The sequence below is a fragment of the Pseudorca crassidens genome, chromosome 8 (assembly GCF_039906515.1).
Source record: "Pseudorca crassidens isolate mPseCra1 chromosome 8, mPseCra1.hap1, whole genome shotgun sequence".
NCBI classification, from domain to species: Eukaryota; Metazoa; Chordata; class Mammalia; order Artiodactyla; family Delphinidae; genus Pseudorca; species Pseudorca crassidens.
In genome coordinates this window covers 90,205,007-90,493,364 of record NC_090303.1, presented here as the reverse complement: position 1 = coordinate 90,493,364, position 288,358 = coordinate 90,205,007, and positions in this window count along the sequence as shown.

Sequence of the window (288,358 nt, the reverse complement as noted above, 5' to 3'; positions counted from 1 at the left end):
AAAAATAAAATAAATAAAACATAAATTAAAAAATATATATATTAAGGTAGTTAAAATTGTCCTTAAAGGAAAAATTTAGTGTTCAAACCTATATTTGAAATTTAAAAAAAAACAAAAAACTGAAAAATAGTGAGCTATGAATCCAATTCAAAAAGTTAAAATAACAAAATAAACACCAAATATAGTGGGAGGAAAGGGATTGCTCTAGTCTGAATGTTTGTGTCTGACTCCCCCCTCACCAAATTCATATGTTGAAATCCTAACTCCCAAAGGTGATGGTATTAATAAGTAAGATCTTTGAGTGGAGATTTGGCCATGAGGGTTTCACCCTCATGAATGGGATTAGCGTCTTCATAAAAGAGGCTCCAGAGAGATCCCCTGCTTCCTCTACCATGTGAGGACACAGCAACAAGGCCCCAGCTATGAACCAAGAAGAGGGCCTTCATCAGAAGGCTACCATGCTGGTGGCTTGATCCTGAACTTCCAGCCTCTAGCACGGTAAGAAATAAATTTCTGTTGTTTATTAGCCACCCAGTCCATGGTATTATAGCAGCCTGCATGGACTGAAACAGGGATTTAGGAAAAAAAAGAATTAATAAAATAGACAAAAATACAAAGATACAAACTGCCAAACCAAACTAATACAGATACTGAGACAGTTTAATGTTGTATATATGGAATGTAACAAATGGAATCAAAAGGAGCATAAGTTGCTTCTATTTAAAATAAGAAACAAAGAGAAACTGAGAAAAGTTGAGCTTATGTATTTTAATAAATTTGAAGTCTAGTGAAAGAGGGGCTGGTATTCGTCTCCTTACCCCTAAATCTACAAATGTGATTATTCAGACCAGAATCACTGAAAGAGCAGCCCTGGATGGAATGACATTTTTGTGAGATCCAAGTATCTAGGGGGAAATATGAAGGCAAAAGATCACCAGGGAGGCAATAGGGCTCCAGATGTGGGGAGGAAGAAGGGAACATGCTCAATACAGACTTTCTGCAACTCTTACATAATGTGCAATCATCACATCATATTACTCAGTGGGCAGATTCCTATCCTGTGGTCTGGCAAGCTTATGATGTGGAATGCTGTGCTCTGACTTTGAACTGGTTAACCATTTTCCTCACTACCCAACCTCCCTATCTTTCTTCTATGCTTTAATATTGCAAATCCCAAGAAAAATATTTTCCAAATTGTTCCAAGTAGTTGAGATAGTTGGCAAAACAAGTCTCTAAGAAATTTAAACTTCTGATCAAAGAAAATGTTGAATATGGTTTACTGTCAAGATGAGTTTCAGCTTTTAGGAACTAAAGGAAGAGTTCATAAAAAGAGGCTGAAAATCTTCTACATCGAACACTGCATTTTATTAATAAGTTCAATGAAAATCAGCTCAGGAAATCACAGGAGAGATTTTTTTCCCTTAATTCAGCTTTATTGACTCCCTTTGATTCAAAGCACCAATACTCATGTGGCAGAAATTTCCAATTGCCTCTTAAAAATTGGTTTATTTGATTTTATATGAGAGACTATGCTATGAAGATAGTTCAGTGAGTAAGATTTTTGCACACATTTTCATAGAGCGTTTCTTCTCTCCCAACAGTAAATATATTCACCTGGTAGCATCTCTGACTTGGAGTTATTGCTGAGGAAACAGCTAGGACTATTCTCACATCCAGCAATTTTTGAGTAGGTAGGTGCCATTCTAAAGAAACAAAAACAAAAATAGGATTTGGGACTAAGATGAAATAGCAACTTGAAAGAGAGAAAAGAAGGGAGGGAGAGAGAAAGAAGAGAAGTTATTGATTCTCCTGGGGAGAATTTCAACAGATACTTCACAAAAGAAGATATATGGATAGCAAAACACACATACACACACACAAACACACACACACACCAGAAGATGCTCACCATCTTTAGTCATCAGGCGAGTGCTAATATAGACCACAATGAGTTACTACTACACATCCAAAGAGTGGCTTAAAGGAAAATGAAGCACTGGTGAGGATGGGATATGGAACTAGATGTCTCATACACTGCTGATGGGAATGTAGAATGGTGCAGTCACTCAAAAATACTTTGCCAGTTTCGTATGAAATTAAACATAAGACTCAGTAATTCCACTGCTAGGTATGTACCTAAGAGAAATGAAAATATACCTCCATGGAAAGACTTGTACACTAATGTCCATAGCATTGTATTCATAATAGCTTAGAATAGGAACTACTCAAATGGCCATGAACAGATGAATGAATACACAAAATACACATTAATAAAAAGCAATGAACTAGTGGTACAGGCAACATCATGGATGTACCTCAAAAAGATTCTGGAAGCCAGATACAAAGAGTACATACTGCATGATTCCATTCACATGACACTCTAGAAAATGCAAACTAGTCTATAGAGTTACGAAGTAGATTGGTGGTTGCCTGGAGTCAGTGGTAAAGAAGAGTTGAATGCAAAGGAGCATTAGGGAACTTCTGGAGTGATGAAAATATTCTGCATAGTGGCTGATGTAATAGTTACATAAATGTTTACATTTACCAAAACTCATCACTTAAAATGGGTGAATTTTGTTGAATATGAATTATACCTCAAAAAATGTGTAAGGTTTTAAACACGTATACACACACAGAAGGGACTTAGGAAGAATGAAGAAGATGGTGAGGGAATTAGAACAAGCTTTATTTGCCTCTGAAAAACAGAATAAGTGTTGTTTTTGAAAACATGTCAGTTAGTGGTAGTGCAGTAACTGCCATAGCACTTTAGGTAGGAAGGAAAGGTGGAAGTCAGCCCTTCGGCTCTGAATCAAGTGGGCACAACATCTCCAGTGCGTCACCACAAGCTCTTGTCCTTGGTCGTTCTGATCAACTATTTTATCCATGACTTTACATTCTTTCAGCTCTACTGTCTTATGATTCTGTGTTCTGCAATAATGTACTGAAATTTATTTGTCAAGCCTACAGAAACCTTAAAGCTAGAAAGGATAGCTAGCTAATACTTTGGATGACAGCTTCAGGATTCAAAATCCTTTTGACATAGAGGAACACTGCACTGTAATCAACAAGATGAAATTTAAAAGGACAAATATCTTGAAGTTAGGTTTAAAAATTCAACTCTGCATACACAGATTTGGGATAATCTGGCTTCCTTTGAAGGAAAACAACAACAACAACAACATACTCTCCAAAGGAGAAAAAATCCTTTGTAATGGATTATATAGGTGTGTATGATTTCATTAATATAAAATTTTAGAAAATGCAAACTAATCTATAGTGGCATAAAGATCAGTGGTTTCCTGGGGTCAAAGGTAGAGAGGCTATTGACAGGAAATGAGCATTGGGGAACTTCGGAGGTAGGATATAATATATATATATAATTTATTGCAAAATGATCAAGCCAGATTGTCAAATAACTATTAAAAATTTCATGCAATATTAAACTACATGAAGAGAAGTAAACATCCAGAACACTGTAAATCACAGCCTCATTGAGTTTTGTACTGGTCAAACCATATCTGAAATATATTCAATTATGAGTATCAGATTATAAAGAGGATACCTAACAAAGACAGACAATCTGACGAGAAATTCTCCAAAACATGTCATGGATTAGAAGACTAAAGTGAAGAGAGTTATAGTAGTTTCCAAATATTTGAAGCATTGCAACATGCAAGAGGAAGAGGAATAGAAAATGTACTGTCTTAAAAATTTAAGATCAATGTAAGTTTCAGAGAGGTAGAAATGCCTTTAAAATAAGAAAGAAGTCAAATATGGCAGCTAGTTCATAAGGTCTCAACTGTCTCTTGATGTACCATGTAACTTGTTATTGGAAGTAATTGTGCAAGGGATGCATGCAAATTATAGAGATATTAGAATAGGAATCCTACCATTAGGTGAGAAGTAAGACTGCATGTCACTGATTGGAAAATGGAGTAGGTGGAATTCAACCCAACTTTAATGATGGAAAATATCTGGAGAGGCAAAGAAAAAGGGCAGGTGGAAGTAGGAGGAAGTAAGGGGAAAAGATAGCACATGTATTGATGCAATGATGCCTAAGTCAAAAAATAAAAATAAAAGAATCAAATAGTGTAGCATGCCACAAGACACCAACCTGCCTAAAAGCAGTGTTCTTTGTTAAGGAATATTACCCTAATTAGTCTGGTAAGAAAAGCCTTAATATTAGGACAGGTGGTTTGATACTTGACTATTCTGAGCCAAAAGCTAGAAGGTGTTACTTTCAAATACATTTTAGAGTCGAATGCCTTGCTTCCTTGTTCACATCATTAATAAAGGGAGGTAATTCATGGGCAGACATCCACAGATTTTGCTCATGAGATTAAGAAGGAAAACAGAAGAAGGAAGAAAGGGAAAGTGGGGAGAGTATTGAGAGAAAAAGACCAAAAAGATAAAGTAGAGTTATCATCAAACCCAAATTCTAGCTTGAGTTTGCTAAATTCAATGTTGAACTCTAATTTGTATGTTCAGGGGGAAATTAAGAGGAGGAGGTAATGGACGGGATAATAAAGAATTTGTGGACAACAGAATAACATCAACAATTGTAGCAACAACCGGAAGCGAAAAAGAAATGATCTTATGAGGAAAGGCTGATCTTTTGAGGTGATCCTCTGCGTCCAACTAGCCCATAGAATAGACTCTAGGCACTTGAGAAACTCCAAGCTGATGTTTGTTCTGAGAGAAAGACAGCACACAAGCACGTCTGAGGCTCTTTTATTCGCTCTCTTTGTGTTTCTCTGTATTTGATAAGATGGATGGATTCTCTGCTTCATTGAGCATAATAGCTAAAGTGAATGAAAATTAAATGTTGACTCGGTCTGATTAAAATATAAATCTAAATACAGCAATGAGAGAGAGAATCAGGAAGTGAGGGGTAAGAGATTCATTAAATATTTATATATACAGAAATGTGGCTTTTAAATATCTTTATAATGGGTTAGATGTCATAAAGCCATAGACATAACAGTTTTACTTTAGCCTGCATATTACACCTATGCATTTAAAATTCCAGAAGCTGGACTTACCTACAGAGGCCAAAGAATTTTTATACCCCTAAAGCCTGAGGCAAGAGGTCAAAGAGCCAAAGCTCTTGTTATTTATATAAAGGAAGATGTGGAGGTTTTAGTCAAACACCTGTATATTCAAATGGCCGACAGATGTATGAAAATCGGTAAAACTTCAGATCTAGTCAAATGAGTGTAAATTAAATTAATGATATTATCTATCTAATGGATTGGTAAAAATTAAGATGAATCATATTTAATGATGAAGGGGGTGGTGGAATGGGCACAATAAAGGAGAATAAAGTTCTCAATACAGTCGAATATAGTGTATGTATTTTTTGGCCCAGTAATTTCACTTCCAGAAAAATATTCTAAGGAGATGAGGAAAGAGTATAAAGAAATAAGTATGAAAATGTCTGAGGAAGCATTGACTGTTAGTATACTACGGACAATTTAAATGCCTACTAAGGGGGAATTGGAGTAAATAAATTATAGTTTATTCATAAAGTGAAATACTAGGTAACTGCTTAAAAGGATGCATTTATCATTAGGCATTAATATGCCATTATATATTATTAAGTGAAAATAAGATTGAAATATATATACAAAATTCTATGCAGGGAATTCCCTGGCAGTCCAGTGGTTAGGACTCGGTGCTTTCACTGCCGTGGGCCAGGATTTGATCCCAGGTCAGGGAACTAAGTTCCTGCAAGCCGCACCGTGCAGCCAAAACGAACAAAACACGCTATACTACATATTTGATATGTTTTAATTTAGGTAAATAAATAATCTGTGAAAAAGTCTAGAAGGATGTGTTTTTAACTGTTAATTACGTCTAGCTAGAATTATACAGAAGTTTTCACTTTCTAATCTATAAAGATAGGCTTTCAACTTTAAAATTTTGAGCGTGTATTATTTGGTAATCTGCAAAATCAATTAAGCGATTCAATATAGTAGACTCTGACATCTCTTAAGTGACGCTGTAGCCATACAGGTGGATGTATGAACGTAGGTGAACGTAGGTGAAATCACTGGAGTTGAGGAGTTTAATCATCTTTGAGGATAGATAATTGGATGTGTCATCCACATGCATTATGATGGCAAGAGACCGAGTGTAAAGAAAGAGAGTGAATCATATTATGACTTTAATAAACAATGCAGAAAGTGATAGACAATAAGAAAGGCCATAGGGCAGTATTGGGGTGGCATGAATCTTAAATGACTAAGGCCTTTGGCATGAGGATGGAAAAGGAAAGTCAGGAAGGAGCAGCAGGGAACTGGAAGAATGTCCACACCACTCTAGACCCTGCTGCTCTGTGCTGAGTGGCCTCTGAGGACAGGGCAACTATGGAGGCCCTGTTCCCTGAGGAGACCTAGTCAGAAGGGCCATCCAGGGAAGATGTTTCATTCATATAAAGATTTATTGAGCCTCTACTACACGCCAGTTACTGGATCAGTTCTTCAATAATAATGCTTATAGAAAACACAAGGTGAAAGGTCTTGACTAAATGAAAAAATAAGGGAAGAAAAAGCAGATAATAAAATGGAGACAAAAGTTCATGATCAGATAGCTTGTGTGGGTCTAGTCTTCTGGATGGTGACTAAGGATAGTGATGATAATAAGGTTTCTATTATAAGGGCTGCCTGGCAGGATACAGGGGTGAGTGAAAAAATGAATGACAATTTTGAAGATTCCGAAACACTGAATACATAGAGATGGAAATGTCAAGGCATGAATATATCCTAAAAGCTAGAGAGACCAGATTAGGTGTATGACTTTATCACCCTCTAGACTCTTGCTACTCAGAGTGTGGTCCAGGGACCATCAGCCTTGGCATCACCTGGGAGCTTGCTTGAAAGATGAAATCTTAAACTTACTGAATCACAACCTGCAATTTAACAAGCTCCCCCAGGTGATTCACAGTCATACTAATTGCTCTAGAACACAGATTACCAACTACTCAACCGTAAGTGGTGGAATTAGAGGTGGCGTTACAACTAGGATGCTAGGAATTACGCATAAACCTATATCCTGTTGTGTCTATGCAGCCATCTATTGAACTACTTACTGGTGGGAGTGTAAGGCTGGTGAAAACTTTTTTTTCCTGAGTTTCTTTAGAAAAAAAATGGGGGAGCGTTGTTGTAAAAGAAGACTCCAGAAAAACAGACATGCAAAGCCATGACTATATGCTCCAAGAGACATGTGTGCCTAAGAGTGATTAGAAGTTGTTGAGAGTGCCATGAGGACTTACATCCTATTGAAGAGAGAATTCTGTTTCATAGAGAATTATAATGGGTACTGAGACTATATGCATGAGTTTAACTGGGCACGCTGGCCTCTGCCACTGCCAGAACCCTTAGGGACTGGGAGACCTAGAGCCATAGGATAAGTGAATGTGCTGTTCCAGGGAGTAGGACAGCACTAGGAAAGGGAGGGTTGCTAAACTGCCCTGTGGTGACATTATGACTCTAACGATAAAAGTGTACTTTACACTCCCCCAGACTCAGGCCAAGATACAATTTATAAGTGTATTACGAAGGAAGACATCAGCCTGGGCAATGAGGGTGGCCAGCAGGGAGAGGGTGGGGGCTTGAATTCACCTCAGTTTCCAGGGGGTCCACAAGAATCTGTCAGAGGTTCAACCTCAACCCACAGGAAGCCATCCCAACTGCAGGGCAGGCGGGAGGGAGCAGAGAATCCCACCCTTGGAGAAGCCAGCATTTGAGTAAGCTCCCTCTCAGGTGGGAGGAGTGGCTGATAGTCCTGCAGCTGCAAGACAGAAGTGGGGCTCCAACCGTTCAAAAGCAAGCTCCCCTTCTTCCCACCTTCTGCTAAGGCATTGCCCTTCCTAGAGAAATATTTGGGAGAATCTGCCTCCTAGGGACAGTGAGCACGCTGAGTTGAGAGGAGGAACATAACTTCTTTACCTCCTTTGAGAAAATCCCCTGGAGTTAGCTGTATGAACAGTCATTCCATGCCTGCTCAGAAAATTCTATCAGTGAACTTGCCTACACCTCTTCTTTTACTCCTCCTTCCCGTGCCCACCGCTACCCACCATTAGTTTAAAAATAAAATCAGTTTGGGCATTCCTTCCCCTGGATATGGATGTGGAAATTAACTTATGAGAAGTCAGAGCACAGCCTAGAATGGTAGTTTAACCAGGGAACTGGGTAGGAGTCTCAGTTAAACTGGTAGGCGTATTATTTTTTACTATACTATTTACTTTTTTTGTGCTCCTCCCTTTGGAGAGACACAGTGTCTATATAAGTGCTTCTATATTACTTTAAATTGAATTATTGAAGATACTGCCAAGCACCCTCATTTGAGATACCTTCATCTTTTTCAAATCAATATCTGTCTCAGGAGAGCACTGTTAGAAATTAAAAGGGAGGAAAGGAAAAATATCCTTAGGTTATCAGTTTTTCATTGCATATTCAATAGGGGAATGGTAACTCAATTATTCTAGATCAGTTGGTAGCCCACTTGGACAAAAATGCCCTTCTTCAGCAACAAAAAGGGCTCCTTACGGATGAGTTTGGCTGGAGAGCTCTGAAATGCCAGAAGCCCTGACTCAGGGGCATGAACAAGACAACCTTGCAGAGACTTCTTCACTCTACTGCACTTCCTTAGCATTCACTTGGATTTCATCATTCAAAATGGATAGACATCTTAGCATTCTCTAAAATTCCTCAAATTCTTGGAGGAGCAAATCAAAATCACTACCCTGTGTGTCCAGTAGGGGGCCAAGTGCTATCAGCATGATCCAAAGTAACTGAACCTGTCTAGGATCATTTTCCAAATCTTCTACACTTAATTTTATTTGTCTTCTCTTTGATTTCATGACAGTCCATGGAGGGACAGCTGAATTATGCTAAAATGATAGGCAAAGAGTGACATCCCTGAGTCATAGTCAATTCATTTTCATAACTGAAGTAATCACTGATTCTTGCAACATCACTGAAATATGGAGGACTTGTTTTGTTCTTGGAGGTTACTGAAAAAGCTACATCATGACATATCTGAGAGAATTATTCCTGTCATTGTAAAAGCAGATTCAGATAAACTGGCCAGTTATCTGCTTCATTATTTGCCCACTGTCTATCATGATAGCTGAAACAAAAATTCATGACAGAACAGTTGATTTAGGCGTGCTATATAAATAAAGCCTGAATGTATCTGCCATGGACATATGTTATTTTTCCAACTTTTATAAACAATGGATCAATTTGCTGGCAAAAGTCTCTACAAACCAACCATTTCACCGGCTTACAAAACATTCCACCATGGGAGAGAAAGAGAAAGACAGAGAGAGATTTTTTTTCTCAAGCAATGTTGTCTTGCATATATGCAAATAAATAAATAAATAAATAAATGCTTTCATTTTTGCAAGGCCCCACTGAAAAATATAAAGTGTGCATTATGCTTCCATGATACAAAGTATGGGCAAGTATCCAGCCACTTAAGCTTTTTTCATTAATTTTTCAATGCATTTCACATCTACCTACAATTTTGTACAGTGCACATAAACTAGAATAACAACAGTCAAAGTATAACATGATGTCCACCCCCAAAATGAACCAGTTGGCAACTGTAAGCTGCTTCCATCCTGAAAAATGTGTAGTCACAGTCATTTACAGGGCAATAACCAATTGTTGGCCCCTGAGAAGAGACAAAATCAGGATGCACTATGTAATATAAACCTTTTTTTTTTTTTTTTTTTTTTTCCGTTATGCGGGCCTCTCACTGTTGTGGCCTCTCCCGTTGCGGAGCACAGGCTCCGGATGCGCAGGCTTAACAGCCATGGCTCACGGGCCCAGCCGCTCCGCGGCATGTGGGATCTTCCCGGACCGGGGCACGAACCCATGTCCCCTGTATCGGCAGGCGGACTCCCAACCACTGCGCCACCAGGGAAGCCCTAAACCTTTTATAATGACTTAAAACTCTTACTAAATTTATTTTGTGAATTCTATTATTTTAATTATTTAAATGTTACGTCTTCTAATGTCAAACACCTAATTTCATAGTTTTACTACAAAAATTATCAGTAGTGACAGGAATATGAGGGTGCAAATAGTGAAATAAGGGTAAGTCATTTAGAGGTATTTAAAGATTTAATTAAACAGTCATATTTATACTTGTTTTTTTTTTCTTGCTGGAAAAGCATTAATAAATCCACTTTGCAATGGTATAAGACTATAGTTTTTAACGTGCTTTGACTACATTAAATGTCTAATATTTTAAATCTGTCTAGAAGCAAACATCTATACGATGTGTTTTTTGTTTGTTTGTTTTTTGTTTTTTTGCGGTACGCGGGTCTCTCACTGCTGTGGCCTCTCCCGTTGCGGAGCACAGGCTCCGGACGCGCAGGCTCAGCCGGCCATGGCTCACGGGCCCAGCCGCTCCGCGGCATGTGGGATCCTCCCGGGCCGGGGCATGAACCCGTGTCCCCTGCATCGGCAGGCGGACTCTCAACCACTGCCCCACCAGGGAAGCCCCCAATGTCATATTTTAAACAAAGAAATAAGAAACCAGCTAAAACTTTTTAAAGACTCATAGGTCTAGCCTTAAGTGTCAAGGCAAGGAATACAATGAGTAGGAGGTGGAAGGAAGGGTGAGTGGCTCCCAAAAGCATATAGAAAGACAATGGAAATCTTGCAAGTCAATTCACATACCAGATAACAAACTGTATGATTTACTGATAGATAGACAGATAGATAGATAGAGCTGAACAAGAATCAGCATAAGGCATTTCACAACTCTTTATGAAAAGATTAATCTGATACTGACATCTGAAAGAGACCTCATAAAAGTATACATATAGCTGAGTCACTTTGTTATACAGCAGAAACTAACACAACAATGTAAAGCAATTATACTCCAATAAAGATGTTTTTAAAAAAATCGTGTTAAACATCCTTACACACATTTTTCTAAAAAACAAAAATACCTCATTATAAAATTATCCTATGGCATGCATTTTGGGGCAGCTCTAAGACAAAGATGCTGCATAGATACTTGGAATCTGTAAGATTCCCAGATTGGACTGGTGTAAAATGCAAGCATGTAAGCAGGCCCAATGCTTCCCAAAGAGCACAATGCATGCTCTCGGAGGTTCCTCAAATGGCATATAGACATTAAATAGCATCAACCCCCATAGAAAAAGTTACTTCCTCTTCGATCAATACGATTATGTCAAGAAACAGCTCTCGTGTTAGTGCTGTTGTGTCATCAAAAACTCTCCAGCATGCGGTAAACTACCCTTAGTAAACAGAAAACAAACGAAACAAAACAGAAAACCGGTAAGCAGACGTCTATTTAACAGGCATCCAAATACACTTCTACTTCCTGGGTTGAAAGTCACAAACTGAGATTAAGGTCATGGTATTTCACCAAAGGTTTTCCAAAAGTGTGTGTCTTCCTCTTCTTGGACAGGAAATAACCTTTAGGGAGCTTCAACACAGACATGCCTTTAGAATTGACTGATACAAAGAGTGTTCTGTGTTTTCTTGACCTCATACTTCTGTGGTCAAGATCTTTATCACATGAGGAGCATTTTAGTTTTAGTGTTCCATCACAACTGATGATGCCAAGCACATTCAAGGGACATTTAAGTTTTGCGGGGCTTTCTTTTCTTTCACATTTCTACCTTCAACCAGTCCTGATGTTACATAAGGCAGACATCCAGCATAATATTAAGGTTGATTTTCTGTCAACTGGAAATTGCTCTGGATGTCATAGCATGGATATAACAGTGATAGATTATCTGACCAGATCAACTGATCCCCTGCCGCTATATACTTATTTATAATTAAAATAAAGTAAAATAATATAATAATAGCAACATCTTAATTAAAAGAGGCTAATAGATAACTTACAAAGGGAATGTGACCAAGGAAACGATAAAGTGAATTTTTGTTTGCCTGCCTGGTCAGCTTCCTGAAGTGCATCAGTGGTTCCAAAAATTCCCCATTAAGGAACCATGGCCCATCAGAACCCTGCACCTCAGCGACTCCACGTGGCTGCAAATGCCACACTTAAAGAAGCCCAGTACCCTTGCCTATGCTGCCTCTCTTCCTGAATGACATCGCCTGCCTCCTTCACACTGGAGTCTCTGCCAGTGCTAGGCTTATCCCCTCCAGGAAGTCTGCTTCACTTGCCATATGCAGTGTTAGGTTTTCTCTCACTCTAGTCCCCTAGTACTTTACATGTACTCCTAACTTACAGCATACAACACACCATGGGCATATTTGTTTGCATGTCAGTTTCCCAGAAAACCACCCTCCCCTCAATGCAAGATGATGGAGGACAAGACTGTATTATTAACCATCTGTGTATCTCCAGCCACAAAACCTAGCAAGGTGTTGTCCTTTGGGAGCTATGTAATACATCCATGTTGAATGAGTGTATTAACAAATTACCTCAAATTTGCTGCAAATTTCTGCACTGTGGGAAAATCAGAGAAATCCTCTTGCCATCTCTTATATATGGTGCGGGGTGCCGGGAAGGTCTGGTACATGAGTTCAGAAATGTAACTGAATGAATCTCCAAGCTGTGCTCATGAGGAATCCAAGAGGAGATGAAGTCCAAGTTTCTTATGCTTTAAAAATGCTTATTATTGAATATCTCCTACTTTAAATTTTTAGCTGAGAATGCTATATTACTTACAGGGAACTTGCTTGTACTAACAGCCTCGCATTTGTCATTTAAATAGGACCCTCTATCATTTTTCCTTAGTTTGTTAGTAGCTGTCACGTATAAAATTACCACAAATAAAAGATGGAGGTGGAATATAAATGTTCAGAGACAACACAGCATGGCAAGCAGAGGGGAGAAAGGAGGTTGCACAACACTTGCCTGGTTCCCCAAGGGACGAGGAATTTAAGGCAAGTCACATAAGGAGCCCAGCGGCTGTTCAGCCGATACATACGCATATATGTATGTATATATGTATAGTGTTCTTTTCTTGGAAGTGTAATCTTTTTGGATCTTTTTGATTCACTATGTTGTGCAGGCCTCTGCTGCTATAACAAAATACCATACCTCTTTTTGTTTCAGGAAGCTAAGGCTAAGTTACTTCCTGAAATCCTTCCTCGGCTTCCAGGCTCTTTTTTTTTTTTTTTTTTTTTTAAGCATTAAAAGCACACACACAAAAGTCAAAACAGCATACAGGAATATAAAGTGAAAAGGAAGTTTCTACCCTTCTTCTTGTCCAGGCTCTTTTACCACAAAGAAATTTCATTTCAGCAAGGAAAAGCCAGAGAGGGAGTTTCCCGGGTGGGAAAGCAAATGAGAAGGGGAAGAGGAGGAGGACATATTCTGACAGAGTCAGGGCACCAAAGATTTTGTGACCAGTGTCACCAAAACACTTATGCACAGGTTCATGAATAGGGTGGGACCCTGCAAACATAAGACCTGGCTTGCAGGTCAGCCTCTGGTTCAGGTTAGCTGGGTAATTAAGGGCATGTCATTTCCCACTCTGAGATTCAGTTTTATTATCTATAAAGTGAGGAATTTGTCCTTTCCAGGTTTGATTTTCTGTGCCATTGTTGTTTCCTGCTTTAATTCGCATCAAATCTAGTAAATGGGAACCACTGACTTATTCAAGGGATATTAATTTGCCTCTAGTCTGTAATGTCAAGAGAAATAATGTGGTTAAAAAACAGAATTGGTATTTTCCTTCTTCTTGCCAATTCAACAAACGTCAGAGACAAGGAAAGGCTTTGCTTAAGACTGAAACAGCATGTTCTAACTGGTGCCACAATGTACAACATACATCACGGGGAAAGCATTGCCAAGCAGAGAAAAGCAAAACTTTAATTTTTTCCACTTGGAATTAAAAGTGTTTTTCATTGCATTTTCTGCCTACGGCTTTAGAGTTTCAACCAGGTGCTGTATAGCTGATGAAAGAGAGCTTAGCGTTGGATGACAGTTTACGTTTTATCTCCTTCGGCTCTACCGCAGAACGGTGAATTCAGAATTGTGCCCTCTAGTGGAGAAACACTCTGATTGCAAGTTTCTTTTACTGGGAAGGAGAATCAGGTCTTCAACCACTTGGGATTTTTGTGTGACAGGGCACCGTTTCAAATGATTTATGTCTTTCATGGTCTGATACTTATCTGTGATACAGCATAAAGAGCACTCAAGACTTGGAGTTAAAGAGTCCCAAGTCTGAGTCCCAGGCTGGCCATCATGTAACTATGTAAATTTGGGAGTTAATCTCTGAAAGTCCCAGTGCTTCCATCAATTACGTGAGTTTTACCTTCCATGTTGCGCTGTTGTGTTAATTAAACGAAGTGATACATCCACATGTGCTTTTTAAAATATAAACTATTTTTATTATAAGTAAAGTTAAAAAAATATTTAGTCCCTTGAAAGCCTAAACCAATATTAAGAAAGTACATCTCTGAATACTAGGTGAGTCAGCATACATTTGAATTTTTTGAAAGCTTTTTTCGTATTTCTCCTCTTTGTCAATCTCCTCTCACACTTATTCAGCATCTTCTCTGAACTCACAACTGCATTATCAAGTAAAAAATCTTAAATGAAACTTGAATAATTTACTTAAGAATTATCTGAATTCAACTGAAGAGTTAGTAAGAGATCTGCCAAGTTCCTGGACTTAAATAAAAACAAAACTTACAATAATTAACAAAATCAAATAATTTAATTAAAAATTGCCACCTATAGGAAGCCCACTTTAAATAAGAATATATAAAGTAAAAGTATGGTAAAAAATATGACATTTTAACGTTAGTCCAATTGAAGATGAAATTCCTTCCCAAAGAGATTCTCTACAAGTTACTTCTCTACAGAAAAAGCACCTAAAATGTATGAATGACTATCTATGGATGGTGAGATTATCCATCATTTTTTTATTCTTTTTATTGTTCTATGTTAACAATATATCACCAACATTATTAAGTTAAAAGCATTATCTCAAACCAATTCAAAGTAATGAGTAATTCTGTGTGAAGTGGAAAAATGGTGGAAATTGACATAGATGTTTGTCATTTTAACTACCTAACTAGGTATAAACCTCCCCTCCTCTGTCCCCAGTACTCTCCGGGAAGCACACACACCTTGTTACATACAAGACAGTAGCAGACTGTACTTGCAAAGCATTCCTCCTGTTTCCCCAGATGTGTTTATGTATCATCCCAGTCCACACACAGCACCTACCCTTCCTCCTGCTCTCCATCACACGTTTTTGAGATTAAGAACTTTTAAAATTAAAAGAATAGTCAGTAATTATGTAATATAACATTTTTCTGTTTGAAAATAACCGATTAACATTCCACTATAACCAAGCAAAGTAACTGATCTTTCCAGGTCTGCCTCTATAGTAATACTACAGAATCGGAGAGAAAAGCCATGTTCAAGATTAGCAAGGAAAATGGATGAGGAGGGAATGTCAGGAGCAGCGCAGTGACAATGAGGATGGGAAGGTGGGGTTTAACTGGGGCAGACTTGAGGGTCTGAAACAGATGGCTGAAGCAAAGTACACGTGGGAAGGATAGGGAGGAATTAGTGTTCAGCCCAGCCCCTCCAAGTGCCCTCTGTCTTCACGTGTAGGTTTTGATGCCAACTTAAACCTCCGAGAAACCCTAGGACTACAGAACTCCTGCACTCTGAGCCGCGGGAAAGCTCTAGTCTCCCAGAGACACCGGATTGTCTTCCTGAATCCCCTACCAGACAAATCAAGGCCCCTTCTTCTACTTTCTCACAACACCCTGAACTTTCCTTCACGGGACTTACTACAATTTAAGTATAAATTTATTTATGTGAATAGTGAACCTTGTAATCAATGGGATTCTGAGAGAAGGGTTAAAATGGTCCCAATTTATACATGATCAAAAAACTCAGGACTCTATGGACAGACCCCCAAAACTGCTAGCCTGGTTAGCATTTCCAAACCTCTCCATAAAGTCAGTCCCAGACTTCTTACAAGTATGTGTAAAACCTCACAAGTCTGAGTTATTATCATTCAGGTTCAGAATTATTGTAAATCATCTCATCAAACTCTTTAACTTTTATAATAGATTTTCTAATTAGTGCCCTGAATGACAAGAAGCAAAACAGAGCAAAAGAGAGAACGCATTTATATTTCCCTTTATTGAATACCTTTAATTATGGATCTAGAGCAACTCCGTAATGAATAAAAAATGAAATTACTTGTAGCAGTGGACTTGCACTGCTCAATCCACATTATTCTTTCTGCTCTGCATAATCTGTGGACTGGAAACTAATTATGTAACTACCAATGCATCTACTTTAACCCTGAACCCTCACAGCATTAACCAACTAATCTACTCGGCACACAACCTCACCCACACCGAGAACCATAAAGCAACAGGAGCCCTAAAACCGTGTGCTCCTTCTCCATTTGCTCTCCCTCCCCAAACATCTGAGCTTCCCTCCTGATGGCCCATCTGAGTTCAGCTCCCAGCAATCAAAACAGCAGCTGCACAGCACCCTCCCAACCAATCTAACTACAAGTTAAAGAAAAAAGATAGAACGAAGAGATGATTGTAAAAAATTCAGTTAACCTCTTAGAAGCGTAGAAAATATGATTTCTCTCTAAAGATATCAAAATGAACTTTTGAATTTTGCTTATCCATCCCCCAAAAGGAACTTTGATGGTGCTCCTACCAGAATTGTGTATATGAGGCTCTGAGGAATTGCTCCTTTGGTCTAGTTTGCCTTCGTAGCCCTCTTCTGTTTTCCAAAGACTTTCCTCCTTGTCAAGTATTCTGGGTCCTAGAAACCAAAGGAAGTTATGCTCCTTCTCTTAGATGAAAATTTAAGTCATGTATGGGTTTTATTTATTTTTTTAATTGGGGTATAGTTGTTTTACTATATTGTGTTAGTCTCTACTGTACAGCTAAATGAATCAGCTCTATGTATACATATATCCCCTCTTTTTTGGATTTCCTTCCCATTTAAGTCACCTCAGAGCACTGAATAGAGTTCCCTGTGCTATACAGCATGTATGCCTTTTAAAAAGAACACTGTTTGAGTGAAAATATACAGTATTGGGAATCCAAAAAAACAAAACAAATGAACAAATCTAGCAACACAGAAACAGATTAACAGAAATAGAGAACAAACTGATGGTTGTCAGAGGGGAGGGGCTTGGGCAAAGTAGATGAAGGAAGTTAAGAGGTTCAAACTACTACATATAAAATAAATAAGTCACAGGGATATAATGTACAGCACAGGGAATATAATCAATAATAATGTGTATGGTACACAACACATAAAAATATCTAATCACTATGCTGTACACCTGAAACTAATATAATACTGTAAGTCAACTATACTTCAATAAAAAAGTAAATAAATAAGATAAAAAGGACTCTGTATGATATTATAATGATGGTTACATGTCCTTATACATTTGTCCAAACCCAGAGAATGTACACCACCAAGAGTGAACCTTAATGTAAAGCATGGACCTTGGGTGATTATGATGTGTCAAGGTAGGTTCGCCAGTTGCAACAAATGCACCACTCTGATGGGGGATGTTGATAATAGGGGAAGCTGTGCATGTGAGGGGGCTGGGGGTATATAGGAAACCTCTGTACCTCCCTCTCAATTTTGCTATAAACCTAAAAGTGCTCTTAAAAAAGTAAATCTTTAAAATAATAATAATAAAAAGAAATCTTTACCCCAAAGGAGTTTCCTTACACAAAATGTTTATCATGGAGCATTGATTTTTTTTTTTCTATTGTCATCATTGTCAATAGAGTAATGTACAGTAAGGAGGTCTCCCTGAAGGAGTTAGCGGGCTTTGTGTACAACCCCTTGTTTACTCTACCTCATTTCACAGGGAAGCTTAACCACCTGTTCGTTGAAAGGTTCTCCCCACAGGTGTTTTATTCCCTCTCCAACTGTTCATCCTCATCCCCACTGTTAAGTAATAAAGGGACCAATACCATTAAGTAGGTCATGATGTTGAAACCTTATGATGAAAAAGTTTCTTGATGAAGATAATCCCCATTTCACTAAAATCTTTACATCCTGGGGAAACAAAAACAACTACCCTTGTTATTACTGACCAAAAAACACCAAACTAAAAGGTGTCTGTAGTATATGCACTTTAGGGTCTGTTTGCTCAGAAAGATCCTCCTTTATTTGGGACATTCCCCTGAGAGTATCTTTTTTGTTTTTTTTACCCCTGTGATGATGTCAGCATCATAGTGCTGTGATGTGGCTGTAACTGATTGGCCAGCAGTTGGCATCTCAATGAAGCTGGACCAATTAAGTGCTCACCTTCAGAAATCTGGGCTGGGCTCTGAGAGATGTCCCAGTCTCTGGGCTGTGATGGATTATGGTGGGAGTGGAATCACTGTAATGTTCACACCCCAGAAGAGAGGTCCCCAAACTTCTACTGCAGAAACCCGTCAAGTATTCCAAGTTTCCATTCATCTCAAAGCAGAGCTCTTCATCTTTTTCCCAGCATCTGTGAGATACCACAAAATTCTTTCTTTCTTCTATAAGCTACCTCACTTCCTTTCTGTAATAAATAATAATGATTTGTTTAATGCATCTTTTTCTGAAAACTCATTAGGGTGGCATGAAGTGAAGCAAATTATTTATACTTAGTCTTATTTCTGATACAGGTTACCACCAATTGCTGGTATTTTTAAGAGGGTAGGAATGTTCATCCCTCCCCTCACTTCCCTATAAAGGAACACTTTCTGTCCAGTCTCGTTGAGCTTTTCTCCTAGATAGGAAGAGTTCTTCATCTGATGGGCAGAATCTGAGACCATAATTCAGTCTTTATATATACAGAGAGAGAGAGAGAGAGAGAGAGAGAGAGAGAGAGAGAGAGAGAGAGCGCCGGGATACTATATCTTAAAAGGCTTAGAGACTTGTACGTTCTCTCTCTTTGACTTACTAGGCCCATTAACATTGGGCTCTCTTGCCCTCTCTTGGTCTGTCTTCATGCTCCCCTTGCCCAGGCCCAGACAGCATCCTCTCTCCAATCCTACATTTATGCTCTTATTTGGATTAGCAAAGCAAGCTATATAGATCTTGACCCTAACGCTGGCTGGGTAAGTAGACTGGTGATCTTCAGACCAGCTATTTTTAGATATGTCAGAGTCATGACAACTACTCAAAGGAGACTTTATTTAGATTTCCATACCTAACTTACTGAAAGGATTTTCCAACATCTTCTAAAGGCAAAGCAAAACATTTAGTTCAGATAGTGGGCATTTGGCCATTTATTTTTTTTGATTGGTATTTTACTCCCTGTTTTCCCTTATATCAGAGCTTCTTAATTCAAAACTAGAGAGAATATTGGTAAAGAGTAGAATTTAGGTATTATATTCCACCTCACATCCCTTTGGGTCATGATTCATTCTTGGTATACTGTACACAGGTTATCCTGTATCCAGCTCAGTGGTTCTCAATGTGGGCTACTAATTAGACTCTCCTGGGAAGCTGTGAAAACTTGCAGTGCTCAGACAGCACTCGTGTCAAACTAAACCAGAATTTCTCTGGGTGGGAACCAGACAGCAGTGAATGTGCAATAAAGGTTGAGAGCCATTGCTATGTCTACTACTCTTTCAATGACCCTCATGACTCTCCTGTTGTCTTTTGACAACAGGAATCTCCTGATCAACCAAAGAGCACAGAGCCCAAACAGAAGCAAGGAAGGGCTAAGGGAGTCAAGAGCTAAAAAAAAAAAAAGTTGGGCTCGTGCGCAGCAAACTCAATGGGTTGTAGCAGTAGGAACAAAAGTCTTGTGCCAGATGATTTATTATAGAAGGACAAACTGCTTTGATTGGAATTGTATTGATCTTAATGGACAACCTTAATGGGAAAAAAGATCAAGTTCTGAAATTAGGTAAAAAACCCCAACATATATATATGGGATGAGAGAGAGAGGACTAAACATGAATAATTAAAGTTGAGAAAATTTAGGTGCATATCGGTCGGCTCGGGCTGCCATACCAAAATACCATAGCCGGTGTGGCTTAAACAACAGAAATATATTGTCTTATAGTTCTAGAGGCTAGAGGTCCCAGATCAGGATGCTAGCATGGCCAGTTTTTGGTGAGAGCTCTCTTCCTGGCTTGTAGGTGGCTGCCTTCTCTCTGTGTGCTCACATAGTGTTTTCTTGGTGTGTGCAAGGAGAGAGAGGGAAAGAGACAGAGACAGAGACAGAGAGAGGGAGGGGGAGGGGGAAGAGGAGGTGAAGGGGGAGAGGGAGGGAAAGAGGGAGGGGGAGGGGGAGAGAAGGGGAGAGGGTTCTGGTGTCTCTTCCTCTTCTTATAAGAGCCACCAGACCTATCAGATTAGGGCCCCACCCTTATGATCTCACTTAACCTATATCACCTCCTCACAAATATAATCACTTTGGGGATTAGGACTTAAACATATGAATTTGGGGAATAGGAGGGAAGGATGTTTTTGTCTACGACAAGGTGTTTTGGTTCAGTCTAGACAAAGTATAAGTCAATAATGACTGCTAAAATGTGATTGTATGTCAAGATACATAAAAATAATAGTGATTATTTATTGAAGTTTACCATGTGGCAGGCACTATACTACAGATAGCACACTTTTACAGTATAACACACATGGACCTGTTTACACATTATATCATTTAGAGTATGAAGAGAAACAAACAGGATTAGCTGGAGAAGTCCTCTGGACACTCATAATAATGGAAAGGGGATTTCCCATTCCCAGTATGAGCTGGTTGTGTCTAGCTATTGTGTACCTAGCACAATACCAGGGCACCATATCCTCCAACAGCCTGAAGTCAATTTCTCAGAAAGTCACCAGGCACTAGCAGCTGATTCTCAGACAACTCCCTGAAGCTGTCGCCCAAGACCTGATCCTTTACTCCCTGAATGAAAACTGTTTCTCATATTTGCATTATATGCTGGTAGCTAAAGAGGCAGGGTACCCCCCCAACCCTGCCAACACAAGCCAATCCAAAATTGTGTAGCTTCTCCCAGACTCCCAAAGGCATCTCTGTGATACGGGGCAGCATGCCTCTTCTTACTGAACTTTGGCTGGTCAACTTCCCCAAAAAAGCCTCTTTCCCAGATAGAGCTCTGTTTTTAACCTGGTGCTTCTGTAACTTTTATAGGCATATGAAACATCTGAAAGATTTTGTTAAAATGCAGATTCTGACTTACCCTGTTTGCAAGGGAACCCAAGTTTCTGCATTTTTAACAAGCTCCTGCTGCTGAAATGGGGACTGCACTCTGAGTAACAAGCATGTTTTGAGGAACATACTTCGTGATATGGTGGTATTTTCCATCTCTCACCTCCCACCTCCCCATCAGTCCATCAATCCTCATAGCAATCTCCTGAAATATTCTTGTGTATACTCATCATTTTGTGTATTAGAAAATTAAGGCTCAAATAGGCTATGGAATCATAGAGAAGAGACTGTCCCTGGGGTTTGAATTAAGTTGCTTTTTTTCTTTTTTTGCAAAAGGGACACTGTCTTTCTTCTCTCGTCTTTCTCTTTACAAATTCACTGATTTTATTCTGAAGGATCAGAACTCACCGTACAATTATAGAAGCGAACTCTGGGAAAGTACGTAGAAGGATCCTGGACTTTGACGTGAATCACAACTCACCAATCAATTCACTGTCTTTCCCAGACCTACATCGCTATAATTTAGTAGATGGCAGCTACGGTTGACTTGAGAAACAGCTATGGGGCCACCAGCCTGGTGCTTTTGTAACTTTTTGTTTTTCTTTCTTCTTATTTTTCATAAACCCCTTGGTACCTCATACACAGAAGAAAGGGTAAAAGAATGAATAAAGGTATAGATAAGTAAACGAGATTCCCATGTTAGATCCAAAGATTGAGTAATGTTACTCTCCTCTATGAAAACCAGCAGAGGGAGAGACAAACATAAATACACATATATATGCATATATATACACACAAACATATTTCTTACTGTTCAGTATCATATATATTTAGACTTAAATTGGTATAAAATGTACAGAAAAGATAGATATATACATATCATAAGAAATATGCGTAAGGAAGCAAATATTTTTATCCCTTATGCATGTCCTTCGAATGGACTAATCAGGAGCATTTCAAAATGAAGGCAAAACCACATGATTCAAAAAAGAGATAAATTAAACTCATGAGCTGGTCTGTATTCTGCCCACTTAAAATAATTTAGCTTGAGTTTCAAAGTGATATTGTAACCAGGTTCACTTCACTGAACCTATTTGCATATTCATCTGAATGCAAAGCACAAGATTAAAGTGAATTGCTGTTTAGCTTTCTTCTCTGGGGTTCTCGGCGCAATCCACCTCTTGCTGACAAGCACACCAAAGCCCCTAGGGAAGCATTTACAAAATGGGTTTACAAATTTGTTTATGTGCAATACCCTCCTCACCAAAACAACAAAGATCACTATGATCCTGCAACTAAAGCAACTCTTCCCATTTAATCAGATTCTCCTACTCATTTTTCACTCTATTCTTATTTTGTACACTTTGAATTTGAGCTTATCTTTATCTTATTTAACATTTTAAAAGTTACTTCACATGTGTAGCAAGATATCGAAAATTCATTAGGTACCTCTTACATGCTTAGCTTTATGTTAGGCACTGGTTTTAATACATTGTTTTCTTATTAGAAGAATGAAACATACACATATTAACATTTTGAATAATATAAATGGCTATTAATTTGACTCAGTTCACCCCATTTTCAGTACCTCGTCTGAGTTTTAACCACTTTTAATTATTTCTCCTGCATCCTCCCAGAAAGTATATGTTTGTATATGTGTGGCTGAGCATATATAGGGCACCCTAACATGTATATATATCCTTCTCTATTTTCCAGTAAATTGATTCCTCCCAAAACAAGAAATACAACCTTTAGTTTTTTGGTACTAGCCTCAAAATAGCGCATAACACTGATTTTTGAATATAATAAGTGTCTGGCAATGTATTTGTTAACTCACCAGCCTTTGATATTCTTTGCCCATTAATCCATTCTAGCTTGGATATTTAACTCTGTGTATGGCTCTTCCCCTCAATTTCTACTACACTAAACAACATTTGGTCAAGTTCCAATTTAAACATATTGAATGAACTTATTTCTGAAACATTAGGCCCCTCTTAAAAAGGATTATTCTGTAGTTTGTCTATTTTAAAATTGTACTATATTTTTCTGGGTTTTTTAAAGGAAAGGCAATTGATAGCACTAGAACAGGCTTAACCAATGATTTTAACATTGGATCTGAAATGCTGTAATATTTTAAAAATCCCATTTATACATCATTATGTTCCTTGATTCATTTATTTTAAAATAGTTGCATAACATGCACCATACCCAGAGACCCATGGTAATAAGAAGAGCGCTGGCTTTAGAAAGACCAGGAGAGGAAGGGAGGGCCTACAGCTCAGAGAACTGTGCTTGAGGTGGGACTGGGCAGGGAGCAGCCACATTTACAGGGCAGAGAAAGCTACAGCTTGTGCACAGAAAACAGAGAAGGAGAAAACCGAGAGGCGGCAATTTGGGAAACAAGGTCAACTTTGCAGATCAAATATGTTTACACAGGAAAAAGGGAAGCTGCTTGAGTGAGATTCAGATGTTATAAAGAAAGGAGGCTGCTGTGGAAGTGAGTTCATCTGTCATAGAGATTTCTATGACATTGAAAATTGCAGTTACTGACCATGTTAAAATAACTACATATTTAAATTGTTCTACAATAGATGTAAAAGAGTTTTAAAATAATACCAATTTTATTACTAACAACCAGAGGACTGAATAACCTTGAAAATGTGTTTGCAATTCTATTTGTTCTTAGAATATATTATATTAAATACATGCCGTCAAAGGTTGTTTCTAAAGTCACTTGAAATAATTTATTCTCGCCGCGGTTCATATCATCAACTTGATATATAGTTAAGTTCATTCATTTTGTTTTTCAGTTTGTAGGTACTCTACTGTATCTTTTCAATTCAATTTAATTTTGAAAATGTAAGCAATTCGTAAGTTTCAAAAGCCAACATTATTTAAAAAGGTATTTTCAGAGAAAGCTTGCTTTTATATCTGTTCCCTTTTGGGAGTGTTTTATTTATTAAATACATTTGCATAGACATACACAAACGGTTGCATATCAAATATACTCTTCTGAACCTTGCTTTTTTCACTGAACAATACATCCTGGAGATCACTCCATATCAGCTGATGGAGAGTGTCCTCATTCCTTTTTATGACTACAAACTATTCCACTGTGTGAATGGACTATTTTAAATTCAACCAGATCCCTATTAATTGATATCTGAAACATTTCTAAGCTAATGGGTTAAAACATAATTTTTAATGGGTAGATTATATGAATATAACATAACTGATTTAGCTAATATATTCCCAAACATTTATTTCCAACATTTTGCCATTACAAAAAAAATGCTCTAGCAATAATTCTTTAGCAAACTCTATACAGATCCTAAATTATTTTATAGAATAAGCTTCTAGAAGTAGAATTTCCTGTTTAAATTTTTTGCACTTATTTAATGTTTTATCTCCATTGATTTGGGTCCTATTTGACAGCCTATGACATATAATAATCCTGACAGTAATTCCCAATTTGACTATTCAGTAACATCATTCTGTCATCCTGAATATAGAGTTTTTTCAAATCTAAAACTTACAGATATCAGAAAGTTGAATTAAAAATAGAAATAAAAACTATTCTAATATATGAATATAGTCTCCACTATGGAAAAATGGCATTGAGTTCTTATACCTATAACATGGAGATCAGTTTGCTCTGTCAAACAGAATAAATGAAAGTTTTGATTGAAGGTGTTATACAAATAAATTTTATCCATAGAGATTGCTTCAATTTAAGTAGTTACTACAGTGTAATGTAAATATTTACTTTGGGTTTTAAGGACAAGTCTTTCCCTGTTTTATATATGCCCTTTTGCACATGGTACAAATGTAGAAAACTTTGAAACTATTGCCAAGTTTCTTAGAAACCTGAAGTTTCAGTTTGCTGAGATAAAAGTAATGTGTTCTACACTGTTCTCATTGAGAAGCCACCAGCAGGGATAAAGTTATCTGAGTCAAGAGTAGAAATTCAAGAAGGAAAGGGACCTGGGATTGTCTTCCTTCCTCTAGACAATCATAAAGACTTCAAATAATTTCCCCTGAAGGTATATGCCTCAGAAAACATACAGCATAGAGGAATTTACTCTGGAGGATTCCACATAAAGCCATTTGTACAGGAAGCCCTGGAGGAAATAGAAATGACTAGTCAATGTTTTGATTCTGACCAGGGAAACAAATAATGAACCTAGTTTGTACATAGGGAACTACAATACATACCCAGTGACAGATTATAAACATGTCAGCCAGTGTCTGAGAGAACAGCTGGTATAAAGATAAAGGAGCTACTATTTATCAAAGACAGATTTAATAGAACAGAGATCCTTAGCCCATAGAGACAATTAGTACCCAAGATCCCAGAAAACTATCTGAGGAGCCATCTTATAGAATATTAAGATACGAAAGCAACTGTGTAACATACCCCATCTGAGCTTCACAACATGTAAAATCAAAGGGACAAGAGATGTGGTGGGGTGGAAGATAGACACTATGAGAAAACAGGCTGTAAGCAGAGCTCAATTGGATGGAGAGAATAATTCTGGCAGGTGGAGATTCTAGAGATAAAGACTCTATGCCTTAATCAGTAAACTCAAATATCTTAATGAAATAAAAATTCATATTTTAAGGCAAGACAAGAAAAACATAAACTTTTTTCTGCCAGTTTGGGCCTCCTGCCTCCCCTCTACTATGTATTGTGCATCTGTGTTATGTATCAACCAGACGTCCCCAAAGGCAGAAAAACCTGCTCAACCATAAAGATCAATTTTCTTCTTTTGGAGCTAGCCATGCAACTCCTTAGAAGATAATATTCCTTTCTCAATTGTGTAAGGGGTCACGATAACCCACCACTCGCCTTGTATGTGCAGATATCTTTGGTAAACTTTATGAACAATGCCAGTACATATTTTTCCTTAAAGATAGCAATTGGTGAAGAATAGACTGGGTCAGAGGAACTGAGGAGATACTGGGCCGCACCTAATGGAAGTTCTGAGCTTAAATACTCAGGACCTTATTAATGTTACTAGCTATATTACTTGTACCCTGCCTGTTTTACAAGATCATTTTTTCTTGCATTACCAAATGTGTGACTGAGCCTCCAGTAAAAGTACTGATGACTAGGCAGCTTGAAACAATTGATCAAATATACAGTTATATAAGGTCAATGATTGTAATAGTGTAACTCTAGATATGGGAAGAAGCAATAAGAGGGAACCATTTCCAGGACCATAACGGACTAGTAACACAGGTGGCCCAGAGGCTTCTGGCTACTGTTAACAGGGCTAGTCCAGTAATAGCCCAATAAGTGGCCTATCAACGAAATCCTCACCTGACCTTGGAACGAGCATTCCTAGTGCCGTGGGACAGACTGGTGATGAAATGCCTCCCAAACCTTGGTCAAAATTAAGACCGAAAGGGAAGGGATTGTAAAATAAAGAACGTGGCCCATTATCCAGTTCTACAAGAATCAAGACATTAGCCACTGCAGTCACTGACCTACAGGACACCCTGAAAGGAATTCAGGGCAAGGATCAGAATGAGGCACTTTGTGCTCTGGGAAAACTGGGAGAACTGGCCTTCAGCTAGTTAGATCTCTTCAGGAGAAAATTTTATGAACCCAGTTTCTTGCATCTTCCTACACTCAGAAAAGCACTAAAACCATTAACTTAGAAATACTATTTCCTGCAAACAGCAGTAACCTTATAACAAGATGTGTGCTTGAATTGCATGTACCCCTTGGCCAATATCACATATATACTGACCTCCCCCCTTATCTCTTTGGAACAGTTTTCAGAGCTCTCTGGGTTATAATCCTCAGGTTGGCACAAATAAGTTTTTCCATTTCTTTCTTAGACTGACTATTGATTAATTTTTTTGTTGACAATCTTATAGAACCAAACACATAATGTCAACAACTGCAGCCAACCAGATGATATAGAGTGATGGGTAAGATGAGGCACTAAAGGGTGTTCTCCCACCTAAAGACAGGAGGAGCCATGCTGGCTTAGCTAATAGTTGCCTCCAAGGAATTTGGGCCCAGTATTGCCATACTGTCTGATTTTTCAAGAAAAGCTAAAAAATTTTTGTGTGAAGAAATCAAACCGTTATGTTACCAACACAATTTTTTAAGTTTTAAAAAATTCTATATAGGCCAACCAAAACATGTCTACAGGCCCCCAATTTGCTATCTCTATAATTGTCCTCAGGCTACTGAGTCTGAGGAAGCTGTTTACTGCTACTGGGCCTTACTATCCCCTTCTTCCAAAAAGAATGAGAGGGGCTCAGGAACAATGAACATTACAAGGAAAAACAATCTGGTTTTTTTTATGGGCAATAAATAGTTCTTATTTACCTTGAATTGCAAAAGCTCTGTGACACCCAAAGTGAACAATGTTAGCTCAAAATAACTTCAAATATCTTTTATTTAGAAAAAAAACTGTAGGGGCTTCCCTGGTGGCGCAGTGGTTGAGAGTCCGCCTGCCGATGCAGGGGACATGGGTTCGCGCCCCGGTCCGGGAGGATCCCACGTGCCGCGGAGTGGCTTGGGCCCGTGAACCATGGCCGCTAGGCCTGCACGTCCGGAGCCTGTGCTCTGCAACGGGAGAGACCACGACAGTGAGAGGCCCGCGTACCGCAAAAAAACAAAACAAACAAACAAAAAAACAAAAAAACCCTGTAAAGCTGAAGTAGGACTATAACTTTCCAAATTTCAAACTGGTTCATAATGGTGCAATTCAAGCCTTTTTCATCTTGCTAATGAAAATGCCACACTGACTAGGCATTTCATGCATTCAAAGATGCTGATGCAGCCCTCTGGAAAGGAAAGGAAAGACCCATCCCTTCTAATAATCAGTTGATTGATCTTCCCACCGAGATGACCAGATATTTTGACTGCATAGGTAGAACACATTTACCTGTAAGGTCAGTCTAGAGAGTTTTGAGAGCACAAATTGAAGTTGATATTTTACAGCTCCCAGTAGAGTATTAAATGTGTTTCTATCTCTTTTCAAAGGCAATAGCTATTTTTAATCTGAAAACTTTTTTTATATATAAAAAATCACCCTGCCTCTCACCACATTTCTGCAAATACAATTTTCTTAGAATGGGGGAATTTACAGTTGGAAAACACATTGGAGGTCATTCTGGTCAAATCTCTGATTCACTGGGGAATTCATGCTATAGAACCCCAACAAATGACCAGTAGTCTCTGCTTAAGTAACTGGTGAAATTTAACCAGTCTCTAAGGATTTTGGCTCATAGGGAGAATGGTAAAAACGTGACTTGGAATTTTTCTCTCTCCCCGTCTCAAGTCCACACGTAACAACGTGAAAGATCCCTGCTATTAACTCTCACTGTCATGTTCTGCTCTCTCCTTAGTAATCCTCAGCACCAACAAACACCCAACAGGCTGGTGTCCCAAGCACCACTCGTGACTCGCAAGTATCTGATTATTTCAAGCAGTGAAATATCACATTTGGCACCTCTCCTGAGAGGCAGCTGCTGTGTTTAGCTGGTGTGTGAGCAGTTGGTGGGTCCTGCCCACTGGCAGACCAAGTCAAAAATAGTGAGTGTCCACGTCAGCAGTCAAAAACCACACGGTTTCACCGACAACCCAAAATTTGTGGGGCTAATGTGGCCAAAACAAGGAGCAGAAACCTATATTAAAAAAGGCAAACCACCTTTCTAGTCTTTTGGACTTTCTGTCCTCTTAAAGGAAGAACAAACCACTTGTCTTTATAGAATTGCTCTGAAATGCTTGAATCTGTGAAGAAGATATATTATCATCATAAATCAAATGAATTTATTATGGACCAATTATTTCAAGCTCAAAATAAATTATTTCAATTTTTATAGAAAACATATATTTGCTGTGGAAATTGGGCATTTTAAAATATTGATTTAATGTGGTATAGGATCTCCAATAGTAAGTGTATCTGTGGTTTCTAGGGCTCTTAAAATAATGTTCTGGAAGCTACCTGTCCTCATTTTCCCTATTTGTGCCCATGACACAGCTATTAATCTTTATACAGTTATATATTATTAAAGTATCTTCCAATTAATGTCTTGTCTCTTCACTTCCTTTCTTGGTAAATTTACCTGAAAAAAAAGTACTTAATTTGATGCAGTCAGTTTTATTAATTTTTTCTTGTACATTTTGTTTCTTACATATTTTGTCAAAGAAATATTTCCCATCATAAGGTTTAAAATAGTGATATTTTCTCCTAAAAGGTTTACAGCTTTGCCTTTCAGAAATAAGCCGAAATTATTTTATGTGTATCATGTGAGGTAAGAATCAAATTCCATTTTTCTCAACATGATAACAAGCTGTTAGCACCTATTTTCCCACTGATCGATAATGCCATTTATGTTGCATATCAAGGTGTCACAAAAGTAGATTCTACTCCTGGGCTCTTGAGTCAATTTCTCTGTGAAGCATAAATAACACTGCACTAAATGCTGTAAATGTAAAGCAAGTCAGTATCTTACAGAGTAGGTTCCCACACCAGATTCTTCTTCAGGAAAGTTTTGGCCATTTTTCTTCCCCTCAAAATTTTTAGAATCAGCTTGTCAAGTTTCTCAAAACTTTCTATTGGTATTTTTATTAAAATTGTGTTGAATCTCTAGCCTAATTTGCAGAAAACAGGCACCTTATGAAACTAAATTTTCTAATTGACTAATTAGATATCTTCATTTATTCAATTCTTCCTTAATGTCTTTGAAGAGGTTTTATAATTTTCTCTATAAAAGTCTTAAACAGTTTGTTAGACATATGTCTGTGTACCCTTATACTTTTGTGCTATTGTAAAGATTATTATTTTTGAGTTACATTTCTGTTTGTTGATAGTGTATAAAAATTCAGTTAATTTTTGTCTTATAGCCAGAAATGTTGCTAATTAATTCTAAGTCTGAAAACACTTTGGATTTTTTTTTTTTTTTTTGGGGGGGGGTTTTGGGGGGGGTTTTTTTTGGGGGGGTACGCGGGCCTCTCACTGCTGCGGCCTCCCCCGCCGCGGAGCAACAGGCTCCGGACGCACAGGCTCAGCGGCCATGGCTCACAGCACAGCCGCTCCGCGGCATGTGGGATCCCCCCGGACCGGGGCACGAACCCGCGTCCCCTGCATCGGCAGGCGGACCCCCAACCACTGCGCCACCAGGGAAGCCCTGGATTTTTTTATTTGGGCAATAATTTTCTGCAAATAATAATTTTCTTCCTTCCTTCTTTATATATTTTATTTTTTTTCTTTTGTACTATCTTGGCTACCCTTAATATACTAAAACATAGAAAATAATGTTGAATAGAGGCAGTTTTGTTGGTTATTCTTGTCTTATTCCTAATGTTACAGAAAATGCTTCGTCACTAATAATGTTCTTAAAAACATTTTAGTTGCGTACCGCAACAACAACAACAACAACAACAAAAGACTTTGCTAACTCTATTTTTATGAAATTGGTTTTATTATAATTTTCTATATTTTATTTTATGCATTAGGGATCACAATTATAGGAAGGAGCCTATAAGCTCACCAGATTTCTATAGAGGAAAAAACAGTGTAAAATCTCTTTGGTAGAGCTTAATGCAGGATTCACAGGTTTAGCCTCAATGCTTTGCCAGGAGCCGAAATCTCTAGATACCCAGTGTCTTTGTAGGTGTTTTCCTTCATGTAACCACACTTTACCATTCCCTGGTTTGCTTTCCTTTTCACAACTTACCTTTCTCTAGTGTGTTTTCAGCTCACTGGGTTTTATTTTTGTTAGTTCCCACCCCCTTGGATATTTCTTACTTTGCAGCAAATCCAATAACACATTAAATATATTTCTGATAATTTATCAAGTATCATATTATATTTTAGCAAAAGGATCCCTCAGATTATGTAATCCATTATTCTGCTAGAAAAAGATATCTCGTCCAGGATTTTCCAACTCTTACTTAAGATGGGTTGGGAGAAAGATCTACCATAATTTATTAAAAATTCTGACCTTCAGATTTATATTCAAGATGGATTCTTCCCCTTGAAGAGCAATTTCCCCTAGTGAGACTTTATACCTCTTATACATCATCTAGCCTGAAACCCTCTTTCCTAATGGCAAAATTCAAAATTTTAAATATGGGAAACTAGTGCTCGGCTTTTAAACATCTATTGCTGCTTCCTGTTTTGAAAGGGATATACACAACCTTGTCTTTAGTGAAACAGAATTCATATGAACAGCACAGACAACTCTTGAAGCTCCATGCCTTCAAAGGTCTCAGAATCCTGTGTTTCCTCTTACATACTATAGTATTCATACTGACTGATCATTTATTTTTTCTGTATCTTTCAAGATTCTAAATCTCTGTGCCATTTTGTTTAGCTTCCTACCTAAAAGTGTAAAGGCATGTCACTTGTAGAGGAATAAGTCTTTGTTGTTCCTTGGAACATAGTAAAAGATCTCTCTCTCTCTCTTTCTCCATATATACATATAACATAAGACATTAAGTAAATATACCTGTACGTATATATATATAGCATAAGATATTAAATATGCTTGGGTCATAATTATTTTTCTTTGTTTTCAAGTAATTCTGCATCTGGTTGCTCTAATTTGTATCTCCCCTCCTCATTACACTTCACTGGCATTAGTTATTATTGTTCTATTTAGGCTTTTCAAACCTGGTAGGCAAAAAATGATTCTTGTTTTAACTTACATTTTTATGACTAGGGCTGTTGAATATTTTATCTGTGTTCTCAGAAGAGTTGACTAAGTTATTCTAGCACAAAATCACTCTCCTTTCCAACGTACCTTATTTTTCAGACTTAGGCCAGTTTATGGTTACTTTAATAATTAACTACCCATTTTCATATAATCTTTTTGAATGAATTCTAGGAAGTGATTCTTTTCAAAAGTGATTAGGTCCAATTCCTATTGCCTTGCTGTTCAAATTCTTTTATTGTTTCTAACTAATTTGTTTTAATTACCTAGGGATTAAACTAAATAAACTGAATAATTTGAAGTACCTGAATAATGGCATCAGCTCTTTTGGGGGTATAACTGCAGCCTTAGGATATTTTTGTAAGACTTCGAAATAGTCATATGACTCAGTTGTGGCTAAAAACACTTAGAGATATAATTGGAGGAGAGAGAGAGAGAGTCAAATCCAGCACTCCTATTTTGTAAATCTGGCAAATAATATCCAGAAAGGAAGGCTGATTTACCAATATTACAGAGAAAGTTATTGGTAAATCTAGGGTTAGAACCCAAATATCCTGGCTCTTTTTCTACTGATTTATAACCTTTTTGCCACCATACAAATTTTTCCAAATTGGGAAAAGGAATTATGACAAATAATACATTTTTTAAATTCAGATAGACATTTGTATTTGGACTTCAGAAAAATATTAAGTTTTCCCTGACCAAGGATGTCAACCCACTGGGGTGGGAAGTATATGTTTAACCCACATTGGTTTTTGCTTGATATTTTCAAACTCTTAAAAGACAATCAGGCAATATACCATTTAGGAAGTGTGTTAGATAAACTGCAAGATTGGGCCTGCTATAAGGATGTCTCTGGCATATTTCTGAAACAAAGCTATTTCAGTGCCACTATTTAAAAAAATAATAAGTTTAACTGGAGTTAGTGACTTAATGAATGACTTTTTTCTGCACAACATCAAACTGAACATGGAACTTAGTCCTACATCACTTACTCCCAAACCCAACCCACACAAATAATTTGGGTGTATAGTAGATCTTGTTGAAAACCTGGAGTCTGTTGCAGCTTCAGATTTCTAACTAGAAACAGATTATGCACATTCAGCAATCAGGTTGGAAGAAGAGGTACGTAGGGGACATGTTTTGAAGAAGATTTTGCATATGAGCTCACTATTTTGGCTTAGATTGTGTTTTTCTTTGAGGGATCAGGAAGGCATTTGGATCCAAGAAATTTCTTTACACAAAAGAACTTTCTGGTCAGCCTGCTATCAAATGTGTGTCCCGGACCTTTCCCGTCAACATGGCGTCCAGTACACATCACGTTACGCCTTCTTCCTCTTTCACCTTTCTCCCTTCTCTGCCTGCTCAGCTCTCTTTGCACTTCATGAAGAGCAAAAAAATCTTTTCCACTAGCATATTTGCTCTTTTCTCAGATGCCTTGGCACCAGTATGCCTTCTGCACACACTTAGATAAAATTCCAGCCAAAGACAGTTCACTGTATAAGAGCAATTCTAATGCCAGCTGTTTAGGTAATGATATTTTTTTCACCATATTATACAATAAGCAGAGAATCAGCTATGAGGGTTTAATGCAGACATAGGGTTTACCACAGCACTTAACAATCTCTAAACTCTAAACAATCTCTAAACCGTAGCATTTAATCATCTTTAAACTCTGCTTATCTTTCTCTACTTCCCTAAATTTGTTCCATTCCCAATCAAGTGCTTCTCTAAGAAAATAAACATTCTCTTGCTAATTCTACCCACTTCTTATCTTGTTCTCAGGCCAACTCTTTCTCAGCCCTCCTCTCCACTGAAGAGGCCTTTTCTCCCAATTTCCTATCTGGCCCCAAATGGCTGCCATCCCTTGCCTAGCTTGCCTAAATCAAGGAATAATTAATCTAATAATCCCCAACCTTTTACAGAATTCTGAAAACATATTCTTCTCCTTCTTTATTCATGGTTCTCAATTTTCAACTCAAGTACCCAAACATCTATTACTGTTCTATTCTAGAGTTTGGAGCGAAAATGGTGGTCTCCCATTTACATGCTCCTGTTAGCACATACTGGCAGTAATTTAAAATTCCTACATTGACAACACCGCAGTGAAACTCTTTTATTTTTTTCTACCAAAAAAAAAAAAAAGAAAAAAATGCTAAATAAACAATGAGGGTAGAGAATTTTCTTCAAAAATGTCCATATCTTTGTAATAGTGTTATACTGTTTCTCCCAAAACCAAGATGACAGATTTCATTATCCTCTCAGATCCTCACTTTTAAAAATATTTAATCGTCATTCTGCCTATGGTATCATATTCTGATCTCATTTCCCCCTGCTTTTCAGTCTCTAATAAAAGTTTCCACTCAATCCATATGTAAAACCATCTTGTAATAAGGGAATTTTATGTCACTGGGAGAAAGATTTCTGTTGTGCTCCGTTAAGTAGCATGGTAGGTGAAGCAGCATTTGTCAAGCTTTTACAAGGGTCTCTGCTTCAGTGCTTCCAAATAAATTGCTTCAGGAGTCTTCAGATCCATCACATCCTTTGATTATGTCCCTTCATTGTGAAAATAACTTTCATTTATGGATGTCTTAAATCAGGCACCGTTTTCATGAAATATTCTTTCTCTATAGTTCATATTTCTTCTTTCTGCCTTTTAATATACCTATTTGGTTAGCCAAAGAAGGAATGTAATTCAGGGGGAGTGGGAAGGAAGGCAGACAGGAGAGGGCACGAAATTAGTTCTGAAGTGTTGCACAACCTAGCAAGTGTCAGTACAGGCAGCAGCATTATACTCGACAAATGGACATTTTATAAGAAATACCACTTAGGTTTTAGTAGTGCTGCAGTGACCAGCCAGTTGAGGCAGGCATGATACTGATGAACAGTGATTCATAGGTGAGACTGAGTGCAAAAGCCTCATGTATCTATACTTCATGGAACTCTCCAGGTTAGAGTTTTCTTTTTTCTCTAGTTCTCAAATTATTGAAAATAACATTGGCCCTCTCCTAAAGAAGAGATGTGCTTTTTACTGAAAAAAAAAAAAATACTGGGAAACATTTTTCTGGCCATTTCACTTTTTTTTTCATGGATGACCTCAATTCATTCAGAATAACCTGCAACTTCAAACTACCACATAAACACCCAATACTTAGTCTTTGGAAGTTGGAACATTTCAGCTCAATATATACCTAATATCACTAAGCTTGCTGCTATACATAATTTTTGTTGTTTTTCAATTTTAGGATCACTTATTAGCTGGGGGCTAAGAAGGAAAAAAACATGCATTATCTTGAAAAGACAAGAACATGATTGACAAACAAGAACTGGCCCCCAAGCTAGTTCCAGTCAATTTCTCAAACAAAAGATCCATTCTCAATCTTTCTTCCCACATGAAACAGAGCGAACTAAGGGATTCTTATATAATCCAAAGTCTGAAGGACCATTGGAAGCCAGAATTGAGATGTTAACTCCATCAGGTAAGGGATAAATCTAACAGTTCTCCACTTGGATTAAAAGGAAACTACAGATGTAAAAGAAAATCTTCAAGGTACCAATTCTGACATTCTATTCCTGGCTAATCAGTATGACACATTTTCTATGGTTCTTTGGGTCTTCAGAAATCCTTACCTTTTTTGCCTTTATTATCAATATTCCTTCCCCACACTTTAGTTATGTATATACCATGTGACCCTAACTTAACATCTTAATGTGTATGATATTTCAAACCTTATCAAGTAACTAGAAACAACCAAATACGTCTTCAGACACTGAGAAAAATCTGCTTCCATTTTTTGTAGGTTAAATAATCCCCAACCCAATAACATTTTTCACAGAGAATATTATTTTCTAAATACATTGGTTGGTCTCTTAGAGAATCTTAAAAATGTCTACATATATATAAGCTAGTGGAGCCCATAAGAGTCTAACTAGTTTCTGACTAGTGAATATTAATACAACTTATTCTTCTTAATATTCTAATGTAGAAATACACAGTTGAAAGAGTCTTATCTCCTACTGATCTTCAGTATCCCACAGGTACAAAAGTAGGCTTGTAGCAACCCTTCCGTGAATTTCAACCACGTGGAGAAGAAACCATAAACTCCCACGACTACCACCCCCTTATGAGGAAACTCATAAGCCCTTCCTGCTCCTTATTCCATGAATTACCAAGGAAACTGCGTGTCACATAAATATACTTGGTATTTGAGAGGTATTCCTTGAAGACCTACTCGTCCATTTGTTTTGAACAAGGTCTTTTCACTGACACACAGCTAAGTAACATAGCAAACTCTAACCAACAGTTCCCTGAATTCATAGAAGATCCTTGCAATCGGGGAATGTACAATGCCAACAACATGGGAAAATTTGGTGCGAGCAATGATCCCTCCTAGCAAGTAACCTGTTACTCAAAAGTGCCTGAGATTGTTCAGGGATCAGATAATGCTTATATGCTGAATGTCTTACAAGCCTCTTAAGAAATCTATCATCCTGAGAAAGATCAAGCCAATTACAAAGCCTCAGTGCTCTCTTCATGCTCAGGGGCTTTCATTCCCCTCTTCTTCCTCCCATGCCAAAGTCCCAGCTCCTTTGAAGTCCAGGCTCCAGTGCAGGGTTATCAGCCATTCATGCCTCCATTTGGTATCACATGGCACACAGGGAGGGGGAGCTTTAGATACTAAAGCTAGAGTACGAAGGGGATGGAAAAAATCCTCACAGTTGTCTGGGCTTCAGATTTCTTACTGAAAACCAGTAAGAATTTATGTACTACAAAGGTGACTCTATTACCAACATATTTCCTATTTTTTATACTGAATACTGTCTGTATCTGTCCTAGCTTAAAGCTCACTTAAAAAACACTAGCATAGCCAGGCTTCTGGAAGAGAATAGAAATAGAAGTGGGAATGAGGAGAGTCATTCCAACATAAGTTAAAAAGTAAATTGTGGGCTTCCCAGGTGGCGCAGTGGATGAGAGTCCGCCTGACGATGCAGGGGACACGGGTTCGTGCCCTCGTCCGGGAAGATCCCACGTGCCGCGGAGCGGCTGGGCCCGTGAGCCATGGCCACTGGGCCTGCGTGTCCGGAGCCTGTGCTCCGTAACGGGAGAGGCCACGACAGTGAGAGGCCCGTGTACCGCAAAAAAAAAAAAAAAAAAGTAAATTGTAATATTCATTTATCCACATCCAAAAACATTTTTATTTTTACCTTAGACAATTCTGAATACATACAAAAGTTGAGAGAATAGTATAATAATCCTTATACACCCATCGCCCAGTTTCAACAATTATCAAGCTCAAATTGTTTTGAAACAAATTCCAATTGTTATATCATTTCATGCATAAATATGTCAGTATGTACCTCTAAAAACAACATAACATCATGACTGTTTAAAACGTATCTACAATAACATTATATAAAACATTAGCAATAATTTGTTAGTACCATCAAATATCCAATTAGTCTTCAAATTTCTCCGACTGTCTCATAATTTTTTTTACAATGTGTTTGCTCAAATTAGGATCAAAATGTACTGCACTTGGCTGATACATCTCTTAAGACTTCTTGAATCACAAGTTCTCCACTCCATATTTTTTCATTATAATGTGTTTGTGGAAAGAATGAGAATATTTGTCCTGTGTTTTTGGTCCAGTCTAGATTTTGCTAATTTTATCCCTGTAGTCATTTAGCATGATTCTCCATCCCATGTATATTGATTAGATTCAGGTTCTTTTTTTTTTTGGCAAGAATACCTTAGAAGTAGTTTATGTACCTTTATTAGAAGGCACTTAATGGCTGACTGTCTCTATTTTGTGATGGTACAATGCACTGTAATCGTTACCTACATTTTTTTAATTCATTGGGGGGAACTCTAAAAGATTTAGGCAAGTTCTAACCTGTATATCCTCGAAATAAGAACTGAGGACTCAAAGATGAATAAGATGTGGTCTTGCTCTGTAAAATCTTATAATTTAAGGTGTGGGAAATAAGAAACAGGCATAGAAACCAGCTGTTATAACGCCAGGCAGGCTCTGCCAATACCAGGTAAGTCTATAGCATGAGGCTGTCTTATAGAACAAGAGACACCGGCCAGGCATCAGAGGAAAGCATCCCAGGTCAAATCAACACCAGAAAAGAGTTGTGCAGAAAAGATCATTGGGAGTATATGGGGAAACCCAGCCTCTCTGACCATCAATACTTTTTTTTCAGTTATACAATGAGAAAGCTGATTTAAAACCTCTCTAAATTCCTTCTACCTCTTAAGTTCTAGCAAACCATATATTTAACCTGTAATATAGCCAAAATACTCACATATTTGTAGCAAAAGGATAATTAGAAAATCATATAACAAAATTCAGTATGAAATAGTTTGCTATCCACTTCTCCAATAAAAATTTCAGAGAAAGATAAGCCAGTGGTTAAGATATTTGAGGCACTTCCGCAAAGGATTTTTTGCTAACTTCAGAATATGATCACTCCAGTTCTTCACTGAGTTAAATTTAACACTGAAATATGATTTCCAAGCACCCAGTGGATTGTGGTCAGGGGTATAAATTAGAATAATAACGTTTTGAGGAGGAAATTTGGAAACATCTGGTAATAATATAAATTTACATACATTTCTGGCAATGTAATTTAAGCAATAAATTCTATATAACTACTCACACAAACATGCAAAGAGGACAACTGTAGCCTTATTTGTGATACTGGTAAACTGAAAACAATTACACCCATCAATAGAGGACTGATTTTTTTTTAAGATAATGATTTGTTGTCAAAAAGAATAAGCTAGATCTCTAACTACCTATATGAACATCACTGCACAATTTCAAGTGAAATTAAGCAGTATGCTGAATGTCCTGTTTAATTCTTATTTTTTATTCTTATTTTAGAAAGTATCTTTCTACTTGTATATCTGTATGTATGTATGTATATTCATGTTTTTAGCAGAAAATGTCTGCAAGTATAAAACCAAAGTTTTATCAGTATTTACTTTTAGAAAGTAAATGCTATTATTTCTATATTATTTGTATGCTTTACCTGTACATATTGTTTTTCAAATTAGAAAAAGGGCAATAATTTTTTTTAACCAATGCTTTTCTTTCCCCAAATATAGTTCCTTTGTCTCCTCTCTCCCTCTCTTCTGCTTTGAGCTCCCCATCATATTAAGCATGTTCTATCTTACCACAAACTCTAAACAAGTAAATAATAAAACCCTTCCTTGACTTACATGCTCCTCTGGCTTTTGCCCTGCCTCCCTCCTTCCCCTCGTAAACACATCCAATTTTGAGGCCATTCCCACGGCTGTCCTTCCACACCTCCCCTTCACTTTTCCACCCAACATCACTGGGTTTCTATCCCCATCACTCCACTGAAATTTCCTTGATAACAGTCATCAATGGCTTTCTGATGGTCAAATAGTATGGGCCATGTGGGATCTCCATCTTGGACCTCCCAGCTACACTGAACACTTCAGCACTGTATTCCCAAGATTTCCATGAATTTCCTCCCCGAGGTTCTGTGACACCATCCTCTTGGCATAATTTCTATGTCTGTGCCAGCACACCCAGAAGTATCCTCTCATGAATCCTCTTATTTGAGTTACTCCCCAAATTTTCTTTCCTTTGTCCTATTCCTCTTGATTCCATCCTCTCTCATACCCTCAGGTACTTTGATCTGCTTTTCATGCTCTCTCTTATGTATCTTCCACATCTCCCTCCATCACCTCAAGTCGTATCACCAACATGCTCATGTCACTCCATAAACACACATACACACTCACACACACACGCACACACTCCTCCTATGCCCTCTGTTCTCTACCTCCACACTGTGATTTTTCAATTTTTCTTCTTTCTTTCAAAGCCAAGGTTCTTGAAGGAGGGTACAGCACTTGCTATTTCATCATCGCTCATTCCTTCTTCAGCCCAAAGGTGGATTTGTTAAACAGCAAATGAAGCTGTATGTCAGGCACCCTCATTGCATGAACCCATTCCAAGGCCTTATACATGGTTTTGAATTCATAATTGTGTGTTCTTTTTCTTATAAAGAACCCCCAAATTGTACAGCAGAAGGCCACCCATAATTTGGATCCGTTCCTGACTCAGGACATTAAAAACTAGCTTCTAATCTAACCATTCCTCTGAAATTACTATGACAAAGATCACAATTTAATCCCTAATTGATAAATCTACAGGTAACTCCTAGTCTGTCTGACCTCTTTGTGATTTTGTTGCAGTTAACCAACCTCTCCTTCTTAAAACTGCCCTTTTATTTTAATTTTCATCCTTCCCTGGGTCTTTATACATCACTTGCCTCTTCTCATTCTCCTTCTCTTTGCTTGCCCACCCCTACAATGAATTAATCATCAATCCTATTAAGCATGCCTCTGAAATTTTTCTCTTCTATTCACTGTCACCTTCATTCAGGCTTGCTCTGAGCTTCTACTCTCATAAGATCAGTCCCTATAGTTATGCCATCTCTCTGCCTTCACCCACCCCCACCATTAAAATCCTTAAAGGTGGCCCATAGCTTGAGGATGAAATCCAAATTTTATAGTGTACGAAGTCTCCATGGCACGTTCTTGCCTTTTCCAGGCTCATCTCAAAACACGGCTCAATGGTTCTAGCCAAAATACTCGCTTTTCCCAGAAGGCACATCTGTGCTTTGTACCTACTGCGTCCTGTACCTAAAGAACAATTTCTCATTCCCTCCTATTCCCCTACCCATCATTCTATCTAACTCCTAATCAACATTTAAAATTCAGCTTAAGAATCACTCCCTGACCACCCTCTGTTAAATTAAGCTGGTACTACTTATCTGTGCTACAAAACTTCCTGTTTTCTATTGCAGTACTTATCATACACCTTGTAATTGTTGGCTTAGTCATTCCCCAACTAGGCAGGATCCCTTAAGAACAAGGAATATACTTAAATCATCTTGTATACTTAGCCCCCAAAATAATTGACACAATAGGCTCTCAACATGTATTTGTGGAATAAACTACTAAATAAATTAATGAATGTTTAATATGCTTCAATAGAATTAGATTGGGAGTCTTTTTCCCTCTATATTTTTCTGCTTAAAGCATCTTTTAAAATTTAATTATAAGTTGAATGCCCTGTTCTCTGTCTCAAATGAAGCTACTGGTTTGATTCTTTTTGAATATTTTATGTTCTTAAAATCTTTCTTTTCATCAGTCTAATCAATATGTATTCAGTGCCACATGGTACATGTACTAGGGTCTTTGGGGTTCCATAAAGAAGCAGACAATGAAAGATATTCTCACCAATCAGGTTAATATCACCTGTGATGATCAGTCACACTCTCAAGCTTGAAGAGAATTTATTCATGTCAAAAGAATCAGAGGTAGCACAAGGAAGTGAAATATCTATGGAGATCTAATTTCAACAAATAGCATTACGAAGATTGACAGTGAACAACAAAGTTAGGTTACTGGAGTAAGAGATCTGAAAGCCTGAATTCATGACCCCTGAACCTCAGTTGTTTTTTATCTAGAAATTGAAAAGATAATTCCTTAGTCTGCTGTTGACTTCACCCCTCTCCCCCTACCTCACTGTGAACACGTATCTAGGACACCCTGAAAAGCATCACACACCGGAGATGTTACAGGAGAAGGGACACAGAGATAGGCAAGAGAAGAGAAGGTACATTTGATGATACCAGGATATTAACAAAGTATATGTTATACATAGGAAACATAGCTGGGATAAGGTAAATTTGAATCATGCTCCAAAATGCAGCAGACAGTTGATGAATACTCTCTTCCTTCTCTACCGCTAGGAAGTAAAGTTATCATATGACTATGAAGATTCATGGGAGAGGGAGCTTTGGAGTGTTTTGCTCTCTAATGCTCACTTTCTCTTTCTTTTTCAAAGGGGATTTGGTTCATGCGGAAACTAGATCTCTACAGAACATAGATTGGTCCAGATTGGAGTCCAGAAAAAGGGAAAAGAAGCAAGTAACAGTGTACTAGGACTTACTCTGCATTCTTCCAGGTCTTAGGCTCAAAGGATAAAATTAAGAGAACTTGTAGGTTTTCTTCTAGGTTGGCCTGCCTAGTTAACTTGAATAGGAAAACAGGCAAAATTTCAGAGGTGGTATTCTGAGCTATAGTAAATATTATTCATTTTAAGAAAATTCTACTAAAGAAATAGTCTACATATATTCATTTATGCCTTCAACAAATACTAAATGCCTGCTCTGAACCAGGCACTGTCCTAGTCACTGAGAATACAGAATGGGCAAAATATACAAAAGCCCTGTCTCCACTGAGCTCACACTGCAATGCAAGCAGCCTGGCAATCAACTAAATAAGTAAAAGTTTAAAAGTGCCAGGTGAGATAAGTTCTATGGAGAAAAATAATGCAGAGAGGGTAGATGGGGAAGGCGGGCAGAGATGGTCATTTAAATAAAACTGGTTCTAGAAGGCTTCACAGAGAAGATGACATTTGACAAAGACCTGGAGGAGATGAGGGAATGAGTCATGGGCAATCTGGGAAAAGAGGGATGATCCCTGGGCCTACCTGGGAGATTAACTTTCCAGGAAAAGAGAACAACCGGTGTCAAGCTCCTGGGAAAGAAGAGTTTTAGAGGAACAAGGATATGACTCAGTAGGAGGAAATACATGAAATGTTCTGAGTCACGCGTTAATTGTAGAAACTGAGTGACAGGTACACAGAGGTTCAGTTTGCTATTATCTTTGCTTTTATACATATTTGAAATTTTCCATTTTAAAATTTTAAAAATAGAATAAGCTGGATCATTTTCTGAAATGAAAAACATCCTAGTTCAAAATAAATGTTGGGCACTTCAAATCTGATGTAAAAACAATGACTTTTAAAGAAAATCTCCATCCATTCATATTTGTGATGATCAAGGATTTCCATGCCTATTTTTAAGCATTTTAGTCATGGAAAAGGCACTGGGCTGGGAGAGCAGAAGCAGGCATTCTAGGTTTCTCTTTGCCACTAACTGACATTGTGACCCTGAACTAGTGAACATAAGGACCATGCACTTCTGTCTCCTTCTCTAAAATAATAAAGGAGTCAGACCAGATGGTCACGAAGATTTCTTCCAAATCTAAGACGTAATCTTTGTGATGGTTGATTTGCATTAATTTTGATTTTAGTGACTGCCGTGAAGCAAACACATGCTACTAAAGGATAAAAAAAAAAATTGTACCAATCCAGAATCCCGAGAGATCCAAAAAGCTGCCTGAGAATTAGGCAATTCCATTATTTCAATTCCAGACTCTTTTTACTACAAGATAAATTACAAAATGTAGAGAATAATCTCTTTAGCAGAGGTCTAAAAACTTTCTTAGTAAAGGGCCAGATAGAAAATATTTTAGGCTTTGTTGCCCATAAAGTCTTTGTTGCAACTTCTCAAGTCTGCCGTTGTGATGCAAAAGTGACCACATGGAATATAGAAATGAGTTGGGGGATTGGGGGGGGCAGTCTCAAAAACTTTATTTACAAACCAGGCAATAGGCAGCATTTGTCTCACAGGCTAGAGTTTGCCAATCCTAGATATTAATATAAGGATCTTAATATAAGCATCTTAATAGATTCAGATAATAATATAGAGTTAGTAAGTCATATTCATCTGCTTCACATTTAACGCTCGCTTTCCTTTAGCCTAACAGTGACTAACAATGAGATCTAATGCTGTCTATTCTTATATCCTAAGTAAGTCCAGTCTTTTCTCGATCCACTGCTTCCACTCCAGTGCAAGCCCTAACATCTCTTGCTTGGATTACTACAGCATGCTTTAGTTTTTGCCCTGTTGCAATCTATTCTCTACCCAGCAGCCAGAAAGATTTCCTGCATGAAGGAATCAGATGATTTCAATGCCTGCTTAAAAATTAAAACCCTTCATGGCTTCTGGGACCCCTTACCACGGCCTCTCAGGCCCTCCATGATCTGCCCTCTCTCCAACTTGAGCCCAAGTCACTCTTCCTCTCACTTTCAATGCTCCAAGTTGTCTTTCTGTGTCTTGAACACACTAAGCTCATTCCTGTCTCAAGGTGTCTGCATTTATCAGACCCTCTGACTGGAATGCCTCCTTTACAGAGCATCATGTGGCTGCTTCTTGTTCAACATTTATGTCTCACTTCAAATATCACCTCCTTGAAGAGGCCTTCTCTGACCACATATCCTTCCCCTCATCATTTCACAAACTATTGCACTTTTATATTTCTTCCGAAAACTTATCAGCATTTGGGATGATACTACCTATGTATCCATTCACGTGTTTATTGTCTGTCAATTCCAATATATTGTGAGTTCTGTAATAGCAATGATTTTATCTCATTCATCTCTGTATCTCCAGCACCTAGAACAGTGCTTGACATTTAATAGGCACTCAATATGAATGGAATACATGAATAAACTATTCTTCGATATTTTGTGTTTTTAAGAGCCCATTTTTTTTCTTAAAATGGAATTATGCTGTATACTTGGTGTTTCTTAACTGTTGTAACAAATGGCCCCCAAATGGTTCTGACACAGTAAAAGTATATTTTTGCTCATATACAAAACTGAGCAGAGAGACAGCTTTACAGTCCCCTTCATCTGGTCATTCAGAAGCCCAGGATAGCAGAATCTCTGCCATCTTAAATAGGTGGCTTTCCAGGTTGTCCTGAGGTCTCTCTACTTGAGCCAGCCTGACGATAAAGAGTATTAAAAAATAATAATAAATTCCAGTGGATATTTGGGGGAATAAACTTGTAGGCACATGTCACCTCTGTTCATATTTTATTGACTTGAATTCAGGCATACTGCTACACCTACATGCAAGGATTTCTGGGAATGTACTTGCTGCCTGGGCCGACCCTTCCAAGTGAGAACTACCCTACTGGAATGGGAGCATAGATTACTGCTGGACGGCTAACCACCTCTGCCAGAGTTCCCATTTATAAACTACAGCATCTCCACTTTCACCTGCCAGCCAGCTTATTTTTAACATCTTTATTGGAGTATAATTGCTTTACATTGTTGTGTCAGTTGCTGCTGTATAACAAAGTGAATCAGCTATACATATATATATATATATCCCCATATGCTCTCCCTCTTGTCTCTCCCTCTCACCCTCCCTATCCTACCCCTCGAGGTGGTAATAAAGCACTAAGCTGATCTCCCTGTGCTATGTGGCTGCTTCCCACTAGCTATCTATTTTACATTTGTTAGTGCATATATGTCCATGCTGCTCTCTCCCTTCATCCCAGGTTACACCTCCCCCTCCCCACGTCCTCAAGTCCATTCTCTACATCTGTGGCTTTATTCCAGTCCTGCCCCTAGGTTCTTCAGAAAGGTTTTTTTTTTTTTTGGATTCGATATATATGTGTCAGCATATTGTATTTGTTTTCCTCTTTCTTACGTCACTCTGCATGACAGACTCTAGGTCCAGTCACCTCACTACAAATAACTCAATTTCCTCTCTTTTTATGGATGAAGAATATTCTCTTGTATATATGTGCCATATCTTCATCCATTCATCTGTCAATGGACACTTAGGTTGCTTCCATGTCCTGGCTATTGTAAATAATGCTGCAGTGAACATTGTGGTACATGACTCTTTTTGAATTATGGTTTTCTCAGGGTATATGACCAGTAGTGGGTTTGATGGGTGGTCATAGACTAGTTCTATTTTTAGTTTTTTAAGGAACCTCCATACTGTTCTCCATAGTGGCTGTATCAATTTACATTCCCATCAACAGTGCAAGAGGGTTCCCTTTTCTCCACACCCTCTCCAGCATATATTGTTGTAGATTTTTTGATGATGGCCATTCTGACTGGAGTGAGGTGATACCTCATTGTAGTTTTGATTTGCATTTCCCTAATGATTAGTGATGTTGAGCATTCTTACATGTATTTGTTGGCAATCTGCATATCTTCTTTGGAGAAAAGTCTGTTTAGGTCTGCCCATTTTTGGATTGGGTTGTTTTTTTGATATTAAGCTGCTTGTATACTTTGGAGATTAATCCTTTGTCATTTGTTTCATTTGCAAATATTTTCTCCCATTCTGAGGGTTGTCTTTCGCTCTTGTTTATGGTTTCCTTTGCTGTGCAAAGGCTTTTAAGTTTCATTAGATCCCATTTGTTTATTTTTATTTCCATTTCTCTAGGAGATGGGTCAAAAAGGATCTTGCTGTGATTTATGTCATAGAATGTTCTGCGTATGTTTTCCTCTAAGAGTTTTATAATGTCTGGCCTTACATTTCTGTCTTTAATCCATTTTGAGTTTATCTTTGTGTATGGTGTTAGAGAGTGTTCTAATTTCACTCTTTTACATATAGCAGTCCAGTTTTCCCAGCACCACTTATTGAAGAGGCTGGCTTTTCTCCATTGTATATTCTTCCCTCCTTTATTAAAGATAAGGTGACCATATGTGTGTGGGTATATCTCTGGGCTTTCTATCATGTTCCATTGATCTATATTTCTGTTTTTGTGCCAGTACCATACTGGCTTGATTACTGTAGCTTTGTAGTATAGTCTGAAGTCAGGGAGCCTGATTCCTCCAGCTCCGTTTTTCTTTCTCAAGATTCCTTTGGCTATTCACGGTCTTTGGTGTTTCCATGCAAATTGTGAAATTTTTTGTTCTAGTTCTCTGAAAAATGCCAGTGGTAGTTTCATAGGGATTGCATTGAATCTGTAGATTGCTTTGGGTAGTAGAGTCATTTTCACAATGTTGATTCTTCCAATCCAAGGGCATGGTATATCTCTCCATCTCTTTGTATCATCTTTAATTTCTTTCATCAGTGTCTTAAAGTTTTCTGCATACAGGTCTTTTATTTCCTTAGGTAGTTTATTCCTAGGTATTTTATTTTTTGTTGCAATGGTAAATGGGAGTGTTTCCTTAATTTCTCTTTCAGATTTTTCATCACTAGTGCATAGGAATGCAAGAGATTTCTGTGCATTCATTTTGTATCCTGCTACTTTACCAGATTCATTGATTAGCTCTAGTATATTTCTGGTAGCATCTTTAGGATTCTCTATGTATAGTATCATGTCATCTGCAAACAGTGACAGCTTTACTTCTTCTTTTCCGATTTGAATTCCTTTCATTTCTTTTTCGGCTCTGATGGCTGTGGCTAAACCTTCCAAAACTATGTTGAATAAGAGTGGTGAGAGTGGACGACCTTGTCTTGTTCCTGATCTTAGAGGAAATGTTTTCAGTTTTTCACCACTGAGAATGATGTTGGCTGTGGGTTTGTCATATATGGCCTTTATTATGTTGAGGTTAAGTTCCCTCCATGCCTACTTTCTGGAGAGTTTTTATCATAAATGGATGTTGAATTTTGTTAAAAGCTTTTTCTCCATCTGTGATGATCATATGGTTATTATTCTTCAATTTGTTAATATTGTGTATCTCATCGATTGATTTGTGTATATTGAAGAATCCGTGCACTCCTGGAAAAAACCCCACTTGATCATGGTGTATGATCCTTTTAATGTGCTGTTGGATTCTGTTTGCTAGTATTTTGTTGAGGATTTTTGCATCTATGCTTATCAGTGATATTGGCCTGTAGTTTTCTTTCTTTGTGACATCTTTGTCTGGTTTTGGTATCAGGATGATGGTGGCCCCATAGAATGAGTTTGGGAGTGTTCCTCCCTCTGCTATATTTTGGAAGAGCTTGAGAAGGATAGGTGTTAGCTCTTCTCTAAATGATAGAATTCGCCTGTGAATCCATCTGGTCCTGAGCTTTGGTTTGCTGGAAGATTTCTAATCACATTTTCAATTTCAATGCCTGTGATTGGTCTGTTTATATTTTCTATTTTTTCCTGGTTCAGTCTCAGAAGCTTGTGCTTTTCTAATAATTTAGCCATTTTTTCCAGGTTGTCCATTTTATTGGCATATAGTTGCTTGTAGTAATCTCTCATGATCCTTTGTATTTCTGCAGCATCAGTTGTTACTTCTCCTTTTTCATTTCTAATTCTATTGAGTTTTCTCCCTTTTTTTCTTGATGAGTCTGGCTAATGGTTTATCAATTTTGTTTATCTTTTCAAAGAACCAGCTTTTAGTTTTATTGATCTTTGCAATCATTTCCTTCATTTGTTTTTCATTTATTTCTGATCTGATCTTTATGATTTCTTTCCTTCTGCTAACTCTGGGGGTTTTTGTTTTTCTTTCTCTAATTGCTTTAGGTTTAAGTTTAGGTTGTTTATTTGAGATGTTTCTTGTTTCTTGAGATAGTATTGTATTGCTATAAACTTCCCTTTTACAACTGCTTTTGCTGCATCCCATAGGTTTTGGGATGTCGTGTTTTCATTGTCATTCGTGTCTAGGTATTTTTTGATTTCCTCTTTGATTTCTTCAGTGACGTCTTGATTTTTTAGTAGCGTATTGTTTAACCTCCATGTGTTTGTATTTTTTACAGTTTTATTCCTATAATTGATATCTAGTCTCATAGCATTGTGGTGGTCAGAAAAGATACGTGATATGATTTCAATTTACTTAAATTTACCAAGGCTTGATTTGTGACCCAAGGTATGATCTATCCTGGAGAATGTTCCATGAGCACTTGAGAAAAAAGTGTATTCTGTTGTTTTTGGATGCATTCTCCTAAAAATATCAATTAAGTCCATCTTGTTTAAGATATCATTTAAAGCTTGTGTTTCCTTATTTACTTTCATTTTGGATGCTCTGTCCATTGGTGAAAGTGGGGTGTTAAAGTCCCCTACACTACTGTGTTACTGTCGACTTCCCCTTTTATGGCTGTTAGTATTTGCCTTATGTATTAAGGTGCTCCTATGTTGGGTGCATAAATATTACAAATGTTATATCTTCTTCTTGGATCGATCGCTTGATCATTATGTAGTGTCCTTCTTTGTCTCTTGTAATAGTGTTTGTTTTAAAGTCTATTTTGTCTGATATGAGAATTGCTACTCCAGCTTTCTTTTGATTTCCATTTGCATGGAATATCTTTTTCCATCCCCTCATTTTCAGTCTGTATGTGTCCCTAGGTCTGAAGTGGGTCTCTTGTAGACAGCATATATACGGGTCTTGTTTTTGTTTACATTCAGCCAGTCTATGTCTTTTGGTGGGAGCATTTAATCCATTTACATTTAAAGTAATTATCAATATGTATGTTACTATTACCATTTTCTTAATTGTTTTGGGTTTGTTATTGTAGGTCTTTTCCTTCGCTGTTTCCTGCCTAGAGAAGTTCCTTTAGCATTTGTTGTAAAGCTGGTTTGGTGGTGCTGAATTCTCTTAGCTTTTGCTTATTTGTAAAGGTTTTAATTTCTCCGTCGAATCTGAATGAGATCCTTGCTGGGTAAAGTAATCTTGGTTGCTGTTTTTTCCCTTTCATCACTTTAAATATGTCCTGCCAGTCCCTTATGGCTTGCAGAGTTTCTGCTGAAAGATCAGCTTTTAATATTATAGGGATTCCCTTGTATGTTATTTGTTGCTTTTCCCTTGCTGCTTTTAGTATTTTTTCTTTGTTTAATTTTTGATAGTTTGATTAACATGTGTCTTGGCATGTTTCTCCTTGGATTTATCCTGTATGGGACTCTGCGCTTCCTGGACTTGATTGACTATTTCCTTTCCCATATTAGGGAAGTTTTCAACTATAATCTTTTCAAATATTTTCTCAGTCCCTTTCTTTTTCTCTTCTTCTGGGACCCCTATAATTGGAATATTGGTGCATTTAATGTTGTCTCAGGAGGTCTCTGAGACTGTCCTTAATTCTTTTTATTCTTTTTTCTTTATTCTGCTGTGTGGTAGTTATTTCCATTATTTTATCTTCCAGGTCACTTATCTGTTCTTCTACCTCAATTATTTTGCTATTGATTCCTTCTAGAGAATTTTTAATTTCGTTTATTGTGTTGTTCATCATTGTTTGTTTGCTCTTTAGTTTTTCCTGTTCTTTGTTAAACGTTTCTTGTATTTTCTCCATTCTATTTCCAAGATTTTGGATCATCTTTATTATCATTACTCTGGATTCTTTTTCAGGTAGACTGCCTATTTCCTCTGCATTTGTTTGGTCTGGTGGGTTTTTACCTTACTCCTTCATCTGCTGCGTATTTCTCTGTCTTCTCATTTTCCTTAACTTACTGTGTTTGGGGTCTCTTTTTGCAGGCTGCAGGTTCCTAGTTCCTGTTGTTTTTGGTGTCTGCCCCCAGTGGGTAATGTTGGTTCAGTGGGTTGTGTAGGCTTCCGGGTGGAGGGGACTGGTGTCTGTGTTCTGGTGGATGAGGCTGGATCTTGTCTGGTGGGAAGGACCATGTCCAGTGGTGTGTTTTGGGGTGTCTATGAAGTTAGTGTGACTTTAGGGAGCCTCTCTGGTAATGGTTGGGGCTGTGTTCCTGTTTTGCTAGTTGTTTGGCATGGGGTGTCCAGCACTAGAGCTTGCTAGTTGTTGAGTGGAGCTGGGTCTTAGCCTTGAGACAGAGATCTCTTGGAGAGTTCCTGCCGATTGACATTACGTGGGCCCGGGAGGTCTCTGGTGGTCTAATGTCCTGCACTTGGCTCTCCCACCTTGGAGGCTCAGGACTGACACCCGGCTGGAGCACCAAGACCCTGTCAGTCACACAGCTAATTCATGACATGGAAATTGGTGGGAAATTACTGCTACTCTAGAATATAACTGGTGCAGTTCTTAGAATGTAGAGTCAGGATTTTTCTGCATAAAATTCTTCAGTGTAATGCAAATTCCATTGCTGTCTGAAGAAGGAGGCAGTAGGTCTTTGTTCAGGACTTGTCTTGTGTGGCAGCAAGATGAGTAGATCTCCACAACTGCCAGGATCTTAGCTTATGTAGAGGTCTGAACTGGGTTCACTAGCATATACTGTACAGATGGTCTTAGCACACGTTGTTCTCTCAAGGCTGCATCCAAGAAAATAGCTCCCACTGTAGAAATGTTACCGACCCCCCCAAGTCGTGCCCCACCAAGGGTCCACCTGCCTGGTGTCACTGGAGCCAATAGAATGAGACTGAGTTCAGTTCAGAAGCAAAGGAAAGCTTTGTTTTTTGATCAAAGAATGGAGAGGCATGTGCTCATGCTCTAGAGTATATGCTCTCTGCCGGGCTCCGTGGGTGGGGCTGCTTTATTTGCCCCAGCCAGCTTTAAATGTGGTAGCTATAGAGGTAATGCCATAGAATGAGAGTACACATACAAGCAATTTTCAAAAAGTCCACAGCAATTTAAACTTAAAAAAAAATGTTTGACATAAATCTCTATCCTTACAACTAATTTTTACATTTTTACCTTTTCTATACCTGGACTCAAGTGCTTCCTAGGTCTTACCTGACTTTGCCTAAAATTCCTTCAGTGCTATGTCCCAGACCCCCAAATTTTATCTTCCATGTTTCATTTTCCCTGACCAGCTAAGAAGTCATCCACGTGATTCTCTAGGTTCATTGTCTCTCCCACCTCCCCAATGTGGTTTTCTACAACTTTCTCAAGATTTAATCTGGAAAAGTCACAATTTGTACTTAAAATGGTCACAAAATAGCTATGATATATGTATATAAATTATCCAAATGTTTTTTAAAATGTCTCTCAGGAAAATGTATAGTTTTATATTACTCTTTTTTATTATCTGCATTTTTTAAATATTCTACATATATTTTATAAGCAAAAACATACGGTAACTTTCAATCAACTTTAAAGCCCTAGTGTCACCTCTCTCTACTTCCCCTTATGCAATTCACAATGCCTTATTTGAGGTTTTCCTGCTTTTGCTATATTTCTAAAGAAACTTCACTTCTTGAAAGAGAAGAAATTAGCTTCTGAAATTCTGCATCTTGTATCTTCCTTTAATCATGTAACATGCTTGCCTGGCTTTAGTATAAAGAAAGATTTGTTTTAACATCTTTATTGGAGTATGATTGCTTTACAATGGTGTGTTAGTTTCTGCTTCATAACAAAGTGAGTCAGCTATACATATACGTATATCCCCATATCTCCTCCCTCTTGCGTCTCCCTCCCACCCTCCCTATCCCACCCCTAAGAAAGGTAGATTTTTATAGCTACAAAATCCAACATAGAATGGGACATTGAATAAGATTTTAGCTTGTCTCTTTATATCACTAATAGGATTTTATCTATACATGAACAATTCAGAAACCTCATTTTAAGTAGCAGTGTCAACCTCCTGTCTCTAATTTTCTCAGAACTGCCAAAAAGAAGCAAGACTGAAAAAACTTACTTAGCTTTTCCCTTTCCCTCCATTTTAGGGATCATGGCTATTACCAAACATTAGGCAATAGAGAGAAAGAAAAAGCCAAAGGATAAATAATCTAACAAATGGACAATTGGTTTCTGAATGATGAAGGAGGATTTACACTATGTGGCATTTGATATCACATGGTCTTCAAGTTGAACAACTAATTATTGAACAGCTAGAAACTATTTCTCTCTGTCTCTCCCCAGACCTTATAAACAGTAGGCAAATGAGTCCCCAGATTCAAAACTGCATTTGGTCTTAGTTCATCCTCCAAAAATAGGCCTTTGTTACCCTTCCTAAATTGAAGAATCTCAATGTGTAAACAAAAGTAAAATGTCATTCTGATGTCTTTTCAGGTGACCCATAGAGACTGGTTGAACAGTTCAAACCCATGTAGTACAGGGCCCCTTCCACATTTTAGTACCATGGAGGCAAAAGTACGGCTCCCTCTCCTTGACCTCTTCCCATTCACAGCTCTCCAAACCAAATCAACATCCTTCCACCCAGAAGTTTTATATATATACACACCCATGCACACTTGCATGGACTTTTTCATATAGCATGACATGACTGGAGTTATTTATGGCCACAGAAGACTAGATCTGGGTGCACTGCCAAGGTTTCCATTCATCAAAATGGCAGCATGATGGTGCTAGGTTAAACCTCTTGCTCATAGTTTAACCCGTTAGAGATCATGGATCCTTAGAGAATCTGATGAAAGCTGTAAATCCTGTCCTCATAAGATATCTGTAGTTATGCACACACGCGCGTGCGCGCGCGCACACACACTCAATATGATACTCGATTCAGAGTGTTCGCAAACTTCCTTGAGGCCCATAAATCCCCAACTTTAGAATTCTGAATCCCAAATTTAAGAAGCAATAGTTCCAGCTGTGTGACGAAATCAGTATCAGGCCATAATCTAGTCTCTTCCTTAAGGAACCAACCCCACCACTTTTTTCTTCAATTTCATTTTAGACATTAGATATTTAGACACTTGATTTATCTCATTCTTCCCCTTTCCTGTTTCTCTCAATACCCATGTATGTATTCTTCTCACTGACTCTCTGTTCTCAACATCTTAATCTCTTTTGCAGTGTTTGTCTCTATCTGTAGCTCTCTTCACCCCCCACCCCACATATACACACAAAGATGGATGTCATTTGTGAGTTCTATCATAAGTCTGATTTAAGAACATGATACTTGTTTTAACACCATAGGCTGCACCTCCAGAATTGCTCTACTCTGTACTCATTCAATTAATTCTAATTTTTCCAGATCATTTACATTCTTTCCATTGTTTTACTCTTGCTGAATAACAAATCACTCCATCTGGACTGTCATAGTTTAGTGAATGTGAAGTTCCGAAAGTAAAAGTTCTTCACTAACACAAATTAGGTATTTTTTCGGTCTTCACATCGTGGCATGGCATAGCATGCTCCAGTGCACTGACTGCTATTTGAATCCTCAAGCATATTTAAACATGTCTACCTAAAAGTGACATGTACAATAATACATGAATCAGATTTCCTGTACTGATTTCTTTATTTTCTCTCCCCAGCAATGAAACATCACTGTGTGGTTATGCATGTGGAACCACAGCCTGCACATTTCTATGTAAAATATAAAAAGGAACTTGCTCATGTGCACACATACACAGAAACACACACACACACACTCACACACACACAGACCTGTGATAAGTCTGTAGAAGTGGGAGATTAGAGTGAGTTGAATGACTACACAAAGGAATTATTGATTCCAGTTGACTAAATCAACATAAAGCATGGGAACTCACCTTAAGAACCAAACGAAACTTCATCACTGTAAAGAATATCATCATCCTGTAGTGCCTTCATGGACATTCCTATTCTCTTTCTCTCTTTCCTCACTCTGTACATCTACATGTGTACAGTGCCCCTCATCCATAATCTGCATGTCCAATCACCCAGTGGTAACTGTGATTTGACTGTTACTAAGCTAATGTAGTTATAAATCTCATTTTCATGTATTAACTGCAACCACACTATTAGATAGCTATTTTTTCCCTGTCTTAGTGATGACTTGGCTATGCCATATTCCTCTGCCTATGGCCACGGCAGCCCCTCTCCATGGCTATAGCTCTCCACGTGTTGTGGTAACCATTTCTTCCAGTTGCCCCCTCAAGCCTAAGGGAAGTAAAGGAGCTTCTAATTTTGCTAGTCCTAGATGCTTCCTCATTCCCTGTTCAATCTCTCAACCCTGCCTATTCATCTTCATTAATAAAGAGCCCCTTCATTAAACTCTTCTCATTAACCAAGTTAAAGAAGCACAGGCTTTATTCAACAGCACAAAGGTAAACACTAAGAAAAATGATACATTTAACTAAAAGATGGGTAGAGAAGATAGAGAGGAAGGATAGGAAATGAAGAAATACCCTAATCTTATCATTGCTTCCAGTAAGCAGTCAATGGAGACCATCTAAAACCAAGCATTACAGCTCTTTTATAAAGTTATACTTGTAACGATCATTTCTTTAACAACAAAAAACGATACAAAAAACAAGACTGGTCAAACAGGCAATTCAGTGAAGTTTTTAAAACAGAAAGAATAGGGACCTCCCTGGTAGTGCAGTGGTTAAGAATCCGCCTGCCAATGCAGGGGACACGGATTCGATCCCTGGTCCGGAAAGATCCCACGTGCCGCAGAGCAACTAAGCCCGTGCGCCACAATTACTGAGCCTGTGCTCTAGAGCCCACGAGCCACAACTACTGAAGTCCACACACCTAGAGCCCGTGCTCCGCAACAAGAGAAGCCACCGCAATGAGAAGCCTGTGCACTGCAATGAAGAGTAGCCCCCACTGGCTTCAACTAGACAAAGCCCAGGCACAGCAACGAAGACCCAACACAGCCAAAAATAAAAATTTTTTTAAAAAAACAGAATAACTTAATAAGACAAAACTAAGATCAAAAGTATTTGTGATATGAGAATGTATTAACATACATTGACATTTATGACAGCATAAAGAGATGTTTATACTGAATTACAAAGCCTTCTGTTAGCCTGTGACAATTACAAGGCCAGCCCAGATTCAGGGATGGGGGAGTCACTTTACTGACAAGAACTGCAGGTCCCATGGTAAATCGTGTGGCCAGAGTCAAAAGGGAACCGCTCTGACCACTGGAGTGGGCCAGGACCACTGCCCCTTCAATCAGCCATGTTACTCATTCACCAAACTGCTTTCCAAAAGACTGGAAACAATTTACCTTTACCTCAACAATGTATCAGAATTGGGACTTCCCTGATGGCACAGTGGTTAAGAATCCGCCTGCCAATGCAAAAGACATGAGTTCGAGCCCTGGTCCAGGAAGTTCCTACATGCTGCGGAGCAACTAAGCCCACGAGACAAAACTACTGAGCCTGCGCTCTAAAGCCCACGAGCCACAACTACAGAGCCTGCATGCCACAACTACTGAAGCCCACATGCCCTAGAGACCATGCTCCGCAACAACAGAAACCACTGCAATGAGAATCCTGCACACCACAATGAAGAGTAGCCCCTGCTCTCCACAACTAGAGAAAAGAAAGCCCGCATGCAGCAAGAAAGACCCAACACAGCCAAAAATTAATTAATTAATTTAATTGATTTAATTAATAAAACAAAAAAACAATGTTTCAGATTTCACCACACAGGCTGTTTTGTTTTCTTTGGAGATTGTTTGGTGTTTTTTTTTTTAATAGGCTTGTATTCCTAATCTTCGCTTACTTCTCTTCTGCACTTTTATTGTAAGGTATATTTCTAAGAATTTTATCCTTTCACTGATTTCTGAATATTAATTCGTGCCTATCTATACTACTAAATTCTCTTATTGTTTGAGTGATTTTTCAGTATGGATTTTTCCAAGCATATGCTCATATGATCAGAGAACAATTTTACATCTCCTTGCCAACTTTTTACCTCAAATCCAATATCATATCCTGTAGTTTAATTGTGTAAACTACTAACCCCAAAACATAGTTAAATAATAGTGGTGTTAGTGGACACATTTGCTTTATTGCTTACTTTAATGAAAATGCTTCTAATATTTAATTAAAAACTTGCTGCGCTTCCCTGGTGGCACAGTGGTTGAGAGTCCGCCTGCCGATGCAGGGGACACGGGTTTGTGCCCCGGTCCGGGAAGATCCCACATGCCGCGGAGCGGCTGGGCCCGTGAGCCATGGCCGCTGAGCCTGCGCGTCCGGAGCCTGTGCTCCGCAATGGGAGAGGCCACAACAGTGAGAGGCCTGCGTACCGCAAAAAAAAAAAAAAAAAAACTTGCTGGCTTTAAGATAAGGATATTTTATCTTAAAGGGTTTAAAAACCTTTCATACCCAGTAATCTAGTAGTTCCTAAGGTATAGGCCTGTAATGTGGTTTAGAATAATTCATAGATAGCAACTATTAGCAAAAACAATTGGAAAATAATCTGCTTCTTGAAATGAACTCTAAGAAAATAAAGTCAGCTGTATAAAAGAGTTGTATATAAAGATTTTTAGCCCTGTGCATATCATAGTAGGACAATCTAGTGCCATGAACTAGAGGTATGATTCAGTGAACCAGTGTTAATTGTGCCACCAACTAGAGGGAATATGACAGTCATTAAGACATACATTTAAGAAATATATAGTGAGATTATTAAATAAAAAATATAAATTATATTGTTAAGCATAAATATGTAAAAGTACATATAGAAAAACAACATGAAAAATCATGTAGCTTTAGCTTTAACTAATAGAACTATAATGTTTAATCTTTTTTTGTACTTCTCTGTATTTTAAAACTTTTCTTTAATGAGAATATATTGCTTTTATACTAGAAAGTAAACAGTAAAATTTGTTGAATGCAGTAAAATTTGTTGAATGCAAATTTCAAAATTTGTTGAAAGTAAACAGTAAAATTTGTTGAATGAATATATTGCTTTTATACTAGAAAGTAAACAGTAAAATTTGTTGAATGCAGGGAATTTGGTATCAATAAGGAGGCCAAGCATAAACTACTCCAACACTCTGAAGTTACTTTAATTTTAGATTTAAGCAAAAGAAGTGCAACCAATTGTTGACAAATGATATATGCAGTTAATTATCAGTTAATTAGTTGGGCTTATTTTTTTCAAAATTACTTGGCAAGAGCTGCAACAGAATTAGTCATACTAACCAGATATTTTGGGCATTCATATGCTCAGCTGCAGAGCAAGGCTGTAGAAGGTGATTCTTTTACTCTAGAAACCAGAGCAACAGTTACAATGGGTGCCTGGTTGTGTCCATTTGATTGTAGGCGGAAGAGTGATGTCAAGTCTTCACATTTACATTTTCTTCCCCAAATACGTAAACATACTCTTACTCTTCTTCTTCCTTTCCCACCCTTACACTTTATAATTATCTAATGTAAGCTTCATATTTCTGTTCTGTTTTGCAGTCATATTTATCTTTGAAGGGCAATTAATCATGGCAAGGGAAATGGTGATGCAGGAAAGACTTACCAGACAGAGGGAGTTTCTCACAATTCATTTGAGTCCACTCCTTTTTCTTTTGTCCTCTCTGGGTTTTATTGCCTTTAGAGCAGGTTGCACCTATGCAATGAAAATCATTCCATTTAAAGATGGCGTCCAATGGCAGAAGAATGGATAAAGAAGATGTGGTACATATATACAGTGGAATATTAGCCATCAAAAGGAACGAAATTGGGTCATTTGTAGAGATGTGGATGGATCTAGAGTCTGTCATACAGAGTGAAGTAAGCCAGAAAGAAAAAAACAAATATTGTATATTAATTCATATATGTGGAATCTAGAAAAATGGTACAGATGAACCTATTTGCAGGGCAGGAATAGAGACGTAGACATACAGAACAGACATGTGGACAAAGTAGGGGAAGGGGAGGGTGGGACTAATTGGGAGATTAGGTTTAACATACATACACCACAGTGTGAAAAATAGATAGCTAGTGGGAACCTGCTGTGTAGCACAGGGAGCTCAGCTCTGCTCTGTGATGACCTAGATGGGTGGGATGGGGTGGGGACTGGGAGGGAGGTCCAAGAGGGAGGGGATATAGGTGTACATATAGCTGATTCACTTCATTGTACAGCAGAAACTAACACAACATTGTAAAACAATTATACTCCAATAAAAAAGTTTAAAAAATAAAATAAAGATGACTAAAAATAATTATTCAATCAAAATATCCTGCTCAAGTGTCTATCACCTTTCAGTTTTGTGTCTGTCATTTTTGTCTTTTATACTAACATCTTTCAAGTTTTTCTCTGATAAAATTTCTAGGTCTTATGCTCCAATTCTCATTTGCACATTGTTTTTCACATTGGCAGCTTGCCTTTCCATTGTTTTTCAACTGAATACTTTTATAAATTAGTCAGAGCTTTACATATTAACAACCTGACAGCTCTTTCTTTGTGTACTATCTCGCTGACATGAATATAATTTTGATTTGATGTTGAAGGACAAATCTGTACCATTGGTGAATTTCCCAATGTACTTCATAACAGGAATATCACTCAAAGGTAGCCATGAAGTTTCCCATGCGATTGATTCTGTGTCGGTAGAATTCAGCCACAGACCCAGGCAGGACTAGGATACTTGATAATTATTTAATGAAAACATGTAACATTTAAATGCCATTTACAGCACACTTTCACATTCATACCTTATTCTATCTTTCAAATGACCTTGAGACTGAGGTATCATTGTTGCTAATAGCATATGAGAGCCAAAGAGCCTGAGAAGGAAAGAGGTTGAGTAGCTGCTTTCCAAAGCCAGTCAATTAACAAATGGCAGAAAAGACATTATTTTTCAATCAAATTCTTATCATCATGGATGGGCAGTAACACCTGCTCCTGCAAAGTAAACCTATTAAATTTTAATAGCAACAATATGATCCTACTACTGTGTTTATGTTGAAGCAAGGCTACTGACTGGTCTACCGTTAATATATTTTATTCATTCTTGTATCTTGTATATGTGCTGTCTTTGTATAAATGAAACCAAGCTATATGCATACATTATTATATATTTCTTTTCCATTTAAATTATAGCATGCTCTTTGCAAACATCATTTTAAAAGTCTCCATAATTGCTCATCTCAATTATTTAACCATCTCCTTAATCATTTAAGCCTTACTGTTAATCATATAAATGCATGTGTGTGTTTCCAGGATCATTTCTATGCATGAGGCATTTCACCTTATTTCCTTAGATAAATTTCTATCAGTGAGTGGAAAAGTACTACTACTTTTTAGGTTTTTAATACACTTCAGAAAATTGCTTTCCAAAGGGCTGTGTGATTTACATTCCCACAGCAGTTTATGAAAACATACTCTTGCAAGTATCGTTATTCACATTTTTTAAAATTCAGGTAAGTTCATAGTCCAAACATGTTATTTTGCTGTTTCAATTGACATTTTATGACTTGTTACTTAATATTTTCTCATATGTATATAGCATTTTGCCATTTGTATTTTCACTATTTAAGTTGTTTGGTGACTACTTATTTTTTGGAAGCTTAGTGTGTCTTAATTTAAGTGCACAATTTATTACGTGTGCCTTGTATGTTTGCTTATCAAACATTTTAATCCTGACTCTGTAATATGTATTATAAATGTTCTCCAAATGTGTAGTCTGCTTAACAAATTTGTCTTTTAATTTTGAGCAACAGATTTTTTTAAAAACATTTAATTGTAGTGAAATCTACTACCATTGCCAAGGTAATTTCTTTCATTGCTTTTCAAAACAGAAGATGTCCACGCAGGGGGTTGATAAATATTTATTTATATTTTTCTGGTCTTTCATGGTTTGGAGTTTTATTAACCCTATTACTTTAAAACTTTCATTGAATATATTCTAGTGCTATTGAAAAAAACTTGCCTTGGTTAATTATTTAATAATTGATATTGATTAATCAACAGTCTTAGTATGATTTATTGAGTGATACACATGTCTCTCATTGATTTGTGATGTTTAATCATCATATAATTGTCATTTATATAAAAGAGTCTCTTTTGGTCCATTTATTTTGTCATTTTTGTTTAGCATAATGCCATTTTTATAGTTTAAATTATTACAGCATACAAAGAATTTAATATCTGAAGAATCTATTCCCTGTTTAATACTTTTATTTCCACATGTTCTTATCTGTTCAACCTTATGGAAAAATCTTCATTCCACACTTATTTACGTTTTCAAGATCTAAGAAAATCCATAAAAATAAATCACTTTGTGAATTACATATTCTTCTCTGTTTGGGAAACCTCTTATATTTCTTAGGAAGTTTTGTAGGATTCTTCATTAGATATTGCTAATATCTGTGACTTTTTTCTCAAAAATATGGGGAAAAATACACATACTTGCTCTGGGACTCTTCAGTATATTTTATTTTTAAATTTAAAGTCTTTTACCATGAAAGTAATACACAAATTTATTTGAAAAATACAAACTACAAAAAACATTTTTTTCTCAATCTCACCTACAAATGTGACCATTATTAAGCATTTTTAGGTATCTTACCACAAATTTTCTACATAATGCCTGATGTCTATATACACACAAACCCACATGCACACAGATATACATACATATATATGTATATACACATTTTGGAAATATTGCATACACAGTGTTTTCATTTTGATTTTTTCATGTTGTATTATGCCTTGGCAATATTTTTATAATTCATTAAACATTTCTATTAGTTGATATTAAGTCGTTTCTTTTTCATTTTTGTGCACATATGTGAGAAATTCATAAATTTTAAATACGGACTAGTTGGGTGAAAGGACAGGTGTTATATTTTTTACATTTTGAAATACTTTACCAATCTACCTTTCAAGGAGGATAGATATGCCAGTTCTGTACCCCAGAAAATAGTGTAGGAAAAATACTCTAGTCCCATATTCTCTACAATAATGTGTATTACAAATATTATATCTAATTATTTAAGTTTGCATTTCTTAACAGGAGTATTTGTATTTCCCCAAGAGTACATTAAAAATTATACATATATCACTTTGAAAATACGCATTTGCTATGCAATGCTTTCTCAGTTCTAGCACAAGAGTATTTTTAGACTGTATGGTTCTCTTATCAATCTAAATTTACTTTAAATTATTACTTTAAGAAACTGGCCATGGTCCCTATAAGCTATTTCATATTTTAATGTTTTTGTGACACCAATATATAATATTAAAAATTAGTAAAAGGTATTTATGAACAATTTATCTTTGTACTTTTATCTTTTATCACCCTTTTGAAAAAGCTTTAATAAAATATTTTTAGAGTAAATCATTAACTTCATACATCATGGACAAGAGTTCTCAAGTTGTCCTGATCTTTTTCTTTTTTAAAAAGAGTGGATGGGGGCTTCCCTGGTGGCGCAGTGGTTGAGAGTCTGCCTGCCAATGCAGGGGACACGAGTTCGTGCCCTGGTCTGGGAAGATCCCACATGCTGCAGAGCGGCTGGGCCTGTGAGCCATGGCCACTGAGCCTGCGCATCCGGAGCCTGTGCTCCGCAATGGGAGAGGCCACAACAGTGAGAGGCCCGCATAAAAAAAAAAAAAAAAAAAGAGTGGATGGTAAGAAGCCAGAAGATATGAATACAAACTCTTTGAAAGATGTACAAATCTGCTGGGGTTTTCTCTCAGTGTTAAAATACTTGGTCCTTGCTTTCAGTCATTGTAAGGAAGCTGATGAACAAATGAAGGGCTCCTTACTAAAAGGTTAAAATTTATGGCCAGCCTCAGAATACGAATGCATCCATAAAAGGCTAAAAGTTATGGCCAGCCTCAGACAACGAATGCATCCAAACACCCAGTGGCCAGAGGAGAGGTGGGCCGTAACAGGGAGGGTGACTGCCTTCAGCAAAACACAGCAAACTCGTGACTTGTTTTCCCATGCAGTATTTTTATTACTTCAATTTCTACGGAGAAAAAGGAAGAACATGGCTCGTTTGAGTTCAATTATATCATCTCAAAAGGGTGTCTTAGGGCTTCCCTGGTGGCGCAGTGGTTGAGAGTCCGCCTGCCGATGCAGGGGACACGGGTTCGTGCCCCGGTCCGGGAAGATCCCACATGCCGCGGAGCGGCTGGGTCCGTGAGCCATGGCCGCTGAGCCTGCGCGTCCAGAGCCTGTGCTCCGCAACGGGAGAGGCCACAACAGTGAGAGGCCCGCGTACAGCAAAAAAAAAAAAAAAAAAAGGGTGTCTTAGGTGGTTTTGATGTTTATGAAATAATGATTAAATTTTGTCTTTGTTTAAGCTAACATAACAAAATACCACAGACCAGTTGGCTTAAACAACAAAAATTTATTTTCTCACAGTTCTAGGAGGCTAGAAGTCCAAGATCAGTGCCAAGGTGCCAGTTTCTGGTGAGGATTCTCTTCCTGACTTGTGAACAGCCAACTTCTCTTTTTTGTCCTCACATGGTGAGGAGAGAGAGAGAAAATTCTCTGGTATCTCCTCTTATAAGGGCACCAATTCCATCATGAGGACCCTACCCCATGACCTCATCCAAACCTAATTATCTCCCAAAGCCTCGCTCTCCAAAATCTATCAAGCAAATTGGGGAAGAGGGGAGGACACAATTCAGTCTATAGCATTCTGGACCCTGATCTCCCAAAATTCATGTCCTTCTCACATGCATAACACATTTACTCCAACCCAACAGCCCAAAAGTCTTAATTTGTTCCAACATCAACTCTCAAGTCTAATGTCTAAAATCTTATCTAAATATCATCTAAGTCAAACATGTGGAGATTAAAGGTACAATTGATCCTGAGGCAAAATATATCTCTAGCTGTGAACTACTAAAAGCAGACAAGCTATGTGCTTCCAAAATACAATGACGGCAGGTTGTGCATTTCTAAGAATTTGTCCATTTCTTCAATGTTGTCCATTTTATTGGCATACAGTTGCTTGTAGTAATCTCTCATGGTCTTTTGTATTTCTGCAGTGTCAGTTGTTACTTCTCCTTTTTCATTTCTAATTCTATTGATTTGAGTCTTCTCCCTTTTTTTCTTGATGAGTCTGGCTAATGGTTTATCAATTTTGTTTATCCTCTCAAAGAACCAGCTTTCAGTTTTATTGATCTTTGCTATTGTTTCCTTCTTTTTCATTTATTTCTGACCTGATTTTTATTATTTCTTTCCTTCTGCTAACTTTGGGGTTTTTTTGTTCTTCTTTCTCTAATTGCTTTAGGTGCAAGGTTAGGTTGTTTATTCGAGATGTTTCCTGTTTTTTAAGGTAGGATTGTATTGCTATAAACTTCCTCTTAGAACTGCTTTTGCTACATCCCATAGGTTTTGGGTCGTCGTGTCTCCATTGTCATTTTCTAGGTATTTTTTGATTTTCTCTTTGATTTCTTCAGTGATCACTTCGTTATTAAGTAGTGTATTGTTTAGCCTCCGTGTGTATTTTTTACAGATCTTTTCCTGTAATTGATATCTAGTCTCATAGCGTTGTGGTCGGAAAAGATACTTGATACTGCTGGAGAGCGTGTGGAGAAAAGGGAACACTCTTGCACTGCTGGTGGGAATGTGAACTGGTACAGCCACTATGGAGAACAGTATGGAGGTTCCTTCAAAAACTACAAATAGAACTACCATATGACCCAGCAATCCCACTACTGGGCATATACCCTGAGAAAACCATAATTCAAAAAGACTCATGTACCAAAATGTTCATTGCAGCTCTATTTACAATAGCCAGGAGATGGAAACAACCTAAGCGTCCATCTTCAGATGAATGGATAAAGAAGATGTGGCCCATATATACAATGGAATATTACTCAGCCATAAAAAGAAACGAATTTGAGCTATTTGTAATGAGGTGGATAGACCTAGAGTCTGTCATACAGAGTGAAGTTAAGTCAGAAAGAGAAAGACAAATACCGTATGCTAACATATATATGGAATTTAAGAAAAAAAAAAGTCATGAAGAACCTAGGGGTAAGACAGGAATAAAGACACAGACCTACTAGAGAATGGACTTGAGGATATGGGGAGGGGGAAGGGGAAGCTGTGACAAAGTGAGAGAGTGGCATGGACATATACACTACCAAACGTAAAATAGACAGCTAGTGGGAAGCAGCCGCATAGCACAGGGAGATCAGCTCGGTGCTTTGTGACCACCTAGAGGGGTGGGATAGGGAGGGAGGGAGACGCAAGAGGGAAGAGATATGGGAACATATGTATATGTATAACTGATTCACTTTGTTATAAAGCAGAAACTAACACACCATTGTAAAGCAATTATACTCCAATAAAGATGTAAAAAAAAATACAATGATGGAACGAACATATGATAGATATTTCCACTCAAAAAGGGAGCTATCAGGGACTTCCCTGGTGGTACAGTGGTTAAGAATCTGCCTGCCAGTGCAGGGGACACGGGTTTGATCCCTGGTCCGGGAAGATCCCACATGCCGCAGAGCAACTAAGCCCGTGCGCCACAACTACTGAGTCCACGTGCCACAACTACTGAAGCCCGCACACCTAGAGCCTGTGTTCTGCAACAAGAGAAGCCACCGCAATGAGAAGCCCACGCACCGCAATGAAGAGCAGCCCCCGCTCGCCCCAACTACAGAAAGCCTGCGTGCAGCAACAAAGACCAAATACAGCCAAAAATAAATAATTTTTTTTTTTAAAGGGGGAGCAATCAGAAGGAAGAAAGAGGTGATGGGCCCCAAGCAAGTTCAAACATAGCAAGGCAAATTCCGTTAGATCTTAAGGTTTGAATATAATCCTCTTTGGCTCCATGTCTTGCCTTCTGGCCCCACTGGGGTGGCAGTGTCACCCCCACGGATCCAGTACCAAAAATCTGTATTAGTGAAGGTTCCCAGAGAAAGAGAACCTGTAGGATATCTATATCTATATCTATATATGTATAAGTCAGCCAGATGGAGACCCAGGCGAGTTCATGGTATAGTTATAGTTCAAGTCCTAGTCCTAGTCCAAGTCAAAATGCCTGAGAACTGGGAAAGTCAACAGTGCTCAGTCTCAAAGTTGTCAGGCTCAAAATCCAAGAAGAAGCAATTTTTCAGTTCAACTCCAAAAGCAGGAAAAGACCAATGTCCCAGCTTACACTGTCAGGCAGACCTTTATTCTGGCTTTTTGTTCTACTCAGGTAATCAACTGATTAGATGAGGCCCACACACATTAGAGAGAGCAATAGGCTTTACTCAGTCTACCAATTCAGATATTAGTATCATCCAGATACACCCTACAAAGACATACTCAGGATAATGGGTGGCCAAATGTCTGGGCACCCCATGGCCCAGTCAAGTTAACACATAAAATTAATCATCACAATGCTCTCCTTGATTTGTGGATTTCCTTTGACTACAAAGAGTGAATTCAGACAAGTATTATGTCTATTTGATGAAATTCACCTTACAAATGCCTGGCTCTGGTTCATACCTTCTGTCCTCGTGAACAGCATAATCTGCTTGCCAGGGGTAAAATGCTCAACATATGGATGTTTTAAAATCTCTAGCAAAATGTTTCAATTTTATGCCCTGGAGAAACAGCTGTAATTTGTTAGTTTATACACTATAGTTTATATAGTGTTATGGGAAAATGTTACATAAGTTGATATTTCAGGTAAACATTCCCATCTTTTTATTGACCTTCAAAGGAAAAATTTCTCCTCTACCCTCTTTAGGTCTCTGATTGGGCCTAAGAATTAAACTGACATAAGACAGATTAACAGGAGAAAAGCATAGAAATTTTATTTAGTGATTTTTACATGTCCATGGGAGACTTCACAAGAAAGATGAAGACCCAAAGAAACAGAGCCGAACACTTACATGCTAGGTGAGACAAAGAGTGGTAAACAATGAAAAGGTGACAAGAAGAAGGGTTCGGGCTGGGCAGTTAGTTGTGGAAAAGTAACTAGGAAGATTAGGGTTAGTTTAATAAGGTCTGTTTCTATAGATTTCTCTAACTGACTCCCTGTCTCTGCTGATGAGAATGTTTTCCTTCCTCCTGGTACAGGCTGAGTACCTGCTTTTAAGAAGAAAAAGGAAGGTCAAAGTGCCCCTCTTGCATCTGCTATTTTTCAAAATAATCAATATATTAGAATAGCATATCTTGGCATGGCTTGATGTAAACCCCTACAATTTCCATCAATACCTAGCCACAAAAGAAAGCTCAACTACAGGGCTTCCCTGGTGGCACAGTGGTTGAGAGTCCGCCTGCCAATGCAGGGGACATGGGTTCGTGCCCCAGTCTGGGAAAATCCCACATGCCGTGGAGCGGCTGGGCCCGTGAGCCATGACCGCTGAGCCTGCGCTCTGCAATGGGAGAGGCCACAACAATGAGAAGCCCGCGTACCGCAAAAAAAAAAAAAAAAAGAAAGAAAGAAAACTCAACTACAAAACATCATTAAAATCAAAATTCACCGGTTTACAACATTAAGTCAAATATTAAACTGAGAATATTAATCACTTTATACTAGAAATGGTAGCAGTTTGGTGTTGTGGCTTTCCACAGATCTGTCCTAGGAATCAGACAGTCTGGGTTCAAAATACTGTCCCTGAAAAAGTTCCTTGCCTTATCTGATCTCACCTTCCTTGACTCTGAAATGGAGATAAGTGAGAAGTAAATGAGACAATGTATAGGAAAGTCTTCTGTACATTCTGTTTTTAAAAATGCATTATTATAAAGTTTTAAGGATATTTTATTTTATAGAAGTTTTGAAATTATCTTGCAAAGTTTTTGTTTCTAATGTCCTTATTTACCATTTGTTGTTCTCCTTGTATATACAGATTAGATAATTTCCCAACACAGTTGCAAGTCTCTGTAAAGGTTTCATCTATTCATCCATTAATCCATCAATTCATTAAATACATATACACATACACATACACACACATTCACACACACACAATAAGAGGGAAAGAAAGTATTAGCAAGTATTATGAACAAAAATAAACATGATCCCTACCCTTGAGCAGCTTACAATCTAGTGGAGAAGGAAGATGTTAACCAAATAACCAAATAAATGTAAAATTGCAATGCAGTGATGACATACAAGGATTTCACCTAGCCAGAGAGATTCAGGAAGAACTTCTCTTGGAAAGGGACAATGGAACCAAGATTTATTTGACAGATGAATAGAAATTAACAAAGGAAAACCTGGAGAGAAGAATTGTTTAGTCTCAGTCAAAAACCTGAGGATGGAGCATGGACAGTACACAAGAGAGAAATTCAGCCAGTAGATTTGGAATGAAGAAAGCTTGAATGAGGGGATGAAATCAGGTTGAGAGGTCATTAAGCGCCTTTTAAAATTTCATTTTGGTAACTGAAGGAAGAATTCTGATAATGAATTCAGTTGAGTAGGTTTGAAAAGTACTGAAGTTAAAAAAAATTTCAGGCTTATATCCAGAGAAACCAGGAGACAAAAAAAAGGAACTGGAACTTGCAGGTGCAGAAAGGTGAGCTAGAGTTCTGGAGATCAGGAAGCCCTCAGAAACACTGCAGAAGAGAGTTAGCTGGGGGGCTGCCTGGGGGTTTCTGTCCTACTTTACGTTGTCAAACCACTATAGGATACCCTTGGCCTGGAGGAGTTTTTAGAGCCATAGAGAGGTCAGAGGACTGCAAAAAAGCCCTGTTACTGCAACAACTGCTTTGTCGTAGACCTTGAACCAGCACACACTATATCCAGAGAAGGTCCCTAATCCCTAAATCCACAAGTTGGAGAAAGTCCTGTGGTTTCTCAGGTGTCTCACTTCCTCTTGAATTATGTTTATTTCAATTGTCACACTTTTCCTGCTTAGGCGTTCAGACCACAAGTTAATTCTTTTTTTTTTTAACTTTACTAGAATATTGTCTCTCAGTGAATGACAATTTTTTTTTAAAAAAGAAACTAATATTATATACCTTCTAAAAATGATTGCTTTTCACAAACAACAAAAATCAACAAATGGGACTACATCAAGCTCAAAAGCTCTGGCATAGCAAAAGAAAAAACAAAATGAAAAGACAGCCTACAGAATGAGAGAACATTTTTACAAATCATATATCTAATAAGGGGTTAATATGTAAAGACCTAACATAACTTAATAACCAAAACCAATCTGATTTCAAAATAGGCAGAACTAAATGGACATTTTTCCAAAGATGATATCAAAATGGCCCTTGGGCACGTGAAAAGATGTTCAACATCACTAATCATCAGGGAAATGCAAATAAAAACCACAGTGAGCTTATCACCTCACATCTGTTAGAATGGCTGTCATCAAGAAGACAAGAGACAGTAGGAGCTGGTGAAGAGGTAGTGAAAATGAACCCTTATCCACTGTTGGTGGGTAATGTAAATTGGTCCAACCACAATATGGAGGTTCCTCAAAAAATCAAGAATAGACCTACCTTACGATCCACAATTCCACTTCTGTGAACATATTCAAAGGAAATGATAACTGGAATTCAACCATATATGCACCCCTATGTTTATGGCAGCACTATTCACAATAGCCAAGATATGGAAACAACTCAAATGCTCATCAAAGGTTGAATGGATAAAAAAGATGTCGTAGATATATACCATGGAATATTATTCAACCATGAGAAAGGAGGATATCCTGCCATTTGCAACAACATGGATGGACCTTGAGGGCATTATGCTGAATGAGATAAGCCAGACATAGAAAGACAAATACTGTATGATAACACTTATATGTGGAATCTTAAAAAGGCAAAAATGTAAAAAAAGAAAAAAAAAATTTAGAGCAAAATGGTAGTTACGAGGTGATGGGGTGGGTAAGATTAGGGGATACGAAGTTGTAAAAAATACTAAAATAGCCATAGAAATTTAATGTACAGTTTATTGAACATAGACAATATTGTACTGTATGTTATATCATAAATATTGTTACAATGGCAACCATATTACAGTTTTTAAATGTTTCAAAGTAACACAAAGCCTTAGATTTATACAATGTTATATGTCCAATTTATCCAATAAAAATAATAACAAATAAATAAAAACCATTGCTTTTGCAAGAGGAAAACAGAGCAGCCCTGAGAGGTAGCTGCTGAGGGTCATCCAGTGCCACCACTAGCTGGGTCTTGGAGCATGGGCAGGCCAGACTCACATTTCAGCCAAATTACTGGTGACTTCTTGTTGTGCATCTTCAGCGGTTCTGAGCAAGGCCAAAGATGGATACCTTATTGCCCCTCTATAAGGATGTGACTAGGCTAAGGATGCCTGCAAAACTGAGGAATTTATGTCCTCTCTATTCTTCCTAGAAATTATCACAAATTCTTAAAATATTGAATGTACAGAAACTGTCTTTTTTGCCTGTCAGAGAGGTAGTTTTAAATTGACTATTATTGCTTTGACCTAATTGACCTCAGTATTTAATCTAGAAAATACCACAATATTTAATCTAGAGAATACTACCTCAGCAAAATGAAATAAACAGAATCAAGAAAGAGAAAGCAAAGTAAAAGAGAAGGAAGCAAAGACCAAAGCAGCACACTAAAAAAAAAGTTCTCAGATCAAAGGCTCAGAGAGTAAGATTTATTGGGGGCACAATATAGCTAGTCAGAAGAGACTATTTCAAGTGGACAAATTAAATCATCTAACATGTAAGTGAAGTCACAAGCCCTAATTAATGTCTAAATTAAAATTGCACATATCAACCATTCCCATCCAGGTAGACAATCTGTGGTTTTACTTTTAAATTGAAATAGCTGGACAGAAACATCATCGGAAAGAATAACATGATAATTATACAGTAACACACTATAATTTGAAATAGGATATTGATCACTGGGGGGTGATGCACATTTGTTAATGCACTAATGCATCAACATACAAAAGTGGGATGATAGATCTGGAGTAATTATACAGAAACTGACAGCACATTTATCACTGTTTGTGGTTATTTCATAGCATTGGCATTTCCATGAATTATGGCATGTCATCTCACATGTATACAAATGTTAAATCATTTATGGCAACAATTGATCATTAACTATAGCATATGCTAAAGGGTGACACCTATAAGACATTCAATTAAAGGAATGAATTTGGTGGTTAGATTGTGCAATTAATTTGACAGGCATGCTGCAAGTTTTAAAGGTGACTCATATTTCATTCATTTTTTTGTTCCCATCTATAAAATGTTACTAAGATAAATAAGCATGCTGAGAGTATGAACTATTTTTCAATCCAGAAATAGACTATGTTGTAATACCTGTGTTGGGGAATACTGACTACCTAATCTCTGGGAGGAAAAGATCTATCACCTCACTGGCCAAGAGATTTGCTATCCTAGTTTCTGAGCAGCTAGTAAGATTGGTTACTAATTACTCTAGGACTGAAGTAAAGAAAAATAAAATGATGGGGAAAAAAGAGTAACATAAAAAATAAAAATAGGTTTATGCAAACAACAATCAAACAAAATAGACAATGATCTAAGAAAGAACAGGGAAAAAGAAAAAGAGAATTAAATTTGTAAACAAAAGTCTCATTCAAATTTGATTTAATTCAACAAATATTTAAGGAGCATATACTAAGGACCAATCACCTCGACTATCTTTGCCAAAATCAAGTCTTCACTAAAAGGTTCTTTGACTCATTTCTTCCTTTTCATTTATACCACCACCACTTAAGTTCAAGAACTTAATTTCTTTTTCCAGAATTTTCTTAAGTGGGTCATATAAATATGCTGTCTCTCAACTCTTGCATTTTCTATGTATCAATGCCAGATTAATATCTCTAAAACTGTCTTTGAAAACATTATTCCTCATTTCAAAAGCTCTCAGTTGCCTACGGGAAAAATTCAACTGGATTCAACTTTTTGTATTGATGGGAAGAATGGTGTAAATGGGGTCAGTAGTTGTAAAGTGGCTCTCAAAAACAAAAAGCCCAAATTTTTACATTAGCTGATTTCCATGGTGTGAATATTTCCACCATAGCTGACTTCAAACTATCATCTGATGTCACTGAACCAGCTGGAATTCTGAGACCAAGTAGTGTACAGTGCAGGGCTGCCAACAGGAATAAATTATTCATTTTATCCTACAGATTGGATGTCAAATGCTTCCCCAAAAGTTGTTAGGCTCAAAACAATTGCACATAGTAAATGCACGTCATAAATAAAACAAAAATTATAAATAACTAAATAAAATGATATAAAATCCCTTATTTTGAAATAAAGAGGGTTTACAACTTTTATTTTCCCCCACTAAGTGCTAAACAAATATTTAAGAAACAAAAGTAAAGAAGAACCACCTGGATGGTCATATGTCTCTGTGGAGTCCTAGGTCACATTCAAAGGCCAAAAAATATTTTTGCATACTCAACCCCTCTGGAGAAATTCCACTCCTCTTCAGTTCTCTCCCAGGTGATTCTGGAAATTGTGAACAGCTTCCAGTGTGTTCTGTGAATTGGCCCTCTTGCCTGCCATACAGTATAAGCCATTTCATGGCCCTGCTTGGCCCTGCTCTCTATGGATCCAGTCCCCCGTCTCTGCCAAGACCAAAAGCAGGAAGTCTGTTGCTGGCACTCTCCAAAAGCACAGCCTCCACACCTGCCCTACTAAGACACTGCAGAGTGCCCATGCCTGCCAACATCTCCACAAGGCTGCCAGTGCCCTACGTCAAGGACTGACATTTGAGCAGAGGGCAACTGTGTCTGATGTCTCAGTCTTGTTATCTGTGCTCAATTCCTTGTCTCTTTTCCTAACCAAAGCTGCTGGCATTGTCTTGTTGCTGTGAAATTTTTGGCATGAACGTTGTAGATGCTTTGCCTTCTCAGTGGTCCAACCCTGTTAATATTTTCTTTGTTTTCCATTGCTGCCCTCTCCTGCAAGCTTTTGACACCAGTCTGTGAGGCTAGTCAGAAGATGTCTAAGTGGAGGAAACCATGTTTCCACAGAATCACCCATACAACCGATAAACCTGCCTGTGCCCTTCCATTTCCCCTTAGTTGGAGGTTTGCCCAACCAGTGTAAACAGGGGCTCAGGTTTCTGATTTGGCCTGAGGATGGGGACTGGCAAGGCTTTCTGGGCTGCTAGAGAGCTGGAGGGAGGTATCATTCAGGGTTCCCTGGCATTGAGTCTTCTTCCCCCCCCCCCCCCGTAGGAGGTGGCCATGCAGATGCTGAACCAGCAAAGCCAAATCAGCATAAGCTCTCCCTTACAATTGTTAGCACTCATGTTTTGGAATAGAAGCACAGGCAGAATGTAGAATAATTTGGCTTCTTTATGAATTCTGGTGTACATTTCCTGTACTAAAATTGTCACAGGCAACTATGTACCCCAGATGAGACTCTAGACAAAGGAAACACTGCACACAAATATACTGCCTTGACTCCTGCTTCCATCAGTATTACAGGCAAAATAAAACAAGAACTTACAGCGCGTTGCTGCGTGGTCTCTTCCCATCATCCGATCCACAGCAGCTGTGTTATGAGAAGGCTGCAGCACCCCCGCAAAGGCAGAATCGGGAATCAAGGGGACATTCCAAGGCATCAATTCCAAGGGTATAAGCACAAGCTAAACCAAGTCCAGAGTCACAGCCTTGTAAGCAGCCAGTGGGATAACCAGCTCAAGGCCCTAGGCAGTTCCTCTGAACTCCTGGCTCAGCCATGCAACCCCTCTAACGGGGAACTGTCCTTCAAACTGGTCGCCACAGACATGTGCTGCTCACGAAACGTCCATGCACCTTCCCCCACGCCTTGCAAACGGGGACCACTTAGCCGACTCTGGCCAATGGACAGTGATGGAAAGGACTTGTGTCCCATCTCAGCCAAAGCATGTAAGAGCTAACGAACAGCCCTCCAGCTTCCTCAACCTCTGCCGCGGTGACTGCAGAGGACACACACTGAGATGTTCTTGCTTCCTGGTGTCTGGGTAGAAGAGGGACATTGTGGCGCCCAGCCCCACCACTGTGGGACTTTGAGTGAACAAACCTGTGTAAAGTCATTAAGATTTGAGGACTCATTTTTCACATTATATCCAATCAAAGTGTCACCGGCAAAGCCCACTGGGGTCCCCGGGGAAAATCAGATGGAATCTAGGTGATGAGGTCTGACCTCTTCCTTTGTGCTTAGCCTCGTTTCACTTGCCTGTAGGGGGTCTGTGTGCAGAGGGCTCGCACCCGCACCTCGGACCGGTGTTCCCAGCGTGAAGGGCTGCGCGACACCTCAGCTCCGTCAGCTCCACGCAGAAGCGCGGCGCACGCACCTCAGCGCAAGATGGCGGGTGGCGGGCCGTGAGCAGAGACGCTGCGCCCGGCACTGCTATCTGGAGCGTGAATAGCGCAGCTGCGCCAGCCCCGCGAGAGCTCCGCCCTCTCCCTGCGGACCAGATCCCTATAAAGCAGCTGCGCCAACCATCTGCGTGTGTAGGCTGCGGGGGACAGAGAGCGTGTGCGCTAGAGCTGCGCAGCTCGTACGTCTGCATTGTTTGATCAAAGAATACTGCTTTTCTTTGCTTATGAACTAACTTGGTCTTATTCTATTGGCTTGAACGACACTGGGCAGAAGGATCCTGCCAAGGCCTGACTCGAAAGGGTCACTAACAAAACCTCCTTTTACATCAGAAGATCTTGCCAGTGTCTGCTAATGAACCCATTTCCTTGGCTTGTCTATTCTTTACTTAAGATTCCATCCCTACTTTCTAGTTGATCCTTTGATCTTCCCTTATTTCCTGGGCCATCTGTACTCAGAGTATGAACTTGACTCCCCTTGATGAAACCAAGGGACTCAGGAGGACCAGGAGAGAGCCCCCAAGGCACTGTGTGCAGAGGTAGAGAACATTTTTTTAGGAAGTGTGGTTCCTCTTCTACACCTAAGCATTCCCAGAGAGAACTCTGATTTCAAACCAGAACCTTCATTATATATTTGGAAAAAAAAAACACATTATTTCTGTGTAAAAACTACATTCACAATGACCAACTCTTTGCCAAGCTACATTTGACCACTTTTCCAGAGATAGAACCTCAGATAGAGTATCACAAAATTCTTACCTCTGTGTAACCACCACTAGAATCAGCATTATTATAATAGGAACTAATTGACACTGTTAATACCCCAGCATTTAGAAACAGGAAATGGAATGTTCCCACTTCTACCTAAATGTCATGTGTAAGTTATACTGGACAGATACCTGCGATGAGAAGAAAATAATTATGGATAAAAAAATACCCTGTACTACTCTCTCACCATTTGAAAGGCATATAAAAATATTTATGAGATACATTAAAGAGCTTATTTTTCTAGTGTCCAACTCTAAATGACCATATCCAGTGTTCTCTAGAGTATATTTTTATAACAGTATCAATTTATTATAAAGGTCAATATTTTTTTCTCTTTCAAATTCTTTCAAGTGGATTTTTAAAGTCCATTTTCTAAAGTATTTAAAATTCTAATAAACCACTGCAAAATTACCAGGAAAGTCCTATGGGATTTTTTTCTAAAAACATACCATTTGATGCAACATGAACCTGAGTTACAGTAAAACATCATTAAGAAAAGGTCAGCTCTGAAAAACAAAGAACGAAGAAAAAAACATCAGGCATCTTAGAAACACTAGGGTCAACAGAGTTTATTCATGCAGTCTTTCAGAGTATAAAGCTTGAAGTTCTTAAGTGTTCGTTTTCCAAGGAGATGAAAACACCCATTTTGTGCTAAAGCCGATCTGGTATTCTCTCTTTCTCCCATCATTTTAATGAACAGTCACTTGGTTTGATTTCTTCCTTGGATGCTGTGTCTCTCGAACGTGTAAGGAGATTTTCATTGTCAAGACCACTTCTTAGTGATCTTTGCAACCACAAATTCTATTCTGGTATTGAGTGCTCCAATACAGAGATTTGTTGGATGAATAAATGAGTCTTTTCTGGGCCCTTAAAACAGGTATAAAAGTGAAAAATACTGTCAATTAGGTCACTTGTCTGCAAAGGACCACTAACTGGTTTGATGTTTTTTCCAATGAGTTTTCCAAACAGACTAGCTATTCCATTAATGAGCTGGCTTGGGTGGAGTTTTCACCTGACACTTCATCCTCAACTTTCTACCAAGAATGGGTCAGGGTCAAGGGATAGAACATTCTATTTGTAGGCTGTGCCTGGGTGTAGAGCGCTCTCTGCAATGAGCCTGGCTAAGTGTGTCCTTTATTCTTGGCCAGCTTTCGTTGATGCCACACTTGGTAGATGGTTCCTCTTGCAGCAGCCTTCCCAACCCAGAAGAACTCTAGATTTTGAGGTCAATGCTTTCTTGTTCTTGCTCCTCCCTGGCTTGTTTGCTTTCTCACAGAGGCATGATACTCCTGCGTGCACTTAGGAGGAAAGGGGCAATGCTCACATATTTTGAGAACACAGATCTATTTCTAGCTTGGATTAAAGCTGCCCTGCCTACAACCCAGACAAGATCACTATTCACATTGCAGTTTGGGCCCAAAGCCCCAGCTAATTACCTAGGTTTCCTTGTCCTGGTTTTATCCTTCATGCACATTTTTTTTTCTCAGAAGCCTCACAGAAGTAGCAGCTATTGTATAATAGTGTGTACAAACCTCTGGGATTCTGTCATTTCTCTTTTTATCTAGAAAATTCTATTTCCACAACACTCCCCTTAACATAGCTTAGATCTGCTTCACTTCTGACAACTTAGCAGCATTGCTTCATATCTACACAAACCAACAAAAACAGTTATAAAGAAGCATAACAGTTGAAGATCTTAGTCACCATTTTGACTGTCCCAGCCCCTTGTTAAAAAGAAAAGGGAATATTACAAGTCAAAATATGGTAATTTTAGTATTTATTCATTATAAGTTTTACAATAGATGATAAGATACCTGGAAATTTTTATCTAGTTTAAAAATATGCGAAATAGTGTTTGTCATATTTTTTTTTTACTATATGCAGGTCAATATTGTCCATGATGGAAGATCAGCCTGAAAGACACTGTCACACCTATCTCAGCAAGGACACATGGGGGAATTATTTTTTTTAACCTCTGCTTAGCATACCCTCTGAATGGCCATGGTAATGTTTCAGTATTGTTTCTGAATTGACAGCACCTGGTCAATGACCAATTAGGAGTACCTAAATGGCAATTGCTAAATCCCCATGGCCAGATAAACACACACGGAAAGGTCCTTTTCGGGCATTTTACACTGCAAAGACCCTCTTAGCACTGGAAAGTAGATTTGTGTAGAAAGGCCCCTGAGCCTACTTTGGCCGACCGTGGGGTCAATAGGAAACACACCTAAGCAATGGAGAAAAGAGCAGCAGATTCTCAAGGGGAGATCGTTGCAGCAAAATCCTGTCTCTTCTCTCCATCTGCAGAAGCCAGCAGCAATTGTACCTTCCATCTGTAGCCTAAAATCTACTTCCCTGTTGCCACTTTGTAAAGGTACTAGGTATGGAACCAATCCCAATCCTTTAAATAGAGAGTTGGGAGAATGAGTGGGTTGGTACATGGGAATTAGATCAGAACACGGATTCTAACCCAGAGTCTGCCACTTACCATCTGTGTTACCACAGGTGAACTGCCTAACCTCCTAAGCTTCAGTCGTTTCATACATAAAATGGGTACACTCTGGATCTCTTAACTAGCTTTCAGAGATGTTATAAGGATTAAAGCTCTGATTCTCAAGCTTTAGCATGCATCAGAATCACTTGAAGGACTTGTTATAACATAGAGGGCTGGGCCCCAGAGTTTCTGATTTAGTAGGTTTGGGCTGGTGGTTGGGCAAGAATTTGCATTTCTGACAAGTTTCCAGATGCCACTGATGCTGCTGGTCCGAAGGTCACAGGCTGAGAACCACTGAATTAAAGGAAAAGAGATAGACCTTCTGTATAAGACAAACCCCAGCATCTGTGCTTCAAGTCCTATCTTTCCCTGCCTTCTCAAATTTCTATCATTCTAAAAATCCCTGTCCCCTTCCCAGTGAATCATCACTGTTTCCTCAGAGCTAGCCCTTAGGCTGACCCCATGTTAGGCATTCGATTTAAAAAAAAAAAAAATCAATGAAATGAAGTAATATATTTTAAAGTGTTTAGAAATAGTAAATCAGTATATATACATGGGGACACGTGTTAATCATTGAGTAGACTATTCTGAAACAAAGATAGCCAAAAGTAGAGTGAGCCACGTGGGGCAATCATGACCCATGAGGTCCTTCAAGTATCCAACTGTCTTCCAATTTGTTGCTCCACCATCTTTTGGGAGTGTTGTCTTCATCTACATGGTTAAAAACAGTTCACCACTATGCCCGTAAAAACAGTTCACAACTATGACCATATTCCAGGCCCACTGCAAAGGGAAGAAGAAATTTGGGCAAGGGAGAGGACCCATCCCTTCAGACATCCACTGGTCTACATTTTGACACATTACCAACTATAGCTGCAAGGGAGGCTGAGAAATGTAATCTTCATATGGTCATTCATGTGTCCACTTATTACTAAAAGATAAAAAGAAAAATGTATACTAACAGTAGAAATATCCATAGGAGATCTTTTTGGCCACCCAAGTATCTAGGTAAACCCATCATCCTGCACATAAAACACTCTCAACTCTCCTCCCACAAATTTACACCCTAAAGATGCATCTTGTTCTGGCCTCCAGCTCAAAGGCCAGGATCTCTGACTTGTGCACAAGAATATGAAAAAGAAATTCCAAGAAGCGCAGCTCATATTTAAGAATATTATCTTGAACTTGCACATTTCACTTTTCACATTCCATTGGCCCAAATGTAGTCAAGCTCTCCTACAAAGAAGGCCAGAAAATACAGTTTCCAGCTGGGGGGTGGGGGTCATGTATTCTGCTATTCTGCTAACTCCTAGGTTTTTTGTTTTGTTTTGTTTGCAGTACGCAGGCCTCTCACTGCTGTGGCCTCTCCCGTTGCGGAGCACAGGCTCCGGACGCGCAGGCTCAGCGGCCATGGCTCACGGGCCCAGCCGCTCCGCGGCATGTGGGATCTTCCCGGACCAGGGCACGAACCCGTGTCCCTGGCATCGGCAGGCAGACTCTCAACCACTGCACCACCAGGGAAGCCCTAACTCCTAGGTTTTTGACTGAATTGTTCTTATAAAGCAATTTGAAGAAGACCTAATTTCCAAAAGGAAACTTAATTGCAGTTAATTTCTGTACAGATATGTAACATTCATTTTTTATCTCTCACGTTGCCTTGCTCATTATGGATGTTTAATAACTCTTTGCTGAATTGTCATTTTCTAAATATAAAAATTAATAGCAGGAAACTGGGTGTGTAGACCAGAACAGTGTCATACTTTTGAAATAATTCACCAATTAGTTTAATATGTCCAATGTGTCACATTATTTCTTGATCATTATGTAGATAAAACAACCAGTTAAGTTAGTTAAATTTTTAACACGATCAGATTTTTAGTGAGTACTATTGTGAATAGAGTCTTTCAAGATATATAAGAAGGGGAAAAAAGGTGTTGTAATACCATTAACTCTACTAATGCCACTTTTGCAATTCAAATTAAAAAAACAGAAGGGCCAGAATTTATTTGTTTTCTCATGATCTGCCACATAAATACACACAGACAATATCTACCAGTAGGCAGAAATAGTTATCAATTATTAAACATCCATGCTGATTTGTGTGTTATTTTCTATGCCTCCCAATAATTCTACAAAGGTGGTCCTTTGTCCTTATTCTTAAAATAACAAATTAAAATTCAGAGAGCTTAAAAAATAATAATAATACAATAAAATTCAGAGGCACTGATATCCCATGTGTTTTGTAACATCAAGAACTGATTTGCTGAGTGTTTAATGATTGAGTGGATAGTATAATAGGTGCAGCCTCACCTAAGCACACATTTGGGGCAATAAAGACTTGTATAAAATAAGCCATTTTTCTCTTATTTAATTGTATGATGCATAGGTCTGACAACTTTGATTATTATTGAGAAAGAGTTCTGTCATGGTATTATGCTTCCCAGATTTTAATTCTACTTTTCTTTATAACTGGGGACATTTACATGAAAACAAGACTTTGTTTCCAAAGAGGTTAGCTGTTTACGTATTGCCTGAAGTCACGATTCTCCCTTTGGGTATGACAATTACTTCCATTATAACCAGTTGAGAAATGAAATATAAAAGCAAAATTGTTTCTAAATTAATGGCTTTTAAAAGTTTTCCAGGGAGCTGTCAGACAACTCTAAACATTTTTATGTTCCATATCAATTTCCAAAATAGAAAAATGGTAAAACTATACTGAAAGGAAAGTAAATGGGAACCACTGTAAATAAATTAAATTTTGCCATCTAGACAGAAACAGATTTCTAAATTACAGAATAGAATTTAAAGTAGGATTTATGGTAATAATTGTAGCAGATATTGTTTTACACAAGCAAGGGTCTGTTTCCAACTTGGACAGCACCTCCAACTGAGATGTCCTTTCACATGAGGTCGTTATCATCGAGGCCATAGGTCCCATGACTAAGCTGATGTGAGATGAAGATTTACATACTCAACACACAAAGGAATCACAATTGATCAAAGTATACTCACACGAGCGTACACACACACTTGCACCTTCGTGATCGAGGCTCCTCTGCCTTACAACTGTAGAGGACTAAGTGTCCTCTGCCTTTCGTAAAGTACCTAATGTTCAGAGTGGGTGGCATTTAATAGTTCTCAAGGGATATTATTTGGAGAATGGGAATGCTCTTGAACCATTTACAATCATTAGGGCTGAGTGCATACGTATGCTTTGTACCCGAGCCCACACTTCAGAGATCACTTTGTCACGACTGACCTCACCCCAGTCTAAGCATGTGTGTACACCTTCAAATTCTGTTGTTGTCGTTGCTATAAGTAATAATCCTGTGCGTGTTTAATGAATGGGGAATTGTGAATGCTAATGCTATAAGAGCCAGATCAACAAGAAAACAGATCAATGAATAGAGAACAGATAGGATGCAGGTGTTGAAGAAAAAGAAACTAGCAGGGATCTGGGTTAACCAAGAACTGATATATGATCCTGGCACTGTGGTCTATGCACCCTGTCCTAGACTCACAGATCAGAAGGCTCCCAAAGAGCCTGAATGTGAAGGTACAGAACCTAAAGCTCAATAGGAAAAGGCATAAGGTTAAGGATAATTATTAACTCAATGGAGGTGTAGGTGATTCATATTTTATGTTTAATAATTATACTAACAATCATAATCTTTATGAATTGACGATGAGTTGTGACAAGCTAAACAATGATTTATGGTGATAAATAAATTATGCAAAAATTGGAACAGAATTCTGAAAGAATGACTGGCATGTATAAAAACCAGAAGAGGGAGTAAATTTCAAGCTCTGAGCCTCCGCCATAAACCATGACAGAGGAAGGATTTTGTGTCCTCAGTGCTTGGCATAGCCTCTGACACATGCTGTCTCCAGTAATCTTGGTGACATACATAAGCAGGCTGAGTATGTGATCACTCGCATGACTCATGAGAAATAGTGTCACTTACAGAGTTGAGAAATCAGAATAAGTTCTCCTTTTCTTGAAAGTGGAACCTGACAGACCAGCAGTGAAAATGGGAAAATACTAAAAGCACCCCTCGTGTTTTTGAATCTCCTATTGGCCCAACTTGGAATTCTCAGCTAGGGATGTGGCTCCAGGAGACATTTGACATTGTTGTGACTGGAATAGGGGGTAGGGTGCATTTAGTGGGTAGAGGACAAGGATGCTGCTAAGTGTTCTGCAATGCACAGGACAACCCTCCCCCCACCCCCCGAAGAAGTATCAAGCCCAAAATGTCAATAGTGCCAGGTTTGGGAAATACTGACTCAATTTGACTCAAATGCACTCCTCTGCTCTTTCTGGCAAACTCCTATCCATCCTTCAAAGTCCAGCTCACCTGTTTCCTCTTACCTGGAGCTTAATTGAACTACTCTTCTCCATACCTCTTAAGAGAATTAACTGCCTCTTCACCTGGGATTCCTTTTCCCAAAGTACATTTTACCTATCTCTAGCACTGAACTTATCACACAGCATTGTTATTTGTAATTGTAGTTATGTATCACTTCAGCTAAACTGAAATATAAAAATAGCTACTATGAATTAAGCATAGGTCATATAACTAGAAAGTAGCAGAACTAACATCCAAACTAGAGGTCAATCCCACTGTGATATGTGCCCTTCAAGTACAAAGATAAAAAGTATCAGGGGGAGAGTAACCACCTTTGCACTTTTGAATCAGAGAAGGTGGAAAGATTCACGGCCAGTCTGCAGACCCACCCACTAAGATGAGCAGGGATAAGGGAAACAAGCCTATATGTGAAGACTGACAGTGGATGCCCTGGGGATAGTCAAGCAGAGTGTCCAAGTGGTATAGAAATATTTGGTCAAAATCCAAGCAAACAAGAATAAGTAAGTATAAATGATGTAGTCATTAAATAAATGAATGGAATGAAAAGATGGATAAACATGATTGTAGTCAAGTGTCCTAGCATGTACCACAAACCCCACAATAGGCCATCTAGGGGGTGATGCTCACTCTGAAGTGCAGGGAGACAGAATATCTAGGGATGGGAAGCCTGTCCTCACTCTGTGATTCAAGAACAGGTTCTGAAGAGTGTCTGGGAGAAGTGATGCAAGGCCCTGGACCAGGCGGAGGCAGCAGTGCAGGCTGCTCACCAAAGCAGACCTAATGATGTGAGCCGAGGGATGGGTGACAGGACAAGGGGGCAGGCACTGAGTCTGGGAAACAATGGGAGACCTGGTAGCAATTTTGAATGAAATGCCAGGGAGGGAGAGTAATCGGGAATCGCCTGATAATTAAGCTGAAGGCTGGGATGCTGGAACCACCTGGATCCATGTGAGGCCATGCAGTGGGAACCGGGAGCAGGGCTGAGCCCACAGGGGACTCTGGCTCTGTGAGACAGAGATGATAAAACCTGCAGCCAGGTCAGGCCGATGAGAATCTTGCCTCTGGACTGGAAGTTGTATGATCAGTCTTGGTTTCCAAGTCAGAGCCCTCAAATCATTTAGAGAAAAATATTATATTACAGATAGATACAGATTATATTATAGACAAAAAATTGAAGAGCATGAGAGGAAAAATTAATTAAATGTGGGAAGATGTTAACACTTCCCCAAATGCAATAAATTTTTTGTACTCTTTGGGAAAATTTTCTCAAAATTTGAAATTACTTCAAAGTCCTCTGAGACCTCCTCCCACGCGGGATGGGAAGGGTGCTGTCCTCTGTAAGCTTTCAGCCAGGATGGGCACTTCATGAGCATCTCACCCAGTGGGTTGACCAGATTGATGGCGTGGTGGCTCAGTGGTGGTCCCGCCATCTGAGAGGATCTGAAATTCTCTCCCTGTCTGGCTATTTCCTCAGAACCATGCAGGCAACAGACTCCCATTTCTATTATAACGACACAAGTTGATCCCATTAAATTACGTGATGGACACTGCATTAACCAGAAGGCTATTTACCCAGAGAAAAACAAAACCATCCAGTGGTCCTCACCAAATAATCCCTTCCCTAATCTCCCAGCAAGAATCTTCCTCAAAATCTTTTCTTTAAATTCCTACTGTGAATTAGCTCTGTGAGCTTGAAAATACAGAGTGTGAACAATTCCATTCCATGTGACATTAGGGCCACTTCCAAGGTAAGAACCTCTCTGTGCCCATGCGTTTCTAAGCACAGTAAACAAGCTGGCCTCCTATACAGAGGACCAAGTCTGTCTATTTCTCATATGGCCTAGAAACTCCACTTGTATTAGGATATTAGCTGTGGATGCTCTTTTGCTAATTCTCTCATCTGATATGTTTCCAGCCAACTCTAAGTAGAAAGGAGGAAAAAGCTGATTACACATAGCCAGTAGCTAGAATCATTTAAGCTCAATTAATAGGGTATATAAATAACTTTGTCCTTCCTAAAAACAAAGAAAAGGGATTGTGAGGTTAGCAAACAACCAGAGGAATGGCCTATTTCCCTCTTCAGGTTAGGTTGTCAGAACTTGAAGAAATCTCAAATTAGTTTCAGGGAAAATGTAACAACCCAGTGTCATATGCTACATGCAGAATGGATGCAATAAAGGCCTATTAACTAAAATTCCAATACCAACCCTTTACCAACACACTTGTCAGTCCTTCTTTCTGTAGCTACTAATATTGTATTATTTAGTTTTAATGTGATTTTTTAATCCAGTGGATTAGATCTTAGGCTTTGTTGAAGCCATTGATTTTCCTACTTTGAATAATTTGTAAACCCTAAAATAAAAGAGGATTTCAGGATTTCTCATGGAAATACCAGATGTCCTTGAACCTGACACCATTCAATTGATTGATTTTAAGAAGCCCTATTATTTTATGTACCAACCAGAAAGAAAATCCCTGCCGATTAAACGATGACACATGTAAAATCACTTTGAATTTTACCACATGGAAATTAAGGAAGTTCTTTTAGGTGTATTTAACACAGATGTTTATTACTGTTGTACATACATATAAATAAAGCACACATGAAATATACTGGTTCACGTATATTCCTAAAACTTCTTTGCGTTCAGAGTCTGGTTCTTTTGTGATGACCTTTGAACTCAGAATTATTAATGTCCACATTTTTCCATAGAGTACCGCTGATGCAGTATTTCTTTTTTTTATTTTTTCATTTTTTTATTTAACATCTTTATTGGAGTATAATTGCTTTACAGTGGTGTGTTAGTTTCTACTTTATAACAAAGTGAATCAGTTATGCATATACATATGTTCCCATATCTCTTCCCTCTTGCATCTCCCTCCCTCCCACCCTCCCTATCCCACCCCTCTAGGTGGTCACAAAACGCCGAGCTGATCTCCCTGTGCTATGCGGCTGCTTCCCACTAACTATCTATTTTAGGTTTGGTAGTGTATATATGTCCATGCCATTCTCTCACTTTGTCACAGCTTACCCTTCCCCCTCCCCATATCCTCAAGTCCATTCTCTAGTAGGTCTGTGTCTTTATTCCCATCTTACCCCTAGGTTCTTCATGACCTTTTTTTTTTTCTTCCATGTATATGTGTTAGCATATGGTATTTGTTTTTCTCTTTCTGACTTACTTCACTCTGTATGACAGACTCTAGGTCCATCCACCTCACTACAAATAACTCAATTTCGTTTTCTTTTTATGGCTGAGTAATATTCCATTGTATATATGTGCCACATCTTCTTTATCCATTCATCTGATGATGGACACTTAGGTTGCTTCCATCTCCTGGCTATTGTAAATAGAGCTGCAGTGAACTACCATATGACCCAGCAATCCCACTACTGGGCATATACCCTGAGAAAACCATAATTCAAAAAGAGTCATGTACCAAAATGTTTACTGCAGCTCGGTGCTTTGTGACCACCTAGAGGGGTGGGTTAGGGAGGGTGGGAGTGAGACACAAGAGGGAGGGGATATGGGGATATACGTATGCGTATAGCTGACTCACTTTATTATATAGCAGCAACTAACACACGAAGTGAGAGAGTAGCATTGACATATATACACTACCAAATGTAAAATAGGTTACTAGTGGGAAGCAGCCGCATAGCACAGGTAGATCAGCTTGGTGCTTTTTGTCCCCCTAGAGGGGTGGGGTAGGGAGGGTGGGAGGGAGACACGAGGGAGGGCATATGGGGATATATGTATACATATAGCTGACTCACTTTGTTATACAGCAGAAACTAACACACCACTGTAAAGCAATTATACTCCAATAAAGATGTTAAGATTAAAAAAAATCCTCCTAGAGTAAACACACGGAGAACTCATATCTAAATCCTGCAAGGCTGGCTAAGTTCTAATTTTATCCTCTTCTACTACCTACACTACTTTTTAAAGTGGGGTCAGGGGTATTATTTTAGTTTATGTGCAAACTGTAATTCCAATATGAAATCAAGTGAAGCCATTTAAAAATCAAAGTTGATGTTAACAAGATGATCTATTTCATCGCCCCCAAAAGAAGCTAATGAATCACTGTGAATTTATTGTGGTAGAAAGACAGTGACTGCTGGCAATTATACTGATGAGCAGAAATCCTCACAAGTGGGTACTTTAAAGCAATTATTTTCCATTTGGTTCTAAAAAAGCCTCTGAGTACAACTAAGCTTTGATTACCTGGCATCTGAAAATATACGTTCTCAGAGGGGTATTTGCGATGATTATTTTAGTGGAAAGAAAGTAAACAGCTAAATTTGTGAAAGCTCAGTTGTGAGCCTCTTTAAAGTTTCAAATATGAATCGTGCAAAAGATGGAGTTCTGACTTAATAGACTAGTCCAGTACTATTACATGATGTTCCCAACTAGAAAGAGTCAAGAATTGATTGGGCTCCTGAGGGTCAAAAAGCTGTTTGAAATGCATTCTCTCAAGAGCAAACGTCTTCAAACTCAAAAGCCAATGGCATTTTTGCTCACAGACTCTCCAACCCCAAGCCCAAAACTTATTCCTCCATTTTTTTCTTCTTGGCCCCAGGTTCATGAAGAATGTTGTATCAAAAATTGACAGACAGCAGAGGTCGCTGGAACAATCATTGATTCCTCCAAGAGAGGGAGGCCAAAGGCCATCCAAAGAGGGAATCAGGTAGAGAGAGCATTTATTTTTCACGTATAGAAAGGCTGGGTGTTCTTATAAAGGGGTATTATGCCCCTTTCTGTCTAATTCAAAGTCATTGGTGTACAGTAGAAGCCAAAAGGCCACTTTTAAAAAGGAGCGAAGAATGTGGACCAACCCAAGGTTAAAGACCATAAGAAACAAGTATTCAAATTTGTAAACTCAGCTTATTACTCCAGGTCCGGAGATGGTGAACACAAATACAGATGAACATGATCAACGTTTTCACTTGACTTCTCCCAAAATGGGGGAAATATTAAGGAAAATGCTGATGATGGAGTTCAATAGCTGAGATGAAGACAAGAAAAGGGGAGGTGTACTGGATTGTGTAACCAGTAGTTACCAAAACCAGAATCAACATTTTCATAACCATTCATATTTGCCAGGCACATCATGGTTTAATGCAGTGCCAACAAGACCATTTGGCCTGTGATGCTGGACCTACAAAAGGGGTCACTTGCCCAAGTTCCCACAATGAACAAATTGTGGAGCTTGGACTAGCTACCAAGTGTTTATTTCCCTGTACTTCATTGTCAATATGAAAACAATATGTGTTCATTTTGGAGAAAGTAGAAAAAATACTGAAACTATTTAAAAAAATCAAACTGCAATTCATAGAGAAATTGTTAACATGCTTTAATTTCTCGATATTTCTACATATTGCTTTGCCTATTTAATACCACTCTGTGTTTCTCTTTAAAATGTTTTTATAAGCATTTTCCATATTCTTAAAAACTACACATGAACATCCTGTGTAATATCTGCACAGTATTTAAAAAATACTATTTCTTACTTTCCAGTTCCTTATGGCTGAGCATTTAGAAAGTTTTAATTTTTCACTGCTATAAATTATCTTACAAAAACATCAGCAATAGAATTTCTGGCCTTAAAGACATGAACAACTTTCAAACTCTACACATATTCCCAAATTACCTTCTTGAACAGCTAAAATAATTTGTACTCTCAGCAGTGTCTGAAGTGCCCACCGCATGATACTTGCCAACATTGGGAATTCCCTTTTAGAACAATTTTGTATATTTAATTAATGCAATTTATATCTCATTTTTATTTGTAAGCTTTGACTATGACATAACCCAAATACTTTTCTAACACCTACTAATTATTGCATTTTTTCTTTGGTGAAGTAAGCATACATGGTCTTTGTCCATTTATTTATAGGAACCTCAGGTTTTTTTCTCATTGATTTTTAAGACCATGTCCATCATGCTTAGTGCTGGAACCCTAGCATTGTATGGGATGAAATAAAAATTAATTGAATTACTTCTTTATAAATCAGTATTATTAAGTATTTTTATATTAGTCACAATGATTTTTCTTTGCCATCTTTTAGTTTAATGTGCACAGTTTAAACTTTTGAAAGTAGTTGAACCTGTATTTTCTTTTGCAAATTCTTCCATTTGTTTTAAGTATAAAAGGTCTTACCAAAAGTAGAGCTCAGATAAACTCTCAGAGTTTCCTTCTAGGAATTTTATGGCTTGATATTTATAAGTTAATAATGAACTGGAATTTATTTTAGTATGGGATAAGAGTTGAAGACAACATTTTTATTTAAAAGTAAATGACCTAAACCCACTTATTAAATAACCCTTCTCTTTCCTAAAGATTTCTTAATATATCATTTTCATATGTCTAATTCATATATGCACCAAAACATCTTTTGTAGTATTGTTCTGTTTCTTTGATTTTTCTGAAGATGTTTATGATTGTATCACATTGAATAATGTGATACAGCTCTACACTGATTTAATATCTTACAGCAATAATTTAACTCAATCATCTTTTCACATTAAATAATATATTCTTATCTGTATATATTCCCACATAACTTAAAAAATATATTTAAATAGGGCTTCCCTGGTGGCGCAGTGGTTGAGAGTCCACCTGCCGATGCAGGGGACACGGGTTTGTGCCCCGGTCTGGGAAGATCCCACATGCCGCTGAGCAGCTGGGCCCGTGAGCCATGGCCGCTGAGCCTGTGCGTCTGCAGCCTGTGCTCCGCAATGGGAGAGGCCACAACAGTGAGAGGCACGTGTGCCGCAAAAAAAAAATATATATATATATATATATAAATAAATAATAAAAGTTAAAATTTTTATTAGAGAAATATATGCACATATTTTTTAAAAGATGGAAACAAGGAATATGCACAGTCATCTCCCAATTCACCCTTTCCACCCCTATTCTTTGTTCCTACAAGAAACTAGATTTCAGTCTTTTAAGAGTTTATGTTTTAAATTCATCCGGTAATTACCTCCAAGACTCTAAATAATACGCTAATATATTTTAAAATTTACCTATTTCAAACATTACCTTCTTCCAACTAAACAAGACAAGATTTGAGTACATAGTTCTGTAAATCCCTCCCTGATTCTTTCTGCTATACTTAATCCACTATTACACTTCATCTCTGTTACCTTTGGAACTTTAAATCAAGTATTTTAATATTTATTTCTTATTCAAACAATTAGAGATTTTCTCTGGATTTCTTACTTCACACAGTAAAGCGTTTATTGTCCCTGTCTATTTCATCACCGATCTTTTCTGCCACTACTTCCCAACTTCTTTCATCCACACATTTATTTTAGATTGCCTCGTTTGATAAAATTTGTGTTCTTGTCCTACAACCATAGTTGCATAGATTTTTCACTAACTTTATACTGTGATTCCATAATACTCACTATGACTGTTCCAACAATTCTTCTCCTACCCAGATAAAAAGTCAAGAATGTTTCCCCCTAAAGCTTTCACTCGCTAAAATAAGGCAGTGAGTTCTTTCTCACTAGGGCAAGTGGACTCAAAAGGACCACTCAGAGAGCTAATGAGTGAGCCCTGTATGTAGGTAGACTAGTGAGCTGGTGTCTGACTTCTACCTAGAAATCCTACAGAGGAAGAGATGGGGTCGCTGGCTGCTTTGATGGAGAAATAAATGAAACTTGGCTGTGCTGGAACTGGTCAGCATTCTCAGAGTTTGTTGGGGAATAAGTACATCCTGTAGACAAGAAACAGAGAAAGTGAGAGACTGCAGAAAAAGAGAAGAAGAACCAGGTATTGTTTGACGCAAAGGGCCTAAGGAAGAGCCAAGTAACCAGTGGAAACAGAGATGCATTTGCCAATCTCTAGAGAACTTCAGCTGGGTAATCCCAGCAATGGAGAGAGTCTCTGAAGAATCCATTAAAAAGCATCCCTCAGGAGGAAAAGTGAGCTTCCATCCCTGGCCAGGTCTAGAGAACACAGGAGCTTGATCACAAAGGTACCAAAAGTTTCATGCCCTTTTCCTCTCCTCCCTCCACTTTTCTGATCTTTGAGAGGTAGAAACTAGTCAAGAAAAGGGAGAAAAACTACATTACAGGAAGAAATAGAAGAGGCCTTAACTTTAAAGCAAAACAAAATTTTGAATATTATATGAGATTGAACTTTTAAATACTGAGACTTGAATGGATAAAGAAGATGTGGCACATATATACAATGGAATATTACTCAGTCATAAAAAGAAACGAAATCGAGTTATTTGTAGTGAGGTGGATGGACCTACAGTTTGTCATACAGAGTGAAGTAAGTCAGAAAGAGAAAATCAAATACCGTATGCTAACACATATATATGGAATCTAAAAAAAAAAAAAATGGTTCTGAAGAACCTAGGGGCAGAACAGGCATAAAGATGCAGACGTGGAGAATGGACTTGAGGATACGGGGAGGGGGAAGGGTAAGCTGGGACAAAGTGAGACAGTGGCATGGACATATATACACTACCAAACGTAAAATAGATAGCTAGTGGGAAGCAGCTGCATAGCACAGGGAGATCAGCTCGGTGCTTTGTGACTACCTAGAGGGGTGGAATAGGGAGGGTGGGAGGGAGGCTCAAGAGGGACAGCATATGGGGAGATATGTATATGTATAGCTGATTCACTCTGTTATACAGCAGCAACAAACACAACAATGTAAAGCAATTATACTCCAATAAAGATGTTAAAAAAAGAGGTAAAATAAAAAGAAAATACTGAGACTACAATTTATAGTGAGCAAAACTTTCAGCACTCCATAAAAGTTACCACAACCTTCCAGACTTTCCATCCAGGAAGGGGAAAAACTAACTCTAAAGACCAATTGCAATGGAAAGAGAAAAAAAAAAGTTATTTTACCATTACTTTTCTGCTCATTTAAAGCAACAATTGTTTAAAGGTTAAAACTCAGATGAGGAGGAGGAATGAAGATGGCGGAGTAGAAGGACGTGCTCTCACTCCCTCTTCTGAGAACACCAGAATCACAACTAGCTGCTGAACAATCATAAACAGGAAGACACTGGAACTCACCACAAAAGATAACCCACATCCAAAGACAAAGGAGAAGCCACAATGAGATGGTAGGAGGGGCGCAATCACAGTAAAGTCAAATCCCGTAACTGCTGGGTGGGTGACTCACACACTGGAGAACACTTATACCACAGAAGTCCACACACTGGAGTGAAGGTTCCGAGCCCCACGTCAGGCTTCCCAACCTGGGGGTCCAGCAACAGGAGGAGGAATTCCTAGAGAATCAGACTTTGAAGCCTAGTGGGATTTGATTGCAGGACTTTGACAGGACTGGGGGAAATAGAGACTCCACTCTTGGAAGGCACACACAAACTAGTGTGAGCATTGGGACACAGGGGAAGGAGCAGTGACCCCAGAGAAAACTGAACCAGACCTACCTGCTAGTGTTGGAGGGTCTCCTGCAGAGGCAGGGGGTGGCTATGGCTCACCTTGGGGACAAGGACACTGGCAGCAGAAGTTCTGGGAAGTACTCCTTGGTGTGAGCCCTCCCAGAGTCTGTCATTAGACCCACCAAAGAGCCCAGGTAGGCTCCAGAGTTGGGTTGCTTCAGGCTAAACAACCAAGAGGGAGAGAGCCCAGCCCCACCCATCAGCAGTCAAGGAGATTAAAGTTTTACTGAGTTCTGTCCACCAGAGCAACAGCCAGCTCTACCCACCACCAGTCCCTCCCATCAGGAAACTTACACAATCCTCTTAGATAGCCTCATCCTCCAGAGGGCAGACAGCAGAAGCAAGAAGAGCTACAATCCTGCAGCCTGTGGAACAAAAACCACATTCACAGAAAGACAGACAAGATGAAAAGGCAGAGGGCTACGTACCAGATGAAGGAACAAGATAAAACCCCAGAAAAACAACTGAATGAAGTGGAGATAGGCAACCTTCCAGAAAAGAATTCAGAATAATGATAGTGAAGATGATCCAGGACCTTGGAAACAGAATGGAGGCAGAGATAGAGAAGATGCAAGAAATGTTTAACAAAGACCTAGAAGAATTAAAAAACAAACAAACAGAGATGAACAATACAATAACTGAAATGAAAACTACACTAGAAGGAATCAATAGCAGAATAACTTCTTCTGAGGCAGAAGAACGGATAATTGACCTTGAAGACAGAATGGTGGAATTCACTGCTGCGGAACAGAAGAAAAAGGAATGAAAAGAAATGAAGACAGCCTAAGAGACCTCTGGGACAACATTAAACACAACAACATTCACATTATAGGGGTCTCAGAAGGAGAAGAGAGAGAGAAAGGACCCAAGAAAATATCTGAAGAGTTTAGAGTTGAAAACTTCCCTAACATGGGAAATGAAATAGCCACCCAAGTCCAGGAGGCACAGCAAGTCCCATACAGGATAAACCCAAGGAGAAACACGCTGAGACACATACTAATCAAATTACCAAAATTAAAGACAAAGAAAAATTATTGAAAGCAGCAAGGGAAAAATGACAAATAACATAAAAGGGAACTCCCATAAGGTTAACAGCTGATTTCTCAGAAGAAATTATACAAGCCAGAAGGGAGTGGACTGATATACTTAAAGTGATGAAAGGAAACAACCTACAACCAAGATTAATCTACCCAGCAAAATCTAATTAAGATTCGATGGAGAAATTAAAAGCTTTACAGACAAGCAAAAGCTAAGAGAATTCAGCACCAGCAAACCAGCTCAACAAATGCTAAAGGAACTTCTCTAAGTGGGACACACAGAGAAGAAAAGGACCTACAAAAAGAAACCCAAAACAATTAAGAAAATGGTGAAAGGAGCATACATATCGATAATTACCTTAAACGTGAATGATTAAATGCTCCAATCAAAAGACACAGGCTTGCTGAATGGATACAAAAGCAAGAGCCATATATACACTGTCTACAAGAGACCCACTTCAGACCTAGAGACACATACAGACTGAAACTGAGGTGATGGAAAAAGATACTCCATGCAAATGGAATCAAAAGAAAGCTGGAGTAGCAACACTCATATCAGATAAAATAGATATTAAAATAAAGAATGTTACAAGAGACAAGGAAGGACACTACATAATGATCAAGGGATCAATCCAAGAAGAAGATATAACAATTATAAATATATATGCACCCAACATAGGAGCATCTCAATACATAAGGCAACGGCTAACAGCTATACAAGAGGAAATCGACAGTGACACAATAATAGTGGGGGACTTTAACACCTCACTTACACCAATGGACAGATCATCCAAAATGAAAATAAATACGGCAACAGAAGCTTTAAATGACACAATAGACCAGATAGATTTAATTGATATTTATAGGACATTCCAACCCAAAACAGAAGATTACACTATCTTCTCAAGTGCGCACAGAACATTCTCCAGGATTGATCACATCTTGGGTCACAAATCAAGTCTCAGTAAATTTAAGAAAATTGAAATCATATCAAGCATCTTTTCTGACCACAACACTATGAGATTAGAGATCAATTACAGGGAAAAAAATGTAAAAAACACAAACACATGGAGGCTAAACAATACGTTACTAAATAACCAAGAGATCACTGAAGAAATCAAAGAGGAAATCAAAAAATACCTAGAGACTAATGACAATGAAAACACGATGATCCAACACCTATGGGATGCAGCAAAAGCAGGGAAGTTTATAGCTATACAAGCCTACATCAAGAAACAAGAAAAATCTCAAATAAACAATTTAACCTTACACCTGAAAGAACTAGAGAAAGAAGAACAAACAAAACCCAAAGTCAGCAGAAGGAAAGAAATCATAAAGACCAGAGCAGAAATAAATGAAACAGAAACAAAGAAAACAATAGCAAAAATCAATAACACTAAAAGCTGGTTCTTTGAGAAGATAAACAAAATTGATAAACCATTAGTGAGGCTCATCAAGAAAAAGAGGAAGAGGACTCAAATCAATACAATTAGAAATGAAAAAGGAGAAGTTACAATAGACACCTCAGAAATACAAAGCATCCTAAGAGACTACAAGCAACTCTATGCCAATAAAAAGGACAACCTGGAAGAAATGGACAAATTCTTAGAAAGGTATAACCTTCCAAGACTAAACCAGAAAATATGAACAGACCAATCACAAGTAATGAAACTGAAACTGTGATTAAAAATCTTCCAACAGGGCTTCCCTGGTGGCACAGTGGTTGAGAGTCCGCCTGCCAATGCAGGGGATACGGGTTTGTGTCCCGGTCCGGGAAGATTCCACATGCCGCGGAGCGGCTGGGCCCGTGAGCCATGGCTGCTGAGCCTGCGCTTCCGGAGCCTGTGCTCCGCAACGGGAGAGGCCACAACAGTGAGAGGTCCACGTACCACAAAAAAAAAAATCCTCCAACAAACAAAAGTCCAGGACCAGATGGCTTCACAGGTGAATTCTATTAAACATTTAGAGATGAGCTAACACCCATCCTTTTCACACTCTTCCAAAAAATTGCAGAGGAAGCAACACTCTCAAACTCGTTCTATGAGGCCACCATCACCCTGATACCAAAACCAGACAAAGATACTACAAAAAAAAGAAAATTACAGATCAATACCACTGATGAATATAGATGCAAAATTTCTCAACAAAATACTAGCAAACAGAATCCAACAACACATTAAAAGGATCATACACCATGATCAGGTGGGATTTATCCCAGGGATGCAAGGATTCTTCAATATGCCCAAATGAATCAATGTGATACACCATATTAGCAAACTGAAGAATAAAAACCATATGATCATCTCAATAGATGCAGAAAAGGCTTTTGACAAAATTCAACACCGATTTATGATAAAAATTCTCCAGAAAGTGGGCATAGAGGGAACCTACCTCAACACAATAAAGGTCATATACGACAAACCCACAGCAAACTCATTCTCAATGGTGAAAAACTGAAAGCATTTCCTCTAAGATCAGGAACAAGACAAGGATGTCCACTCTCACCACTATTATTCAACATAGTTTTGGAAGTCCTAGCCATGGCAATCAGAGAAAAAAAAGAAATAAAAGGAATCCAAATTGGAAAAGAAGAAGTAAAACTGTCACTGTTTGCAGATGACATGATACTATACATAGAGAATCCTAAAAATGCCACCAGAAAACTACTAGAGATAATCAATGAATTTGGTAAAGTTGCAGGATACAAAATTAATGCACAGAAATCTCTTGCATTCTTATACACTAATGATAATCTGAAAGAGAAATTAAGAAACACTCTCATTTACATTGCAACAAAAAGAATAAAATACCTAGGGATAAACCTACCTAGGGAGACAAAAGACCTGTATGCAGAAAACTATAAGACACTGATGAAAGAAATTAAAGATGATACAAACAGATGGAGAGATATACCATGTTCTTAGATTAGAAGAATCAATATTGTGAAAATGACTATACTACCCAAAGCAATCTACAGATTCAATGCAATCCCTATCAAATTACCAATGGCATTTTTTATGGAACTAGAACAAAAAATCTTAAAATTTGTATGGAGACACAATAGACCCCGAATAGCCAAAGCAGTCTTGAGGGAAAAAAAAGGGAGCTGGAGGAATCAGACTCCCTGACTTCAGACTATACTACAAAGCTACAGTAATCAAGACAATATGGTACTAGCACAGAAACAGAAACATAGATCAATGGAACAAGATAGAAAGCCCAGAGATAAACCCACACACCTATGGTCAACTAATCTATGACAAAGGAGGCAAGCATATACAATGGAGAAAAGACAGCCTCTTCAATAAGTGGTGCTCGGAAAATTGGACAGCTACATGTAAAAGAATGAAATTAGAATGCTCCCTAACACCATACACATAAATAAACTCAAAATGGATTAAAGACCTAAATGTAAGATTGGTCACTATAAAACTCTTAGAGGAAAACATAGAAAGAACATTCTTTGACATAAATCACAGGAAGATCTTTTTTGGTCCACCTTCTAGAGTAATGGAAATAAAAACAAACAAATGGGACCTAATGAAACTTAAAGGCTTTTGCAGAGCAAAGGAAACTACAAATGAGACGAAAAGACAACCCTCAAAATGGGAGAAAATATTTGCAAACGAATCAATGGAAAAAGGATTAATCTCCAAACTGTATAAACAACTCATGCAGCTCAATATTAAAGAAACAAACAACCCAATCTAAAAATGGTCAAAGACCTAAATAGACATTTCTCCAAAGAAGACATACAGATGGCCAAGAAGCACATGAAAAGCTGCTCAACATCCCTAATTATTAAAGAAATGCAAATCAAAACTACAATGAGGTATCACCTCACACCAGTTAGAATGGGCATCATCAGAAGATCTACAAACAACAAATGCTGGAGACAGTATGGAGAAAAGGGAACCCTATTGCATTGTTGGTGGGAATGTAAATTGATACAGCCACTAAGGAGAACAGTATGGAGTTTCCTTAAAAAACTAAAAATAGAATTACCATATGATCCAGCTATCCCACTACTGGGCATATACCCTGAGAAAACCATAATTCAAAAAGACACATGCACCCCAATGTTCATTGCAGCACTATTTACAATAGCCAGGTCATGGAAGCAACCTAAATGCCCATCGACAGACGAATGGATAAAGAAGATGAGGTACATATATACAATGGAATATTACTCACCCATAAAAAGGAATGAAATTGGGTCATTTGTTGAGACGTGGATGGATCTAGAGACTGTCATAAAGAGTGAAGTCAGAAAGAGAAAAACAAATATTGTATATTAACTCATATATGTGGAACCTAGAAAAATGGTACAGATGAATCGATTTGCAGGGCAGAAGTTGAGACACAGATGTAGAGAACAAACGTATGGACACCAAGGTGGAAAGTGGTGGGGTGGTGTGGGTGCGGGTGGGGGTGGTGGTGGGATGAATTGCAAGATTGGGATTGACATGTATAAAACTGATGACTAATAAGAACCTGCTGTATAAAAAAATAAATAAAATTAAATTAAAAAATTAAAAAAAAAAAACTCAGATGAGAGGTTGGGATAAATGACTTTTCAAACCAATTTTAACCCTACAGTTCTGATTCTCATTTTTTAATTTATCTTTTATTGGTATCTACATTAACTCAAGAGTATAGATAGGACTATATACAAAAAATAAAGGTAATTTTTAAAGGTTGCATGCAAATATATTTTAATTGAATCATAATTATTTCCTCAGTTTCCATTGAAATTACTTTAGCTTCACGTCTAAAATTTTTTGGATAACCAAGGATTCCCAATTTCTATATCCTTTGAAAAAAATTTGAGTCAGGTAAAAACCAATACTAAAAATTTACTAGAGAAGCTAATTTTTTAAGTCCTCATGGTGTTTCCATTTTAATACAAATATTTGGCCCACTTATTTCTTTCATAATCTTTTATAAAAGGACCCTATACAGAGATTTTTTGATCCACATAGAATTGTTCATGTCCATTATTTCTCTCAATCAATAGAGTCTACAGGAAAGTATACTATATGATGTGGCCACACTTGCTGAGTATCACTAGTGAATAAATGACCATTTGTTGGTTGGAGTCACCCTGGCAGTAAAATGACAATCAAAAATACCATTTTCTTTTTATGTTTCTAAAGTTTATAGATGTTTATAGAATCATTATCCTCCGGCCTTCTGAATAGCCCTTTTTTATCCTACACTTAACAGTTTGTTTATACTTTCTGCTTTTCAAAAGGGATTTAAAGCATCTTAAAATAAAATGTATGTATACAACAAAGGTCTGGGGAAAAAATAATGTATCAAAGATATAAGGAGGAGTAGGAGAAAGCAAAAATGCTAAACATAAGGTTTGATATAATTATTCTGATTTCCTATTCAGTTTTGCTCTGAGTTTCCTCAAGGCAAGAAGAAGAACAACAAAAAAAAACCCAAGTTAAATACTTGTAGTTATTTGCTTGAAGAAAGCAAACCAATTTTAAGAGAGAAAAAGAGACAGAGACAGAAAGAGAGAGAGAGATATAGAGAAAATGAGCACATGCATTTCTTCCCTGGCTATAAATTTTGAATGGACTTCCCAGATGAGACTGTATACAGAAAATAATAGGCAATGTGTCTTTGACCAAAATTATCTACCAAATACACACAAAACCAAAGATATAACATTTGAATTTGATTTAGTGAAGGTGGTTGTTCAGGGGATAAGATAATGTGAAAGTTATGTAATATTCTAGTGCTCTGCCTTGATTCAAGGATAGAGCTGTCGATTTAGCCAGAGAAGGGAGTGGATATCATGTTTCTCAGACAATCTTATTTATAAGGCACTGATCTCCATAGGGTTTTAAGCAGGTGTTGGTGAGCAGATGGTCTGAGATCAAGCACTTCAGCAAGAGTCTATGAGGGCAGCATCGTTTGTCACAGGAGAACCACCTGTTCAATATCACATTGGTGGGTGGTGATGCCACTGCAACTGGTCCAGGGACCATGCCTTGAAATAGACGGCCTGGGTGGCAAGTGTCCACCTTTTTCATAAATGGAAGCTCTACCATCTTCCATGCATCTCTGAAAATATATTGATTTCTTTCTAAGCTCTAAGTCAATAGAGCTGCATTAGTCTGACAAAAACAACACGTTTCCAACAGTATCCTGTGAAAAGGCTTGTAACTTCAAGCCCCTCAGAATGAAAAGCCTTCTTTCCGGAAGGAAGTTTATGTGTATTCAAACTTTAAAAGCATAAGCATAAACTATAAATTTTTTTCATGTGTGCTGGTCTTTCCCTAAGTTAAAAAAAAAAAAGCTCTTTAGCTCCTTGGTATTTCAGTATTTCAAAGCTTTTAAAGTCAAGCCCCTAAGGTAACCTGCTTTCTTTTTTTAAGAAAAGAATTCATTTGTTTTAAAGTGTTTTGATCATGCTGGTATATTTTAAAAGTCAATTAAATGTAATCCAAACATCTCAAGAGAGAGGAAGAGTTATTTCTTTTTTATCTAAAACCACAGAAACAAAGCCCTCAGTAAATGCATTTTCATGCTGTGCTGGTAATAGTTAGCATCCAGGCTAACTACTTAAATGTCATCCAGCAAAGTGCAAATCCAGTGTGTAGTTTGGAGGAACAAATGTTTGAAAATCTAATACACCCAGATTAATGGCGAGTCATAGTTATGTACAATGATGTTCTTATGCCAAGAAAGGGTGCTAGCCAGATGAACTTGCAAAATAACTTATAAAACTTGATTGGAGAGTTTCTTGTCTAAAAATGGAATGTATAACCTATTAGGACTCTCTTAAAAAATTAATCAAAGTCCAGAAAAGTGTTTTATACTAAACTCTGAAAGAAGGTCACAATCATGTCTTGACAGCTGAATAAAAATAAGATAAAACCAAATTGTTTACCAGCTCTAATATGCCCTCAGCTGTCTAAATAGTCCCAGCAGGGAGAGGAAAGTAAAAATGCAAGCTCACCAAGCAGGGATATCCTAACAAATGAAGACCATTGGACCAATTAAATCTGTTAAGCATTTTATTCTATGAAAGTAAAAATCTCCCTGTAAACAAAAAATCATTTCCCCCCAGTCAGTCTCTTCTCTGACCATCTCTGCTTCTGTAACCTGACTTAATATCGGCGGCATCTTTTACAAATCTATCTCCCACTTAAGGAATGCCCAATCAGGTGCGGAATCCCTATTCAATGCACTACAATATATACTAACACAGAATCAAAATTCATTACAAAACGTATCTGTACATCAAATAGCAACCTGGGGGAATAACTACAAACATCAGGAATGCCACTATGCAGAAGAAAATCCATAAATATGTGGGGAAAATGAACAGACTGAAATTAGATATATAAGATATTGATAGTTTTTATAATCTAGGACTATAGATTATCTTTTACTTTCCAAAAAAATTCTATAATGAGAATGTATTGACTTTTGTATAAAAGAGAATATCTTAAAGATTAAGATACAATATAGTTGGGGAAAGAAAAACAAAAATGCACAGAATGTATCAAGGGAAAAATTCAAAAGCGGTATATCAACATGTGAAAAGAATATGCTGTCAAATAAATTTAAAACTGTTAAGAAACAACCAGAGAGCTGAAGTTGGTTCAGGGTGGCTTCCTGAAGGAAGTGACTTTCTGGGCTCTAGGAAACAAAGTTATCTTGCAGCAGAGCATGATAAATTTATGAGGATATCAGAAACACTGGAACAGATGTCATAGGAGCTGGTAAGAATGCCGAGTCTGCAATACAGACAATTGCCTACATATTGCAAGAGTATTTAGGGGGAAAAAAATGACATTTTTTTCCAAAAGGAATTGGGTGGCAGGAAAAGCTTTGTGCTAGAAGTTAAATGACCTGGATTTTTGTGCTGGTCTTGCCACTTTCATGACTTTAGGTAATTCACATGAATTCTCAGAGTCTCAATTTCCTCATCTGAAAAATAAGGACAATAATTATACAGTCTCCCACCTTCCTTTGTTACTGTAAAGGTCAAATGATATGATGTTTCTGAATATGAAAATGTAAAGTGCTACTTTTGTGAAAAGGATTTTTATGAAGGACAGGTTAATATGCATCTGTCAAAATTTCCCTGTGGCCCAGTCTTCACCGCTAGACTCTCCATACACTCTCCAAAGTGCACCTCATTCATACCCATGGCTTTGATCGCCATCTACATCCTGATGGCTCTCAAAGCAATATTTCTAACTCAGCTCTGACTACTTATTAGATATTTCCACATAATGATCCAAGTGCACTCAAAATCAATGTGTCCAAAGCGAACTTACTCTCCTTCCTCTAAATTCCGCTCCATACATGGTATGTTCTATCTGAGCAAAATCCAAAGTCGACATGAGTCCTGTCTTAGGTCAGGCTCCAGGGAAGCAGACTCTGAGATAAATATTCATGTGTAGTGACAGAGAGAGGGGCGTGCTCCCAGGAGAAAGCTCTAAGGGAGTAAGATGAAAGCAGAATGGGAAAACGTGGCAATCAAGCAACAGTGTGATTTCACCAAAACTTCTAGCCTCAGCCTGATTGCACGGGGAAGCCCTGGAATGTATGTTACATCTCCAGTTCATGCCACCTCAAGGCTGGGCAGCGGAGCTTTCATATTCCTGTGCAGTCAGTCCCTCAGGGTCGGGCTGGGGAAACATAAATTCTCAGGTACTTTCAGCCTCCGCACAAGTGAGTAAAGGGCTCCGGGAGCCATGGAGTCATCTCCCAAAGAGGCAAAAGAGCACAGAAGTCTGGGGAGGGAGCAAAGATCTGAGAGGATGTGAGTACAGTCAGTGTCGTTGGCATCCTCTGAGTTACCTGACCCAGAAATCTGAGGCACTCACTCTTGAGTCCTCATGCTCATTTATTCCGTGCATTGCTTCAGTCACTAAGTCCTACAGAGATCCAGGATTCCTCTCAAAGTGATTCTGACCACTCCTTTGCTCTCCTTTATCACATCTAGCTTGAACAACTAAGGACAGCCTCCTACCTGGTCACCATGCCTCCTCTCAAAGAACAGGCCAACTGATATTTCACAACACAGGCTACATAGATTTGATTTGTCCCTCCCTATTTAAAATCTTTCAATATCTCCCCATAATTTTTAAGATGAAATTAGAACTTCTTAGCTTCCCACACCCACCAGCGATTCATGCTTTGGACTCTGTCTTGCCAGCTCATCAGTTATGACTTTTTGGTCTCAGGACAACTTACACCCTAAAAATTTAGGTAAGACTCCAAAGGCTTTGGACTATGTGGATTAAAACTACTAATATTTACTGTATTCAAAATTAAAACTGAGAAAAAATTAGAATATGTATTTATTTAATTTGATATGACGTGGTGAATTGGAGGCCTCCCTCGGTGCAAAGCCCACATACACTCTGCTCACAAGATGCAGGGATGGACGCCTCTGCATCCACTTCTACGAGGACTGGACTCCTCCGTCCTCATCCCTGCGTCGGGGAGAGGATTATGTGTCCTTCCTCTTTTCATCTCCCTCTTTCTGGACCAAGAACATGTGCAGATCCAGGAGCCCGACATACTTCCAAAAGCACACATGCTTGTATTGTATCAAGGCCTCTCACACCAATCATGACTCGACAGCCCTCTTCCAATTCCTAACCCTGAATCAACACATTATATCCTTTGGTGTAATTTACCTCTGCTCCTACTCAAATCACTCCATCGTCTCTTTAGATGTCATCCCTAATGCCCTAGATTTCCAGTCTGACTTATGTCAGTGGTCTCCCCTGCCACTTCCACCCTAGAGGCTCAATTAGCACCCTGTGCATGCTTTTCTTGCAAAGCATGGGAAACTTTTTACTCTAATCATTAATTTTCTTGTTTATTTTTCCCACTCCACTGGCCTTTGAGACCAGAAACTGTGGTTTAGCTGAGTTTTCAATCCTTCTATGAGCCAACCCATCCCTGTATGTGGCAAGTAGGGGGCAGTTGACAGATATTTGCTGATATATGCTTGCTAAATGTTAGCTGATAAATGTCATATGGTAGTAGGTCAGATTGGAATCAGCATTAGGTAAAGGGTTAAATTGTAAAAAAAATTGAGAAGGGAAGCAGAAAGCACTTCAACAAGGAGGATTCACTTGTCTGTTGGAAAAGGGATGAACCAGAAGAAAGAAAACCAATTAAAAGACTAATGAGATAGTAGGTACAAGAAATATTAGAGGCCTAAAGGAGGTTAGTGAAAACGGAGAAGAGAAAAAACAATTGAGATGGACCTAGAAGGTAGATTAGATAGGACCTCATTCTTAAATGTGGCAGTTAAAAGAAATAGAAGAATGAAGACTTAACACAAGTTTTCAAGGTAAAAAAAATGCGGTATTATTTGCTCATGAGTTTTGGGTTATTAGAAAGAACATAAGCATTTGAGAGCTTGATTTAAAATCTGGTTTCCCCATTTAAAAGATACATGGTATTGGAGAAATTTCTTGAACTAAGTTATAATCTTTTTCGTGAAAAATGTCAAAAAAGTAAAAGTTATAGTTATAACTTTAGTTAGTTATAACTAAACTAGTTATAACTAGTTATAAACTAGTTATAACTAGTTAGTTTATAACTAACTAAACTAGTTATAACTAGTTATAAACTAGTTAGTTTAGTTATAACTAAACCTCATAACTTGTGAAGCTAGATATTACATAACTAACAGTTATCACAGTGCCAGATACCTAATAAATTATGCTAATATGTTTCCTTGCTATTTGTTCTTTTACCCTATTTCATTTTTTCGCAATTTCTTTGATGTCTGCATGCTTCTGAACTGGAGCTAGAGAATATTCTCGGTAGAGAATACTGTTAAAAACCTGAGTGTCTTTCAGAAATACTTGATGGTGCATTTACATGAACACAAAATAAAATGAGGGGCTTTGTTAAATTATAGGTGACCATGTGCCTCCAATCCTTTAATACATATTCTTACTTTCTCTTCTTTTCCCCCTGATAAGAACTGCTTACATTTCAAACTGGACCATGAAGTATTCATTGAGGTGAAGACCCTAGCTACATCAAGGAAACAGCAGAGTTGCCCTTCCAGATGTTAATGAGGACAAGAGGAGTAACATCTACTTTTTTTTATTGGTTTATTGCTTTTTCCCCCCAAGGATAAGAGTAAGGCTCAAGGTGCTAAAGGGAGTGTTCCATCCCCCCAGAGCAATATCTTTCCATTGCCCTGTCATAGGCTCTGTCTGGCCCCTCATGAATCATTTACAGTTGGTCGTCCTTCTCACATCCCAACAACAGAAAATAACCCACAGGGTTGTATAAGCATGTTGTCTGTCCTTTTCCAACTCTCATTTATCTTTCCTTGTTCCATCTTCTCTCACACACTCAGTCTCCCACACCTACCAAAATAGCTACCTCTCCATTCTCAAGAGATTAAACTTCTGCTATGCACAAATGTACACGTCCTCATGTGTTTCTGTATCTGAGGATGTGGATACCTATCCTAAAAAATGATTTCATTTTTTAAATCTTTACATCAATAATAAACATGGAGATAGAGTCCTTCCCTTTATCACATTTTGAACTGCTCTTTCTCATTATCAGTTCTTTATGTAGTTCTGACTTTCTCAAACACCATTTTAATTTCAAGATCTAAAGAGAGGAAGCAAGTCATTTTTTCCAGTGTAGAACACGGATCCCCTTTCGTGTCCACAGAAGGTGTGCCTAGAGAATGATCCTTGCCTGTAATTACTTTTACCGAGTATGTTTAACGGTGTCAATAATTTAGCTTTTGAAGGCAGCCAAGCTCCTTCCCAGACTGCTGGGTGTTTAACCAAATGAGTGGTACAACCCATGTTGGCGTGTCCCTGAAAAAGACATGACTTTGGACATCAAAGCACTATATACATACCATGGCTGTAAGAAATGAATAGCTATTACCCAATTCCAGAACAGTCTTGTGTGTCAAACGTAGTGATATGTATATGAAAGTAAGTAACTCTCCAAGCCTTACTTCAAAAATATTCATTCTCTGAAATATATCACATTTGAAAGGCTCTCATGAAATTCAAGTACTTATATCTATTACTAACTGAAAGAAATAAAGGTTGTAACAACTAAGAGGACTTCAATTTAGTAAATTATTTTAGTTTCTAGCAGAAGTTTAACTGTGGTTTTAATAATTTGACCCGGGCTTCCCTGGTGGCGCAGTGGTTGAGAATCTGCCTGCTAATGCAGGGGACACGGGTTCGAGCCCTGGTCTGGGAGGATCCCACATGCCACGGAGCAACTAGGCCCATGAGCCACAACTACCGAGCCTGCACGTCTGGAGCCTGTGCTCCGCAACAAGAGAGGCCGCGATAGTGAGAGGGCCGCGCACCGTGATGAAGAGTGGCCCCCGCTTGCCACAACTAGAGAAAGCCCTCACACAGAAACGAAGACCCAACACAGCAAAAATAAAGAAATAAACTCCTACCCCCAACATCTAAAAAAAATATAAATAAATAAATATAATTTGACCAGTATTTATTTCCTACTTATTTAGTGTAAGTTAGATTACATATAAGCTTCAAGCATTCTCCATTATTTAAATGGTATTAATTTAAAAGAAAGGACTGAAAAAACATTTTGCATTTAGTATACCAAAAAATGGAGCAGAAGAAGCAAGGACATCTTACAAGAATATGTTATGGTCATAGTTCTTTATAGTATATAGATCTTTCCTTATGACACTCAGTTGGTCTAGAACTTAAGAACGAAAAATAGGAAGCTTCCTATATTCCTGTATTTATCTTACTTTTCAAATCAACTGCACCTTCAAATCTCTTCCAGAGTGATTATACAAAATCCAATTTGAAGATATTCCTGGGAATAAAGAGAGTTTAGCATTAAACAAACAAACCCTATGGCTTAAATTATAAATGCCCTAAAACTAATCTAATCACAAAGTTGAAAGAGACCTATAGGAAAATTATCTTTCCAAGAAGTAAATGATGTATAAGCTTTTGTAGTTTGGGTGCTACTTACCACTTTCCAAAGAGACTAAATAAACAAAGAATGAAGAGAAAATTTTAAATTCCACATTTTAAAAATGAGTTAGAGGGTTTTATTGACATCAATGTGATGATCTAAAAAGCTCCCCTGAGAACTGGATAGCTAAACAAACAAGACACTGTTAGAATGAAAAAGGAGGGGAATTTGGGATAGCAAACATTAGTGTCTTTGAGTATATAATGACAGTTTCAAATATCTAAAGAACCAACATATGGATGAAATGTTACAATTGTTTAGATCATTAGAAGGGGTTAAACTAAGCCCTATGAAAAGTTAAAAACGACTGTCATTTACTATGAAGGAGACAAATTATTTAAAGTATTTTTCTGTACTTAAAAAAGAAATATTGAATTAATCAAAATTTTTTAGAAGTCACCTATAATCCCACTACTAAGAGATAAACCACTGTTAACCCTGATTCATCTCCTTTCGGGAATCCCACAGCACATATTGCTTTGGAACCAGAGTTTTTACTTAAAACCATAGTGAACATCTTTACTTGTAAATAAGTATATTGGTATATCCATTACATCTTACATAATGGATACACAGTATTTCTTTGTATGCAACCACCACTGTTTACTTACCAATATTTTTGGAATCTTAATTTTTTCGAATTTTATACTGTTAAAAACAAGTATGCAATTGAAAAACGTTTATACATATATTTTTGTTCTTCTGTCTACATCTATCAGTAAGATGAACTTCTAACAATTCCATTTCTGCTAGATCACAGTTTATGCATGTTATTTAACTTTGTCACATTGCTAAATTGCCAACCAGAAATATTATATCACTTATATTTCTACCATGAGAGTGATCATTTTCCTACCTCATTATTAAAACTAAGTATTAATGTTCTTTATTCTTTGTCAATTTGACAGATAAAAAGTTAGTACCTCGTTGTTTTTAAGTGTGGCTCTTTGAGTATCAATCAACAAGAATATAGGTATGGGGGCTTCCCTGGTGGCACAGTGGTTAAAAATCTGCCTGCCAATGCAGGGGACACGGGTTAGAGCCCTGGTCCAGGAAGATCCCACATGCTGCAGAGCAACTAAGCCCATGCACCACAACTACTGAGCCTGCGCTCTAGAGTCCACGAGCTGCAACTACTGAGCCTGCGTATCACAACTACTGAAGCCCGCATGCCTAGAGCCCACGCTCTGCAACAAGAGAAGCCACTGCAATGAGACGCCCGTGCACTGTGACAAAGAGTAGCCCCCGCCTGCCACAATTAGAGAAAGCCTGCATGCAGCAACGAAGACCCAACACAACCAAAAATAAATTAATTTTTTTAAAAAAAGAATACATGTATGTATAATTTCTACCATTTATCTTTTTTGTTGTTAATTTTACATGCAGTGCTTTCACTCAAAGATTTTGTTTGCTCATTTTTTTAACCACAAAACTTTCTCCTCTCCCTCTTCCCCTCTCTCTTTCTTTCCTTTTAATTTTATGAATTTTTGCATTTGGAGTCACACCTAGAAAGACTAGACAATATCATTTACAAAAAAGCCTAAAGAAGTTACCAAACTTAAAAAATGCTAAATCACTCATCCAGGAAGTTGTTTAAGATTAGGCTGGATGATTTCTAGCTGAAATTTTGTTGCTGTTGAAGAAGCCTTTATTAGACCACTAAGATTTAATAATTATGTATATAAAAATAATAAAAGTAATTTATAAATGCAATTAAGAGAAAAAGCAAACAGAAGAATCAAAACCAGAAATGGGACAGGGAGTAATGTTGTCGAATAGGAGTTGGTGGAAAACTTTTGGTTTTTATTTTAAAGCCTGTGTATGCTTCAATTTTTTAGACATGTAATTCTTTAATAAAAATAATTATAACAAAATTTAATGAATAAATAAATGAAAATTTAATGAGTAAATAAATAAAATAGAGAAAATACACTTCAAATAGAGAAGAATACATTATTTGGCGGAGGAACTGGCAGGCTAAAAGTTTCCTAGTCTAGCTTAGACTTCTACCTGGTGATCAAAACATCTTTACTTCTCCTGACTGCATCATACTTATAAAATGGCCAAAAGCCTTCCCTGTCCACTAACTATAACCACGTCAGCAATTTTTAGGTTCAGTTTTGCTGGCTATATTAAAAATTCCCACTCTGAAAAAAAAAAAGAAGTCTGAACTAGACCTAAGTACAGTAGTGTCCGATTGCCTCTCTTGGCTGAATTCTGTCGTCACTAAGCATCCCATTGAAGCCTATTTCTCCTGCTCAGGTACCTTCTAATTTATTTCATCTCTACCTTGCTTGAGACAGAGTATTCCTTGAGATGACAACTGTTCTTCATTTTACTCATCACTTCCTTTTTCTGAAATACTACCTTAGTGACCAGGATGACTGGGGCTACTTATCATCCACTTCTGGAGTACCACCTGCACTTGAGTGATTAGGTGGTAGCCTGGACAAGTTCAAAGACCCTGTGTTGAAATGATTCTAACAAGGAGGGAAAGAGGAATAAGTCTGAGACCCTAACCCAGAGTTTCTGTAGGTATAGAGAACTGGAATGCTCTGAGTCAGAGAGGGCATCTGAGAACCCATTCAATAACAGATTGAAATCCTGAGCCATGGCATTGGAACAGAGCCCAAACCTTTCAGCAGTGGGAGAGCTTGCTTTGATCCAGATACCCTCTTTTAGCTTCAAATTATAGCTGGGAAGCCTGGAGAAACTGGAGCAGATGGTTGACTTCATGCATCACTGAAAGGCCTGTAGTCCTCTCACCTATTTGGCAATGCTGTAAAGCAAATAGGACAAACCCCACTTCACCTGCAGTCTCCTTTACAATATATTATATCACTGGGTCAGACAGTGCATCACCGTATGGATAAAATGTAATGTGGTAGAAACAAGAGGGAACCAGGTCACCAAACATTTTCTGTAAATGGTCAGATAATAAGTAGTTTAGACTTTTCAGGACACATATGTTCTCCTTTGCTTATTTTTTTAAGTTTGTTTTGTCTGTGTATAACTCTTTTAAAATATAACAATCATTCTTAGCTAATGGGAAGTATGAAAACAGACCACAGGCCATAGTTTACCAATCCCCGGTCTAATCACATCAGTTAAAAGGCAAAGGTTGTCAGATTGTATGGAACAAAACAAGACCCTATATATCATGTCTACGAGAAATACACTTTAAATGTAATAATATGGATAGTTTAAAAATAAGATGACTTAAAAAGATATTCCATGTAAATACAAAGCAAAAGAAAGCTGGAGTATCTAGAGTGATATTAGAAAAACTAGACTTAAAAACCATGAAAATTACCAGGATCAAAAATGGATACTACAAAATTATCAAAGGATCAATTCACCAAGAGTGCAAAACAACTTAAAATGTGAATGACCCTAATGACAGAGCATTCAAATACATGAAGCAAAACTGACAGAACTGAAAGAAAAAAATGATAACCCAAGATTATAGATGAAGACTTCAATACTCCTCTCTCAGTAATCAACAACTAGTAAGAGATAAAATCATCAAGAATGAAGAAACCACAAACTTGACCTCATTAACATGTATAGAAAATTCTTTCCTCCCAAAAGAGAGAATACACATTTTTCTCAGGTGCACGTAAAGTACTCACCAAAACAGACCATGTCCCAGGTCATAAAACAAACTTCAACAAATTTAAAATAACTGAAACTGTACAAAGTACATTCTCTGATCACAATGGAATTAAACTAGAAATTAATCACAAAAAGATATTAGGAAAGTCTTCAAATACTCGTAAATGAAACATTACACTTTAAATAATCTATGGGTCAAATAGGATTTCTCAAGAGAAGTGTATTAATCTATTCAGACTGCTAAAACAAAATACCATAGACTGGGTAGACAACAGACACTTATTCTCATAGTTCAGGAGGCTGAGAAGCCCAAGATTAAGGTGCCCAAAGATTTGGCTCCTGGTGAGAGCCCTCTTCCTGGCCTGCCTTTTCACTCTGTCCTCACATGGTAGAGAGAGAGAGAGCCCTGATCTCTTCCTCTCCTTAGAAGGACACTAATTCCATCTTAGAGGCCCCATTCTCATGACCTTATTTAAAGGTAATTACTGGGACTTTCCCAGTGGTCCAATGGTAAAGAATCCACCTTCCAATGCAGGGGATGTGGGTTCAATCCCTGGTTGGGGAACTAAGATCCCACATGCCTGGGACAACTAAGCCCGTGAGCCACAACTACTGAGCCCATGCTCCTCAACTGGAGAGCCCGTGTGCCACAAACTACAGAGCCCACTTGCTCTGGAGCCCAAGCGCCACAACTACAGAGCCCACACACCCTGGAGCCTGCATGCCACAGCTAGAGAGAAGTCCGCGTGCCGCAACTAAAAAGAAGCCCACACACTGCAATGAAAGATCCCGCATGCTGCAACTAAGATCCGATGCAGCCAAAGATAAATATAAATAAATAAATATTTAAAATTCTAAAAATAAACAATAAACCTAATTACCTCCCTAAGGTCCCACCTCCAAATAACATCACCCTGGGAGGGTTAGAGCTTCAATATATGAATTTGCGAGAGCTACAAACATTCAGTCCATAAGAGGAAGGTAGAAAATATTTAAAACTGAATGAAAATAGAAATATAACATATCAAAATTTGTCCAAGTAACTAAAACAATGTTTGGAAGAGTATTCATAATATTAAATGTATATATTAGTAAAGAAGAAATTTCTGAAATCAATAAAAGAATCTTCTACACTAAGAAACTAGAAAAATAAGAAAAATCAAAACCAAAGCAACCAGAATAAAAGAAGTTTAAAGATAAGAACAGAAATAAATGAAACTGAAAACAGAAAACAATGAACCAATGAAACCAAAAACAGTTTATTTGAACAGATCAATCAATAAGCCCAATAAATCTCTAATCCAGCTAATCACACAAATGTAAATTCATCCAATTTTCTGACTGTGGGAAGGATCATTACATCTTTAGACTTTGTGACTTTAGATCTTTGGACTTCATAACTCTACTTCCATCTAATGTCAGAGTACAGACAATGAAGAAACCTTCTTTTAAAAGGGGAAATTTCACCCCCAAAATGTTCAAATTTCAGTATAGCTTTATGGCTGCTTATGATACATGAGCAACAAAGGTCTTCAGTAACACTTCTTTTTAAGACAAAGAGCTGAATCACAAGTTAATCACATGCATATGAAGAGGAATCTGTGGATAAGCGACATCTTAATTCTAGTTGGCGTCTACACTGGAGCTTTCTCTCTGGCCTCCTTCCAAAATCTATAGCTTTGCTTCCCAAAACATGATCTCAACAACTGCACTGCAATAAACTCACCTGAAAAACAATTTAGAAGGAGCTTTCCAATTTCCCTTGATGTGTTTCTAAACTTGTCCTTTTTACAGCTCTTCCAAACCCAGGGCATTTCTGTTTGATGAAAAATCTCTACTCATTCAGCAGCTATGTAGACTTATGCCCTCAAGGAATTTGCAATTAAGTAGGGAGATCACAAAATAAATACACATAAAAAAGCAAGCAATCTAGGACTGTACATGATGCTAAGATTCCTGTGATACCAGCTGTGACTACAGAAGTTTAGAGAAAGGGGAGATGAGTAGATCAGTGAGAAATGGAGTCGCCTTCGCATATCAGATTGTAGCTAGAGGAAGATAAAGGGTGGTCAGAAAACAGGAACCATGTGGTTAAAGGCATAGAAATAAGAATATCCAAGTAGCAGGAAAGAGACTAGTGTGACCAGAGTACAGAACGCATATTTGAGATGAAATGTGGTTTGAGAGACTTGAAACCAAGCAGAGGAGTTCAGGCAGAAAACCATGGGAAATAGGTTCGGTGAAGTGATAGACACGGGGAAGGTAAATGGGGCAGAAGTGTGCATAATGCCTCAGAAGGAAACAGTCTGACACCAGGCAGCCCACCAAGAGCTATACCTGGATGGCACCACTGAAAAGAGGAAGTAAGAGACAGACATACAGTATTTTCAAAGATGGAACCTACTGTACTTAGTGAGTGGGAGCAGGAGATCAAGAAGCATTTGAGTTTCTGGGAGAGTGTGAGAGATCATTAAGAAAGCAGCAAAAAAGGGAGAGAAAATAGAGGAACAATCCTGGAAGAGATGATAACAGGATAAAATCCTTGAAAACATTAAGTATGAGGTGATGGCAACACTCTTGAGTGGCAATGGATACACCAGAGGTTAGAGTGCCAGAATAGGACCAGAGACACAAATTTCTGAATTGTCTAAATAGACATGATAGTCAAAGTCACACACACAAAAAATCGATGTTTTAGGGAAAAGTGACAGTGAGAGAGGTAAGCTAAGGCTCATGACTGAAGTTTTCCACGTATCCAATTAGGAAGAAAGGGAAAAGACAAGCTTCCTCTCCTCAGGCGGCAAAGGGGCAGTTGGAGAGAACAGAGAGGTTAAAAAACAAGAACAGAAACAAAAAAACCACAAAACTTTTCAAAAAGCCTCAGTTGGTCCATGGTGTCCAATGCTACAGAGAGGTAAAGGACAATGAGAACACAATGAAGCCAGCTGAACTTGAGAATTAAAAGTTTTGGTCAGTGGTTAAGAGTGTAAGGTGCAGGGAATGGTGGAGCTGTTCAATGAGCATAGAGTTTCAGGTTTGCAAGATGAAGAGTTCTGGAGATGGATGGTGACAATGATTGCATAACCTTATCAATGTACTTAATGTCACTCAGTTGTACACTTAAAAATGTTTCAGATGGTATTTATGTTATTTTACCACAATAAAAAAAAAGAAAGAAAAAAAAGCTTTGGTCATTTTGTATACAAAAAAACTACATCTCACTGTGTATGGTTTGGGGTTTTTTGGGGGTTTTTTGGTCATTTTCAGAGGCACATTCTTTTTTACTGCCTGTGGATAAGAAAATAATCAATTCATTATACTGGAATCTCCAGTAGTTCCCAATGATCAACACACAGCTCAATATTTATTCAGATATATTTTTATCAGAGAAAAACTTCCTTTGGAAACAATTGTTTGTGAAGACTTTTGCTACATAAAAGGAAAGACATAGCATATGTTTATCATAAAATCCAGATAATTATACCTTTGGTCTGCAAGCTTCTGGACATGTAGATCATATTCATCCTAGTCTCTAAATGTTAGAGCTACAGGGAACTTACATCTCTATTCTAATTTCCTCACATTGAAGATGAAGAAACCAAGGACCAAAGAGGCTGAATGATGCACACAGAATCACCCATGAGCTGGGGCAAGAGGTGGAACAGGAACCCGGGTCTTCCCAGGCCTGCTCAGTACGCCCTCTACCAGGTAATGCTCTTCCAAAGCAGAGTTTTCCTCAGGAATAATTCAGAAAATCTGTGTAGGAGTCTCATGTACGACTTACATTAATAAAAGTCCCTTTGGTGAAAGAAATTTCTTGTTCCAGAAAGAGGACACAGGTTACAACATTTCAAATTAATTGTATTAGGGTATTACTCATTCCAATTTGTCTATCAGTCTATAAATGACTGTAAGGCACAGTTGTAATGCTGTGATCAGAAGACACTCATAAATAGAATTAATCACTTAAATAGATATTTTAATAGAATTATTGCACCATATAAGCTAATATTATTCCTAAAACCAGAAAACTATATGATTTATAACCTGTAAACTGGTTTTGCCCGAAGATCATTTGCAACATTGGAGAGAAAAAAAAGTGAAAAATAAAAGAGATGAGCGTCACCCTAACTGTTTTTCATTTTTTTGTACCTGTTGTTCTCTCACTGACCTATTTCTTGATCATTTTAAAATTACGAATTTATTAAAAGTTGTTCAGCATCGTAAGAGTGCTGTTTTCCGCTATGGATCCACAAATTACTATGCCTTTTATAAAGAGAAAGAGTACTTGTGTTTTTCTTCCATCTCTTAGGTATAACCAATAATAAATAAATGCTTAAGAAATGCAGAGTCCCATTTCCCTGAGCAGGGTCCACCCAGTACCTGAATATGGACCAAACACTTTCCTCACAACCGGATGTTTTGCATCCATGTACATAGTACCTCCATCTGAGGTTAATGTAGCAAATGAACAGTTTTGGTGAGGGAGGAGGGGATCCTTGCAACCACAACTGAACTGCTGGCATTCTGAGAAGTCGGGCTTAATGTCTTGGCCAAATCATCCTGGCCACTTTTGTAGTTTGCCTTAAACAAAAACAATTGCACTTGGCATTCTTGGGAGGAAGGAAGTAGAATTCTTGAGTTACAGGGTGAAAAAAATCACCTTAAATCATGAACAAAGTACATATTGAATAAAGAAAGGGTACAGAGAAGGCTCTACTTGCCCTCCAAAGTGGATGTTTTTCAAGGAGAAAAAAATTTCCTTTGAGTTATCTAAGATAAAAATTGGGTTTATGAATCTGTCAAATATGGCAGGAAACACCGATTACTAGTTTGTGATAAGTAATAGAATTACCTTCAGTGCTGACAGCTTGAAACTGTGTCATTTAGCTGTGTGATGTCCTTACTGTTATTGTTTACATTGCTGTACACATTTCCTAGATCTCAGTAATTTCCTTGTGAGGTTGTATAATTCTGATAGCTGGTAATCACGGGGCCAGGTTTAGGGTATCGTAGTGAAAGATTTCTTCAGGCACCATCAGCTGAGACTCAGCATAGAGCACTACTTCCACATAAAATGTGTTTTTTTCCTAAAAAACTTCCATTATTAAAATAATAACTTGAATTAGCCTATAAATAAAAAGTCACACTATATTTTAAGAGCCAAATCTTCATAAAAAGACATTATCTCCTTGATGGAAAAACCTTTTTTTGAATCAAAGAAGAAATAATCAAAACTGAAATTTCAGAATATTTTAGAAATTACTGACAATGAGGCTACAATATGGAAACATTTTTGTGAAAGAAATCAGAGGCAAATTCATACTCATAAATGCCTTTATTGTTGAAAAACAAAAACTAAAAATTAATAGAGATAAGCATTTAGCTCCAAAAGATTGGAGAATAAAACAAACCCTCAAATATTAAAATACAGCAGTTAAACCTACAGAGCAATCTAAGACATGTCCATATAATAGAATGTTCTGGAGTATTTTGTTTAATGAGATATCCTCCATATGTACTGATATGGCACATGTCCCAAAGGATGTTAAATGAAGAAGGTTATGAATCACTAATGTGGTCTGTAACCATTTGTTTCTTTTATTTTTCTGGGTGAAATTACATGTTAATTCCTAGATAACCTCTAAATGAAATAAGAAATGAATAAGGGGAGTGGAGAATTAAAAGTCAGAAATGGGGAATGGAGAATGACTTCACATTTTACACTTTTTTTTCTCTTTTCACTTTGTATGTTATTTTTTTTTCATGAGAATGCATTATTTATTCAAATAAATTTAAAATAAAAGTGGTCAGGGAAATAGCTTCACCTAGTAGCTCAGTTTTTATTCTCTTCAAAGGTGGAAAGTTTCTTCCTGGTCTTCAGCTCTCCACTTCCAGCTCCTTTCATCCCACTCGGCCTCAAAAATGAGCCCTTCTATCCCTTTACTACACTCCCCACAAAGTAGGAAGGTCCTCCAGGCCATAGAGTTGGCCTCGGCACCGTTTTCTCTCATAATCTCACTTTCCCATCTGGAAGTAATGTCCTGATTATGTAAGCGTCTATGTTTGCAATTTCTACTCTCTCTTTTTCCTTTGATTTCCACCCATACTCTTTCCAATTAAAATCAATATTTTCGAGACGATTGGGGTTGGCGGTGTGAACACAGCCTGAAGGGGTTAGTGCACCACGGCTAACTGGGAGGGAGTCCGGGAAAAAGTCTAGACCTGCCGAAGAGGCAAGAGACTTTTGCTTGCCTCTTTGTTTCCTGGTGCGCAAGGAGAGGGGATTTCAGAGCGCTGCTTAAACGAGTTCCAGATATGGGCGCAAGCCACGGCTAAAAGCGCAGACCCCAGAGACGGGCATGAGACACTAAGGCTGCTGCTGCCGCCACCAAGAGGCCTGGGTGCGAGCACGGGTCACTATCCACACCTCCCTTCCCGGGAGCCTGTGCAGCCCGCCACTGCCAGGGTCCCATGATCCAGGGACAATCTCCCCAGGAGAACGCACAGCGCACCTCAGGCTGGTACCACGTCATGCCGCCCTCTGCCGCCGCAGACTCGCCCCGCATCCGCACCACTCCCTCCCCCTGGCATGACTGAGCCAGTGCCCCTGAAGCAGCTGCTCCTTTAACCCCATCCTGTCTGAGCGGGGAAAAAAAAGACGCCCTCCGGCGACCTACGCGCAGAGGCGGGGCCAAATCTAAAGCTGAGCCCCGAGAGCTGTGCGAACAAAGAAGAGAAAGGGAAATCTCTCCCAGCAGCCTCAGGAGCAGCGGATTAAAGCTCCACAATCAACTGGATGTACCCTGCATCTGTGGAATACCTGAATAGACAACAAATCATCCCAAATTGAGGAGGTGGACTTTGAGAGCAAGATTTATTATTTTTTTCCCCTTTTCCTCTTTTTGTGAGTGTGTATGTGTATGCTTCTGTGTGAGATTTTGTCTGTATAGCGTTTCTTTCACCAATTGTCCTAGGGTTCTATCCGTCCGTTTTTTCTTTCTTTCCTTTTTTTAAAATTTTTTTCTTAATAATTATTTTTTATTTTAATTTTATTTTATTTTACCTTATTTTATTTTATTTTATCCTCTTTCTTTCTTTCTTTCTACTTTTTCTCCTTTTTATTCTGAAATGTGTGGAGGAAAGGCTCTTGGTGCTGCAGCCAGGACTCAGTGCTGTGCCTCTGAGGTAGGAAAGCCAACTTCACGACACTGGTCCACAAGAGACCTCCCAGCTCCACGTAATATCAAACAGCGAAAATCTCCCAGAGATCTCCATCTCAACACCAGCACCCAGCTTCACTCAACAAGCAGCAAGCTACAGTGCTGGACACCCTATGCCAAACAACTAGCAAGACAGGAACACAACCCCACCCATTAGCAGAGAGGTTGCCTAAAATCATAATAAGTCCACAGACACCCCAAAAGACAACACCAGACGTGGACCTGCCCACCAGAAAGACAAGATCCAGCCTCATCCACCAGAACACAGGCACTAGTCCCCTTCACCAGGAAGCCTACACAACCCACTGAACCAACTTTAGCCACTGGGGACAAACACCAAAAACAACGGGAACTACGAACATGCAGCCTGCAAAAAGGAGACCCCAAACACAGTAAGATAAGCAAAATGAGAAGACAGAAAAACACATAGCAGATGAAGGAGCAAGATAAAAACCCACCAGACCTAACACATGAAGAGGAAATAGGCAGTCTACCTGCAAAACAATTCAGAATAATAAGAGTAAAGATGATACAAAATCTTGGAAATAAAATAGACAAAATGCAAGAAACATTTAACAAGGACCTAAAAGAACTAAAGATGAAACAAGCAACAGTGAACAACACAATAAATGAAATTAAAAATACTCTAGATGGGATCAATAGCAGAATAACTGAGGAAGAAGAACAGATAAGTGACATGGAAGATAAAATAGTGGAAATCACTACTGCAGAGCAGAATAAAGAAAAAGGAATGAAAAGAACTGAGGAGAGTCTCAGAGACCTCTGGGACAACATGAAACGCACCAACATGCGAATTGTAGGGTTCCCAGAAAAAGAGAAAAAGAAAGGGACTGAGAAAATATTTGAAGAGGTTATAGTTGAAAACTTCCCTAATATGGGAAAGAAAATAGTTAATCAAGTCCAGGAAGCACAGAGAGTCCCATACAGGATAAATCCAAGGAGAAACATGCCAAGACACATATTAATCAAACTGTCAAAAATTAAATACAAAGAAAACATATTAAAAGCAGCAAGGGAAAAACAACAAATAACACACAAGGGAATCCCCATAAGGTTAACAGCAAATCTTTCAGCAGAAACTCTGCAAGCCAGAAGAGACTGGCAGGATATATTTAAACTGATGAAGGAGAAAAATCTACAACCAAGATTACTCTACCCAGCAAGGATCTCATTCAGATTTGTTGGAGAAATTAAAACCTTTACAGACAAGCAAAAGCTGAGAGAGTTCAGCACCACCAAACCAGCTTTACAACAAATGCTAAAGGAACTTCTCTAGGCAAGAAACACGAGAAGTAAAAGACCTACAATAACAAACCCAAAACAATTAAGAAAATGGGAATAGGAACATACATATCGATAATTACCTTAAATGTAAATGGATTAAATGCTCCCACCAAAAGACACAGACTGGCTGAATGGATGCAAAAACAAGACCCATATATATGCTCTCTACAAGTGACCCACTTCAGACCTAGAGACACATACAGACTGAAAGTAAGGGGATGGAAAAACATATTCCATGCAAATGGAAACCAAAAGAAAGCTGGAGTAGCAATTCTCATATCAGACAAAATAGACTTTAAAATAAAGACTATTAGAAGAGACAAAGAAGGACACTACATAATGATCAAGGGATCAATCCAAGAAGAAGATATAACAATTGTAGATATTTATGCACCCAATATAGGAGCACCTCAATACATAAGGCAAATACTAACATCCATAAAACGGGAAATCGACAGTACCACATTCATAGTAGGGGACTTTAACACCCCACTTTCACCAATGGACAGATCATCCAAAATGAAAATAAATAAGGAAACACAAGCTTTAATTGATACATTAAACAAGATGGACTTAATTGATTTTTATAGGACATTCCATCCAAAAACAACAGAATACACATTTTTCTCAAGTGCTCATGGAATATTCTCCAGGATAGATCATATCTTGGGTCACAAATCAAGCCTTGGTAAATTCAAGAAAATTGAAATTGTATCAAGTATCTTTTCCAACCACAACGCTATGAGACTAGATATCAATTACAGGAAAAGATCTGTAAGAAATACAAACACATGGAGGCTAAACAACACACTACTTAATAACGAAGTGATCACTGAAGAAATCAAAGAGGAAATCAAAAAATACCTAGAAACAAATGACAATGGAGACACGACGATCCAAAACCTATGGGATGCAGCAAAAGCAGTTCTAAGAGGGAAGTTTATAGCAATACAATCCTACCTTAAGAAACAGGAAACATCTCGAATAAACAACCTAACCTTGCACCTAAAGCAATTAGAGAAAGAAGAACAAAGAAACCCCAAAGTTAGCAGAAGGAAAGAAATCATAAAGATCAGATCAGAAATAAATGAAAAAGAAATGAAGGAAACGATAGCAAAGATAAATAAAACTGAAAGCTGGTTCTTTGAGAAGATAAACAATATTGATAAACCATTAGCCAGACTCATCAAGAAAAAGGGAGAAGACTCAAATCAATAGAATTAGAAATGAAAAAGGAGAACTAACAACTGACACTGCAGAAATACAAAAGATCGTTAGAGACTACTACAAGCAACTGTAGGCCAATAAAATGGACAACATTGAAGAAATGGACAAATTCTGAGAAATGCACAACCTGCCAAGACTGAATCAGGAAAACATAGAATTATGAACAGACCATTCACAAGCACTGAAATTGAAGCTGTGATTAAAAATCTTCCAACAAACAAAAGCCCAAGACCAGATGGCTTCACAGGTGAATTCTATCAAACATTTAGATAAGAGCTAACACCTATCCTTCTCAAACTCTTCCAAAATATAGCAGAGGGAGGAACACTCCCAAACCCATTCTACGAGGCCACCAGCACCCTGATACCAAAACCAGAGAAGGATGTCGCAAAGAAAGAAAACTACAGGCCAATATCACTGATGAACATAGATGCAAAAATCCTCAACAAAATACTAGCAAACAGAATTCAACAGCACATTAAAAGAATCATACACTATGATCAAGTGGGGTTTATCCTTCAGGAATGCAAGGATTCTTCAATATAGGCAAATCAATCAACGTGATACACCATATTAACAAATTGAAGGAGAAAAACCGTATGATCATCTCAATAGATGCAGAGAAAGCTTTTGACAAAATTCAACATCCATTTATGATAAAAACCCTGCAGAAAGTAGGCATAGAGGGAACTTTCCTCAACATAATAAAGGCCATATATGACAAACCCACAGCCAACATCATTCTCCATGGTGAAAAACTGAAACCATTTCCACTAAGATCAGGAACAAGACAAGGTTGCCCACTCTCACCACTATTGTTCAACATAGTTTTGGAAGTGTTAGCCACAGCAATCAGAGAAGAAAAGGAAATAAAAAGAATCCTAATCAGAAAAGAAGTAAAGCTGACACTGTTTGCAGATGACATGATACTATACATAGAGAATCCTAAAGATGCTATCAGAAAACTACTAGAGATAATCAATGAATTTGGCAACGTAGCAGGATACAAAATTAATGCTCAGAAATCTCTGGCATTCCTGTACACTAATGATGAAAAATCTGAAAGTGAAATTAAGAAAACACTCTCATTTACCACTGCAACAAAAAGAATAAGATACCTAGGAATAAAACTACCTAAAGAGACAAAAGATCTGTATGCGGATAATTATAAGACACTGATGAAAGAAATTAAAGATGATACAGATAGATGGAGACATATACCATGTTCTTGGATTGGAAGAATCAACATTGTGAAAATGACTCTACTACCCAAAGCAATCTACAGATTAAGTGCAATCCCTATCAAACTACCAGTGCATTTTTCACAGAACTAGAACAAAAAATTTCACAATTTGTATGGAAACGCAAAAGACCCCGAATAGCCAAAGCAATCTTGAGAAAGAAAAATGGAACTGGAGGAATCAGGCTCCCTGACTTCAGACTATACTACAAAGCTACAGTAATCAAGACAGTATGGTACTGGCACAGAAACAGAAATATAGATGAATGGAGCAGGATAGAAAGCCCAGAGATATACCCACATACATATGGTCACCTTATCTTTGATAAAGGAGGTAAGAATATACAGTGGAGAAAAGACAGCCTCTTCAATAAGTGGTGCTGGGAAAACTGGACAGCTACATGTAAAAGAATGAAATTAGAACAATCCCTAACACCATACAAAAAAATAAACTCAAAATGAATTAAAGACCTAAATGTAAGGCCAGACACCATCACACTCTTAGAGGAAAACATAGGCGGAACACTCTATGACATAAATCACAGCAAGATCCTTTTTGACTCATCTCCTAGAGAAATGAAAATAAAAACAAAAATTAACAAATGGGACCTAATGAAACTTCAAAGCTTTTGCACAGCAAAGGAAACCATAAACAAGACCAAAAGACAACCCTCAGAATAGGAGAAAATATTTGCAAATTAAGCAACTGACAAAGGATTAATCTCCAAAATTTACAAGCAGCTCATGCAGCTCAATAACAAAAAAACAAACAACCCAATCCAAAAATGGGCAGAAGACCTAAATAGACATTTCTCCAAAGAAGATATACAGATTGCCAACAAACAGATGAAAGAATGCTCAACATCATTAACCATTAGAGAAATGAAAATCAAAAGTACAATGAGATATCATCTCACACCGGTCAGAATGGCCATCATCAAAAAATCTACAAACAATAAATGCTGGAGAGGGTGTGGAGAGAAGGGAACACTCTTGCACTGCTGGTGGGAATGTGAGTTGGTACAGCCACTATGGAGAACAGTATGGAGGTTCCTTCAAAAACTACAAATAGAACTACCATATGACCCAGCAATCCCACTACTGGGCATATACCCTGAGAAAACCATAATTCAAAAAGAGTCATGTACCAAAATGTTCATTGCAGCTCTATTTACAATAGCCAGGAGATGGAAGCAACCTAAGTGTCCATCATCTGATGAATGGATAAAGAAGATGTGGCACATATATACAATGGAATATTACTCAGCCATAAAAAGAAACGAAATTGAGTTATTTGTAATGAGGTGGATGGACCTAGAGTCTGTCACACAGAGTGAATTAAGTCAGAAAGACAAATACCATATGCTAACAGATATATATGGAATATAAGAAAAAAAAATGTCATGAAGAACCTAGGGGTAAGACGGGAATAAAGACACAGACCTACTAGAGAATGGACTTGAGGATATGGGGAGGGGGAAGCGTAAGCTGTGACAAAGCGAGAGACTGGCATGGACATATATACACTACCAAACGTAAAATAGATAGCTAGTGGGAAGCAGCCGCATAGCACAGGGAGATCAGCTCTGTGCTTTGTGACCTCTTGGAGGGGTGGGATAGGGAGGGTGGGAGGGAGGGAGACGCATGAGGGAGGAGATATGGGAACATATGTATATGTATAACTGATTCACTCTGTTACAAAGCAGAAACTAACACACCATTGTAAAGCAATTATACTCCAATAAAGATGTAAAAAAAAAATCAATATTGTCTACCTACACAAGAGTGTTCTTAAGGGAAACGGGTATAACAGTTTTCAGAAGCGCTGACTTTTTCTTATCATTATTGACATCTTTCCCTTCTGAAGCTTTCAATTTTTTTTTGGTTAAAGTATCAATTTTCTTTATTTATTTATTTATATTTTGGCTGCTTCGGGTCTTTGTTGCTGTGCACGGGCTTTCTCTAGCTGCCGTGAACGGGGGCTACTCTTCGCTGCCGTGCACAGGCTTCTCATTGCAGTGGCTTTTCTAGTTGTAGAGCACGGGTTCTAGGCTCTTGGGCTTCAGTAGTTGTGGCTCGTGGGCTCTAGAGCACAGGCTCAGTAGTTGTGGCGCACGGGCTTAGTTGCTCCACAGCATGTGGGTTCTTCCCGGCCCAGGGCTTGAACCCATGTCCCCTGCATTGGCAGGCGGATTATTAACCACTGCACCACCAGGGAAGCCCCTCAAATATTTTCTAACTTAAAGTTTTGTATAGTATTGCTTAAATTCACGTATTTCCAAGACGGTATGCTAATTATTTAACGCCTATGGAAGTACTACATTAACAATCTATGTCTATATGAAATTACTTGGTAGGTATGTATAACCCTTTAAGTTGGCAAAAAATGGAATCTACCCAAAGATAGGGGAAAAAAATTCAGTGATACTGCAACTCAGAAAAAACAATGTTTCCTATAGTTTGAGTTTTAAGTCTGTTTGCTTAATTCTTCTATTTAGTTTCTATTCACACTTCTCATTTCACATTCTCTGAGCACCTGAGCTTCTGTCAGCTTTAAAAGAGGTCATTTCCCTAGCTCTTGACTCCCCAGAATTCCACCCAGCTTTAATTCCTACTGAAAAATTGCTGGACATGTTGACAGAAGTTGACATGTTGAAACCACTGATAGGTTTTTTAAGAGTCCCCCTAAGAAGTAGGATAGCATAAACAAAATGCCTTCTGCTCCTGTGAAAATGTAGAGGCAATCTCCTTTTCTTTCACAAATATTGAATGAGAACTGTTTCTAACTGCAAAGCTGAGCTGAGTTCCCCCTTTCTGGACAAAGAATCAAACTCTTAATGTTTATAGCCATAACAATTATAGCTCATGTTTCCCATAATGTCTTTGAATAAAACTGTTCTAAAGAGACTATTCTCTGCCTAGGAATTTCCTTTGCTTTTCTGGATACTATGTGAACCACAACATTCCATGCTTATATTCAGCATTTTCTAAGGAATCCATAACACTTAGGATGATAGGGGATGAAAACCAGAGCTCTCAAAGTTAGCCCCCCAAAACAAATTGGACCTACTGAGAAACAGGGAACAAATGACCCTGAGATAAAACCTACTTCTATCTGACATAGCTATCTGCCTCCTGGAAAGTCTGAACAGAATTCATACCTGGACTTCCTGGTTCCAGAGCCCTACAGAATAGGTCCACTACCCCTGAACATCAGCTGTTATTACTCCATCAGTCACCCTTGATGTTATCTCCCTTTCACAGACTACACCTGACAGCTTTCTTGCTCTGTTGTAGCTCACACCAAGTGCAACTTTTAATCAAAAATATTCATCAATTTTTAGGTACTAAAGGGCAAAGACACAGGAGATAGTGTTCACCTTAAAGGAACACACAGAATTGCGAGAATTCAAACATACAAGAAAATAAGAATAATTCAAAGAACATATGCCGTTATATAAGCATGTTTTTCCCCCAAAAGCCTCAGCCCTATCTTCTCAACTGCATTATAATCTATTTTTGTGCAGGAATCACAAAAATGCTAAAATACTTTTCTTGAACAGAATCAGAACTCAATAATGACTTTTGAAAGAGTGGATGAAATGCAATTTTCTTTGGCATAATTGTTAATATTTTAGTACAATACTGGGTAGAAAATAATAATTTCTTTAAATACTGACTTCAGTAATGATGTATAATTTAATTGGTTTATAATTTAAATATATTTACTATATTAGTTTGCTAGGGCCACCATAACAAAATACCACAGACTAGGTGGCTTAAACAACAAAGATTTATTTTCTTAGAGTGATGGCAGCTGGAAGTCCAAGGTTAAGGAGTCAGCAATGTTGGTCTCTTCTGAGGCCTCTCCCCTAGGTTGTAGATGGTCACTCTGTGTCCTCACATGGCCTTTCCTCTGCGCACACGTGTCTGTGTCCTGATCCCCCTTCTGTGTAAGGACACCAGTCATATTGGGTTAAGGACTCATTTTACCTTAATTACCTCTTTAAAGACCCTATCTCCAAATACAGGTCATGGGAATTTGTTTTGAAGTACTAGGAATCAGAACTTCAACATGAATTTGGGGGGTGGGGACACAATTCGGTCCATAAAATGTACTAAAATATACTAGACTCTCACTATAATATTGTTCTCTAGGATTATGTCATGGAATAACTAGGTGAAACTTGACAATAAAGTTCTTTTCACATGTTTATAAAGTGTTTTATGTGTAGAATTTCACTGAATTCTACACAGAAGGTCTAATTATGGCAATGTTTCTGTTTATGATCTTTTGATAAATTGTTTGCCAAAAAAAAGGCCATGTGATTCTGCAGTATCCTTCCAAACTACTCTTAGCCATATGTCCCACTTTGGCCAAATAAACATTAGTAAATGTGACATAAGCAGAGGCTTGAAAATCACTTGTGCCTTGGGACATGTCTTTTGATGTTCTTGAAACCCCACGTGAACAAGCCCAGAAGAGCCTGCTGGATGATGAGAAACATATGGCTCATTGGCCCCCATCACTCCAGCCAATTGCACACCAAACCACAGAAGCAGAACCAGCTGAAGTGACTGCATTTACCTGAGTGAGCCCAGCCCAGATCAGCACAACAAACCTCCCAGCTGACCTCAGCCCAAACTACCAACCCACTGAATCATGAACTAAAGTAATGGTTATTGTTTTAAGCAATTAAGTTTTGAGGAAGTTTGTTACACAGCAGAAACTAAGGAATACAATGAAAACCTCAGAACCTTAGAACTTATTTTAACACAAATGAATAGAATTAATATTTGCATGTTAAAGCACCAAAAACAGTTGTCTTCAGAGACTAAAATAGCCTCCCCAAGTCAAGTGATACCATAGTTAATCAGCTACACGATGGCAAAAATCTATTAGCCTATGGCACAGGCAGAGAATGTTGTCAAAATGATGTCAGAATAACTCAAAAGACAACATTAAGGCAGATGGAATCAAATCACAGCTGCTACAGTGGAACATCACCCCATGTTGTAGGATTCCCTTGTGAAATGAGGTAAAGTAAAACTAATTTGGGTGAAGACTAATATAGTGCAGTGGTAGAAATCTAATTATAGACTATTTAGGAGGAGAATACCATAGCATTTTAAGCCATAGCATCAATGGCTATGAAAAGACTTGGCCAAACCAGATATAATCAATAAGTAAAATGATTTACTATTGATTCCTGAAGTATAGGCCAATGAGGCACAAGCAGGCTAAATATAAGACAAAAAAAGGAAAAGAATGAAAGAAAAAGAGAAAGAAAGAAATTTCATTTCAGCCTAGACTAGCAGTCCCGTTAACAAACAGCAAGCAATTCATCTGGCAGAAGAGGAAGAGACGGAGTTTTCAAATATTGAAGGCTGTGGGTTTTGGCTGATGACTCAGCTTTCTGAGGCAGGCAGTTCCCTGTGCAAAGCCCAGCTCAGCAGCTCTAAGGAGGCGAATTGTTAATTGCTAATTCATCTCACTGAGATACATGAGTCTGCCTGTCATGGTACGAGAAGACAGTGGCTGCAAAGCCCACGTTGGAGTTCCATGGCCAGATGTGACAGTGTGTAATGAGAGCTCCCTGGGGATCCACTAAGAGCGTAATGCCACCTGAGACCCCTCACCAGAAGGGATTAAAAACTGGGGAACAGAGGTTGGATGACAAACGAGCAGGAATGACTGCAGGAAGGCTTACCAGTAAGGGTGACCATATAGTATATTGTCCAAACTGAGACAATTTGGGGAACATAAGGAGGTGCCATTAATAATTATGCTGAGGCTTCCCTGGTGGTGCAGTGGTTAAGAATCCGCCTGTCAATGCAGGGGACACGGGTTCGAGCCCTGGTCCAGGAAGATCCCACATGCCACAGAGCAACTAAGCCTGTGCGCCCCAACTACTGAGCCTGCACCCTAGAGCCCACGAGCCACAATTACTGAGCCCACGTGCCACAACTACTGAAGCCCATGCACCTAGACCCTGTGCTCTGCAACAAGAGAAGCCACCACAATGAGAAGCCCACGTACCGCAACAAAGAGTAGCTCCCACTCGCCACAACTAGAGAAAGCCCGCATGCGGCAATAAAGACCCAATGCAGCCAAAAATAAATAAATAAAATAAATAAATTTATTTTAAAAAAAAATAATTACGCTGAGACCACAGGGGTGGAGTGAGTTGGAACTGCCCCAACTGGACTCAGGAGTCCACAGACTCTTTATCATATATAAGTATGTATCATAATCAAAGAAAATCCAAAAGGATTTAAAATTTTAAATCTCTTAAAAAGTATAAGGAGATCAAGAAACTGATAGAAACTGTGACTTAGCAAGAAAAGAAAAGACAGTGCAGAGTGAGCCTCTCAGGAAGAGGCAGCCCCGTATTTTCTGTATCCAGGAGTAAAGAGCCTAGAAAGATCCAGAAACCAATCAACCGCCACAGGAAGAAGAGATGCATTGTGGGGGTTGATGACTCACTGCTGAGAGATGTGACTGTTTACGAATCAAAGCTGATCAGATGGTAAACAATATTCCTGACTCAGATATTTAAGAAAGCAAAGAAGCTTTCTGAGGTACATTATCTGTTTAATTTCAGCAAGTATTTACTGCGAGGCAACTCTCTACTAAGCAATGCTGTAGGTGATACAGAGTGTAACTAGAAGACAAGGTCCCTGCTCTCAGGAGCTTACTTTCTATTGGGAGACACACAAGAAACACATAAACATAGGCCCTTATAATCAAGGTAAGAGCTATGAGGAAAATAAGAACATTGTCTATTACTATTACAATAGACAATGTAATAGACAATGTCCATGGGTGGTGAGTGAAGTGATAAATAGTTAATAAGGAAAGGCCTGAGAGGATGACTTTTGAGCTGAGGCTCAGAAACGGAACTGGTCACACAAAGATCTTGGGGAGAAGAACATTTCAGACAGAAGAAAGAGCTGGTATAAAAAGTTCTACAATGGGAACAAGCCAACATAGCTGAAACAAAGGGAGTGAGGGGGAGACTGACAGAAGAGGAGATTGGAGAGTCTCAGAGGGACCGAATAACATAAGAACTTTAGGTTTTCTTTGCATGTGCCAAGAAGTCATTAAAGGTTCTCTGCAGAAAGAGACACAATCCGATTTACCGTTTAAACATAGCACTCTGGCTGTTCCTTGGAGAAGAGGTTGTAACCAGAAAGGAGAATTTCGAAGAATCAGTGGATTGTTACAGCCGTCCAGCAGGGGGGTGACTTGGATTAGTAGACATGGAGAGAAGCTGTTTGGTTTGGGCTCTGTTCTGCTTATGGTTCCGAAGAGAAGCTTGTGTGAGAGAGAAATAAAGAACGAGGTGGGCTTTTACTTGGTTAGCTGTAAGGATAGTGCTATACACTGAGATACTGAAAGCTGGGGAAAAGGTTTCCTTCTGCCTTGGAAATATTAAACTTGAGATGGCTATTAAACAGCCAAACATAAACATCAAAAATATAATTGCATATATGGCTCTAAAGCTGAAAGGAAATGCCAGAGGTGGAGTTGTAAATTTTGGAATCATTGAATATAAATGTCATTTAAACCAAAGGACTAAATGAAATTAGTTATGGAGGAAGAACAAATAGAGAAGAGCGTGTGCCCAAAACCTAACTGTGTGGCACTCTGACATTTAGATGACGTGCTGATGGAGCCAATACAGACAAACAGGAAAAGAGTAGCCAATGAAGCAGAAGGAAAATGCAGAAAATGCAGTGCCATAGAAGCCAAGAGAAGATGGTGCATTAAGAAAGACAAAGCAGTCAGCTACATGCACACTGCAGAGTGACTGAGTAAGGAGAGTACAGAGAGCCATCTTTGGGTTTTATAACATGGAGACTGATAATGAATGACCTTTTCAAAAACATGGTGGGGATAGATGCTCTACTGGAGTTGACTGAGAAGGTAACGAATTGGAGACTGTAACTTCAGACAGGTCTTTCTAGAAATGTTGCTGTGAGTCCTATCTTCTCCTGTAGACTCATGTGAAATGAATAACAGTGCTCCTGGCATCTAGTTCCAGAGGTTCATTCCAGATCCCTTTTGGTAGCGTGGCAGAAAGCTGACTCAGCCAGTCAGAGTTAGGTCAATAGAAGAACAGGCTGACACACCAGGTGTTAAGTTCCAAAAGTTCTCCCTTTCTACCAAGACCACTTCTGAATACAAAGTGCTCACTCTTACACTGTTATCTAGATAAATGGTTAGCAAACTGGCTCCATGAGTCAAATCTGACCCACCACCTCCTTTGTAAATAAAGTGTTATTGAGACACAGCCATGCCCATTAATATACATACTGGCTATGTCTGCTTTCGCAATACAGTAGAGAGTTGAGTAGCTGTGACAGAACCTATGTACCACAGAGCTGAAAATACTTACTCTTTGGTCCCTTACAGAAAAAATTTTGCCAATCCTGGTCTAACAAGTTCCTACAAATATATAGTACCTGTAAATATGAATATATAGTTCCTATAAAAATAAATTTATAATTCCTATAAATATGGAGAGCATTACAGGAGCAAAGTCTTCTCCACTGAATCATTGGTTATAGTGCACCCTGTCCAGCTATGCCCAGCTTGAGTCAACAACTCTCTAGCAAAAGAAGTGCTTGTGGGAGTGTGTGTGTTCTGCTACGTCTCTGCTTGTGCATTTTCCCCTATTACAACCTATTTTATATCTTCACCACTCTAACTATAGTGGCCTATGACTAGGACATCTTTGCCACATGACAGGTAATGATTTAACCATTTCTTCCACATTGTATTGGGGCTTTAAAAGGAAAGAATATGAGAAGTAAATTGTAGATTATTAGAAAATGGAGGATAATATAGATATGTTTTGGTTTTCCAGACCAAAACACAAAGTTCCAAAAAGAATAGGATTTTAGCTAGGGATGCTGATTATCGCTGATGAAAAGAGACATTTGATTGGGATACTAAGTCCTTGAATCCTTGAGTAGATGACACTGTAACAGGTCACATTGGTGAGGAGGGAGCCATATGCAGAGAATACACTCCAGGAACATGCAAAGCTCTTTTCCTAGCTAAACCTTTGGTATCTCAGTAGGATCTACTTCCTTGGTAAGCTGGGTGCTGAAAGTTCAGGGTGGGATTTGGTACTCAAATTAGCACTTTTCCTTATCCCCTTCAGGGTACAAACATAAATAACTAGCTAAATCAGTATCAAACTATCAGCTCAATTGCCAATAAATCAGAATCAGAGGTCATTGCAAGGCTTCCTTTACCACTCCCCAAACCTAGAGTTTGGTAAATATGCAACCCTGATGTACCCATGCAGTTACAGTCTTGAAGAAGCTGAAATTAGGGAATAGAGAACAGCAAGTCCCTGCTAATCCTGGAAGCATGTATAGATGAAAGAGATGTCCTATGTCACTTGAGTCACAGTGCAATGGCTGTGCTCCCATTAATGGGACTCAAAGGCTTCCAAGGACTCCCTAGTTTCACCAGTTGAATTAGTTTCACCCTCCTTGTTGGAGGAAGAGTTTGGATAAAAGGGCAAGAAGTGTTTCTCCAATACTGTTTCTTCCTGAAGAATGGAACAGAAGCCCCCATATGTAAATATTAAGAAGAGGCTTGTAATATTTTCCCCAACACTGGTCTAGATGAGCTATGCGCATTACTTTTGACCCTTTAGCCTTAAGCTTTAATTAAAATGAAGCTGAATGACCTTCTTCTTGGCTTTCTAGATCTTACTACCCTCATAGTGACAGCACAGAAAATAAAGCCCATTTTCCAGAGTTGCAAAGTCAATCTCAGCTAAGATGTACTTGCCAGCCTTCCTCTTCTGTCTTCTACCTAGCTCTTCTAGGTCTACCATGATAAGGGACTCCTCCAAATAGAAGTCTTTCCCAGTTCATCTTGCAAGGATGAAAAGATAAGGAGAAAAAAGTCTCCAAAGATATCATCCAGTCCTGAGAGAGATTTTCCTCTACCCACCAAAAGGCACTAATTTTTTGGTGAAGATATATATACAGATTATAGATCTAGATATATAGATAGATATCAGTACACATCTTCTTCTTCCTTGACTTTGGAAAGAGGGAGTAGGGCATGTATCCTTGAGTTCCATCTAGAGGTTATAGAATACCTCTGACAAAGAATATATCATGATGACTGGGAAGAAAATAATTTGCTGTTCTGATTGAGAGGACTTGAAATTGAAAAGGAAGATGAAATATTCTCAGTAAAATGGCAAAAATATTAAGACAGTCAACAACGCTTCTGACATTGAAAAAAAAGATTAACAGTGGATGAAGTGCCAGATAATTCAAAGGAGAACATAGTTGAAAGTACAAGAATCTACATATATTTTATTTTATTTATTTATTTATTTTGTGGTACGCGGGCCTCTCACTGTTGTGGCCTCTCCCGTTGCAGAGCACAGGCTCCGGACGCGCAGGCTCAGCGGCCATGGCTCATGGGCCCAGCCGCTCCACGGCATGTGGGATCTTCCTGGACCGGGGCAGGAACCCGCGTCCCCTGCATCAGCAGGCGGACTCTCAACCACTGCGCCACCAGGGAAGCCCTATCTACATATATTTTAGTAGATATACCAATGCATTCAATATAGATTAGGGGGAAAAAAATCAAGGTGAACTTGAGGCTTAGCAAAGAAGATCAATTTTACCTCATAAATATGGCTGAGACTTGATGGTATAGAATTCATTATGAAGACAGTGATCAAGAGGTATATCTTGTTCAAAAGAAACCAATCAGATAGAAATGGAAGCAAAATGAAATTGCAGCCTAAAGAATTTGTAATTGAATGTAAATCTACATATATGAGGATGTCAGTGCCTAGAAACCATTAGGATGAAGAAAAAAAGGAGACTTGCAGGCAGAGGCATAGTGGGAGTGTTCTATAAAGGGTGTTGCCACATGAGAATATATTAATATATTTCTGAAATGGATAACCAAACTGGATTTGAATTATGATAGAAATATAAAGTATGTTAGAAGGGACTCTACTCTCCTGCCTTCATGTGTCCATGAAATAACTTTCATTCCAGGAAAGGACAGCATGCCAGTAAAGCTTTTATCTCCTTTCCCCACCCCTCCTTTAACTCCCCAACATTGGAAGAGGAGGGAATTATCCAACTGGTTAAGTAAGAAGATTCCAACATCAGTTGATTTACTTTTTTGATAGGAAGAAGTTAATGACATAAAAGTCAGATGTCACCTGTTATCTTTCTCTCTCTAAACCCCCTCTCAGGGCTTGATACAGATAAGACAGTGATTCTTCTTCTAGATGGATAATCATCTACCTGGAAAGGAGCTCCACCTTGAAGTTACAGAATACCTCTGAAAACAAGAATATCGTGGTGACTGCCTTAGAGACTCCTCTCCCCGTGAGGACTCCCGAGATCCAATCAGGAAGCACAATGGTGACTGCAGGTCCCAGTTACCTGCTCCAGTCCAGATCTGGTAATAACAATAATAGAGATAGATATAGATATATTGACCTCATCTGTCTGGTTTGGTGTCTATTTCTCACTTGGACTCCTAAAATTCTAATAATGGGATACTTGAGTTATTTCCATTTTTTAACTATTTAAATAATCAAAAAAACCCAGCTCTAAGAAAAATGTTATTTTCAGAGCTCAAGGCACAGGGCTCACTTTGGTCTTATGTCTCCTTCTATCTTTCTGGAGATCCAAAACCTACATTCTTTATGATCCAGCTCAGATGCCTCTTCTATCCCTGACTACCGTAGCCAAGAAAAGTTGAGTGTTCTCTAGATTGTAAATTCCTTAGAGCAGAAACCAACAAATCACAAACTTCTTTGTATGTCATCATCTTTACTTTTAAACCTGCTCCCATCTCTGTCAGCTGAGTTAGGGGTTTCAGAGTCATTCTAGGCTCCTCTTCAATACATGCCCCGTCATATCTCGTCTGACAACATGCTCCACTTACCCTAGACTATTTCAGTTAATTCCTGGTGCCCTGGCATAATTATCAAAATGCCAACTTTCACTCTCAAAAGTGCCCTTTATAGATGATAAATTATATGGCCACCCCAAACCCATATCCAACCTTGCTTCCTTCCTGTGCCTTAAACTGACATCCCTTTTTCCCCCATCCTTAAAATGTAAGTCCTAGTTCAGGCTCCCATCAAGTCTTATTATTATAACAGCCTAATTACTCTTGCAGAAGCAATACTTCAATTGTCTTCCACAGCTGCCAGAGCAGTCTGTCTAAAACTCAAATGTGTTCATGCTACTTCCTTATTTAAGACCATTCTATAGCTCCCAATAACACAGGCCCAAACTGCAGTGTCTGGCTTCTAATTACATTTAATATCCCACTCATTTCTTTTGTAAATCCTCTTCTTGTCTTTGCCCATGCTATCTCCTCTACCTGGAATACTCTTTCCTCCCTTGCCTTCTTTCCTCAACTTTTCTGGCAAACTGTTTTTCATCCTTTAGGACTCAGTAAAAGCATCACCTAATACTAGACCCCTTTCCTCACCACCTCTGACCACCCTTGGTTTGGATTATGGGACCTTTCTCCATGTTGTCATAATAACCTTTATTCATCCCTACTGAATTTATAGTACCATATTTTTATGATTTACATGTTTGTTTCTCTCACTAGACTAGGAGATACCTGAGATAAAGAACTACTTTTTCCTGATTTGGGGGACCATGGTTAGAAATACCAGTCCATAACAGGCAGTCCATTATTATTTTTTTACACAAAACACTTTAAACAGAGAGAGAAAAATAATACTAGAAGCACCTGTATAACTGCCACTTGGATTTGACCATTATCATTTTACTAATCTGCTTTATCACTTTTCTATTCATTCTTCTATCCATGCATCAATCCATCTTGTTTTTAATGCATTTCAAAGTAAATTGAAGACACTGATGCATTTCACTCCTAAATCTGTCAATATGCAAATCATTAAAGTTCATCACTTTATTTTTTTTCTTTTAAACTTGCATATATACAATGAAATGCATAAATTTTAAGTGTACATTTGCTGAGTTTTGATAAACGTATATATTTGTGTAATTTATCCTTTCTCCATTGAATTGTGTTTTCATCTTTTTCAAAAATTAGCTAAATTTGGGTCGATCTATTCCTGAGCTCTCTATTCTATTACATTGATTGATGTGTCTATTCTTTCACCAATACTCTGCTGTCTTGATTAGTATATCTTTATGGTAATGCTCAAAATCAGTCATTTCTGTCTAATATCATTTCCTTTCAGCTTGAAGAACTTCTTTCAACGCAATATGGTTCTAGTTCAGGTCCACTGGTGACAAATTCCCTTAGTTTGACCTAAAAATGTCTTCATTTTGCATTCATTCTTGAAGGATATTTTTTCTGGACAGAAAATTCTGGGTTAACAGTTTGCCCTTTCAACTCTTTAAAGATTTTGTTCTAATGTATTTTACCCTCCATTTTTTTCTAACAGGAGATCAGTAATGATTTGAATTTTCATTCCCCTTTATAAAATGTGTTGATTTTCTCTGGCTATATTCAAGATTTTCTCCTAATCACTGATTTTCAGAAGTGTGACTATGTTTTGCATGGTTTTCTTTGTATACATGCCACTTAGGTTTTTCTAATCTTCTCAAATTTACAAATGTATGTAAAAAAAATGGCCATTATTTATGCCCCATTCCCTCTCTCTTCTTCTGGGACTTGCGTTACACTTACGGTAAATGTTTTCATATTTTGCCATGTTTCACTGAGGTGCTGTTCATTTATAAAATATTTTTTCTGTATTCTTCAGAATCGCTAATTTCGACTGCTCTCTCTTCAAGTTCACAGATTCCTCTTTTTTTTTGTTTTTCTTTTTCTTTTGGTTAAGCCCATCCAGTGAATTTTTAAATTTTCAAATATTGTAATTTTCAATTCTAGAATTTCCATTTCATTCTTTGTTATTCTTTTTACTTCTCTGCTAAGATTTACTTTTTAAAAACTCATTGTGAGCATATATTCTTCATGACCTTGTGCATCACTATAATAACTACTTTAAAATACTTGACTGCTAATTCCAACATCTGGCTCATCTTGGAGTTGGCCTTCATTTACTCTCTTTCCTCTTGAGAATGAATCAGATTTTTCTGATTCTTTGTGTATTAAGTAATTTTAGACTGTGGATTGCTAGATTATGTTTTATGCCTGTAAAGAGTGTTTTGTTGTTGAGTTTGTTTCTGTTAGCAGGCAATTAGCTTGATAGGCCTCAAACTTCAAGCTCTTTTTCTTGGATAACAGTTTCTATCTAATCCTTAACTAAGCTGCTTGGAACCTACCCCAAACATTTATGTTTCAGGGCCAGTCAGGCGGTCGGGATGTATCTTTAGTCTCCTTCTCTCTGATTCCATCACTTTCCAGAAGCTTTGTTGTCCAGATCTTTGTTATTTGATTTTTTTAGACCAAAAAGATTTCAGGTGTTCTAGCATAGTTTTAGCATCCTACATCTACAGGGCAAGCTGAGGCCTTTACTCAGTTTATAAGCCATACAGATAGGAACTCACCCAGAGCCTTCCCTTTTGTCTAAGTGTGGATTTCCTTCCAGAAACTACCTGCATTTTGTTGCTCTCCAGCACTTTCTGGCCATTGGTTTTGCTTTTTAGTTTTGTTTTATTTTTGTCTAGACTTTATAGTTGTTATCTGCAGAAGGGTCAGTCAGATAGAATCTTATTCAGACATTATTAGAAACAAGCCTCAACAATTCATAAATATTTATTGAATTAAACCTTAGTCTGGCACCTCAAGGACAGAAATCTTTATCTATTTATTTATTGGTATATCACAAATGCCAAGAATTGTGCATGGTATATTTTAAGTACTCAATAAACTTTTGTTGAATAAATGAACAGATGAATGGTTATTACTGTAATGCCTTATGTACAACTGACATTTACATTTCCTGTGCACCTTAACTGACTTTCTCAGAAATTGAACACATACTAAAAAGGAGCATAACCGAAAATCTCTTTTCAAAAATAAGAACTGTTAACATTTTGTCATATTTGCTTTGTGTATCTTTTTAAATGAAAGATTCACAATATTAGATATAAAGCAGAAGATCCCTTAATATATTAACTTTTTGCTCTAACTTTGGGCTCCAGTGTGTATGTCTTTTAATCTCAATTATAGAGAATCCATTAATCTTTCAATTTTCCAAAGGAAGAAAGGAACATAAAACTCAGGTGGTATAAGTCATTCTTCTAAAAAGAGTTCAGTAGGCAAATACATTAAAAAATGCTATATTCAACAAAATAAAATTTTACATCAAGTCTTCTCAGAGCTAATACATGTTGTAAACCATTGAGGATCATGTGTAGTACCTGACCTTGGAGCACTAGCCTTGGAACACTAGCCTCACGGGACTACTGTTCCCTGAAACTCACTTTGGGGAAAGCTGAAGTGGAATAGCTCCATATTCCTGATGCAGAAACTCGGGCATGAAAAGTCATCCTTTGATTGAGTGGATCAGCCTCCTATCTCTTTTATTCTCTCCTTCCTCCATTGAGCCCGGATTTCATTTCTACCTTTCCTTAAGTAAAGTCAGCCATGATCCTCAATTATTTACATGTTGATCCAAACATAAAAGAATAAAACAGCTGAGCAGACTGAAGGAGCGATTAAGAACCTAGAGGTATAAAAGGCAATTGCCTTCAAGAGGATTCACCCAGCACACAGAGCTTTCTTTCATGATTAAATTCTTTTTGAAATCCTAAATCAAAGGTACAGCCTATCAGAGAGCTAGGAAATCCATAATAAAAAAATGTCATTGATGAGAGCCATTTTTTTTATTATACTGAGTGCTTTTGACAGCATTCGCTGCCTAAGCACATGTGGGAAACTGCAATACATGCTGAATGCTCCCTTTACATACAAAATTCTACAATGAAGTGCCCAGTGAGAGAGAAGAAAAGAAATCAAACACAGTTTGCAAAGTCAAAGCAAGCAGAATTAATGCCTCCGAACCACGGACCAGACATCTCCAGCTCCCCAGGGGGATTGGCTGGAAACTACAGCTTTCATTCAGTCCTTTCAGAACTCTTTCTGCTTGGCTGAGTCAGGACTGTATAGGGGACAGGCAAGGGGCAGGACAACCCAATTTTAAAACTCTTCAAACAAATCCTGAATAGGCATCAGTAGTATTCAAGAAGTAACAACCACGAGTAATAAGTGTCCTTGGGGACCCAGAAACATTTTCTAATCAAGGACTAAAAAGTCCCAAACTGGGCACAGAACATACAAGCCAAGTTAATCAGTTATGCATCTTCTCCTGATAAATATGGTTCCCATTTTGTGGTATTTTCATCTCTCATTTTCACTTTGGAGATATTGATATCAAAAGCAATTTAGGGAAGGGTAGAAGGAAGTAAGAGTCAGAGTGATGGGTTCTTAGATCTGCCCTAGTTGGACAGGCAAGAAAGTAAATTGATAAAACCAAGTAAGCCTTTATATGTGGGAACCCAGAAGTCCACCACATGTGATCAGGGGGATCAGGTGAAAAGCAGTACACTTGCTGGACACAGCGTTTATTATGGACTAAGCATTTATCATTTTCTTTCCTTTTTAAAAACTGAAAACAGTAATTTTCTGATTGCCATAGAAATGGCTTCCCATTGATTTAATCATACCAAACAGAGAGGTATAATAAAGAAAGTAAAAATCCCCCCAAGTTCCAATATGTGTATATTAGTACGACTAACAGCTTGGTTCATATTCATCTAGATTTCCATGATATATAAATCACACACTTTTAATATGCTATAAAAATAGATTCCTCCTTTGCATGCTGTTTTATAACTTTATTCCACTTAACTATATATCATGATAATCTTTCTGTATCAATAGCTACATCATCATTTTGAATAACTATACAATATTTCCTTAACTGGATGTATCACATTCACTTGCCTAAGCTCATTGCTGAATATTTAGTTTTTCACTATCATAAACAATTCATTATAAACATACTTGCTTATACATCTTTGTATACTTCATATTTACTTAGGGAAAAAACCTAGATGTGCAACTGCCATGTCCAGAGCATACACATTTGAAATTTGTATACATTTTGCCAGACTGAACTATGGTGGGGGAGGGGGAAGTATATTAGTTTACACTCACACCAACAGTATATGAGTCAGCACTAAGCTTCTGTACTTGGGATCTGAGATGCTTCTCACCCAAACTGGGGCTTTCCCCACATTATGGAGGCCGAACTCACTGAGGGCAGAGTCTGAGCCTTCACCTTTATATCCTCCAAAGCACTGAAACGGCATTGGTTCTACACTGGATACCCAAATAAGGTTCCGATAAATAGGCCAAGTTCATATCTTGACCTCCAGACCCTATAGTCTCTGTTCACCCTCATCACCTTTCCAGCTCCCTCCCCCACGACTCTCCCACTTTGCCTGCTCCAACCACACTGATAGCCTTTCTGTGCCTCCAATACACTTATCATGCTCCCATCAGAGCCTTGGCATCTGCCGTTCCCTCTTCCTGGAACTTTCTTCCCCTGATAGCCACGGGGCTCATTCCCTCAGGATGCTGCTCGAAGGCCACATTATCAGTGGGCTTTTCCTATTTTAAATTGCAACTCCCTCAACACTCTCTACCCTCCTTCCTTTAGATCTACTTTCTCCAATATCTTTATTACCATGTGACCCTCTATATGTTACTTGTTTATGTCGTCTTCTTTCTGCCCCCACCCACTAGGGCCAGAATTTTGTCTGTTTTATTCACTGCTGTGTCCTTAGCCCCTCCAAGAGGTACTCGGTAAATATATATTGAACAAAGACATTAATTTGTGAAAATAAAGAATGAATGAAGACATCTTCAAGCAGAAAGTTAATTGCTGGAATCATACATGAGGGCACAATGAAAGCATACATGTAGGTGGACAGAATAAGGCTAAAATACAGACCTGAGTTATATCATTTGAGTCATACAGCAATTCAATGGCTACTTGAAGTTGGAAGTAGGAGAATATAGTTGTCTTGAAAAGTTTATGGTCCATTTGGGAATACAAAACTCATACGAGGTTTTTATAAAATACATATTACAAAGTAAAAATATTAAGTCGGTAAGTGGAAATCAATATGATGTCAATATTGAGGGGTATGGCTGGAGCCACAATTTGCCAGTTGAGAAGGTGGTTTAGAAAAGAAGAGAAAGGGATCTAAAAGAATGTAAAATTGTGAACGTGTGAACGAGTGTGTTCAGTGCTGGGAAGAGCAAGAAAGAGTGTTTTCACTTACCCATAAAACATTAGTGAAGCATTTTTGGTAGACCAGGCATTAAGCTGGGAACTGGAAAACAAAACACAGACTCTGCCCTCAAGGACTCTAGGAGCCAGCTGGGAAGACGTGCATGCAGATTACCATTGTTAGACCATTTAAAGGGTGCTGTTTGTAGCAGACATGAGGGACCTTCAACCCGGATGAGTATATCAGGGAGGACGGTGGAGGAGGGGGGGCACTGCCAGGAAAGGTGGTCTCCAAGCCAAGTTGTGAAGGACAATATCAAATAGGACTTAGCCAGACAGCACAAAGGAAGTGCTTGCGAGGAGGAATACAGCCACCCGTGCAAAAGCTCAAAGTCAAAGAGAAAGGACAGTGTTTGTGGAACTGCAGTGAGGGGAATGCCCAGGAAAAGAGTCCGAAACAAAAGCGGGACTTGGGCCTGGAGAGATGAGCAAGCCCAGGGGGTGGGGGGCTTTTCTGTCCTGGGTTTGTCTCTACCCCAGAGACACTGGGCTCCATGGAAAAGAATTAAGAAGGGAAGTCAGCCCTAATCTTTAATGAACTTGTTTCACAACATCAGGCATATAGAACATGCTAAAAGAGCAAGAATCCACTTAATAGGACCTGAAGTCTCTGCCAGAACCAAGGGACTAAAGTGAAAGGAAAAAAGGAAAAATTCAGACCTCAGCCCTCAACAGAGCTGCAAAACCAGGTGCCCCAGGCAACAGAGGGGGCAGCTGCAGAGGGCCCTGCATTCCCACGGTGGTCCTGGCTGCTGCCTCTAGAAAAGTGGAAGCATTGTGGACAGAAGTCAGAGATGTACAGGGTGGGGGGGGAGCTGGCTTATTTTCCAGTCATTTCCTTCCCTCTTATAGCTCCATCTGTTCTCCCATCACTAGTAATTCACAGGATGCTTGTCTGATCAAAATCGACTTTCATTTAATAAAGAACTGAATCTATGACAAACTACAAAAGCCTTTCTACTTTGTGTCATTTATCATCATTATTTCTCCATTGTGACAAATAATTGACGAAATGAAAACAATTGGCCTCTAGCCTGAGCATATGTACTAAAAAAAAAAAGAAAAGTTTCATTACAATAGCATTTCTGCATACCAGAATCACAGCATCATCTGGAAAACTTAAAACTGATGCCTGGAAGAGATATGGGAACATATGTATATGTATAACTGATTCACTTTGTTATAAAGCAAAAACTAACATACCATTGTAAAGCAATTATACTCCAATAAAGATGTAAAAAAAAAAAAAACCAAAACTGATGCCTGAGTCTCACCCCCAGAGATTCCCATTAAATGGGTTTGGGGTGGTTCCTGGGAATCAGTGATTATAATATACCTATTAAAGGTTCTAAGAAATCCACTTATAAAGATCAAGTCTGACAGTGTATCATCTCAAATTTCCTAAATTTATTTCAACTATTTTTTGGCAGAACCATTATTAATATCTAACAAAATGCTAATCTTCAGCAAAAAATAGTTTGAGAAGTGCTAGTCTTTCTTTTTAAGGAAATAAATCCCGAGGAATAATTCTGTATATTTACCACTGTTTCTTATTTATTATCAATCATACTTGAATAAAAGTATGAGAGAAGTAGGGACTTTCATTAATCCTCCTCATTTAGGTATAATTATTTAGGTATAATTATTGTGAGACAAATAAGCAAATAAACAAGCATGAAGATCTCCCTCTTCTGTTAAAGACCACCTTAAACAGAATAAGAAGCCCACTACCCCATGACTCTGTCTTTTGCTTATCCAGTTGAGCTATAATAAACCCTGCTCCAGGATAGCAAATAATATTTCCTCAAAGCAAATGTCTTAATAATTTACATCTCCCCCTCATTTTTCTTATGACCTCTGGGCATAGGTTTGTGATTCACAAAATAACCAGTCCAGGTAAGTAACTTAATAAATATTAAATAAACCCTTTGGAGACACTACATGACAGTGAAAATAGCACACCCTTTTGAAGCAGCCAGGCCTGAGTTTAAATCACATCTCCACTACTTATTAGCTTTGTGTCCTAGGGCAAACTTACCTCTCTGATCCCAAGTTTGACTGCTAAAGTGAAGATGCCTGAAACATCTAATTTTCAGGACTCTTGGAGGACTAATTTATATGTGTAAACTGCGTGACTTAAATATGGTACCCAATAAATATTCGTTGATTAATCAAATAATTTCTAAAGTAATGACAGTTACTTTTATCAAAAATTGTTTCAAATTTTTTTCTGGGTATAATATGAGGCAAGGTTTAAAATACAGGTATTTTTCTCTGTTCACAAGTATTTTTGAAAGAGTGAGCTGGAAACTCAAACATCTATAGCCCTCTGATATAGTTGACATCACAGCCAAACTCTTAAATCCTCAATTTTCTGATCCTGAACAGATATTAACAATGAGTTCCTTTACATTTCTGTCTGCACAAGCATCTTAACGCCAAAGGACAGGTTAATTACCAGCCAAATTTGGAATTATTGATGAAAACAAACATACTTTATGTCTGCTCTCAGGCTATATATATATTTGAATTTTATTTTATTTATTTTTTTATACAGCAGGTTATTAGTTATCCATTTTATACATATTAGTACATACATGTAAATCCCAATCTCCCAATTCATCACAGCACCACCACCACCCCCTGCCGTTTTCCCCTTTGAGGTCCATACGATTGTTCTCTACATCTGTGTCTCAGTTTCCGCCCTGCAAACCGGTTCATCTGTACCATTTTTCTAGGTTCCACATATAGACGTTAATATACGATATTTGTTCTTCTCCTTCTGACTTACTTCACTCTGTATGACAGTCTCTAGATTCATCCACATCTCTACAAATGACCCAATTTCGTTCCTTTTTATGGCTGAGTAATATCCCATTGTATATATGTACCTCATCTTCTTTATCCATTTGTCTGTCAATGGCCATTTAGGTTGTTTCCATGACCTGGCTATTGTAAATAGTGCTGCAATGAACATTGGGGTGCGTGTGTCTTTTTGAATTGTGGTTTTTTCTGGGTATACGCCCAGCAGTGGGATTGCTGGGTCATATGGTAATTCTACTTTTAGTTTTTTAAGGAACCTCCATACTGTTCTGAATAGTGGCTGTATCAATTTGCATTCCATCATCAGTCAAGAGGGTTCCCTTTTCTCCACACCCTCTCCAGCATTTGTTGTTTGTAGATCTGATGATGATGTCCATTCTAACTGGTGTGAGGTGATACCTCACTGTGGTTTTGATTTGCATTTCTCTAATAGTTAGTGAGGTTGAGCAGATTTTCATGTGCTTCTTGGCCACCTGTATGTCTTCTTTAGAGAAATGTCTATTTAGGCCTTCTGCTCATTTTTGGATTGGGTTAGTGTCTTATTTAATATTGAGCTGCATGAGCTGTTTATACATTTTGGAGATTAATCCTTTGTCCGTTGATTCGTTTGCAAATATTTTCTCCCATTTTGCGGGTTGTCTTATCGTCTCATTTGTAGGTTCCTTTGCTGTGCAAAAGCTTTTAAGTTTCATTAGGTCCCATTTGTTTATTTTTATTTCCATTACTCTAGGAGGCAGATCAAAAAAGATCTTGCCGTGATTTATGTCAAAAAATGTTCTTCCTATGTTTTCCTCTAAGAGTTTTATAGTGTCCAGTCTTACATGTAGGTCTCTAATCCATTTTGAGTTTATTTTTGTGTATGGTGTTAGGGTGTGTTCTAATTTCATTATTTTACATGTAGCTGTCCAGTTTTCCCAGCACCACTTATTGAAGAGACTGTCTTTTCTCCATTGTATATCCTTGCCTCCTTTGTCATAGATTAGTTGACCATAGGTGTGTGGGTTTATCTCGGGGCTTTCTATCCTGTTCCATTGATCTATATTTCTGTTTTTGTGCCAGTACCATATTGTCTTGATTACTGTGGCTTTGTAGTATAATCTGAAGTCAGGGAGTCTGATTCCTCCAGCTCCGATTTTTCCCCTCAAGACCGCTTTGGCTATTCGGGGTCTATTGTGTCTCCATACAAATTTTAAGATTTTTTGTTTTAGTTCTGTAAAAAAAAAATGTCATTGGTAATTTGAAAGGGATTGCATTCAATCTGTAGATTGCTTTGGGTAGTATAGTCATTTTCACAATATTGATTCTTCCAATCCAAGAACATGGTATATCTCTCCATCTGTTGGTAGTATCATCTTTAATTTCTTTCATCAGTGTCTTATAGTTTTCTGCATACAGTTCTTTTGTCTCCCTAGGTAGCTTTACCCCTAGGTATTTTATTCTTTTGGTTGCAATGGTAAATGGGAGTGTTTCCTTAATTTCTCTTTCAGATTTTTCATCATTAGTGTATAGGAATGTAAGAAATTTCTGTGCATTAATTTTGTATCCTGCAACTTTACCAAATTCATTGATTAGCTCTAATAGTTCTCTGGTAGCATCTTTAGGACTCTCTATGTATAGTATCATGTCATCTGCAAACAGTGACAGTTTTACTTCTTCTTTTCCAATTTGGATTCCTTTTATTTCTTTTTCTTCTCTGATTGCCATGGCTAGGACTTCCAAAACTATATTGCATAATAATGATGCGAGTGGATATCCTTGTCTTGTTCCTGATCTTAGAGGAAATGCTTTCAGTTTTTCACCATTGAGAATGATGTTTGCTGTGGGTTTGTCGTATATGGTCTTTATTATGTTGAGGTAGGTTCCCTCTAGGCCCACTTTCTGGAGAGTATTTATTGTAAATGGGTGCTGAATTTTGTCAAAAGCTTTTTCTGCATCTATTGAGATGATCATATGGTTTTTATTCTTCAGTTTGTTAATAATGGTGTATCACAATTATTGATTTGTGAGTATTGAAGAATGCTTGCATCTCTGGGATAAATCCCACTTGATCATGGTGTATGATCCTTCTAATGTGTTGTTGGATACTGTTTGCTAGTATTTTGTTGAGGATTTTTGCATCTATATTCATCAGTGATATTGATCTGTAATTTTGTTTTTTTGTAGTATCTTTGTCGGTTTTTGGTATCAGGGTGATGGTGGCCTCATGGAATGAGTTTGGGAGTGTTCCTTCCTCTGCAATTTTTTGGAAGAGTGTGAGAAGGATGGGTGTTAGCTCTTCTCTAAATGTTTGATAGAATTCACTGTGAAGCCATCTGGTCCTGGACTTTTGTTTGCTGGAAGATTTTTAATCACAGTTTCAATTTCATGACTTGTGACTGGTCTGTTCATATCTTCTATTTCTTCCTGGTTCAGTCTTGGAATGTTATACCTTTCTAAGAATTTGTCCATTTTTTCCAGGTTGTCCATTTTATTGGCATAGAGTTGCTTGTAGTAGTCTCTTAGGATGCTTTGTATTTCTGTGGTGTCGTAACTTCTCCTTTTTTACTTCTAATTCTATTGATTTGAGTCCTCTCCCTCTTTTTCTTGATGAGTCTGGCTAATGGTTTATCAATTTTGTTTATCTTCTCAAAGAACCAACTTTTAGTTTTACTGATCTTTGCTGTTGTTTTCTTTGTTTCTATTTCTTTTATTTCTGATCTGATCTTTATGATTTCTTTCCTTCTACTAACTTTGGGTTTTGTTTATTCTTCCTTCTCTAGTTCCTTTAGGTGTAAGGTTAGATTGTTTGAGATTTTTCTTGTTTTTTAAGGTAGGCTTGTATTGCTATAAACTTCCCTCTTAGAACTGCTTTTGCTGCATCCCATAGGTTTTGGATAGTCGTGTTTTCATTGTCATTTGTTTCCAGGTATTTTTTGATTTCCTCTTTGATTTCTTCAGTGACCTCTTGGTTATTTAGTAACATATTGTTTACTTTCTAGGTGTTTGTGGTTTTTACAATTTTTCTCTGTAATTGATTTCTAATCTCATAGCGTTGTGGTCTAACAAGATGATTACAATATGATTTCAATTTTCTTAAATTTACTGAGGCTTTATTTGTGACCCAAGATGTGATCAATCCTGGAGAATGTTCCGTGTGCACTTGAGAAGAAAGTGTAATCTGCTCTTTTTGGATGGAATGTCCTATAAATATCAATTAAACCTATCTGGTGTATTGTGTCATTTAAAGTTTGTGTTTCCTTAGTAATTTTCTCTTTGGATGATCTGTCCATTGATTTAAGTGCGGTGTTAAAGTCCCTCACTATTATTGTGTTACTGTCGATTTCCTCTTTTATAGCTATTAGCAGTTGCCTTATGTATTGAGGTGCCCCTATGTTGGCAGCATATATATTTATAATTGTTGACTCTTCTTGAATTGATCCCTTGATCATTATGTAGTGTCCTTCCTTATCTCTTGTAACATTTTTTATTTTAAAGTCTATTTTATCTGATATGAGTATTGCTACTCCAGCTTTCTTTTGATTCCCATTTGCATGGAATACCTTTTTCCATTCCCTCACTTTCAGTCTGTATGTGTCCCAGGTCTGAAGTGGGTCTCTTTTAGACAGCATATATATGGGTCTTGTTTTTGTATCCATTCAGCGAGACTGTCTTTTCATTGTAGAATTTAATCCATTCATGTTTAAGGTAATTATCGATATGTATGTTCCTTTGACCATTTTCTTAATTGTTTTGGGTTTGTTTTTGTAGGTCCTTTTCTTCTCTTGTGGTTCCCACTTAAGAGAAGTTCCTTTATCATTTGTTGTAAAGGTGCACCTCTTCTCTTAGCTTTTGCTTGTCTGTAAAGCTTTTGATTTCTACATCGAATCTGAATGAGATCCTTGCTGGGTAGAGTAATCTTGGTTGTAGGTTCTTCCCTTTCATCACTTTAAATATGTCATGCCACTCCCTTCTGGCTTGTAGAGTTTCTGCTGAGAAATCAGCTGTTAACCTTATGAGAGTTCCCTTTTATGTTATTTGTTGTTTTTCCCTTGCTGCTTTCAATAGTTTTTGTCTTTATTTTTTGCCAATTTGATTACTATGAGTCTCGGAATGTTTCTCCTTGGGTTTATCCTGTATGGGACTCGCTGCGCTTCCTGGACTTGGGTGGCTATTTCCTTTCCCATGTTAGGGAAGTTTTTGACTATAATTTCTTCAAATATTTTCTGAGGTCCTTTCTCTCTCTCTTCTCCTTCTGGGACCCCTATAATGCGAATGTTGTTACGTTTAATGTTGTCCCAGAGGTCTCTTAGGCTGTCTTCATTTCTTTTCATTCTTTTTTCTTTATTCTGTTCTGCAGCAGTGAATTCCACAATTCTGTTTTCTAGGTCACTTATCCGTTTTTCTGCCTCAGTTATTCTGTTATTGATTCCTTCTAGTGTAGTTTTCATTTCAGTTATTGTATTGTTCATCTCTGTTCTTTTTTGTTCATTATTTCTTCTAGGTCTTTGTTAAACATTTCTTGCATCTTCTTGATCTCTGCCTCCATTCTGTTTCCAAGGTCCTGGATCATCTTCACTATCGTTATTCTGAATTCTTTTTCTGGAAGGTTGCCTATCTCCACTTCATTTAGTTGTTTTTCTGGGGTTTTATCTTGTTCCTTCATCTGGTACATAGTCCTCTGCCTTTTCATCTTGTCTATCTTTCTGTGAATGTGGTTTTTGTTCCACAGGCTGCAGGATTGTAGTTCTTCTTGCTTCTGCTGTCTACCCTCTGGTGGATGAGGCTATCTCTCAGGCTATACTTTTCAGCAATAATATTTAAAGACCAAAGAAATTGGAGGGAAAAAAACCCTGCAAATATCTGTTCCAAATCAGATCCAATACCCAGAACACTCCAATCCCAGTAGCTCACTCCTTTGAGTGGATGACAAGGCTGTTTTTTTCATGTTCTTAGAGACCGAATGTAAACTAACCTGAGGTGTAAATATAATGATAAGGTATTCCATCTCATGAGGTAACTTACATTGCTATTGATTAAAGATTTCTTCAACTGTGACCACTCACATGTTTCCAGATGGATTTCCGTTCTAGACCACTTTATAAATGAATTGAGAAGAAATAGTTTTCTTCTGTGATTCAAACCCCCTGACACTAAAGAACCTTTCAACTGGGCATATACCCAGAGAAAACCATAATTCAAAAAGACACATGCACCCCAATGTTCATTGCAGCACTATTTAAAATAGTCAGGTCATGGAAGCAACATAAATGCCCATCAACAGACAAATGGATAAAAAAGAAATGGTACATATATACAATGGAGTATTACTCAGCCATAAAAAGGAATGAAATTGGGTCATCTGTAGAGACATGGATGGACTTAGACACTGTCATACAGAGTGAAGTAAGTCAGAAAGAGAAAAACAAATATCATATATTAACACATATATGTGGAATCTAGAAAAATGGTACAGATAAACCAGTTTGGAAGGCAGAAATAGAGACACAGATGTAGAGAACAATTGCATGGACACCAAGGGGGGAAAGTGGTGTGTGGGGGTGGGATGAATAGGGAGATTGGGATTGACATATATACACTAATATGTACAAAATAGATGCTGTATAATAAATAAATAAATAAAATTCAAAAAAAATTTTTTTGATTTTTTTTTTTTTTTTTTTTTTTTTTTTTTTTGCGGTACTCGGGCCTCTCACTGTTGTGGCCTCTCCCGTTGCGGAGCACAGGCTCCGGACGCGCAGGCTCAGAGGCCATGGCTCACGGGCCTAGCCGCTCGGCGGCATGTGGGATCTTCCCGGACTGGGGCACGAACCCGTGTCCCCTGCATCGGCAGGCGGACTCTCAACCACTGCGCCACCAGGGAAGCCCTTTTGAATTTTTTTAAATAAAGAATCCTTCAATTGCTTTCCTTTGGGTTAGAGGTTAAAGTTGAAAAAAATTTTATAATTCTTTTCTTTAACAGCTTTATTGAGGAATAATTGATATACAAAAAGCTATAGATAGTTAACATATACAACCTGTGAGTCTGACGATAAGTATACACCCCTGAAACGCTCATTATTATCAATACCATAAACTTATCCATCATCTCCAAAAGTTTTCACCCACCCCTTTTTATTTTTTCTTTTTTGAGGTATTTTTTTTTCCTTTTTTGATAAGAGCACTTAACATAAGATCTACTCACTTAGCAAATTTTTAAGTATTCAATATGGAATTATTAATCATAAGCCCTATTTTGTACAGATGTCCAGAAATTATTCTATAAAGGGGAAACTTTGTACTTTTTGACCAACATTTCCCCATTCCCTGCCCTCCTCCCTGGCAATCACCATTTTATCCTCTGCTTCTATATGTTTGACTATTTTAGATTCCACATATAAGTGAAATCATGCAGTTACCCGTCTTTCTGTCTGGCTTATTTCACTTAGCATCATGTCCTTCAGATCCATCCCTACTGTTGCAAATGGCAGGATTTCCATCTTTTTTAAGGATAAGTAATATTCTATTATATGTATATGCCACATTTTTTTAATGTGTTCATCTGTCAATGGACACTTAGGTCGCTTCCTTGTCTTGGTTATTGTCAATAATGCTGCAATGAACATGGGAGTGCAGATATCTCTTTGAGATTCAGATTTCAATTCCTTTGGATATATGCCCCAAAGTCAGATTGCCAAAAATCCTTCACATGACCTAGAGAACCAACTTGCCAATCTTACAAACTCTTGCCACTCACCCTCCACTCATTTCTAAGTCTTCATACTCCAGTCATATTACACTATCCTTTCCTCGAATTTTCCTGCTCACCTTAGGCCCTCCTAACCTCTGCCAGGAATATATTCTAGCTACCTCTCCCTGAATTAACTAGCACTTATTCAGTCCCCTTTGATCTTCTCTTTGCCATATCCCTTCTGGGTTGTGTGTCCCTGATAGTCATTCTGATGATGTCCTTTATGACACTTACCATTTCTTACTCCAAATCTACTTTCTTTATAAACTGTAAGCTCCTTGAGAGCTGGGGCTTTTCCTGTCTTATTCATTATAACCAGCATCAATAGAATATATTTTGATAAATAAATGAACATGATGAATAAAGAATAAGTTAGGGAAGAAGTTGCACTTTTAACCTGCTTTCAGCTTTTTCTGATCTTGCTACTTACCTCACAGAAGGGAAAGGAAAAGAAAGAATGTGCTATCTGTAGCACATATTTTTTTTTGTGAGCTGTATCTTAATGTACAAGTAATTTCACAGGCATCAGTCAGAGATTTTTACTCCAAGAGGCTGCTTCAAGAAAGGCTTTAATTTTTAATATTCTACTTCTTCAAATAATAAATGTAATTAGCATTCCATGTTTGTTCAATAAAATGTATGTAGTATGTAATTACTAGCCATGGTAGTAGAGACTGAAAATAATTTATTAAGTAAACACAGTTAAGTGTCTTACTGTGCATATTTTTCAATAAAGAGCCTGATTTTATGAATCAGCTGTCAGTCAATGCTCTTGTTAATTTTCTTCTGCAAGTGTGCTTTATCCACTTTTTAAATTTTAAATGAATCAAATTTACAAAATAAAATAGAATAGGCTTTATTACATTTCTGTTCATCCTTTACTTATGTTTAATAGTGAAAGCCTACTAGTGAGGATGGACCTGTGTCAGCAGTCATCCTTAGTTATAGCCATAAAAACCCACAATTCAAAATCATCATAAAAGAGCAACCTAGTTTCCCGTGAAAGAATAGTCAACCATTATTTTAAATTAAGTGCCATATTTTAAATTTAAATTAAGCCCATAAACCTTAATTTTTATAAGCATCACTGTTTATATCTCAGCAGATCTATAAAATTGTAAGTTAGATGCAACTACTATGAAATCAAAGCTATAAAGTCTCACCTTGGTGGTGCCAACTAATAAGTAGCTGGTTTATGTAGATAGAAAACTATGTGCATCCTAGGGAGACAAATTATGTCTCATTCAACTGAACTGAAGCCACTTGCTCATGATTGTTTGTTATAAACACTTTAGAGCATTCATCCTAGATTCTTAAGGGCCTTATCACCCCTTGACTCTCCATGTCAATCATGGGATCCACTCTTTTTCTTTTTCTTTCTTTTAGCTTTGCAAACTTAATTACCTATGCTTTTTCATGCCTATTTGTTTCAACTAAAATGATGTTAATTATGTTAAGCCCCAGGTTGGCAATAAAGGGTAGAATGGGGTTTCACAAACTCCACCATGCAGAAATAATTTTATATCTTCCAAAAATACATGTATGCAATATAGTATGATGGAGAGTCCCCAGACTCATAGTCACAGGAAAACTTTGATTTAAATCTCAGGTTTGCTATTAAGTGACTCTGCTCTGTGTCCTTAAATAAGTAATTTAAACCTGCAGGTCTATTTTTTTTTCTCAGTATTCATATGAGGGCTAAATAAGGTTTTATATATAATATGATTATTGTGGTGCCCAGCAAATGGTAAATGCTCAAGATATTTTAGTTATACACTATTATCTGTAAATAATGAAATGATCTGCTAGAATATTCAAGACCCCTTTCAGATTTTAACATACTCAATTCTATAAGTACTATTTATAAATGTATGTCACCAAAGCAAATGATATGCTACAATACATAATTAAGGTGACAGTCATAGTTATTAGCAGTGCATGAATATGAGTTATCAATTTTATATTAAGAACTCAATAAATAATGTGTGATATTTTGGTATCATATAAATAAAATTAGCTTTTATCATAAATTTGATCATTTAATTCATGATTTTTAATACTTGTATTGAAGGTCCATCAAAATGCTAATTTTGACCTAACAGTTCGGGTGAATTTATGGAAGGGATATAGTCTTATAGTTCAATTCCATATTCATTATTTAGAATTTTTAAAATCATCCAACAAAAATTAATTGAGTTTCAAGCACTGTGCTAATTAAAAGTAAACAATGTTAATTATGTTTATTATATTCTTTAATAATTAGATTCTCAGGCGAGTCCACAAGATCCTGTGCAATGGAAGTGGAAATTTTCAGTAAAAAATGTAAAATGCAACTCTTTTATAATGCTAGTAAGTGTATATATGTCTCAGGAATTACCCAACATGTAAACAACAGGTGTGAGTGATAATTAAGAGGATAAAAAAAATAAGGGTACAACCCCTCCAAAGAATCAACAGTAGATAGTAGACCGCAGAGATTAAATGTCTCAGCAACAAACTCTCAGCCCCATCCACCAAGTAGACTTATTAACTGGGGACAGGCTGGTTGCTCTCTGGAAAAAAAACAGTTGTCATAGAGGTAAGTAAGGGAGCACCTTATATACTTTCCACTTCTTCAACTCAGCCCAGATAGAATTTGGGATTAGCTGACTCATTATGTCTTCAGAAAAAAGAAACATCCTCCAAATTAAAAGGAAATCTACCTTCCTTAGTCTATCTCTTCCTTGGGACTTTAATCTCAATGAAAAACACTGGTAAATTATCTCTTTCTCCATGGCCAGTCCTTTATGTAAGATTTTTCTCAGAATTTGTGTTTTTAATTATGGCTCATTTTTAAACGGAATTTTGCACAAATATCAACTGCTCCATCAACTGAGGAAAAATGTCTTATGAAGTATTATTATGAAGTATGAAGTATTATTTATCTTAGGCAGTGGGATGTAGTGCTATTGTTTCAGACAATAGTTCTCTTTTTGAACCCATTTAAGCCAGCTCAGCTGTGAGATGTTCATTACTCTAGTGAAAGAAAGGAAGAAAAGATGGAAAGGAGGAAAAGAGAGAGAGAGAGAGAGAGAAGGGAAAGAAGGGAGAGAGAGGTGAGAGGGAGGGAGAGATGAACAGATAAACTCAACTTCAGTCAGTACTGTCAAAAAACTGGAGTGTTCCTGTATATCCACAGATCGGATATTTATTCCCAATACACACCAATTTTTTTCTTTCCCCAGATTATAGAATAATCATGCTTTAGTTCAAATCCTCAACAAGACCACAGGAAAACTAGAGGAGGCTGTGTATTTGGAAGTCAGTGTCTTCAGAGAATGTGCCTCTTCCTACATTTTATCAGTCTGTTGCTAGAATAAAGAAACTTAAGGCTGCTTACAAGTGGCTAACAAGTTCTATAATCAAGGCTTATTAAGGAAATATGAAGTATATTACTGAAAGAATAGGGAAGTTCATTCTAACAGAAAACATGCTACTTGGTGAGCTACAAGAAGATGAATCCTTAGAGAAAATTTAGAGAGGAGTCACTTGGCCTAATGCATCCACGTTTAAGCAGAAGTGCAAATAAAGGTTCACATAGTAACTAAATCTGTTAATTATGCTGATATGTAGAGAAGAGGCTGAGACAAGAAAATTAGCATTTCAGGTGTGGAGACCACTGAATACCCACTACAAAGCTGTAGAATGAAGTTTGGTGTGAACGTGAATCCCATTACATCAAAGCCCACTAACCAAGGCTTTTAGAAAAATAAGTAAATCATTCCAAACACTAGAAAGAGGTATTGCATTTTATTTCCTCTGATCTCAGCTTATATTTATTTATGCACAAGAGAGTACACATTTAACGTAGTCTAAACACATGACTCAAAATGTCAGATAACATGGAAGGTAATGGAAAGCAGATCTAAAAGAAAAGAAAACACTGAAAAACGCCACCTCATCTCTTCAGTGAATCTTATTGGCATTTAGAACTGCCCCATAATGACCACTTGTTGGGTTTGCTCAGAACCCCTTCCTCCTCTTTTTCTAAGTGTACCCCACTTTTCCTTATTACACCACCCCTCTTCCACCCCATGTGCTCACTGTGGGACATTGTCAGTCTTGATGTCCAGCCCCACCTGCCAAAGGAGTGAAGTCATCACTTAGGTCCACCAATTGGAGAACATTATTTTCCTTACTATAATAATTTGTTCAGGGATGGACATACGATGCCAACATCGCCAACTAAGTCACTCTTGAAACTGGATGCTGAGGCAAACAGGCTCTCTCTTAGCAGAGGGGAGTCACAAGCGAAGAGTGTATACTTTGCGTTACCATTGTCCATATTTCCTAACATGTGGCTAGAGCCTGTATGAAAAAGAAGCCACACACCAAAAGGGCAGAACCATGAAACAGAGGTTAAAATAGAAATGTGAGGATATTATTCCAGCCCCTGGATCCACGTGTGCCCCAAACTATTCAGACTTCCCTGTAACACGAACCAGTACATTCCTCTTTTTAACTTGTTTGTGATGAATTTCTGTCACCTGCACCCGAACAGTATTGTTATATTGTTTGTGCCAATATTGCTAACACAAACAGTATAATAATATATTGTTATATTGTGTTATATTGTTGACCAATATAACACAAACATGTGTCCGTGGTTATGAGCACATAACACAAAGTGTCAAAGCTGAAGACTACAAACTGGAAAGCTAGAAAGACTCAGACTTCACTCCAGTAAAAAACATTTGTAATTAAAAATTAAAAAAAGAAAGACTCAGACAATGATTTCCCAGTTTCTATAATAAATGCTATAGAAAAAAAAAGTGATTGAAAACCTGAACTCAAACTCCATCTGATTTGACCTATCTAGTATCATAACATCACACTGTGTTTTGAGACTGTAAGATTTAGTATTATGACAATTGTAATGAAGCTTAGCAAACAGCACTTTCTGAGTCCTTATGACCATGATGATACCCTCTACAGATAGTTTTCTTTTGCTTTCCCATAACCGCAGATGGCGTCCATGGCCCTTGCCAGTCTTCTCCCAAAAAGCTTAATGTTTTTTGTAACTGGAAGTAGAGAGATAACGTGGATAAAATGGAACTATTTATTGAAAAACAAGGATTTCGGAGCATAAGATTTACTTAGGGTAGGTCAACAGATAGGTGGACAGTGCTACCCTCCCTCATGCAGAACACAGCCCATGTAAGAACTGCATGAGTTGTAACGCCTGCTTCCTTTCCTTCAGGATCCTGGAAACCTACCTCTGTCACTTAAGTTACCGACTTTCTCTATGCAGCGAGGAGGATATGGTCGAAGCCCAGATATGACCGAAAGCGTTGTGAAAAAATCCTCAAATGGCACATGTCCCAATGAGGCACATGTTTCTGTCCTAAATTCAGCTCCATGTCTCTCACACATAGCCTTAACTTAGCTGATGATTTTATAGCCTGGTACTAGTTATCTTGAATCCAACAAAATGAACATCAGCATTTTGACCCTCTGAATCAGACTAATTCCATAGAGTAAGTATGCAAATTACTTTAGAACCAAGCCACCCTTCTTAAACAAAGTTTACCTTTTCTATCCAATTCTGAAGGATTCAAAAGGAAATCTGCTCCATGTCCTACCTAATAATGCCTGATTTCCCTTAACTCAGAGCCCATTAGAGCCTTCTATCCAGTTGCACAGAGCTGAGAAAGATGGAAAAGCAGAGGGAAGAACGGAACCACGGCTTCCAAGCTGTGAGAAAGCTGGGGAGCACCTCGTAACTAACCCAGAGAAATGCATTTCATCTGTTTGTCCCTCTCTTTTTCAGCCAAGCCTCCAATGACATACACATTCCAGAAAATGGAGAAGACAAGCATTGCAGAGTGGTTAAAACAATCCCCTGTCCTACAGAATCTTCAAGGAGAAATGGCCACTGAAATTTTATTGGCACCTTTCTTGTGGCAATTTTATACCAAGGGCTATAAAAATGTATCATTCCCTTAAACCCAAAAATTCCACTCCTGAGAATTTTTCCTAAGGAAGTAATTCAACAGAAGGAAAAACTAAGTACACAATAATGTTATTTGCAGCTCCATCTAAAATAGTAAAGCATCAGAAGGATCCTTAATGTATAACAATAATAAGGAATGTTTAAATAGTGTATAAATCAATGGAATATTACACAGCCATAAAATTATGATTATACTGTCTTCATATAATATTCAGTGAAAACCTATAAAATGATACATTCGTTATTATGATTACAATTATGAAAACTAAAAATGCATATAGATGAACATTAGGATGGAGTACAAAAAATGAAAGTAATCATGTCAGGATTGTGAGGTCATTGGTGACCTTTCTTTTGTCACACTTAATTTCCGTTATTATAAGTCAACAGCAGCAATGACGAGAACCTGCCTCCTCCTTTAGGGGAGAAAAGTCAACCATAGTCATCCATTCATTCCCTAAAGAGACTCATCCTCAGCAGCTCCCATGTGCCAGAATTCATTCAGAATTAGGGATACATTCACCTAAAGTCAAGTATGCTCTGGCCAACATTCCTCCCCTTGTTCCATGGGATTAGAAAGTATTATAGGGCTTTCTCACTTTCTATTTCTGTAATTACCATATTCCATCCAAATGGTATACCCATTTCCCGTCACATATTCAATATCTCTGAAATTGAGATGCATTTTCTAATTGACGGCATCTTAAAATTGCTGTCCCCCAGGTGGCAGTTGTGAGGAAGTTGTAACTACCTGCCCATGTGCAAACTTGGTCATAGATCTTCATAACTCACTTTAGTTGAGTTATTTGCATTGTAGGTGGTAGAAATAATGAGTTTCATTACTGTCTTTTAAAATTTGGACTATTATTTGGCACTAAATAAAAAGTGATTATACATGTGGAAAGACATGGATACTGAGCAACAGGGTATAAATGGAGCAAAGATCTTTGTTACAGGAGTGACTGTAATTCCACATCTTCCTGCAATAACAATCAATTTATTGTACTTGTATCTTCCTTATTATACATATACAAATATGGTAAATAAAAGAAAGTTCTAACTCTATATAAGTCTAAAATAGTCTCTTGATAATGTAAAATAAAAATTTTCAGATGTAAGAAACATGGTGTCATAGTTTGGAGAAGCATTATTTTCAGTGTTATATTAAATGATGATACCACTTAAAAAGTCAATTGCTAGCACAGATTCAATAAATTCAGTAACAGACAGCACTACCCACTGATGCTGACTTCCTTTTGTCTTTAACTATTTCTCCTTCCTCCTAGGCGATATACAGGATTTCCGCAATTTTCCATACTTCTGATCCATGCTGGAGAACTTAAGTGCCAATATGGTATGAAGAAATCAAGATTCTGAAGAAAGTTCCATACACTAACCTATACTGAGGTTAGTGCTTCTAATTGTTCAAAGGAAGGCAAGGGGAGACGACAACAGCTGGAGGATTGATGTCCAAGCTGGAGAGTATTGAGTCTGTCAGTAAGGGGCTTTTTGTTGGGTTTTTGGTTGGTTTGCTTTTGGAGCAATCCCAGTCAACAGTGCACTTTTCCATTGGTAACTTGAGTACCTTATTCACATTTATGACCTTAATGCTTGAGGGGGAAGAAGAGAACATGCTCTCCTCCTCACCTTGTCTTTAAAATTCCCCTGTTGTTGACAGTTAACTCCCACAATGAGAGGGCAAACAATGAGGGTTGGGAGGTCTTTGTCACTTCATTCCAACAAATGCCCTCTCTCAACTGTTTCTGCTGTTAGGGATTTTTAAATTGTGATGCCACTGCCTCCATAAAAATATGCTCTAGAACCTAAGCCCTGTTCTCCTTTTACTTTTAACTTTCATAAAGATGACATTTCTGCAGAAGATAAAGCAGTCTCAAGTACCCTCACATTAAGTCACACTCATATGTGTCAAAAAACTGGAACAAGAGAATGTGAAAACAAGAAGCATTTCCTTTTAGTCTTTTTGGTTAATGCCCTAATACTACATTACCTACCAGCAAAGGGTTCACATAAGCTACTGGAAATTATCGTGAGCCAGAAGCAGAAAGGTGCACTGTGCCACCTATCCTCCAAAACGTACTTACTGTTTCCTCACCTCATCTTCAAACACTCTTCCAAATCTAACCTGAGCTTGAGAGGGCTGGGCAGGCTGATCTGGACAGGGGTCATCCTTGAGGTGCTACTTTGCCTTCACACAAGCAAACCTGGTACTGGCATCCATCATGTCTCTATTTAAATGTCCCCTTCTCAGAGAGTCCTCCCCTGAAAAAGAGTGTCCACACACACACACACACACACACAATAACCCATGCATGTTCTTGTGTTTCTTTTCCTCTTCATCCTTACTCTGCTTTATTTTTAACATAGCACATGTCACCACCTGATATTTTATTTATTGTCTGCTTCCCTCAACTAGAACAGAAACCCTAAAAGAGCACGGATTCTGTATGTTCTGTTCACTGCTATGCCTCAGGTTCTATTATACCTGTCAGGTAATAGTATGCCACCAATAGGAGGTACTCAATAAAATTGTTAAGTGAATGAACAAATGAATGATACAACTCAGCTTCGGCATCTATGAAATGAAAGAGTTTCAGTAAATGACCTGTGAGTTTTCTTTCAAATATAACATCCTGAAATTTTAATGTTGTTGGATTATTCAACTGATATTTAAATGATCTATTAGGTTACTTCAAAACAGGATCTAAGTTTTACACTTCTCAAGGGTGTCTTCTGCTTTGAAGTATCTACCCTAGAATCTAATATGTGCTACCAAAAAATGGTAACAATCTGTCATAAATCAGTCAATGTGGGAAAAGATGAAAGATTAATCTTCATTTGTTTCCTAACCTCTAACTTTTCTAACTTCAAATCTAACTTCTGTTGATCACACAATCATCAACAGAAAAAAAGAATATTAGTTAATATTGATTAAACACTAAGTATAAGAAATATTTAATTCTTGAAACCACCCTATGAGATACATACCACTATTGATCCCATTTTACTTTTTACATATTAACAAACAGAGCCAAAAATTGGCAGAGCAAGGCTTGAATGCATAACTGTGACTCTAAAGTTGGTTTCTTAACATTATTCTTTGGACCTGGGATTCCATTCATTCTTCTCCTTATTCTGAATTCTAGCTAGAAACACCCCTGTTATAATTTTTCACAAGAGCATATAGCATAGGTATTTTTAGTACCTTTTTTCCTTCTCTCTTCACTAATTTTCTCTTCCCACCCCGCTCCACAGTACTAGGCTTTGGTTTTCAGGAAGAGGTTCAGAAGCCTTGTGTCAAGCACTAGCCAGGCCAAGCGAGGAGAGACTCTTAACGGAAAGAAATGATATTAGAAAAGGGAAAGAAGAAATGCGTTGGTGTTACGATTGATCACAGACCAGCGAACATACACTGCACTTCACCCTGTGGTGCCTGCAACTGATGAGGCTCAGGTGAACACAGGAAAGAAATTGGTTCAACTCTTCCATAGCAGCTTGCCTTAAATCTTGATTTGATGAGGAATCCAAATGAGAGTTTAGCAGGAACTGGGACTCGGGGATAAATGCACGCCATACACTGCAGCACCGGGCACTGCTTCCCTCTGCCTTTGCCTGTCACCTGGCCCACACCATACATCCTGATGATCAGAGCCTTGGTCAAGTCTCTCCCTTTTCTCCTTTTGCTGTTCGCACTTTGCCACCATTCTGGCTTTTCCTCAAAGAGCTTGTGTGGATGTCCATAGAATAATTATATTTGCATTTGGGGAGGTATTTCTGGCCGTAGTGAGGGGCATGTACTGAAATAAAATAAACTTTAAGGCAGCGGTTCCAGTTAGGAAGATAAGAGGCAGTTTCAATAAAAAGCAGGGCTGCACTTGATCGAGGGCAGTGGCAGTAGAGAGTGGGTTCCGTTTCAGGATGCCATCAGCAGAACAGACACTGCCTCCAGTTAAGGGCTCTCAGGTAACTGGGCAGCAGCACAGCGGTCTGACACCGCCTCATTCTGAACCTGGACGCTGTCACAAGTGGAGGTTACCTCTCATTCATCGTCCTTCTGTACACCTGCTCCCTTCCATCCTCACACACATGTTCATTAACTCTTACTCCTCACTCAGCTCCCTCGTCCCTTTTTTGTGTGTGGTACGCGGGCCTCTCACTGCTGTGGCCTCTCCCGTTGCAGAGCACAGGCTCCGGACGCGCAGGCTCAGCGGCCATGGCTCACAGGCCCAGCCGCTCCGCAGCATGTGGGATCCTCCCGGACCGGGGCACGAACCCCTGTCCCCTGCGGACTCACAACCACTGCGCCACCAGGGAAGCCCCTCCCTCGTCCCTTTTAAACTCACCTTTACACCTGCCTTCAAGCCCTTACGGGGCATCTTGAGCGCAGCAGGGACAAATAATGAAGAGTTCTGCCAGGGTGTATAATCCACAATTCAGATGAATTTAAAAGATGATCACTTTGCATATTGAGTTGCTTGAATTTATTTAAACCTTGCTCTGAATATAACTACTTAAAAATCGACATCAATATTAGTAATCACAGCCTCATGAACACATATGAATTAGGAACAGGTTTTTACTGAAAACTTTATTGTCATTGAACAATAAGTGCTTATTTTATGTGCACTCTTGGTTGGTTCAAACAGGAATACCGGTCTTAACTCCTCACGGGGGGGGGCGGGGGGGTAGCTAATGGAAAATGGAAATACAAGCATTGTGTTTCTCCACAAGTTCAGTTCTACAGGAGACACGACAGATTTAAAAAAAGATTCTTGATGTGGGCTTCCCTGGTGGCGCGGTGGTTGGGAGTCCGCCTGACGATGCGGGGGGCGCGGGTTCATGCCCCGGTCCGGGGGGATCCCGCGTGCCGCGGAGCGGCTGGGCCCGTGGGCCGTGGCCGCTGGGCCTGCGCATCCGGAGCCTGTGCTCCGCAGCGGGACGGGCCACAGCGGTGAGAGGCCCACGTACTGCAAAAAAAAAAAAAAGATTCTTGATGAAATAAATGTAGGAAATGTTGCATACCCTCATCCTTTCTTGAAGCATCTTTGATGTTCACATTACCATCTCAAAGGCTCTGGGAAGTCCCATATTAAATAAAACTATTTAACAGGGCATTTCCCAAACACTGCAGCCATTAAAGCACCATATAAACTTCGGAAATCTATTTAGCCTGACTGTGCTTCACTGCTTCTCCGTGGTGGTAGAAGTATTGGGCCTTACTTCCTACAGAAAATGCTAGAAAGGACTGATGAGCACAATTAAGAGTCACTTAGCAAATGGAAAGTTGCCGCCCCCTGAAAACATGGGGAGTGTCAAGTTTGTGCCAAATATAGACTATTGTTCCATGGCCCTCCTTTCCCAAAACATGCCAGTGTCACCTCTTGCATTGAAAGGATGAAAGCACACTCTGGCCATTGCAGAGTAAACTTAAGAGGGAAAAAGAAAACAGAGAGAGAGAGATGGAGACAGAGACAGAGACAGATCTCCCCCAGAATGAGCTTTCCTGTGAGACTAATGGGGCTTTCACCTCACAGGGCCCTGAGAGAAGACCTAGCCACATATCATCACATATTTTCATAAAATTTGCAAATGAGAGATCTTTAAACTGCAATGCTTTAGATGACAGTCTCTTTCCACTCTGATTTCCCATCTGTTACATTTTCCCCTGTGTTGGATGATTTTTGGTGTAATTGTGAATCACTTTGGGTTTTGGCTAAGAAGTTGAGTTAGGGACACACTGAGTTGAATTTAATAGTTCATATTTATATCACTTCCAGTCATTTCTGTTAAGTTGTGAGCAGCCATCCCAGTGTGGAAATGACCTCCAAAAATACTCCTACAGTCAACTACACCAACCTACCGGGCATCATGATCTGAAATGCATGACGAGAAGTTAAGCCATGATGTTGGCATGTCCTATGGTTGACCCAGCACCAGGACTGTTGGGTTGTGAAAGGTAAACAAGGTTTGAAATGTAGGAAGACAAAAGATAATTTGTATGATATTTTACACAAAAGATTCCATTCTTATTAATGCATAATCAAAACTGAAGTCTTCTCCTGCCGAAGGTATACGTGGTTATGCAGCACACACAAATATAAACGCACCATATATTTTTCCCTTTTTTGATGAGAATGTTTTTTAATGGAATTTACCAGAATGTCTGTGTTTGCAGGGCACAAACCTGCAGCTGTTACATGTTTTATGCATCCCAAGATATTAGATTATATCTTAGTCTCTCTCTCACATATTGTCCTGATAAACTCTAGTGGTTCTAGATGAAATAGTATAAATATTGTCACTAACACAGTGAAAGAAATAAAGAAACAAGTGCAAATATTCACTAATAAATCATGGTATGTGATATAAAATTCATTTAACTACAACACTTTTAGCTCAGTACAACAGAGCAGTAATTTAAAATGTATTGAACTACTCGTTTGTACTTTAATTTCAGATTCATTTTATATTTTTTCAGAATTATAGATAATGCCAAAATTCAAGAGTGATTTTAATACAGAAGCCAAATGTAAACTAAAAGAGAATACTGGCTGAAGTTTCAATATCACCAACATTCTTATTATATCATGATGGAAACTATAACTTGTGGATCAATATCACTAACATGAAGAAAAAAATTCCACCAGGACAGTCTCAAACCAGAAATAAAAAAGCAAAAGGCAGATGAATGTTATAGAACAGAAAAACACAGTCTGCATTGCTTAATGAATGTTGTCAGATCAAATAATATTTCAGATTAGAAACCTTCTGCCTAAGAAAACTTCAAATGTCTAAAATCATAAAGTTCATATACAATGCAAAGTTTAAAGGGGATTTCCCTAATGTGACAAACATCCTAAACATTTGCAAACAGCATCAATAAAGAGTTTAAACTGAAATAAATGTTTCTAAACTACCAGTAATACAAAGCAATTTTGAGTCAGTATGATAAGGGAAAAACTATTACCTTTCTACTCTCTACAAAAAATGATATTTAAAATGTATTATCATTTGAAGAGACAAAGAGAATGCAACCAAAAAATGTAACAATTATAAAAGTGCATCCGAAAGTTAATTAATAAAAATAGTGTTCTCTTTTAGGATTTTGTGATGATTTGGGATTTTGTAATGCATTTTAAAATGCATAACTTTTGATTTCTCAGTCTAAATAAATATTTATTTTCATACCTAATTTAAAGTTGCATTTGTAACTTTGTATTCTTTTTCTTAAAGAAAGCTCTCCAAATCATTAAAGCCTCAGACCCCATACAACCTGGACTTGCTTCTGATCCATCCTTTCATAGACTTTAGTGTGTAGATTCATTCAAACAGATTGACATGAGGATTATTTGATAAAATTTCATATTGACTCAACTCATATTGAATTTAATCAAAATGTATCCCACACCTAGACCTCCTAAGATAAGGTTCTCTGAGCCCAAATAGTATCTTGATGTTGAAACAATTTCCTAATGTGAAAAATAAACAATAGTAGGAGGAAATACTGCTCTCTATTCTGGAAGCTTCAAGTTCGGTCCATTGGGAATGATTCCACAGCATGATTTTGACATCAGATTTCTGAAGATATATTTTAAAAGTGAAGTGCATCTAAATATGATGTATTGGTTACAGAAGCCAGCTTCATGAAGACTCAAGTACTTATTCATGATGACGTTCCTAAACAAGGTGATGTAAAACTAATGTTTGCCCTGTGTCCTGTCGCTATGATGCCACAAATGGACTAACAAAGGAGGTTGAAGACATGACAATTCATCATGGGTCTTTCCCTGCTTAGAGAAACACTGCAGATTGAGAGAAATCCCTGGAATATACTTCCCTCCCTCATTACCACCCTCTCCGTACAGAGATCAATAACCCACATTCCGTGCAACATTAAATAAAGTATGTGGAGTTCGGGGGATATAGAAAATCTTTCCTAGGGACTCCAATAAGTTCTAAACGGTCTTGGCTGTGACTCAGAAAAATTTAATTGCTTGCTTTCTTAGCTCTCCCCAATCTCTTCTCCACCATAACAAAGAAAATTAAGGAAAAAGGGGGGAAAAAAGAAGTAGCAAACTAAATACCCAGCAGTTCAATAGGGATAAAAGAATAGATAGGGTAAAATATATCAAACTAAGATTAAGACTCTTATGTTTCCAAACAGGCATCCTCCTTGAGTGCTTAACAATTCATTAAAAATAGGTACACACATCCCATCTGCAAGAGTTAGTCTTCATAATTAGCTTGCAGTACAGGCCACACTCACAGAGAGCTATTAAAAGAGATGACGACTCAGCAACGCCTTGGTAACACTTCTGTATTTTATTGCTATGTTGATAAGCAATTGAAATGGCTGTAATTAAAGTAACCTGTAATGCTACTTTTAGTGATCTCTTCACTGTCAAAATTAAATATATATGGCAAGAAAAAGGAACCTGGTGTGGTAAATAGCATAAAAGGAAAACAAATGTCGCTCTTATGATGCCATTCTACAGTCACAGAGGAGGAGAATCACTGAAAACGTATGATATGGTCCATTTTCCAACAAAGTGGTTTACATTTCTTACTCCTTATACTATAAATTATTTTTGAACTGCTCTGAATTCCTCAGATGACAAGTGTATCATTAGCCCTGTTAGAAGTCCTCCTTGACTTGGCTGTAAAATCAGGTTACTCCTCTGCTAGCAGGCTTGAACTTCTGTGACAATGTAGGCTGTGAAAACCCTACTATTCTGAGGGATGGTGATGGGAGAAGTGGAGAGCGGGGCCATTTGGAGGGTACTGATCAGGTCATCTCCTTTTCCCAGTTAGCCGGAAATAACTGAACGCCCAGCAGGGCCATAGCTGCTGTCCAAAGTATGCAGAAGGAATGACCTGGGCATCACAGAGCTTATCAGTCCTTCAGGCAGTCTTCCTGGACTCCGGGCAGGAGAGTCATCATCTATCCTCAGGTCCCTCCCTCCTTAGAGGCAGGTGAACCTCTAAGCCACTCGACACACATGGCCGTCTCCTTCTTGCCTCCGTCTACCACTTGAAACAGCTGAAACAGAGTCACACAACAATACGGCATCAAGAGGAAGAAAAGAGTCCTGCAGGAGAAGCAAAGTGCCTGCTACAGGAAAGACTGTGCAAGAACACATCCCGATCTTGGCAATGATCAGTATGATCAGTATGATACTGTGCCAACTCACATCACAGCACATATCCATCAGTGTCAGCCTGGCCTTTCTATTCTATTTCCAATAGAGCAAGAGAAAATCACAGCTCCAACAGCTATCTATCATGTCCGTCATTTTCCTGTTTCAGCAAGACAGGGGAGAAATGATGACCTTGGAGCCTTTGTGAGGTATAATCTATCTCTCCTTTATTTTCTCTCTGAAGAAGTGGAACTTCACATTACTCATCACTTTTTATATCTACTTCATCAAGTCCAAAGATCTGCATAAATGTAGGAATATTGTTATACTCATGAACATTAATATTAACTCCCAATCGAAATCTTTAGATTTTCTTTAGATGGACAAAACTTGATAAAATTCCTGAGGGCCTAACAACCTAAGTTATCTCCACTGATTTAATCTTAGGAAATCCCAGTTTCTTCTCCTTTAACTTATATTTACTTGGATGGAAAGCTAATACACCAGACCAGAGCTTGCACAGATTCTACCTGGATTGAACTTGAAACTTCACAGATTCTACTTGTGAATTAAAGGATTCACAAGTCAGAAAATTATTACAGCAGTATGATGATTTTATATGTTCAAGATGCTATGTGAGTTGAGAAAGGGAAACGTCCTCCTTTCTCAGGGTCTTCAAATATATTGTTGCCTTTGTCTAGAGAGCATTTAGCACCCTCTCTGCCTGGAAAACTGCTGTACATCCTTTACGTCTTGGCTTAAATGACACTTCTCCAGAGGCTCTTTCTACTTCCATCATTTCAGGTTTGGTCTACGTGTTAGATGCTCCCTTTCACAGTGCTTATAATTATGAAAATAAAATAATTTATGATTATTTGTTGGACGTATATATCCCCAACTAGACTGTGACTGCCTCACTGTTTATATGCCCAGCATGTAAAAAAAAAAAAGGGAAACAGCATATTTGGGATGTCTTCAAGGATAAATGGACTTCAGTAAACAGGCATAGCAATCAAAGAAGGAATGGTTTTCCTGAAAAAGGAAAAAGCAAGTGGAACTTCACATCCATGTGAAAAAGCATGATACCTTCAGGAAACTAATTAGTTGATAGTTCCTTATGGCTTAGAGTTCAAAAGGGGATAGATGATAAAATTGGAAAAATGGGCAGGAACCAAATAACGAAGCTGTGACATGCCAAGGAATTTAAACATCCTCCTGTATGTTTTGGGTAGCCACTGAAGACTTACGTAAGAAAGTGATATGACACATATTTTATAAATATGACTCTGGCAACAGCAAGGAAAGGAAGAGATCTGATGCAAAAAAAAAACACTGAGAAAGTTATCTGAAATTACGAGTGTCTGAATTAGGGTAGGACCTGAAAATGCAGAGGAAGGGATGGATTTGAGGGACCTGAGAGAAGCAGAAGGAACAGTTATTTGGAATCGTTTGGATGTGGTTGGAAAGGGAATGGGAGGGGTTATGGATGACACCAGGGATCCTGGATCGAGTAGCCTGTGATATGAGTTCATGCCAGTAAACAATACAATAAGTCCCCTATATACAAACGAGTTCCATTCCAAGAGTGTGTTCGTAAGTCCAATTTGTTCACAAGTCCAACAAAATTAGCCTAGGTACCCAACTAACACAATCGGCTATATAGTACTGTACTGTAATAGGTTTATAATACTCTTCACAGAAATGATACTTAAAAAACAAACAAACACAAAAAATAAAGAAAACATTTTTTAATATTACAGTACAGTACCTTGAAAAGTATAGTAGTACCAGCTACATCACTACTTTTACACTTGTTTCTGGACATCCTGGGCTTGAAGTAAAGACACTGTATTACTGTACTCTATACAGTACTGTACTGTGAAGTATACAAAAGCACAGCCACTTGTAGAGGACGCATGCACATGACAATGCACGCCAAACATGTGAACTAACTTATGTGATTGGACGTGCAAACTCAAGTTCACACCTTTGAAACTTCGCAACTTGAAGGCTCGTATGTAGGGGACATACTGTATTGCCAGTAGGAGGTGTAGGTTTGGATTAAAGATAATAGAGTTAATTCTTGCATTTACTGAGTCATAAGTGCCTGTGGGTCTTCCAGTAAGGAGGTCAATCATCAGTTGAATACATGGATCTCAGGAGAGAGGTGTGGGCTAGAGGTAGAGATTTGGGAGCTATCAAACAATGGATAGAGAGTGATTCCATGAGGGTAGATGAGAGCGACAGGGAGAAGGCACAGGATAAAAAGAAAAAGGGTCTGAGTATGGAGCCTTAATGAGCACCAGCCCTTAACTTCTCTGGCCACTTCCCTCCAGCACACCACTCACTATCCCCTGCTGGCTCAGCACTCCTCATCTGCAACAGCCCTCAGCCTGCCCTTCTGTCCCAGGCCTTCCTCTTGCTACCAACATCCCAGCACTCATACCTTCTATTAAAGAAATTTCAAATGCCTCCAGAGAAAAGTGGGGAAAAAAAAAGGTTGTAACTGTGGCACAATCACAAGTAACGTGGATGTGTCGACGATTGCTGTACTGGTCAGCTAGCACTGCCACAGCAAAGTACCACACACTGAGTGGCTTAAACTACAGAAACTGTCTTATTTCTGGAGGCTAGAAGTCCAAGATCAAGGTGTTGGAAGGGTTGGCTCCTTCTGTGAACTGTCAGAGAGAATCTGTTCTATGCTTCTCCTCTGGCTTCAAGTGGTTGGTGGCTGTCTTTGGTGTTCCTTAGCTTGTAGTCACAAGATCCCTGCTTCCATGTTCACATGCCATTCTCCCTGTGCGAGCTTGTGTTCAAACCTCCCCTTTTTATAAGGACACCAATCATATTAAATTAGGCCCCACCCTAATGACCTCATCTTAAATTAACTAATGACATTGGCAAAAACCCTATTTCCAAATAAGGTCACATTCTGAGGTGCTGGGAGTTAGGACTTCAAAATATGAATTTTAGTGGGATACAATTCAAGCCATAACGACTAGGGAACACCATTTATATGTCTTTCATTTTACAGAGAAGTTACTTCATAATAGCTTCCAAAATACTTTCGTAAAATAATATATAAGGAAGTACTCTATGAACTGGAAATTGTTAAAGATACTATAGTTATTACTTTTGATAAAACATTAGTAAATCATACAAATACTATCTCAGAATTATTAAGGGTGAAGCAAAGGGCCCTTTGTAATCCAAATGTCAAGTGTATGGACACCATAAGATGACATGATCATCATGCCAAATTTATAGTGCTTTCTATGCCGCAGAACCATGGAATCAGGGACTTCCCTGGTGGTGCAGTGGTTAAGACTCCGCACTCCCAATGCAGGGGGCCAGGGTTCAATCCCTGGTCAGGGAACTAGATCCCACATGCATGCCACAACTAAGAGTTCACATGCCACAACTAAGAAGCTGGTGAGCCACAACTAAAGGAGCCCTCCAGCCGCAACTAAGAAGCCCACCTGCCACAATGAAGGAACCCATGTGCTGCAGCTAAGAAGCCCACCTGCTGTAACTGAGACCCGGCACAGCAAAAGAAAGAAAACCAAAGGAAGGGACGGAGGGAGGGAGGGAGGGAGGGAGAGAAAGAAAGAAAGAAACATGGGATCAGACTTTTGGTAGATGTTCCTATCACTATTTTAGGCTTTATAACTACATTGTCACTCCCATGGATTTTGTAATGGCTTTGTGTGAAATGAGCTCATTCATCTCTGGTGATGTAAGACTCAAGTGTTAAGATTGCAGCCATCAGTCCCTGACTAGTCACTGAGGCATCAGATGGGGCCAGTGCTCCCAAGATGATGAAGTCATAGCTTGGCACCCCTTAGCAACCAAGTTTCCATGGCGGTCATTTCAGAGCTTGTGGCATGGCTGGGTGCAGAGCCAGCTCAGGGTGCATGCCCAGTCCCATGCTCCAGCACCAGCCTGATGTCCCACACCAGCATTCCATGTTCCTGGATAACATCTTTTTTTTTTTTCTTTTGCGGTATGCAGGCCTCTCACTGCTGTGGCCTCTCCCATTGTGGAGCACAGGCTCCGGACGCGCAGGCTCAGCGGCCATGGCTCACAGGCCCAGCCGCTCGGCGGCATGTGGGATCTTCCCGGACTGGGGCACGAACCCGTGTCCCCTGCATCGGCAGGTGGACTCTCAACCACTGTGCCACCAGGGAAGCCCCTGGATAACTTCTTAATGAAATCCTGCTTTATGCTTTTCATTGGCTTCAAAGCTTCTTTCCACCATCTTAGAACTGAATTTGTAGATACTGACATACCTTCTAAATCCCACCTGAGAAAAGGGATCAAAAGCTTAGACTTCTTTTTGATATGGCACAACTCTATATACTCAGAGACCTCAGGCTGATGATGTTTTGCTCTGGTTTCTTTGAGGGTATTTTCATTCAGAACAGGTTTTGCCAAAGAGTCACAGCAAACAAACCTTTACGCTTCCTTGCCTCTGCACTTTCTCCTGCTTCAAAACCTATACTCACACATCTAATTTCCTCCTCACGATATAATTACAAATATCTGCATAGTGCGACACATACTCCTGTGAGGGACTGTAACCTCCTAATCCCATGAGGGAGCTACAGCTCCTGTGAGCCTCCATAAAACAGACTGGAGGGCCACAAAGGGGGCCTTCAAACACTGAGAAGTTTTCATTTATTGCTTATTATATCTGGAGAGCCACACAAATCAGTTTACCTGTTAACTTCAGTGTAACTGGGGTGGGAAACAAAAGGTTCTCTTGCTTTAATTTAAAATTCCTTCCCTCTCTTCCTCCTCAAGCTAATTCTAAAGTTCATTCAGATTTTCCCAAGCGTGTGTATAAAATAGCCCTAGGAGAGCTTCAAGATGGCGGAAGAGTAAAACGCGGAGATCACCTTCCTTCCCACAAATACATCAGAAATACGTCTACATGTGGAACTGCTCCTACAGAACACCTACTGAACGCTGGCAGAAGACCTCAGACCTCCCAAAAGGCAAGAAACCTCCCACGTACCTGGGCAGGGCAAAAGAAAAAAAAGACAAAAGAATAGGGACGGGACCTGCACCTCGGGGAGGGAGCTGTGAAAGAGGCAAGGTTTCCACACACTAGGAAGCCCCTTCGTGGGCGGAGGCTACGGGTGCCGGAGGCGGAAGCTTCGGGGCCACGGAGGAGAGCGCAGCAACAGGGGTGCGGGAGGGCAAAGCAGAGAGATTCCCGCACAGAGGATCGGTGCCGACCAGCACTCACCAGCCCGAGAGGCTTGTCTGCTCACCCGCCGGGGCGGGCGGGGCCTGGAGCTGAGGCTCGGGCTTTGGTCGGATCCCAGAGAGAGGACTGGGGCTGGCGGCGTGAACACAGCCTGAAGGGGCTAGTGCCCCACAGCTAGCCAGGACGGAATCCGGGGAAAAGGTCTGGAGCTGCCGAAAAGGCAAGAGACTTTTTCTTCCCTCTTTGTTTCCTGGTAGGCGAGGAGAGGGGATTCAGAGCGCCGCTTAAAGGAGCTCCAGAGACGGGCGCGAGCCGCGGCAATCAGCGCGGACCCCAGAGACGAGCATGGGACGCTAAGGCTGCTGCTGCCGCCACCAAGAAGCCTGTGTGCGAGCACAGGTCACTCTCCACACCACCCCTCCCGGGAGCCTGTGCAGCCCGCCACTTCCAGGGTCCTGTGAACCAGGGACAACTTCCCCGGGAGAACGCATGGCGCGCCTCAGGCTGCTACAACGTCATGACGACCTCTGCTGCCGCAGGCCCGCCCCGCACTCCATACCCTTCCCTCCCCCGCACCTGAGTGAGCCAAAGACCCGGAAGCAGCTGCTCGTTTAACCCCGTCCTGTCTGAGCGGAAACAGACGCCCTCAGGCGACCTACACGCAGAGGCGGGGCCAAATCCAAAGCTGAACCGCGGGAGCTGTGCGAACACAGAAGAGAAAGGGAAATCTCTCCCAGCAGCCTCAGGAGCAGCGGATTAAAGCTCCACAATCAACGCGATGTACCTGCATCTGTGGAATACCTGAATAGACAACGAATCATACCAAATTGAGGGGATGGACTTTGGGAGTAACGATATATATATTTTTTCCTTTTTTCTCTTTTTTGTGAGTGTGTATGTGTATGCTTCTGTGTGTGATTTTCTCTGTATAGCTTTGCTTTTACCATTTGTCCTAGGGTCCTGTCTGTTTTTGTTTGTTTGATTTATTGCTTAAAATTTTTTCTCTTAATAATTATTTTTTATTTTAATAACTTTATTTTATTTTACTTTATATTATTTTATCTTCTTTATTTATTTATTTATGTCCTCCCTTTTATTCTGAACCATGTGGAGGACAGGCTGTTGGTGCTCCAGCCAGGCATCACGGCTGTGCCACTGAGGTGGGAGAGCCAACTTCAGAACACTGGTGCACCAGAGACCTCCCAGCTCCACATAATATCAAATGGCAAAAATCTCCCAGATCTGCATCTCAACAGCAAGACCCAGCTCCACTCAACGACCAGCAACCTACAGTGCTGGACACCCTATGCCAAACAACTACCAAGGCAGGAACACAACCCCATCCATTAGCACAGAGGCTGCCTAAAATCATAATAAGGCCACAGACACCCCAAAATACACACCAGACTCAGACCTGCCCACGAGAAAGACAAGATCCAGCCTCATCCACCAGAACACAGGCACCAGTCCCCTCCACCAGGAAGCCTACACAACCCACTGAACCAACTTTAGCCACTGGGGACAGACACCAAAAACAACGGGAACTACGAACCTGCAGCCTGCAAAAAGGAGACCCCAAACACAGTAAGATAAGCAAAATGAGAAGACAGAAAAAACACACAGCAGATGAAGGAGCAAGGCAAAAACCCACCAGACCTCACAAATGAAGAGGAAATAGGCAGTCTACCTGAAAAAGAATTCAGAATAATGAGAGTAAAGATGATCCAAAATCTTGGAAAGAGAATGGAGAAAATACAAGAAACGTTTAACAAGGACCTAGAAGAACTAAAAAGCAAACAAAGAGTGATGAACAGCACAATAAATGAAATTAAAAATTCTCTAGAAGGGATCAATGCAGAATAACTGAGGCAGAAGAATGGATAAGTGACCTGGAAGATAAAATAGTGGAAATAACTACTGCAGAGCAGAATAAAGAAAAAAGAATGAAAAGAACTGAGGACAGTCTCAGAGACATCTTGAGACAACATTAAATGCACCAACATTCTAATTATAGGGGTTCCAGAAGAAGAAGAGAAAAAGAAAGGGACTGAGACAATATTTGAAGCGATTATAGATGAAAACTTCCCTAATATGGGGAAGGAAATAGTTAATCAAGTCCAGGAAGCACAGAGAGTCCTATACAGGATAAATCCAAGGAGAAACACACCAAGACACATATTAATCAAACTATCAAAAATTAAATACAAAGAACAAGTATTAAAAGCAGCAAGGGAAAAAAAACAAATAACACATAAGGGAATCCCCATAAGGTTACGAGCTGATCTTTCAGCAGAAACTCTGCGAGCCAGAAGGGTGTGGCAGGACATACTTAAAGTGATGAAGGAGAAAAACCTGCAACCAAGATTACTCTACCTAGCAAGGATCTCATTCAGATTACACGGAGAAATTAAAACCTTTAAAGACAAGGAAAAGCTAAGAAAATTCAGCACTACCAAACCACCATTACAACAAATGCTAAAGGAACTTTTCTAGGCAGGAAACCCAAGAGAAGGAAAAGACCTACAATAATAAACCCAAAACAATTAAGAAAATGGTAATAGGAACATACATATCAATAATTACCTTAAATGTAAATGGATTAAATGCTCCAACCAAAAGACATAGATTGGCTGAATGGATACAAAAACAAGACCCATATATATATGCTGTCAACAAGAGACCCACTTCAGACCTAGGGACACATACAGACTGAAAGTGAGGGGATGGAAAAAGATATTCCATGCAAATGGACATCAAAAGAAAGCTGGAGTAGCAATTCTCGTATCAGACAAAATAGACTTAAAAACAAAGACTATTACAAGAGACAAAGAAGGACACTACATAATGATCAAGAGATCTATCCAAGAAGAAGATATAACAATTGTAAATATTTATGCACCCAACATAGGAGCACCTCAATACATAAGGCAAATACTAACAGCCATAAAAGGGGAAATCGACAGTAACACAATCATAGTAGGGGACTTTAACACCCCACTTTCACCAAAGGACATGTCATCCAAAATGAAAATAAATAAGGAAACACAAGCTTTAAATGATACATTAAACAAGATGGACTTAATTAATTTTTATAGGACATTCCAGCCAAAAACAACAGAATACACATTTTTCTCAAGTGCTCATGGAACATTCTCCAGGATAGATCATATCTTGGGTCACAAATCGAGCCTTGGTAAATTTAAGAAAATTGAAATCGTATCAAATATCTTTTCCAACCACAATGCTATGAGACTAGATATCAATTACAGAAAAAAATAAGTAAGAAATACAAACACATGGAGGCTAAACAACACACTACTTAATAACCAAGAGATCACTGAAGAAATCAAAGAGGAAATAAATACCTAGAAACAAATGACAAAACACGATGACCCAAAACCTATGGGATGCAGCAAAAGCAGTTCTAAGAGGGAAGTTTATAGCAATACAATCCTACCTTAAGAAACAAGAAACATCTCAAATAAGCAACCTAACCTTGCACCTAAAGCAATTAGAGAAAAAAGAACAAAAAAACCTCAAAGTTAGCAGAAGGAAAGAAATCATAAAGATCAGATCAGAAATAAATGAAAAAGAAATGAAGGAAACGATAGCAAAGATCGATAAAACTAAAAGCTGGTTTTTTGAGAAGATAAACAAAATTGATAAACCATTAGCCAGACTCATCAAGAAAAAAAGGGAGAAGACTCGAATCAATAGACTTAGAAATGAAAAAGGAGAAATAACAACTGACACTGCAGAAATACAAAAGATCATGAGAGATTACTACAAGCAACTGTATGCCAATAAAATGGACAACCTGGAAGAAATGGACAAATTATTAGAAATGCACAACCTTCCAAGACTGAACCAGGAATAAATAGAACATATGAACAGACCAATCACAAGCACTGAAATTGAAACTGTGATTAAAAATCTTCCAACAAACAAAAGCCCAGGACCAGATGGCTTCACAAGAGAATTTTATCAAATATTTAGAGAAGAGCTAACACCTCTCCTTCTCAAACTCTTCCAAAATACAGCAGAGGGAGGAACACTCCCAAATCCATTCTACGAGGCCACCATCACTCTGATAGCAAAACCAGACAAAGATGTCACAAAGAAAGAAAAGTACAGGCCAATATCTGATGAACATAGGTGCAAAAATCCTCAACAAAATACGAGCAAACAGAATCCAACAGCACATTAAAAGAATCATACACTATGATCAAGTAGGGTTTATCCCAGGAATGCAAGGATTCTTCAATATATGCAAATCAATCAACGTGATACACCATATTAACAAATTGAAGGACAAAAACCATATGATCATCTCAATAGATGCAGAGAAAGCTTTCGACAAAAGTTCAACACCCATTTATGATAAAAACCCTGCAGAAAGTAGGCATAGAGGGAACTTTCCTCAACATAATAAAGGCCATATATGACAAACCCACAGCCAACATCATTCTCCATGGTGAAAAACTGAAACCATTTCCACTAAGATCAGGAACAAGACAAGGTTGTCCACTCTCACCACTCTTATTCAACACAGTTTTGGAAGTTTTAGCCACAGCAGTCAGAGAAGAAAAACAACTAAAAAGAATCCAAATCGGAAAAGAAGAAGTAAAGCTGTCACTGTTTGCAGATGACATGATACTATACATAGAGAATCCTAAAGATGCTACCAGAAAACTACTAGAGCTAATCAATGAATTTGGCAAAGTAGCAGGATACAAAATTAATGCACAGAAATCTCTTGCATTCGTATGCACTAGTGATGAAAAACCTGAAAGAGAAATCAAGGAAACACTCCCATTTACCATTGCAACAAAAAGAATAAAATATCTAGGAATAAACCTACCTAAGAAGACAAAAGACCTGTATGCAGAAAATTATAAGACACTGATGAAAGAAATTAAAGATGATACAGATAGATGGCGAAATATACCATGCCCTTGGATTGGAAGAATCAACATTGTGAAAATGACTCTACTACCCAAAGCAATCTACAGATTCAGTGCAATCCCTATCAAACTACCAGTGCATTTTTCACAGAACTAGAACAAAAAATTTCACAATTTGTACGGAAATACAAAAGTCCCCGAATAAACAAAGCAATCTTGAGAAAGAAAAACGGAGCTGGAGGAATCAGGCTCCCTGACTTCAGACTATACTACAAAGCTACAGTAATCAAGACAGTATGGTACTGGCACAGAAACAGAAATATAGATGAATGGAGCAGGATAGAAAGCCCAGAGATATACCCACATACATATGGTCACCTTATCTTTGATAAAGGAGGTAAGAATATACAGTGGAGAAAAGACAGCCTCTTCAATAAGTGGTGCTGGGAAAACTGGACAGCTACATGTAAAAGAATGAAATTAGAACAATCCCTAACACCATACAAAAAAATAAACTCAAAATGAATTAAAGACCTAAATGTAAGGCCAGACACCATCACACTCTTAGAGGAAAACATAGGCGGAACACTCTATGACATAAATCACAGCAAGATCCTTTTTGACCCATCTCCTAGAGAAATGGGAATAAAAACAAAAATTAAACAGTGGGACCTAATGAAACTTAAAAGCTCTTGCACAGCAAAGGAAACCATAAACAAGACGAAAAGACAACCCTCAGAATGGGAGAAAATATTTCCAAATGAAGCAAATGACAAAGGATTAATTTCCAAAACATACAAGCAACTCATGCAGCTCAATATCAAAAAAAACCAACAACCCAATCCAAAAATGGGCAGAAGACCTAAATAGACATTTCTCCAAAGAACATATACAGATTGCCAACAAACACATGAAAGAATGCTCAAAATCATTAATCATTAGAGAAATGCAAATCAAAACTACAATGAGATATCATCTCACACTGGTCAGAATGGCCATCATCAAAAAATCTAGAAACAACAAATGCTGGAGAGAGTGTGGAGAAAAGGGAACCCTCCTACACTGTTGTTGCGAATGTAAATGGATACAGCCACTATGGAGAACAGTACGGACGTTCCTTAAAAAACTAAAAATAGAACAGCCATATGACCCAGCAATCCCACTACTGGGCATATACTCTGAGAAAACCATAATTCAAAAAGAGTCATGTACCAAAATGTTCATTGCAGCTCTATTTACAATAACCAGGAGATGGAAGCAAACTAAGTGTCCATCAACAGATGAATGGATAAAGATGTGGCACATATATACAATGGAATATTACTCAGCCATAAAAAGGAACGAAACTGAGTTATTTGTAGTGAGGTGGATGGACCTAGAGACTGTCATACAGAGTGAAGTAAGTCAGAAAGAGAAAAACAAATACTGTATGCTAACACATATATATGGAATCTAAAAAGAAAAAAACATGGTCATGAAAAACCTAGGGGCAAGATGGGAATAAAGATGCAGACTTACTAGAGAATGGACTTGCAGATACGGGGAGGGGGAAGGGTAAGCTGGGACAAAGTGAGAGAGTGGCATGGACAAATATACACTACCAAACGTGAAATAGATAGCTAGTGGGAAGCAGCTGCATAACACAGGGAAATCACCTCTGTGCTTTGTGACCACCTAGAGGCATGGGATATGGAGGGTGGGAGGGAGGGAGATGCAAGAAGGAAGAGATATGGGGACATATGTATATGTATAACTGATTCACTTTGTTATAAAGCAGAAACTAACACACCATTGTAAAGCAATTATACTCCAATAAAGATGTTAAAAAAAAAACTGTCCTATCCTAAGCAATAAATAAATAAAATAGCCGTATATCAGAAGTCCCACCTGCCAGTCACAAAATATGAACCACACGTATTTTGTCATAATACCCAATTCCCAGCTCAGAGCCAATGATGCTATATAAAAGTTTAAGTTCTGAATTCTTAAAATTAATTTGCTGCCAAACCAGAGAGGACATATCTTGTGACTCACTGAAGAGAAAAATTACAAAGTTTTTGGGTTGGCTTCATTCAGCTGGGTTGATAGATATGGGGCAGAGGAATAAAAGCAAGGAAGCGGAGTTATAGAAGATGAAAATCGACTTTTATAGAAAATTAGTCAGGACATGGTTGGGGGGTGGCAGAAGACCTCACAATGTGCAGGATGACCTAACGGAGTGGGCCAGGTCTGGGGGTGGGGGTGGAGGGGGGTACAGTCAAAGACCTAGGCAGTAAAACAGAAAGGTTGTTAGGAGCATGGTGGCCAATTTGTGAGGACCCTCTGTGAGGTCATCATGTCCTCGGACCAAAAGCCAATGGAAATAGCTAAGTTACAAAGACTGCCTGGAGGCAAGAAGGCCAATGCCACAATAAAAGGGGCTGAGGAAAGACATAGCAATGACGACAGGGAGATGTTGAGAGGGACTGTTTAGTATCTCAAAACCAGACACGATTTGAAGAAATTCAAATTTTCTTTGAATTTTTTGTGTTTAATGGAACTCCATCCTTCTCACCAGGGAGGCACCTCACTCACAAGACTCTTTCCTCTTCCTGCTGTCATGGCTGCCCACCCCACCTCCTATACCTGGAGTGACATCCAAGGTCACTCATGCGATGGAGCATCTTTCTGTCTGTGTATATAGTTTTTGTACCATCCTAATAGAAAACCAGATTTTTCTATGGATGAAGCCAACAGGATGATAATAGACTTTTACTCCTCAAGAGCCTTGCAATAGGTTCCATTTAACTCCTGAAATCTTCTCATCCCTTCACTCTTGCTGGAACTGTTTTAAATCTATTTTCAATCACTGTGGGAGAGCAATCAGTAGCCTTAGCTACTCCTCACTTGAACCTTCACAGAAGATGAATCAAACTGGCAAATGAGGAGGAGGATTTAGCAATGTGAACATCTGCTTCTTACCAACTCCACTCTATAGTATATATCCTCAATCAGCAGTGAGAATCTATACTTTAGACTCTAAAGCAATGCCTCGATTTGCATGTGGCTCATTTAAATGTGCTTATCTGTACAGGAAGGGGTCAGGTTGGGGCTGTTCCCAAAAGCAACAAGAACCCAGAGGTAAACATTTTGACACTGCAAGACCCTGTCACAGCACCTCCTTTTACCCTTTTTTATTCATGGGATAATGGCAGCAAAACATCAATCCAAGATCTACTAGAAATGGGACAAGACGTTGCATTTTATTTGGTCTTGCATAGATTAAATAAAGTTGAATCAGAAAATAGCAGGCAGTAAAAGCATCCCAACAGAGTTTTCCCTTTTTCTAAATTAAAAAGTGCAAAAGGGTTGAATGCTTGAGCTCTATGGTGCATTATAGATGTTATTGACCAATAAATCAAAAAGATAAAGGACATCTAGAAAATGCAAACATAAGCAATGTGACCAGGTCCAGATGAAATACAGCCAAAAGTGCTGTCAGGAACTGCCTGGCTCCCTGCTCAGTCTGCTTGTTCCCCTATTTTCTCTGTCTGTGGGCTCACTACTGCCCACATGCTGACCTCATCCCGGTCCAAGGCAGAGAGCATGTAATAAAGAGTCCTTATAAGGCTCAAAATATATATCAGCAAGGTCATTTTCTTGCCACGGATTTCCGAATTGAATCTTCGGTCCAGACATTGGGTGTGGGCACTGATAACTTTTATCTGACCCGCTGGGCCAGTTTTCTGGCCTTTGTCACTCAACATGACTATGTATGTGTTTCCCAAGCTCCAGCGTTCTTGCTGCTGCTCCTCCAGACTCTGATGTGGCTGGTCTCCTTTGGCCTTTATTTCTTCCTTGCTACTCCATGTCCCTGCTAAGGTCCTAAACTTGATGAGCTGTCCTGATACATGAACTTCCTGACTTCTGTAGACTTCAATGATGTCAGAGCCCACCTTCTAGACCATTTTCAGGCCCTACTCTACTGCTATCCCAGTCCCTGGACTAAGAGCGTAAAGAAAAAGATTTAGGAGTCACAGGGGGATTATTTACTACTATGGGTTTATGGATATTTGCTAAGAACTAGAGATAGATATAAACATAAATCCATATGGATGTTCTCTACTATATTAGGGGAGAAAATGATTACCCTTAGGCAAATATGAATAATAACCGAAATAAATCAAGATACAAAGTAGGAAATGGGTTGTAAGCAGTCTGAGGACAAAAAATTAATGAGTATTGAGCAGGAGCTGCAATTTTTAAAAAAATTTACTCCGAACAATGAAATATTCCACAAAATAAGGACTTCAATAGTGCTTTGCAAAAAAAAAACCAAAACTAAATTGAGTAAATATATAAATGCAAGATACAAATCTTTGGGGCAATGACTCTAGAATAAAATCCATTTAAAGGATACACAACAGCTTCCCCCGTGGCAGTATGGCAAGTCACAGCTGGGATCATTGGAAGCTGTGGTTGTTCCTTCTCTAACCGGCCACTCAATCCCACCGTCTTAAGGCCACTGATGGTTAAGAGGTTTGATTCTGTTGCACCTCATCACTGACCTCATACCCTTTTTCTTTCTATTTTCAGTCTCTACTGGGTCCTCCCAGGAACTCAGGGCTTAGAGGAATGGGCAGCTATTACTCATTAATAAACTTGAAGCCAAGGACCCATCAGCTCAGAAGTTTTTGCCAGACTGATGGAAATCCTGTTTCTGTCACAAACTGACATAAGGGTGAGATTATGTAGCTATGCTCAAAAAGCTATCAGGAGGGGCTTCCCTGGTGGCACAGTGGTTAAGAATCCGCCTGACAATGCAGGGGACACGGGTTCGAGCCCTGGTCCAGGAAAATCCCACATGCTGTGGAGCAACAAAGCCCGTGCGCCACAACTACTGAGCCTGCGCTCTAGGGCCCATGTGCCACAACTACTGAGCCCGCATGCCACAGCTACTGAAGCCCGTGTGCCTACAGCCCGTGCTCTGCAACGAGAAGCCGCCGCAATGAGAAGCCCACTCACCACAACAGAGTAGCCCCTGCTCGCCACAACTAGAGAAAGCCCGTGCACAGCAACAAAGACCCAACACAGCCAAAATAAATAAATAGATAAAATAAATCTATTAAAAAAAAAAAAAGCTATCAGGAGATCTGGAAGCTGCATCAGAATATGCTTCCTGTCATCAGCAAACTCTTCCAGGCCGGAAACTCTAAACATTATCAAAAGTCCTAATGATAACCATGGTCATCTAGAGGTGGGTATGCACTGGAAGTTGTGTTCTTGAACCTGACCCTGGGAAAACACCTACATTCAAGTGGTTATAAAATACTTGGTAAATTGACTAATGCAACAGACTTAAAAAAAAAAAAATGTGAGAAAGCAAACGCAAAAATATTTGCCAGCTTTCAGGAGAGAAACCCTAAAAACAACAAATGACTTAACACCTATAACTCAGACCTGAAAAGAGTCTCTGATGTAGACTGTCCATGTTTAAAAATAAAAAGGCACTGGAGTTTTTGTTAATAGAAAAGTGGAAAAATGAGATGACAGACAGAAGGTGATGTTGGGAGTTGATCACATACCAAACCAACTATTAAAGGTAAGAGGGGAGAAGCATCAGTCTGAGGACCAGCAACAGTAATCAGGCTAATTCAGAGCTCTGCTCACTGTTATCCAGAGAACATTCTACATAGTGATAGTTTTTTATGGCTGGGGTCCACAAGTAGCTAACCTCTTAAATTTTTTATTAAAAAAATTTTTTTTTCGGAACAACAATCCCTTTGCGAATCTGAATTCTTGGACTTCTCCCTGGAGGAGAAAAATGCAGATAAAGTACAAATTTTACAAACGTAGAGGATTTGTGAGCCAATGTCCAACTCATGAATCTACAAATCATATGTTTAAAAACCCCTGCATTAGACTAATTTTTTTTAAGATGGATATAAAGGAAATAATCTGTTCATGAACACTTCAAAGGATATAAAGAATAGGGAATCATGTCCTAAAATCCACAGTCCAAATTTGCAAAAGGCAGGTAAACTCAAGTGCTATCACAGGTCAGATATAATCTTTGAAATGCTATCAGTGAGTTATCCCATCACAGCAACACCACTAAGAGAACCACCCTAAGTTACTATGTGTTACTATTTTTTTAGCCTCTCCATCTCTTCTTTACCCCCTTATGTATTCCTCTGTCTCCTCTTTGGTGTTTCTCTCCCGTGTCCTCCACCAGCCGATTTCTGTCACTTTTTTTTTCAGTGGCTCTACTCCTGCCCTAGGAAGTATAAGCCAGAAACACATTTCTCTACAGCTTCAGGAACCTAAATACACCAAACAACCAACAAGTTAAGTTCCTTGAAAAGTCTCCTCAATGTCACAAACTATGCTTATTAAACTTTAAATTGCAAGACAAGGTCACCCCCCCCCCCAAAAAATATGGGAATGAGTCTGAACTACTTGATGCTGAAGCAAGTCATTCATTCAGCAGACAATGGCAGAGCTTCCTGTCACAGTTTCACTAGATCAGCCACGAATTGAGAATGGATAACTGCTATATGACGATCTGAAAAAGGGCAATCAGAAAGAGAAGTGATGGGAAGGCCAGACAGCAGAGAGAGTAATCAGAGACTAGATGACTTTCTGGAACAAATACATCATTTGGATCATGTTTAAAACAGCAGAAGACTCTGAAAATAGCAGCAGCCAAGATCTGCAGGACAGTGTTTTAATATATACACAGTATGCAGCAGACATTTGTCACACATCCGTCTTCCCATATCCAACACTTCTGGCTGGTGACCATAGTCAACAGGATCATCTTCTGTCACGAAGGACTAATGCAGATTGTACAAAGCACTATTAGATTTGTCAAGTAGTTTTGAAAGGGCAATGAAAAGTGTTGGCTATTATTATGATTATGCACAAAAACAGAAAGAATGCATCTGAATAAGGTTTTGTTAGGTAGTTGGTGAGGCATGGTAAAGCACAGAAAAGAGGAAAAAATGAAGTAAGAAAGTTGGACCCAATTCATGTCACTTTCCTGAGTGATTCAGGCTTCGAAATAAACAAAGAAACATTGTGAGCGTTTACTGAATGCAAGGCAGTGTTCCACGCTGTAAGCCAGTGATTTTCAAATCTAACTGTCCATAAAAATTATCTGCGTGAGCTTTCAAAAATCAGATTCTCGCGACTCTCCTTAAAATGTCTAAATCAGAATCTCTGAGCTGGGGCCCTATACTCTGAGTTTTTAAAGGGCACCTCAGGTGATTCAGATACAGCTAGTTTTAAAACTGCTGCTACAGGACATACAGAGTTAATAAAACATAGTCCCTGCCCTCATGTAGTTGACAGTATAATTTTTGAGAAAATGTGTAAGTGTAGATAAAATGTGAAAGTATCAAATGTTACATAACAGTACAGCAATGCAAGGGATATCTCAATGCAATAGATAATAACGTCCATTTTTCTTTGTCCTTTGACCAAGCCCTGAGAAATGAAGGTTATGATACAAAGATTGGCCTGGACAAAAATAAAACTCTCCAGTTTACTAAATTATTTCAGGTTCAAATCAAAATTTATGTGGTTATAAAAGGCAAACACTGTGTGAGGAAAAAATTCAAGTAAATAAAAAGATTTATCTGTAGCCAAAATGATTTCTACCATAATTATAAACATGTAAATCATTCCCCAAACTAACAGCACAGAGCTAATGATTAAGCAACATTTATAATAATAATGAAAGCACATTTGAAGAACATGTTAACATCTTTCAAATTTTAACAGCCCCTAAAAAATACTTTTTATTTTAATCTGTCTAACTAAATTGACTACATTTGCTCGTCACTAATCTAAAAATCTGACTACAAATTACAAAGACATCATTGTATGAAAATAAAAGAGAAGAAGAAATATAAAGGCATAAAATTTACAACAAATTAACTAAGTTCTTGATAAATTACATAGGTTTCACGGTCAAAACCCTAGTTCTGGTCATGTCTTCTGTCTTTGTCCTGAACATGCTTTGGGTAGCCTTCAGGTGTGAGGGAGGCCCTGCTTACCAACCAGCAGGTCCCTGGAGTCATCTGCAAACAAGCCTTGACTTTTGAGTACTGGCTGCCCTAGAATTCCCAGGACCCCTGTTCGAACACCCTGCCTCTTTACCTTGGAACCCTAAAGGTAACTATTTCTCTGGACTATGATTTGTTGATGCTGTACCCTCTTTCTTGCCCACAGCCCTTGTTGACCTTTAATCAGCATGAATTTTACAATATGAACAGTATTTCTAACAAGAATTTCATCTGCACTAGAAATGTTGTACCTAATGGCATCTTATCACACCAAATAATTTTGAAATATTAATAAAATAATCATTGACTATTTTTGCCACCTTAGCTCATCATTGGGCTAGTTACCTTCAGAAATACAAAAGAATTTGAAGATATATCATCTGTTCTTTGTAAATTTAAAATATAAAAAAAATACCACATTTATGCACAAGAAACCATGAGAAGCAATGTAAAACAATGTAGAACAAGGGTAAAAGTTGCGTGTGCCCTCCAAATATTGGAGAATTTTTTAAAAAAAGAAGAAGAAAAAGTAGAAGCTGCATATAAACTTCCTGCATATAGACTAATAGAAAGAACACTGTACATGGAGCTTTTGAAAATTAAGTCCTAACCTTACTCTGCTCCCCAAATAAATAGGAGACCATACCCAAACTGCTCTGTGTCTCAGAGACCCTGTTTGTTAAAAGAGAGATTGAATTAAATCAGTGTTCTTGACTGGAGGAGGGGAGATGAGAACCACCATGAAGAATTTCCAAACTCACACCATCTTATTGTCTAAAAAATTCAGACATCACCTGCCCTATACCTTCACATGAAAGCACAGCAGAATATGGGATAGATGGGAAAACTTCATCTGAAAAATCACCCCATGTAATTCTGTCATCCCTCCCTTCCTTCCATGGCCACTGGACTGATGGTCTCCGAGAACTTTTCTATTTCTCACATTCTCCGTTCTCAGAAGAACCAGCCCCATATTGGAAAATCTTGATCTGTACTCTTGGTATATAAGAAACATTAAATAGGCAGAAGCAGTGATTCTCAAGTCTTTGTGGACATAAAACTTAAATTTAGTATTTATTAAGCACCTACTTTGCACCAAGGCAGTCCTAGGGAATCAGTGGTAAGCAAATAAACACAAATGCACATGACTTAAAGCCAAAGTCCCTGATCCCACGAAACTTGCCTTCTCTAGCTCTGTCCCAAGAGATTCCCATTCAGGAGATCTTAGGTGTAGACCAGAAAGCGGCATTTGAAGATGTAGCCCAGGCAATCCTGATATAGATGATCCAAGGACCACACTGAGGAACATTAGATTAAGGAATCATGTTGTCAGGTTGCTGGAACTCAAAACTTGTATAAATTCAGCGGGCTCTCTTTCAGAATATTGAGTCCACGCACAATAACTTAACTGTACAGAGTGATTGTGGAACACATGAGTGAATCTGACTGAGCTCATTAAATGTGTCCTCATTTCAACCTCCCCTCAGTTGAGTCCCCACAATACCCATGTCAGCACTGCCGGACACCAGAGGAAGCATGACAGAGAGAAGTCAGGATGGAGAGATAATCATCGCAACTGCTGTTAAATATCTTACTTTTACCAACTCTGCAAACACACATGCCTGTGAAACACATTGCTAGGGTTCTCCCCTGAGATGTGGAAGGGACCCTGTTGAATGAAAAAAGGCCCTGGAACTTAAACTCCATTGGCCTCACTGTAAACCTCCTCTGGATGGGGTCAGGAGTGGTGCCCAACATTGTAAAGACAGAGGCAAACATGAACACGTGTGAAGGAGATCGTGTGGAATCCAAGCTTGATGGTAGCTCCATTTTAGGAGTTTAATAAATATCTTTGATAGCTTATCATTAAAACCTGTTTGATGTTACCCGACAGTAGTGGCTCATAAGGAAGGAGGAAATAAGGATTGTTTTAGATTGTTTTTTTGTAAGTGGGATGTATGTGTTTTAGTTTGAAAACTCATATCCAATACTTCTATTGTTTTTTTAAATACAAACTACAGAAGATTAGATTGACAAAATCTTCTTGACACAGACTATAGAGAGAGAAAGCATTATAGCAGTTATGGAGTTGAAAGACATAAATTTCTTTAAGGTTCAAGAAGGTGTGGATGAGGGACAGGTAGGATGGAGAGAGAGAAGAGCTTGATTTAATCTCTGTTCCAGTTCCCTGCCTTTGTCTTTCCCAGATCCCTACAGGCAAATGAGCGGATGGGATCCAGATGGGAGACAGGACTTTCACAAGACCCAGCCTCCCCTTGGTGACAGGAAGATTGAAGTCAGGGTCTAAGGGATTTCGATGCTATGCTGGAGAGGTTAGATTGATCCTAGAGCCCATCGGGCTGACTGTGATCAGCTTGGGGTTTGGCAAGACAGCCCTGGTCATGGTGGGGAGGTTGGGCTGGCACAAGGAAGGTCAAGTTGAGCCTACAGAAGAGTCAGGAGTCTGTGGCACTGGTCCATGCGAGAGATGGTGAGGCACGATCAACGGCAGTGGCAGTGATGATGAAGATCACAGGACCTGGAGCTGCAAGGAGGGAGGGGAGTGTCAGTACTATTCCCCTCTGGTCCCAGCTCCAGCCCCCCAGGAAAGCACTCGGTCACTATTCTCCTACCACCTTCCTGAGATTATCACTTCTCACCAGTCCTCAGGGGCCACGGTTCTACTCCAGCTTTATACCCACACCTGCCTAACAAGTTCTGTTCAGCTTAGAGAGAAGACTGAGAACATAAAGGACTCTACAAGAGGGGTAGGGCCAAACTAGGGACCTTCCAGTGCCCAGCTACTTCGTTATCTACAGTATGACCGATACCGTGTGCCAAACAGATCGCATCTTCCAGGATTGAATTATTCTATGTTGTAATGATATAAAACAGTCTAAGCAACGTCAAACTTTAATGCCAGCTTGTCTGGATTTCTTCCTCCATCTCAGACTCCCCCAGGCAATTTCCTTTTAAGTTAGACAAGCTTCAGAACCCTCCTTAATGTGCCTACCTTTTAGAGAATTGCCTCCTCCACCCAGTGGATTTCCAAGGGAGACTAAGCCGCTTGGTTCAGAGCCATCCCACTCCATGTCAAGAGCTAAAAAGACCCATCTAGATCACCAGGGATCCGGAGCCAGCTGGGGCATCCTCTGCAGGACACAGGTTAGTCCTTATCTCTTATACCCAAACCGGTTTTCTTCCAACTACAGCAAGCTTCTCCCTTACACAATGGAGCAAGGTAGGATAGGGAATGGTTAGCACTCAGACAGACTGAACTTAGGCTATGTGGGACCCCAGACAACTTATTGAACCTCTCTGTGCCTCACATCCTCATCTAGGTAATAGGAATAATCAGTTACCTACTTTATAGGACTATTATGGGAATAAAATAATATATGTTCAGTATCAGCATATGTAGGTATGCTATAAATATAAATTATATCAAATATAATGACAATATTATCATTATTAAAATTTAATTGAAGCCGTCATGAATATATGAGCCCCGAATGGCCTATTTTCACTGAATTTCTGGTAAAAATAAATAAACAATTGAAAAATCCTAAATGGGTTTTTAGGGTAGTACAACATGACAACAATATTTCCATGATTATAAGGTTGGTGCCTGAATGTATGCACTTCCTCTGCCTTTTCAGATAAACTTCTCTGGTTTCTCCTCAAATACTTTTAGATGCAAGCTTCCCCAAGACTTTTATGAAGCAGGCAGATACAAAATACATATAAGGATCCCTACTGGAAAGTTGCTTCAACAAATACTCCATGCCTTGCTGCTCATGGTATTTTCCTGGATTTTACTGTATTAGATTCTAATATGCTCTTGTGTTTGAACCTGGCCCAATATAACCACTGATCTCTACTACATAACCATATCCTCCTTTCCCTTTTCCCCCAGCCCTCTCAGAATACAGTTAACAGAGTCTCCAAATTGTAATATGGTCCCTCTTATTTTTGAATTTCTGAATTCTTATTTTAGAACAGTGGTTTTCAAACTTGGATGCATGTTGGAATCACGTGAAGAACTTTCCAAGGTACATAAGCCTGGGTCCCACGCCCAGAGAGTGGAAGTTACCCGGCCTGGGCTACAGCCTGAATATTGGGATTTTTTTTTAAAAGCTTTCCAGATGACTCTAAAGTGCAGCCAAGGTTCATCAACTCTGATAGAGGGATTTCGTGTGGCCGCAGAGATTTGAAGGCTGGGACCGAAGATCCCCTCCTCTTGGAGGCCTCCTAGAGTTCCCCAAAGTCATGTTGTCCACATCTCCCTCTATTCCCTAAAAGCACCTCCTTTATAGCACCTCTCATGCTGATTTGCTTCTATGTTCCTCCTTAATTCTTCACTGTGAAAGCAGTGAGCATTTTTCTCTCATTCCCAGCACCTCACAGGGAGGGAGCATTTTTCTCTCATTCCCAGCACCTCACAGAAGCTGGTGCATCACAGGAGCTCCGTGAACACTTGTCACATCAGACTGAAAGGGTTTATCCCTTCTACTTCTGTGACCAAAGTAACCAGGCGAGAGCAACTCTTTCCAGAAAGCCAGGACTGTGCTGCTGCCCAGAGCACTTGAAGGATCCCCCAAGACACCCCCCACTGAACGTGCCCCTCGGCAATAAGTCAGAGACATGTGTGCATGGCTCCGCAGCTGACAGTTTATAACTTGCAAAGTGTTCTTTCTTTCCTCAAGTGTGAATATAATTAAAGCCTCTGCATATTACCGCTTCCATTGTCCCCGAGGCTGGTCCCTGCTCACTGTTCAGATAAGACAAGACTGCTGAATGTGAATACGTCTGAAGTTAAAGCAGGAGGAGATAATGAAAAAGGCTGATTGGAAAGCCCTTATCAACTAAAGAGAGTTCTGAGATATGCAGAGCATGAGGACTACACACAGTTCTCAGTCCAAAGTCAAGAAGTGGAACTGCTGTTGCTACAAACTCTGCAGGCTTCTCTCCACTGACACAGAAGAGTCCCCCTAACCCCAGGGGGAAAAATACTCTACAGACAGGCGCCCTCTGGAATTGTATGTCTCAGCAGCCCCAAATTGCCTGTGATTGGAAGACTCCGAATACCTGTAATACAAGGCTACTTTCATTGTAAATAGGATTCAAAACCACCAGAATCACTTACGGTAACGATTACTACCTTCACACCATAGTCCTGGCTCTTACTCCCAGACCTCACCTCTCCATTCAGACAATATTGTCAATTTCTGAGAACCTCTAGCTCTGAAGTCCTATTCCAAGCTCCCCTCTCCCCTCAGCCCCAAGCTCTAACCTAGCAACACCGACATTGTTAAAACCACTGGTACATTTGGTGGAGTTCTACATTGTAAATATTGATTGCTGTCTTCATTCTTTTGGGTTGTTGTTACCTTGCTGTGATGACCTAAGGTTTGAGCCTCAGCCCTCATCCCATTGCTGCCATGAGAGAGGATGGCTCAGTCTTTAATGCACCCATCCATGCTTAGGACAAACTATCATTACTCCCATTGTTCAAAGGCTCTTCTCAAGTCAATATGGTGTAGCGATAGAGGTTACTGACTTTGGCACTGGGTGGTCTGGGTTCCAAATTCAGATTCACTACTTATAAGCATTGACATCTTTGGCAAGTAGTCATGCTTCAATATTCTCACCTATAATATGTGGGTGATAGTAATAGTATCCACCTCATAAGATTGTTACGAGGATTAGCTATTGATTTTATAGACCAGTGCCTAACATGGATATATCAGTATTATTCCTAGACCTGAGTTTTGGGGTGGGATTGACTTAGCCAGAATTATACTCATAGCACAGGTGAGCATCTGGTCATCCCTCTTTAGTTTCCAAGATGGGTAAAGTCCTTCCCCACCTCTTTTCTTTTCCAGAATACCAAGTTTCCCCCCCACCGTTGATTAAATAGTTAAAATTGAGATATTATTTTTCTTTCTATTGTAAAAATGGTATCCCTCTGTGGACCTAGGACTGTGAAAATTTTTTCTTCCATCAGATTTCTAGTTCACCCTCTCAGCTGTGTACGGCCCCGGGCGTCCCCGGGAGTCCCGACCAGCAGGACAAATCCTTGTGAGTCTGAGGAGGAACCTGTGGGGGTTGAAAAAAGGGGGAAGGGCAGGAGACGCGAAAGAATGGAGGCAAGACAGAATCCTGATCAAGCCTCAAACTTTTATTGCTGCGGTAGCTGTATTTATACACTGCAGAGAAAGGGGGGCGGGATTCAGAATGAGGGAAGTACTTGTCTAATCATCATTGGTGCTGCGTGCGCGGGCTTTCATTTTAGGCGCGAACTTCTATCTCATAAATCAGGAAGAGAAGCAGGGTGTCGGCCATCTTCTAATGGCGAAAACTTCTTGGCTCCCAACACTCAGCTTCCATTATTTTTTCATTGGCTAGTTTCTTCAGTTACAACCTGCCCACGTCTACTCCAGCCACAAGTTCTCAGCTCCTACCACAATCAGGAAATCATTATTTCCCTTTATAACATTTTATTCATGCTTTTGAAATAGAAAACTGACTTTTAAAAAACCATCATTACCATACTTTAGAAAACCATAATTCAGAAAGAGTCATGTACCACAATGTTCATTGCAGCTCTATTTACAATAGCCAGGACATGGAAGCAACCTAAGTGTCCATCGACAGATAAATGGATAAAGAAGATGTGGCACATATATACAATGGAATATTATTCAGCCATAAAAATAAACAAAATTGAGTTATTTGTAGTGAGGTGGATGGACCTAGAGTCTGTCATACAGAGTGAAGTAAATCAGAAAGAGAAAAACAAATACCATACGCTAATACATATATATGGAATCTAAAGGGAGGGATGGTTCTCATGAACCTAGGGGCAGGAAAGGAATAAAGATGCAGATGTAGAGAATGGACTTGAGGACATGGGGAGGGGGAAGGGTAAGCTGGGATGAAGTGAGAGAGTAGCACTGACATGTACACACTACCAAATGTGAAACAGATAGCTAGTGGGAAGCAGCTGCATAGCACAGGGAGAGCAGCTCAGTGCTTTGTGACTACCTAGTGGGGTAGGATGGTGGCGGGAGGGAGATGCAAGAGGGAGGAGATATGGGGATATATGTATGCATGTAGCTGATTCACTTTGTTATACAGCAGAAACTAACACAACATTGTAAAGCAATCATACTCCAATAAAGATGTTTAAAAAAGGAAATATTAATTAATTAGTTAAAAACCATTACCATACATTAAAAAAATTCTTGGAACTATACATCTATATTTTCACAAAGGACTCCAGGTCCTTCCCACACTTAAAATCACTTCTTAGGACATGAGAGATTTTCCTAAATTGGAAATAAAGAGATAAAGTTTAGGTGAAATACTGAAATAAAGAAACTGAACAGGATACTGCAAGATCAGGACAGGAAAGAGAGGACTGTACTTTAGAGTCCCTCTAAGATATGGCAACAGAAAGGTGGCACAGACTACAGTAAGTTAAAAATGTCGATGAATGCTGCTTCCAATGTCCACTCTGACTTCCTGCCTGCGTGTTCTTAGAAGTTATTTCCTACTTCGTTGTAACTTGAAGTAACTTGTTCCTTTAGGTGGAGAAGATGCAAGCTGGAGAAAGCATATTATTTCTAACAGCTCTTCAAAGCAATGAGCTACCCACAAATGACTTATCAGAAGAGCTTTTAGATCCCAGAATGGCCAAGTTTATGGTCTAAAAAATGCCCCCAAAGAACTTTTTTTCTCCTTCAGCTTCCTGTCATCTGAAATTTTACCCACTGGTCTCCCAGCAGTGTTTCTCAGTGTTTCTCAGGGTCTCACAATGAGTCGGGCACAAATCTCCCAATGAGCACATCCCTCCCACTGTGCCTTGGTGTTCCACAGCACGATGGGCCACCACGGGGGAAGGATGGAAACTGTCAGTAGAATGGCAATCTGGCCATGTGCACCAAAACAGATAACCATGCCCTTTTATTCAGTTTGGAAGTATGTTTATACTTGACCAATACTTGCCCTGGCCCACTCTCCCCAACCTCTACCACTATTTTATAAGGAACTTTTTCCTTTTTCAGTAGACTAGGAGTAATTTTGGACCCTGAATTAATCACCCAGCTTTATCAACAAAGGCTTCCAATGTACCCCCTTATATTTCAGCTAATAGAGCCTTTTTAAGAAGAATGGGATTTGGGTAGGTAGTAAAAAAAAGGTTAGTGATTTTGAGGGGAGAGGGAGATTGGCAAGAGCCATGGTATAGAACAATTCGAGATTGAGGTCTCATGTCAAACTTGGAGCTAAATATCAAAAGATATAAATGTGAAATGTTGAATATTGTTTTGTGTTGAAACAGCACTAAATAGAAACTGGGCAAAGATTCCTTAATTAACAAATGAATCTGGAGAGCTGGATTAACAGACTGGATGCCCTGACTGGATAGCCAAATCTATGAAGTAGGAAAGCTCTTTGAAATCAAGGGATGAAATAGAGTGTGAGTACTGTGTAAAATGAGAGTAATTGAAGATAAACTTTAACAGCTGCATTCGTTTCCTAGGGTATAACACATTACCACAAAATGGATTGTGGTAACACAAATAAACACAAATTTATTTTCTCACAGTCCTGGAGGTCCGAAGGTCAAAATGGGTCTCACTGGGCTAAAATCAAGCTGTAGGTAGGGTTGCATTCTTCCTGGAGGTTCTAGGGAAGAACTCATTTCCTTGTCCTTTCCAGCTTCTAGAGGCTACCAGCATTCTTTGACCTATGGTCCCTTCCTCTATCTTTAAGGCCAGAAACGGCCATTTGAGGCTTTGTCGCATCCTATCACTCGGACAGCCTCCCTCTTCCACATTTAAGCACCCTTGTGAGTACGCTGGGCCCACCCAGGTAATTCAGGACAGTTTTCTTAAAGTCAGATCATTAGCAACCTTAATTCCATCTACTAAACTCCTCTTTTCCATATAAGGTAACATATTCATAGGATCCGGGAATTAGGACGTGGATGTCTTTGGAGGGCCATTATTCTGTCTACCACAAGAACCCTTTTAAAAAGCATTAAGAGAATGACAATCAGTGAGAGAAGAAAACCCGTATGTGGAGAGCGCGGAAATCGGAACCCACAAGTGTAGCTCAAGATTTAAATTAGGTATTACAAATTAAAATGAGTTTAGGGACTAGGTCTCCAGAGGAACTGTATTAGACCACAGTTTGTGTTCTAACTCAGGATCATTTGCAATGTTCCCCACTGAAGAACTGGAACAAGATTCTTGAACGGAGATTAGTAATCCACTCATCACTCAAGGAAAAATTCAGGCACTGCTGTTCCATGAAGCTCTCCCTACCCCATGGGCAGAATTAACTTCTCTTTCTTGGATCACTGTCCCTTGTGCTTTCCCTTCCAGCAGCACTTATCATTCTGTAATGTAATTTCCTGTTTTCGTGCCTGTCTCCCTGCTGGATGATGAGGTCCTTTTGAGGACAGGGACTGTGACTGTGACTTAAACATCTTTGTATTCTAAGCACCCGGCAAGTGGCTAGCATGAGGAAGGCATTCAACGTGTGAACTGAATGAAAACCTGTGGGATGAACTGAGAGGATTCTGAACTACCTCCAGTCTTAGGGGAAGGTGAGTGGCTGGTATTTGGGGATTGGAAACTAGATGATAGCTTTAAAAATAAGAGTAATGCACACTGAATCTTTAAGTCCTGAGGATGCATCTGAGAGAGGGAGACATGAAATTGATAGGAATTAAGAAATGAAGACATATTCCTCTGATAGACTGCAGACTGAAAAAGCAAGGTCAAAACTCAGACGAGAAAATTTACCTACGGTGACTTTATACATTCTGGACTACACTTAGCATACAAATGAACGTTGAAAAAAATAACCCAAACACCAAAACGACAGCTCCAGGAAGAGCAGTAGGATATTACATAATTTTTAAGCAGTAAGAATTTTTGGTGAATTAATGTTATATGTTTAGAAAATGTTCTTTGTACAGTTTTTTTTCCATAATTGTTATGGAAAATGTTAACACTAACTACCTAGGAAGATGAGCAAATTTCTGAACTGCTTCCATTCTTTCTGGAAATATAAGGTTGATTTTGAAGTTTCATGAATTCCATGTTGAATTTGGGAGAAAGGGGAAATTAAAACCCTGACCCAGCTCTCTGCAAGAAGAAATAGAGGAGAGGGGTCAAGTTGTCACTAAACCGGGTTTGTCTTGCCGGATGCACAGCGAACAAAAACGCTGAGACTCAGATGTTTGAGGCAAAAAGAGGGTTTATTCAAAAGGCAGCCAAGCAAGGAGATGGGAGAACAAATCTCAAACCCACCTCAGTAAAGGTAAGGGCTCAGAGTATTCACAGGACGAGGAATAAAGAAGCAGGGCAGTAAGAGGCATGGGGCTCGTGGGGCCCGTGGAACACCTGGGGGCACATGGGGCATGTGGGGCAGATGGAGCAAGGTGATTGGGAAAAGGTGCAGGAATGTTGTTCTGCGCAGGCGTAAGTAAGATGCGGCTCTCTGCAGGTTGGAAAAGTCACCCAGTGGACACCCTCGCATGCCCAGCTGGAGGGTCAATGGTCCTATCCAGCCTTAACCAGCTCAGCTGCACTAGATTAGATGCAGCTGAGACTCCAAGTTCTTAGAAACAACTCCAGCCAACATCTCTTATAGTTCAGGCTACCTGCGGCTTGGAGGACAAGTAAGTCTTAAAATGACATTGATTAGTAAAAACAGGTGAAATGGATTTGACTAATCATTACAGACGGTTTTAAAGTGAAAAATAGATGGATTATAACAGAATGCATTTACAGAGTACTTTCCTTCACACCACCCTTCACCAAAATCCTTCTCCTTCCACACCATGGTTATTTTATTTTACATGTCCTAGTCATTAGAAAAGAGAATAACCAAGTTAGGGAGCAATTAAGTACACCTAAAGCTCAACCATGATAAAGACATTTGGGAATACCTTTCTTTCTTAGTAAAGTTTGTTTTAGTTTTTGTTAAAGGTAGTTTCATATTTTTTTAAATAAATTTATTTGTTTTTGCCTTCATTGCTGCGCGCGGGCTTTCTCTAGTTGCAGCAAGCAGGGGCTACTCTTCATTGTGGTACGCGGGCTTCTCATTGCAGTGGCCTCTCTTGTGGAGCACGGGCTCTAGGCACACAGGCTTCAGTAGTTGTGGCTCGTGGGCTCCAGAGCGCAGGCTCAGTAGTTGTGGCGCACAGGCTTAGTTGTTCTGTGGCATGTGGGATCTTCCCGGACCAGGGCTTGAACCCGTGTCCCCTGCATTGGCAGGCGGATTCTTAACCACTGCGCCACAAGGGAAGTCCCAAGGTAGATTCATTTCTAATTTTTAATTATGGACCAAAGAAGTTACAGTAGAGAACTAGTAGGTCTCCATTATTTATCTACTACCTAATGAGCAACAACCAATTAGAAAGAGTAAGTGAACAGGGGGACTTGGAAAATCAGGTTGGGTTCCATGAGTATGAGAATAGCACGCGAAATAGGGAGGGAAAAAACAGGTGAAGAATAGTGTCCAAGAAGCTCCAATATTTTCAGGGCAGGCAAAGAAAGAGGAGTCCATTAAAGTACTTGATGAGGATAAACTGAAGAAGTGGGAGGAAAATTATGAGAACAATGTCTGGGAAACCATAGAGAGGAGTGTTTCAAGTGGCCAGTCAACCATAGCACCAAATACTGCAAAATAAAAAACATACAGTAAATAAGATGAGATAGGTCTAAATATTTCCATTGAGCATAGCACAAAAGAAGAATTTGTTTCTAGAATATTAGAATTTTCCTCCATAAAGTTTATTTTTTAGCATAAAACCCTGTCTAATACTCCATCTTAACCCCAAACACATAAATTCAAACACACACACACACACACACACACACACACACACACACACATTCCTGTTGATGCCTCACTAAAAATGACAAATATTCAAATAGGTAAGAGGAAAAAACAATAATGCGGTTTTCATTTTCATAAAGACCAGTGGACCAACTGGCTCCAATGATTTGGAAAGAAAAGCAACTAAAGCATTCAGCCACAAAGCTAAGGGTTAGGGCATTGTTTACTGACAGCAACCTGGCCATTTTTAGAACTAGACAGAAGGTTTTCCAGCTAATCAAAAGTGAGTTGTCTTCATCAGGTAAATCTCATTAAATCTAAATTATCTCACAGTATAACTTTCACTAAATTTGAAGACCTAAGGCTACTGATTAGAAGTATTATGCCAAAGGAAAAAAAGAGAATAATAAGTCTGAGCAATTAATCATTATTTGTAAAGCATATTATATTCATTACATCATGAGGTAGGAAAGGTAGGTATTATTAGTCCAGTTTCCACAAAAGGAATGGAGCCGAAGGTGGCAACATAATGACAATAACAACACAAACAAGAATCTTAGAGGAAGAGCTCTAAATCACAGTTAGGTTTTATACACATATAAACAAATCTGAATTGCTGATGAAATTGTATAGATGGACATGCATAAAAACAAACCACTTAGGGAAAACACTAAGTGTGGGGCTAAAGCTGGCTCACACTTGCCAGTCAGAGCCTATCGTGTAGATTTCTTTCCAGCGCTGTGTTCAGTGACATCATGCTGGTATTTTGAAATCAGGCTTAAGGGGAGTATTTTTCCCAGCTTTATTAAGGTATGACTGACAAATAAAAATTGTATACATTTAAGGTGTACAATGTGATGTTTTGTAGAATTGTAGAATGATTACCACAATCAAGCTAATTAAAATATCCATCACCTCCCATGGTTACCTTTGTGTGTATATGTGTGTGTGTGGGGTGTGTGTGTGCGCGCACGTGTGGTGAGACTACTTGAGATGTGAGATCTTCTCTCTCAGCAAATTTCAAGTATAGAATACACTGTTATTAACTATGGCCACCACGCTGTGTGTTAGGTCTCCAGGCTTATTTAACTTATAACTAAAAATTTGTACAATTTAACCATCCTAATCCTATATTCTAAATGAACCCACATCTAAAATTCCCTCTGATTTATTTACCCTCCCTTTGAGAATTTTACAGGTAAACTTTATCATAATGCTATTATGGAAATAGATGCTGTAGGACCAATTCACTGAGGAACTCAGGCCTCTGGGACGCTTAATCGCACACACACTATGATTGTCAGGGGTAGTTCCCTTGTTCACAGGTAGTTTATGTAAAGGGATTATATATATATATATATATAAAATATATATATATATATATATAAAACCACTGACACTATCTGTTCACTATACTCATTGGTTTTTTGCTCCCAAAATTCAGAAGTATCCAGGGGTATATAGTTTCCAGAAAAAATTGTACCACTAACATGTAAAATTTGCTTGAATTACCCCGAATATATTATTTAACTTTGCTAATTATTTTGCATTCTTTACCTTCATTTGTTCCCAAATGCTCTGCTGTTGCTCATTTTCCCTGCTCTCTTTTAAATTTTCTTTTCTACCATACCTCCACTGCCCTGCAATTTGCTTTCCATGCCCCAAACTATCATCTCTGTTTTAAACACTATTAAGATCAGTTTTAATGTATTAAAATATTCATGGAAATAGAAACATAATCTCTTTAATACCAAGTAAGTCCTGTGACAATGGCCAGACTTGGGGAAAACATAATTAAGAAGTCAGCTAGAGGAGTTTCCAAGGAAATTAGTTTTAAATAGATGGAAGTAATTAATCAGTAAAAACAAATACCTGATGGAAGGAGAGAGGTTTCTCTAGTGATTAGAAAAGAACAATTAAGGCAGGATTCGGGATAGTGACCAGTGTGCACCCTGTGTGGTAATCTCTCCTTTCTGGCCTTTGAGGGGCTAAATAGAGTATAAAGCAATCTTCCCATGATTCAGATAAATACAGAGTAAGCATGCTGAATATAGGACAGCAGGACTGAACTGCCTGTAGAGACTTTCAGTTACAGGAAAACTGTAGGAACTTTAACACTGAGAATGGGTTGCTAGGGGTCTCAGAGCCATGAATAAGCCTCAAACAAACAAGGAAATATTGAGGGTACATTGTTAAACTCAAACACAGGTACAGAGTCAGTGATGGATTAGGTACGTTTTAGAAAAAATAAAATATTAGTAAAATAACTACGAACTTGTGCCAGGTGTATGTGTTAATTTAAAAACTGGCTTAAGCTACATCATGTTCATGTAAATAAATATGTTAATATTAAGCAAGATTGCTGGTATAAATCCAATTATCCATGCCTCTGAGAAGCCCAACAGTTCAATTTGCCATTCAAATAATAGAGGCGATCAACTTTGGCTGGGAGCAATTTATCTGAACTGCAGCTGTACCCATTCTCTTATGTTCTTAGCACTTTACTTTCTAGCATGTGATATATGTATCCTTGCCTTTCTACCACACACCCTCCTCAAATGTTAGCTTCTTGAGGGTAGGATTTTACCTACTTTATTCACTGTTATATTTCCAGTACTTGGAATGGGCGCTTGCATGAAAAAGGTTTTCAATAAATATTAGTTGAATGAATGAGCTGTAGGCATAGTAATAGGATATTAAAAACAATCTTATATATCCCATCTTTTGCAATCCCAAACACTTAAAGCAATGGCACCATTCAACCTCAGCTTCACGATTCCCCATTGCTGCTGCACCTTACCTGTTCTCCATCTCCATTACTCATACCCTTTCTCAGACTTACCCTCACGCCAAATTCAAATTGTTTTTTTCTACTACTCTCACAATCAAAAATCATTTGGATAACCTGGAAAGTCATTGGTTGAGAAGTACATAGGTGAAATTTCCCTATAATTACAATAAAGAACATCTTCCTAATTCCTGTCTTCCATCAATCAATTTAGAAGTTGTGTGAAATATCAACTAAATGTGAGTATTATGTAAGGTACTGGGGATACAAGGAGAAATGGCTATCTGCGTTTATCAAGATCAAAGTAGTATGAGCAGCGAGGTTTACCTGACAAAGTAAAGCACTATAAACTCATATTCTAACAGCAATCTTGAATTCTAACCTTGAAAATTTCTTGTTTTGTGACTTTAAATTCTTTTGCCTTCTTTCTCATGTTTTTCATTTAAGAATTGTATTGCATAATGCTAACTTGCCTCTTCATACCATTTTATATGACTACCAACCGCAAACATTCTGATCATGGAAACAGGATAGTAGACTGATTCATTCTCACCAAACTTCCAATTTACATACCTTTATTGATATAGACTGAATGTGTCTTCACAAAATGCATATGTTGCAACCTATTTCCCCAGAGTGATGGTACTAGGAGGTGGGGCCTTTGGGAGGTGATTAGGACAAGAAGGTGGAATCCTCATGAATGGGATGAGTGCCCTCATAAACACGATCTCAGGAAGCTCCCTTCCCCCTTCTATCATGCGAGGGCACATAGACAGCTATCTATGAACTAGGACAGCGCTCACCAGACACTGAAACTGCCAGCAACTTGATCTTGGACTTTCCAGCCTCCATAACTGTAAGAAACAAATTTCTGTCATTTATAAGCCACCTGGTCTATGGTATTTTGTTCTAACAGTCTGAACAAACTAATACATATAACGATGTAAAAAAAGACAAAATCTGGCACGAATCATACAGATAATATCTGAAATAACAGAGTAATACATCTAATTACAAGTTTCGTAATTTAAAACTACTTCCTGAGGCTTAGGACTCAAAGAATGCCTTAAAAGCACACTAAGCTGTAACTGCTCTGACCTTCTGGGATCTACGTTCTGAACCAGAAAGAGACATATTAGCTTTTCTCCCTTCAGACTCTTGGACTATGTAATGCAGAATATAAAATGCTGATATAAAAGATAAGTGTTGAGAACACGGTAGCCCTGGGTCTAATGACACAAGACAAGAATAGAAGAAATAAAAGGAAAATTAATAGCCTTTTGAGGAGCATCTGATAGAAGGGGAAGGAAGAAGGTTGACACAGAATATGTGAAGAAAAGTGACACATACCACCTGACCACTGCACAGAGAACTTGAGAGACACTGCAAAGAGCCCAGATGAGTTCAGTAGCCTTGAACCCAATGAATGCCTGTTGGACCTTAGAAACTGGAGTACATTTCAAGTTGATAACTGGGAAAGAATAAATTCAAGAACCAATATGGACAGTGAGAGGGGCTAAAGTATTCCAGAAACACTTTATTATCAAGCTCCTCTTTTTAAAATTAATAAAATAGAAAGGGTATCAAATTTGGAAAAGTGCTTAGCATAAGCAAAGTACTTATTTCACAAAAATAAGTTTTTATTATCAACTCTCTGATAAGAGAAAAATAAGACAAAGACAAAGGCATGTTGTGAAAAAAATAAGTGAACTGAAAAAGGAGCTAGCTTTATCGAGGCAACACCGTAAGGTCGTTTAAAATATAATCATAGAATTAGAATCTACAAAGGGGGCTTCACAGACAGAACAAATCCTACTGAAAAGAAAATTAGTGTATGGAGTACAAACTTGAGAAGTATTTCAAGGATACAGACCAGTATATTTAAGGTACAAATTATAAGATAATGAAGATTATTATTATAAAATTGAGTATGTTATATGAACGTGAAAATGCACATAATCCCAGAAGGAAAACAAAGCCAAAAATATGGACTGGGTTAAAACCACAATTTATATTAGAAGCAAATGGCCTTAGCTTAAAGAAGATGGGCCTCTGCAAATTGAAAGAGCCTACCCTGTACCAGGTAAATCAAGAAAATGCGTATCAGAGCATAACCTGGTAGAATCTTAGAGAGTTGATGAAAATAATCATGTAAGCACCTAAGCAGGAAAGAGACAGTCATCTTCAAAGGAAAAAATAATTTTCAGGCTAAACTCAGACTTCTCCACACCCCAACCAGATGAAATAGAATAATTTTTAAACTTTAGATGAGAATAACTGTGAATCAGAATAAGCTGTTTTCATTTGTTTCAGCAAAAGGAAGGCATTCGTGAATATGTAAGGATTCAGAGAAATCTTTAAAAAGGATGAATAAAACTGGTATAAAAGAATTTGTAGTGATCATATGGACTTAAATATCAGTCTTACGCATGGGAAAACAACAGATATACATACAAAATAATTGTTAATAGGGAATATATATTAAAATAATGAGTGAATCTACCAAAATCTCACTTAAGCTAGCCATTATTGGAAACAAGGAAGAAGTAAGAAAAGGACAAATTATTTAACCTGTATGCATAAGGAAAATCCAAAATTAATTTATTGTTTTATATTTTGCAAAAAGAAATGTTTTTGAGGTTTTAAAAAGTAAAGGCATCCACGAGTAAAATTTAAAACGGGATGTATAAGAAAGAACGCTTAACTTCGTATAAATAAGTCAAAAACAAGTTATAAAAATAAATGTTAATAATTTATATTATTAGGAATCAAACTCTCCTTAATTGACTTAAAAATAAATCTCAACTACATTTCCTCTCTTAATTTTGCTTCTTTGTCCAAAATTAATGGGTCATATTTGTGTGGGTCTGTTTTTGGTTTCTCAATTTTTTTCCATTGGTCTATCTTCTACCCCTCCACCAATGCCAGACTGTGTTAATAACTATAGCTGTATAGTAGACCTTAACAATAAGAAGAGTGATTTCTCCTACTTTACCTTCTTTTTCAAAACTGTTTTGGCTATTTTAGGGCCTTTTCCTTACACTATAAATTTTAGAATAAGCTTGTTTATCTCAACAAGAAAATCTACTGAGATTTTGGTAGAAATTGTTAAACCTGTATGTCAATTTAGGGAGAATTTGACACCTTTCTTATGTTCCATCTGAATGCATGCACTTTTAAAGCATCAATTCAAGAATTCATTAATAAAATTCAAAGGTACATAATATAACTAACAAAATGACAAATATACTTATAGGTGAAACATTCATATAAATCAACACTATTTTTCTCAATATACTAAAAAAAAAAAAAAAGAAACAAACAAAACACCTGAATAGGACAATCCACAGAAGGTTTAAAAACCCAACTCCACTAATAATCAAAAAAACTCAAAACTAAACTAAACTAAAATAATAGTTCATACCTACCAACTCGACAAATATTTTAAAGAAAAATATTCAAGGCTGAGTTATGAAAATGAAGAGAGGCAAGCTCTTAATCACTTTTATTAGGAGTATCATTGGTATAAGTTTTCTACAAAGGCATTTGGGAATATCTACCTGGAATCTTAAAAAAGGTTTGTCCTTTATCCCAGTATTTACATTTATATTTAGAAAACGGTCTTCATAAAAGTAATCAGAAATGCAGTCTACATTTTATATACAAAAAAGTACATCGCGGGCTTCCCTGGTGGCGCAGTGGTTGAGAGTCCGCCTGCCGACGCAGGGGACACGGGTTCGTGCTCCGGTCCGGGAAGATCCCACATGCCGCGGAGCGGCTGGGCCCGTGAGCCATGGCCGCTGGGCCTGCGCGTCCGGAGCCTGTGCTCCGCAACGGGAGAGGCCACAACAGTGAGAGGCCCGCGGACCGCAAAAAAAAAAAAAAAAAAAAAAAGTACATCGCAACATTGATTATAATAGTAGAAAGGAGGAAAAACTAAATGTCCATGGATAGAAAATCTTTAAATAAATGATGGTACAGCCATATGATACAGTATTATGCAACTGTTAATAAATTATGTATTTGAAGAATTCAGAGGCATGATTATTTACCATATGGTACTGTATTTAAAAAGTTATATACAAATACGTGACTGTAATATGATTCAAAAAATATTTGGAAAGTATATTTTTATATAGAAAAATAAACTTGGGAAATATACAAAAAGATTTGTCAATGTCATAAAATTCAAATCATTTTTCTTTTTCTGCTTCTCTCTATGGCTGTCTCTGCAATAAGCATGTATTCATTTTATAATCAGTAAAGAATTTCTTGATAAAGTGTCAAGTTATTTTAGCTATAGGCCTCATTTTCCTAACTCCGATGATAAGCTGATGTTGCAGTGACCTACTCGTGAAGTCCTTCTGAGGGTGGCTGTGTGGTGGTTGTGTGATTCCCTCAATATGTAGAAATATTTTTCCTCATGAACAGTTTTAGGAATGAACTGCTGACCACAATTGAAAAGAAAGACTAGAATAAATCATCACTTTCTAATGCTCAAAGCCAATGTGAACTTCCCAGCCATTTCTTTTTCTTTTTTTTTTTTTCGTCTTCTTAGTCATTTTGGATGCTGCTGACCACCTCCTCTTTGCTGAAACTTCTCCCCTGACGTCCCTGACTCTACTCCCTCTTAGCATTCCTCCTACTGCATTTGCTCCTCGTCCAGCTTTTGGGCGCCTCCTCTTCTGAAGTCTGTTTCTCAGAAGCTGGCGTTTTCCAGAGATCAACACTGAGTACTCTTCACCTCCCTTACACATTCTCCCTGGGCCATTTCACCCACACCAACCTCTAAATTCTCATGGCTTCATTTACTACTAAGTCTACAGAGCCTAGAACAGTTCCTTAGACGCTGGAAGTATGGTCCTATCTTATTTGACACTCAGATCAGATTTCTTTTTTATTATTTATTTTTGGCCGCACCACGAGTCTTGTGGGATTTTCGCTCCCCAACCAGGGATCAAACCCAGGCCCTCAGCTGTGAGGGCTCAGAGTCCTAACCACTGGACTGCTAGGGAAATCCCCCAGATCAGATCATTTTTTAACACTCTCCTCCTCGATGCAACAAAATTATTTTCAGTAATCATCTCAAAATAATTAGTAGTAATCATTATTTCCTTGATTTGCTTTTAATTTTAATACAATGCACAATGAAGAATAAATTTGCATTTTAAAACACTATTCAGGGGCAGGGAGTGGGGAAAAGAGGGAGAGATTGGTAAAAGCATACAAACTTTCAGCTATGAGATGAATAAGGTCTGAGGATCTAATGTATAACATGGTGACTGTAGTTAACACTGTATTTTATGATTGAGGTTTGCTGGCAGGGTGCAACTCAGATGTTCTCACCAAAAAAAACAGGAGAGGGGACAGATAGATATATGAAGTGTTGTATGTGTTAATTAATGAAATAGAGTAATCCTTTCATAATGTATATGTGTGTCAGGTCACTGTGATGTACAGTTTAAATATCTTACAATTTTGTCAAATATACCTCAATAAAGATGAAAATTTTTAAAAATTAAAAAAATTTTAAAAATTGTTCAAACTGAGTAAAATATTACAGATATGAGCTAAAATTCAGACTTAACATGTTATTTCACACTGTTTTAAACTGAAACACAAATGTAAAAATTCCAAGTGTCAAATGCTATGGCAGAATTGGTATAACCCAAGTTCTGTTCTTCACCTTCACAATTCACTGTGCCAGCACTGTTTACATCTAATCTACTGTTTAAATGCAAAAATATGTAGCATCAGAGAGGACGAAGACAAGAACCCATACGCAAGTGTAGCTCAAGTGATTCCAAGCAAATAACTTATTCTTGAGACAAAAGCATGTAGCTGAGTTCCCATGTGTCGGGGGACGAATGTATAACAAGGAGGTCTCTGAATTAATTCCCCCATTTGGAAGACAATGTTTGTGAAAGATAAGAATTAAAATGTGCTAATTCGAAGCTTGCAGATATATTGCTAAAATCAATAGTAACTGCAGCAATTGTTTAGAATTGAGATTCACAAAAGATTTTTTCAGGGAGCAGTATTTCATTACTGGCATTGTGGCACTGAGGATAATAAAAAAAGGTCAACTCAATTCAGTTTTATTCTGTGCAGACACCGCACCGTCTGATTGCCTACACCCTGATCTGGCTGTTGTTAGGCTGGTATTGGCAATAGGTATTTGCTAATGGCTGAATACATTTATCACATGATTCTAAGGCTGCTTCTTCAGCTGAGACTTCTCTCCTAAATTCCAGGCCTGTATTTCTGTCACCTGACTTCACCTGACCATCCCACAGAAACCTCAGTTCTGTGGCCCAAAAAGTACTCCTTTTTCTGCTCCTCATTAGTGAATGGCACCAAATTCTACTGTCTTGAACCAGAAACTTGAGATTCCTGTCTCCTTATTCCTCCCAAACAAACACAAAAGCTGCTTATTTTACTTCGTAAACATTTCTAGAATCTGTTCTCCACCTCCACATTCTCACTAACCTGGGCTAATTCTTCGTTTGATCATTCTGCCCAAGACCATCACAACACAAACTGCTCAGTCTCTCTACTTCAGCTTTTCTTCATGCTAATCTCCCTGAACTTCCCTAAGCCCCTCATCTTGAAAAGGGGATATTAATCCCTAGTGCAGAAGATTACTGTGAGGATTAAATAACATGTGTAGCATCTGGCCCATAGAAGATTTCAAAAGTAATGTGAGTTTTCCTTCCTAAAATATTGCTTGGCACTCTACTGCCTCCCATTTCTGAATATTTTCTCAAAGCAATTATATTTTGAGTCTGAATTGATGAAGCACCATTTTATATGCATAAAAAGCCAAATTACACAGATAATTTTAGTTGTATAAATGCAACCTAATTCAAAGTATTCCCAAACTCATTTATTCATTTTTATCATAGCAACAAACACTTACTGCTCATTACAAACAGACCAAAGTAAGGTCTGATATTGACATAGACACATATAGACACAAGAAAACATCTACATTCTCAAGGAGTTTATCATTCTATACACACATATAACTCACAGTGATGTATTCATGAGAAGTGCTAAATGAATGCTACAGCCATGCTTGAGAGAGAGAGGAAGACAACTCACCAAACTAGGGCAATCAGAATGCTATTTGAGGAGGAAGAGAACTAAGATGTGACATAAGGAAAGGTATACAGTAGTCCCCCCTTAACCTCAGATTCTCTTTCCACAGTTTCAGTTTCCCACTGTCAACCACACTCAGAAAATATTAAATGGAAAACTGCAGAAATAAACAACTCATAAGTTTTATTTTATTTTTTCTATAAATGTATGTATTTATTTATTTATTTTGGGCTGCTTTGGGTCTTTGTTGCTGTGCACGGGCTTTCTCTAGTTGCAGTGAGTGGGGGCTACACTTTGTTATCGTGCACAGGCTTCTCATTGCGGTGGCTTCTCTTGTTGCAGAGCACAGGCTCTAGGCTTGCAGGCTCAGTAGTTGTGGCACATGGCTCAGTAGTTGTGGCTTGCGGGCTCTAGAGCACAGTCTCAGTAGTTGTAGCACACGGGCTTAGTTGCTCCGCATCATGTGAGATCTTCCTGGACCAGGGCTCGAACCCGTGTTCCCTGCACTGGCAGGCGGATTCTTAACCACTGCGCCACCAGGGAAGTCCCTGCAACTCATAAGTTTTAAATTGCCCAGCGCTCCTAGTACTGTGATGAAATCTCACGATGTCAGTGCCATCCCTCCCAGGATGTGTATGATCCCTTGGTCCAGCGTGTCCAACCTTTAGTCACTTAGTCGCCTTCTCTGTTACCAAATTGACTGTCATGACAGCTGGTGTTCAAGTCACCCTTATTTTACTTAACAAGGGCTCCCAAGCACAATTCGTGATGCTGGCAATTCAGATACGCCAAAGAGAAGCCATAAAGTGCTTCCTTTGCACTTCCCCTGCGGTCCAGTGGTTAGGACTCCGTGCTTCCCCTGCAGGGGGTGCAGGTGTGATCCCTGGTCGGGGAACTAGGATCCCGAGAGCTGCACGGTGAGCACACCCCCCAACCAAAAAACTGCTTCAAGTCAGAAGGCGAAAGTTCTCAACTTAATAAGAGGAAAAAAATGGTATGCTGGTGTTAAGACCTACAGTAAGAACGAATCTTCCATCCATGAGACTGTGAAGAAGGAAAAAGAAATTTCATGCTCGTTTTGTTGTCACACCTGTAAGGGCTCAGTGTGGGCCGCCTTAAAATATGACACAATGGCATATTGATTATTTTGAATTGAAGTTGTTTGAGATGCAGCCGACGCAAGAAAGAAAATCTGACTGACTCTCCTTTCCATCTCCCTGAAAAGAGGGAAATAAATCTCTCATGTGAAAAGTGTACCCCCTGCATCTGGAGGTAGAGGCACCCTTATCATCAGGGATAGGGAGGTTCAGAGGCCAGAAGCCTGTATATAAACAAACCTTGTCACTTCTTTTAATCTTCTACCTCAAACCCAAACTCTGTTTATTCACTTATAAAGCACCCAAACCTAAATTTCTTTACCCTGTCAATTCCTCACAAATTTATTGTTGCTTTGTCTAAAAAGTGTAAAAGCTGCCTACTTGGGTCATTTCTATGGGACCTTCATGCCCATGAATTAAAATGTGGTTTTTCTTTCTCCTGTTAATCTGTCTTGGGTCAATTTTATTATTAGTCCAGCCACAAGAACTCAAGAGGGATAGAGGGAGAAATCCGCCCCCAACACACTTCCACTGCAAAAGTTATGGCCACAGTGCATAAGTGCTTAGTTAAGATGGAAAAGGCATTCCATTTGTACAATAAGATATTGAGAGAAAAAGAGAGACCACATTCACATACCTTTATTATGGTATATTGTAATAATTGTTCTAATTTACTATTGTTGTTATTAATCTCTTACTGTGCCTAATTTATAAACTTTATCATAGGTATGCCCGTATAGGAAAAAACATAGTGTATACAGCGTTCACTACTATCCGAGGTTTCAGGCATCCACTAGGGACCTTGGAATGCATCACCCGCAGATAAGGGAAAACTGCTTTACAGCTATACTCAGGTAGGAAAAGGAGAGATAAGTACAATTCTGATACAAAAAGAAATCACAAAGTTATGAGACAGGAATTCTAGTGGGACATACAGCCTCTCTTGAAGAGGACACAGAATTCATGAAAAAACATAACAAGAGTAAGATTTGGAAAAAAGACTGAGAGTGAGTGGAGAAAATTAAATGCCAACAGAAGGGTTTTTCTTTGAAAATAATGAAGTATAGATATAGAAACTTAGAGCCTCCTATCTAGTTGCCCTGCATTTGGTCATCTCCCTATATAATCTATCTTCCACTTAGCTGTCCTTGTGACCTTTCCAAAACCCACACCTCACTATGTCATGTCATTGTTTAAAACCTCCTTCAGGGTTCTCAAAAGGTGATACACAAATGGCCAATAAGCACATGGAAAGATGTTCAACATTACTAAGCATTTGGGAAATACAAATCAAAAGCTACCATGAGATACCACCTCACTCCGATTAAGATGGCTACTATCAAACAAAACAAAACAACAAGACAGGGAACAACAGCTGCTGGGGAGCATGTGGAGAAATTGGAACGCTTGTGGACGGTTAGTGGGAAAACAAAAGGTACAGCTGCTGTGGAAAAGAGCAGGAAGTTTCCTCAAAAGATTAAGAATAGAATTACTATAGATTACATGATCTATAAATTCCACCTCTGTATACAACCAAAAGAACTGAAAGCAGAGTCTCCAAGAGATATTCACACACCCGTGTACATAGAAGCTTTATTCACAACAGCTAAAAGGTGGAAGCAATTCAAGTGTCCATCAATAGATGAATGAACAAAGGTGGTATATACATACAATGGAGTTATTCAACCTTAAAAGGGAAGAAAATTCTGACCCCAGCTACGACACGGATGAACCTTGGGGACATTGTGCTAAGTGAAATAAGCCATCACAAGAATACAAATGCTGTACGAGTCCACTCACATGAGATACCTAGAGCAGTCAGATTCATAGAAACAGAAAGTAGAATGGTGGTTGCTAGGAGCTGGGGGTAGCAGAAAATTTGGGAGTTGTTTAATGGATATAGAGTTTCAGATTTGCAAGATGAAAAGAGTTCTGGAGATTGGTTTCATAACACTACTAAAATGCACATTTATAAAATGGCTAAGATGGTAAATTTAATGTTATATGTGTCTTAACTACAATTAAAACTAATTTTTTAAAATCTCTTTCATGGGCTTCCACCAACAGGATACATTTGAAACCCTGCAGAGCCATGTACAAATCTCTCCATGGTCTGACCTCTTCCTTCTGTGGAAAAAGAAGAAACCATAACCAAAAGCATTAGGCTATGCTTGAGTTTCAGGGGGAAAAAAGTTAGGTATCATTTTATGTTCAAATGTATCCTGCTGTGAGGAAGTAAAGAGTGGAATGACTCTTATAATAAGAAAATCATAAACTGAGATATTTATAATCTTTGAATACAGTGCTCCTTTAAGAAACACTTAGTAAAATTATTCTTGTGATGGCTTATTTCACTTAGCACAATGTCCCCAAGGTTCATCCGTGTTGTAGCCGGGGTCAGAATTTTCTTCCCTTTTAAGGTTGAATAACGCCATTGTATGTACATACCACCTTTGTTCATTCATCTATTGATGCACACTTGAATTGCTTCCACCTTTTAGTTGTGAGGTATTTATAATCTTTGAATACAGGGCTCCTTTAAGAAACACTTAGTAAAATTACTGTTTACATCAATGGATGCAATTTTTGAACCATCATTAATTTTCACAATAGCCATTGTTTTATGACTTAAATAATTTACTCAATGTTTCACAAACATTTAGAACTACGGATCTTCTAAAGCATCTTAATGTGTATAACAAGAAAGTAAATTAAAAAGTTTATTAACACTAGGAGAATTCTTATCTTCTCTCTGCATGTCCAAAACTTGACAGAAGTCTTCAATCTAGCTAGTAAGCACTTTACTGATTAAAAGCTAATCTCCATTTTTAAAGGGTGAAGTCATATTTCTGATCCTCAATTTCCTTCTAAAAAGGAGCATGGATGCTGTGCTAGCTCAGGCTGCCAGAACATAATACCACAGACAGGGTGTCATAAACAGCAAAATTTTATTTTCTTACACTTGTAGAGACTGAGATGTCTAAGGTCAAGATGCGGCCAATTCAGTTTCTGGTGACAGCGCTCTCCCTGGCTTGCAGACGGCTGCCTTCTCATTGTGTCTCCACATGGCAGGGAGCACGGTCTTGTGTTTCCTTTTACAAAGACACTAACCCTATCAAATCGGGACCCCATCCTTATGACTTCATTTACCCTCACTTACTTCCTTACTCCAAATACAGTCACACTGCAGGGGGAGGTTAAGATTTCAACATACAAATTTGGAGGAGGTATATTCAACCCATAGCTTTTCCTCCAATTTCTCCCCAGCATAATCTCTCATCATCAACAACACAGCCCATCCCTGGACCTTGTAGTCCAGGAGAACAGTTGAGTTGAGTTGCCACTCTTCTGAGCTCCCAAAGGGTTCTGTGCATGCTCATAAAATATCTCTGACTGATTTTTATTTCAATTTTGGCCAGTTTGTGTGTTTTCTTCAACAGAATATAAGCTACTAGAAGACAAGAACTATTGCTTCTTGATGTCTGCATCTCCAGAACTAGCATAGTACTTGCCACTTAGGAGGTATTCAATAGTGCTTATGAAGCAGAATGGAACTATTAAACTTAATGATGAAGGGGCTTTAACAAAGCTGTGTTTTACGAACATTAATATAGCCAAAATGTGCAGGATGAGGTGGTGTATTAGTTTCCCATTGCTGCTATAACAAACTACCACAAGCTGGATGGCTCTAAGCAACACAGATTTGTTCTTTATAGTTCTAGACATCAGAAGTATGAAGTCAGTTACACTGGGCTGAAACCAAGGTGGCAGCAAGGTCAGGCTCCCACCAGAGGCTCTAGAGGAGAACTGTTTCCTTCCTTTTCCAGCTTCTGGATCTGCTTTCCTGACATTCCTTGGCTCAGGGTCCTTTTCTCCGTCTTCAAAACCTGCAGGGTAGCATCTTCAAATCTCTCTCTCTGCTGAGATCGCCACATTGCCTGCTCTCTTCCGTGTGTGGTAAAATCTCCCTCTGCCCCCTTCTTATAAGGACCCTTGTGATTACACTGAGCCCACCTGCATAATCCAAGATGCTCTCTCCCTTCCAAGATCCTCAACTTGATCTGCCAAGTCCCTATTACCATATAAGGTCACATTCACAGGTTCCAGGGATTAGGTAGGACCTGGCTATCTTGGGGGCGGGGGAGGGGGCATTATTCAGCCTACTACATGTGGGTAGAGTGGCAACAGACTAGTTAGGAAGCTACTAATAACATCTGCCACATGCTTCCCACTTAGCTGGACTTCTAGTCCTAGATTTCATAGATAAGTTTGTATCACAGGACTCCCATATCCCAATATAACACCATAAGCTCTCTGACAATATTTGGCCTAACCATCTGTGCTAAGTGAATTAAGGCATTGATCAATGACCCAGTGAATTTATTCCACAAAGCTAATCTGCTTCAATTAAATCAAATATTATAAAAATTAAACTACTTTTCTTAAATAAAACTTTTTCAGTTGAATTATTTGGGCATTTATTTCAACTCATTATTCAGCTCCACAATAGATCACAAGAGTTCATCATTTTAAACCAGATGGGAACCAAGGCAATTTCCATTTTGTTCAAGCCTTGCACATAACTGGCACACCACGAACCATAAGTGATAGTAAGGGTAAAGCCAGGTATTAAAGCAGGCAGAAAACTAATAACCAAGCGGCTTTAGACATTTATCTGGAGGTGATGACAGATGGTTCCTGTCCCTGGGATACCTCCAGGGTAGAAGGGTTTATCTGCAGAGTTGACAAATAAACAGATCATATACGACTCATATAAAACCGAGTTTCTTAATTACAGACTAGTAAAATGTCTGCTGGCACAGTAGGGCAAGTGGAACTGCTCATGACAGGATGGCATTTGGAGGACAACAGCCTCAAACAGACCACAATGCAAGAGCGAGAAGGGACTCTGAAGGGTCCATCCCCAAAAACAGCAAACACTGTCAGGCACACAAATCCGCCTGCCGAGAAAGAACTGTTCCCAGCGTGAACTGTGATCCTCACATACCGTGCTGAGATACACTCACTCTTTCAAGTTTTCTGCCTTTCAAACAAAAGGCAGAATTAAATCTTCTGAGGTTGCCACGTGTTATCTGTGATTAGCCTCACTTGGTGCTGAATAGTCTATTTATCTACAGCTTTTAATCAGCTACACAAATGACAAAAAGATGAACTCAAAACACACACACTCACTTGCCTCTTATCTGAATGGACAGATGCAGAAACATACAGCACAGAATAAATTACAGCCAAATGAGCTCAAGATGAAACAAGCCCAGGGGAAAACACTCCAGACACAGTAAAGAATGTGTTGTCATCAAAAATGCCAGGACTCTGCCCTGATCCCCTTTGGAGGGAGAAAGATACTTGCAACCTCTCTTCAGGCTCAGCCTGGGACACAGGGTGTATGAGTCTCCCCAGGCAAAAAGCTGCCTGGGTCCCCTGGAAAAGATGGATTCTCTTTGGTTCTTGACCCCAGGAGCCTACTGAGGCCATAGAGGGAAGGAACAACTAAGGAAGAGAAACCTCTGGAACAAGTTTCATCTTAAAAAAAAAAACATGGCTCTCAGTTTTTGAAAATAAAACATTAAAGGCAATTGATTTCCTTTCATTGTTTTTCTAGCAGTCTCATTTGCTGCTGAAATGTGATTTCCTATCAACTATTTCTGCCGGTTAATATCCATCAATATCAGGCCAACACAAACAGTTGGGGAAAGAGGGAACAAGCACAGCAGTGCAGGGCCTCAGGGTCACAGGGTAAGTGGTGTCCATAAATGTTCCATGCTCCCCAGTCAGAGAGGAGAAGAGGTTCATCAGACAGCACCTATGTGTTAAATCACCCAGGCCACAGAGAACCACCGTGTCTTTGATCTGGTGTTAATACTATCTCAGAAAGGAGGAATAGTTCTCAGACTTGAGTAAATAATAAGGACTGGGGCTTCCCTGGTGGCGTGGTGGTTGGGAGTCCGCCTGCCGATGCAGGGGACACAGGTTCGTGCCCCGGTCCGGGAAGATCCCACGTGCCGCGGAGCATCTAGGCCCGTGAGCCATGGCCGCTGAGCCTGCGCGTCCGGAGCCTGTGCTCCGCAACGGGAGAGGCCACAACAGTGAGAGGCCTGCGTACCGCAAAAAAAAAAAAATAAGGACTGTGCTTGGTGATGGTGATTCTTAATTCCAACTCTGCCAGCAGATGCCAATGGCAATACACCACTCAGCATCTTCCACAGTCTCTACAGTAACAGCCTCAAATAGATTTTCATAAGACGTTTTATTTTCTAATGTTAGTTTTATTATGTTAATGAGTAGAGTATTGCTGTTGACAATACTTCAACTTTTGTTAAAAATAAAAACTATGCACTATGTGGAAGCTGAATTACTGGAGACTAGACACTTTTCTTATTCACTCTTTTCAAAAATTCTCTGCTTCATGTCATCACTAAGATGGCATAAACCCCTTGAGGGATTTTTTTTTTTTTTTTTTTTGCAGTACGCAGGCCTCTCACTGTTGTGGCCTCTCCCACTGCAGAGCACAGGCTCTGGACGCGCAGGCTTAGCGGCCATGGTTCACGGGCCCAGCTGTTCCGCGGCATGTGGGATCTTCCCAGACCGGGGCACGAACCCGTGTCCCCTGCATCGGCAGGCGGACTCTCAACCACTGCGCCAGCAGGGAAGCCCGAGGAGGGATATTTTTATGCTTTTTTTTTTGTGGTGTAGCTCATTGAGTCTAACACAAAGCAGATGCTCAATTAAAAAGAAACATTGTTAGTGAAATTAAAGAGCTCTACCGTCTAAGAAATATAATATCCATGCATATGAATTGAAATGTGTAACTGAGTAAGAAGCAATCCTACGTGTTGTTTAGTTATAACAACTCATTTTATAAATGAGAAAACTGAGGCTCTAAGATTTGAAGTGAAAAATTTTCTAACTAAGGTGGCTCAGTTTGCCAATGATAGACTATCTATTCTGAGCTCGTTCCAGAATATTGAACCCTGTTTTAGATTCCACACTGAAAAGAGAAATTGATATTCTAATTTGTGTCTAGAAGGATAAATGGTCTTGAGATAATATTTTGCAGTAATAGTTCAATGAACTGGACTGTAAAATCTAGAGGAGAAGAGATGCAATGTCTGTCCTCAAACATTTGGGGGGCTTCCCTGGTGGCGCAGTGGTTGCGAGTCTACCTGCTAATGCAGGGGACACGGGTTCGAGCCCTGGTCTGGGAGGATCCCACATGCCGCGGAGCAACTAGGCCCGTGAGCCACAACTGCTGAGCCTGCGTGTCTGGAGCCTGTGCTCCACAATGGGAGAGAAGGCGATAGTGAGAGGCCCACGCACAGCAATGAAGAGTGGGCCCCGCTTGCCACAACTACAGAAAGCCCTCGCACAGAAACAAAGACCCAACACAGCAAAAATAAATAAATTAATTAATAAACTCCTACCCCCAACATCCTAAAAAAAAAAAAAACATTTGGAAGCTCATTCTATCTAAGAGCAATTAAGTTTGTTATTGCTGGGAATGCAAACCAGGACCAGTCATTGATCTGGATGAGAACTGAGCTACAGTGTAACAGATCTTCTCACAAAGTGATGACCTCCATTTTCCTAAACATTTTCCAGTACAAGCTTGATGTAAAATGTCAGAATCAAACGGCTAACCACTGCAGCCAGACACTGTGCTCCAGGCTTTAAACACACCACATCCAGCTCTTACAAAGGTAGATATCACCCTCATTTTATGGCTAAGAATCTGAGACTCGGAGGTTAAGAAGTTTAGCCAAGTTACACAAGTCATAAAGCACAAGAACCACAAGGAAAGTCTGCAGAATTTCAGAGACCATCACACCGTTGAGAAATATGAGGACCATAAACAGCTCCTGGCTCTTCTGAACCAGTCTTACCAGGATCGAGTATCTGGGATTAAACTACAGCAGGAGGTAAATTCCAGTCAATGCCAAATGCTGACATTGAATCAATAGTAAGTAAATCCATAAAAGAACATGGAAAAAACAAGTGGCAAGACCAGCATTCAAACCTAGATCTTTGAGACTCTAAAATCCTAAGTCTTCCCACTATTTCAGATGGCTGCAAGGATGCCTTGTCCTTTGCATTCCTGTCGGCTCTAAAATGCTTCAATTTTGAGATTAGGTACCCAAGATAAAAAATACAACACTTCTTCAAAAAAGGAGGAAAAAACCCTTGCCCCCCCCCCAAAAAAAGAACCCACAGCATAAAAATCTCTAACTATAATTACAGGGATTACTGCAACTCAATGTGTATAATGAACAGATAACTCTGATTCCAGTATGAGTCCAATGCAACGAGTTTATTTTACTGTATTCCCATCAGTCCAGCATTCTTATCTATTTATAAAGCTTTCAAATTAAACAGAAAAAAATACTTAAGGATGTACTCTTGACTGCGCTTACAAACTTAAGCTTAATCCGCCTATTAATAATATGTTTTTATTAATCATATTACCAGATTTCCCTTCCCTGAACTGACAGAGGACATAAAATAAACTTTGGTTGTTTCAGATCTCAACCAGTGTCTGTTGTTGACTCATCTTGGGGTAGCTCATGGGACAGAAAGGCTCCAATAGCAATTACTTTTTTTTCACTCATTCTGCTTTTTCAGGATAAAAGGATTTATTTTAATACTAAAAAGAAATCATTTACAGATTAACATTTGATTTTATCATAATAACCTGAGCAACTTCACTTTCTTAAGGACTTTCCTAATGCATGGAAAATGCCTTGTCTGTTTCTGGTTATACTGAAATCTTTCCACACAGTTTTCAAGTAATCCTTGTGTAGGAAATAGGATGGCATCTCCTTTTCAAACACCACAGACACCAGGAAATTAACTTTATCTAAGCCACAGCCCTCTGTGAAAATTAGTGAAAGCTATGGCTCTTGTTCCCACAAAAACTGACATAACACATATACACAAGATCTTGAAAACAGTTCCTTATAGTGCATCAGAAAATTTTCTTCTCATAAAACGAGGGAAAAATCTTGAGCTGAGTTTCTCTTTTCTGACGGCTAGCATGGGCTGCTGTCTCCACCCTCTCCGCAAAAACCTACCATGAAGAAACTATAAAAATAGAATATATAACATCATCTCTGATGGTCTGGACCACTGTTGGTTCACAACCTGGCCCTATAGTCAGGGGGCAAGGAGACACTGAAGAAAGAGGTAAAGCATTCCAGATTGGTAAGAGGCAGGTTGCATAAAAAAGGGAACTTACCGGGCCTCCCTGGTGGCACAGTGGTTGAGAGTCCGCCTGCCGATGCAGGGCACACGGGTTCGTGCCCGGGTCCGGGAGGATGCCACATGCCGCGGAGCGGCTGGGCCCGTGAGCGGCTGGGCCCGTGAGCCATGGCCGCTGGGCCTGCGCTTCCGGAGCCTGTGCTCCGCGGCGGGAGAGGCCGCAACGGTGAGAGGCCCGCGTACCGCCAAAAAAAACAAAAAGGAACTTACCTATGAGGCTTGTCTTAGGCGCCGCAAGAAGAGTAGATCTCTGGGCCGCCCGCCAGAATCTCAAAAGTTTACAAAGAGGCCCTAACGGGGTTCAGCCACCTATTCAGCCCAGGTGGTCTCAACAACACCTTACTCTCTCAAGTCTGCTCGAAAATGGCTCCCACTTCAGGGACGGTGGGCAAAGTACCTTCCAGGGACAGGGGAGGGTGAAGAGCCTCGCATTGCCCGGATCCAGCTCAGGGTTCATCTTCTGGTCACGTCCTCTGCATGACCTCCTCCCAACAACCAGGGGCTATACCTATAGCATCTTTACAAGCAAACAGTAAATAGCATGACTTTTCTTCCTATTGTGAGGATGATCAATTGCATATATTTAAATTGTTCGTTTCAGTGACTCAGCATCTTTCTACCAGCCAACTGCATGATCAAGGGTGAACAATGGCAGTAGGTTTTTTTCAATATGTATTTAATCACACTGCATTTTCACAGAATCTTTGTTGTCACAAAAAGAAGATTCTTACCTTTCTAGGAGCAATTCTCTTAAATACCAATAATTATTATATCCCTATATAGAATTCCTACTGTGATTTCTAGATAGGGCAGCATACCTGGTTGTGAACTCCTGGGTACCACTCTGAAGCTAGTATAATACCTGTTTCCTTATAAGTAGTTTTAAGAAAGGAACTTATTCAATTTGTTTGTCCTTGCTCTGGTTCAAAATGTCATAAGATCCTCATTTGGTGTCTATTCTCTCAAATCCTCTGATTTGTCTCATGACATCTGTAACAATTTAGTATCTGCCATATAAACTATACCAAAAAAAAACCTTTAACTATTCTGCAGACCAAGATTCCTGATCATTGGCCATGTGACAAAACTCTGTATCTGGGAAGGGATGGGATTGACAAACTGTCAAATACCTCCCTTTTCCACAGGACTACAAGGTCAGCCCCTTCCTTGCAAAGATAATACATTCAAATTACAGCAGAGAAAGGGAATAAAAACATGAAAGTTCTATAAACTCTTAAACATTGCTCTTGTCCTGATTGACTAATCATACTTAATACTTTGTAAGGGTCTATTAGAATATAAACCTTGTCTTTCAGGGGAAGGAAACATTGTAACTAGACATGATAATAGACAATCATCTCCGTTTTTTAAAAAAAGTAAAGGGTGACCCCGGCCATAGGAGAGCAGTGGTCAAGATAAAAGCAAAGATCTGGACCATGAGAAACCACTTTTGACCTTTTTAAATTAAGACAAGAGGATTTGACACTGCTCAAACTTTAAAAGAAGAGATCTCACCAGCAGAGGGCTGAGCAACCAGTGGGACTATCTGATTGTTAGTTAATGTAATTGTAAGTATAAAATAAAAGGGACTTCCTTGGAAAACACTTCTGCCTGGAACTTCATATTATATAAGGCTCATTGCTTTTAAAAAAAAAAAAAAAGGACCAAGTAATTAACTGTGTCCTGGCAAAGAGAAGGAAGTCTGCCTAACCTTGATGTAATATCCTAAAATTCCTAGAGTAGAAGTTTAGCCATAAATAAAAAATATTTAATCTTATTATCAAATGGGTAAACAAACCATCAAGGAAAAAGTGTATATTTTGTAATAAAAGTCCTAAAGTTTACAACTTAAATATGAATCTTTAAAAGTCAAAGAAAAGTATTTAAAGCAATTTTATTAGATGAAACTTTTTTCTACAATATATATTAAAGGAAATATCCAATACAAGGACACCTCATTTTAAAGGAACTCAATTCCTGTATTTTTTAAAACATTTAATATATTTTGACAGTAATTCAATCTAAACATATCAGTACATTACAGATGTACATTTTCCCACCTCAGAAGCAGTTTGCTTCATAGGCTAAATTTCTAAGAAAAAAACAAATGATAAACAGACACTTTAAAAATATTTTTAGAGAATCCCCAAATCAATTAACATAGTCTTACTTCAGGTACTTTAAAGTGCTTAACCTGATAAGCTGATAATAAAAATAATTAAGAAGCAAAATAGTAGAAATGAAAAAAGCAGAGATGTTTTAAAGAAGAAAATAAGTAAATATTTTAGAAACATGCTATAGCAGCTTTTGTGTTGGAATATTTCCAATAACGTTATAGAACTGGTTCAAAGGCCACTTCTCAAAAAGTTCATTATATTTTCTTAGCAATTTTGACTATAATTAGGATAAGATGTTTCAGGGAGTATGGTAGTGTGACAGCCTCTTTGTCCAAATTGCTAACCTCCTCCTGACAGAGTTCCCCGAGTGTTAATCTACTTCTCCACTCACTGTGCTTTTAGAAATATAAAATAAGCACACTGTTAATTAACATTTCTATTCATTATTGAAGCAACAACATACAATTAGAGCAACTTTTAAAGAATTTCAAATAATCTGTTTTCTCAAGTTTCTGGGAGACTGGAAGGGTTAAATTTTGTCTCTCTGTATACAAAAATAAAATAAAATGAAGCATGTTTTAATAACTAACTGGAATCCTTAAGAAAGCTGTCTTCTAAATTGTTCTGCAGAGATAACTATTTTTAGGGGAAATAGTTTTTTACAGCCACTAAATTGGATTTGTTATTTTTGTACATGCATTACTAGGGTGGTAAAGGCACTAGTCTCCTGGGGAAAACTTAACTTTTGTTTTATCTGAACTTTCCCTGTACATTATTACTAAAAATTATCTAGGAACAGCACCATGAAATCTAGGTTGAGAGAGAATACAATAAACATGAGAATACTTAAAGTTTTAATAGACTCATTTATGAGGACAAAACCAGAAGAATACCGCCAGTGCCATAAATGGAAGTGTGAGGCAGCATTCACACTGTGCAAGTGTTGCAGAGAATGAGTAAGACAGGATCCTGCTCTAATGGAGATGGACGATTTCTCTCTATTAAAGTAGCTGAATCTAAAACATGAAATGCAACAGGCGCTATATTGTAAACTGTGCCAAGATTACTCAAATTGTAGTTACTATTGATCAAACTTTAACTGCTTCATCGTTTTTGTTTTAAAAGGGGATACTGAGGGAATTCCCTGGCAGTCCAGTGGTTAAGACTTGGTGATTTCACTGCTGGAGGTCCAAGTTCTATCCCTGGTCGGGGAACTAAGATCCCACGAGCCATGTGGTGTGGCAAAAAAATAATAAAATAAAATAAAAGGGGATACTGAATGTCAGAAAATCTGAATATGTTTTAACTGAGAGATGTAAATAATGTATACAGACTTGTATGTGATGGGATTGGAAATATTTAAATTCTAGGGGTTTTTTTCTTTAAAGGAAGAAACTGAATATTTATTTAAAAAAATAATAAATAGTTATGTTTGGCCACGAAAAAGAAAAAAAAGAAAAGTGTTTTCAAACTGCGATGATCAGAGTCCCAGATTTCTAAGGAGGTAAGGAAGGGACCATCCCAGGTGAGGGAGGTGCAGACACTGAGGGCTAAGGCTCCCTTCTTGCTTCACTCCATCCCACAGTTATGTTTGATGCTTTGGGATCCTTCATAACACTTTACCTGAAAATGGAGTTCTGTTTTCAAAGGAGGCACTAAAGTCACAGATGGCCAGGTGACAATTTTCTAGGATGAAGAGAATTAAATAAATGATGATAAAAGGAGAAACAAGAAGAGAAATGGAAAGGTTTAGTATAAATATGTAAACCTGAAAAAGGGACAGAGGGAATCTGGGCAAGTATGCAACAGCCGATCAATTTCAGACCTTCATTAGCTTAAATCTTTTAAAAATTTACTAGTTGAGTTATGTAATCCCTTGTTTCCATTACTCTCAGTCTGGAAACCACATATAGTCATATGCTAGTATGTACATAAGCCACAGGATAAATAAATGTCAGTTATTATTATTATTATTCCTAGAGCACCAGCTTCATTTGAGACTAATTATATTAAAACAAATTTGGATATTTTATTGAATGAATCTACAGTTCAAGTAAATTTTAAAATAAGCACTAGTCTTCTTGGAAATTTTATGCTTGCAGAGAGCCACTGGGGTCTATACTCCCAAGCCCCCAAAGGTGTGCATTTTCTCTTCAGTACCATTTGGAATACTTTTCATTGAAAAGTACTAAATTACAGTAAAATCCTGTCATAACATGCCCATGACGATGCTAACTAGAATACAAAGTGATTGACTATTGGCTCCCAACCCCTGTTCTCAACAGAAGCAGGGTAATGTTCTTATCTTCCACAGTAGGAATGGGAGAGAAAGAAATGAATGTTCAGTATATATTTATTTGTAATAACCAGTCTATATCTATATAGCTGATAGATGAAAATAAAGGATTTTTTCCTTTTTTTCATATAGCAACTAGAAAGCTGACCAAAAAGTATTGTTTTTCATTATTCTTGTAATAATGAGGTTCTGCACGTTATGCATTTGAAAATTTTTAGACTTTACTTATAGCATTATGGCAGGGTTTCCTGTGCTTATTCTCCCTGGAGCCATTATTGGTCAAGACAGAAATCTATCTAGATTGTAGTTATCTCATCTATAAAATTAAAACTTGAGTATATTAGGGATGACAATTAAGAGACATAAGTGCTTTCCTCTCCCTCATGACCATAGCAAGCATGAGCCTGCAAATAGTCTCAGATCCATTCTCTCTGTTTTCCAGGAAACCACATCCAATCAACTGGGGACAGGTTGTACGATATTTGCTATACCTGGATCAGATGATCTTCAAGTATTCTACAAACTAAATTTTATAAGTAATATACTGAAGAGGAGTCACAAACAAATAGCCCTTCTAAGAAAAGCCATTCAAACTGTATTTGTTTTTTTCTTTAATTGAATATACTTGACATATAACATTGCATAAATTTAAGGTATACAACATGTCAGTTTGAAATTTTATGTATGGTAATGTGATTCCTGTTGTATCGATATTTAGTACCTCCTATATTCTTTATATAGACTTTCTTTGACTCATGTCATGTTCAGGGAGTGATGTCAACCAGTCACCCTGGTCACAACTGATCATCAGGATAGAGTGCAGAAATCAAAAGTAATTACATAAAACTTGGTCACAAGGAAGACAACCAGCTCTGAGACCTCTCTCTTGGGAACTGGATCTTCTCTCTTGGGAAATGTGAATGAGATACATGCAGTAAAATATTGTCAACTAGATCAGGCTGGATCCCATATGACATAAAACTAACCTATCATTCAACTTCTCCGTAGGGCTCCTGTATATCCTAGTCAAAAAAAGAACTAAGCCCCAAGGTAACAGGGACATTGAGGTCAGAAAGGTTAAGTAACTTTCCCAAAGTTACACAGCATAGGAGTTAAGCAATGGCTTCCAGGTGTTTCTCATTTCATGACATGTTTAAAGAGTGCAAAGTTTAGATTTGAAGACTGAAGTTTAAAGTTTCCCTCTATAAATAATAAATGCTGAAGAAGGTATGGAGAAAAGGGAACACTCCTACGCTGTTGGTGGGAATGTAGATTGGTGCAGCCATTATGGGGAACAGTACGGATGTTCCTTAAATAGAATTACCATATGATCCAGCAATCCCACTCCAGGGCATATATCTGGAGACAACTCTAATTTGAAAAGATACACACATCCCAACATTCATAGCAGCACTATTACAATAGCCAAGACATGGAAGAAACCTAAATGTCCATCGACAAATGAATGGATAAAGAAGATGTGGTATATATGTGTGTGTGTGTGTGTGTGTGTGTATATATATATATGTATATATATATATATACACATATATATATATACGTATATATATATATACGTATATATATATACAATGGAATATTACCCAGCCATAAAAAAGAATGAATTAATGCCATTTGCAGCAACATGGATGGACCTAGAGATAATCATATGAAGTGAACTAAGTCAAAGAAAGACAAAATCATATATGACTTATATGTGGAATCTTAAAAAATGATACAAGTGAACTTACTTACAAAACAAAAATAGACTCACAGACATGGAAAACAAACTTACGGTTACCAAAGGAGAAAAGAGGGGAGAGGGATAAATTAGGAGTTTGGAATTAACATATACACACTACTACATATAAAATAAACAACAAGGACCGACTGTATAGCACAGGGAACTATAATCAATATCTTGTAATAACCTATAATGGAAAAGAATCTAACAAAGAATATATATCTATTCTTTTTCAGATTTTGAAAACTGAATCGCTTTGATGTACACCTGAAACTAACATAACATTGTAAATCAACTATATTCCAATTTTTTAAAAAAAGGAGAAAAATAGTTTCCCTCTATAATTAGCTTAAGCAAATCTCCTAGTTCCTATTTCTTCATTTATACTTTATCTAGCAGAAGATTGATATTGGCTCTCTTAAGAGTTTTTTGTGAGGATTAGATTGTAGCTGTGTAGGATGGGAATGCTGCTAATCAAGATAGGACACATTCACTTCCTTTGCATAACATATCTCAAAAGAAAAACTACATTAAAGGAACTGTCAGAAAATAGAAATTGTTAAGCTTTAAGAGACTTCCAGAAACTATCCACCTGTGTCTCTACCTTTATGCAGGCAAACAATTTGAAACAAAAATTGTCTCTTTTCTTCTTTAAAGTCACCGGGGAAAGAAAATAAGTAGTCTTCCTGAACATTCCATTTCAGTATTTGATCCCTTCGCAGTCCTGAAGATCTTCATTAGATCCAACTGGAATCTCTCCCGCTTTAGTGTAAGCCCTTTTCATCTTATTCTGTCCTTTGCTGATAGAAAACTTTGTTTTTTGTTTTTTTTGTGTGTGACTAAAACTCTTCCTAGATGGTAGTTACCTCTATCTTCTCTTCCAAAAGCAAACATATCTCCACTGTTTCCATTTTTCCCATAGCATCACTTTCCAGCTCATTATTCATCATTCTCATTCTTTCCTGAAGTTTTTTCCCTTTTGCTACAGCTATTTTTTTACCAAAGATGATAACTATGAAAATTATTTTATTACCTTGAAAAACTGACTTTCTTACCATTGAACTGGTTGAATTTTTCCTCTACCTTATCCGAACAGAGCAAAATAATTATTTAACCCTGAGGTTTCACTCCCTGGGAAGCTTGAATTTTGAATAATTAGCTGTTAAATTACTTATGTGCAGAAAGATGGAGAATGTTTGGCAATGTCTTTTTAAATGTTTCCCTCAGGCTATTCACATGCTAATCATAATAAAACATTGAGACACTGCAGCAATGCGGAAGGCATAACAAGTGCGTAAAGATTAAGTGCTAAAATAAAATTCTTGTTTTAAATCTAGGAACTTTGTAATAACACCTCATTTTTACTGTTCCTTAAGAAATAACACTGACTTGAATACAAAACTAAACAACTGAAGCTGAGAATATTAAACCGCTGGCTGGCAGCTACCACCTCTGGAAAAGAGAGAAAGAGAGCTGGGCTGCAGGTTCGCCCTGGGTGAGGGCAGAGGTACTTAGCACTGTCACCTTGACAAGAGGTCGGGACCCTGGGGCAAGGTTGAACAGCCTTCAGTTAAAGAGGAACTCTAAGTGGACGGATGAAATCTTTTTTAGGTACAGTTAGACAACAAAAGGAATATACAGTACTCAATAACTGTGCTACCCAAAGGCCCACTAAAAGAAAATGGAAATAATTCAGATGTTTCTCAGAACAAGCTTAATTAAACTTTTTCTCAAAGGCTAATCTGATTTTTTTTTTTTGGCGGTGGGGGGTGTGGCGGGCAGCAGAGTGAAGGAAAGAAGAGCGCAGTTTTCATAAAATCTGAAAGCTGTTTCTTTTCTCAATCTCTCAATCTTTCACCTGGGGCTAAAAAAACAAACAGCGTTTTTATATATCCTCTCCTCTCTTTGTTTCTAGCACGCATAGTTCTCATTAAATTTTTTTTTTCCCCCAAAAGCTCTTCCTTTGACTGATGGCTTTTGTTTAATGCTTAATCTGTTTTTTTTTCCTTGTAATTGAATAGCATTGCATCCAATACACCCTTCACCATTACAGTAAATCACCATTTCCTGCATCTCTTTAATGCAGTTAAGGGATGTCAGAATTATCTCAGAGGTAGCAGGTTTCCCTTATCTTAGCATGATAGCAATGTCTCCAGTGAAGAAAACACCTCATATCTGTTTTTAAAGACTCCTCTGCAATATTCCATTCCATTCTGAATAAAAAAAAAAAACTCAGGCCTTTTAAAGAAAAAGAAATGGCTAGAAATCTTCAGTGGACTCAGGCTCTAAAACTGCAGAATTTAGTCATTAGGTGATCCATGGCTGTGTCCTGCCAAGAACGCTCTCTGAGCTTCTGAGGCACAAGACAGTCTGTGGAGCCGACTGATACATCCGAGGTGCTCTCCTGACTGGAAGCCAGATTTGTGACAGGAGAAATGGCACCTCAGGGAAAGCTGACTATTTGTTGCTTGCCTTTTCACTAAGAGAGTCAAAAACTTGAAGCGGAAGCTTTCTGAGGACCATGCCTACCTAAGCTGAACCCCCCACACACATACTGTGACAGAGCTTACCTTCTCGCAAGCCTCCACGGGCCTTGGAACAATGAAAACCACCACACAGAGCCCTCTCTGGGCAAAGAGGGAGGTCACCAGGATCAGGGCTTTTGCTTTTTGATTCCTTCCCCTCTCTTCTTAAGCTTTTTGGGGTGTCCAATGAACATCCTGCTTATCTTCTCTGCAATCAAATTCAAAATGAACTAGACATCAATCATCCTTTACTTTGACTCACTAAACGGATTTTACTTTAGAAGGAAATGAACATCCTAGTCTTTGATACATAAATACACATTGAAAACTTTTGGTTTGAGGGACCCAAGAGCTTTCCCTGCAACCTTACTGTATGTTCTGATACTAGATTCTGTCCTGGATAAGAAGCCAGAAGAGACACTCCTCTAAATGGTATATGGTGTTCTCCTAAGAAGGTGAAGCTGCCCAATAGCCCAGCTGGGGCTCATGAGGGCCTCTTCCCACCCCCAGGCATTCCTTAAAGGGCCAGGGCAGTGTCTAGTCATTCGTCTTGTATTTCCAACTGTAAGAAGACCCTGAACCTTATAAAAAGAATTTCCCCTGTAAAATTAATTCTATTGAGAGATGGCAACTGTCACTTATCTTAAGCTCACTACTAAGCTGACCTTTCATGTATTTATTTAGCTCAGATGTATCTCTGCTCAGAAAGCTCAAGAAAAATTTTCTTGTAACTAGAATAAAGACTAAATATATATAATCACTGAGCATTCCCAAGGCCCCAAGGTACAGCAGAAACTCATCAGATCCACCAGACAGAGTCTTCTTTAGGGTAGTAATTATCAACTCTTTCACCACCAAGGTTCCTCTGATCATTTCCTCCTGTAGACCTCATGATTTGAAAAATTTGGGGGCTTCCCTGGTGGCGCAGTGGTTGAGAGTCCGCCTGCCGATGCAGGGGACACGGGTTCGTGCCCCGGTCTGGGAAGATCCCACATGCCGCAGAGCGGCTGGGCCCGTGAGCCACGGCCGCTGAGCCTGCGCGTCCGGAGCCTGTGCTCCGCAACGGGAGAGGCCACAACAGTGAGAGGCCCGTGCACTGCAAAAAAAAAAAAAAAAAAAAAATTTGTCTACAAACAGGCACATATTAAGGAATAATCTATTTTCCCTTTTCATTAATCTAACAAATGCAGCTGTCAATAGTCAGAACTCTGGATAGATTGAGATAAACATATTACAACGATGGATTTATATAATCCCAGCCCAAAGCAAAGAATCTTAACATTTTAATTAGTCTGTACAATGTTATTATGAATAAATGCATAATTTCTATTAGATTTTTACAAACATCAAAAATCACTCATAGATCCTCTTTACCATCTTGTGGGCCTCTCGACAAGGACAGAGTGCCAAGGCTCTCCATCCCTCTCTGATTCCCTTTATCCCTCAGTATTTCTCTCTTTCCTAGCGCTAGATTTTGAAATACCAATAAAATATTCTGGCCCATCAACCTATTAATGTCTTATCCACATCAATCCCTATTTTATGTCTTGATTCCTGATTCCCAATGACGTATTCACATGGGCTCCTAGGGTAGTAACACCCCTCACCCCTAGCTTGGCCCTGATGCCCCCATACTCCTAAACTACCCTCACAGATAGTGATGTCTGTGAACTAGCCTTGCAGGTACATAGTTTGCCATGAACGTCCAAGCCCTTCAGTTTGGTTGGAATGCATCTTTGAATAATAAAGTTTTGTTAATTCAGTGGGGGAAATCTGATTGCTTCCAATAATAAAATAGTTGGCTTGGGGCTTCCCTGGTGGCGCAGTGGTCAAGGATCCGCCTGCCAACGCAGGGGACACGGGTTCGAGCCCTGGTCCGGGAGGATCCCACATGCCGCAGAGCAACTAAGCCCGTGCACCACAATTACTGAGTCTGTGCTCTAGAGCCCACGAGCCACAACTATGGAGTCCATGAGCCACAACTACTGAAGCCTGAGTGCCTAGAGCCCGTGCTCCACAACAAGCCACCGCAATGAGAAGCCCACCCACCGCAACGAAGAGTAGCCCCTGATCGCCACAACTAGAGAAAGCCCACGCAGCAACAAAGACCCAATGCAGCCAAAAATAATTAATTAATTAATTAATATTAAAAAATAGTTGGCTTAAGGATTTTTTCTTTCCTTTTAAGTAATTTGTTTATTTGGGGGCAGTGGAGGGGAGCATCATATAAGCCATACATCACTTAATTAATTGCCCCCTGTACATTTCAAATGGTTTGACTTGGGGTTGTGGACTCACAATCTGACAAAGCCATGAAACAAAGGGGGAGTAATGCCCAATGCCCTCCTATAAACTCCAAATAGTCTACTTAAAAACAAAAAAGACTCTGTGCTATCCCTAGAGAAATATTTATAGTACAGATATAGCCTGTGCATGGTATTTTCTTTAAAATACTGTCGTTTGTCATAAAATGCAGTGGGGATTAGGATGTCTGACCACATTGAAGTGACAACAACATATCCACTGCCTGGCAACCACTCCTAGAATTGCCTCACTCTTTAACCAGGAGTGGCGTTTTGGAGAGAATCCAATTTGCTGCTTTAAGTGAAAAGGATTATAAGTGACATGCCCATAATTATCTGCGTTCTGTCCATTACCATTTTCTCTTAAAATATGTGAGTGGCTTGGGGCTTCCCTGGTGGCGCAGTGGTTGAGAGTCCGCCTGCCGATGCAGGGGACACGGGTTCGTGCCCCGGTCCAGGAAGATCCCACATGCTGCAGAGCGGCTAGGCCTGTGAGCCGTGGCCGCGGAGCCTGTGCTCCGCAACAGGAGAGGCCACAACAGTGAGAGGCCCGCGTACCGCAAAAAAAAATTAAAATAAAAAAATAAAATAAAATAAAATATGTGAGTGGCTAGAGCTAGACCTTAGTGTCTCTTCCTGGCCTCACTCTCACTTGCCTGACCTCAGTAAGAGGAAGGTCTCACCCTCCACCTGGTCACTAGGTATCCTCCCTGATCCTTGTCAGGTTGCTGGAATAGTCCTTCACCATCAAGCCAAAGAGACTGGGGCTGTGACTGTGCATCAAACACGTCCCTAACCAGGACTAGACAAGTCTCATAGAAATAGGAAATGAAAGACAAGATGAATGAATTATTAACACTTATATGATGTAGAGGAAAAGAAAAGCTCTGTTGAGGCTTTAGGGAAAAAACATCCTGCATCAGCACATCCTCACCAAGACAAGTATCTTTTCCAATGTTCAATATCTGTTACCTTAGTTCTCTAAAGCCTATAAATCTAAGGAAGATATCATTTGTAGGGAAACTCTAGCCGATACTTTAAAGTAATTGTATGGAGGTTTGATGACCCTGAATCTCCCTCTAAGACATTTACACAGATTCATGACAGCAGGCCATGGCAGGCAGATTTGTTTTCTCTCCTGACAGAATATCATGGCGCCAAGAGGCCATTTTTCTTGAGCTACTGCTGAGCTAAGCACTTATTGGTGGGATGTCCTGTCCTCTGTGCTGGTCAGCAGAGTGCAGGACCAGACTCCACCATCAGCTGCTGCTGCTTATTCACCCTTGTTGGTCAAATGTCATCACATTGCTATTTTGCCTGTAACATTAAACTGTTCATTCCCTGGAATATGGGGAAACCAAAGCAAGTCGGAGGCTCCTGTGCTATGACCAGGACACTGACTCCAAGTCAAAACTTCCTGCCCATGTCATGATATAGCTCCTCCTGGAGGTCTGTCTGTCAGGCTCTGTCAGAGCTCTGAGCCACCAATGACCTCTAACTACCTTCCAAGGAACGTTTTCTTACATTGGGTCTTATCTGCTGTGTCCTAAGATCTAATCTGCTTATCCAATCCCAACCGCCTGTGACCTCAGGGGACCTGCAGTGATATCTTGTCTTTCTTCCAGGTCTGGGTCTCTATGATCAATCACCCCACAGGAACTCAGACGAACACAGAGGACACCACTCTCCCTCCTGGAGAGTTAATGCCACATCTCCTGTACGCTGAAGACTTGCCTAAAGGAACATTAATTCCTCACCCCCAAAGTTAACGGAAATGACCACAATTTTTTGCCAGGCTGTACAATTATGTATATATCTGTTCCTCTTCAAATTAGAGTTTCCTCAGGGCAGACACCATATCTTTTCAGCCGTAGTTATCGGGAAGTGCCCTTCTTGTAGTAAGAATTCAAGAAATGTTGGTTGAATTTAACTGAAAAAAACACTTCAGATTTTAAGTGTTAAAATAAAAGGGGGGGCTTCCCTGGCGGTGCAGTGGTTACGAGCCGCCTGCCAATGCAGGGGACACGGGTTCATGCCCTGGTCCGGGAAGATCCCACTTGCCGCGGAGCGGCTGGGCCCGTGAGCCATGCTCTGCAATGGGAGAGGCCACAACAGTGAGAGGCCCGCGTACCGCAAAAAAAAAAAAAAAAAAGAGCCACAAGAGGGATCCTATGGTGTAGAACAGTTCAGGATCTTGACTGTAGTGGTGGATAAATGAATCTACACAGGTGGTAAAAATTATATACAACTTAATACACACACATACACACAAGTACAAGTAAAACTGATAAAAGATCAGTGGGTTGTATCGATGTCAGAATTCTAGTTACGATATTATACTGTGGTTTTGCAAAATATTATAACTGGGGGAAAATGAACAAAGTGTACAAGGGATCTCTATTTTATACTTTACAACTGCACATGAATCTTCAGCTATGTCAATGAGAGAAAAACTGAGAAAGAGACTGACTAAAAAGATATAACAACAAATTGCAACACGTCCCCTTGTTTGGGTTTATTTTAGACTATAAAAGAAACTTTGGAGAAATTGGAAAAATGTGAATATGGACAAGATGTTAGTTGATATTAGGTAATGATTGTTAAATTCTTTTAGGTGATAATGATGTTGTAGTTCTTAGAAGGCAGATGCTCAGTATTTTGAGATGAAGTGGCATGAGCCTGCAATTTCCTTTCATATGTGTGTGTATGCATATACATGTATGTACATATATGCATCAATATAGCATTATTCACTTAACACTTTTATATTTTTAATTGTTCACTTTAAAAAGTTGGATAAAATTTGAAAATATTGTAGAAATAATTATGGCCAAAGAAATAATCAGAAATGGGGTCCAAGATTGATGTGACAAGGATTATCGTGTTCAGCATTATTCATAATGACACAAAGAAAATGAAAAAAATTGGAACATCAATTAACTAGAACATGAGCTCTAGGAAGGCAGGGACTTTGTCTTGGTCACTTAAGTATCTCCAGCACCCAGAACAGTGCCTGGCACAAAACAGATGCTCAATAAATATTAACTGAATGAATAAATGTGCAACATTAAGATAAATCATTTTGTTGCTCTATAATAAAATATTAGCAAACTCTTTAAATCTGCCTTTAGACAATATGTAATGATGTAGGAACATGCCCAACTTAAAACAGTTTATTAAATTCTGTCTAACCCCAAATGCTAAAGATAAATGAATGGACAGGTAGACAAATGGACAGGCAGAATAGTAAGTCATTAAGAGCAACTATGCCTTGGTGTAAGGTAATGAGGGATTTTGATTTCTTGTGATACTTTGTTGCATCTTCCAAGTTACCTGAAAAAAGCTTTATATTACTTTTTTAAATCAGAAAAAAAAAATTTAGGGGGAATTCCCTGGCGGTCCAGTGGTTAGGACTCTGCACTCTCACTGCTGAGGGCCCGGGTTCGATCACTTGTCAGGAAACTAAGATCCCACAAGCCATACGGTGTGGCCGAAAAAGAAAAAAAAAAAATTAGTAAAAACGTTTTAAAACCTTGAAATCTAGTAGGTAGGGCTCAGATCCTTGATGCTCCTTTACCATCAACTGTGGGACGCTCTCGTAACTGAGTAGCCCTTTCTTTCCCCCATACCACTTAGGGCTGGATCTAAAAGCCAGGCTTCCACATTAACTCCTTACCTAACACTCCGGTTCTGACAGCTCTGTCTCAGGACCTAAACCACAGGTAACGGAAAGCCCTAATACCCTGCTTAGTTCCTCTTACCCATTCCTCTCTTGAAAAATGACCTTGCTCTCCACATCTCCCATCCACCACCTCCACAGATGGGAATAAATGAATGTTCTGACACTGACCAGTTTCTGGATCTCCTCCCTACTATGCCCTGACTGACTGGATTAGTCCTCTTAGACACAACGGTTGCTTCAACCAGCCTGAGCTCCTGTATCCTTTTAACCCCAGTACTGGACAGACTGGCTTCCCTCTCAGGGCCATCCTTTGTGGCTAGTTCTTTTCCAGCCTGATTTCCTCATTAACCCCCTCTGTTAAGGTTCCCAAATGGTTCCTGCCAATACTCATCCCCCTGTACGACACGAGAGCTATATGGGCAGAGCCATATCAGCAAGACCAAGATAGTTCATCTGTCTCTTCATCATAAGTCCTCTAACCTAGTTTTTTTTTTACCTGGCAACAATCAGATGGCTCTGAGAATAATATAGATTGTGATTCTCATTCATCTCATGCATGTCAAAGAGACAGGACTTAGGTCTAATGTCAAGTCAGCAGGTCTCTAAGAGAAATGAGGTATCGTCAGTTATGTGGAGAATTCAAACGATCCTTTATTGGGCTCTTTGAGCAACAGAAGTCAAGAGAAAGTTTTAGGAGATAATTAAACTCATGTGAGCTAAAGGAAGATGATTTACATGTGAAAGTAAAAGTCTTAATAATTACTTTGCATGATAAGAAATAGGGTCAGAGTAAAAGTGTTCTAAAATGAATATATGGATAGAGAAACGGTTGGTAATGTGGAGGCGAGATGCTGCTGCTCTATAAACTTTGAAAGTTTATAGAAATGGATAAATGTTCACTTATAATGAGTTTCAGTGATAAAGTATTTGCTAAAGTTATATCTACTTGCCTTTCAGACATTATCAGAAAGCCTTTTCCTCAGAGTTAAGGGGAAATCAAAAGTGACAAGCCGTTATCTGTTATGTAAAGTTCCAGGGCCATTTTGGAAGAGAGACGAAGGGAAGAGTATGAGTAGAACAGATTAAATATAATTAGATATTAAATTGCCACCAATATATACAAGATTGTGTGATAAACCTTAAGTCACAAACGAATGTTATTTTTTTCTAGAACATCATTTGATATCAGAGACAGGCGAAAAAAATAAGCTTCTTATCCTTGCAAACCCATGCCAAGAAACTTAACTATTCACTCACCTGAGACAGCCCATTTAAAACAAGGAGCTAGTTCATCCTTGCTTGTCTGAAATATGATGCTGCTGAGGACCAATGGAAGCAATCTGGTCCAAACCCTTTCTCAGAGCCTCTGGGGCTAAGCTCTCCATCCTGCAGCAACCACTTCTGGTGGAGTCTGAGGAAGTAGAGTGCAATAAACTGCAGCTCCAGCTCTTGATCCTGTTCCCAGAGCCACAATATTAGGAGAGTACACTTCACCTCCATCCCTGACCAGCATCTCTTTTGACAAAATCGTAATTGTATACGATCTTGCACTTCTAATCAACACGGGAAGAGTTAATTATATTTAAGAAGCAAGTTGTTTATTTACTCCAGCTGCCAAGGTATTGTTTTCAGATAGAGAGATGAGTGGCATTTTTATTACTGACAGGGTAAGAAAATGAAGGACTAGTTCTGTGCAGGTGAATGAGCCCAACTCAGCACTCTGTCTTCACTTATGTCAGCTGCCTCCATGATGATATTTACCAGCAGGAGGGCTCCATGAGAGCAATGAGGTAGGACAATTTTTCATTATGGGGGACTGTACGTTTCAGGACATTTAACATCTGTGGACCCACCAACTAAATGCTAGTATATTTCTCAGGCACAGTGACACCCCAAAAGCCCTGGACATTTCTGAATGCCCCAGAGGGCATTCTGACCCCAGTTGAGAACCACTGGTGAATAACTGGGCTCATTTAGACTATCCTAGACCAAGCAGTTTGGTCTCCTTGCTTGATTTTTTAAACAAATATAAACTTCTTTGTTTCAAAATACAATGAGAAACTAGACCAAGTAAAAATGCAAAGCAAATTTGAAATATACATGAGTACTTTGTTTCAAATGAGTTAAAATTCAACAATCTAAATTTGTTGACTTCTCCTCCTTCTAGGAGAAAGCTGCAATTAGTCATCCAAAGATTGATTTTATCACTCAATCATTATCTCAGACTTATTTTTTTTTATTTTTTCAGCTTTATTGGAGTATAAGTGACAAAAGAAATTGTATGTATTTGAGGTGTGCAACTTGATGTTTTGATATATGTATGCATTGTGAAATGATCACCACAATCTAGTTAATATATCCATCTCCTCATATAATTACCATTTTTTGTGTGTTCTGTGAGAACACTTAAGACCTCACAAATTTCAAGTATACAACACAGTATTATTAACTATAATCACATTACTGTACATTGGATCTCCAGAACTTACCTGTCTTACAACTGAAACTTTGTGCCCTTTGACCAACGTATCCCACTTTCTCCACCCCTCCAGCCCCTAGCAACCACCATCCTACTCTCTGCTTCTATGAGTTTGACTATTTTAGCTTCCTCATATAAGTGCAATCATACAGTATCTGTCTTTCTCTGACTTATTTTACTTAACATAATGTCCTCCAGGTTCATCTATGTTGCTGCAAATGGCAGAATTTCTTCCTTTTTAAAGGCTGATTAATATTCCATTGCACATATATACCACATTTTCTTTGTCTATTCATCTGTCAATGGTCATTTAGCTTGTTTCCATGTCTTGGCTACTGTGAATAATGCTGCCATGAACTTGGGAGTGCAGATATCTCTTCAAGATATTGATTTCACTTCCTTTGGATATATATGCAGAAAAGACCCCTATCCAAGGTGACAGACGGCTGTCGTTGGATGGCTAAACCAGGAAGATCAGAAAGGTCTGCTGATACTTGGCTTACTTATAAGGGAGAATCAAGCACTAACTAAAAGCAAAAACAAGAAGGTGATGGGCTACAGAACTGCAAGAGGAAACCCAGTACATGTCTACAGTTTGCTACCTAGAACATTCTGCCCCCAGAATGCATTGCTGGCATTTACTGACCATTCAGGTCTCAGATCAGTGAGGGTTGGATGGATAGGCTCTCCCAGCTTAAAAGACCGTGTGTGTGTCATGGGCTGCAGAGTCAGACTCTCTGGGTTTGAATTCTAGTTTTGCCATTTACTAGCTCAGCATCTGTATGCAAGTCATTTAACCTTTCTGAATCTCACTTCTCTCATCTATAAAATGTGAGTATTAATAGTAATTAATAGCTTTGATAGCTGTGAGAATTATGTAAGCTAATGTACGTAAAGCACATAGAACAGTGACTAAGTCATTGTAAGCACTCAATAAACACTGACTATTTTAGGAGGATGATGATTAGGCTTTGACAAGACAACAAGGTGGAGAAGATATGAAATTCCAAGTGAGATATCAGACCAAAATATCAATATTTTAAGCTATCTTGAGAAATAGTTTTATAACTCTTGAACACTTTACCCACTTGAATACTTTACCTAAAGTATAAAGTAATCAGAAGAAGATGTTTGAAAGCAGGAGGGCTTGTGAGGATATTCTCTTTGGAGAAAGTTGTGCTGTGAACCTATTATTCTCCATTTGGGGACAGAGAGCAGAGATGGCCCTTCACTGTCAGCCTCAGGTCCCCCAGAAGATCTTCATCTACAAACTTTTAGAGAGTGCACAGTGTACAAGGTCTGATTCCTACCTGGGAAATCTAAAGGCAAGAGATGAGCTGTACTCTTTGGGTGGCAGAACCAGAACTGAGATGCAGAGTTAGCTTTACCTCACTTCCTCAGAGTGCATCACTCAGAGTTGCAGTCAGAGGAGCCCAGGAAGGAATATCTGAAGATATGAAAGCACCCAGGAGATGCGAGCTTTAATCATTTATAAAACCAACACCAACGTAGGAAAAGCCAAGCAGCCAAGTAATAGCTACCCTGTACCTTTATCTCTTCTCATTAGCCAGCCCCCACCTGCTTTATCCAGGCTGAGAGCATACGCCTGGTGCAACAGTATCACGGTGAAGATGAATAAAGAGAAAGTGGGCAAAAGTCAGCCACCACCACCGTTCTGCCACTTCCCCCAAAGGTCTGGCATGCAGAAAGGGGGAAATGAATACTTGAGGATGAGTTTGAATGAATATTTAAGGATAGGTTAATGTCTAGGAGTGGGCATCCTAATCACTAAATTAAGCTTGTGTTTGTGACATCTGCTAAGAGAGAAGAGAAAAGTCAAGATTTTATCCAGAGTCAGGGAAAGATTACTTTCACAAATAAAATTCCTAAAGGATAGCAGGTGACAAAAACAAATTTGCATTTTGATGACTTTATGAGTCATGCTTGTTTAAAATACCTCTTACACTATTTTTATTATCCTCAGACCACTCAATCTAAATTAGTCACTGTGCTATGATAGTCGCTGTCTATCATATTATTTGCTTCATAGCACTGACCCGAGATGAAATTATCTTATATACTTATTTGCTTCCCTAGTGTCTTTCACCCCGCACTAGAATGCAGGCTCCTTGATGGTAGGCACCTTGTCTATCTAGTTCTCTGCTATATCACAGCACCCAGAATGGGGCTAGATGTCAATAGATCATGGATACTCAGTAATACATCACAGAGACTCAACAGTCATTTCTTAAATGAATGAACCCTGAGTGTGTGGTCAACCTCGGTGCTCTTTCAATTCACCTCATTGCTTCAATTACATTTTCAGATCTAATTATTGTAGCTTATGGCTCAAAATCTGAAGACCCAAGGGCCCTTTCTCCAACCAACAAAGGGAACAGACAACAGGCAAACTTAATGCTCTGTGAATCAGAGGGTGGAAGTGGTAGGGATTTGAAGAGAAAAAGAGGACCTAAAGTCAAAACGAGGCAGAGGATCTGAATCAACAATAAGGCAGGCTGAGTACTGTAGCCAACACATTCGAATGCCCAGCTCTCTGCCTCCCATCCTTTATGTCACCCCACAGCCTCGATATAATACTCCTCCCCATAAACCTCTGAACAGCAAAGACATCAAACGCCTAACTCTCATGTATTATTTTTGGAAGGAAAAATTTATTGAGCAAAGCACAAAAGAATTCAGAAAAGAGTAGGACATTTAATTCAGGAAAAAATAATTGTTTGCAGACAAAACAAAAGTATATAAGAAACCTATGGTTCAAAAAGGAAATCAACCAACATATGCCATAATTTTGATCATTTGATGCACTTGAAAAAATGGGATTTAATTTGCCCTGGATTATAAGGATATTTTTTCTGAAGAGACTTAGGCTTAGCCCTCAGGTTCGATCACAGTTCTTGGTTTTTGCAGTGAATAATGTTTATGTACTTATTATATTATAAATATTTATTGGTTTTTGATTTTTGAAGTCAATAGACAAAGCACAGAAGCCTTAATTAAAGTTACAGAAAAGAATGAAAAATGTTATTATTGTTGAAAATATAAAGAGTATACCTGCAGAAGTTGGAAGATTAAGAAGGACAATGTAGACATGAGCTAAGAATGTTAATTTCATCTTAGATAGCAGGGAGGGAAACAATATTGTCTAAAGTGATGGATCAAGAAATAGAAGCTTATGTTTCTTATTTGAGATGATAAATTATATATACATATGTACTATATCACTAACAGTTTGGCTGAAGAAAAGGATGGTATAAAAATTATATGTGATCCTCACACATGTCAGATTTCCTGCTCTTTTGCTGGCTAATTCCTGTGCCTCCTTCCTGTTTAAATGACATTTCCTTAGAAGAGACTTTCTTTGTTGTTTCCCGCAACACACACTAAGGTAAGCCTTCTCTTATAAACTCACTTGCTCATCATGCTTCCTGTTTGGTAACACTCATCACATCTGCAATTACTTGTTTAATCTCTTTCTCTCTCCTATTAGATTGTAATCCCCATGAGGATAGAAGGCAATTCTATCCTGTTCAGTGCTCTATCTCCAGCATGGAAGGTTCTCAGTAAATATTTGTTGAAGGACTAAATGCTGCATGCAAAAACATATATCTGTAAATAATCTAAATTCCTTTTCTTTTACATTGGGAAGTTGGTAAATAATATTTAAATCTGATAAAGCAATAAATGCTAGTATAAACATATAATTTAGTATTATAGAGGTAACCTCAGTCCCAAACAAAAATGGAGTCTGAAAATGAGGGTTGGGGAGTCCCAAAAAAGACTTTTAACTTTGATTTTCATCTTCTGGTACTGCTTCAATTTTTCTCATGAACATATATTACTTTTATAATTGTATTTCTTAAGACCCAAGGTTCTATCACTGACTAAAAGCCTTATTGTATGAAATAATAAAAAAAGAAAGATGTAAATCACAAAAGTGAAAGGCTCTCCAGGAAAAAAGAATAGGAAAATGAAAGTAATACATGTACAGGAAATAAAAATAAAATAACCTATTAAAATGTATATCGAATTAATATATTCAAACTTAGATGAAAATGAAATTAAAGGAAATGATGTCATTGCATATCAATCTTCTTTGTAATAATGGATTTAAAAAATGGTAATAACTGCTCAACACCACACAACCAGACAGGACCTTAATCTCATAATTGGTGAAAATGTAAAATAGCACAAATATTCTAAAGAACAGTATGGACATTTATAATAAAAGTGATAAAAACAAACTATTTTCTTCTCATATGTGAATCCTGTGGGAATTATACTCTAAGAAAGTAAGACAGAATAATTAAAAAAACTAAAATTTCAGTAAAAGCACATATGATTTAATAAACTATATTTTAATAACCATAAAAATATACTACAATCAGCAATAATACTTATGAAAAATGTGTTTAGATATGGAATTTTAGATTTAACATAATAAAAAATAAAAGCTGGAAGGATATTACAGGAAAAAAAATCCAATACCATAAACATGAAATAAAAGTAATTTTTCATTACCTCCTAATACAAATAGAATCAGAAGAGTAACATAACTAGCAATAAAATCACCAGAATCATAATAAAACCAATATAGTTAAAAGCAGTCTTTCAGACTTTTGAAGTTTAGGAGTACGTCTGATTAGAGTTATTTAAACAATTGAATAGAATATTTGTATTAATTTTTCTAAATTTTCTAATAAAAACTAATTTACAAAACATTTTTCAAAGCACATTTTAAGTAAATGTCTCTGAAATACACATATTAGCACTGAAAACTCCTTTGAATCGACCTAAGATGCTCAAATGTGTTAATTCTAGTTATTCTAGTTATCTAGTTAATAATGACTTCCTGTGTTCCAGACACTAGCAAGATGTCAGAGAGAAACCAAAGACAAACAAAGCATCCTGAAATGTTTCTGGTAATTGGATTTTGGTAATCCAAGAAGTGAATTAGATTGAAAAACTAGTTCCGATGTAATTTTTTAGATGTAATGAAAACAGCTTTAGTTTTTGAAAATAGACTAAATGAAAATAAGAATTAAGGGAAAAATACAAATATAAGTCGCCAAGTATAGGGCTTCCCTCGTAGTGCAGTGGTTAAGAATCCGCAGGCCAATGCAGGGGACACGGGTTCAAGCCCTGGTCGGGGAAGATCCCACATGCCGTGGAGCAACTGAGCCCGTGCGCCTCAACTTCTGAGCCTGTGCCCTAGAGCCCGCGTGCCACAACTACTGAAGCCCGTGTGCCTAGAGGCTGTGCTCTGCAACAAGAAAAGCCACCGCGATAAGAAGCCTGTGCACTGCAACGAAGAGTAGTCCCCACTCGCCACAACTAGAGAAAGCCCACGCACAGCAACGAAGACCCAATGTAGCCAAAAATAAATAAATAAAAATAAATTAATTAATTTAAAAAAAGAATAAATAAATCGTCAAGTATAAATATACCAACACACTTCCTCTAGGAAGGACTGATCTTATCTAAAGACAGGAGAATGAGTTTATAGGGTTTTTCCCTTACATTCTTATACTTGCCAAAACAAATTTCTCATACATAAAATCATCATTTCATTTACCATCATGCACAAAGTGAAAAAAAGACAAGATTCATGTCTTATAAAGATAAATCCAATAATATATTTTTCAAACTTACAATTAATAATTTGGATACTCTCATCCATGATAATCAATTAGTATGAGTGGCTTTTAGAAACTGAAGTCTACATTCTGTACTAAATATACTAAAATTTAATGTCCAGATGTCTCAAAAGGGTTGTTTTTTTTACAGAAGGGCTTGAAGTACACATTCATATTACTAAATCCACAACAGAATTTCATTCCTGTAAATGTTTTCAATAGGTAGATTTACCCAAAATGTCTCTTACAATTGGCCCTTTGCATCTGAGTTTGCAGAATTCCTTTCTTTACTGGAACTGCTCATTGTGAAGGACTGTGGTTCCAAGGCCTACAGGCAAGATAATTTGCTAGAACCAAATCAAAAGTCCAGGGACATAGAAATTTAAGACTTCATGTAAAAATATCGACTCTATTTACATTTTTATATATGAAATAGGAAGCATGTAATTTTCTACCTCAATAATCATCTAGGATTTACGGCTATGTAATTTTCAAGAATATGTGAGACATATGCTCAGAAGACAAAAGAGATGCAAAGAAGCACTTGTGTAAATTTTAGTATAGGTGATGACATCAGAGCTACCACTATTCATTCATTTATTCAACACATATTTATTGAATATATACTTTGTGCCAAGCAGAGTTCTAGGAGTTTGGGATTAATCAATAAAAGAAAAAAAAAAAAGATCCCTGCCCTCATGGAATTTTACTGGGGTTTGGGGGGAGACATACAATAAACAATAAACCTGATAAATGGGTTATATATCATACGTGAGAAGATGGTACATGTTATCAAAAAGGAAGAGTCAAGCAGGATAAGTAGCATCAGGAGTGTAGGGGGTCAGACTAGTTTGCGGTATTGGAGAGTGGTCAGGTAGGCTTACTGAGAAAGGTAGATATACAGGCAAAGATTTGAAGGAAACAAGAGCACATCTGGGGGAAGAGCATTCCAGGAAGAGCTCATAAGTGAGAGAGTACAGAATACGTTTGAGGAGCAGTTAGGTGGCAGGTGTGTCTCAGGCGAGTGACACAGTGGGGGAGTGTTAAGAGGAGTCTGGGGGATAACGGCAACCAGATCATGTTGGATCCTGGCTATTGCTCTTAGTGACATGGGGTTTTGAGTAGGGAGGGTCATGAACTGATTTGCATTTAACAGGATCATTCTCTGCAACTGGGTTGAAAATAGTCTGTAGGAGAATAAGAAAAGTAGAGGAGAGATCACTCAGGAGGCTCCCTCTACAACCCAGGTAAGAGAAGATGATGGCTCAGGTGAGACTAATTACAGTGGATTAGTAAGAAATGCTTCGATTCTGCATATAATTCGAAGGTTTATCCGAGAGGTTGAATGTGGAGTGTGAGAAAAAGAGATAAAGCCCAAGATGACTGCAAGGGTGATTGGAGTCATCAATTACCATCAACTGAGTTTGGGAAGGCTACAGATGAGTATGTAGAGAGATTAGTTGCATAACAATCAAGAGTTTGGTTTCACACAAGCTGAGACCGAGATACCTATTAGGTCCCCAAATAGAAATGCCAAGTAGGTGAGTAATCAGTTGGGTAGATAAAGGTAGAATTTAGGAAAGAATTCTGGACTAGAAGTACAAAGTTAAGGATCATCAGCAAATAGATGTTATGTAGAACTATATGGATGTTACACGGTTCTAAATAAAATGGATCTAAATAAAATCACCAAAGGAGTAAGCGAACATAGAGAAAAGAAGAGGACCAAGGTCTGAGCCCTAGGGTTCTCCAACATCAAAGGCCGGGGAGAAGAGGAAAAAGCAACAAAGGAAACTAAGAATGAGCAGCCAGTGAGGTAAGAGTCAAAGAAAGATTTGTCTAGTGAATGATGTGTATCAAGGAGGAGGAAGGGGCCAAATGCTGCCAGTGGGAGGAGGTCCTGGACTGACTGACTGTTAGAACTGACCAGGTAGAGGTCACTGGTGGCCTTAATGAGGGCAGTCTGACTGGAATTTGTAAAATGAAAGCTTGATTGAAGTGGTTTAAGAATGAATGGAAAATGAGAAATTATAAGCAATGAGCTTTATACAAAAGTGATTAAAGAAAGGTAGTAGCTGATGGAGGGAGTGGAGAGAGAGAAGATTTTGTTTCATTTAAGAGGAAAGTATGTTTAAATGCTGGTGAGGATGGTCTAGCAAAGGAAGGAGGAAATGATGCATAAGGGAAAGAATAAAGAATTGCTAGAGCAATATCCTTGCATGGCAAAAGGGGATGAGGTCTTCCAAACAAGTGAAGCAACTAGCTTTGGATAGAAGCAAAGATGCTTTATATAGGAACAAGCGAGAAAGCCGAGTGTATGGATGCAGGTGTTGGTAGGGAGGTAAATGGGATGTGGGCTTTTAGACATTGTCTCCTGATTGCTTCAATCTTCTCAGTAAAATAAGTGTTTATCCCTGAGAATGAGAACAGGGAAGCAAAGCAGAGAAGGTGGGAAAGAGTCCCTCTAGATGAGTAGGGGAGGGGGGGTACAGGGGATGGATAATTCAATGGGCTAACCACTTCAAGAACCCACTGAGGTTTATGGTCATGAATTTAAAGTGAGACAAGACAACGTGACTGTGTGTTTTTCTCCAGAGATGTTCAGTTGCATGGCAGAGAGATTCTATTTATCCAGCGTTGTGGCTCTGCCAAGCAAGGAAGAAGCCAGAGGAGGCAAGGGAATTTATGGAGAATGCACAAGAGTAGTGATGATGGACCATGAAATTGAAGCCTAAGAACTAGAAGCAACCTAAAGCCATGTACTCTGCCTGCCCTTCTGTTATTGTCTTCCCTTACATTTTGAAGGGCAAGACCATATTTTCTACATTTCCTGTAACTCTTTACAGCAACTAGACTTGTATCCATGATGACTGCTCAATTAATATGTATTGATTGTCTATTTACTTCTGGGTGTGAAAATGTAGCAGGTTCTCCAATCTTCAGTGATCCTTCCAGAGTAAAGCCCCACTAGATTTGACAGATGGTCTATAAGTTTTATATTTGAAACACCATATGTCATGTACCAATCAATGCTCTGTACATACTTAGCTTCAAGTTTTCAGGTTTGGGTGATAATGTAGTTGGTAGCACCTGTGCTTCAAAACCTGCCATCCAGAAGCTTCATTTTCTCTTCCCCACACATTTATCACTTCAACCAGATGCTCCCAATTTCCTCGTTCCTCAGAATACAGTCTGGCCATCCTGGGATTTGAATCCCAGGATTTACCAGGTCTTATGTAAGAACCCTGGTCCAGGAGCATAGAGCTGCCATCTGTCTATTCCCTTTCTTCATTTCTTTTTTTTGTGTGTGTGGTATGCGGGCCTCTCTCTGTTGTAGCCTCTCCCGTTGCGGAGCGCAGGCTCCGGACTCGCAGGCTCAGCGGCCATGGCTCACGGGCCCAGCTGCTCCGCGACATGTGGGATCCTCCCGGACCGGGGCACAAACCCATGTCCCCTGCATCGGCAGGCGGACTCTCAACCACTGCGCCACCAGGGAAGCCTGACCCTTCCTATTTTTGTCACACATGATTCAGGTTACCTACCTAGGCACAATTGCTGGAACTGATAACGTATCATCTTATATGTGTTTAAATCCTAAGTGCAGACACTACTAATCCTGGTTAAAAGATGTGGACACTAAAGCACTGGGACATTCTTATCCCAGGTCACTCAATATTGAAGTAATGACACGAAAACTAACATTCTTCAGATTCCCATTTCAATTCATCTGAGAAAATATTTTTAAAATACGTATCGCTGTAGGGTGTTCAAGCTGCTAACTTGAGAACAAGTCATGTTGCCAATGATTCAAATAAGAATTTACCGCATCAGAGATGTCCCATCACTCATATCCATTCAGTGCACAGAATCAAAATATTCCAGCAAGAATGTTTACCTTATTTCCCACTGACTTCTACTTTAAAAGCTGAAATACTTTTTTTTTTTTTTTTTTTTTGCGCTACGCGGGCCTCTCACCGCTGTGGCCCCTCCCCTTGAGGAGCGCAGGCTCCGGACGCGCAGGCTGAGCGGCCATGGCTCACGGGCCCAGCTGCTCCGCGGCATGTGGGATCTTCCCGGACCGGGACACGAACCCGTGTACTCTGCATCGGCAGGTGGACTCTCAACCACTGCGCCACCAGGGAAGCCCCTGAAATACTTTTTATTATGAATAAAAAGTTGGACATGGATACAATGCAATCACATGATAAAAATGCAGCAAATAATTTCATTTAAAGGCAAATGCTGTATTTTGTATAGGACTATTCATAATTAATGATACAATAACATTAACAGGTGTGCACAATTTTTTTAATGCTATCAAATATACTGTGCTCAGCGCTGAGGATACAGAGGCAAAGGAAATAGACACGGTTCTCGCCTTCAAAGATTTACTGTCTGGCGGGGGAGGCAAACAAATATGTAATTAAAATGGAGTTATATTACGAAAGCATTTTTCGGCCAGGACTAGGCAAAGATCCCCTGGACTTTATTGGATATTGTCAACAAAACTTTTTTTAATTAAAAAAATGCTTCCAATTAGAAAGTTGAAAGTAACAATTTAGTCTAGAACCAGGAGTCTTGGTAATGAAGTCATTGGTCCATTGTTCTGCCTGTGCAGATACACATCCCTGTAATTTACATAAGACTTGTCTCAAACACCTTAATTCTTCCAGCTTTATATCCAAGGTTACTACTCCTTTACAATACTCATCTAATTTTTTTTTTTTGCGGTACGTGGGCCTCTCACTGTTGTGGCCTCTCCCGTTGCGGAGCACAGGCTCCGGACGCGCAGGTTCAGCAGCCATGGCTCACGGGCCCAGACGCTCCGCGGCATGTAGGATCTTCCCGGACCGGGGCACGAACCCGTGTCCCCTGCATCGGCAGGCGGACCCTCAACCACTGTGCCACCAGGGAAGCCCAGCCCTCTGGTTTTAAACATGAGAACTCTGGCATTTTGTTGCCAGTAGCCAGATTCCTAGTCTACAGATGATGAAACACCATAGGAATGTTAGAAAATCAAGATCTGTGCAATTGTTTCTCCCACCCAATACATTCCAGGAGAGGGCAATTTGTGATCGCAGAATGCACTAGGAGAAGAAATGTGTTCTTTACCGCTGTTGACAAATGGATCTTCTAAGTAGCCCTCTCTTCTTTTGAAGCCAGCATCTAGCAATTAACCCCTCCATCTGGCAGCGTCTTTTCCACACTTCTAGGCAACAGACATTTCACATTAGTAATAGCTGTGACTTCAGCGGTCCTCCCGCTAATGATACTTTTTGTTTCCTTTCCCATTTGCTAAAATACTTTCCTCTAATTTAGTGACCTGAGCAGGGATATTAGAAAAAGTGGGAAACAATCATTCAGAAACTCATTAAAATATCTCAGCACAAAAATGAGAGTGGCATGCATGAGGGGAATGAGAACACTGGAAAGGAATAATAAAGATCTCAGAGTCACTACTGCTGCTGTCAGTCTGGTTTTAGTCAACCATAGACTTTGGGAAAAGAAAAAAGTCAGCGTGGAGTTTAAAAACAATAAGAGCTGCTATAACAAAATGTGAAAATAACCTTGTACCATCCTGACTATAGGCTCATTTACCCAGAAAGACTTTAAAAAGAAATCTATCCTCATCTTTAATTTTTTTTGAATTTTGTTTTATTTATTTTTTATGCAGCAGGTTCTTGTCCTCATCTTTATAAATTCAAATGCGATTGATATGAAAATTAAAATCCACTTCTGTTTTTTTTGCGGAAAACATTCTGATGTAGACTTACAACATTCCCAGAAATGTGTCTTCCTGGGGTTTTACTGTAACCAAGCTATTGCTATGTATCGAGACAGTCTGTTTTCTCTGGTGAGATAAATGAGACTATGAATCAAGAAAGTGGGATTTTCACATCACATAAGCCACTTACTTGTTGTTAGCTCTTGACTCATTCAGTTATCCTATGGGTACTTCAATGTTCCCAACCATAAAGGAAGCACTTGACCCCTTCGATTGCTGGGAGGATTTTAGGAGGTAATAAATTCTCTTTTTTTTAACCAAGAAAATCAAGGTTTTTTCAACTTTATTGAGGTATAATGGACCAATAAAAATGTAAGATATTTAAGGTGTATATTGTGTTGATTTGATATACATATAATTGTGAAAATTCCCAACATCTAGTCAATTAACACATCCAACACCTCACATATTTATCTTTTTCTGGAGGGGGATAGGTGAGAACATTTAAGTTCTACTCTCTCAGCAAATTTCAATTATATTATAGTGTTATCACCTATAGTCATTGTGATTTACGTTAGAGCCTCCGACCTTACTCATCTTATAGCTGAAAGTTTGTGTCATTTTACCAACCTCTCCCTATCCCCACTGCCCACCCCATCCTTGGCAAACACTTTTCTACTCTCGGTTTCAATTAGTTTGACTTCTTTTTTTTAGATTCCACATATAAATGAAATCATACAGTATTTTTCCTTCTCTGTCTGGCTTATCTTACTTAGCATAAGCACTCGAGGTCCATCCACGTTGTCGAAAATGGCAGGATTACCTTCTTTCTCATGGCTGAATGATATTCATACATACCTCATCTTCTTTATCCACTCATCCATTGATGGGCACTTAGGTCATTTCCATTTCTTGCCTATTGTAAATAATGCTGCAATGAACATAATAGTACAGTTAGCTCTTCGATATCCTGATTTCATTTCCTTTGGGTATATCTCCTGAAGTAGGATTGCTGGATCATACGGTAAATTCTTTAAAATAAAGGCAATTGTCCTTAAGATCTCAGGTCAGTAATCATGTTTTCACAAAAGACTTCCCTGACTATCATTTTTTATCCACACCTCATCCTACACCAACCCCAGCTTCCCCCCACAATACATTCATAGAACATCACATGGTTTCCTTCCTAGCACACAACATAGTTTGTAGCCATGCATTTATGTATTGATTGCATCCCTCTAGTCTAAACTTTATGAGGGCAGATACCATACACTTTGTTTACTGTTATATACCACATACTTTTTCATTACAATGCCTGGCATATAGTAGGTTGACAATAGTGAATTAAATAGAAGTTTTAATCTTAGATCTGGAGAGAAGGCTAGAGTCTTGATAAATGGTATAATCAAAGAATCAATTCTTTCTTTTATTCTTCCCTAGGCTTATACCATGGAGACAATGACCAAAACCCATCGAAACACTGCCCGAAGTCCCACAGGTGAACCCACTCTGTCATTATGGCCTTCCTTCCGATCTGTGTTGCAATTGGCGATCCTGAGCTGGCACTGCCCGTCCTGTATCCTATTTATCATTTTCATTAGAAAAACCAAAATTCATGAGTTTTAATTCTAACAAACCCTTCCTTTGCTTCTTCTAACGTGAAAAAGGCAGCTCTAGTTCACCTATATAATTCTGTCTTCAAATTTTTTATATGTACATTATACTTTTTCTTCCTAGTCCTTCTCTTTTGTTCCAATAATAAATAGACACACACATAAATAATTTTTTAAACCATGAGGATTCGATAGATAATGTGTTTATAAGAACTATGTTCTTGTAAAATGAGTAAATTGTATTTATTCAGTCATACATACTAAAGCAGACAAGTCATTTTCTCAGCCAATTCAAAAATGAGATGATAATATAACTTAAAAATCCTGTTTACTTGGTATGAAGAAACCTATTCATAAGAAATTCAGTGATTCAATTGATCATTTTTCTAGATAGCATAACCAGCTTCTTATATTTTCCTAATCTTGAAATGGGATGATTATTATCCTATTTGGATCATTATCTGGAAAAATGGTTTTTTTCTTTTACCTAAACAACTTGTCTAACGGCACAATTGTCTGAATATTTCATTTTTTCAGTAAGTTACTTTGACTTTGACAAAACCTCTTTTACTCATTATCTTTAAATAGTGAACCTCATATTCTTGGTTACTGGTCATTTATTTGTTTAATCATTCATTCAGCCCACCTTTATTGATCATCTGCAATATATCAAGAACAGTACTAACATTCTGTGGGCTCGGACAACCCCTTCCTGAAAGCCAGGAGTCCCCCTTTGACAAAAGCATCACCACTTTTACCCATTTCATATAGCACCTGAGTGCTTCCAGCTTATCCAGACTTTTAAATGTGCCCATTTCTTAATATCCAAATAAAATAGGCCCAACTTATAAACAGAAAATCTAGTCACTTTCTAAATATTTCTGGGGATTTTCTGGGAGTGCTTACATGTCTTAATTGATTCTTGTCTTCTTGGAATCAAGATGGCTGTTCCTCTGTCTCCCAGATCGCTCCTGGATGTATGTCTTCTGCTTCTCCATGAGTTAACCTCTCCACAGCTGGAGGAGGGAACGCAGCCAGCGGCCTGCATTCCCCAAGGCAGCTTGCACACAAGACAGGCATTTTAGCTTTACTGAAATCTGAGAATATCCTAAGAGAATGATAAAGCAGAAAAGGAAAACAAAACTCAAAAGCCATATTACTGCTCTTAGAGTCCACCGGAGGGAGTTTTTTGGGGTTCTGAGCCTCAAAACCCATTCCCAGGCCTCAGCCTGTCCCACTCCACATCTGCCACCAGAGGAGGCTGAAAAATCAGTCAGTTAATATCTTGGGAACCCCTCAGACGAAGAAAACTACCCTTTTGCTTTATTATGGTTCTCTTTACCCTTACTCATTCCTTTCAGGTCATGCTTAGGCCTTGCCTTCGCATAACCTATTAACTGTTTTCCCAAACAAAAGGATATTCCTTCTTCTAAGATGAATTCTGACACAATTCTTAGAATGTAAAAACACTTGCAGTCAACATTTTGCTACAATATTTAGATTTTCTGTGTACTTTCTACATCTATCATATTCTACTATGATTTTAAATGAAATATTCTTCTTCCTGAAAAAAAAATGTGAATAATTTAACGGGAGTCCTTGAAGGTTTCAGAACAAAAGGAAGTGATGAGAACTAGGGAGCTGCCTGAGGGGCCTTTGCCCTGAAAAAGAGTTTACTTTTGAGACACATAACATTTTCATTTCTGGATGCTTTTAATTGACCTCCTACTAGTCTTCATTATTTCTAAAAGACTAGTAGGACAAACTCTTACTAGGTTTATTTTAATACTGTGTTTCTTTAAAGACTTAGATGCAATAAACACTTAGTACTAAGCAAGGGAACTCTATTTTGGTTGAACATCTTTGGCCTAAATTAAGAATTTATTTCTTCGACAGAATTCTGTGAGAAAGAGAATATTTGTTCCTTTTTCTTTCCTAGAGATCTCCCTCCTGATAGCCCCTTGGCCCTATTTAATAAAGGGGGAAAAAGAAGATGGAATTTTGTTATTTTGCCAGATTATTTCCTGTAAACTCCTCTCGTTATCACTCTGCCTGTACAATATCAAAGCACCCGAACAGAAAGCCAAAACTGAAATCACCTAGCTATGACTGACCACTTCTCACCTTTTGCCTAGATGTTTTGAGGCCTTGAAAATACCAAAACCAACCTGAATTCATCTAAAGAGATTAAAACATAACTGTTCTTATTGGGCCCACTAAGCTGCCTTGATTTTCTCAGTGTGACTGAGAACAGATCAAGGAACTAATATGAAAGTATTCAGGAATTTGGGATGTGCTCTTGGTATTACATCATCATCATTATCTGTCAGTTCCAGCTCTATCGTTTGCCAGCTAGCCTTAAATTGCTGGTATTTATTCTCATGAAAAAGAAAGTTAATATTTTTCTGATGATTAAAAGTATGTATAATAATTGTAAACAAAAGTGAAAATATAACATAAAAAAGGAAAAAAAAATCAGCTCTGATTCCACAACCCCAGAGATAATCAGTTATAAATTAGTACATTTCCTTTCTATCATTAAATGCGTATATACTAGAGTCTAACATTGGTGATCCATTGACATTGTAATTTAAATTTCCTCGTCTGCTGGTGTTTCATGATATTTTAAAGTCTTGGTCTTTCCCCAACTCACAACCATCCTGATGAGCAAGAAGCTCTATTTAGTTTCATCAAAATCCTCGGAGCTTAAGTCCAGCCTGAGCCTAGACAGTACCTTCCCTTGGACACAAGGGAATGCCGATGGATGCCGATGGACAACCCATCAGAAGTCAGAGGAAAACTCTTCCCAAGATGTCAGACACAGAGACGTGGTCCAATAGCAGAGCCTCAGCCTTTGGAGGGGAGATGCTGTCTTCAGCATGGTGTCTGTGGCTCAGGTTTGCCTTCTAGATCATTTCTGGTTGATTTGTGCTCAGCAAACCAGGAAGCAGATAGGGCTACAGGTCAAAGTAAATGAAAGTACTGTTCACTAATATTTCTATAAAACATTGGGTTAAAAGTAGCTCTGCTTTGGGAGCCATGTGAAAAACCTAAGAGAAAAGGAGGCAAGATTCACTTCTGTACAGAATCCAGCACAGCTTTGGTTCATTGAGGTCCCAGAAAACATTCCTGCCCTTTGGCCCCTGGTGATCTCCCAAGCACCCCTAGTGGAGTCACCTTAAATTAATGACAGCTCAGATGGGGACACTGAAGGCAGTAACTATTCACTAAAGGCAGTTTTAAAGACAGTGAAAACCCTGTCAATAGCTTCCACCCACAGGGCCAGACTGGGAGAGGTGAAAAAAAATCACAGTCAATGCATAGTAGCTTATTAATTAGCAAATGTGAGATAAGCCGAGGACGGGTATTAGCAGTAAGGGTAGTGAGTAGGGAAGGCTTTTTAGATAGAGGTCCTGCATTAACAGGTGGAAATAAGAAACATGGACCCCACCCACAAAAGGGAAAATTCCTTGGCCCAAGAAAACCCTTTTGTAGAATTTGCTTACCTTATACATAAAATTGTATTCCTGAAAAGCCAACAAATACGTTTTTCTGTCCTTAGTAGATAAATTAAATGGTTACAGCATTCTCTACATATTCATTATGTGTATACTTGAAGACTATGAATGGTCTTTAATCTCTATTAAATTAATCCAATTATTTTTGCCTTTTCTGAAGCCAAACCCAAAGCCATTTCTTCTGGAATGAATTTAAACATCCCTAGCTCCGGAGCCTGGCTAAGGAGAGGCACTGGATGAGAGTCAGAGTGAGACCTCCTTCTGTCCCACCCACTAGGGAGTTTACTGTTTTACCCTGCAAAGCGAGAAAGCAAGAACAGAGCAGAATGCCTCTAAAATAAACCCATTTGCCAATTTCTCTTCTCAAAAGACAAATACTACTTGCTTCAACCCTGAGCAAATAAGGAGACAGAAGGACTAATGTCCTTTCAGTCATCTGAGTCATCTGTGAATTAAATGGTCGTGAAATAGTAAGGAGAACCCAGAAAATGACAAGCAGCATGAGTTGAACATTTGTACAATGATTATAACCACGGGCTGCAGTTTTATCATCACAGACAATTTTGGTTGAACTTCTCTGAAAGATAAATAATGAAAATTCACTCTTCATCATCAAAAAAAAAAAGTTTGATGCTGAGTCAATCAACCTGCCAGGATATGATGATGATGATGATGATGATGATGATGGGAATTAAAACACACTTACAGAGGATACTCCATGCCAGCTATTCTTCTAAATGCTTTATTTGAGGAACTCATTTAATCCTCACAACAACCCTATTAATTAAGTGCTCTTATTAGCCCCTAAAATAAGGCATGGGGAGATTGAAAAATCTGTTGGGGTAATGTGGTAAGTGGAGGAGCCAGATTTCAAACCCAGATACCCGCGACGTGACAATTAGCAACATGCCAACATCTAAATCAAACGTTTAAAAGTTTAATCTACCACCTTGATATTGTTGATTCTTCAGAATTTTGAAGTTGCTTCAAGTGACTGATTTGTTTTCTTTTCATCCAAGCAGCTTAATCATAATGAATGAAGTCATTACATAAAAGGCAAAACATAAAAATTAAATAGATTTTGAAAACTGAATAATTTTTCACTTCTAGATAACTGAAGTTCAATTAAATAACAGTGTGAAACTATGAGATTCAACCATTTGCATTTTGTATAACAGAGGTCAATATTTATTGGAATGAGATTCATGTTCTACATAACCCCATTTTCCAGAACAAGGGAAAAATGACATAGACTTGAATTAGCCACAGATCAAGTCTTTGGGACAAAATTCATTTTTTATTTCCTTGTTGAGAATTAAAATCACGTAGGGTAAAGCATCATTTTTTTCCCTTCCTTCTTGTTTCCCATTAGCACTTGGGGGTCTTTCAGGGAAGAGTCTGGGTTTTTAAGCAAGCACACTGCTCACAAGCACCATACCATCCCGCCAGCAGCTCACTGACCCTCCTGATTTCCACCCTTCCCGCACTCAACTCCTTTGAGACTTACTTTTTTCTATGGCCAAGTTTTCTATGAGCAAAAAAGTAATTGAAATACTCAATCGGTCTTTTACTGTTTCTCGATAAATTTTACTAAGCAACAATTATCATCAATGATATTATTAAAAGTGGATTCAATTTATCCAACAAGCCGAAGTACACCCAGAAGTCAGTCTATTCAGAGGACTTGGCAATGGTAATAGGAATGGCCCCAAAGCACAACCAGCTGTGTACCATGTCTTTTGACTTGCTAGTCCCCATATCTACATATCCTGGGTTCTCAAAAATGTTGGTTGGATTTAATTAACTTGAAATGTGAACACCAAAGCTAATAAACAAATGAGGTTCTTCATGCTGCCAAACTTGAATCTGGTTACAAGATATGTCCAGTTATGACTGCTAGTTCTGGAGAAGCTTGACATGTACAACTAGAAGAAGAGAGAGAGAGAGAAGGAGAGGGAGAGAGAGCAGTAAGGGTGAGGTGAGATGGTTGTGGAATCCCAGATGGGTGATAAACATGAGAAGGGCTGAAGCAGGGCAGAGAAAAATCAGAATATGGGGAGATTCAAGGACACTGGAAGAAGTACCACCAGGAATAAGCTTGCGCCAGATGTGATCTCCTCCATTCTGTCTCAGTTCATTTGGGCTCTGCTATAACAAGAACACCATGGACAGGGTGGATTAAACAACGAGCATTGATTTCTCACAATTCTGGAGGCTGGGGAGCCCAGGACCAAGGCACTACAGATCTGGTGCCTGGTAAGAGCCCCCTTCCCGGTTCACAAATGGCTATTTTCTCTTTGTGTCCTTGCATGAATGAGGGGGTAAGGAAGCTCTCCGGGGTCTCTTTTATAAGGGCGTTAATCCCACTCATGACGGCTCCACTCTGGTGCATTAAGCACCTCCCAAAGACCCCACCTCCTAATACCATCACTTTGTGGATTAGGATTTCAACACGTGAATATGGGAGGGACACAAACATCCAGTCCATAACACATCCCTATTCAGGTTGAAGTCCTGGGTTAAAGCAGAAGATAGTCTTACTGGCTGTTTCCTCAGGACTTCCATACCCTCCTCTCCTCTGTACTCTGCCTCCAGTTTGGTATCTCTGTTGGCCTTTAAAAGTACAGGCTTAAAATTTCCAGTTCAACCCTTTTTCATTAAGATATACCCATGGAGCAGGTTTCTCGAGAAAGTAGCTCTTCATTCCTTATGTAAGCAACACAATGAATGCACATCTTAAAAGAGAATCATAAAGCAGTTAGGAGAAAGGAGCAGTGCATGCGTGTGAATGTGGATTTGACCCATAAACATAAAACCCTTCATCAGCAAGATGTTTCATCCATCTTAACACTGGAGCCACTTTGCTCTTTGCTGTACTCCACATTGCTCCTCACCAGTGTTTGACGGAAGTTCATTAGTGTCATAGACCACAAAAACTATCATTGCATGAACAAAATCCTGGAGCATGCTTCAGTGGAACGATTCCCAGAACTTGCCGTTCCTGAACTTCTTTACTGCTTCCTATCTGTTCCTCCCCCATCTGACACTAAGCCTAAAACGTATAACTGACCCAAATGAGGATGAGTTGAGAGTCGAAAGATACTGACTTTGTTTTCCTTTCCAGCCTTAAGTTAAATATTTCTCCTTCTTTCTCTCTCTTTATTTTGACATTTTTATTGTGGAATATATCATGCATAAGGAAATGTATATAATGTTTACACACACACCTACAGTTTAAAGAATAATATGACACACATCTGTGTGATTTAGCTCTCTTTCTCTCTTAACGGAATTTTTTAAACACTTACTGGACTACTTAGGAAATAAGAATGAAAACAATAAGTTCGAAGGAAGAAAATACACATTAAAGCCTCCTGAGAAATAAGAAAACAATCTTAAGACTGGGGAAAGTTTCCTTTTAAGTTGAAAAAGAATTAAAACAGATCCAGCTGCCTGCTTTGACTTTGTCCACTTCCCTTCTTTATTTTCTTTCTTCTTTTCCTCTCTCCCTCTTTTTTCTCCCCTATCTCCCCTTCCCCTGAACCTTAAGTGACATGAGACAGTTAAGAGACAAGCCACAAGGCAGAGAGCTCTTCAAAGAACAGTTCTGACAGCAGCTAACATGAGACTTAGGCCAAGGATTCCAAGAAAGAGGTGTGAGGACATGCAATCCTCTCCCAACGTTCCAACTACACGTTTTATAGCAGTTTCAGTGGAAGAAAACTGCTCCCTGAGTCAAGACCAGGATCACATACCCAACTCTTCTCCTGTCTCTGTTGAAACTCCAGCCCCGCTTCTGATGAGGAAGTTTTCTAACCCTGAGGTGCTCCCTGATATGCATCAGCTAACAGAGCCTTTAAACTCTATATGAGTTGCCTGAACCATTTTTTCCCTTTTTTAAAATTAACGGGCACCACGCTTTACCGCATTGTCTTTACTTTTCGCCCGAAAGAGGACGCTCAGGGATGGACTTGCCCTCCCAGACAAGCAGGATACCCAAGATTTCCTCACCACTCACTAGGCTTTGCCAGTAGAGGGCAGTGGAGAGGTTGGAAGTAGTAACCTGTCATCCCTAAATCTGTTGCCCACCGCGGCTGGCATCATTGGGATTTTCCCAACGTCATCTTTGGAAACTTCCTACCCTGAATCCCTCCTCCACTCACTCCTCCATCAGGTTTTTTCTCTCCCGTGTCTCTCCGTCCATCCAGAGAGAAAAGCAGCCATCTGCTGACAGGAACACTGTGGGGCAGGATGAATGATTCATCTCCCCTCTGGGGAGCCAATCTGGTCTCGCGTGAGCGTTGAGTGACCAGTCATGGTGGCTCACTCCCCCGTGAGAGGAGACGAATCGGAGAACGGGCGTTGTTTCTTGCATTAGATTTCTGCATTCTTCCGAAAAACCCTCTGAAACCCAGACAGCTGAACTGACATGCCCAAGATCACAGAATTATTGTCCAGGCTGAAATTAGAATCTGATATCCGTCCCAGAGACTTACACTGAGTGTTGATAAGTAATGGTAATAATAAAGCTTATTGAGTACTAACCATGTGTCAGGCACTATTCTAAAAATTTTACATGCATTCACTCCTTTCATCCTTACCAGAAGCTCTTTACTTTGATGTAGTCCCACTTGTTTATTTTTGTTGTTGTTGCGCTCTTCCAAAACCTGATGAGTCAGAGGTCAGTATTATTTCTATTTTAAGGATGAGGAAACTGAAACTCAGAATAATTAAGGAACAGCTAGTGAGGATTTGATTCTAGGATGTCTTATGTCAGACCTAGAACTTATAAAACCACTGACATTTTCGCTACTCTGTGGTAAATGAAAGAAATAAGGATGGCACAGTGCGTTTTTCTTAAAGCTAGATTTATTCTATTTTAAATACTATCCTTTATTATATTCCGTACTTATTTTAGAATATTAAAAATGCCCTTTCTTTTATGAGAAAATAGTGAGAGGACATGGTAGTTGTTGGTGTTTTACGAATTTTATTTTTTAATGGAATATATTTTCAAAGTTGTTTGCGTATATGAAATTGCAGAGTCTGGAAAGCACTTCCTTGAATTTTTTGCCTCCTGTTAGGAATTCTGGGAGAACTTTAATGCTTTTATGCTTCCTCTGCAGGGTTCTGGCCTTAACTGGGGGAATAGGGAGGTTCAGAATGACAAAACTTTATTATGTTCCTTATATCAGTCAGGACTCTTGATTGCAAGTAAATAACTTAAGTAAAAAATTAGTATATATTAATTAATTTAGCTGAAGCATTTGGGGGTCAGTGGCTCAAATTATGTCTTAAATTATATTTCTCAGCTTTGCTCTCTACATATATCAGCTTAATTCTGAGGCTCTGCGGGAGCAAAATGGCTACCAACGGCTTCAGTCTTTCTCTATGTTCAAGTTCAGAGGGGGAAAAGGTATCTCTCCCTAGTAGCTCCCACATAGGATTGTCTTTTGAATGGCCTGATTTATGTTGATCCCTGAAGGAGTCATATAGCCAAGGGTGCATTGATGCTACCTGACCAGGTCTGAGTCACACATTACACTCCCGAAGCTGGTAGTAGAATCAGCTCCACTGGCAGCACTTCCTCAGACAACAGGAAGAGGATGGTTCTCAAAAGGGAAAATCAGATACCGTCGCCAAAAGAACGGATGCTTGGTGGTCCAGCGGGCAAATGTTCATTATTCACCTACCGTATGTCATTCGCTGGGCTAGGTACTACTCAGGGATCACTTCGTTTAACTCTCATAACGATTCTGTCAGGCAAATAATAACTTACCAGTGAAGACACTAAGGCTCAGAGAAGCTAAAAAACACAGAAAACGTCAAAGACTAGTTGCTGGGAGATCCAGGAATCAAATTCTATTCTGATTAACTTCACTTCCCAAGCTCTTGATTTTTATTTTCTAATTTGCCTATCCTACCCATCCCTTTACCATTAAAACTGAGGATAAAGTAAGTCATGCTGTGTATTTCAATGATGGCTTGGTCCAGGGGCTCAATGACCACCTTTCCCAGGCCCACTCCTACGGAGGGGTGAAGCGTTAGTGACCTCTGACTACTCCCTTCTCCCACTTCACCAAGGACTAAGAATTCTTTAAATATGTATTTCTGCTGTCCTCACCACAGTTGAAAAGCCAACAATCAGAAACACTGATTACGCCTCACTGCTGGGTTGAAAAGAAAATATAATCTGGAGCAATTCTAGATGGATGTTAATCAAATAAGAGAACAATGTTTCTTTGAAGTTTGATTTAGAATTTTCCAACATGTTAATCATGTGACATCCACACCTCAGAGAATAGGTCCTTTAGCCTTAAAAAAGAAGTGCATTAGAAGAGAAGGATTTCATCACTAATATATTGAAGAACAGTTTCTCTATTCACTCTGTAGCAAACATCATAATCACCCCACGACAGTTCCAGGAAACTATTCTCTGAAACAGTAAATCTGTCCAATCAAAATTAAGTGTTCAGAGTTGTAAATAGTATTCAATGCTTCATCAAAAATCTAAAACAAGACCACTATTTGCAGCTCCAGATATCATTAGGCATCCAGACTCGGGTCATAAATAAGATTCCTTTAATCAAATACAAAGCCAAGACTGAGATCATTAATCTCCAGATTCACTCAATGTGAAAAATAATTTTCATTATTTTCCAAGGAAAGTGTTCACATTTGGAAAAGAATAATAGTCATAAAATAAAAAGAATTCAAGACTTTAACATTATTGTAAAAGCAAAGTAGTCCTGTTAAATCTTGGCTGTCCCCTAATATCAGGCAGGACGGTCCATGGCCTCACATGGACAATATTTCATTTGGAGGGTTCTCTGCTCAGCTGTCAGTCCACACACCATCTCCTTGTGGCTCCAGAAAGCTGACTTGGATCTATTTCTTCCTCCTTCTCACTGCTTCTCTCCACCCCCAGCTCCTCTAAGCATAGATAATGATCATGCTTACTGGACATTTCAGTTCTAGTCACACACACCAGGAGGTTCCAGGGTAAATTACTTTCTTGACTATTCAATTTCCATTTCTTCATGGTTTGAAGAAGGGCATTCAGCTTAAGCCTAAACTATGTTCACCACTGCCGTTCAGATATGTGGGGACACGTCCAGTAAACTAATGGGGGACTTGCCAAAAAATAATTGAGGAAAGAAAGACTGAGCACTTCTGGGGAGAGAGTACATCCCAAGAGAATGAGGCAGCCAAACACAACAACCTGGGTCCAGTTTTTTAAAACGTCTTGGCTCTTCGAAGGGTCATGAGCTTGGGCAGCAGTGGCCATGTCTGCTCTGAGAAGTGATGCCCTAGCAGCAGGGGCAAAGGTGCCTGGTGAGAGAGTGGGGTGTGGTACTCAGTGGACTTTCAAGGCACCTCAAGGTACCCCTAAGCAAATGGGGCTGGAGCAGTGTACCAGGAGTGGAATAGCAAGAACCTTACGGCAACCAACAAGGAGCTTGATCAGACACTTGTTTTTCAGTGTACAGGGACTGTAGAGGGAGGGGGAAAGAGCAGGGGTCTGTGATCCTATATTAGGTACTAGCAAAACAAGGATTATATAAAAAAAGGGTATCGAATGTCCTTCCTTAATACCTTCCAGCTCTGAGTTTGAACAACTTTATAATTCTAACTAGCTGATGGTGGGGAAAAGAAACATTGTTCTCTGCGCCCTGCCCCAAACCAAGTCCTCACCAGCAGCAAGTTAAGCCTCCAGAAGACAAGAACAAAAGCAACCACTGCTGAATAGGATACCCTTCCCTCCCCCTTGGGAGGGTCAGAGTGTGACTCCTGCCCAGCCTGCCTTCCTGCTCGTGCTTCTCCCTCTTATAAAGGGGCCTCTTCCCCGACTGGCTCCTCCCCCCTACCCCTCATCACCTCGCCCTGGGCATCCCAGAGCATAGGCTTCCAAGAAAAGGCTATGCTCATCTTTTGTGACTCCAAACCTCACTCCAGCTACTTTCACTGAAAAATAGATATAGGAAACTCCTGATCTCCCTTTGTCCTGGTCCCTGGAAATCCCAAACTCAGGTTCACTATTACTAAGAACATTCCAACATTTCAAATGTAGACAGTCTATGAAGGAGTTTCAACTCAATGGTTAGTAACACAAAATTGTTACTTTTTTCAAATCTTTCTCTCAATCGTGTTTTTTCCAATAACCCTGTCCTACTTCCTGGCAATGACCTCTTGGCACCGTCCATAACTCAGCAGTCCCTTCTGATTATTAACACTACTTATATTAAAAATTCTAATACCTTAGCTAATTAAAAATTGTTCATCTCCCCTTCTTCAAAATAGCTAGATCCATAAGTCCTGGGTTCTTGCCGTAAAGGATGAACACGGTTTGACTCTGAAATAACTTCTCTCCTCTTCTCCTTTCAAGATCTGGCTCTTCTAGCACCTTAGGGGCAGGGAGGAGAAATAAGTGAAGGCAGTGGTGATCATGTCCATGAGGGCAGATGTCCTGGCCTCCCGGTCTCTGCCTAAACACATGGTGTTCTTGGGGCAATGCTAATTTCACCTTGCCCCTCCCCAAGCCCTGAGGAGCCCCCCAGAAAAGAGGCCTCCCCATCTCTCATCTGCTCCATCTACAGCGCACGCCTCCAGCCCTTTCTCGGGTTGGGTGGCCCCTCGCTTGACCCAGCAGCCACTGGGCATCCCTGTGCTCCCGCCCTTCCCCTCACCTCTGGGTGGTCCCTTCTGTGCCCTCAGAAGGACTAGGGTGGGTGTGGCCCCATCCTGTTCTCCTCCAGCACCTTCTCCTCACACCCGGGCCGCTCCTTACCCAGCTGGGGACAGCTCTTCCAACAAGCTTCCTGCTCAGGAATCTCCAGACTAGTAGCGGCCGTGTCCCCAGGCCTCACACACGGACAGAGGCGTGTGTCAGACTCACCTAAAACGTTCCCGCCCTGCTCTGTACCATGCCCAGGTCAGCACAGAATGAGCCTGCAACTTCTGGAGTTCAGCACCCCTCCATCAGGGAGAAGATACGATGCCCTCAAACCCTATGACTGATGCCCCTTGAAAGCCCTTCCCTTGGCTTCTTGGAGAAGAAAGAAACTCCCATGGGGAAGGAGGCTGGAAACCTCTTACCTGGGCCCTAGTGACACCATGCAGACAGGGGTGGGACAGGGGATTGTGGTCATGAGGCAGATTTAACCACCTCTTAGGAAACAAACCCAAAGGGCCCCGGAGGTGGTGACCCTTTGATAACTATCTTCAGGGTATGGGGTACTTAGCTGTTTTGTCCTCAGTTTTATACTTTTGCTGTAATTTCAGCACAAAAAGACAAAACCATTCTCTGGCATGGTGCCAGTCCTCTCTACACCATCAAACAGCCACATCCCCAACCCTCCACCTGTAAGGACCTTCCCCCTTAGGGATTAACCTCATCCGTAGTCACTTGGCACAAATACAGTGAGACCTCCAGCCGTTTAGGAATGTAACAACACGTTTATACAATAACCTAACATCTAGAGACAATGAGAATAACATATAAACAAACCACAACATGACTTAGGATACCACCCCTTATTCTTACGACTTTATTTCACAGATTGAAAAATTGAGACCCATAAACTCCCCAATTGCATAGAACGGTCAAAATCATCACTTGAGACCTCTAATAACTTTAAACTACTCCACAGCTCAGTGAAGAACAATGATTTTGTATTCCCAAACGAAAGTCCTAACATACCTTCCCAATGACATTTCTTGCTAATTTTACCTAAAGGTTATTGGAGGAATTCTGATCTTCAAACCAGAATAAAATTTCATGTAATTTTATGTGAAGCCTGATACATTTTGGACATGAGTCTAACTGTCCATTTGTAAAGTTGAAGTTCATCACACAGGGTATAGCATTGTCCCCTGGAAGGTTCTTTCATTTTAAATATATCATTTTAGGGAATATTATAGTCCGGCGTAATCTGACACATAGAAAAGTGTGTGAGTGCTTAAAATATTCCAGGCACCGAGTCGGCGTCAAACACAAAATAGGCTTCTTGTTTATCTAAAAATAAACATGAAAGATCAGAAGACTTTGTCGGCCTGTAGCAAATCATTTTCTTAGCTTTTCTGACGCAGTAGCTATTCTGTTGACCATCTGCACTTAGAACATGATTCATTTGCCCATGGCGGTAATGTGAGAGCCCGTCTGTGTTTTTCTTAGCGACCTCCTATGGAGATGGAAAAATGTAGCATCCACATTAGAGTATAAGCCCACCCCCTCGAAGAATGCTTTTAGAGGCCTAGATTTTTTTTTCTTCAAGTTGTGTGTTAATGAAGGCAGTTATCAGTAAGATTCCCGGGCCCATACCAGAGTGACCCAATACCAGGTCTCTCCCTAAATCGCAGTGCACAGTGGCCAACAAATATATCATCATCTTGTTTTGCTGCTGCTGTTATTATTGTTGTGGTTTGTCCTACGGCACCGGCAAAGTTGGCTCACAGCAGCCTTTCCAGGAAGCCACGTTCTCAGTCTAGGTAGCACATTAGGGTCACCTGAGACCTTTTAAAATCCTGATGCCCAGACCATGTAATTCAGAGTCTCTGGGAGGTGTATCCGAGCGTGGGTAGTCTTTAAAGGCCCCGGACGATTTCAATGTGCACCATAGTTAGGGATCCACGGCTGTAAGATAACGATGCTGAAAATGTGCTGAGAAATGTGAGACAGAAGCAAAGAATGTTGACTAATAATGGGAACAGTTCAAAGCGGTGATCAAATAAAATTGGCAAAGAAGTCTCCTTTCCACTTCCTATGCTTCAAAGTATCAATGGTAGGCACTGAGTTGACCTGAAGGTGAGGTTCAAGAAAGTGAATATACAGAAGTAAGTTTGGAAAGGTAGGTCGGCGCCCTAGAATGAAGGACAGTGAATGCAGGCCTAGAACAACGGGCTTCAGGCCAGTCACTAGGGAATCCCTGAAAGTTTGGGTGCAGAGATGTGACATGATTAAGGGGTATTTTAGGAACACCAGTCTGCCAACAATAGTAGGATGGATCAGAGAGGGAGAGAATAGAGTCAGGGAGACCAATTAAGAGGCGATTAGGGTAGTCCAGAATTGAGGTGGCCAGAGCATGTGTACCGAGAGCGGCAGCCCCGGAAATGGAAAATAACTGTAACCATTGAAGGAATGTTGGTGGAGGACTGAAAACTGAGGCTTCAAGTCAGGTCAGAGACAAACGGGATGCCAGGAAGAGAAAGAGTTTGAAAATAAGAGAAAACAATTTTCACCTTTTATTTGTGGTTACCGTGAAACACCTAGAGAAAAGGTTTACTGGGCAGCCAGAAATATGAGCGTGGGCCTCCGCAGACAAGTCAAGATGAATCGAAACCAGATCTTTCCTGTTCTCAAAACAGGAAAGGTCATTAGAGAGGTCATTAGTCACCAGACTCAAGTCTTGAAGGCAAGAGTTATATCTTAATTATCTTCTTTACTGCCAGGATCTGGAAAAGTTCCTGGCACATAATAGATGTTCAATAAATGTTTGTTAAGCTGAAATGAACAGTCTGAAGTGATTAACAGGGAACAGTCGGAGACTCTGAAAATAATTTTTGCCAAAGTCATAGTTTGGGCTAACATCTGCCCTCTGTTGCCTCTGATGGTGTGAAGACCAGCAGAAGCGTGAGAACAGACAGGAACATCCTACCTCAGAGACCCAGTGGGAGCCACAGGTCCACAGGTGAGAGCTGAGGCCCATGGTGGCAGGGAGGAGTGAGGAAGGAGCAGGTGGGATCCAATAACTGACATTTCTCAGGGCTTGATTCCTAAAGTCACTGAAGGGGAATCTCTATGCAGAGAATGAATTAGAATAAACTGAGTAGAAGATTTATATTTTGAATAGAACTCCAAACGTGTCCAACTTAGAAAAAACATTGATACATAGAGAAAAAGCTAAATGGTTGACAACTCTAGGACAAATGGCTCCTAATTTAACATCATTCATTGTTCAGAAATGGAAGAAGTATTACTTTACACCACAGTGCCACTGTTATTCAAATATGCAGGGATACTGGTATAATTAATAAGAAGTGAAACTTTATGTTAAAAATCATCCTCATACTAAAATATTTAGGAACTAATGTTTATGGCTTTTGACAACATCCAGCCATTATTTTTTCTAAAATTTTTAATTTAATTGTGAATAATTTCAAAATCTCTTTTAAATTGTCAAGATTAAATTAATATTAAATTTAAATGTATTAATTTGTTAAATAGTAATCACATTATATTATTACTGTATAAATGTAAATTAAATAATTAAATGTAAATATTTTATCTTTGTTTTAAAATATCTTTCTGTCTTCATTAAAGGGTATGATTTTTGTTACCTACTCTTTTCTCCCCTCTCCTTTCCTGGAGATTGATATGCAATATTTTTATGTTTATAATTAATATTTTTATATGTGTGTATTCAAAACCACCACAGTTTTGAATACACAGTTTTGAATACACAGAAAACCACAGTTTTCTGTGGGGTTTCTAATAAATGGTCTTATACTGTATAGATCCAGCTTGCTTTTCGAACTCATTTTTATTCATATTTATCCATTCATTTTAACTGCTATATAGTCTTCCATTGTTTGAATAACTAGAGTTTACCAGCCCTTTCCTTTATTTAGGGTTATTTAGATTGTTTTCTTCTCATTTTTCTTTCTATTGTAAACAGTGTTGTAGTGAAGCTCCTTGCACGTCGTCTTATATATATGTGAAAATTTCTCTAAGCTGACTTGCTAGATTTGAGATTATGCACATTTTATAGAATATTAAAATCAGAAGCTTCGCCTGAGATCCTAAAATGATAGATATCAGTTATCAAAGTGAGATGTCAGACCAAGACAAAACATACCATGGCTTCACTACTCTTACACCCTCCATCTGTACTGAATGTAAAAAAGGGCCAGCTTGTTGCAGATGAAGGAGAGAGAATTTGTGATGAGAACGTCTTGGAGAGAATGGCGCTATGTGTCCTAGCCTGTTCTGTGAACACCCACCAAGGAGAGAGTCGGGTGTGGAACTACCTGCTTTTCACCTCAATCCAATGAGTAGAACCTGAAAGGCACAATCTGTGACTCATGCAGTATACAGGCCAGCTCCTATCCAGATCATATGAAGGGCTAAAAAGAGCTTGTGGATAAGGGGCAAGTGAAAGAACAGGAGGCTGCATTAGCTCAGCCTACAGCAGCCTCTTCTAACCTCAGCCTCTGCTGAATGTCCAGCACTCAGCAAGAGAGACTGAAGTGGCCTAGTATAAAGCATCATTCCTTGAGGAGGTCAGGCAGCCACCTGGTGGTGGGTCGGTGTTACAACATCTCTTCTGACTCCCGGGGCAGCAATTCCTTTACTTCGCATTACGTGTTTGCCCTTCTTGACCACAGTGCCTCTGCCAGCACCATGCTCTCTACCAATATGGAACCCCACAGAACCTCACCTCAGAATAAGGAACTCATTTTATAGCAATAGTGATGCATTTATAGGCTTGTGGCCACAGGATTCTTTGGTCTTAACGAGGTACCCATCAACCAGAAGCTGCCGATCTGGTGGAATGGTGGGACAGCTTGTCGAAGGCTGGCTAAGCTGCCAGCTGGGGTTCAACACATGTGAAGTTAGGAGGCACGAATGTAGCATGTGCATTGAATTCACAAATCATATTCTCTAGTTTCCAATGGCTGGAACTGAACCAACAGCCGATGTATTTTAGTCTCTGATCACAAGAAAACCAGTCCACTCCGGTAACCAAGGAGTGAAATTAAAAGCAGCCCCTCTCATAATCATACCCAATGGCCCACTTGTGGAATTCATACCCCAAATTTGGACTCTGAAGGGTTAGAGGTACTGGCTCTCTTGGAGGAGGGGACATCAGTAAGACTTACACTAAACTGAAGGGTGCAGTATCGCTTAGCCAGCAGGCAAAGAAATAACTGTAAGCTTGGTGGCTTACTGGTACCCTTGAAGAAGTAGGATTGCTACTTCACAATGGGAGCAGGAATGAGCATGTCTGAACACTGGGGTTTGGGGTTCACTGGGTATCTCATAGTACTACCAAGCCTAGTATTAACTGTCAATGAGCAATTACAGCTAATGTGTCTCAGTGTGAGATTCCCAGAAACAAACCCTGAAAAGGATTTGAGTATGAGTAGTTTATTTGGGACTAAGCCCAGAAAACACCAGTAGGGAAATGGGAAGCAGGACAGGAAGAGAAAAACCAGTATTATCAACCAATTTACAACTGCAGGCAACAGGCATGCAGCCCTCCTGGGCAACTCTAACTCAGTGTGGAACACACAAAGCTACACAGTGGGGAGCGGGCTGTTATCCATCTCCAGGTCCATCTGTGGTTGAGGACTGGTTCCAGGGGATTCACTTTATGATGCTGCCAGTCTTCTCCTAGAGTATGGGCTTCTTCAGTCGTAGGGTTTGCAGGTGTTCTCGGCAAGCAGCCTTCTGTTTGTAAAGGTGAATGCTGAGGGTACATAAGCAGGACACAAAACCGTCTGCTATACACCACCACCCAGCAAGGGCAGAACAGCAAAAAGTTTGGGTGAAGGTCTGGGCCACTACACCAGGCAAGCCATCCAACCCAGCTTAATTGCTGACCAAGCAGCGAGGAATCCAAGATGGTGGTGGTGAAAGGAGACAGAATATAAAGTACAGCGTCAAGACCAACTACAGGAGCAGGACCGTCAGACATGAAACACTCACCTGTTGCCATATATCCTCCAAGACATCACAACTGGCTACCACTTTGAAGAGGACTTCTTCTCTTTTCTGAGAAGAAATCAGAATAGCCCAAGAATAAAAATGGAGACTTTGTATTACAAAAAGGAGCCTAAAATAAGGGGAGAGCGTGATTAGATCTGAGAGGCCACAAGAAAGACACTGCATCTGACCCTGATCATTCGCAGCATCTCAGATTCCCTTGCCTCCTGGACCATGCTGCCACACCCAGGGGTTGACACGCACTTGTCCTGTGTGTGCCTGGACCTCCCCTTCATCACTGTCGTGCGACCCAGAACAGCAGTCACACGGGTAGTTTCTGCTTCTCCCACCACTTCTGGCCCCAAATGAAACATCCCACGTAGAGCATGGATCTGGCCTCCTGAACCGTGCTGAGCGGGCAGATGACTCAACCCAGAAGTGTGCTGGAGTGGCCTTCCCAGAGGAGAACTTTGACAGTTAGGAGGCAGGAGATAGAAGGCACCAGGTGGGTAAATCTTTGTTCCTCCTTCCTCCCCTCAACCCATCTTCCCTGCTCTGAGGCATTTTCTCTGCACAACCTCATTTCTGAGCACCTGCTCCACAGACTTCCTCACTGAGGATGGCCAGGGCAGGAGGACCTCATGACATCACCTCCCATCTCCTCTGCCTGGGTTCCCTCTCCTTCATTCTAGCTGCCCTGGATTTGCACTTCCCAAATAAAGCCTCAGCACTTTAAATCCTTGCTCCAGGATCAATATTTTAGAAAACCTGGCTAACTGCATAACACTTAACCAGGGCCGCTCTAAACTCAGCACACCTGTGGGCGGGGAGGGGGTAGTGGTGTTTCAGATCACACAGGTAATGTGAATTCCAGCACCAACCCCGTGGAATGCACACTTATGATTGAGAATTCTCAGAAGATTTTTAATTTAATTTAATTTAATTTATTTATTTATTTTGCGGTACGCGGGCCTCTCACTGTTGTAGCCTCTCCCGCCGCGGAGCACAGGCTCCGGATGCGCAGGCTCAGCGTCCATGGCTCACGGGCCCAGCCGCTCCGCGGCATGTGGGATCCTCCTGGACCGCGGCACGAACCCGCGTCCCCTGCATCGGCAGGCGGACTCTCAACCACTGCGCCACCAGGGAAGCCCAGAAGATGTTTTAAATTACCATGCCACGCTATGCTTTGCCAAGACTGATGAGACAGGTAAGTCTCGTTCTGCAGGGAACATTTCTTTCACCCTCAGCAGGTTCAAGTTGTTCATCAGAGGTCTCTCCTTTCTCGGGCACTGAGCTATCTTTGTTTTCTTTCCTGCTTTGTTCTTTCCTCTCTTTTCTTTCTTTCCTATCTTTCTTTCCTATCTTTGTTTTCTTTCCTGTTTCTTTCCAAATAAAGCTCAGGCTCCAGGTACAGTGCGATCTGGGGTCCGGAGCTCACTCACTCCTGGGGAATCACGCCTTTCTGCATCTCTGGTCTCTGAGTGTTTTTCTCTTTTACTTCACCCTTTTAAGAAGTTGTTTCTTTTTGTTTCGAATTCGGCATTTTAAGTACCCAGTCCTGGAAGGGTTTTCTTGAGACATCTAGTCCACAATGTTGCCAGAAAAAAAATTGTTTTGGAGAACATTCTGTTTTTGAAACTATCTTGAATGTACAGAAAAGTTGCAAGTACAGTATGATTTTTCCAGAAACATTTAAGGTAAGTTGCCAGCATGAGCCTGTCATCCACCAGTCCCCAAATACTTTAGTACGTGTTTCCTGCAAAACATATATATATATATTTATATATATATAACAATTATAGTAATTCTCCTGAAACGTCATTTAACCATCAAAATGAAGAAATTAACACCAATATCCTAATCCCCAGACCCTGCTCAAATTTTGCCATTTGTCCTAATAATGTCCTGCTCAGCAAAAGGATCCAATTCAGAATCAAGTTCTCCACGTACTTGTCGTGTCTCTTTACTCTCTTTTTATGTGGAACAGTTCTTCCTTCTTGCCCTGACTTACACAACGTTGACAACTCGATGAAAAAGGCTGGTAATTCTGCCAAAGTCCCCTGAATCGTGGTTTGTCTGATGATTATGCATCTTTGGCAGAAACATCTTGGAAGTGAGGCTGTTTCATTATTATTGCATTTTTTTCAGTTGGCACATGATTTTGATTTGTCTCAGTACTGATGACATGCACTTGATTGAGCTTGTGTCTACCAGCCCAGTCTATTGGAAAGTACCTCTTTTTTGTTTTATAAGTAATCAGTATTTTGTGGGGATTTTGAAATTATGTAAATTTTCCATTGCTCGTCAAAATTTCACTGTACTCATTTGGTAACCTCTATTGGTTTACACATGTTGTGTTGTAAACTGTTACCATAGCTATTTGACGTGACAGTGACATTCAGTGTAATGCTCCAGGTGTCCCCTATTTCGATCCCAGGCCATCCCAGTGGAGTGAGCTTAGAAATATATGTATGCATGTAATACGTACGTACATGTATATCTGTGTTTGTTCCTACATCTACCTATACTGAGAACCTTGACTCCACGCAGATGTCTCCAATTCCAATCCAACAACTACATGATTGTGGTTTTGTCCCTTTCTACTTAGTAATTCTCTCCCTCTCTCTGATAGTGGGGTATCTGGCTCCCAATTATTTTAATATATTTATTTATTTGAACAACACCCCCTATGTAACTAATCTCCACTCCCATGTGGACACCCTCGTCACCCTACTCAACTTCACCACCTCCCACATAGGGAGACTTCCTCCTTCCCTGTCCTGGGCTCTGACACCCTGGGCCAGGTAGCCCCTGTGCAGACGCCGTTCTCAGGCTGCTGCAGGGACACCCCCCTCACCCCACTCAAGCTTCCACACCACGCACCAGGCCGCCCATCGTGTAGGTGCTCACCTTACTCTGCTTGGCCTCTGTCACCCCACCCTGGGCCACTGGGACTAATACCTGCCTGCCCCAGCGTGGATGCCTGTCTTGCCCTGATAGCTTTGAAACTGGATTGTTCGGGAAGAAAAGGGCAAGGAAAAGAGGTACCAGAGATTTTTAATGTACATGCTTAACAAAGAGTAAAGTTAGCCAATAATCCTATCTTGTCCCTAATTCAAGGACTCTAGAAAGTTTAACTTCTATCCTCACTATACTCCCCACATCAGCTTCTTACATGTTATTGTTGTCAGAGTTTTTTTCTCCTTTTTTATATCTCCAAAATTTATAGTCAGCTTAATTATTATTTTGTTTAGTCATGCTTATTTATGTTAAGCGATATTTTACTTATTTGTCCCCCATTGCTTCATATAGTCCACTCCCTCTATCTGGATTCAGTTTTCTTTTTTGCAAAACTCTATCCTTCATTGGCTATCCTTCAATGATCCTGTCAGACAATTGGTCTGCAATAGGAGAACTTTGTCAGATGTTGTTTTCTCACTCTTACTCTCTAACAACAGTTTAATTGCATAGAGCAATCGCATAGAGTGTAGGGTGACCAAGTGTCCTGGCTTGCCTTAGGCTGGGGGATTTCCCAAAACAGGAATTCAGTGCTAAAACCAGGACAGTCCTGGATGAACTGGAATGATTGGTCACTCTACTTCTATATTCTATTTTTTTTCCCTTGACAGTAATAAAACTATTATTCTATTGTCTTCTGATGTCTATCAGTACTTCTGAGAAAACTTCTGTGTGATAAACTTTTTTTCTTTGGGAATAACTTATTTCTCTCTGGCTGCTTCTGTGATTTCCTCTTTCCTTTGATAGTCTACCAGAGTATTGTTAAATAGCTTTATTTCTTATTCATCCTATTCAGGATTAGTTACACTTACTGAATATGACGATTCATCTCTTTCATTAATTCTAAAATATATTTAGCCTTTATCTCTTCAAAGATTTCTATTTCTTCTTTTCTGTTTATTCTTTCCTCTGGAACTCCTGTTAGATACATTCTGTGTTCTCATTACATACATTGTGCTTCTTAACCTCTCTTTCAGATTTTTCCATCTCTGCAATTCTCAGTGATATATTCTGAATAATTCAGCTCTGCCTTCTGGGTAAGTACTTATCATTTCAGGAGTGTCTAATCTGATGTTTAACACATTCACTGAGTTTTCAATTTCACTGGCTAAAATTTCATTTCTAGAAATTCTACTTGGTTCTTTTTCAAATGTTTTTATAATTTTTCCAGAGTGTTATGCTACTTACTTATATAGACTTTTTTTCTTTTATCTCTTTAAATCCTTTATTTAAATCCTTTAAATCCTTTAATTTAAATCCTTTATACAAAAAACATTTATTTTGTATTTTCATTCAGATTATTTCATTTAGTTCAAGGACTTTACCTCCCTGTGTATTTTGTTGACTTACTCTCTCCCTTTCTCTGTCTCCCTCACTCTCATGATGGATTATTTTCTCACATGAATTAATATTTTGATTATGAGATAATAATTAGAGTGATTTGACTTTTCTACGAAAAACCTGCAGGCCCAGTTATGGGAGTATATTTTCAAAGTGTCTTTATCCTTGCTACAGCCAGGTGCCCCAGGATATCAATACATAGTGATTAACTCTAATTATTTTTCAGTTTAGGGATTTGGGGGACACCTAAGTGGTTTTTAGGAACCACACTTGTGAGATACAGGCCTGAGTTATAAGTTCTTCTTGGGAGAATTTTTTTTATCCAGAGCTCAGACCAAGAGAGGGAATATCCTCTTTATCTACCTACAATGGTGGACTGTTTTCTAGACACTGTTTACATCGAGGGTACAGTTTTTGAGGATTTTTGCTTTATGCAAGGGTTGCATTTACAAAACATCTTTTCACTTTGGCTTACGGTCACCAAGACAGAAACTCTCACCCCAACCTATACCCATATCAGGACAGATACATCAACATCCATAACACTCCGGTTTCATTTTTTCTTCATTTCTGACATGTGGTATTTTCTTTCTTGTGACCAGAACTATGTATTCAACATTGTTTTATCTAGTATTTCTATGTATTTGTAGTGGGAGATTTTGAACACTGCCTTAGTCCACCTCTTGCCAAAACTGCAATTCCCCGACGTAGCCCACACCTCTTATGTACCACTTAACATCATCTCCACGGCACCTGCCTCTTCTGGCCTCTGCTGTACTTATAACTCTGCTTGGATTCTGACCAACTTCATTAGGCACAACTTGGCAGATTTTCTAAAAGTTCCCATTTTCTTCTAAACAAGGAAAAGAGACTGAGAAGTTGTTCTTCGATAATGACAATAGTATAAATAACAATCTCTAGAGTTTTTCACTCATTTCCATGTTCTTCCACATGTGCATCTCATTCAGTGTCCATAACAACACTGGTGCCAGCTCAGATCAGAGCTCTCAACACCAATGCTGATTACACATTCTTGCCACACAGCTTGAACACCACCCCACTTTCCTGTTTGGATACCAGACTTTCTCGTTGTTTCCAGCTTTAGTCTGCACCCCAGCGTCTAACTTGATCTTCTTCTGAGTAATTATACCATTCTCATTCATTCTACCTGTGGATCTGAAAGGAAAGATGTTTCCTGCCTTTGAAGAAAACTTGACAAAAGCCAGGACCATTTACACTAGTTGCAGAATCAATGGGAATTTTTAAAGAATTGATTCTTAACTAAAACAAATTTAGATCTCTGAAAGAGAACCCCCAGGACAACATCAAATAAATTAGGAAAAAATTTTACTCACTCTTAAGGTCTGTCCCAATGCCAGCATGCAGTAGCTACAATGACCAGAACTCATGCAGTCAACTACCCCCACCCGTACACACACACACACACACACACACACACACACACACACACAGTGCCAATATTGTCTGACCTGGCTTCATGACTTTCATATTTCTCCACCTCTAAACAGTCACTTTTCTTTTACTCATACTGAGAAACTGCAGATCTCAGTTCCCAGCACAGGTGGAGGGTCTGGCTGCAGCATATTTTATTCTGGATGTGTATATATCTTCAGAAATGCTCTGTAAACAAAAGAAAAGTTAGAATTTATGGGAGCATTTTATGAAAAGTGTGTAATCTCTCACATACAGTCATCTCTTGGTATCCAGAGGGCATTGATTGATTCCAGGACCTGCTATGGCTACCAAAATCAGCAGATGCTCAAGTCCCTTATATTAAATGGTGTAGTATTTGCATATAACCTACTCACAACCTCCCAAATATTTTAAATCATCTCTAGATAACTTATAATGCAAATGCTATGTGAATAGTGTAGATACAATGTAAATGCTATATAAACAGTTGTCCACACACAGCGAATTCAAGTTTTATTTTTTGAAAGTTCCTGGAAATTTTTTAAATATTTTTGACCTGAGGGTGATTGAATCTGTGGATGCAGAACTTGTGGATAATGAGGGATAACTATATAAATAATTCCATACATACAAAAGAATTAATTACTATCTCTTATGTTTTACAAAATTTAAATTAAAAAAAAAAGAGCTGGAAGAATAGAAGATCCCAGTCAATTCCTATCAAAAATTAGAACTGGTACTGGGGATTCTGAACATGTAAAACACTCCAGGTCTAGATCAGAGAAGAAGAGTCATTTTTACTCAAAAAGATACTGGGGACTCTGCATGAACCCTGACTTTTGACAAAACTAAACCTGGATAAATCCTGACAATGTTGGAGATAAGTTAACAGAAAAACAAACAAATAAACAACACATATGGTATAATAAAATATTTTCTTGCAAGGAAAAGAAAATATTACTCTGAATACACATAGGGAGAATACACACTGAAAATTATTTTCTGTAGGAAACATAATATAATTTTATTGTGGTATAATATACATAACATAAAATGTATCATTTTAATCATTTTTAAGTGTACAGTTCAGTGGCATTAAGTACATTCACATTGTTATACAGACATATTTTTTTATATTCCTTTACAATATCTGCTTCCAAAAAAAATACAAAGAGAGCTTCTGAGTTTAAAAAAAAAAAAAGTACAGGAAGCCAATAGAAGAGAACAGATTGAAATAAAGACAGAAATAAAAAGGAGATGACTAAAAACTAGGGTACAAGTTTTGATGAAACTGCATTAAAATTCACGTTGAAGCCTGTAAAAAGCAAAACTGATTAAAGAAGAAAACCCATTCAGAGGTGTGGAGGACAAACCTCAGAAAGTCTCCCAGAACAAAAAAGAAAGATGTAAGAAATTTAAACATTGAGAGAGGTGATAACAGAAATGAAAGGAAGAGGTTGACTGGTCAAGGCAGCCCTAGCCCCACCCACCATCATAGTGATTGGTTCAGAGCAGACATGTGACCTATGATTATCCAATCAGAGTCAAACACAGAACTTTTATTCAGCAAATGTGAGAACAGATGTCCTCTCTCCTCCTAGACGTGAATAAGGAAGCTGGTAGCTCTAGAAACTGCTGGCAACATGTCACTTAAATGTGAGAATGTTTGCTGAGAATGCAGCTTACAAAGGATTAGGGAAGGGCAGAGCCAAGAGAACTGACAACCTAAAAACAACATGAATCCAGGATATATGTTGCTTGTACACTTTTCTATCTCTGGATTGTTTAGTTTTTGATCTAATAAACACTTTATTATTTAAGCTAGTTTGAGATGGAGTTTTCTTTATTTAGATTAAAAAATATTTCAATGAATACTATTAGTAAAATTTCTCAATTAGTAAAATTCCTTTAAATCAGAATGCCCAATCTGGAAACTGAAAAAACTAAGAATATTTCTAAGAAAATTGATTTTTAAAAGACCTACACTTAGGTCTAACCTGGTGAAAGTCTTAAACGTCAGTGGAAAAAAAAAATACTAGACGTTTTCAGACGGAAGATACAATTAAATATCAAGCTGACCTTAGACTTCTTGGAAATACTAAATACTGGTGTACCGTTAAACAATGACTATAAAATGTTATGGGAATTCTTGTCTTGACTGAAGAATTCAAAAATAGGAAAAGCCTTATTTAGATGTGAAAAAAACAAAGACCTCACAAGCTATACAAAGATTGTGGAAGTATACCAGTAGCCTTCCTAAAAACTGCTCAAAAACACAATATAAGTAAACAATTGACGACTCAAGATTATAAATGCAAGAAAGGAAAAACTATAATATAAATAGACTGACAGTGAGCACAAAAAATAATCAGCTGTTCTTAAAATGCTTGAAAAATTCAATTCAAAGTCCAAGTTACCAGTATGTCTCAAAAGATAATTTCCATGGTTAAAACAATAATTGAACTCTTTTGTCTTTAGCTGATGATGGCGTTTAAGGTGAGGGCTTCAGCCATTTTGGTAAGTTATTTGATTTTTCTGGGTCTCTCCCACGTATACATCTTATTAAATTTTTATTTGATTTCTCTTGTTAAAAAAACAATAGGGCTTCCCTGGTGGCGTGGTGGTTAAGAATCTGCCTGGCATTGCAGGAGACATGGGCTCAAGCCCTGGTCCAGAAGATCCCACATGCCGCGGAGCAACTGAGCCCAAGCACCACAACTACTGAGCCTGTGCTCTAGAGCCTGCAGGCCACAACTACTGAGCCTGTGTGCCACAGCTACTGAAGCCTGCACACCTAGAGCCCATGCTCCACAACAAGAGAGGCCACCACAATGAGAAGCCCATGCACCACAACAAAGAGTAGCCCCTGCTCGCCACAACTGAAAGCCTGTGCACAGCAACAAAGACCCAACACAGTCAAAAATAAATAAAAATTAAAAAAAACAATAATTGATATTTAATAAAAATATGGCTCCTTTATAACAATTTAAATTAACAAGCATTGATAGTGGGGAACAGAGGACTTCCCTGATGGTCCAGAGGCTAGGACTTTTATGTTCCCAATGCAGGGGGCCCAGGCTCAATCCCTGGTCAGGGAACTGGATCCCACATGCCGCAACTAAAGATTCCACATGCTGCAACTAAAAGATCCCACATGCTGCAACTAAAGATCCCGCATGTCACAACTAAAAGATCCCACATGCCACAACTAAGGCACGGTGCAGCCAAATAAATAAATAAGTAAATAATTTTTTTTTAAAAAAAGAAAGTGGAGAACAGAAAATGTGGGACTTGCAGGTATAGACATATGAAATCCCTCACTGGGCATAAGGAGTCAAAGTTATCATTCTGTTCTTGACTTCTATAAAGAGAGAAATATAAATTAATTAGATATTTGGTAATATTGAAGTCAATCACTACTACAAGTAAAAGGAAAACGTTTAATTTCAAAAGCACAACAGAAGACAAACTACGTAGTACATATAGTCAAAGACAAAAAACAATGGAAAGCATAAAGAGACACAAAAATAGAAAAAATAAAATAAGCATCAAGGAAAACCAAACATAGGTAGATGAAAAAAGTATAAAGGTAATTGGTTGGGCTTCCCTGGTGGCGCAGTGGTTGAGGGTCCGCCTACCGATGCAGGGGACGCGGGTTCGTGCACCGGTCCGGGAGGATCCCACGTGCCGCGGAGCGGCTGGGCCCGGGGGCCATGGCCGCTGAGCCTGCGCATCCGGAGCCTGTGCCCCACAACGGGAGAGGCCACAACAGTGAGAGGCCCGCATACCGCAAAAAAAAAAAAAAAAAAAAAAGGTAATTGGTTATTTTATTAAAAGAAATTTTTGTCATTAGAATTTTCTTTTTTTCTTGGCTGCCTCGGGTCTTAGCTGCAGCATGTGGGATCTTTCATTGTGACGCACGCACTTCTCTCTAGTTGCAGCATGCGGGTTTTCTCTCTCTAGTTGAGGCACATGGGCTCGGTAGTTGTGGCATGCGGGCTTAGTCACCCTGCGGCATGTGGGATCTTAGCTCCCCAATCAGGGATTGAACCCGTGTCCCCTGCACTGGAAGGTGGATTCTTTACCACTTGGCCACTGGCGAAGTCCCATCATTAGAATATTTTAAAACACAAATCTATGTTAATAAAAATTATGGTGAAACAAAAACAACAAAGAAAGATTAAAAATACAAAAAATAGCAATGATAAATTTTTGAGGTTGAAGGGGACATTTCCTGTTGTTTCAGAATTTATTTAGAGCCCCAAGGCTGAGTATATTAGAAGCCAAGTATCACCAAATTCTAAAGAAAGCACAAAGTAGCTCTCGTACGCCTCCAAAGCTTATAAGACGCCCACACCCCACCATGCTGACATAAAGAAAAATGAACAATTCAAAGGAAGCTTGGTTGAATTGGGAGAGGTTTTAGAGTAGACTTCATTAGGAAAATGTGCTGAGGCTTTTCTCTCCCCTTGTGGAGGAGGGTAGCGAGTACGATCACCCAGATCCATGAAAACAATCTGGAAAGATTGGGGGTGCCTTTAAGAAGAGGAGACCTGCATCTCAGTTTCCTGTCAAGTACACAACATGCTAAACTATGGAAACTTGTAAACCCTTCCTGTTGTTGCCATCAGAGCAGAGGAGCAACAGGTAAGAAAATTCTTTGAAGTTTGACATGCATCCCAGGGAGACTGGGGCCTTAAAGAACAGAGAGACAGGTGTCTGGTACTCCTCTGAACAATTCTGAAAGCTGGAGCCTGGCCGGAGGAGCATGGAAGGGAAAAGAAGAAAAGAGGCAACAGTGTAGTGGAACAAGGGTGAGAGAGTTTTCTCTGGGCCAGGAGGACCCCGGGAAGGCAGGCAGGCTTGAGCATGGTTGAAGATAGTCCTCCAGGGAGAGTGGCTTTCTAGGGTTAGGAAACCCAACAGGAAGAAGAGTGCTGCTGGGGTAAGAGTCGTGGGCAGGGTTCATGAGATGAATTATGCAGTGGGTCTGTGACCATTAATGTTATGCATCAACTTGGAGAGGCCACAGTACTCAGATATTTGGCCAAACATTATTCTGGATGTTTCTGCGAAGTCTTTTTTAACAAAATTAACATTTAATTAAGTAAACTTTGAGTAAAGCAGATGAGCCTTCAAATGTAGGCGGGCATCATCCAATCAGTTGAAGGCCTTAAGAGAAAAAAGACTGGCCTCCCCCCAGGAAGAAGGAATTCTGTCATCAGACTGCAATGGCACTCGAACTGCAGCACCAGCTCTCCCCTGGGTCTCTGGACTGTTGGTCTACCCTGCAGATTCTGGACTTGCCCTCTCCCACAATCATGTGAGCCAGTTCTTTAAAATCAATCAGTCAATCCCTCATATTTTCTCCCTCTCTCTTTCCCTCCCGACACACGCATGCCTGCGCATGTGCACACACACACATCTCATTGATCTGTTTCTCTGGAGAACCCTGACTAATACAGGGTGCTACCACACAGGAAGTATCTAAGGCCAGATGGTGCTACCCAAGAGATTACCATGATGCAAGGTCAGTTTTTTTTTTTTTTAATTTTTAAGATTTTTGCTTTCTTCTCTTATTGCTTCTCCTATATACACACCCACGGCCCCGACTCCAGAAGAGCTTCAAAAGGAAGGGAAAAGAGGAGAAAATAGTGGGGGAAAAAATAGACCCTGCCTGTCCCATCAGTGTCCTGAGCTTAGGGTTCTTGGGGAGGGGGAGCTGGGGAAAGCTGCAAATGGTTGAAAAATTAGACTTTTGCATTAGACTGAAATTAATCATATCATCAGAGAGGAAGGAAGAGAAGTAGGCAGGGCACATTTAAAGACAGAGACCTGAGAGAAATAATGCGCTTCATAATTGTGTCCCAAACGTTTCACAGATTTCAATAAGCCAGTTATTGCTAGATCAGAAAAATAACAAAATGTAGGGGAAGGAAAGAGGAAGAAACCAAGGAAGAAAAGGAGGGAGAGAGAGGGAAGGAACAAAGACATAAGTAAGCAGCTGAAGCAATATAATTACCAAAGTAGGAAGAAGTCAAGGGAAAAAGTCATTAAACTGGACTATGGACCACTATACATTAATTAAAGTATAACTCACAGTAACATTAGAACAGACAGGAACCTACTAAATTAAATAGTACAACATAGATATGAGGAAGAAAATGGAGGTAGGGGAAGTCTAATCTTCTAGAACTGATTCGAAAAATATTAGCCTGAAGGGGTCAATAACCACAGGAGGAATTGAAAAAGTTATCAAATCATCATTTTCCATAACAGGTCTAAGTTAAAATATTTTACAGCTACATATCCAAATACTTGAAAGAACAGATAATTCCCAGGCTACGTAATTTTTTCAGGACAAAGAAAAAGATGAAGAGTGACCCAATTCATTTTGTGAACCTAGCATAACCAACTCTGACCCTAAAACCTGACAAAAATGTTTTAAACAAGAAAGCTGTATGTGAGTATCATTTTTTAGCATGCTAATTCTAAATAAAAAACTAGCAGATTCAACCCAGTTGAACTTTAAAAGCATAACCCACTATGATCAAGTAAAATGTTTCCCAAAAATGCAAAAGTGGTTCAATATTAAGAAATTAAAAATAACAAATCAATAAGCCAGTAATAGATAAACCATGATAGCATGATAGCATATGCAGAATAGGCATTTAATAAAATTCCAAGCTTGTCCCTAACAATCTATCTTAAGCCTAGAACTAATCTATTTAACAATGAAATATTAGAGATATCCCCATTAAAATAAGAAGCAAAGTATATGATACTCCATATCATCACCATTATTTAATATTCTGGAGGCTTTAGCCAGTATAAGACTCAGAACAGGAAATAAGAGAAATAAAAAAGGAATCTTTCTTTGCAAATGAGAAATAATAATATATCTAAAATTTCCAAGAGGATCAATTGAAAATTTATTGGAACATAAACATATAAAAATCTATCACCTTTATGTATGGCAGTAATAACTAGTTAGAAAATATAATTAAAAATTCCCTTTGTATTACAGCACCAAAAACAAACATTGTAATACCTCAGAATAAACTTTTAAAAAGTAGGACTTCCCTGAAAAAGAACTAAACTTTACTAAAAGGCTTTGCTGTATAAAAATCATGTAAAAAAATAAGAAAGAAAATAACACCCTTCAACCAAACACATGATCATTAAAGAGAAAGGTAAACTCCTGAACACATATTTTTAAAAGTAAACCTCATTAATAATCAAAGAAATGCAGATTAAAGCAAAAACGACACCATTTTTCACCTAGCAAATTAAAGGAGGTCTTTATTTGATTAAGTCTCTGTTTTTAATGATACCACCCAATACTGGCAAGAGTGACGTAAGGTAGATACTTTGGTGTTTTCACATACTGCTGGTGCCATGTAATTGCAACAATCTCTCTGAAAAAAAATTTGTCCATGTATATCATTAATATTAGTTATAATATACATTTGCACCTAGTAATTCTCCTTCTAGGAATCCTTAGGGAAAATTTTGGGTATATCAACAAACATTTGTTCTAAGATGTTCACAGCAACATTAGAGCAAATAAAAGGGAGGTGGGGGACTTCCCTGGAGGCCCATAAGGCTCCAGGCACTTCCACTGCAGGGGGCTCAGTTTTGATCCCTGGTTGGAGAACTAAGATCCCAAATGCCAAATGGTGCAGCCAAAAGAAAAAAAAAAAGGGAGGCGGGGAAGTAAATTTAAAACATTAGAAAAACGCTTAAGCACATTATATTTTTACACATAATATTAATGGTTATATAATATTTCAGTTTATATACTATTTATAAATATATGTATATATTTACCATTAAAAATGATGTCTACAAAGAGTTTTTCATTTCATTGGGAACTGCTTATTATACTGTTAAGCCACAAAATCAATATATAAAATCATATTAATAACATAAGCACAACACATTTTAAAAAATGAAAATACAAGGATCGAAAATAACTATGTCCAGATACTGTGAACAATAGTTGTTTTGGTGCTGAAGTTAAAGGTAATTCTGCTTTTTGATATTAAAATTTTAAGAACATATAGTATTACTTAAAAAGAAAAATATTATAAGCATTCAGACCCTGGGGTTGGTGGATAGATGGACTTCAGCATGTCCATGACTCAGGTAAGACTGCATATAATTATTTGTATTACTGAATTTGCCTGGAGAGAGAGTGGTAGTTTTCAAAGGGCTTCATCATGCCAGAATTATTAGAACCCACTGATTTAAAACTTTTAGAAAGTGGTTTAGAAGGGTCATTATTACATATTGACCATGTTCCAGATTTGCTCCCACTCATTTATATTAAAGGTTTATGATATTTTAAATATCATTATTTTAAAAATTAAGCCAGAAAAATTGTACTTGTCTTTTATTCAAATGGAAAAACTCTCAAGATATTCATGAATATCTTTCTCATTTAAATTGTAACTGCTACTAAAATTGTAATTCCATAAATATTTATTGAGCACCTATATAAGCAAGGTCCCATGAAGCTTGAAAAGCTTTTTCAAATAAGAACTCCAGGTACAGTGAAATAAGGAAGATGAATGACACCTTCACATGATGATTTGATTACTTACGTGTGCTTACGTGTGTGTGCACATAAGTATTGGGGTATTACTTTTATTCATGCCTTTGTTCAAAAAAATATTTAAGGAAGCTTACCAAAATAAATATAACATAGAATGAAATGTAAAATAAGTAGGCGAGTCAACTGGGACAAAGGCTAAAACGAGGTAGAAAAGGTAAGACGAAGCCAAGAGCAAGGTCAGTACTCCCAGTTCATGCCAAAGTTTCAAGTTTCCTTGTAGTCTAAACAAAAGGTAAACATGATCTGTTACATGATTCTTGGTGCCCAGAAGATAAAAAGAAACCAGTTACTCAGGAGAAGTCCAACTATTCCAAGTTCTACCACCAAAGGGAAAATTCTCCCAAGGGGCCTCATAAAGAGGACACTGTGTAATATAATGAACAACATCTTCACAGGGTTAAGTAATGAACAACATCCTGATGTAAAATACTCAGCAAAATATGTGGATCATATCGGGCATCAGTGAAGAGTCCTTCAGTGACAACCTATTTAAAATCACAACTCCCCATCCCCCTTTCTAGCTTTTTTTTTTTTTTTTTTTTTTTTTTTGTTTGCAGTACTCGGGCCTCTCACTGCTGTGGCCTCTCCCGTTGCGGAGCACAGGCTCCGGGCGCGCAGGCTCAGCGGCCATGGCTCACGGGCCCAGCAGCTCCGCGGCACGTGGGATCCTCCCGGACCGGGGCACGAACCGGCGTCCCCTGCATCGGCAGGTGGACTCTCAACCACTGCGCCACCAGGGAAGGGAAGGGAAGCCCTCTAGCCTTTTTTGTTCCCATAGCACTTATCATCAACTCAGACTTTATCTTTTTTTAATCTGTCTCTCCCTCCACTAACTTAAATATAAATTCAATGAGGGCAGACATTTTTGTCTATCTCATTCATCTGCATTCCCAGGGTTCAAAAGAATTTCTGACACATAGAAGTTGCTCAGTATATATTTATTGAATGAGTGAATTCTTAAATTATCATATAATTAATAATGAGTATTATTATCAATATATCAGTGTTATTAGCAGGATTCATAGAACTCTTTTATATTACATTCAAGGTAAACAGAGGATAAAATTAAAACACAAATTTGTGAAAGCAATTCTATGGAAGTCAAAACGATATGGCATAAGAATGTAGCTTTCAGCAGTCAAGATACGAATTTCCAAACGTCTAAAGGAAGCAATAAACTGCATATTTTTGGACAATCCTTCTTAAATAAAGATTTGATAATTATGATGAAGCTACAAGTTAGGGTTATATTTCCTGAAAGCAGTTGGAAAACAGCTCTTCCATGTTCCCGTGAAGAGCACAGCTATATGGCTTGGTTCAGCTAAGCTGGGTTAGGAATAGAAAAAGTGGTCTAAAAATGAGGTATTCCTGAAAATAAGTTTTAATACCTGCAGAGACAGGCCAAGAAATCAACCCTAGCCAGAACCCAGTTTTTTCTCAGGAAGAGATTAGGTGTCCATGTTAACATAAAGACAGTTAGATGATATGGGCCCCAAATGTTTATGCTATAGATTAATAGCCCTAAAGATTTTAGCCTAGAAAAAATTTAAAGCAGGATTCCCAAATGTTCATCTGAGCCACACGACATCTTAGTAAGACTCCCATACAGTGACATCCTTTCAGTATATCTTGATTGCAAAACATAAACTGAAATAAGCAAATAAGTTAACTTGCTAAACAGGGACGTTTTCCACAAGGGATTTAACTATGGAGAGCCATTTACATATCTGAGAACATTAGTTTGATAACCAATGCTCTGTAGCTATTCTTCTTGAAACTATTATATAACAGAATCAGATGTCCATTCAAGTCAGTCCTGGTTGCTGATACTAAAACCACATATTGGGCATCGAGGAGAATATCTTTTTTTTCTCTTGGGGATTGGAGATGGGGAGGTCATTCATCTAGCTCAACTTGAACAGGTTCCTTTCTTGTTTTAAGTGAGTGAGAGGAATCATAAAGCCTCCCTGTTTTATTCCTATCGAATATCATTATTTGATTCATAAAAGCCCATGCACACCAACCTCTCAGTGACAGCTGAGTCTCAGTGACGCATGATGGGAAGTGATGCGTGTCTACAGTGGATGCTGAGGTGCACCCCCAGGTCCCCCTTTAGGATGTATGCCCCCGACTGCCAGGAGTGCTGCCCACATTCCTGCCTCACCTGTCAGCCTCTTTGGGGATCTGCTGAGGCAATCTGTGCCTGGCCCAAATGCATAGTGACCCCCACGTACCCCTGGTGCGCTCTCCTGGGCTGTCCATCTCTGTGTGTCCAAATCCAGCCTGCCCATCGGGGTCCTGCTCAAATACCACCCTCTTCCAGAGGCCTTGCCAGATTCTTTCCTTTTCTGAATGTTCTTTCCTTTTCTGAATGACCATGCTCCCTTCCCAGGTAGCGTTGCCAGATAAAATACAGGACACCAGTTAAATTTGAATGTCAGATCCATAGCAAGTAATTTTTAGTGTAGTTATGTCTCAGATATTGTATGGGATACACTTGTACTAAAAAACTGATCAGTGTTGATCTGACGTTCAAATTTAACTGAGCATCGTGTATTTTTATTTGCTAAATCTAGCACCCTTATTCCCAGGCAGCCAGAACCCCGTAACTATTCTACACAGAAGGATAAAGGCCCAGCCCCTCACCCCAACTTGGTATAATTCTGAGGAGTCATCCCAGTTTAAGAGCTCCCCCTGGGGTCAACTGAGGTCTTTCACTGAGGCTGTATCTCAGCCCAGCTTCTCCCTCTGCCCGATCCTACTTCTTTGTCTACATCGGTCATTAATCCCAAAGAGCACTCCATAATAAACGTCATGCACACGAATCTCCCTCCTAGAGTCTGCTGCCCTGAAAACTCAACTTGGGACAGGGCGTAAGAATGGATGAAAAGCCTTTTGACCGAATCACAAGGTGAATGATATGAGAGGTGGGAGGTGGTCTGGAGAGAAAGATTCAGGTCAAGTTATGAAGCGTACACACACTGTAGTTAAATGTTGCAAGACGGACTAGTTCATAAAACACACTGAGTGTTATAATTTAGAAGTTAGTATCTGGAAAATCCCAGTCACTGCCCGTGGAGAGGCTGAAGAAGAGGAGGTAGAATGGTGAAGAGTTAGTTATTTACTTGTCTCTGATCAGTGCTTCCTATACCTTTCCACCAGCACAGGGTAAACCTCCATGCTCTGTGGTGGCATGAAATTCCTTTGAGGTCTTTACTTCAAATATTGGTATAAATCATGACTCTGCTTTCATAATTTATTACTTTGCATTTTTAAAAATGTTTTTCCCAAAATTATTCCATTAATTGACTTCCAGGAAGATGTTCCCCTATGTCCTGTAGCTTCACACACTTCACAGAATCAGCCACTCACCCCTAAGGGTATTTATATCCCAGATCGTGTAGCACAGCTTTGAAGGATTTGTTTCTCTTCTTTCCCTCAGGGTTTAATCTAAGGAAAGTCATGTCAGCTTCTTTTTTTTTTTTTTTAAACAACAGACATTTATTTTCTCAGAGTTCTGGAGGCTAGTAGTCGAAGATCGAGGTTTTAGGAGGGTTGGTTTGTGGTGACAGCTCACTTCCCAGCTTGCAGAGGGCCACCTTTTCTCTGTATCCTCACATGGTCTTTCCTCAGTGCACATGCATGTCTGTGTCCGAATCCCCTCTTCTTATAAGGACACCAATCATATTGGTTTAGGACCCACATGTCAGCCTCTCTTGAGTCCAGGATCTCTTTCTCCCTCTAGCTTTCTCCTGACTAAAAGTTTCTGCTCATGTGAAGAAAACACTGTACCATGACAGGGCATCCTAACTCACCATTGCTTTTCTACACCAACTCCAGACTAGTTTAATGGGCACACAATGCCTGAGGTTAATGTACGTCTTTTGTCTAGGTTGCCCTAGCAACTAGATTCAAAAATTATGTTTAAAGATATCGGATCAGAAGCTGAAACAGCCCATAAAACATATAATTGGGTGGTATTATTACCCCATAACTTGGGTCAATTCCCCTCAATGTACTGTCTGCTACTTGCCCACACAGAAGTTAGTGAAGTTTGACATTTCACTACGAAGAAAAGAGCACGATTATGTGGAAACCTGGAGTTTCACTGTACAATCCTAATTCCAAATTATCTATAAAAATCCTCATTTAAAATTCCAGATTTATTACTAACACTCTCAGGACCCAAATGTTACCACTTCTCCATCAAAAGAAAAGCCCATTCATCCCTGTCCCACATTTTCTCTTGTGAAATCAAATCTCTATTGCATCATTTTTCTTTTGCTGCTGTAACAAATTACCACAAAGGTAGTGACTTTAAGACAACACACGTGGATGGCTTTGCAGTTCTGGAGGTCAGGACTGCCCCATGGGTCTCACTGGGCTAGAATCAAGGTGTCAGCAGGACCGTGACGTTCCTTTCCGGGGGCTCTAAGTGATAACCCATTTCCTTGCCTCTTCCAGATCTAGAGGATGCCCGCGTCTCTTGGTTAGTGGCCCATTTCCTCCATAGCATCTCTCTGACTTGTTCCATCATCACATCTCTTTCTGATCATAGCCCAGGAAGGTTCTTTTAAGGACCTGTGTGATTAGATTGCATCCCCCACCCCAGATAACCCAGAATAATGTCTACATCTCAAGGTTGTTAACTTAATGACATCCACAAAATCCTGTTTGCCAAGTATGGTCATATATTCACAGGCTCTGGGAATTGGGGGCAGGGGGTGGAGGAGGAATTTTTCTATATATCACATCTGCCCATAACAAAACATACTTGCTCATTCTCACCCTCATCCTATGGTAAGTCATTAAAACAGACTCAAAAATATTTGGAGATTTTAAAAAATAAATTAAATGCAAGTATATCAGATAGGAAAAAATAAACGAAGTTACAGTGAGCCACACCAGGCTTTCCCTTCTCTACAGGATACCCCGTGAAAAGATGTTGGTTAGATGACCAAGATAGAATCTCTCCTTGCAGAAACCCATCCCCCAAATTCTGTGTCGGTTAATGCAACTTCTAACAATGCAACAACTAATTCTGCATCCTAACAGCTCTTCTATGAAGGCTAAGTCTATGTAGAATTAACAAATTATTTTAATACTTGTAGAATTTTCCTGAAGGTGAAAAATAAAGAGTGTTCATGGACTGTGAAATGAGTCCTGTGTTGATCTGAATGGTAGGTAATTGTCTCATATATAGGAAAGTTCTTGAGATAATTATGATTTCAAACTCGGAGCTATGGAAGTGACTTATTTCTATATGAAATACATTTCTGTCATAGTCCTATCAATGCAATATTTATATTCCTCATTAAGTGGAAGTATTAGAGGTACATCCTTCTTCTGCAGCAAATAGAAACAAAGAATGCTTACCTCTGATTATTTGCATATTGTTAAGATAATCATCCACTTGGGATATCATGAGAGTCCTAGAAAAATAAATAGCATCATATTTACTTTATGGGGGAAAATAATCATCTATCTACTTTTCACGATATAAAAGATATTGTTCTAAGCTCACTTCCAAACTCTTTGCCTTTTTCAAATTTCTTGAGAAATCTATATGCAAATTCTTATGCAGGAGGCAGCTTTTGAAACTAAATGCAGCCAAGATTTATTGGTTTTCCTTCCTCTGTGAAAATCTATTATGCCCATCTGATTTTCTAAAAGACCTCAGAAAACAAACCTTTGTGGGCCTTTTAGACATTTTTAATATAAAGTTATGAATAATCACTTCCAATAGACATCAGATACCCTCTCCTCTGAAACTGTCAGTGGCACTGTTACCACCACCACGCCTTCAAGAACTAACTGGAAGCTAATGTAAACAGTGAAAATGAGTCTCAGAGAGGTGCTGATAAAAGAGAAGAAAGGAAAGTCACAGGGAAAAATGAGGAACATGAACAGGTTGCTCTAAAGACAGCAGTGCCTAGGCAGGGCCTGGCAGGCAGTCCACACTCAGTAGATATTTGTTGAATGGGGGGGCTCTTTGTCATCTACTGAACAGTTTTTCACTAGAGCCATGAGCAACCTGCCATTAGAAGACAGCATCTGGGGATGAGAATATCAGTGGGAAAGGGGTTGGCAAATGGGTGGCTGGAGACCTCTGTTCTGGTCACAGCTCTGCAACAACTAGCTGTCTGATTTGGGGAAAGTCACTTAAATGTCTGGATCTCAGGTTCCTCAGCTGAAAAGTGAGGGCATTAGACTCTGATCTGTAAGATTCCTTCAAACCCAAATTCTACGATTCCTACAACACAAGAAGGGATGCAGTTGTCATGACACTGTGCCCTGGCCTTGGCCTTGGCCTGGAGCCGGGTTTTGCCTGTCTTCCTTCACACTCTCTGTGGCTTGACCTCTGACCCTATCCTACTGCTAGCTCCAGCCCTACCTTCCTCTGATCATAAGGTCAGCCAGTGGTGGAACCACCAACAACAATAAGATTAGTGACCAGCCTGCACAGGGGCCTATAGAAAACCACTCTCCCCTCAGTTTATATTCTCAAAGGTTTTTGTTTTGTTTTGTATTTTGATATTCTCAAAGGTTGTATATTATGGACCCATGCTTTTTTTTTTTTTTTTTTTTTGGTCTTTCTTTTGTTTTTGTTTAGTTTTGCTTTCGGTGTGGAAATTATCCTGCCAATAGATACATAGCTGGGTTTGGGGCATGTTAATAATGAAGTTAAGAGTACCAGGCAGATGTACCTTCTCTCTGTTCCATGAACAGGCACTGAACTCTAGTCATAGCTACCTATCTCATTGACTGTGAGAAAGAATTTAGGCATAAACCAAAGTCAATCCTGGAAAAACCTTCCCAAGAGCATTCTCCATTGCTGATCCTGAGTTCTATCAGCTGTACACAAAAGGAAAAGCTGTACATATTTCTCTCATCTCTTCTCTTTCACTCAACCCTGTCATCAAAATAGCAGGTTCCTTATAAACAGACTGAAAAAAAAATCATATTCCATTTAGAGCAGATGTCCCCAACTCCCAGGAGGTGAGCAGCGGGCAAGTGAGCACAGCTTCATCTGCCACTCCCCATCGCTCCCCATCGCTCGCATTACGGCCTGAACCATCCCCCTCCTGCTTCCGTGGAAAAATTGTCTTCCACAAAACCACTCCCTGGTGCCAAAAAGTTTGGGGATCACTGACTTATAGGGCCAGATTCAAGAAAAGAAAACGTTTATGTAAGCCACTTCCCAAATATTCAGCTTTTAATAGCAGCTAGAAAACCTCTTTAATGTTGTACCCCAAGGCTCCCTGAGGATCCGAAAACACAAATGAATGTAAATGATGTTCAGGAATTCTTACTACATTGATCAACCTCCTTTCATTCTGACCTGTCCCTGAGATATGATCAAGTGAGCTCATTAGTAAAATCCCTTTTTAAATAAAGAATGCTTTTAATGCAAACCAGACAAGCAGATGGGTGGCAGCACTCAGACCCACCATTCCACTTCATTTTTACTGATCAGCCAGTAAACATTACAAACACTCAATGAATTATATGGTTTCCTTAGGGTGGAAATGCAGGGGAGGAACACAAGCTCTTATTCTATGGACATGGCTCTTTTAAAATAAATTCCAGAAGAAGAGGCTTTGGTTCATTAATTTTTATATCTGCTGAAAAGTTCAACTAGTGGCAAAGCACAAGTTCAAAGTCTAATTTGTCAACACAGAATCTGAGTATGCAAATTTAAGGAGACATAAATCAATAAGGTTGACTCCTCTAAATTAGTAATGAGTGAATTCTTCCAGTGCGAAAAGTGACTAAAGTTAAGATATTTTCAATAAAATATCATGAAAGGGCTTCCCTGGTGGCATAGTGGTTGAGAGTCCACCTGCCGATGCAGGGGACACGGGTTCGTGCCCTGGTCCAGGAAGATCCCACATGCCGCGGAGCGGCTGGGCCCGTGAGCCATGGCCGCTGAGCCTGCGCATCCAGAGCCTGTGCTCCGCAACGGGAGAGGCCACAACAGTGAGAGGCCCACGTACCACAAAAAAAAAAAAAAAAAAAAAAAATCATGAAAGATATCAAATAATAATTATTTTGCCAAACTAAAGTCCCTTGGGTTCTACTTTCTGCCTGAGCAGAAAGCTCATCTACCTCTCTCCTATAGACAACTTTGCACAGGGTCATGAAGCCAAAGCCTTCCCATAAATGAAGGTACTAAGTCCCACTGGATGCAGTGATTCTCCAAGAAGATTGAGGGATTTAAATCAGTGGTCCAGATATCCTTGGACGTTGTTTCCTGGACTATAACAGAAGTAAGATTTTGAAACCAAATAGCTTTGATGTTATAAAACGATCTCTTTCAGATCCTAATTATATTTTAAGGGGAATCATTAACTGAGAGAATGAAATAAATTCCATCTCATTAGATAATGATGGGAATTTTGCAGCAAGCAACAAAATTGAAACTTACATAACAAGTCAAAACAATGAGGATAACTTCAAATCAATTTATAAAATAAAACAATGTGAGAGGGAGAAGTCCTTGAAGTAGTGTCAGACCAAACTGATATTTAGAATCCACAAATTTTATACAGGGCATACATCAGCAGAGACATTGGCTATTTTCCTGTGTCCAGTCTCAATTTACATCTGAGTTTATTACAATGGAATGGATAATGAAGGTTTTAATATCCTGCACAGATTATTAGACCAAATGTAAGGTGACCTCAAATCAATTTCATCAGGTTACTTTATTCCTTCCCAAAACCAACCTGAAATAAGGCACAGTAGAAATGGGATTTGACAGGGATGATTCTAAGTGTTGAAAGGGAGGTCAGTCAAAATGGGGAAGGGGCAGGAAAGGAAGGGCTTGGCAGCCAGACGGCATCATGCGAACAGTGGGTGCAGAGGGTCAGGAAGAAGGTAGGTAGTAAAGATGAGCTTCCCCAAAACCCTTCCTGGGGCTTGTTCCACATGGAATGTTCCCAGATCTTCCTTCTCCTCCATACCCACCTGCCTCCCTTTCCTGAAGTTTAATTTGAGAGTTATTTCCTAGCAGTGCTTATATGAAGAATACGAGAAGAGCCCCACCACCACTTACCAAACTTCATCCTCAAGGTTAAACACTTAGTTGTACTTGGTTTTCTTTCCATTTTTCAAACTGAATTATAATTGATGCAAATTCTCCTCCATGTAGCAGGGAATGAAAGAAACAGCTATCAAATATCTACTTCTAGCCCCTTTTCAACCCTGGCACTTGTTCAACCTATACCTTCCTAAGGTGACAAGGCCTGGAACTTAGTAAAACTAAGCTATCCCTTTCTTTCAATACCATGATTTCTAGAAACTACTGGAAATGGCAAACACAAGTACAGATTTTTTTCTCTCAGCTGGAAAACATACTAATAGATTTTAGATTTCCCAGCCACAGCAAATAGGTGTGCCTACCCACAGCTTACACCAAAAAAGATTCTGAATAGATATGTCCTTTGAGCAGCCCTTGTCAAGGAATGATTCTCAGCATTGAACCCCTAACTTTTTCTTCCAAACACAAAGAATCCCATGTAGATTCTCAGCTCAATGCTCATAATGGCCTGGGACTAGTTTCTGCTCTAAGAATCTGCTTGGTCCTGTTGAGTCATGGTCTATCCTTAGATAAGGGTATGTATACAGGTGCCCTCTTGCTTTGCTTAGAGAAGGAGGAGTTATAAGTTGGGAGTGGTCAGTAAGTGTCTGCCTCAGTCTTTGAGATTTCTCAGTGCATCTAGCTGTTCTGGCACTGACACTCACCTGATGGCCTCTTAGCTATGCCTAGTGCAGTCCTGGTACCCCAAACACTACAGTGTTGTGAAGTCACAAGCCAGAAAACTCAAAAATGGCTACAGCTGTTTTATCAACAAGAGATTGTCAATGGGTTGATGGAAAGGGATCTCCTTAAAAATAATTCTTTACATATATGGAGCACTTGACAGTCCACAAATTATTTTCCTAGGTTATATGACAGAATCCTCACAATAATCTTATAAGATGGGAAGATAATTTTATCTCCATTTTAAAAGGAGACAGAGACTCAGAAAAGCTAAATGGCCTTTTGACAATTGTAGGGTTAATATGTAACAGAGCCAGAACTTGAACCCAAGACTCCAGATTCCAAGGTTGAGTGTGCTTTTCAAGGTGCCACAGTGCCTGTCATATCAGAAAACAAGAAAACCAAATCTGGAAGCCCAGCACATACCACCAGGCATGCTTGCAGACCAGATATGACGCAGCACTACAGACCAGGAAGAACTCAGCGAAGCCAGAATACCACCATTGGCCCGTTGTCTAGATGTGGCTACTGGAGGATCACCTTTGGTTTATCAGTCCCCTTGGCATCCTAAGTGGTATGTCAGAGTTATCCAATGAGGTCTAAAACAGCAAATCTCTGCCCCGGCAGTTTATGGAATCTTTTGTTGAGTGTTATTAAAATTCAGATTCACAGACCTATTAAAACTCAGATTCCCAGACCTGGTCCTAGACCTACTAAATTAGAACCTCTAGGTATGCAGCCTGGGTAAGTGTACTTTTTATAAAGCTCTAAAGGGACTGCTGACACAAACTTAAGGCTGCAAACCCCTTTTCTTGAGCACAGTGAACTCAACATATCAATTACTCTCATAAAGCAACCATCAAATGAAGGGGGCTCAAGATTTACTGGATACGGTAGTAATAGGCTAAGTTATACGTTTTAATAAATGTTTTTCAGTTTTCATAGCCATAATTCTTCACATTTTTAAGAACTATAATTTTTCCTCTCTCTGAAAAGCCAGGTTGGGAGAGAGGACCATCCTCTTCCACCTTCTGTCATGCTTATCGTTGAGACAAGGCTCATTAAAAAACAAACAAATTCCCTGGCTTAGAAATAATGATAATAGGAATTTCTGCAATTGCAAGGAGGCAGAGTTGCCTTGAATGCCAGCCTGAAGCCCTGCAACTTGGTGTAGACAGCTTGTGGTGGGGGACAGTGAACAGGAGTCCGGGTCCAGAGGCAGCTCGGGAGAATGTGCCTCTCCCAGCAAATGCTCGTAGCCATCTGCATATCTAACCCACCAAAGCCAGAGCGGCAGAAGTACCCCTGTAACTAGCACTGACCCTCACGCAACCCCTACAGATAATTAGTTATGAAATGACTTTTAGACGTGCATCCGTCAGACTTTTCATCTACTTCTACTTATCACCTAAGAATGGACACTGCATCATGCCACCCTCTCTGAGTTGGCTGCTAAAAATTTTAAATCTAAATTGAGTGTACGCCTAGCGAAATTTTAAAAGTCCTTAGAACATTCATCAGTTGGTTCTGTTTACTAACCTCACTTCTAGCATCATCTTATCATTCCACCTTTTTAAAAATATTTATTTAATTATTTATTTTTGGCTGCATTGGGTCTTCATCGCCGCACACAGGTTTTCTCTAGTTGCGGCGAGCAGGGGCTACTCTTCATTGCAGTACGTGGGCTTCTCACTGCGGTGGCTTCTCTTGTTGCAGAGCGTGGGCTCTAGGCGCACAGTCTCAGTAGTTGTGGCACGCAGGCTCAGTAGTTGTGGTGCACGGGCTTAGTTGCTCCACGGCATGTGGGATCTTCCTGGACCAGGGCTCAAACCCATTACCCCTGAATTGGCAGCCAGATTCTTAACCACTGTACCACCAGGGAAGTCCCCCAACTTTTCTTTTAATCCACTTGCTTGACTCTCTTATATTTAATTGTATTTTATTTTGTTACATGCTATATATTTTTATAAGTTGCCCCACATCCTTTGGGGGAACAAGGAAAGAGAAAGAAAAAAATTAGAAGGGAAGGGGAGAAAGTGGGAGAGAGTACTCTAGAGCAGCTGGAGACCAAATTCTCTCTCTTCACTAAGTGTTTTGTATTATTTACTTATTACAGATGATATTCTTAAGAATATGGATATCATATTACTTCAAGATATTCATAGCTCATTGCTGTGGTTTTCTAAAAATGTGTTTATCTGTTCTAGTAAATAAGACAAATAAGACTATTCTTACATTTCTCAATTTAGAACTGTAAAATAAGTGAAGCAAGGGATAAAATTAATTTATTTCTGTAGCAAGTTCCCTACTAAGCACTTACCACACTACATTGTAATTACATATTAGTCTATCTCCCCTAAAAGACATGTCACGCCGGCCACAGCATCCTGGCACGTGATAGTTGTACAATAAATTTTTGTTGAATGAGTGAATATGATCAAAGCAAAGTGTTATATATTTGAGGGTACAATCATGCCTAAAACTGGCCCTCAGCTCTCTGTAGTCTCTAGACTGTGATAAACATATATTAATAAAACATATAAACACATATATGCAAATGATTGTCCTATAAGGTAAGGTGTGATAAGTATTATTTAAGTGGCAGAGAAAATAAGTGTTATAGGAATTCCAAGAGGGGAGAGCTTCCTTTTAGGGTAGCACTCAGGGAAAGACTGATGGAAAAGGTGACGGTCACTAGCTTGAGGCAGCAGAGGACATGCATTTCAAGCAGAGAAAACCCCACAGGAACAAAGGAAAAGTGGGAAAAAGCAAATGTGTTCAGGAGACAAGTTGACTAAAAAAGTGAGTTGAAACTGAAGGATTATGAGAAATAGTGATTGATGTGAAAGAAATAGTTCAATATTTCCCAATATCTATCAACCCCTTCTACCTTAACAACAGAACTCTGATTTTAGCTGGTCCCCTCTTGCTGCCTCACTAAGAGATTCCATTCCCATCCTTTCTAGAAGTTAGGTGTCTCCATACAACTATGTTTTGACCGATGGAGTGTTACCTGGAGTGTCGTGTGGGACTTCCAACATGGCTCTATAAAACCTACAGGGGTACACCGTTCTCTTCTTCATTATGTACCTAACACTCATTTGTGTAGACCGAAGCCTTAGCAGTCATCTGGGACCATGAGGATGAAATACATAACCTAAGGTTGGTGAGTCCTTGAAGAAGCCTTGGTCCCTGAGGATTTCATAGGGCCACACACCAGGCCTGCACTACCTACTACTTGTTTTGTTTTAAAAAAGAAATAATTTCTATAATGTCCAAGACTTCCATATCAGATTTTAATGTTATGTGAAGCAAAACCTAATCCAAACGGATACATTAAAAGAAATATATGTAAGCACAACATACACACACACAACCACACAAAACAAAAACTATAACCCTACTCCCTTGAATTGTTCAGCCAATTTTTCCACTTGTAACTTTTTGACTTTCCTAAACCCGGATGACACAGCTCTGCTACCTTTAAGTAACGTTTACCATCAACATAGCCCCTGAGAAATCATCTTCAATAGCAGCCTCGAAAGCAATTTTCCAGCATCTGAT